General features: G+C 35.8%; 1 protein-coding gene across 2 annotated transcripts; it reads right to left on the minus strand.

The window, feature by feature from the left end:
- Window positions 1–58,316: 58,316 nt before the first annotated feature.
- Window positions 58,317–242,936, minus strand: G9a (histone-lysine N-methyltransferase G9a). Of its 2 annotated transcripts, none has more exons than XM_069834023.1 (17): window positions 242,848–242,936; window positions 240,038–241,843; window positions 218,694–218,792; window positions 208,403–208,518; window positions 205,038–205,307; window positions 200,239–200,417; window positions 185,743–185,883; window positions 169,366–169,433; window positions 161,350–161,579; window positions 157,564–157,736; window positions 148,212–148,370; window positions 146,269–146,478; window positions 140,397–140,653; window positions 133,698–133,869; window positions 133,503–133,581; window positions 117,426–117,601; window positions 58,317–60,391 (listed from the first exon to the last, which is right to left on the minus strand). In XM_069834023.1, exons 2-17 carry the CDS (start codon window positions 241,638–241,640, stop codon window positions 60,214–60,216), a joined length of 4,110 nt encoding a protein of 1,369 aa, XP_069690124.1. In that variant the 5' UTR covers window positions 241,641–241,843; window positions 242,848–242,936; the 3' UTR covers window positions 58,317–60,213. The 2 variants fall into 2 exon arrangements, with proteins under 2 accessions (XP_069690124.1, XP_069690123.1); XM_069834022.1 differs by having other exon boundaries at window positions 185,683–185,883.
- Between the last annotated feature and the right edge of the window lie 20,261 nt (window positions 242,937–263,197).

Genomic DNA, 263,197 nt, shown 5'->3' on the forward strand with positions numbered 1-263,197 from the left:
ACATAGAGTGGACTAAGAGGACATAGAGAGGACTGAGAGGACATAGAGTGGACTGAGAGGACAGGGAGAAAAACTAAGAGGACATTGAGTGGACTCAGAAGACAGGGGGTGGACTGAGAAGACAGGGAGTGGACTGTGAAGACAGGGAGTGGACTGGGAGGACATAGAGTGGACTGAAGGGACATAGAGTGGACTGAGAAGACAGGGAGTGGACTAAGAGGACATAGAGTGGACTGAGAAGTCAGGGAGTGGACTGAGAGAACATAGATTGGACTGAGAAAGCAGGGAACTAAGAGGACATAGAGTGGACTGAGAACACAGGGAGAGGACTGAGAGGACATAGAGTGGACTGAGAGGACATAGAGTGGACTGAGAACACAGGGAGTGTGTTCTGAGAGGACATACTGTGGACTGAGAAGACGGAGTGCACTCAGACGACATAGAGTGGACTGAGAAGACTGGGAGTGGACTGAGAGGACATAGAGTGGACTCAGAAGACAGGGAGCGGACTGAGAGGACATGGAGTGGATTGAGAGGACATAGAGTGGACTGAGAAGACAGGGAGAGGACTGAGAGGACATAGAGTGGACTGAGAAACAGGGAGTAAACTGAGAGGACATAGAGTGGACTGAGAAGAAATAGAGTGGACTGAGAAGCCATTGAGTGGACTGAGAAGACAGAATGTGGACTGAGAGGACACAGAGTGGACTAAGAGGACATAGAGTGGACTGAGAGGACATAGAGTGGACTAAGAGGACATAGAGTGGACTGAGAGGACAGAGAGTGGACTAAGAGGACATAGATTGGACCGAGAAGACATGGAGTGGACTGAGAGGACATAGATTGGACTGAGAAGACATAGAGTGGACTGAGAAGACTTAGATTGGACTGAGAAGACATAGAGTGGACTGAGAAGGCATATAGTGGACTGAGAAGACAGGGAGTGGACTGAGAGGACATAGAGTGGACTGAGAAGACAGGGAGTGGACAGAGAGGACAAAGAGTGGACTGAGAGGACATAGAGTGGACTGATAATACATGGAGTGGACTGAGAGGACAGCGAGTGGACTAAAGGACATAGAGTGGATTGAGAAGACAGGGAGTGGACTGAGAGGACATAGAGTGGAATGAGAAGACAGGGAGTGGACTGAGACGACATAGAGTCGACTGAGAAGACAGGGAGTGGACTGTGAGGACATAGAGTGGACTGAGTAGACAGGGAGTGGACTGAGAGGACATAGAGTGGACTGAGAAGACAGCGTGGACTGAGAGGACACAGAGTCAAGTGAGAAGAGAGGGAGTTGACTCAGAGGACATAGAGCGGACTGAGAAGACAGGGCGTGGACTGAGAGGACATAGAGTGGGCTGAGAAGACAGGGATTGGACTGAGAGGACATAGAGTGGACTGAGAGGAGATAGAGTGGACTGAGAACACAGGGAGAGGATTGAGAGGACATAGAGTGGACAGAGAGGACATAGAGTCGACCGAGAACACAGGGAGTGTACTGAGAGGACATACTGTGGACTGAGAAGACAGGAAGTGGACTCAGACGACATAGAGTGGACTGAGAAGACTGGGAGTGGACTGAGAGGACATAGAGTGGACTAAAAGGACATAGAGTGGATTGAGAAGACAGGGAGTGGACTGAGAGTACATAGAGTGGAATGAGAAGACATGGAGTGGACTGAGAGGACATAGAGTGGACTGAGAAGACATAGAGTGGACTGAGAACACAGGGAGTGGACTAAGAGGGCATAGACTGGACTGCGAAGACAGCGAGTGGACTGAGAGGACATAGAGTGGACTGAGAGTGAACAGAGAAGACATAGAGTGGACTGAGAGTGAACATAGAAGACATAGAGTGGACTGAAAAGACTGGGAGTGGACTCAGAGGACATAGAGTGGACTGAGAAGTCAGGGCGTGGACGGAGAGGACACAGAGTGGACGGAGAGGACATAGAGTGGACTGAGAGGTCAGGGAGTAGACTGAGAGTACATTGAGTGGACTGAGAAGACAGGGAGTGGACTGAGAGGACTTAGAGTGGACTGAGAAGACGGGGAGTGGACTGAGAGGACATGGAGTGTACTGAGAAGACAGGGAGTGGACTCAGACGACATAGAGTGGACTGAGAGTACATAGAGTGGACTAAAAGGACATAGAGTGGATTGAGAAAACAGGGAGTGGACTGAGAGTACATAGAGTGGACTGAAAATTCAGGGCGTGGACTGAGAGGACGTAGAGTGTACTGACAGGTCAGGGAGTAGACTGAGAGGACATTGAGTGGACTGAGAAGACAGGGAGTGGACTGAGAGGACTTAGAGTGGACTGAGAAGACGGGGAGTGGACTGAGAGGACATGGAGTGGACTGAGAGGACATAGAGTGGACTGAGAAGACATGGACTGGACTGAGAAAACATAGTGTGGACTGAGAGGACATAGTGTGGACTGAGAACACAGGGAGTGTACTGAGAGGACATACTGTGGACTGAGAAGACAGGGAGTGGACTCAGACGACATAGAGTGGACTGAGAAGACTGGGAGTGGACTGAGAGGACATAGAGTGGACTAAAAGGACATAGAGTGCATAGAGAAGACAGGGAGTGGACTGAGAGTACATAGAGTGGACTGAGAAGACGGGGAGTGGACTGAGAGGACATGGAGTGTACTGAGAGGACATAGAGTGGACTGAGAAGACAGGGAGTGGACTCAGACGACATAGAGTGGACTGAGAAGACTTGGAGTGGACTGAGAGGACGTAGAGTGGACTAAAAGGACATAGAGTGGATTGAGAAGACAGGGAGTGGACTGAGAGTACATAGAGTGGAATGAGAAGACATGGAGTGGACTGAGAGGACATAGAGTGGACTGAGAAGACATAGAGTGGACTGAGAACACAGGGAGTGGACTAAGAGGGCATAGACTGGACTGAGAAGACAGCGAGTGGACTGAGAGTGAACAGAGAAGACATACAGTGGACTGAGAAGACTGGGAGTGGACTCAGAGGACATAGAGTGGACTGAGAAGTCCGGGCGTGGACTGAGAGGACACAGAGTGGACTGAGAGGACATAGAGTGGACTGAGAGGTCAGGGAGTAGACTGAGAGGACATTGAGTGGACTGAGAAAACAGGGAGTGGACTGAGAGGACTTAGAGTGGACTGAGAAGACGGGGAGTGGACTGAGAGGACATGGAGTGGACTGAGAGGACATAGAGTGGAATGAGAAGACACGTATTGGACTGAGAGGACATAGAGTGGACTGAGAAGACATGGAGTGGACTGAGAACACAGGGAGTGGACTAAGAGGGCATAGATTGGACTGCGAAGACAGCGACTGGACTGAGAGGACATAGAGTGGACTGAGAGTGAACAGAGAAGAAATAGAGTGGACTGAGAAGACTGGGAGTGGACTCATAGGACATAGATTGGACTGAGAGGACATAGAGTGGACTGAGAAGACAGGGAGTGGACTCAGACGACATAGAGTGGACTGAGAAGACTTGGAGTGGACTGAGAGGACGCAGAGTGGACTAAAAGGACATAGAGTGGATTGAGAAGACAGGGAGTGGACTGAGAGTACATAGAGTGGAATGAGAAGACATGGAGTGGACTGAGAGGACATAGAGTGGACTGAGAAGACATAGAGTGGACTGAGAACACAGGGAGTGGACTAAGAGGGCATAGACTGGACTGAGAAGACAGCGAGTGGACTGAGAGGACATAGAGTGGACTGAGAGTGAACAGAGAAGACAGAGAGTGGACTGAGAAGACTGGGAGTGGACTCAGAGGATATAGAGTGGACTGAGAATTCCGGGCGTGGACTGAGAGGACACAGAGTGGACTGAGAGGACATAGAGTGGACTGAGAGGTCAGGGAGTATACTGAGAGGACATTGAGTGGACTGAGAAGACAGGGAGTGGACTGAGAGGACTTAGAGTGGACTGAGAAGACGGGGAGTGGACTGAGAGGACATGGAGTGGACTGAGAGGACGTAGAGTGGAATGAGAAGACATGGATTGGACTGAGAGGACATAGAGTGGACAGAGAAGACATGGAGTGGACTGAGAACACAGGGAGTGGACTAAGAGGGCATAGACTGGACTGCGAAGACATCGAGTGGACTGAGAGGGCATAGAGTGGACTGAGAGTGAACAGAGAAGAAATAGAGTGGACTGAGAAGACTGGGAGTGGACTCATAGGACATAGATTGGACTGAGAGGACATAGAGTGGACTGAGAACACAGGGAGTGGACTAAGAGGGCATAGACTGGACTGCGAAGACAGCGAGTGGACTGAGAGGACAGAGTGGAATGAGAGTGAACAGAGAAGACATATAGTGGACTGAGAAGACTGGGAGTGGACTGAGAGGACATAGAGTGGACTGAGAAGTCAGGGCGTGGACTGAGAGGACACAGAGTGGACTGAGAGGACATAGACTGGACTGAGAGGTCAGGGAGCAGACTGAGAGGACATTGAGTGGACTGTGGAGACAGGGAGTGGACTGAGAGGACTTAGAGTGGACTGAGAAGATACTTAGTAGTGATACTGGTGAAACAATTATGTGTGTGTTATGTATGTGTGCATTAAAAAAGATAACAAAACAATTCGTTAGAAAATTAATGTAATACACAGTAAATTCCGCCTCACATATGTCATATGACTTTTGCCAGGATTTGTGTCGAATGATAAGTTTGCAATAATCTATTCAAAATGTTGAACAATACTCACTTTGAAGGGTTTATAGAAAAATTTACAGAATATGCTATTGCAATAGTTATAACAACGTACAACCTATATTCAGTGATTATTCCGAGGGTAAATTTACATTTCCCTCCGGCCTATACCTGCACGTGCCTCTAGTATGCCTACTGTGCTTATGTAGACAACAACCCTCTGACGAGACAAATTAGTTGTGTTGTAGTTACATTCACATCCGAATGACTTTTTTTCCACTGTCTAGTGATAATCATGCACATTTTGACACATAATTGTTACAGTGCCGAAAAATATTACCATGCCTACTAAAAAGTAATGACTTGCCAACTTGCAGTGACGAAATTCTTAAGAGCTTTTGAGACTTATCCTACCGGTTCCCACATTTATTTAAGTTATTATACCTAGTAACAATAGGCCAGTAAGTTCGTAACATCGATGTATCGTACCACTTGATTACACTCCAATCCTTCCAAAAAAATAAGTACACTGTTGGCACTCCTTCCAGTATGGAGAGTTCATTGCGAGGGGCTTGTGGCACATGCGTCTTAAAGACGGTAGCTACGACCTTGATTCGCAATGTAGAGGGGGATTCTGGGGAGGAGATATCGATTCGCTACATTTCCATACAAAACATCACTAGCCTCTCATTCACAATTTGATATGTCACTTTATATTTGGGGCTCTGTATATGCACTGTGTTGTTGAGTGTTAGTTTCGTTGAGAGTCCATGCCTGTGAGTGTTACATATTTTCTGTATTATGAATCTTAATGAGAGAACATTAAGGTAGATTTAAAAGCTAAACAGTTTTCAAGTTGGATGTATGAAACATAAGTGTGCTTAGAAAGTTAGTGATGGACTCCACATTTACACTTTAAGATCAGTGCTGTAGTTGGGCCGGTATGGGCCAATACGCCATACCGTCTAAAATAAAAACTTGCTGTTACCATACCAGCAAAAAATATAGACTTGAAAACATTCATTATGTTCAACTAGTCTTTCATACACTTTGAAATGAAGGATGTTAGATATCTGAAAAAAATTTAGTTCTGATTTCTGGCATAACAGTAACAGCTGGTATCTCATATCCTTTGCTTACACACTTGTATATTCGTTGTCTTATTGAAAACTATGGTCTGGCACCTCATGAATAGTAGTTATCTGTTAATTTCAAGCCTGTCGTGATATTTCTAATTAATAGGTCTACTAATTTGACGACACGACACCTCACAACTGAAGTCTCCCATTATATTAATAATAAGTTAAGAGACTCTGAATTAATTAAGGTCTAAATACGCAAGTTTTCCTGAAATTACAATGTCTGATGATTTTGTTCAGAATATGGCAGTAGTTGTGATGGCCTTATTATGAGACATATAACAATTTCGTAAGCTTAATAGCATACTGTACTGTTAAGGTCTTTGATTCTATGGTACATTCGCCTGGATCTTATGTTGAAGAGGCATTTTCTGCTTCATAATAGGAAGTTTTCAAAGATAGTGAGCTACATTGCAGGACAAATATAGCTAATATAAAACCTAGTCATTTTTACAGAACCCTGGCAGAAAATTTCAATCAGAGGCTTTTCAATCCCACAGTAACATCCTACTTATGTTGACAGTCTGAGATTAGTATTATAGAATGGAAGACACGTAAAATAGAGAATGTTGAAAGATTTCATTTGTAAATACAAACATTTACGTGTAGGCCTACCTATAACCTGTACTAATATGTTCATCTTAAACTTGTATGAGCATTTCCATTTTGAAGAAAAGCGAAAGTACATTCTGGCCTTTAGGGATTATACTGACTTCAATATGAAACCTCCAGACCTTCGTAATTTGTAACATAGACCTATAATGCATTCTATTCTAATTTCAACTTCAGAATACAAAGGCGCTTTAGTGTAATGAACGATATTTCGACTAAGAATAGGAATACTCTTCTAGTAAAATAAATCCTAGGCTTTTGTTCTCAATCCTGTGTTGGGCCATCATTGTCAACATTTAACCCCATGCCTTATGTGCTATTGTGGCTGCGATCTGGATGGCGATCTCCAACCTAGGAGATTTGAACAGTACCCCTAAAATTATTTTCCAACTACAGCACTGATTAAAACAGCGGATGGAGGAAGACTAAATGTAAATATTCTATTGCCTTGGTGTTAGAAATATCTTTGGTTAACTGGGAGTTCTTGGTCATATAGTTCAAATTGTTTTACCCGTATTCTATTGGATTTTTTTTTTTTTTGAGGGGATTATGTAACTATATTTGTCTTCAAAATGCCGTGAATCATCTAATGTATAAGATGATAGAAGGATAACAGATTTATATCACCCTATTTAGTTTTGACACATTTGCTTCGCCACTGTTACCTTGTCCCTTAATGTTAATACATATGAAAGTATTTTCTGTGCAGTTTTGTGCATTATTCACTTTTTCTTTGCAAACACATTTTTCCTACGTTAGGGAATTATATCGAAATACCATCCTTTACAGTTCATGCTATTTCCTTATTTTTAATGTTTATATTGGTGTTGTAAAATAATTGCATCTGCAACGCGTTTTTAATGTTTTACCGTAATTGCATTCATCATTACCTAAACATTGTCTTGCAATAAGGTATCGGTACTGGTATAACATTATTTATTAGTTTCTTCGTATATTGTGTACTCAAATCTGTTGTTTATTATTGATTATACAAGTATTGGTTAGGATTGTTCAATATGTGTACAATAAATATTGGTATTGGTACTAGTTTCATGATTAATGTCTCCCTTTCCCTGTGGATCACTTTCCCTCATACTAGGCCTATCCTTACCATCTCTGCCAACTGTTGTTATTAGATCACATTATTCCACTCAAGAAAATAATGCCCTTCCAGGTGCGATACTAAGGATATTTTAGTATATGGGCAGATATCATGTATAAGCCTAATAAACTTCCAATTTTTTTGGCTCTCCATACATACACTTATATCTTATAAGTTCACTATTCTCGAACTTAGGGATTAATGCCCTCTCAGCCTTAAATCAACTGCCTATTACCATTTCGCACCGGGACTTCTTTACAATTTCTGCATTTTTTAGAATACTAACTCCTTAATAGCCATACTAATGTCACATGATTACACTAGACATGAATTAGGAAAGTTATTCTTTACTTCAAAGTACGGCCTGTTACCATTCCAGTAACGGCATTTATATTTACAAATTCTACAATTTTTTTTTTTTGCATTTTCTTCATACCTGTACCGGCTCAACCTGTCATTCATAAGTTTACATGGATCGAATTATGGAAATAATGTCTTGAGAGTATTCTAACTAAGGCCTGCCAATACGTGGTCATGGGACATTATGTTTAGAAACATTGCCCTCAATGAGTCAGTCCACTTTCTGTCCTCTCAGTCCACTCTATGTCCTCTCAGTCCACTCTATGTGCTCTCACTCCATTCTCTGTCATCTCAGTCCACTCAATGTCCTCTCAGTCTACTCCCTGACCTCTCAGTCCACTCTATGTCCTCTCAGTCCACTCTGTGTCCTCTCAGTCCACGCCCTGACTTCTCAGTCCACTCTATGTCCTCTGAGTCCACTCCCAGTCTTCTCAGTCCACTCTATGTCTTCTATGTTCACTCTCAGTCCACTCTATGTCTTCTCTGTTCACTCTCAGTCCACTCTATGTCCTCTCAGTCCACTCGCTGTCTTCGCAGTCCAGTCTATGCCCTCTTAGTCCACTCCCTGTGTTCTCAGTCCACTCCATGTCTTCTCAGTCCCCTCTATGTCCTCTCAGTCCAATCCATGTCTTCTCATTCCACTCTATGTCCTCTCAGTCCACTCCCTGTCTTCTCAATCCACTCTATGTCCTTTTAGTCCACTCTACGTCCTCTCAGTCCACTCCAAGTCTTCTCAGTCCACTCTATGTCGTCTGAGTCCACTCCCTGTCTTCTCAGTCCACTCTATGTCCTCTCAGTACACTCCATGTCCTCTCAGTCCACTCCATGTCTTCTCATTCCACTCTATGTCCTCTCAGTCCACTCCATGTCCTCTCAGTCCATTCCCCGTCTTCTCAGTCCACTCTAAGTCCTCTCAGTCCCCTGCCTGACTTCTCAGTCCACTCAATGTCCTCTCAGTCTACTCCCTGACCTCTCAGTCCACTCTATGTCCTCTCAGTCCACTCTGTGTCCTCTCAGTCCACGCCCGGAATTCTCGGTCCACTCTATGTCCTATGAGTCCACTCCCAGTCTTCTCAGTCCACTCTGTGTCTTCTCTGTTCACTCTCAGTCCACTCTATGTCCTCTCAGTCCACTCGCTGTCTTCGCAGTCCAGTCTATGCCCTCTTAGTCCACTCCCTGTGTTCTCAGTCCACTCTATGTCCTCTCAGTCCACTCCATGTCTTCTCATTCCACTCTATGTACTCTCAGTCCACTCCCTGTCTTCTCAGTCCACTCCCTGTCTTCTCAATCCACTCTATGTCCTTTTAGTCCACTCTACGTCCTCTCAGTCCACTCCAAGTCCTCTCAGTCCACTCCCTGTCTTCTCAGTCCACTCAATGTCCTCTCAGTCTACTCCCTGACCTCTCAGTCCACTCTATGTCCTCTCAGTCCACTCTGTGTCCTCTCAGTTCACGCCCGGACTTCTCAGTCCACTCTATGTCCTCTGAGTCCACTCCCAGTCTTCTCAGTCCACTGTATGTCTTCTCTGTTCACTCTCAGTCCACTCGCTGTCTTCTCAGTCCAGTCTATGCCCTCTTAGTCCACTCCCTGTGTTCTCAGTCCACTCTATGTCTTCTCAGTCCACTCTATGTCCTCTCAGTCCACTCCATGTCTTCTCATTCCACTCTATGTACTCTCAGTCCACTCCCTGTCTTCTCAATCCACTCTATGTCCTTTTAGTCCACTCTACGTCCTCTCAGTCCACTCCAAGTCTTCTCAGTCCACTCTATGTCGTCTGAGTCCACTCCCTGTCTTCTCAGTCCACTCTATGTCCTCTCAGTACACTCCATGTCCTCTCAGTCCACTCCCCGTCTTCTCAGTCCACTCTATGTACTCTCAGTCCACTCCCTGTCTTCTCTATGCACTCTATGTCCTTTTAGTCCACTCTATGTCCTCTCAGTCCACTCCCAGTCTTCTCAGTCCACTCTATGTCGTCTGAGTCCACTCCCTGTCTTCTCAGTCCACAGTATGTCCTCTCAGTACACTCCCTGTGTTCTCAGTCCACACTATGTCCTCTCAGTCCACACTATGTTTTCTCAGTCCAGTCCATGTCTTCTCAGTCCACTCTATGTCCTCTCAGTCCACTCCATGTCCTCTCAGTCCACTCCCCGTCTTCTCAGTCCACTCTAAGTCCTCTCAGTCCACTCCCTGTCTTCTCAGTCCACTCAATGTCCTCTCAGTCTACTCCCTGACCTGTCAGTACACTCTACGTCCTCTCAGTCCACGCCCTGAATTTTCAGTCCACTCTATGTACTCTCAGTCCACTCCCTGTCTTCTCAATCCACTCTATGTCCTTTTAGTCCACTCTATGTCCTCTCAGTCCACTCCCAGTCTTCTCAGTCCACTCTATGTCGTCTGAGTCCACTTCCTGTCTTCTCAGTCCACAGTATGTCCTCTCAGTACACTCCCTGTGTTCTCGGTCGACTCTATGTCCTCTCTGTCCACTCTATGTCCTCTCAATCCTCTCCCTGTGTTCTCAGTCCACTCTATCTCCTCTCAGTCCACTCTATGTCCTCTCAGTCCAATCCCTGTCTTCTCAGCCCACTCTATGTCCTCTCAGTCCACGCCCTGTCTTCTCAGTCCGCTCTATGTCCTCTGAGTCAACTCCCTCTCTTCTCACTTGACTCTGTGTCCTCTCAGTCCACGCTGTCTTCTCAGTCCACTCTATGTCCTCTCAGTCCACTCCCTGTCTACTCAGTCCACTCTATGTCCTCACAGTCCACTCCCTGTCTTCTCAGTCGACTCTATGTCGTCTCAGTCCACTCCCTGTCTTCTCATTCCACTCTATGTCCTCTCAGTCCACTCCCTGTCTTCTCAATCCACTCTATGTCCTTTAGTCCACTCGCTGTCCTCTCAGTCCACTCCATGTATTATCAGTCCACTCTATGTCCTCTCAGTCCACTCTTTGTCCTCTCTGTCCACTCCCTGTCTTCTCAGTCCACTCTATGTCCTCTCAGTCCACTCCCTGTCTTCTCAGTCCACTATATGCCTTCTCAGTCCACTCTATGTCTTCTCAGTCCAATCTAAGTCTTCTCAGTCCACTCTATGTCTTCTCAGTCCAATCTATGTCCTCTCAGTCCACTCCATGTCTTCTCGGTCCAATCTATGTCCTCTTAGTCCACTCTCTGTCCTCTCAGTCCACTCTATGTCCTCTTAGTCCACTCTATGTCCTCTCAGTCCACTCTATGTCCTCTTAGTCCACTCTGTGTCCTCTCAGTCCACATTCTGTCTTCTCAGTCCACTCAATGGCTTCTCAGTCCACTCTATTTCTTCTCAGTCCACTCTATGTCCTCTCAGTTTACTCCCTGTTTCTCAGTCCACTCTATGTCCTCTCAGTCCTCTCCCTGTCTTCTCAGTCCACTCTATGTCCTCTCAATCCACTCCATGTCCTCTCAGTCCACTCCCTGTCTTCTGAGTCCACTCTATGTCCTCTCAGTCCACTCCCAGTCTTCTCAGTCCACTCTATGTCGTCTGAGTGCACTCCGTCTTCTCAGTCCACAGTATGTCCTCTCAGAACACACTCCCTGTGTTCTCAGTCCACTCTATGTCCTCTCAGTCCACTCTATGTCCTCTCAGTCCTCTCCCTGTGTTCTCAGTCCACTCTATGTCCTCTTAGTTCCCTGCTTTCTCAGTCCAATCTATGTTCTCTCAGTCCACTCCCTGACTTCTCAGTCCACTCTATGTCCTCTTAGTCCACTCCCTGTCTTCTCAGTCCACTCTATGTCCCTTCAGTCCACTCTATGTCCTCCCAGTCCACTCCCTGTCTTCACAGTCCACTCCCTGTCTTCTCAGTCCACCCCCTGTCTTCTGAGTCCACTCAATGTCCTCTTAGTTTTTCTCCCTGTCCTCTCAGTCCACTCTATGTCCTCTCAGTCCTCTCTATGTCCTCTTAGTCCACTCTATGTCCTCTGAGTCCACTCAATGTGCTCTAAATCCACTCTGTATGCTCTCAGTCCACTGTATGTCCTCTCAGTCCACTCTATGTGCTCTTATTCCACTCTATGTGCTCTGGGCCCACTCTCTCTCTCCTCTCAGTCATATCTGGTTCTTCTCTGTCCGCTCAGAGTCCCACCAGTTCACTCTCTGAGTTGTCACTCTACTCTATGTCCTCTCAGTCCACTCAATGTCCTGTCAGGCCACTCTTTCTTCTCCGTCCACTCTCTCTCTCTCATCTTAGTCCAATGTGGTTCCTCTCAGTCCACTCTCTGTCCTCTGAGTCCATTTTCTGCCCACTGAGTCTCCTCTCTGAGCTTGGACTCCTCTCTCTGTCCTCTCAGTCCACTCTATGTGCACTCAGTCCACTCTCTGTCCTCTCAGTCCTATCTGCTTCCTCTCAGTTCACTCACAGTCAAACCAGTACTCTCTCTGTACTCATATTCCCCTGTCTGAATTCTTAGTCCACTTTATGTCCTCTCAGTCCACGCAGTGTTCTTTCAGTCCATTCTCTGTCCTCTCAGTCCACTGTATGTGCTCTCAGTGTATTTCCTTTCCTGTCATTGGGGATTATATGATCTGGTTTTGCAACAATTTGCATATCTGTCATACTCATACATATTTTTTGGGATTGCATTTATTCGGGGTTCGAACCCGGGTAATAATTTGTTTGTTGTACAGTTCTTTGCCGTACGGGTATCTTGAGCTGTAAGCATAGTGTCATTGCGACTCTGGTGTTCTGTCTGTAAACTACGTCCACGATTTAATACAGTTACAACTTATTACCTTTTCAAATACATGATGGCAGCTTTTCTCTCATCGCTATCGCTAAGGAGTGTAGTGTTGGCTCCCATGCATACATGCTTAATTTGATTTACGTAGTAGCCTTGCGCGCGTCCGCCATGACAGTTCGCCTTGGCAACAGTTTATTGGATTATACCCAAACGGGTTATGTTAACATGCTGAATTCTCTTCACATTATAATTAACACAGTTTTATAATTACACCTGCAACATATTATGCAACAAATAAATGGAACTTATGCACACTTTACACTAAATAAACATTTTAATTGTATTATTTATTTATTTCTTACTATACTGGGTTGTATTGAATTATATTTATCTACTATCTACCAGAGGACATAAATTAATATCATAGAAGGGACTGTGGTGAATTTTCTACCTACAATTAAAGAAGGTAAATGTACTAAATAAAAATAAACTCTCACTTTGAGAGAGGAACATAGGTTAAGCGTGTTTGAGAATAAGGTTCTTAGGAAAATATTTGGGGCTAAGAGGGATGAAGTTACAGGAGAATGGAGAAAGTTACACAACGCAGAACTGCACGCATTGTATTCTTCACCTCACATAATTAGAGACATTAAATTCAGACGTTTGAGATGGGCAGGGCATGTAGCACGTATGGACGAATTCAGAAATGCATATAGAATGTTAGTTGGGAGACCAGAGGGGAAACAACTTTTGGGGAGGCCGAGATGTAGATGGAAGGATAATATTAAAATGCTTTTGAGGGAGGTAGGATATGATGATAGAAACTGGATTAATCTTGCACAGGATAGGGACCAATGGCGGGCTTGTGTGTGGCAGCAATGAACCTGCGGGTTCCTTAAGAGTAATTTGTATTGTTATTTGAGGTTATAAGGCTAAGTTGTTCCTGTTTTGGTTTTGATTTCTCTTTTCGGCTGAAATGCCATCAGTTTAAAGTAAATCAACTATAGTGAATATGATTAATGAATCAAAGGATATTTTATTCGGTGCTTTTTAAAGCATATTAACAAAAACGGTAAAGTAAACCAATGAACAAAAATGTTTGTAATGTTTGAGGCTATGGAACTGATACCTCAGAACAAAGATTATGCATACGTTAAGAAAGCAACTTTGACAAGTACAAATTCAAGTTCACAGTTAGTATCATAATATGAACATATTATGTAGCCAGTGGTCTACTGCCGACATGAATGCCACTTAATAGATTTGATGAAAAATTCGCTATTTTTTTTTTCAGCTTTACATTTGATCTATTCATAAACTAGTGTAGCTTTATATTTAATTTGTAGGCTAAAGTTGACAGTGTCAGAAGAACTGGCAGTGGAGGAGGAAAGCCAGCAAAAATTACTGCAGTTGATGAATTGGTATTAGATTATTAAGAAAAAATTCTGCAAGTGTTGCTGGTCTAGGACAGAAAGACCTGATGGCATTGGAAAATATGCCAAATAATCAACATTCCAATTTGTAGAGCAACTTGTATTTGAAGCTTTCCTCATAATGCATGACTTCTATTTGTTTGTCTTGTTATGGCAGGTCCCACTATATTTAACAACTCTTCAAGTTTTTCAGCACTTTACTTAATCTGTTCATTATATTTAAACAGTGCTTCCATAATGGAATAATTGTTCTTTCTGGATATAGTTTTAGCTCTTCTCACAACAACTTCATCACTTGAATCGCAACCAGTAAACCACATATTAAAAAAAATAACTACAATATTTTGTTTTGATTATCTGAGAAAGGTTGTCACTGGTAACTGATAATATAGAAATCATCCAATCTTTAGAGTCTTGTAGCAATATTCCAGTTGAATACTAGTATAATCAACTAAATCAGCATTTTAAGAAACAGAATCACTTATGAACTGGTGAAATCGAACAATATTACTAGTCTGTGAATTTGTAACTACTACTTTACCCTTGTAGTTTCTAGAAATACAGACTTTGTAAACATTTTATTTAATAAACTAATATTATCACTGTGCAGATTAATATTATTATTCCATGAGTTTCGAGAAACAGGCCCCAGGGGCCTGTTTCTCAAAACTCATGGACTAGTAATACTGGTCTGTACAGTAGTAATATTAGTTTATTTTACAAGTCTGTGTTTCTAGAAACTATAAGGGTAAAGTAGTAGTTACCAGTTCATAGACTAGTAATATTGGTCGATTTTACCCGTTCATAAGTGATTCTGTTTCTCAAAATGCTAATCTGTAGTTGATTATACTAGTATTCAACAGGAATATTTCTACAAGACTCTAAAGACTGGTGGTTTCTATATTATCAGTTACCAGTGACAACCTTTCTCAGATAATCAAAGAAAGTATTATAGTTATTTTTTTTAATATATGGTTTAGTGATTGCGATTGAAGTGATGAAGAAGTTGTTGTGAGAAGAGCTAATACTATATCGAGAAAGAACAATTATTATTCCTTTAGGGGAGCATTGTTTAAATATAATGAACGTTTAGTAAAGTGCTGAAATGTTTGACGAGTTGTTAAATATAGTGGTACCTGCCATAACAAAACAAACAAACAGAAGTCACGCATTATCAGCAAAGCTTCAAATACAAATTGCTCTACAAATTGGGATTGATTATTTTCCAATGCCATCTGGTCTTTCTGCCGTAGACCAGCAACACTTCCAGAATTTTTTCCTAATAATCTAATACCAATTCATCAACTACAGTAACTTTTGCTGGCTTTCTTTCTCTACTGCCAGTTCTTCTGACATTGTCAACTTTAGCCTACAAATTAAATATAAAACTACATTAATTTATGAATAAATCAAATGTAAAACTGAAAAAAAAAAAAAAAAAAAAATTAGCAAATTTTTCGTCAAGTCATATGTATGACATTTATGTTGGCAGTAGACCCACTAGCTACATCATATGTTCATATTATGATACTGTGAACGTGAATTGGTACTTATCAAAGTTGCTTTCTTAATGTTGGTCCAATAAGTGTCCCAACGTATGCATGATCTTTGTTCTGAGGTAGGTCTATTAGTTCCACAGCTTAACGCATTACAAATTTTTTTTTCCATTGATTACTTCATCATTGTTTGTTAATATGCTTGAAAAGGTACCAAATAATATATCCTTTGATTCATTAAACATATTCAGTATAGTTAATTTGCTTTCAATTGATGGAATTTCAACCGAAAAGAGAAGTCAAAACCAAAGCACAAACAACTTAGCCTTCTAACCTCAAATAACAATACCTACTCATGACTATAAACAAATAAACTCAATCAGCTGACTAGTGAAAAAAAATCATGTGACTAGTAAAAAATTGTCACAAGTTACTAGATTGGTGAAATAGTTTGAGAAACAGAATCTACTAGAGCTGGTGAAATATACTCTGGTAACTAGTAACTGGTGAACTATTAAACTAGTATTTTTGAGAAACAGGCCCCTGGTCTAGATCGAGAAGGCATTGATATTAGTCTTCAGTTGAACCCAGTCAGGGCTATATTTGCCAAGTTCGATCTCCGACATTTAATTATTATTTTTGGCTACACCAGAGTCACATTCGCTTCCATCGAATATCCGTCTTCAGTTTGAACCCAGTCAGGGCTATATTTCCCTAGTTCGATCCCCGACAATTAATTATTATTTGAAGGGCTCACAACCAGAGGTAACCAAGTCCACCCGTGATCAGTTTGTGGAGTAATACAATCTCGGATGAAGAAAACTTAGATTTATCCATTGCTATAACAAACAAAGTCCATAACTCATTTGTTACTCCACAGAGGACAGCATTTCCTATGGAAGGTGAATGAAGACTCAATATCTCAGAACTAGTCCAGATGAACTTGGTCCACTCTGGTTGTGAACCCCTATGTAGGTATAATGAAATCGCTGGAAAAATCTAAAAACATGTATAGAAAATGAACCTCTCACTTTAAATGTCAGTCCACAGTTGGAACCCACTGACGGCTATATTTTCTCAGTTCGAGTCCCGAAATTTAATTATCCTTTATTCTAGGTATAATACAATTGCTTGAAAAAAAAAGTATGCACAATTACCCTCTCACTTTAAACGTCAGTCCACAGTTTGAACCCAGTGACGGCTATATTTCTTTGAGTTCGAGCACCGAAAATTAATTATTGTTGTATTATAGATATAATACAATTGCTGGAAAAACCTAAAAAAGAAAAAGTATACAAAATTACCCTCTCACTTTAGACATCAGTCTACAGTTTCAACCCAGGGTGGTTATATATTCTCATTTCGAGACCCGAAATTTAATTAAATTTATTACATTACTAATTTTGACAACAGCTTTGCTTGTTAATTTAAAATGGCTGTGTTATTACATTATTGTGTATTATTCATTGTGTATACAAGTTTTTAGATTTTTACAGCAATTGAATTATACCCCCAATAAAAGTAATTAATTTTCGGGGCCCGAACTCGGAAAATATAGCCGTCACTTGGTTCAAACTGTAAACTGAGATTTAAAGGGAGAAGTTCATTCTGTATACACTTTATTTAGATTTTTCGAGCAATTGTATTATATCTATAATAAAGAATAATTTAATTTCGGGGTTCGAACCGTCGACTGACATTTAAAAGAGAGGCTAAAATGACAGACGTTCATTGTGTAAATATATTCATAGACAATTAATATAATTGCGATTTTTATATACCTATAATAAAGAATAATTTAATTTCGGGGTTCGAACCGTCGACTGACATTTAAAAGAGAGGTTGAAGTGACATACGTTCATTATGTAAATATATTCATAGACAATTAATATAATTGCGCTTTTTATATACCTATAATAAAGAATAATTTAATTTCGGGGCTCGAACCGTCGACTGACATTTAAAAGAGAGGTTGAAGTGACAGACGTTCATTATGTAAATATATTCATAGACAATTAATATAATTGCGATTTTTATATACCTATAATAAAGAATAATTTCATTTCGGGGTTCGAACCGTCGACTGACATTTAAAAGAGAGGTTAAAGTGACAGACGTTCATTGTGTAAATATATTCATAGACAATTAATATAATTTCGCTTTTTATATACCTATAATAAAGAATAATTTCATTTCGGGGTTCGAACCGTCGACTGACATTTGAATCAGTGAGTGGAAAAAGGGAATAACTACTTTGAACCCAACTTTTCAGGAAACAAAAAAAACTTTCTACAGCTTTTCTGTTAAGTTTGATTTAAATGCTGTCAACAGTAAAAATGTTCACTATTGGTTGTAATATATATTATTACCAAACTTTGCTCTATGCCTTGTTAATATTTGTATACAATTGTTTTAAATTTTAAAACTTATTTCCTTTTTCCACTCAATAATCATACATATACTTTATTAGCTTCCTAGCCTCTCCTCTAGTTTTTTCCTTCTTTAAAAATGTATATAGATGATTAAACAGGTTAATAACGACTTCCACATTACAATTTTATGAAAAAAATATACAGGGTGAATCAAAAGTCTGCAACCATATATCTTCCATATGCTTGATTTTCGATTGTTATAGGTGTTACCATATTTGTAAAACCAAATGCTCTACCAGTCACACATTCGATTCTAGCTCTCAGCTATCTCAAAAGCCGCCATTTTGAATGCAACTTTGAAATTTTAAATGAAAAGGGGGTCATATAGGTACTCAAAATCATCTGAAATTTTCTGAGAAAAACAGTGGTGCAATTCGTTTTGAGATATGTCTAATTGTTTTCAAGTTATTTAAAGATAACTGTAATAATGACACAAACTTTAGTTACTGCATCTACAGATATTTTGTAACACGGTACGGTACTAAGGAAGCTTTGGAAAAGGTGTTTTTATGCAATTATGGTAATTAACTTTTCCTGCTTTACTGTTCGGTTAATCTGTGGCAGTTTCAATGCATTGTTGTTAGAAAGATTATGAATACAGAATACTGTATGTACGTATATCCAAAGCTTGTGAAGATAAAACATCTCCTGTACACGAATAAAGGAAAGTGACAAGTTCTGCATGTAGTCGAATAATAACCCAATAACATTTCCCATTTGTTTACATGTATCAGTTACTTCCTGTAGCTTATTATTAGTTTATTATAAAAATTTTCCAATATTAGCTGTAATAGAACAGTATTGAGTGGAAAAAGGGAACTACTACAGAAGTTACTTCCTTCTTCCACTCTACACAGAACAGACATGAGATTTTACGTGGGTAAGAATGTTAGTAATATTCCCTTTTTCAGCTCATCCAATGGGTCTATCATTGAGGAACAAAATGGCTATCTCAGTTCAATTTAGCAAAAAAATGTAGTTATTCCCTTTTTCCACTCACTGGTTCATTTAAAGGAGAGGTTAAAGTGACAGACGTTCATTGTGTAAATATAATCATAGACAAATTAATATAATTGCGCTTTTTATGCCACTCTAGTGTCGGCTTCGTAAACTACGCCGTCAATTGCATACATAACACCGTCAGATTTCTTTTATTATGGCAGTGCTTTTGAATCCCGTTGTACTTGCATGCGTGCAATAACGACCTAAGCAGGGACCGCTAAAGTTTACCATTGCCTTTTTTTTTTTAGCTGAAAATAGGCATCTATGGCGTTTGGCAATGAAAATACATTTTTAGCTGTATAAATCTGAATAATATTATGTTGTTTCTATAGCCGTATCAGGAGATTGGTTATGTAATTTTTGTATAATGAATAATGATCTTTCCCCTGCATCCTGGTAACATTACCTAAAAAAATCACGATTTTATGGGTTGGTTCTTTTTTGCATAACTGAATCCATTATTGTTTTGGGTTAAACGAGCGTTGAGCGGATTCCGCCGATTTTGGAATAGATACCGACGCGGTTAGGTTAGGTTAGTTTAGGTTTTTATTATCCCGTCAAGATGAAGGTGAAAGCGATTGAGTGTGATTTTTTGTTTTCTATGTTGGCAGTTCAAGTACGTCAGTGTCTATTCCAAAATCGGCAGAATCCGCTCAACGCTCGTTTCACCTTGTTTTGTAATGGATGTTCCAGATTACTGTATATTGCTTGAAGTGATTTGTCCCGAAATACATGAAGGTACTCTTATAAGGAAAGTGAGTTTCAAGGAAAGGCTAGTGGTGACATTGAGATACCTTGCAATTAGAAAAACTTATGAAGATCTCAAAATAGCTTCAATAAATCACTGCAAGGCCGGTGTGAAATAATTTTTAAGAAATATTGGGCTACTTGCATAAAAAATTATCATCCTTTTATAATTTTGGTAATGCTATCTTCACATTGTGGGATTCGTCGCTCAGCTTTGGCTGTACACATGTACCAACGTACATCAGCACAAGTTACTGGTACTTAAGATCTGGGCACAAAATATTCACTTGAAAAATTGCCGCCGGACATGTGTCTTATATACCGGTATGCTAGAAAAGTAATATACAAGACAAAGCATGTTTTAAAGTTCTGCTTGAGTGTCCGTTCTTCTTGTCTCGTGTACATAATGATCTTATTCTTCTTCTACTTCAAAGAATTAGGCCTTAAGCCTTTTTCCACATCAAGAGATAGAATCTTTCCACATTTTTAATGGATGGCCAACATTTCTTTTCCCTTTTTGGCTGATAGTGTAATAAACGGTGAGGTATTCTTTCATCTAACATTCTCTGAATGCATCTATACCAGTTCTGTCTTGAATTTTTTCCTGAAAGATTAAATATATTCAATTCTTTTTTATGTCTTCATTATACTTCCTGTCTAAGTTTAACCCACTACTGAATGTAGAGATAAGCTGGACATAATGATTCTTTTGTTTATTGTCATTATTTACAGAATTTCCAGCTGCACAAGAAAGGGAGTGGTCGAAAGCCATTATAGTCAAGTAATACTGTTCGAAGAATCTCGTTGTAGGAAATGGTTGTGGGATCGTACTTGCAACGACTACAAGAAGAGACAATTGCAACGCGATAATTTTATATAACTGGGGGCATTATTCAATGCCAATGAAAAGGTAATGGAACATGAAATACCGTAAAATGGGGTGAATAAGGACGCAAGGGGGTGAATACGGACGAAGTTTTATTATTCTTTATTTCTTTGTGTTAAAAATTAAATATAATAATGAGTGTTTATATTTTCATTCATAATGAGTGAACAAATAAACACTCTTATTATTATATTTACTCTTTGACACAAAGAAATAAAACATAATAAAACTTCGTTCCTATTCACCCCATTTTACAGTACAACATTTTAACATTTCTGTAATTTAACGCAGAGAATGGGTCATCAAAGGACGAAAATTTTATATTAAGAAGATATGGTTTTGAAATGCTGTGCTTCTGTAAGGATGTATGATGCTATCGTATTTAGCAAAGCCTCAGATTACACTACAGACATGTTGCAATCTTTGACTGTCACTGAAGTGCTAAATCATTCATAACAGAATTAAAAGTGCCTTGACTACTTTTTTAAATTGCAATCACTACATTTGTTGCGCTCACATATAAAAACGAGGATTCAGCATCTAAACTTGTAGTGCTCTGAATGTGAATATCTGTTCAGATACTTGTTTCAGACATGTCCCAGTACAAATCTTCCAGTATGAACATAGCTTAACAAATAATTCTTTTTCTTTACTGCATTCAGAAATTTCCTTGTTCATTGCCCTACTGCTATTGAAACACAACTACACATCCAATAATTTCCTACAATTGTTTTGACTTGTATTATCTCTCTTCATATCAGCTTCTAGGTCTCTTCTTCTGAACAAGAGCAGATAGATGTTCTGAGACATCATAACACCACATTAGACCAGATGTAACAATGTTACATACAATGACAGTGATATCAGAAACTTCCTCTTAAGATCATCTTAAAGTGTATAGTTACTTACTGGCTTTTAAGGAACCCGGAGGTTCATTGCCGCCCTCACATAAGCCCGCCATTGGTCCCTATCCTGAGCAAGATTAATCCAGTCTCTATCATCATATCGCACCTCCCTCAAATCCATTTTAATATTATCCTCCCATCTACGTCTCTGCCTCCCCAAAGGTCTTTTTCCCTCTGACCTCCCAACTAACACTCTATATGCATTTCTGGATTCGCCCATACGTGCTACATACCCTGCCCATCTCAAACGTCTGGATTTAATGTTCCTAATTATGTCAGGTGAAGAATACAATGCATGCAGTACTGTGTTGTGTAACTTTCTCCATTCTCCTGTAACTTCATCCCTCTTAGCCCCAAATATTTTCCTAAGCACTTTATTCTCAAACACCCTTAACCTATGTTCCTCTCTCAAAGTGAGAGTCCAAGTTTCACAACCATAAAGAACAACCAGTAATATAAGTGTTTTATAAATTCTAACTTTCAGATTTTTTGACAGCAGACTGGATGATAAAAGCTTCTCAACCGAATAATAACAGGCATTTCCCATATTTATTCTATGTTTCTATATTTCCTCCCGAGTATCATTTTGTTGCTCCCAGGTATTTGAATTTTTCCACCTCTTCAAAAGATAAATTTCCAATTTTTATATTTCCATTTCGTACAATATTCTGGTCACAAGACATAATCATATACTTTGTCTTTTCGGGATTTACTTCCAAACCTATCTCTTTACTTGCTTCAAGTAAAATTTCCGTGTTTTCCCTAATCGTTTGTGGATTTTCTCCTAACATATTCACGTCATCCACATAGACAAGCAGCTGATGTAACCCGTTCAATTCCAAACCCTCTCTGTTATCCTGGACTTTCCTAATGGCATACTCTAGAGTCTTAAAGTGTATACAAATTTCAAAATATGTAGCCAGCTTTAAGCCATAGAAGCAGACTGTAATTGGTCATCTGGTAATATATGAAAAACTACGATGACGATGATGATGATGATGATGGATGCACAATACAGTAATTTGAGGTACAAATCTTTCTTGATGGTTGAACTTTTATGTGGTTTGTAAGTTTGACTTTAATTATGAATTCAGAAGAAAAAGAAGTCTGCAAAAATCGAAGAAAAGATGGCTCGACTTTCGAGGTCGGAATAAGCATTACACCTCTCTCTAATGTGAAAGTAAAAATGATTAATTACAAGAGATTCTAACTTCATGTGATTATGAGTATGAAGAATGTACTTTCCTTTCTGCAACTGTGCTACCAACAATACATAATAAACAGTTCTCTTCAATGGGTATTAATATATAGAAGTTATTAACAGTAAAATCTTAAAGAAATTAATATCTAATTATACAGTAGCGTGCAAATTAATCCGAACAATGTAATTACTTATGCAAAAACACTCAAACAGGATAAAAAAAGGATCTAAGACATACCTCAGTAATCTATGTGGCCTCCCTTGTTCCTAATAACAGCTCTGAGACGATTTGGCATGGATTCCACTAATTTCCCACAAATATTCTTCATTTCTTCACGAAACCATACATCAATGAGGGCAGAAATCATCTTCTCCTTTGTAGAACAATCCATTTTTTGCATTCTTCTTTTGCAAATTGACCACAAGTTCTCAATGGGGTTGATGTCGGGTGAGTTGCCTGGCCAGGGGAGTACCTGAATATTCTTCTTGTTGAAGAATTCTGTAGTTTTTCGAGACGTATGGCATGGTGCCAGGTCTTGTTGGAACACATCTCTGCCATCCAGAAATGATTTTTGCAGCTGGGGTACGATTCTGATTTCCAATAAGTGAATATATTTGTCAGAATTCATCATTCCCTTGATAGGTATTAATGCTCCAGGCCCTTCATGTGTAAAACAACCCCAAAACATTACTTTAGGGGGGTATTTGGGTCCTTGTTGGAGATGAGCTGCTGTTACTTTTTCGGATCCTTTCCGTACATAAGAAACACGGTGGCCGTGGACCTCGAAATGAGACTCATCGGAAAAAAGTACATTCTTCCAGTCATTCACTGTCCAGTGTTGATGTAGGCTAATTTTGCCCACATTAAGCGTTTTTTGCACATAACAGGGGTTAGCAGTTGCTTCTTAATAGGCTTACGAGCCCTTCGTCCAGCTTCCAAAAGCCTACGCTGCACTGTTGTGACGTGAATATTCGCCCCAGTGGTAGCCATTAACTCGCGGGTTAAGTCGACAGCAGTTAGTCTAGGATTTAATTTACTTTTCCTGACAATTAAACGATCATCTGCAGGTAAAGTCTTCCTTTTCCGGCCACAGTTTCCTTTTTTCTGGGGTGTGATGGATCCAGTCTCCCTGTATCGTTTTATGATCGTATTAACAGTAGCCAAACCGATGTGACATTCTGCAGCAATTTGCCTCTGTGTCATAGAAGAATGCTCTGCTAATGTTATAATTTTAGACTGTTTTCGTGGAGTTGTATCCATTTGTGAAGACGACAGAATGTACACAGGATTGCAGTATTAAGTCTTCAACACAACTGAAATGCTTATAAGTACAAAACGACAGGCAAAATGTCACATATTATAAAAAAAATAATAATGACAGACCTTCAACAATGGAATTACACGTACTACAGGTATCAATTAAAGCGGTATGAGCAGCTGTGAGGCCAACAATGACAGAAAATGTAAAAATATGTCGTGTTCGGATTAATTTGCACGCTACTGTATATACCATAATAATAAAGAGGATATGAAAGTGAAAAGAAGCAATATTAAATTATAAAATTCCTCTTTAGAAAATATACCCACAACATAATAGAATCTCAGGTTGATAAAAACGCATCTAACAAATGCTTAAACAGAAATATTTACACACAGAATAAAAAATTTTACAGGAGAAAGAGTTCGTCCAAAGGGCTGGACTCGGGAAGAGTACCCAAAATGCTCATTGCATTTCCACGTTGAATTGCAATACTTAAACATTGACGCAAATAAGTAGTGCAACGACGATCACCAGTAATGGAGATCAAAATTTGGCCGATTTGAGATACCAAAACTTTAGCGTATGACTCCAAGGACCGAAGGTCTCCACAGCAAAGGGGACAAAGATATAATTGTCTAAAAGATGAGCATATTTCTGTGCTGTTTGGGTAAAGGGAGATGTCATAAAAATGAGTTTGTAGATAAATGAAAATTAAACTTGGAATCGGTACTGCAAATAATTTTCTACACAAATAAAACACATCAACTGCTAGTATTCTTTTGATTTTTGCACACTCACTTGTATAATTTAAATTTGTATTCATCTGGGGAACAAAATTTCAGCTGGACAAAAAAATGACTTATCCTCCTTTACCCAAACACCACAGATTTATTGACCTTCTTCTTCACAGCTAATTCAGCAGCAGATGCTGCGCATCTGGAGGTATTCGGCAAGTGAGATGGAGCTAGAGTGTCAACGCAAGTGGAGTCACAAATTAAAGATTTTCCTCTAGACCATGGAATTAAGGTGAGACCATCGGGTCATTTACCATCCGCACGACTAATACCTGGTGGTTCCAAAAGAGACGGGATGCCACAAGAAGTCAAGTTATTGATTTTTAGAAAGTAAAGTGTATTTTTAAAAAACAATATTTTAATTTAAACATAAAATGTTACAATCTTCTGTCACTTAATACAAATTTTAATGTTCACATTACTTTTAAGTGTATCGACTCTAAATCAGTTACTATTAATGGTATGAAAGTAAAAAGGTATCTGATGATTAACAATAACACTTCCAAAGAACTGACTTCTCAATAATAATCCATAAATTAAAAAAGAGTCCAGAAGGAAAGAAACACAAATTAACCATTAAACCACCCTAATGCCATGATTTCATAAAAAAAAAAAGAGTACTTTCATAAAATACATAACAAACACCATTTTAAAAATATATAAAAAATAATAAAGCAAAGTTCAGCTCAAAAGTACACAGAAATATCATAAATTAACCTCATTTTCAAGATAAATTAATGTATATTAAAAATTTCTGATAGTCTCCAGAGAAACTGAGCTCAATAATGGGTTTCATATAGAGAAGATACATGTATATATTATTCTGTATACAAATACAATGTACATCCACTGGTAAAGAACACAATCTTTTAATTTTTATCACAGCAATCCCTTTATAGTTTCTGCTTTCGTATTTTCATGACACATAAAAGAAATCTGTCCTTAACTGACAGGAATCAAAACAATATTACCAGACAGCAGTTCCTTGTCAGTTCTTTCTATACTGATGTCTCGTGAGACATAGGTAATACAAATGCAGACACATAAAGCCAACAAACTGCAATGTATCTAGGGCTGGATGCTACATAAACCCAAAAATAAATACATTAGTCTACTTTGTCCATCTGAATATTGAACAAATGAATTAAAATTAATAAATACAAAAAAAAAAAAAAAAAAAATCAAGGCAATAATTTTATTTTATTTTTCAATCCCTTCACATATTATAATGTAAGACGTATTTCATATTTGATTCAGTTCTGACATAATTTCTTTCAAATCGATAATCAAATTACTTACATTATGAACTCTTTTAATTAACCTTCGTATGGGCTGCTATCTGCCACCCTTTTAAAAAAGGAGCTTAAATCTTCAGTGAGGGAGGCTGGAGTATCGGGAAGCAATTGCATTCTTTAGTTACACACAGTTCGATAGGCAGACTATTCCAGCATCTATCCAGCGTTGTTTAGGCTCAGGTCAGTTGTGAAGTTCAACGTGACAAGAGTGTATGGCTATCTGCCGCCTTGTAGGTGGAAACATGAATATTTGTCTATCTTCTAAGGGAAAATGTACTTTCAGCTCGTATTTCGCATGAATTTCGTAAATAATTATGTACGTTTCACCCAGTGGCGGTTCCTCGGGGGAGGGAAGGGAGGAACGTCCTCCTCACATTTTCTTCTTTTGAAAGTAAATACCAAATAAAATATGTGCCTTGAAATTCGAGGAAGATTTGATAATTTTTAAGTTCACAGCTATAAGAAAAACTCGGTTGATCGAGTTTTAAACGATGCGCACTCATGTGCTGTAGAAAACTGTGAGAAAGATGCGAGATTGTTTGAGTAGAGGAAAGGCACTCCATTCCTCCTCTACTGCAGTTAACACACATAAACAACAGCACTTTAGCGGCCAGAGAAAGAAGCAGAGTTTTAAAGCAAGTAAATGAACGGAGAGGGAGGAGATCCTCCTCTGAATCAGTCATGGGCGAGAAATAGAAACCGACTGGTCGTGCAGCAAGCTCGCTACCGCTGCCACCTAACGATGTTGCATTCAACCGAACTATAACACATCTAGGAGGAGACACAACAAAAACAGTTTTAACGCAACACTATGAAAGACATCATGTAAACTTTTTTTTAAAATTATAAATCAAAAATATTATTCATGCACTTTATATAGGCTACTATTCATGGTTTGAAACTTTCGTGGATATTTAAAAGTTAAAGTCGGGTTTATGTAAAACAAAGAGGAAGTAGTTTTACGTAGTTGGCCCCTGAAATTCACTTCTATTCATTGTTTACTAGACAGGGCAACAACCAAGTTGTCAGTTTTGTACAAATATATTTGAAACTGAAAGTAAGTACTCCAAACTACATCATTTTTAACATAAAAATTAATCGGCCACCGGCAGCTTTGAACAATAATGATAGTATGACTTTTTTAAGAACTGACATTCTTCAAAAGTATGTGATACTGAACATGTAAAATGTGCATGTGGCAACACAGACCATGTGGGTGGGTGCAGTGTTCTCGCTTTCCTCAGATTATTTCCCATTCCCATTTCCATTTCCATAAAACGGTTCCAGTTACGAGTTAGTAGCTAGTCTCTTCCAACACGTGTGATGCTGTAGTGTGCTCGAAAAATGCTACGAAGTTGTGAATTTCCTTGTAATTGTTAATTTGTGCAATTATTCAACAATGAATGGAAGTGAAATCATAATATATTTTGGACAATTTAGGAAACTCAGTTTACAAGAACAGATTATTGCTATACAGAAGGGAAGGCCAACCCCAACACTACCTGGTCTTACATGTATGCATGTAGGCTAATTTGTAGCATGTTTCATTCAGGAAGGTGTCATTTAGTGCTGTTAATTTCTTTCCTCCTCTTAAGAAATATGCAGGAGCCGCCACTGGTTTCACTGATGTACAAGCTTTGGCTAGGTATTATTTCCATAACTCCTGCATTAGCTCTACCACTATGATTATAGTGAGCATGGTATAATTTATGCTGGCGTTTGTTATTCTTTAGGATATGCGCGGGAATTTTTGTTGTTGCTTTTGCATTGATTGCCTTTAAATTTATTAATTAATTTTTTTCTATGAAGATTCGACATTTTATCACACAAAACACTAGCAATGAGTTATTCATTCCTTTTTCTGGGGTATGATTCTTCAATTCTGACAACATTTGTCGAACCCTTGAAGAATTGGATAAGGAAAACGAACAAGAAGAACCAATTGACAATCCAGATGATATCGACTTTGAGTCTCAGCACATTGAAGAGGAGGATCATAGCAGCGACTCTGAAATTGACTTGGACGACATTGACTATATTGATGATTTCGACAGTTTGAAATTCTTCATTGGAAAAGGTGGTGAAACATTGTTGTTTAGTAAACTGTCCGAAGATAGGTCTGAACCTCACAAGCGATACCAAGAAGACACCACTTATGAGGCAACTAGGCCAGGAGATAATGGGGTAGGGTGGCATGTTCCTTTCTCTCTGGACAAATAAACCTGTCACTAAGAAATCTAAATCTAAAAAATAATGAAAATCTTTTCTGGCCCTAGAGGACAAGCTCACCAAAGAGCCATTTGTCACATTTGTGGATTGAAGGAAAACCACAGAACACAACTGGCATGCAATGATTGTGGAAAATACGGTTGCAAAAACCACTGCAGTATTACATGCAATACTTGCTTCAAAGATAGGAAAGAAGGTACTGATATGGAGTAATCTCAGGAATGATCTATTAGAATGATTTTCTTTTTTTTCTTCTTCTTCTTCTTCTAAAGTTCTTTTCCTTTCTAGTTTTGTATTTTTCTCAGAGCCTTCTTCAGTTACAAGCCGGAGCCACGCTGTAATTAACTGTCAAAAGGAGGCCTACTATCCAGAACACGTGTTTGTGCTAATGCCGATTTTCAATGTAAATTAATGTTACAATATAAGTGTAAGTTGATGGAATTATGTTCGCGGTCATATCAAACGTTAATTGTTGATGTATTATAAACTAAGTGCGTGTTGACGATAAAAACAAGACAATAAATGAAAATATGGCTGCAGTCTTTGGCAATTTTTACGGTTATTATTAATGACAAATTGACTGACAATTCTTTTAAATATTGTATAAACTACATTTTTATAGTCTTACTTGTGGTTTGTGGTGTATCAGAATTCTAGCCAAATTGTTGGGTCTCTCCTGCTATATCAATAAAGTTACGCCCCGTTGATTTTCAAGTTAACTGTAAACAGCCATTTGTGATCCCATAAATGCAGTTTTGTTGAAGATTCAAAATGCCTGCTATACGTCAGAACTGTCTACATTTGTAGATGCATACACTCACTTTGTTGGTTTACAAGGTTTGTTTATTAATATTATTTCTTTTGTAATAAATTAGTTATAAACATGTTTCTTTTCACTTCGTATTTACAGGATTTAAAGTTCACCGAGTTTACGCTAATTGGCACATACTTAATAGATAATGATGTGTTTTGTTGCGTATTATTATGTTGAATGTATGTTTCTTCATTTTTTCATAGATCTTTATACTTGGCCTTGGCATAATTAAAATTATATTTTAGAAAATTTGTAACAAATAATTTAGGATACTGTAACAGTATTGTTATGGTGACTGGCGAGGTTCAAACTAAAACTGGCTTCCTGGGCATCTGAAATACTTATAGAAAAGCACGACAGATAATCACATGAAATTAAAATGTATATGACATCCTAGACCTTTCACGTCAGAGGTGAAACAACATAAAATGGCAAAACATTGTCAATTTACTAGCAATATAATGGTTAATTGATTGGAATAGGGTACTGCGAAAGTACGTCGTTATTTTATTTATTTTTGGTACAAGTAACATTTCTTTAAGTATTTATTTATTTTCCCCTGTACCATCAATAAAAACACGTATGCTTTTAATTTTTTTAAGTTATAAATGGCTGTATGCAAGTACTTACGCGGTATTCAGGAACTCAAAATACCATTTCGGATTCCGTAATAAATTACGTACATCAATACACTGAATCTTGATCATATGCACTTAGTTTTGTATCAATTAATGTCGAAAATGTACATGTGACAACGATATCAAAGCATTAAAACGTCAAACGTCATGCCTTTATTTCACCTCTGCCTGCCTCCACTCAGCATTGCCAAACCTACCCATGCTCCAGCTTGTAACTGAAGATGGCTCTGATTTTTCTACCAAAGTGCCTACTTGTCGTTAAAAATGTACATTAAGGTATACTATGTAAGAGAGAATGACGTGTTCTGTTCTGTGATATAAAGATTAAAGTTTTGTATTGAAAAATGTGCATTTGAAGGTATTTGAGAGTTCACCAATCCATCCTGACATCATTTAAGGGACTAAACTAAAGAGGAATCCGTAAAAAAAAAAATGCCGCCTTGTGAGCGCTTGTGTAATTTAAAAGGGCGCGAGCGGACAAAGGTTAAGAGGGTTTCAGCGAGATACAGAAGCAACAGTATAATAAGAATGATAAAGGAAACTTAAGCATGCAGACAAATGATATGGCTGGGATCGAAATTCAGCTCATATGGTTGTAACTATTTCATTAGCTAATTTCGTAATATTTTAGCCCTTGAAAAAAGAATAAACTACGATAACAATGTTCTGTTTAGTTTAATAGTAATATATGAAATCCAAATTTTAAGATACAGTATGTGAAAAGATGTGTAAACTCTCACAAATAAGAAATACTTATCTATGGAAAGAACTAGGCATATTCTTGTCTCTTTTTTCTTCCTGTTATTCAGGGTGACCTACATATAAATTTACATATGGCAGCTGGCTTGATCCCCTTTAAATACAGAGAGTTCGTCTACGGGTGAGGCCAGGAAAGCGGCATGTACTGATACGCCGCTTTGTGCGCGCAGTTGTTGAGACACGCTCGACAATCAAGGACATCAAGGTCGACAAGTTATCAGTTGTGAGCCAGATGTTGCAGTATTTAACACGTACAGTGCAGTTTCTTGACACAGTTGCTTAAATATTCAGCGTGTGTGTAAAATTTGTTAACAATGCAAAATGCAAAATTCACGCTTGAACAGAGAGTTTTTATGTATGATGCATATGTGAAAACAGTCATGTAGAGAGGTGCGTAAGCAATTTGAAGTGAAATATCCGGGTGCTCCAATTCAGGGTAGGGACACTGTTAGACGTCCTGTTAACAAATTAAGGACAACAGGGTCGATAAATGCTACAATTCCTAAGTGAAAACGAAGAGTATAGACGGAAGAAAAAATTGATGAAATCAGTGCATCATTTACATACTCTCCTAATAAATCTCTAAGACGTGTTTCACAGGAAGTTAGTGTTTCAAAAACATCAGTCTTTACTGCTGCTAAACTTTTAAAATTAAAACCCTACAGAGTATAGTACAGAAAGCGGAAGCTTACAGATAGACGATTCCCGCAAGCGACACCACAGGCAGGCCGCTTTCCTGGCCCCACCCGTAGGCGAACGCTCTGTACTTATCAACTAAAGGAGTTCCTAGAGTACTTATACCAGACTTTACCCAATTCAGGACACTGAAGCAGGATTTGTGAAGAAGTTTCTTATTTTCACATCTACCCACAGGATCATCTGAATAACTTAGCACAAGAAGTGTGTATTCTATAATGAATTTATATCAGAAAAACTGATTTGTATGTCTTATAAGAATGCTAGCAAATCATATGAGATGACGATGATGAATGATGATGATTGGTGGTGGTATTATGTATTAAATGTATTATTGCCTTAATTTTTCATTATTTTTTGCATTTTTCTTAATGAAGCTTAATATAAACAGCACTTTAAAAATTACCACTGGATGTTTGTAATTATTACCCATTCTGAAGTTTTCACCCTGGAGAAAGGGTATTTGTACATTTAGTCATTAAAAATTATCATGTGTTGGAAGTCACAAAACCAACAAACTACCACACCCAGGCATTTGGAAAGAATTGAGTTAAAATAAGGAATGCAATCACACTACAGTAAATAAATCCTGAATACACTGTACAAAAGTGGACGTGGTGAACCAAATAAAAATAACAGAAAGACAAAATTTATTTTACTTCAGCTTGAATTGCTATCAATGAACAAAGTAATTAAAATGGTGATGCTTTATTTCTATGGTACATAAAAATGTGCACAAGTACTGTATATCTAATAACATTTTTCCAGTTCTTATTTATCTATTTAAATAATCATTTACGTGTTATATTCTCGTAGTATATACTGTGTCCACACTCAGATCACTATAAATCAGGCATAACCAAATTATTCAAAGTGATTATCGACTGACAAAATGAACGAGACATTATGAAATTAGCCTTTCCTTTCTGACTCTTGAAGTCGTATCTAAAATCTAATTTTTTATAGCAATGAATATAAAACATTTCATCACTGTCACTTCGAACAACCAAAGGAAAACTGTATTGAAAACATAAAAAAAAAGTAGAATATTTGTTCCAAAGAGTTTAACGTAAATATATCATATTGAAATTACTTGTTGTTGTTTTCTAATTCCAGGTGTTTGACAATAAAGTCATTTGATCTCTTGCACTCCAATAATTTTCAAAGATATTATCATGGTCAGCCACTGAAGCACAGATTTTGATGTGTTCCGAATCCATTTCTTGGTTTGAGTTGCACAATGGGCAGTTAGGGGACTGATGCAGGTGTTCGGCCAAACAGTCATGCCCTGTTGCCAATCTAAATGCAGCTACAGACGATTTTCGTGGTAAATCGGGAATTAACTGTGGATTATGAGATTTCTCCCTTGAGATTGTGTTATCAAATTTTGTTTGTTGAAGTCTAAGTATGTAGATTTAATACCAGTAAATCTTTTCACAGAGTAATATGTAGATTTAGTAACAGGTCTGTAAGTAGCAGTGCTGCCCTTCTTTGCTAAAGCATCCGCATTCTCGTTTCCCAGGATTCCACAATGGGATGGTATCCATTGGAATACAGTTCTTTTATTGAGTGATATTAACTGAGAAAGCATTTTAGTTATTTCTACTGTTTGAGATGAAGGTGTGTGTTTAGAGACTATTGATAGAATAGCTGTTTTGGAGTCTGACAATATAACTGCATTCTTAAATTTATTGATGTGGCATAAAAGATTCCTGAGACTTTCACTTATTGCAATGATTTCTCCATCAAAATTACTTTGAAGGTACAGTTTCCTTCAATATAAACATACTTTAAAAAATTCCGAAATATGATTTTTAATATCTAACTATCAAATTTTGAACCAAGTAGAAATATACCTTATCCAATAATTAGAGAGAATGAAACAAGATGGATTGCATGGAAAGCCACGAGGCACATATAGCCTACAGCATGGAGTGAGATGGGCCAAGTGAAAAACCAGAGATACCTGGTATGTTGTTACTCATAAAAGTCACACTTTTCGTTCCTTAATTGCATTACCCAGTTCCGCTACTCGCATTTCTCTAGTGAACCTTTGATACAAACGTATTTACATAAAAAAAGGATACACTAATTCAATTTTCCTTTCATATTACTTACTAATATAATAACTAGGCTTCGAGACTTGGGACCCGATACAATAAGTTTACTATGCATGTACTATAGGTTGTTGACTCGCAGCAGGTAGTGAAAGGCAGAGATGTGTTGAGGTAATAACGTTGCTATTTAAAGTAGAGTGCGGTAGTATGGAGAAACGCACACATATGTACATTCTGAAAGTATATATACATTACACAATGACAATGTCAAGAGAATATGAAAAGCATTTATTCTCCTGTATTTTATAAGCATTTGTGTTTAATTATACACAGTGTTAATGGTGGCAATAAATATGTATCAATTTTAATTCCTTCATTTATCCTTTTGGTCGTAAATAGGAAGTGCAGTTACAGTACCGAATTGCAATGTACTACAAGATACATTTTCAGTGTCTCAAACGTAAATTTTTTTCGGTTATCTGCCAAACACAGTTTGTACTGTGAAAAGCTGAGCTCTACGTTGCATGACGTGATAGGAGCAAATCGAAGCAACCTAACACCATTGCAATCTCTAAGAGACAGTCCTTTATTCTCGGGTGACTCTATGTCCACTAATTTGCTGTTTATATTACACAGTGTTCCATTTCAGTTATTTTACATAAAATTTATTTCCACTTCTGTTTTACATGTGTACTTGGTGTCTCATTAATTCTCTGTGTCATTTCCTCAATTAGTTTGAGGGCTTCTGGCATCTCTTGCTCTGACTTTTCTAACCATGTAATAATTTCAGACACAGTTTGAAAATAGGTTTGTATGAAAACCAAATTATTCGTCAGAACCTTCAAATCCAGAGCATTTTCCTTTGTGTATTTGTTAGCATTCATTTTACAGTACCCCCACCCACTGTACGCTTTACCACTATACTCAGTACGCCGTTATGCGGATTTCCCACTGAACTGCTCTATTGGGTCCAAAGTCTCGAAGCCTAATAATAACTTATGTAAGCTCTTGGCTGCTAACTTCATTATGTAATTCCAAAATAGGCAGTCTTGGCCAATTTCTCCAGATTTGGAAGATTTTCAAAGCATTTTCGGCTCTCTTCAATAAAGACAGTGACTATACCTAACTTGGCCTGTGAGATCTGAAGCTTTAGTACTCCAATAAAATTCGCAATGAAAAGTAGAAACAATTCTGCATATAATAATTTCTACGAAACATATGGGTCGTGGGGCATATTGGGCAGGTCATATAGAAGAAACAAGATAAAAATTAAGTGTGATTTTAATTTCAATGCCACTTTGTTTCTGATTAAAAATAAAGGGCCATTATTTTTTTACTAAAATTATATTTAATGTGCATTATTACCAGACGAACTGACTCGCAGATACTGAATATGAACAAAATTCGTCTAATAGTTGAAATATTGCTGCACACAAGTGCACAAAGAAAGTGAGTCAAGAAATTTTAATGTATTATATACAAAGGATGAAAAATGGTTTCTTACGAGTGTATTATCGTAAACGTGTTTCTGCAAGATATGTGAAGTGTTTATATTCATGCTATAATCAATTAGAATGACAACAAACAAAAAACTCTACACTGTGATCAAACTCATACATTTATCTTTGAACTTCATAATTTCAAATATATCAGAATATATTTGCAAATAATCAGTCACTCAATCACCTTAACACTTTCCTTAACTTATGTTACAGTGGGGATTTTAAAAATCTGACTTCTTGATAGAATCCACCATTTTATCAGTTACATAGGCTACCACCCTGATCACAGAATAACAGATTGATCAGCGTAATGGATTTTCAAGGCAACCACTTTTATCAATTTCACTATGTTGCCATCTAGCGACTGCAAAAGAAGTCACTTTTAACCCTAATTGAATTGCATGGAGCAACTGTACTTCCATCTAGTGGTCATTTCCAAAAAATGCCTTTTCGACGGTGGAGGCTTCAGTGATAGTTCTCATTTTATGTTGCCATTTCATAACATGAGCATGGCCAATCTGATATATATGTGATCAGGGATTATCAAAACGACCATATCAACAAAGCATTGATAAAAGCCAAGTATTACAGTGAGGACAGCTAGTTGTGATCTCTGGCATTTTCTGAATATGTTGTTGTAAAACATAAACAAGTCACAAACAGGCAGTTTCTACTCCACCTTTTTTTGTTTGCCTTTTCGTAGCAATCTTGTCCTGTTGCCATATTTAATTCCCTTCCCCCCCCCCCTCTCCCAGTCTTTCAATAACACTTGTTTCTCGAAACGGTAATATCAGACGAGCTTTTACACTATAACAAAAATTGTACATTGTTCTATATCCAGACTGTCCAAAAGGCTACCTGCAGATCCTTACTATGTGTCCTGAGGAGCTCTTGTTTTGTAACTAATTTTTTTTTAAATAAAGGAAATTAAAAAAAAAAAATGTTCCAAAACGAAACTTAAACTGCACAGTATTCAGAAAACTGAACATTATTGTCTCTTGCGATAATAAATTATGCATTCAGTGATTATATGAATATATAAGGTTATTCAAAAGTAAGTTTCTATTTTGAGATGATAATAAGTTTGTCAAATTTTTAGATTCCACAAAAATAAAAACACCAATTTGTTCGTAAAGAAATGGGATTTTATTAAAACACGAAAAAATTAAATATGACGACCACCGTGTTGTTCAATAAGAAGTCTTTCTTCTATGCTATAAACGGCATTAGTAAGCACATTCCTAGGGATGTTTTCAATGATATCCGATATTGACTGTTTCAGTTTCTCACATAATATTAGGTCTACTAAGAAATACCTTTTCTTTTAGATAACCCCATAACCAGTAGGCAGCTGAATTTTTGTCTGGTGATCCAGAAGACCAACTGTTCGAAAAGTGAAAGTAAAAAAAAAGTAAATCCATGGTGCTACAGCCCTGAAGGGCCCAGTCCGACCAGCTGACCTCACGTCCACATGCCGAAGCAGAGGTGGACAATCATTCAAGCAGAATGGAGGTATCGTGTGGTTAGCATGATGATCCCCCCAGCCATTATAGCTGGTTTACTAAACCGGATTTTCGTTACCTATCGTAGCTCCCCAAGTGCATCACGATGCTGGGTGGGCACCGGTCCCATACACTGGCCAAAATTTCATTAGAAAATTTCTTCCCCCATGAGGACTCGAACCAGCGCACATTCCGTAATGCGAGTTCTAGGCAAGATGCCTTAGACCGTGACGCCACGGCGCGGGACAACTGTTCGAAAAATGCCTACTAATTACATTACCATCAAATGTGTTGCGCAATAGTGTTTTTACATTATTGTGTATGTGAGGTAGAGTGCCGTCTTGCATGAAAACAACGTTTTCGATTTCATGATTCTGTAATGCTGGTATTGCAAAGTCTTGCAACATTTGAAAATATCGCTGCCCGGGTACCATCACGGTTTTGTTTGTCCATTTTCAATTTCTTCATAGAAATATGATCCTATTATGAGATGTGACGTAAAGCCACACCATTGTCCATTTCTCAAGCTACGTAACATTCGATATCTTTTCATTGCATATGCATATTGTCTACTGCATTTGTAATAGCACTGAAGAAGGCCAATTCGAACTCATAAAGGTAAGAGGTAAAACCACTGTAAAAATTATTAAAATTACTCTCATACAACTGCCTTCTGTATTTTGAACAACAATTATTGTTTATACAAGTATGACAGTTACCATAGCAATGAAACACGCATCGATAAAAAACCCAAACCTTCTAAACCACGCCCGCACAAGGTTTGCGCTCTCCGAGCCGGCTTACAGCACATGAGCGGAATGCAGATATTATCTGCACTCTGTATAAGGGTGGACTGGAAGAAGGGGGTGATCTCGTACAAAATATACACAAAAGGAAGTACTATTACGAGAGTTTATGAAATGAATTCCCGTTCAGTGTTTACAAAACTATCTTGGACTATTATTAATTAATAAAGAAATATTTATTTTACAGAAATAATAGAAATTCTATAGCTACTTAAATGTACAATATCATTTTGTTACATTTTTATTTATCAGTACATCAAAACGAAGTTTTATGCTGTTGGCAGCTGAAAGGAACAGTAGCCTACTGATCGTAATGAAACATCAGTTACAGATGTTCGATGCCTGCCTTTATTAAAGTTGATTATAGGAAACAGTTGCTCACAAATATAAATGTTGAGCCAAATATAGCAACCATTTTCACAGCCAGCCTGTGTAGTCATGGATATTATTGCTAATGTTTAGTCTTGTAAAACTCAGCCAGGCTAGTAGTATTATTATTTAAACGATCTTTAGCCCTTAGGTCACATTGAAGAACAATAAATTCGAGCTGTAAATCGTTAAATATTATGTTCCGTCTTTTAGATTCCTCCATACTGCACTGTAGCAGTAGGTAAGCAACGTGAAACAGTTACTGAGAATAGGCTTACACACTGCACTCCACTAGATAACTGAGTGGCTGTTTTCCTCTCCTTTACCTATTTCAAGTCTATGTCATTCTGACGTATCTTCCTCTCCATTTCGGCAAGCAGTAAACACAGCTCTCCCGCTCTGAAGGAGCACGCACGCTCGTTGAGCGTTGTTTGTGCAGGTATGTTCTAAACAGTAAGGCCACAGTCTAGTATATACAGTCACGAAGCTCAATACGTAGGGAATATGCATCCATAGATAGTTGCTAACCACTAGGATCGCTACTATCGCCTCATCACATACAATGTGAAACAGTACCGGCACAGTCTATTGTTTCTAGTACCCTCATCAACTCAAGCTTCGTGACTGTATATACTAGACTGTGGTAATGGTATCTATATGAAACCAAACTGCTGATATGTACAGAAGATGCACCTGTTTCAAAATAGGAACTTACTTTTGATTAACCCTATATATGCAATGGTAGTTTGGTTTATGTGTGTGCAAAAAAGTCTTATATTAAGGCTGCTTTAACCCAGAAAAAGTAGCTATATCCAGTGTCTTTTTGGGTATTTACCCAGCATTTTGTCGAGGCTCGTGCTGCATTGGATTTTTCCTGTTTTGCTTTGAATGTAATATGTATACATGTTTTAATACTTCCTGGCCCTATGATGTTCGACTGGATTTTGTACTGAAAAGTACAGTACATGTTTTATTTTAGAAAAGGGTAAGTTATCTGGCGAAATACCTGCATTCAATAGAAGGTTCAGGAACTTTTAAAGGGAAATAATAAACCCGAGTAGTATTAGATGTCCAATGACTTTACAAAGAGCTGATGGTAATTACATTGTAATTGATTAAAAATGTAAGTAAAAGTGTTTTTTTAAACCAGTCTCATTATTTTACTGTACGACCTCGTAAAATGCTTTGTTGTCTGGTTTGGACTGGTCACAGCTCGATAAGTTCAGCATTTCATATTATTACATCAGCAGATGTCAAATGAACTAATCTTCTAACATCCAATAAATCCATTACATAGGAACAATTACTTTACTTCAATTGATGAAAACTATACTTATTTGTGTAAAAATTCATTGCCCTCAGTCAGGCTTGTACCCACAATGCTTGAAAGGCAAACATGCTCACATTTCAAGTAACGAAAATATAGAAACTAGCATAATAAATAGATCACCACGTGTTCTATTAAAAGGATTTGGCAACAATGACTTTTTCATCAGAGATCAACTCTGGTTGGCCGCACTCTAACACTGATAAATTTCAACTGTAAAAACTCTTTAGGTACCATCTTCCCACAAGTATAATTGTTAATTTCATTAGCTATATATTACATTATATATTACTTTCACAAGACATAAAACTCGTACTCACATTACTTAAAAACATCACAAACATCCTTCTGTTAAATAGATGTCTTATTATCACATACTACTCTTTTATTGCGTACATATATGTCATCGCATACCTTAAAAAATTACTTGCCTGATACAGGCTTACATAATACAAACATCTTACTTCAAGAAATCATTCATCAAAAGTACCCAGTATACTGACATACTTTATTAATTAGGCTTTGTATTCTTAAAAAACGTACCGGTACATAGATGCTTGAACACATTTCCTATCTTTGTGTGTTCCTACTATTAAAAAAATAAGAAGTGTCATGTAAATGACATATACTTCTCCACCACACATTTATTGCAGTAAATATGACGCTAGACAGAAGTGTAGGGTGAATAAAAAGGAATCCTTTTTTTTTTTAGAGTTGTGCATTTCCTATCCATTTCTTAATCAACTGCCAACCAAAGACATTTGTCCCATAACCATTTATTCTGTTACCATAACGTAACTTCTCATATCATAGCCATGTGAGATTATTAAATTTATAGAAAGCTTCTGTACATAGCCCACACCGATATGGCAGTGTTCTAAAAAATAACATGGGAACGTGGTTCACACTCCATACAGAAAAGAGCAAGTGAGGAAAGTAAGTATAAAGGCTGGTTCACAATAAACCGGGAACGGAAATTACAGTGAGAACGAGAATGGAAATAATATTAAAATAAATGTATTGAAATGTGATCATTCACAATTAACTATTGTGAATGTTCACATTTAAATACACTTATTTTAACAATATTTCCATTCTCGTTCTAGTTGTCATTTCCGTTCCCGGTTTATTGTGAACCAGCCTTAACTGGATGCAGAACTGAAGGTGATGTAGTGACGTCACTTCTGGCTAGAGCCATTATAATAAGACTGCAAGATAAAGTTGTGTTAAATTAATTGTCTGCGACCACTTCACAGCAGATCCCTCTCTGTTAACAAATTCAGAATCGACTAAATCATTACAGCTGAAAGAAGCCAATATATGCACAGCTTGGAACTTGGAAAATTCAAGTGGCCCAAATTTTCTTTGTGGGTCGGTACACACCTCTACCTGCTTATTCCTCTTCATCTCTACTATGTAAGATAGATTGAGAGGCAATCCAAAACCGACACAAACTGGATTGTAAAAAGAAGTCTTCAAGGTATTTACTCTCTACTACTTCCAACAACTCAATCAGCTTTTATAAAATCATTTCTCTAAATTAAACTCCTTCGGAAATACATGTCCACAATTTTTTACTTGACCAAGTTTTTCTCTTAAAAAAATTAATCTACTGTAGTAGAGATACTTCTTCGAACATGTGCCCACTTGTATTTTATTATTTTTTAATTAAAATATGTTTTTAAACATAAAGTCAACATTACTTTGGTCGTGGTGGTGAGATGATGATGATGATGATGATGATGACGACGACGGCAAGAAGAGAAGAAGGCAACAGCTAAGGAGCAAAACAATGATGTCAAAACCTGTCCCAATAGTTGAGAGAAAAAGGTTGTATACAGATGAACAAAGGGACGGATAGAAGATAACACAGGGGTGCTTAGAACATACATTTTGAGCAAAATCACAAAATCAGTATTTTACAGCATTATTTTCTGTACACTGTGCACCAAGAGAAAAAAAAATTGCAATTAACCAATAGATATATTCATTTTAAGAGACAAAACATAATACATTAATAATATTAGCATAAACTAAAATATCTTCGTAGAGTTGAAACATTAATGATTCCATTGCATGGTGTGGTACAGTACTGTAAACAACATAATGGGGCATTCATAATAATTCAATATAAAACACTACTATAGGTCATTCGTTATCTCGAGAAACCAAGTGGATGTGTTCGCCATACCTCATACAACTTTTGATGAGGATAAGTGAGCTAGCTAGGTACAACTGAAAACGTAGTAAGAGAGGGAAGTATCCCAGTCCACTGTCTCTTTCCCTCGCACATATGCAGGTTCCACGAGATAACGAATGGTCTATAATTGTCTTATATCTCGAATACACAACAAATAATGAAAGAACTGCTATTGAAAAACAATTTATATTGCCATAAATAAGTTTAAAAAATGTGACTTTTCGAAAATAGAATATATCCTTTACATAATGTAGCTACGAAGATATTCCTGAAATGTTTTTTTTTTTTCATATATATTTATAGCAATGAAAATGTCTACAAAGAAAACCTTCCTGACGTATTAGCTACTAATGATTTCTTTTTTCAAAACTATACAGAAAGAAATGTCTTAGTGGGTGTTACAAATCAGATTAAATATTAAGATTATGGATAGATCTCAAATTGAGTAGAACAAGCAAAGGAAGAAAGATAATGTTGCTATATATCAATATATTAAAATTTTTTCAATCTTATGGCTTAACACAAAATATAAAACAAATTACTGATGGCCAGTTTTTCCAAGTAATGTTTAATTTGGCTTAACAAATGTTAAATTAACAGCTGGTTTATTTTTAACGTTTTGTTAAGATATTTTCCATTTTTCCAACATAATTTTGTTTAAAATAACCAACACTTAACTTTAACTGTCGTTAATACTATTCTAACTACTCAACAGCAGTTGGTAATGATTTTGCATATATAAGACAACTTCTTATTGGCTGATATTATTATTTAAATTCTGTACTGTAGAGTAAGTCATGAAACATGTGTAAAATCGTAACCTGTTACAGTAGCCATGATTCATACAGTACAGAGAGTTGATAAATGAAAGTTGCATTGATTACTAATGAATAATAATAATTATTATAAGTATGGTTACATTTTCTAATGCTAAATATGAATTTCTGTTTAAAAAAATCTCAGCATTATGACCACCAGGTGACAATAATTACACGAATGTGCGTGCAGTCAACTGTACAGAAAACCCCGAGGAGAATTCCATATAATATAAAATTCTCTAATTTAGGTTCATGTATAAATTATATGTAATTTCGTCCTAAAGAAGCAATTGCTGCTGAAACATTTTATTATTTACTCACTGTGTATTTTGAAGCACTATTGACATCGGCTATAGTTGAAGAGCTAGTAACATAGAATCTAGAGTTAATAGTAGCTAGTGAATTGGAACAAGTGGCCTATTTCAACTAGATAACATACAACTGAGTTTTATTTTAAGACATGAAAGTGATTATTATAACTACATACCGGTACCTAAGAAATATTAGTAAATTAATACATAATGTGCATTCAAACATAACAAAACTTAATTGGTATATTAACTTTCATTTATTAGAATTATATTATAGCTAGCAATAAGATATGTTTGCACTGGCTTAAAACAGAAGCAAAAGAGCTGGATTCTTGGAATTTATAATTGTTTTCTTTCCGATGGAAATTTAATTTTCCAGCAGGATAATCACCCCGCGCACACCGCCATAAACGTTCAAAGACGGTTCACGGAAAAGCATGAAAAAGAGGATTGACAAATATTGAGACATCCCACCTCAAAATCCAGATCAGTTCTGGGATCAAGTTCTGGTTACCTGGGAAGATTTTGCTAAGGACCAGAACTATTTCCGCGATCTGGTGGACTCAATGCCTCGAAAAAGCCAGGCAGTGATAGACGCCGGTGGCATGTGCACAATGTATTAGATCCACATGTGTATTTCTTTTATTTTTCTTTAATTTGTTTGTTTATCTTCGTTTTATTTCGGGAAGAAAATTGATCTCCCAAGAGTTTTTTAAATTCTCCTAGTGGAGCCAGAGTTGCGAAATAATAAGTTCCACTACACAAAATTATAAAAATGAAGAAAGGTAACATGTATAAAAATTAGTTACGTTAAAAAAAAATTGCCGCCGAGAACCGAATACGGGCCCCTGGGATAGCAAGCCAACACGCTACTGACTACTCCATCTGGGTACCATGACGTAACCAGCGTGACGAGGCACATATAGCTGCTAGGCGTGAAGTCTACGGACACAGCTCACATACAAACGTAATCGTGTAAATATTTCAATGTTCAGTACTAGTTAATGTTTCATTTGGACTGATTTACTGAAGCTTGGTGAAACCGGCCCTTACTCTAAACATTCCTCAAAGAGAAACATAACATGTTACTTTCACAACTTTTGTCTGAATAGCTGTGGTGTTATCCGCCATGTTTAACTGTTTGTTAAATGAGTTAACGGCCTGAAATCCTACATTTAAAGTTAACAAACGGTTAAGAATCTGTTAAGCCAAACTGGTGTTGAACAAATGGAAAAACTGTATTTAACAAACTGTTGAAGGTTTAACAGTCGTTAAGTCTTCTAACAATACTTGGACAAACCGGCCATCAGTGTTTTATATATTTACATTTGTTGTATTACTCTACTAACGTTTTCACCCTCCTAGGGGCATCATCAGGCACAACAGTGTTTACAATATCAAATGTCTAAAATCAATTATAAAAGAATATGACCACAAGTTCAAAAGAGTGCATCATAATAGAGTAATAGTATAATGTGTGTAGAATGTCAAACATAATGTACAATGAAACAAAATATTAAAATGAACATACACAATTTATATATTAAAGCATAACTTGGGTCAGAGTATATCAAATTCACAGGCCTAAATGGCTATTCATTGTGTGTTATGTTCATAATATAAAGAATGCAATATGTTTTGTTATAATATATGTATACTTTAGTGTTAAAGCATGATATATAAAAGTAACAATAATAAACTATCGTAGAGAACTGTTAACTATCTCATTTTTATAGACATATTGTGCTTAAAGCAAATGAACTTTCATTACTATAATTATGTATTTTGAGGACTTATGTTTAGCGTATGCATTAATATGTCATTTTACATTAAACAATAGTTTGTTATATAGTTTAATATAATGTAGACAAATCACTAAATGTTGAGTCGTAATTTGACATTCTACACACATTATACTATTACTCTATTATGATGCACTCTTTTGAACTTGTGGTCATATTCTTTTATAATTGATTTTAGACATTTGATATTGTAAACACTATTGTACCTGATGATGCCCTTAGGAGGATGAAAACATTAGTAGAATAATACAACAAATGTAAATATATAAAACACTGAGTAATTTGTTTTACATTTTGTGTTAAGCCATAAGATTGAAAAAATTTTAATATACTGATATATAGCAATATTAGTATTGAGCTTAGCTGACCACATCAAAAATTAATTGTAAATTAAGAAAGATAATGCAAGGTTGAAAGTTCTAAAATGACATATATTCATCCAATTGTATGTCTATGTACAACTCTGAAAAAGGAATAAAATGGTTTAAAAATTTTACTTTTAAAATTAAGCATGTTCATATTACTTGAAAGAAAATGCCACTGCATGATTGAGCAATTCAAAGAACGAGAAGTTCCCTGCTGGGAACTGAACACAGGTCTGTTGAATTTGTAGCCAAAAATGCTACTACAGTAGAACCTCTATTATCCGTGGTAATGAAGGGGGTGAGCTGAACGGTTAATCGAAAAAATTGGATAATCCGTACCATTAATTATTTTCATCAATTAAGTGTATAATACAGTTTCATACGTAATTTAGATTTCCTACCGTGATGCAACCACTGATGTCTTCATACTGGACATTATGCTGTGCTATGTTATGCTCGTAATACGTAACAAACACAATGAAGTACAGTAATATAAATAACACTTTATCCTTGTTTTCTATTAAGTCGTGCACAGTTGTAACGAAAATCTCGTATCCTGATGCAACATGTACTACAGTTTCTCTTTTCCAAAGCAGCTCAATTATTTGCACATTTTTTTCAATAATTAGCACAAGTTTCCTTTTGACATTCGTAGAAAATATTTGGCAAACACGCACAGTAATACAGTATGGTCACTCGAATAGGAGGACAATACTGAATGGTGCATGGGTTTGCAGTTGTGTGGAAGTTCGGAGGGAGATTTCTCAGAAAGCAGATTGTGGCTATTTTACAAGTTCGAAAAACATTCCCTCCCACAAGTAATTGCTCATGATTGCCGACAATGGCAGAAGCATTCCTACTACAAACTGTGTAATGCTAGTGGTAAAGGATTTTAATAACTCTCTCTATAAAAAAAATACTACAGAACTAACGTAATGTGTTGAACTTCGTACTCTTTTGTTTGTAGCAACAAAAAAAATACGTGATGAAGACAGTCGGATAATCTGTCGATCGGTTAATAGGGTGACGGATAATCGGGGTTCTATTCTATTTGAGCTACAGCACAGAATAAACCATTTATTTCTCTTTTTTTTAACAAAAAAAATGCTATTCAGAGACGAGAAGATATGTGAATAGCAATGCAATCATGGAATAAAAATGACGAAGGACACTATTCAAATAAAACCTGCCTAAGAGCTTTTCATTTATCACAAATCTAAAAAAATCAACTCACAATCGGCAACTAGAGCCCTGCAATAACCATATTCCCGACTGAGCTACAAATGGGGATAATTTCTCTACCTTTACCAAAAGATGAATAATTTTAGTACCCGAAACCACAACCTAACCATCTTGAAGGCCTGATGCTTCATACATTGAATAACTTTATTATTTAGACATTTCATTTATAATTATAATCTGTCGCCCACTATATATGAGCTATTCCATCTCAAATCGACCGAAATATAGAGAAAATTGACCTTACAATTTTTAAATACAATAAAACTTTTTTTGTACATAGAGAACTGTGATACAATGCTTTGTGCAAAGTTTGAGGAATCAGAACTTCATAGTGTTTAAATTAAAAATATTTAAATTTATTGGGTATTTTCATAAAATTAGCAACTTTAAACTGTTGTAGCTCCGAAACCCTTTCATCCAATGATCAAAATCATGGTTTATTTTGATGCTGAGAAATTAAAGTTTATATTGACATATAAACAGATTTTCTTACTTTTTATGGAAATGGAGAAATTTAGATTTTTCCTCATTAAGATGCCTTTGCCAAGGAAAAAATATTTTTAAAATATATAGTTACATTCCGCATTGAAAGTACAAATAAACACATATTTTTTACTGATGGCACATTGATAAGAAAGTATCGAAAATATCAAATAAAGAAAATAAATAGTACGTGCGTGAACTAACCAGCTGACTGTGAGGTGGGAGCTAACCGAGGTAAGCAAGGCCAGGAGACATAAACACGTGATGTGTCATCTAGTAGTCATGACTGTGCTAGCTTTATCACAGGTTTTCATAAACACAGGAGTACAATGACGCCCAACGCTCGCTTATCTTCAGCTCTCGGCCAGTGCGTGCGGTACTGCGCCGTTCAAGTCTAGGCGTGTGAAAATAATTTATTTAATACCCTCGAAACTTATTGACATACCACTAAGCAAACAATGCCGAATCCCTCTTAATAATGCAAGATTTTTTCTCAATATTTTTTTACATTTTTACAAATTAGCAAAAAGCCTAAAAGTAAAATCAGATTATCTGTCTCTCTGTGTACAATAAAAATAAGGATTACTTCTTAACATAACCTACCAAATGTCAGCTTCAAAATAAGCTCTTGTTCAATGTTCTGCAGTAAATGGTTCCAGTACATGGAGGGGACATTATTACTGTACATGAAGACATGTTCTGTAACATTTTCCATAATTCCTTGCTTCTTAGTGACTTAATTTAATAATTATTTTAAAAAGTCAACATTATATTTTTCCTGACATTTTTACCAAACAGTGACAATAAATAGAGAATGACCCATTATAGTTAATAAAATATACATTCTGATTTCAGAATTAAAAACAGCTCTTTATTACTGGGAAGGTAAGATACAAGCCAAACACTGGTATGCACAGTAGACCATGATGACATCATCTGCTCTGTATTGGCTTGTGGAAGGGAAGAAGAGTCTTCCTCTCTGCATGTGTTTGGCTATGTCTAATATTCCCAGTTACACATTATTCATTTCAGATAGACGATGGTGGTGGTGGTGGTGGTGGTGGTGGTGGTGGTGGTGACGACCTCTTGAGAGTAGGAATGTAATTATATTGCTCTTGAAAGCATGCTATCAGACTTACAAGGGAAGGGTTTTGGCTCGAACAGGAATTTTTGGTTAAAAATTTGTATAGAGGTTTACCTCACAATGGTGATGAAGACCATAAAAGCATTCAATTGTGTAACTCCCCGTTTGGTTGGTATTGGTCAATACACTTCTTTAAAAATGTACATGAGGATTTTCTACAAAATGCATGAAACAGCATGGAGCAGAGCAATAAACACAACACGCAGAAGCAACACCTGAACAATCTTCTGAACCACACTCCAGTGCTGAAAAATCAAATGCCACCTGAATTACATTTTTGAAGTCCGAGACTTGTTCAGGATTCACGTAACCAGCTGACAGTCAGGAATACTGAAGCATAGAGCAGTATACTGGAGCAGACAACTGGTTATGAATAACAGAGTGCATTTTCATTACAAACACTCGATTTACCAAGTTAAGTTCTGGATTCTCAGCAAGAGTCCTTACGTAATCTGTTATCCTCCGAGCATATATTTTGTATTGTCTAAGGAAATAGATATCCAGAGGCTGGATATGTTTAGTTTTTTCAGGTGGAATGATCATACATTCCATGTCTTAGCCTTGGAATGATTCATTTATTAAGGTCGTGTCCTTGTGCGCATTCAATGAATCACACAACAGTATGCTCTTTTGATTAGCCGCAATATTTTCAGACAGAACATTGGAGAAAAAAGTTCTTAAAATGGGCTTTAGACATTTTACCACTCGCACTCGCACTAGCTTCTAGGCTAGGCTTACGGGTAAGGTGTCCCACCCCCTTAACTTGTACAGTGCTCTCCCCTCCCCTCAACTTGTACAGTGCTCTAATAGACAAACCACACATTACACAAACGAATGCTTTTGGGAGCTTTACAGAGATGTAAAGATGGGCCTGTATACAAATTTTGGATACGAAATTCCTGTTCGAACCGAAACCCTTCCCTTGTTAGTGTTATGGGCAGGTTTACAAATTTTTTTTTTAAATTCATGATTCCACTTGCTAAAAGTTACAATGTCACAGATTGTTTCAGTATGTTTACAGAGACCATTAATTTTATGAATAATATGTTATTAACACCACATCTTTAAACTGATTGTTCACAAATGCATTAGGTATATAAAAAAAATTGTGAGCTCTCGACTACATTCAAGCTCAAAATTGTTATTCATCTACAGTTACTATTAACAGTATTTTATTCTTATTATTTGTCATAACCTCAAATTAATTAGCTCGCTGAAATAGCGCCTTCTTCATTACAACCACTGTATATGCAACTCTGAATTTGCTGAAAATTTATATTTTTCTGATTGTTTTAACGGCATATGTATGAATGTGTAATAAATTTTATGAAAATCTGCAACCTTCAAAAATATATTCCATGACTATAGAATACTATTGTTAAGTAAAATTTAAGAACACAAATCATATGATATTACTGAAATTATTAAAAAAAACTACAACAATAATAAAATTACACTATTTTTTTCAAATCCAATGCCACTCTTCAGCCAAGATTCTGAAGCCTTAATTGAGCGAATAAAATGGAATAATTCTTCTAGTATTTCCATACTACTATTTGTGTTTATGTTTCCTATCAAAAATGATATTATGAAATATTCTACATTTTATTTTTTAATTAATTTCTTTCTCAAATACAATTTTACCATCACCATTATTTGAAACAACGTGCACTACCGATGAAGTTCCACTAACAAATTTTCATATTCGAAGTGTAATGTTATCAAACTGAGAAGATACATAATATAAATAGAGCGGAATTTGGAAAGAAAATTATCGCATTTAACTATAAACATACAAATTCCTTGTTTGTGTTCTAGTATGGTGCAATATTCCAATTGTCATGCACTCACATTATCACCAAGGATTTCTATCTTTATTTTCTTTGTAGTGATACCACAAATTTAGTCTTCTGACAAAGATAATGCATTGCAATAATTTCACATTGCTACTTAAATCATGATACAATTATTGTGAATTATGGAGGGATGACGGGATAATAATCATGGGCCAAGGCCAACCATCCGATTGCTGGCCTCAAGTTCACATGCCTCAGCAGAGACGAACGAGCACCCAACCAGTATGGGGGTATCATGTGGTTAGCAGAACAAGACTTCATTACCTACTGTAGCTTCCCAAATTTATCATGATGTGGCACAGCACAGGTCCCATGTATTGGCCGAAACTTCACGAGAAAATTTCGTCCCCCGTGAGAACTCGAACCAGAGTCCAGGCTTAATGCCTTAGACCACGATACTAAAGAACAGTATGAAATGACGGAACATAGAAACATCCAGAAAAACTGCCTGAAGACCACTACTGTCCACCACCAATTTAACCCAATCCACCAAAGTTTGAACCCAGGTCTTCTATCATGAAAGCTGATGTTTTAACTGTTCTCCTGATAATGTATCATAGATTTCTTTAGTACAGTGAAACCTGTTCAAGACGGATGTGACATGGTCCTAATTTTTTTTCCATTGTGGACAGGTTTCCGTATTATTCAGGTGTGACATTAAAATTGAATATTTTGTCATTCATATACATGAAAAACAAAACGGCATGCCGCAAATTGCGAGAAGTACAAAATATTTCATTTAACGCTCATCACATTAAATCAGATTTCTGTCGCTTATTACATTGGTGTATCATCTTGATTAAAATCTCATTTTCTGTATAAATATTATCGTAACTCACTCATTAGTCATTAAACATTACTAAAGTTTACTAATCTCATTATATTTAATATCTAACACTATACTGTAATACTGTACTGCATATCACTGCACATTATTAATTAATTGGACTAAGAGCCATCTATTAGAAGCCTTGAATTCTGGTTTATTATTTTCTTTCCCAGTTCAATAGCTTGCTTCGCAGAATAGATCCCGAAATTGGCTTGTTCTTCGAAAGGTCATGAAGAATTCACTCTCACAACAATTCATTTATTTCCACATAAACAGTTGCTTTCTGGTTCCTTTTGTGTCACCAATATCGGCCGCAAGCCATTCACTCATCATGATCTTTAATTTTTAAAGTGTCACCACAGTCTACTATATACAGTCGCGAAGCTTGAGGTGTTTTTTTGCAAATCTCGCGATAAAGCGCTCCAAGCGGTTAGCAACTAGAAACAATAGACTGTCCATGGTCGACTTTGGACTGTGTCGTATTTCTATCGAGTGCTAGCTCGTTGCGTATTTCACATTGATACTTGTGAAATGTTCGTTATTGGTTGTAATGAAAATGTTAATGGCTGAAATATAATAATTGGAATAATAATATGGGACAAGGAGGAGACGTTTGTAGTGCTATAAATTGTAGCAAGAGTAAGAGAAAGAGGCCAGAGTTATCCTTTTTCCGATTTCCGAAAGATTCAGAAAGGTTCCTCGGTTTCCACAAGAATGCTGTGCAGAAACAAAACTCTTAATTTTGAAGTTCTTTGTGACTGTTAGAATACATTATATCCTTAAATTTCACAATGAAATGTTTCAATCTAACCGAAAGGACATTAGATACCAGTTCTGTCACTTAGGCTGCTAAATTTCCAGGGAAATAAAGGTTAGGTCTACTTTTTTTTTTTTCAGAGGATATATTTTTAATTGTAGCTATTAATTTTGTTATTATTTTTATGTGTTATTTTACTAAAGACGTAGAAAAATTAAGTTTGTTTTAATGAAATTTATTGATCACGTTTTATTTTCAATTCTGGTGGGATTATTATTGCTTAGGCCTACTTTTTTCTTCAAAGGATATGTTTTTAATTATAGCTGTTAATTTTGTTGTTATTTTTATTTGTTGCTTTACTAAAGACGTAGAAAAAGTATGTTACAATAAAATTTATTGATCACGTTTTATTTCCAATTCTGGTGTGATTATTATTGCTTAACCTTATCCCACTTTGTTAACTACGTAAGCCTACACTACAAGTACCGGTACACGTAAGTTACTCCATTAATTCATATTTCCATTATTATTGTTGTAAAGAGAAATGCAAATTAATATTTATTGGTTTCATAGTTAATTATCGCTATAATCTTGAATGAGTGAAGCTATTATAGTAAATTTCAGTTCGTTTTGCACAAACAAAAATTATATTAACTTATTTCTTGCAGGTATCTTCGAGTTTATGGTGGAATTTAATATACTTTATTAAAATAATAAATTAACTTTATGCATTTAATATTTCAATAATGGAAGGAAGGTGTTAATTTTTCCAAAAGAACACGACAACGAAAGTGTAACATATTTTGTCGGCAGCTAGGAGAGAGATCTGCGATGATGAGGCGATAGTAGCGATCCTAGTGGTGGGCAACTACCCATGTTTGCATTTTTACTACATATTGAGCTTCGCGACTGTATATAGTAGACTGTGGTGTCACACTTAAGTTTTCCACAACTGAACTTCAACATTAATTCACATAGACTTTGTTTCTAATTTTCCTTTATCTCGATAACTTTTAATTCATCACTTAATGTTAATGCCACATTTTATGCAACGTTTTTTTTTACCTGGAAATCACTACACTTGCGCTCTATTTAGCTATATACGACAGTATACGGGTGTGAAGCAATGAAAATCTTTGAAGGGACTCGTCTGCCTAGTCAACAGGGTAATTAAATTTATGACCGACAGGCCAACACACCCTCGTATCCTCTAAAATTTTGCAAAGAAAACTTGTTTTTATCTTAGTGACCTACATATTTAGTATATTCCTTGGAATTACTCGCTGTTTCAAAATATAGTTACAAAATAGAGGATGTCCAAAATATTGTTTCCGTTTTGAACAGTAGCAGACAGTTTCCGTTTCCGCATTGGACAGTTTCCGTTTTATTCAGGAAAAATTACACATAATACATACAAATTTCGCTGGGACCAATAAATTGTTCCGAAATAGACAAGATTCCGGATTATTCAGGTTCCGATTTGAACAGGTTTCACTGTATAACAAATGTCATGTAAGCTTTGAAACATTTGCAATAACAATTATTATTGAAAAAGCGACGTAAAAACTAGAATGCAGTAGAATACCTCTTAACCGGCACAAAAGGGACCAGCTAGTTCTGGATACGATATTTTGCTGAGTAATTGAATAAATACCGGTATATACAAAAACAGAAGTTCGTATTTTATGGTGCCAAATGTTCCAACTGCAGCTTATTTCTCTCCATGTGAAGCTTATTTCTCTATTACTTGCTTATAACTGAATAAACATAAAAGCGGTACGGATTTTCCTTATTAAAACACATCACACAACACAAATAATACACTAATTCTAGCTTCGAATATTCACTGAAACTGAAAGTTCGTACGAACTTCCTAATGTGGCAACACTGATGGCCAAAACAAAACTAAATAAACATAAAAACTGTGTAGATTTTCTTTATCAAAACATATCACAGAACAGAAATCATACACTAATTTTAGGTTCGAATATTCACTGAAAATGAAAGTTCATGCAAACTTCCTAATGTGGCAAAACTGGCGGCCCAGACTGTGGCAATGTGGCAGATTTAATTTTTTTTTTTTTTGACCCAGCCAAAAGTGCCGTTGTTTTGATATTTTCGGTTATTTAGGTGCCAGTTACGAGGGATTTTACTGCATATAAAGTAGTAGTTTGTCTATTCTAGCTTAAACAACTGAAAAATACCTGAAAGAAACCCTCAAGAACAAAACAGTTACCTAAGGCAACTGTAATGAATGTTTCAAAAATACATAAAAATCAAGAAATAAAAATTATTATATTAGTGCCCACGTGCATCAACGTCGGTTAGTGTAACCACCACTTAAAATTGTCACCTAACCTCTGGTTAAGCATTTTTACAGTGGATCGACCTCGGTTATGACTTAAATAGGAGGTTAACCACAGTAATCTATAACCGGCCATTTTCGAGCGGTTAAAGGAGATAACCAGTGATTAGTAGAGCAAGTAAAGCAAAATGGCGGCCAGAGCCACAGATGTTTACTTCGAAGACGATTATTATTGTACAGTACTTGAATTACTTGGATAGAGCGTGGGCGTGAAGTTTCTTTAGTGGAAAGAGAGAATCTTTACGAGGACTTAGGTGACAGAAAATTTCAGGAGGGATTTTGTTCATCAAAATCTACAAATGGCTCACTTGCAATAACTCAAAAACAGTCATATGTCTTCTGTTGATCAGCTCCTTACGTTAAGATTCTATGTAACTGTTATTTTCTGTATTTTAAGAGGGAATACTTGAATATCTCTTTCTCTGTCACTGGCTGAACAAAGAGAGGTTATGAATGGATCTTAGGATAATGAACAGTAACCTGGTGTAAATGGGATCTTGGGTCGTACACACATTTCTACTAATCTTCTGCATCCTTTTCCTTTATGGATATTCCTTCTTTATTATATAATATATTTAAATATATTAAGTAAGTCTATCGATACTTAACCTCACATTGGGATATAATCATTTTTGCATTCAATTTTCTATTTTGTACGATTTTAACCTAACAGCAATGAAAAACAAAGAAATGCAACTCGCAAATATAACAGCGCCCAAAGGCAAACAAATGCAACGCGAAAATGTAGGACATGTTCACTTCGATGTAGAACGGAGTGAGCGCAGTCGTTTTTAGATGTTGATTATTGTCTTTGCTGTGGTATGAATGCTTTCCTTTAGTCATTTTGTAGAAACAGTGTACCATCATAGACTTTGCTCTGGTTAAATGAAGTGTCAGCTAACTATGTTTAAGTAATCGGTGATTATGAATGGTGCACAGAAATTACATTTTAACCACGGTTACTGTTTAACCGTCATTTCGTAATCTATGATTACTGCGTTTTTAACCGATGTTGATGCACTTCGCCATAGGTCACTAAAGCAAAAATAATGAAGAGGGGGTGAAAATATCAGATCTGTGAACTCAGCCAAAGAAGATATAGTTCATAATTAGTGTTGTGAGATTTAATCGATTAATTGATCAATTTCTATTGTAAGATTAATCGATAAAAAATATTTAATCGAATAATCGAGGTGATTAAAATTAATCTGTTGTACTTGATATTAATTATTATTATGTTAACGCAAACTCAGAGTAAAAATTCCGACAATATTCGTCTCTCAGAAATTGCTTACTTCAAACACGATAATGCCATTATTCTGTAAAAAGCAGGTTGCATAGGACAAATCTTTGTACAAACATTTCAGAAAGAGATTAAGATATGAGGACAGTGACCTGGTCTACCCCTATTGAAAGTTGAAACACAATGCGAAATCCTTATTAAGTGTGCCTGGTCATCTTCCTAGCATATGAAATACCGTACATACTTTTCTGGAATTCGTCCCCTCATCCCTTAGCCATGGCTACACTGTATGCGTTCTGTTGCAGTTTTTAGATGAAGTTTGTGTGTTTAGTTTGCTAAAGAAAAAAATCAGATTTGTGTGATCTGTGAAAAAAATGAAAACTCCGTTACATTATAGGTCTATGAGAATTTGAGAAGTAAACTCGGTGAAATGTTTGGATTTAAACTGAACGATCATGGAGAAGTGCTTGAAAGAAAAAAAAAATTTTCGTGTTTAAGTGATGCAGGAAACATTGTTACTAAACGTAGAGCAGCACTTAATTAGGAGCATGTGAATGCACTCCATGTTTAAAATAATGGATGAAGCAGTATTAACTAGGTGCCATTGAAATTAACTAGACGAGTCTTCATTTTTTTTTTTAATTTGTGTTTGTCTCAAAAATCCCTAGAGAATTGACACAATAAATTATAACTACATAATAAATATGTTGGTAATTAACTAAAATAGTATTTTTTGTGTGTGTGTATATATATATATATATATATATATATATATATATATATATATATATATAATATATAATATATACTTATGCTTATCACCAAACACAAATTAAATTTAACAATAATACATCAATTAATCGATTAAATATTTTGATCAATCGACAGCACTACTCAATCCAATGTTAGGATTTTAAGCACAGTTCAATTTTTTTTAATAAAATTGATATCTAGTGTGAATAAAAACAAAATTAATACAACTCAGTAAGACACTGCAGACAATATGGCAAATACGTCTGTTATATTGGCTACAAGATGTAGGTAAATGACACCATATTTCCAGAGGTATAGAGCCAACTGCCATAAGTACAGAACACCACAGGTAACACCAAACATCCGTAATAAATTGGATTAACAATTACACATGAAAAATCAAGGAGTTATGTACAAAAGCCACACCTAATTATGAAAATCTTTTTTCTTTTGTTATCAAAGGGATTGCAACACTGGAAAGAAATGAACCATGCTTATATTAAACTCTGTATCTTGTACTGTATCAAAATGAAATGCAAATAATTTAAGTGGTATAGTGAGTATATGTTTAAACCTATGTGCCAAGAGTAGCTCGATATAAGGAACTCAACTGAAGAGAATATGTTCATATAATGATGAAGCGGTAACTGCAAAATCAATTCTTTAGATAACAATACTTTAACTAGAGAGATTATTCAGATAATGAAATGGTGACAATGAAACAGTCATAAAAGGTTTTCTTCACATATTCATTTCATCACTTCCCCATAATTCACAAATAATCATCCTTATAAGTGGCAGAGTAACAGCAAGAAATACTTCAGCATATCGTCTTCCCCAGAAGATCAAATTAATAAAATCCCAATGGCAAAAATTCCACGCAGCAAGAAATCATGCTAATCCTTCAAAATTGATGTCAGCATCTGAGTAATTCAATCATGACAGCATAAAAAGCAGACAAAAATAGTGTGCTCGAAAAGATTAAAGGTATTTTGACAAAAAATTAATATTGTTGATTCGTGTCAAATTAGTAAAAAAAAAAAATCCCCACACTATTGTTGTGAAAGAATATCTAAATCAAACTTTTCCAAAAAGGTAGCGAAAACTGTCCCATGAATATGGGTTCAACATGTCTCTGATATGACACTACATATATTTACTTTAAGCTTCATAGAGTCTTGGAAGTACAAAACAAAAATCCATGGTGTTAATCTCAAGCATCAAATACAAGATAGGAAACAATGTTGCAAAATGTTTCCAGAGAAAATTATGAATTGAAGTACACATGTTTTAGGATGGCAGATGGACACATTGCAAGATACTTACAATATAATGTGAGAACATTGCAAGAAAAGAAATATATGTCGCAACCTTTAAATTATTTCAATTTCTTTATCAAAAAGGATAGAAATTTTTGGACCACTCTATATTTTATATAATATTCATCTATATTTCAAATGTTATTTTAAGTGATCGTTTCATTTAATTTAGTATATTCCCTGTTGTTGTTGTTATTATTATTATTATTAGTATTAATTATTAGTATTATCATTAATTGTATTTTTAATTAATAAGTTTATTATTGTCATTATTGAGTGTAATTAGTTACCACTGCCACCGGGTATATACCCATTGCAGTGTGAATAAATACATACATACATACATATTAAACCAGTACGCTCGCTCTAAACAAGACTGAAGAGGTACTGCAATTACAATTTAAGTCAAATGACAACTATCAATTAACCAATTGTTTGGTTTGCTTCTGCTCTGAATTCTCTATTTATGATTAAATTTCATTAATACAGAGGAAAACAGTTCCCCTGACTTAATACACATTAAAACTGTCTTTATAAATTTTCAGCAGCACATACCTTTAATCCTAACAATTTGTGACATATTTATATTTCTGATTATTTGGTATGTTATTTAAGGGTGACGAACACCTTTAAGTACTGAAACATTGGTTAAAATCAGTATTTTTTTTCTTCTCAGCATTGAATAAATCTGTAACCTTGAAATTTTAAATATTCAATTTATACTGCTTTTGCAATTGTATACTATTTTCAGATTTAGTAAAATTATTACCATTACAGGTTATTAGAAATACAAAATGGCACCAATAACTTTTGTTTGTTCAAATGGTTTCCTTGATAATTCAAACAATTTTTAAGATATTGCAGTGAAATTTTTTGTGTATTTATATTTCATATTTATGAACTACTAGTTTAACACTAACATACAACTTACAAATGGCTTTTAAGGAACCCGGAGGTTCATTGCCGCCCTCACATAAGTACATCATCGGTCCCTATCCTGTGCAAGATTAATCCACTCTCTATCATCATATCCCACCTCCCTCAAATCCATTTTAATATTATCCTCCTATCTACGTCTCGCCTCCCCAAAGGTCTTTTTCCCTCCAGCCTCCCAACTAACACTCTATATGCATTTCTGGATTCGTCCATACATGCCACATGCCCTGCCCACCTCAAATGTCTGGATTCAATGTTCCTAATTATGTCAGGTGAAGAACACAATGCATGCAGTTCTGCGTTGTGTATTTTCCTAAGAACCTTAGTCTCATACACCCTTAACCTCTGTTCCTTTCTCAAAGTGAGAGTCCAAGTTTCACAACCATAAAGAACTACCAATAATATAACTGTTTTATAAATTCTAACTTTCAGATTTTTTGACAGCAGATTAGACGACAAAAGCTTCTTAACCGAATAATAACAGGCATTTCCCATATTTATTCTGTGTTTAATTTTCTCCCAAGTGTCATTTATATTTGTTACTGTTGCTCCAAGATATTTGAATTTTTCCACGTCTTCAAAGGATAAATCTCCAATTTTTATATTTTCATTTCGTACAATATTCTGGTAACGAGACATAATCATCATATACTTTGTCTTTTCGGGGTTTAGCCTACTTGCAAACCTATCGCTTTACTTGCCTCAAGTAAGGTTTAACACTTATAGTTCCCCCCCGGTTGTACGGAGAAGGGACCCGAAGGCTTACACTGCAGTCTGAGGCTTATTGTGCTTACCACTCCTATTCTGTGAATGATTGGTTAGCTGAACAGTCAAGTTCTTGTACAAGTATAGCACTCCGCACCATCAACTGAACCTGGGCAATGGTGTGGATGATGATGATATGTGAATTAATGATGTCAAAATGAGTCTGAGATCCAACGCCGAAAGTTACCCAGCAATTCTGCTTCGATTGATTAAGGGAAAACCCTGGAAAAAATCCCAACCAGGATTCGAACCCAGGCCTGCTTTTTCACTGTCAGATGCGCTGACTGTTACTCCACAGCGATGGACTATAGTTTATTTAAATTTGACCTAATAAAATTAAAAAAATAAATTGACTTTAAAATACAAATAAAAAAAAAATATTTCTACTCACGATATTTCAAAGATTTTCTATGTCGTGTTGTTCATATAACATTGAAGAATAAACAGAAAAACGAGTCAATTAGAAATATTGATGTTTGTGAAAATTATCAGGGAAATGGCATTTCAGTGCACAAAATGCAGCTGCCATTTTGAATTGCTAATTACCCGTAATGGTAACAGTATACTAAATCGTAAATTGAGTATATAAAATTTCAATGTTACAAATGTATTCATTGCTGAGAAAAAATATTGAATTTCACCAATTTTTCAGTACTTAAATTTCCTGTGGCTCCAATGTAAAAAATTACAGTTAAAATACAATTCATCTACAGGAACATTATGTACTTCATTTATAAAAAAGGAAAACTATAACTTTACACTGAACAAAGCGAAATTAATAAATATATATGTACAAATAAGAAATAGTTCGAATAATATGTTTATAAAATTCATTAGTTTTATGGGTGCACAGTTAACACATGAATGCTTTCCATTAATTGCATGAAGAAAATTACCGACCTTAATAACGGAATGGAAATAAAAAGAGTTGGATACTAGACTTCGGCAGCAACAGTCATATTTTAAAAATGCGTTACGTATTTCATTCAAACCTTAAAGTAAAAGTTAATCTGTTTCCATTTTCACAGTCCATGTACTAAATAGTTATAAGCAAGCACAAACCATACATTTGCGAATTTGGGAAACAAAAACAGTATGTGGACACACACAACCACCAAGTAAATAAGTGCAGTAAATATAACAATGCTGAAAAAGGTGAACCTATTCTCTGATCTCCAGTTAACTGCAGATAGTAAAAGATAAAAGACAATACATGATATTCAGACATAATTTGGAAAATGATCACCACAAAATAAATAACAATATACAAAAATTACATTCTTGAATATAAATGAACATTAACCATTTCAATGGGCATAAATTCAAGAAAAAAATGTTGTACAATTGAGAGTAAAAAAAAAAGTATCACTATTTCAGTCAATTCCACTGACATAGATATCATTATCAATTGTACCAAATTTACACAATTCCAAACCTTTCATGTACAAGGTGTCCCAAAAGTATCCATATATAGGAAATGTAAGTTCAAAATAAAAATGTCACATAGTGTGCTCAATGTGGCCAACCCGCTCTCCAGATCTCACACCCCTTGATTTTTACTTCTGGGGTCATCTTAAGTCGTAGGTCTACCAGGAGTAAACCTGGAATCTCAACATCTGAAAGGTGTCAGGAGAAAACAGGGAATGTCACAATACAGCATTATCGAGAAAAACAAGTTTTAATACCCGAACATTTCTGGTTTTTAACCAGTGTATACCATATGTCCAATGTTACCTTACAGGAACATTTCCACTTTAATTTATTTATTTATTTTTGTGATTGGGCAGTTCTGTGGCCCCAGTTGCCACCTATAGAATTCGCTGTATATCATAAAATCGCTAAAAAAAAAATGACACTTCTTAATTTCCCCCAACACCCTTCATCTGCAGGCTCTTATTGTCGATGCCTGTCATGTGACGGACATATTGCAGCTTTTGCATTGGAACAAGTTGGAACACATTCACCGACCTGTGCCTGACTCTCGAAAGCCATTATATTGAGCACATTATGTAACATTTCTATTTTGAACTGATATTCCCTATGTATGTAAACTTTTGGGACACTCTGTATAACATGCTCCCTAGTGTTTTGAGGATACATTGGATCAATGAGATTTATCAACTTTACCTCATAAAAATGGTAATGATAATAATCACAAGCCCGGGAGATCAAATATTAAATGATACCATACAACTGTGATGCCATAAATAAAGGACGAAATATCAACTAACACCATCTTCACCTGCAACTCCCTGAGTAGACATGCGAGATATGTACACCCCTTACTGCATCGGCTGTAATTCACTCTGCTGCATTAGAAGCTCATCTTGGAGTAGTCGCTTGTTGTAATTGTCCAGAGTCTGTTTTATTGTCGTCTCGGAGTATCGGCAGAGCTCAGCACCACACGTACAGGTGAAAGATTTGCATTTGATGATCCAGAACTTCTCTCCATAGTCAAAACTGGGGATAAGAACCAACTTCTAAGTGCTTGTTGTACAGACACTACAAAGCATGCAGTTATCTCACTCTCCATCATAGGTTAATGCTTTTAAAATTCTTTCAGAATACAGGTCTTCTCCTCTTTACAACCTTCGAAGGTAAGTCATGCAAACAGTTACTAATTTCTTTCATTATGTGTGGCATGTATGCCTTAAATATTCACACTTGAGCCTACAACGAACAAAATTTAAACACAACTATACAAACTCCTTTAGTATTCAGTAACATAATAGTACATTATGCAACGAGCCTATAATGATAGTAATTAAGATGCGAGGATGTTTATGAAACGAGCACAAGCGAGTTTCATAATTTTCATACGAGCGTCTTAATTATCATTATAGGCAAGTTTCATACGACTTTTTATGCTCGACCATATTTCTAATTTGAAATTATTCATAAGTATTCATGTTATTCTTATGTGACTGGGAAGCGAACTGACTTTGTGCAATCTCGTAAATTGTGAGATGTGTGCAGACGCGAAAGTATTGATTTTTCCAGGCAACGAATGTCGACGACCTTGATATAATCTAGAGAGTAAGATAAACGTTAAACTTGATATAACCTTGAAATTGAATTCGGCATTGAAAAACGAGATGACAAATTGAATTTATTTGAATATTATTTACAATTAACGCTAATTATTATGGTAACAGAACATAACCTTCTGCAACAGTATTGGATTTCCAGCCTGCGTGACGTTTTGCTAGTTGTCTTTCGATTGCATATCCGAGAATAATCGAAAACCTGAACTTTAATGAATAGGTGTACTTTAATGACATGCATTAAAGGATTGCTACCAGATGTATAATTACTACATTTCGGCATGATCGAGCATAAAGAATTTTAATTATTGTTCAGAGCACACTACTGAGATATCAGCTAACAGCCCCAAATTTCTGTAAGATCTAGATGCAATACTACAAGCCTCTTGATATTCAAAGGTAAGTGAAAAACAATAAGCTGTGCACAATAACTAAATTGATTGCAGTGCATATGAAGCTAAACATAGGCAGTAGGTACCAATAATAATTGTTATTTAGTCAACTGTTCGAAGACAGATTTGAACCCATAAGTGACACCAATAAGGCATCACTCATGAGGCAACTAAGCCAGGAGATGAGGTAGGGTTGCCAGTTCCTTTCCCCCTCCATTGCATACATCGCTGATTAGTTACATATTACACTAATCAGTCTTCAGATGTAGAGAGAATATCATCGAAATGATAGCCGTCCAAATCTTGGATTTAAAATATCAGCATCCTAATCAATTCAAATGAACAAAAAGAAAATTAAATTAATGTTAAAAAAATGCATAATGAAATTTTAAAAAAGAATATTCTGCGACAAGATGTGGTGGCTATCAAAACGATAAAAATGTATTGAAAATAAATAATATACATTGAATATTATAAAGATGAATAGAGATGGTGAATGATGATGTTCAGTGAAGATTTTAAAATGGTTGATGCAATTGGCTGAAGAGTCTTATCAGGAACCTTTAATTTTCTGAGGATCTCCAATGTAAATTTGGGAATTGTTCCTCGCGCACCAAACAATTGTTCTTCTTCTGACACATATCGTCAAATGGATGTACTGCCTGATGATAGAGGTATATATCAGCCAGAGCTTCAATCGGAAGGAGATAATAATAATAATAATAATAATAATAATAATAATAATAATAATAATAGGACTAATGATGATATGAAGAATTGTCTGCAATGTATTGAACATATCAAATTATCTAAAATGAACCACGGCAGATGGCCTCTGAAGTCTTGAAACTTTGGATGAAGAAACTCGAAGAAAAGGTGGTGGTGGTGGTGGTGGTGGTGGTGGTGGTGGTGGTGGTGGTGGTGGTGGTGGTGGTGGTGGTAGTAGTCCTACAGAACTGACAAACATTTTAAGTGGCCAAATGAAATTAAAAATTTATGGTACGGAGAGACTCCTCCACTAGAAAAAATGCTCTGGAACATGAGCTGCTGCCAGGAAGTCAAAAGGAAGATAGCAATGGCCAAGGAAGCTTTCAATAGAAAAAGGAGCATCTTCTGCGGATCTCTGGCAAAAGAACAAAGGAAGAGACTTGTGAAGTGCTTTGTGTGGACTGTGGTATTGTATGGTACAGAAACATGGACATTATAACAAAGTGAAGAGAAGTAACTAGAAGCATTTGAAATGTGGATATGGAGAAGAACAGAATGTGTGAAATGGACAGACAGAATAAGAAATGAAGCTGTGTTGGAAAGAGTGAGTGAAGAAAGAATAATGCCTGAAACTGATTAGGAACAGCAAAAGGAATTGGGTGAGTCACTGGCTAAGAAAAAACTGCCTACTGAAGGATCCACTGGAAGGAGCCAATGAATGGGAGAAAAATATATCAGATGATAGACAACATTACGATATATGGATCTCTGCAAAGACTAAGAGAAAGACGAAAAAGAGGATAGATTGGAGAATGCTGGGTTTGCAGTGAAAGACCTGCCCTTGGGCAGAAAATTACACACTTATTATTATTATTATTATTATTATTATTATTATTATTATTATTATTATTATTGCTGCTGCTATTATTGTTGTTATAGCAAGCAATCTTGTTTTATACATATATCAAATTGTATTCATCACTGAAATGTGGGGACAAACTGGTTCAATACAGTTCGATTTCAACAAAAATTTTTATGTAGTTCCGCATAATATCTCGCTTCATAAGCTGAGAAACATCAATGCAAGTTACGTAAACTGGTTTAAAATTATGTGACAATCCTGTGTATAACTGTTTAACAAACTTTCCTGCTCATTTAACTTAGACTGTGGGGTACTACAGGGCTTAACTTTAGGCGCTCTCCTTTTTATAATTTTCATAGATAATATCTGTTCAAGAATAAGCTCTGACTGTTGATCATTCCCTCAAGATTTAAAAATTTTTCATAAAATTAAAAATACAACACGGATGTAGTCACAAAATGACCTGAAAACAATGTTTTGGAAATTAAAATAAATATTTGAATAAATAACAAATTATTATTATTATTATTATTATTATTATTAAGTAAACTGTATGAAGGCAGGTTTGAACCTCACAAGTAAAACCAATAAGGCAGCACTCATGAGGCAACTAAGCCAGGAGATAATGGGGTAGAGTGGCCAGTTCCTTTTCGTATCCATTGCATAAATCTCTGACTAGTAACATTTCACTAATCAGACTTCAGATGTATACAAACAATTACTGTTCTCCCTCTGGCACATACTGTCAAGTGAGATCTACTGCCCGGTAATAGATGTAAAGGTAAAGGTATCCCTGTCACACGCCATGAAGGCACTTGGGGGGGCATGGAGGTAGAGCCCCATGCTTTCCATGACCTCGACACTAGAATGAGGTGGTGTGGTCAGCACCACACTCTGATCGTCTTTTACTCCCGGGAAAGACCCGGTATTGAATTTTATAGGAGGTTGAGTGAACCTCAGAGTCATTCTGCAAGTTTGGCAACGAGAAAAATCCCATCACCACTTCGGATCGAACTCCGGTAATAGATGTACAGACACAAAATTAAAATTTAAAGCAAGTCTTGACGGGAGTCCACCTATACGTAGGCAACAATTTCGTACAACTTTCCAAAAGTAACATATATACAGAGGCTCTTGTTTACTGCACACGTGCAGTGTTGTCAGCGATATGCATACTGTACAATAAGGGAGCTCCAAATTTTATTTCCGTATCTGTACATATCAGGCAGAACCTCAATCAGAGGTTATTATTATTATTATTATTATTGTTATTATTATTATTATTATTATTATTATTATTATTATTATTATTATTCTCTATTTGGCCTGTTATCAACCACATTATTTCAACTGATTTGCTTGAACCCTTTTCCAATATTCTCGCATTTGTGCTCTATGCATTTCTTTTCTTTCTTCAGTCCAGATGCTGCCTATTTTCAGTTTAGGTTTATCCTAAAAGCTTCGAAATCCTCTAAGTTTCTTCTTAAGAGGTTCATGCTCCTGGAAGTCTTCCTGAGTAATCCCCATTTCTTGTATTATTATTATTATTATTATTATTATTATTATTATTATTTTAGATTAAAAGTTTATTCATATTACTGTCTTTAATACATAATGGTAACTTACTTACAAATGGACTTTAAGGAACCCGCAGATTCATTGTCGCCCTCACATAAGGCTGCATCTGTCCCTATCCTGTGCAAGATTAATGCAGTCTCTATCATCATATCCCACCTCCCTCAAATCTATTTTAATATTATCCTCCCATCTACGTCTCGGCCTCCTCAAAGGTCATTTCCCTCTGGTCTCCTGACACTCTATATGCATTTCTGGATTTGCCCATTCGTGCTACATGTCCTGCCCATCTCAAACGTCTGGATTCAATGTTCCTAATTATGTCAGGTGAAAAATACAATGCATGCAGTTCTGTGTTGTATAACTTTCTCCATTCTCCTGTAATTTCATCCCTTATAATCTCAAATATTTTCCTAAGAACCTTATTCTCAAACACCCTTAATCTCTATTCCTCTCTCAAAGTGAGAGTCCAAGTTTCACAACCATAAAGAACAAACGGTAATATAACTGTTTTATAAATTCTAACTTTCAGATTTTTTGACAGCAGACTAGATGACAAAAGCTTCACATAATGGTAACACAATTTTTAATTCATGGACTATACTTTTATATTTCTGAAAATGGTTAGTGAGAGAGTTAAAACATTTTTCTTTCTATTATTTTTCTATTCAGCTGGCATTATATCGAGTTTCAATGCTGCTTCGTAAGAAAGCACCATTTAATGCATTTTATTACAATTTGATATTTTGAGGTTATATAACGCAGGATATAAATGGCCGAATGTTTTTAAGACACGTAGAGAGATCGTCTTTCTACATTCACCATATAATATGGAACAGAGAGTAGTTTTACTTATATGTAAGATAATTTTGCTTCTCATATAGAATAACAAAATCAAATCATGATTTATTAGCATCAAAAAATGCATTACCTTATTCCATTAAATTTGAATGTTTATTTCCCAACAGAAGGTATTTCTAATCTGAACATTTCACCTCAAGTGTGTCTCTATGAGTGCAGAGCCATAACTGTAAATCATTGTCATCACAAACATTGTCCACCATGCTCTGTGGAGTTGGACTCACATTGTATCTGAATGACCTTTCTTATGATTAATAAAGAAATTAAATGACTGCAAGGAAAACTGAAGTGTCTCTTCCAAGCATAGTCCTTTTCCAGTACAAATTCCACTTGGATTCACCACAATTTTAACTCAGCCTTCCGGTAAGGAAAATGCAAGCTAATGAGCTATGGTAGACTACATGTATCAGCACAAATTAAATTCTATACAAAACTACTGTAATACCAATAAGTAGAATGATTTAGATATCTTCAAGTTTTCTTTCCTCCTTTCTAACTATTTCACTTTCACTTTCACAATTTAGGAAGCTTATATTATAACATTAGCTAAGTTTATCTTCATATCATAATGTAAATCTTCCTTTTAGTCTATTTTCTTTAGCAAATTAATTACACCCTGCCATTTTAAAAGTTAAAACAACATATTATAAATTACTATAAGTTAACTTATTAATAAATAAACACAAACATTCATGAACATATAAAATGTAGGTAAATAAAAAAAATGGGTATGGGGAAATTATTTCACAACACCAATTCCTTCCTTTCGTATTTTAATCAAGTTGGTATGATTCACAGTCACAGAATTTTTAAATGTTTCTATTTTAAATGGTCATCTTTACAAAATTTAAAAAAAAAAAAAAAAAAAAAAAAAAAAAATCGACGTAATGAATACTATAAACCTGATAAAAACGATGTTGACTTCTATCAAAAGTATAAAGCTACTTTATAAGAATTAATGAATAATCAAAAGCCTAAAGCTTCCTGCAGTATTATTTATATATTCAAACATTAAAACCAAAAGTACCGTAAAGTGGGGTGACTTTGAACGCTGAGGTGACTTTCAACAGTAATTTAGCTCCTTTCTAAATTAAATTCTGTACCCAATTGCGAAAAAAACTGTTTAAGTTGTCAATAAATTAGTTCAGTTTTTTCGAAATAGGGTACAGCATTTAATTTAGAAGGGCGCTAAATTACTGTTCAAAGTCACCCCACTTTACGGTATTTTACACACAGATTCTCTCTTTAAAAACTATTTTATTTGTTGATGAATAGACTCCCAAAACCTACTAAATCACAAATCCAGAGGGCAGCAAGATGTCAGACACAAATTCTCTTGAAGATGGGAACAAGTCAAAAGATCTAAATCCATGAAATAGAGAAGATTGATTATTTTGATATACTTTTTCATTTACAAACAGTTCATCAAATATTTTTTCTGAAGCATGTTCACAATTCCATGGATATGAAAATTTTATGCTAAAAAATTACTGATAAGAACTTTTAAAAATTTCCCTACATTCAAAATTATTTTGCTAACATAACTATCCAATAAGTCTAATACATCAGTAAAAAACTGAATTTATCTAAACACAATAGTATATATACGAAACATGTAAACAATATCTTTTGCGTAACTTTTCGATAAATTTCAATCTCTCTCTCCCTCTCTCTTGTGCGTGTGTGTTGGTAGAAGGTTCTTTTCTTTGAACTTATAATAAAAAAGTAAATAGATAACAAAATGTCGCAGATGAAGCTTGAAAAATACCCATACATTTAAATTCAATTTTTTTAAATGTTAAGTTACTACTGTAACAAAAACAGTAATTAACATAATTTATGTAAAATCACTAAGTGAAATAATAAGCAAAGCAAACACGCACTATCAAGTTTATCCACCATCAAATCTAAAGCGACTAAGCAAGCATTAAGTTAATTTTCCATAACCTTAAATAAATAGGAGCAAAAGTGCAATACGAAATATGACATGCATTGTAAAAATTTGGATAATGAACAAGTTTTAAAAACATCAATCCAAAATATTTATTTAACATTTACAGAATATTATAATGAATTTATAAAATAGCAACCACTAAGACACCTTTATAGACACCCAAACAACCATATAATTACAATTAAAAACAAATGGGGCTGGACAGGTATCCGACAAGGTCAAGCATGCTCACTATGAGTTATCTATTAAATTTTCTTCCACATTCCTTATGAATACAATATTTTTTAAGTAAAAATGTGTTCATCTGAGGGTATAATATTAACAACTGTTATGCAATACACCACAATCCCGCAACGTTTAACACAAGTTGTAGAAACAACAGTAATATGAAACAAAAGTCAGGCACCATGCAATTTTAGATTTTTCAAATTACGAAAGCTTGTAGCAATGCTTTTGAAGTGTTCGTGACAGCAGTAACTTTATTGTAGAAACAAGTCATAAATATAGTATAACGCTACAATAACTTCTAAGTTCAGAAATAATTTATAAAAAGTTTTAACTTAATATTAGTGGTAACACATACAGAAAGTTAGGTAGGATTTGAATCCGTCTCACAAGGACATTACCTAAAGTGTACAATCCGATTTTGACGAAACTCTCATGAGAGAGTAGTTTCAAAATTATGAACGACACCTATATTATCGGCAGTCATTACTGTTTTTAGAAACAATTTAGAAATTTCGATGAAAACTAGTGAAAATCCAGGAACATGAGAAAATGTTTCATTAAGTTATCAGGCTACATAATATTCGCAATAATGATAAATGATAAAAAAAAGTGAGTTAAACATAATACAACACATACATTATAAACAGAGGACTTGTGGATTTTATATAGAGTCTCAGTAGTGACCCTCTTTGTGGATTTCTGGTTGTCCATACGGTCTACAGAAAATTAATTCTCATGGAATATTATCCGAAGTAATGAAGGGGATGAACTGGACGGTTAATCGAAAAAATCGTATAATCCGTACCATAAAATATTTTCGTAAATTAAGTGAATAAGAGCTGAAGTTTCGTAATTTCCTCCGTGGTCTTATGTTTAACACGCTAGGTAGTGCATCAGAAGTTCACTAATTTAAGTTCGGTTTTCAACAACGTGCTTTTAAGGGGCAAGGAAACTCCTTGTAATGGCTGTCAGCGGAAAGATAGGAATAGTAGACCTAGAGGTCTCATGTTGTAGATTTACATGCTCTATACACTTTATCCTTGATTTTTATTAAATCGCGCACAGTTGTAATATCATCTCGTATTCTGATGCGAGATGAGCCACAGTTTCTCTTTCCCAAAATCACTCAATTATTTGCATTTTTTCTATACTTATCACAAAACGTTTTCTTTTGACACTCGTGGAATACATTTTATATAGAAGTTGTACAGTACGGCACTCGAACAGTAGACCAAACTGGATAAGTGTTGAGGCTTATAATATAATAACACTCTCTAGAAAAAAATAGGTCTACATACTAATGTAACGTACAGTGGTACTTCATATGTTTCTGTAGCAAATACAGTGCTCAATCTAATGAATGAATGGTTCCATGCAAATAAACTAGCACTTAATGTTGATAAAACCAGTGCAGTCAAATTTAGTACACACAATAGTGCTCAGGTTTCCTACAGTATTCGATTAAATGGAACTCATCTCAAAGAATCTATAAGCACAAAGTTTCTTGGTTTAGAATTGGATAATCACTTGAACTGGAAAACGCATATAGAATGTATTACTCGTAAATTGAGCTCTGCCTGTTATGCATTAAGATCCTTATCTACTATTGGTGATATAAACTTACTTAAAATGTCATACTTTGCATATTTTCACTCTGTAATGAAATATGGATTAATATTCTGGGGTAACTCGTCTGAAGCTAAACACGTTTTTGTTTTACAAAAGAAAGCTATAAGAATAATGGCCGGTGTGCATAAAAGGACCTCATGTAAAAATATTTTCCGGAACTTAGAAATCTTGACTTTACCTTGTGAATACATTCTTTCCCTAATGATGCTGTATATTAAGAACCAAGATAAATTCAGTACTAATCAAGACATTCATCATTTTAATACAAGACATAAATCAGATCTTCATCTACCCTCTGTTAGTCTAAGCTGTTTTAAGAAAGGAGTTCGCTATTCATGTATAACAGTCTTCAATGCACTGCCTAATTATCTTAAAGATTTGAAGAACAACGAGAAAAGGTTCAGAAAAGAATTAACCAAATTTCTACATACTCATACCTTCTACACAATTGATGAATTGTTTATGCTTGTGAATTGAATTATTCTACTCAAATGACATGTACAATTTTATATAGCTCAACTAAAATATGTTTTTATAGTGACTTAATCTGTTTACTATGTATTGTATTTTTTGTTTAGCATAACTGATGAATTGTATGTACTGTAAATTGAATAGTATACTGTATAGGTCAACTGATGAATTGTTTAAGCTTATAAATTGAAATAATCTACTTCATATGAATTGTATAACTTAACGAAAATACTAATTTGATTGTATATGTTTGTATAGTTTGGCTGATGAATTGTATATGTTCTTAAAATGATTACTAGTCTGTGTAGCTCTACTGATGAATTGTATATAGACCTACTGTAAATTGAATGGTAATATGTATAGCTCAACTGATGAATTGTTTATGATTATAAATTGAATTAATCTACTTGATATTAATTGCACAAATTTGTATAGCTTAATGAAAGTATGCTACTTTGTATTGTATATATTTGTATAGATTTGGCCGATGAATTGTATATGCTTTAAATTGAATAGTAATCTATATAGCTCTACTGATAAATTGTTTGTGTTTGTAATTTGAAGTAGTTTGCATGATATGCATTATCAATTTCTGTATATCACAACTGGTTGAATTGTTTATGCCTTAAATTTAATTAAATTGTTTTGTATTATAATATAGCTCAACTTATGAATGATCGTTTGCGTTTGTAAATTTAATAATCTGATTGGCTATGTATTGTATACTTTTAGTAGAGCCATCGATGTAGCTCAGTCGACAGACTCGCTGGGCTGCTGATCCGGAGCTGCGTTCGGGCTTGGGTTGGATCCCCCTTTGGACTTTGGTTTCTTCGGAGGTTTTCCCCAGCCGTGGGACTCAAGCCGGATGGTCTATGGCGAGTCCTTGGCATCAACCCCTTTGATTTGATTACCTGGTTGGGTTTTTCCGAGGTTTCCCCCACCGAAAAGGCAAATGCCGGGTAATATTTTGGCGAATCCTCGGACCTCATCTCATCTCACTACATCTCGCCAAAATGTAAAAAAAATGTAAAAAAAATTGTACAAAATTGTAAAAATTGTAGAAAATTACTAAATTGTAAAACTATAAAAATTTGTAAAAATTGTAATTGTAATATTGTAAAATGTTGACATGTTCCACATCTTAAAGCTTCATTGCTCATGTAAGATCTATGGAATAAAATAAATGAATGAATGAATGAAAAGAGGAAGATAGTCGGATAATCCGTCAGTCGGTTAATAAGGTGTACTTAATTTCATGAAGACATTTGGATGCTTGATTAATGTGATTCTTCTCCTTTCCATTTTCCTTACTAGGGTCATTATTCAATTTTCGGTAAGAATTAGGTTAAAAAAAATAGTGGCATTACCTTTATCTGCCAGGACATTTATCTTTAAGAGGGAACATTTTTCAGAACTGGATGTTATTTCTGGGCACTTAATTTTTTTTTTAATTTCAACAATTTCTACAGCTGTCTCTTAACGTCCAATTAGTAACACAAAATAATAACACTAGTCAGCTATGGTTACAACTGCATTGGCCATGTTTTTTTTTTTTTTTAGTGAGTTATTTTACGACACTGTATCAACATCTCAGGTTATTTAGTGTCTGAATGAAGTGAAGGTGGTAATGCCGGTGAAATGAGTCTGAGGTCCAGCACCGAAAGTTACTCAGCATTTGCTCTTAATGGGTTGGACACACCATAAACAACAACTATACATGTTTATGTGACATAATTTTGTGAAACTAATAAAATCACAAATGCAATGGGTGATATTGACGTTTCTACTTGTTTGCTTGGTACAAAATTACCTAATGTGTTGTTTGAAACTGTTTCGTTATTATTAAATCATTTTTTCAGAAGGTACTGGATGATTATGTTGACAAAGGGACAGAATCTATGATAGACAATACAGGAAATATTATGAATATTAAGTACGTTGGCACCAACCATGATGTCTTATCATATTTTCTTTATTGATTAGAATCTTTAACAGTTTCAACTACCTCCCTACCCCTCACTCACATTCCATGGGTTTGTATTTGTGCTAAAAAACGCCAGAAATCTGAATTGTACACACGAGTATAAACAGAAACCAGTTTACAGTTTAGTTATTGGTAAATAATAAGTGATATACTGTACATTACATGTAAAGTCATAATGTTTCATTGAGGATGTATAAAATAAATTATTATTATTATTATTATTATTATTATTATTATTATTATTATTAACAATCCTGATCAATTTTGTTATACAGAGTAAACAATAAATATGGAACATTGCTAATAACTTCTTAAATTTTAATTTTACAAACAAAAGTTTTGTACAAAATCTGTTAGAGATAAGTCATACAATATGAAACCAGTGTTCGAAAAAAGTTAGTTATTCAGGCATACAGATTGTGACAGTAAACTTTGTTTTTTAAATGGCACCCTATATTAAAATTTGCATATTTCGAATCTCCATTAAATGTTAACAGATGCTCAAAATGAGAACCATTCACAGCCAAACAATGTCCCAGTCTATCACAAAAACAGTCCATTGTCTTTCTCACAGTTACATGCCTGATCTGTTCCATCCCATATCTAGGTACAATGGACTGTTTTCGTGATAGACTGGGACATTGGCTGTGAATGGTTCTCATTTTGAGCATCTGTTGTCAAGTTTGGTTAGTGATAGTGTTTTGTTTAGTTTTTTGGCCTACTCAACATGATTTTACAGACTTATTTGTCTCAAGTTTGAAGTCCACGAAACAAGTTTAATAAATAGTTAAAAGACATGAAACAGGTGGATGGGTAACATTTCTACAATTCATTCGTAAAATTTAATGAGATTCGGAATATGTAAATTTTTATATAGAGTGGTGCCATTTAAAAAAATAAAGTTTACTGTCACACCTTGCATGCCTGAATAACTTTTTATGCTCGACCATGCCGAAATGTAGTAATTATACACCTGATAGCAGCCCTTTAATGGACCTCATTAAAGTACACCTATTCATTAAAGTTCAGGTGTTCCACCAATCAGAAAATACCACTGTAGCAATATGAAAGCGCAAGTATCGATTATTCTCGGATATGCAATCGAAAGACAACTAGCATTGAGATTAGACAATATTAAACTCAATCGAAAAAAACAACACACAAATTAACATAAATTCACCGTCATCTTCCAGCCTTTCAGAAAGCACATTCCCGTAAATTCATTTCACCAATTGCTGGAAAAAATCAATATGGTCGAGCATAAAATGTCGTATGAAACTTGACTATAATGGTAATTAAGACGCTCGTATGAAAATTGAGGGGCTTAGAACAAAAAGCAGGTAAGTGACATTATTAAAAAAATGAGGTAAGTGCGTGTTGTGATACCCCAAAAGGATGTTTCTTTGGGATAAAATCAGGGAAGTGATCACACTGTGCAGTGCTGCTATATGGGCATCATTTCACCAAGCTAGTGTATAATATTCCATTGCATGTAGAACTTTAACTGCATTTTCCTCAAAACTAGGTTCCTGTCACTTACCTGCTTTTTGTTCTAAGCCCCTCAATTATGAAACTCGCTTGCGCTCGTTTCATAAACATACTCGCGTCTTAATTACTACCATTATAGGCTCGTTGCATAATGTACTATTCGAACACTGGTACCATATTTTGTATGGTTTATCTCCAACAGCTTTTGCACAAAACTTTTTTTGTAAAATTAAAATTTAAGAAGTTATTAGCAATATTCCGTACTTAATTGTTCACTCTGTATGTGACAAATACGTGAAGTGAAGCAGACATAGAATATATCAAACGTCGTGAAAAAGATCTACCAAGCTGCAAGATCTACACAGCCAATGAGTTAACGAGAAAAGAAATTTAATACCTTTTGAAACAGTGATGGTATGACAAAATTAATAAGAGTATGTAAGTGTCTGCTACTTTTGCTCTTGTGACATGAAGGGATATAACACAATACATAAAAAGGGCATTACTTACGGGCCAGGGCACACAATGGGGATTGCACCAAAAATGGGGTCGCGGTGCAAAGGTTGTCCATGCATAGGTTAATTAGAGCAGTGATGTATAGAACAAGGAGAATTTGAATTTTATTCAGCTTCCTCCAAGTGAAGGCTGCCTAGAAGACAAAGCTTACCAAAAAATTGTTGTTTTTTTTTTTTTTGAATAAATGGTAGGTACACAATTATAATGATAAAAAAAATGGAGAAGGAAAAGAAAAAGAAATAACACAATTATAAATAATTGAAGACGACTAAACAAAAGATCATTAATTCCAGAAAAAACATAAAATTTCCTAGTGTGGTATCTATTTGCTATCAAGTGATCACAGTCGTCTATTTAGCACTAGTTGCAAGACCCAACTTAAGTGAGCAGATCGCCATACGAAAGAGATCAATTTATTTACGTGTAGAGATGGTTTCTTAGGATTTTTATAGATCCCTTCACTGCAGACAGGGATACTTCAGTCACAAGAGTTTGTCCTAGACCAAACTGCTTGCAAAAATGCGCGAATCTTTTTGTCATGGTCCCTTTAGCCCCAATCAGTAATCCAATAACTTCGATCAACGTTAGATGATATTTTTCCTTATAATATGGTATAGTGGGGTCGTATATGTCGCATTTTTCCTGATGTATCTCAGCAGGTTGATTTTCATATGTTTCCATCCTTACAGTTGGATCAATTATGAATCTGCTTGTTGATCTTGTCGGGATAGCGATGATGTCAATGCGCCTTGTAGATCCATTTGTGGACAAACCATGGACCTCCTCCTCTACTTGGTAGTCTTTTCCTCATAGGTCCGATGCTAGGAGAGAATGAATCTTGTGGTGACGACTATTTCTCAGCAGTTCTCCATGAGGACAGGCTCTCAGAATGTGAGCAAGTGTTTCTTTCTCACTCCGACAATGTCGGCAGTGGGTTCCATTCTGATGTACTGGGCATACATTGGCAGTCATCTTAATAGTGTCCTTCCACTCGCTGCTAGTCAATCCATTCAGTTTAGATAGCCATTTATTACCAGGCGTGTATTCTTTATATAGAATGACTCCCTTTCCTTTCTGAGGCACTGTACACCACGAATCAAATTCTTTGTCTCGTAGAAGATTTCGTAAAGATGGTACATTTATCTGATCAGAGGAGTCAATATTTGCCAATCCAAGTTTATCCAAACTTGCTTGTATTTCATTGGTCAAATCACGTGTATTTAAAACATATATGTTGTTTGTCTTTGCAAGCAATTTGCAAGCATTCCTAATACATGAGAAACATCAGTATTCAGAGACACTAAGTGGAAGTCATTCAACTCAAATCAGAGCTCTTCTGTCGCCCTCATTCCTCAAATCCAGGAAATTTACCTCCAGAGTTGCAGCTAGAATTAACTGATCTTTCACATCCTGCGCTGCTGAAATGTATGTATAATGACAAGGACTTCTTTAGCTTTTGTAATTCCTTAAACTATGAACCATGTCGAAGATTTGTAAATTTGCATAAAAACTAGCTATTACAATTTTCAGCGGCATATACATACCGGTAGCGTTTCATGAACATAGCACAGCCAAGACTAATGGCCAAGCTATTCAATCATGACAAGTGACCTATGCTTAAATTTGCTTCTTTAAATAACAACTTGCGAGACATAGTAGGGCTGCCAGAAATCGAAGAAGAGATTCTGGCGAAATTTTATCTTAAAAAGGTTTATTTTCGCATAACAATATTGTTGTTATAATGACAATAAAGTAATACTCCAGCAGTTTCGAAAGTCATATACGTGGACGAAGTTATTTTTAAGTTATTCATTCCGTATTGTAATGTACAAGTAACACTTTGTCACTTATTCAAAATCGTACATATATACGAGTATAACAACTCCTGTTATGAAGTAATTAATTTTATTGCATTTATTAAAACTTTTAAACAAAAGTGTAAAGAGTTACTGCATCTCGGCTTCATAATGTTCATTTTGTACACCCTTGTCTTTTGGTAGCTCCTATTTGTACAGCAGGTAGCATGCAAACGAATCAAAGATCATTCATGCACTATATCTTATACATCCCTGACTTATCCAAGCATCCAGTAAGCTAAACTACTTGTTCCTCAAAGCCCAGGAATTCCAAATTCTTCACAACCTGGAAGTCTTGAAGAATATTCTTCCAAATGTGATGCTAAAACCATTGAAAGTGGAATAAGTGCCAGTGACTTTCGGCCAGAGGCCTCTACTACAGAACCTCAGCTTTTACTCGGTGTGAGCAGAATTACTTAGTGACAGATCTAGCTAGCCCTTCCTAAATACTCAGCTGAGGTTTTGGGCTCCAGAAATGTTAAAAAAAAATCTACTATGCCAAAATATGTCATACTAGTGATACAGACACCAAAAAGGCATTTATTCCTCATTTTACTCAAGAAGTTTCTTCTGAACTGAGTTACAGCCTGGAATTCCAAAATACAATCCAAATGGAGACTGTCCATGGTGTATCAAAGAGAAGCTTAAAGGAAGTCCTCCTTCACAACCGAAAATGATGTTTTTGGTTTATTTTCTGTTGCTTATTCAATTCCTTAAAGCATCTTATGTATAGTCCGGGTCAGCTTACTTCATACCCTAAGGGTCAAACCTAACCATATTTCCCTCATTACTACATATGCTAGTGGATTGTGGTGATTTTCTAGTTTACAGGTTGAATTTTCTTTTGCCAACTTCGTTTCGAATTTCGAAATGTTAAATGTTATGTTTTATTTAACGACGCTCGCAACTGCAGAGGTTATATCAGCGTCACCGGATGTGCCGGAATTTTGTCCCGCAGGAGTTCTTTTACATGCCAATAAATCTACTGACATGAGCCTGTCGCATTTAAGCATACTTAAATGCCATCGACCTGGCCCAGGATCGAACCCGCAACCTTGGGCTTAGAAGGCCAGAGCTATACCAACTTGCCAACCAGGTCGACTCGAATTTCGATACTGACAAATACTACAAATGGTAGTGATTTTGTAACTAGTATGTTGGCAGCTGAGACAAATATCGACAATATTTGTCGGTGCTGGAGTTCCATGAAATTGAAATTGTACTAGATTTCTGAGCCTATTACTGGAAACTAGTGAAATTTGAACATACTAATAATTAATTAATATCGGTATTAATATTAATACATAATAGTTATTTTATGTGTTGCATTGTGGTTATAATTCAAGACTATAGTCGGTTAAGTTTTCGGAGTTAGTATTAATAATTTCATGTGGTCAAACAGAATACATTTTTAGGTTAGGTCTCTTGAGTCAATTGTTTAGTCAAACCAATGAATTTCGTATTGCCAGACAAAATACTTTACATGTTGATCCCTTTCTCGTATAGTTTTCCTACAAAAATATGTTACAAATTATTGAATTATTTAGAATAACCTTCCAACATAAAGTACGGTAAGTAAATAAGTCATTTAGTATGAAGGATCGTGTGATATCTGGTAACAGTTGGCAACACTGACAAGACGGCAATATTTGCTATTTAGGAACTGTTCTTATGTGACCCTCACTATAAATTTTGCAAAGTTCTTATTGTGGCTCAATTATCATGAACACAATTAGCAAGTTTCTAGTGACTTAAAATAAAATTGTCTATGGCGTCTGGTTACATCAAACACTAATGCTTTATGAGTGAGTGAGACAGCAAGGCACGAGATCATCACTAGTCAGAAGAACTGACTTTTTTTCTTTCATTATTTAATCATGCTGTATTAACTACTAGATTATTTAGCATCGACTGGATTGATAATAGTGAGATAGTATTTGGCGAGATGATACAGAGGATTTACTATGGGATTACCTGATGATTACCTTACACCTGGAGAAAATCTCAGAAAAAACCCAACCAGATAATTAGTTCAAATGGGTAAATTATCGAACCCATGCCCAAGCACAGCTCTTGATTTGGCAGGCAAACACACCTACTGCCTGAGTTATACTGGTGGCTATCAATGGCTTTAAGAGGTACGCCAAAGTCTTGCCAATCATTCATAAGTGTTCTACCATCTCTCTACAGTAAACTTTGAACGAAGATGGAGTTTGTTTTCAGTACACATACTTCTCTCTCAAGCAAAGTTGAAGAATGACATATTTAAAGGTCCCAATATCAGAAAACACTTGTTTGGTGATACATTAGAATCTACACTGGACGAAAAAGAGAAGGCAGCATGGAAAGCTTTTATAAAAGTCATCACAAAGTTTGTCAATAACAAGGTTCCGAACTACAGGAATGTTTTGAACAAAATGCTAGATGCATTCAAGGAGCTTGGTTGCAATATAAGTCTGAAAATCAAATCTTTTACAGTCTTATCTTGATTCTTTCTCTGAACTTTTTTTTTTACTGGAGAGCAAGGCAAAAATCAAACTTATTTATTTTTTTTAGTGAAGAGCAAGGGATTTAAGGGAGATTGAGAGAAGATATCAAAGACAATGGACCATACGCCAGTCAATTACTACTGAAAGATCAAACAAGAAATTGCAGAAAGCCCATATTGAAGGGAGTAAATGAACTTCCAGAATAAAAGTGGCACTATGTACTTGCAAAATAGTTTAAAAACTCTAGTGACAAGAAAGGTTGAAGTGAAATTATAATATATTACGTTAATTTTATTGACAATGAGAAGATGTTAGTGTCAATATTTCCCAAGCAATTAGCATATTCATAAGCCAAATTAAATTGGAATCAGTGATTTGTGAAATGCATGGATGTTGTAGTACTTACTTTCAACATTTTTTGCTTCTTTTAATTAGTAAGCTTCGTATTTTAAGATTTGAATTAAAAAGTAGTATGTTCACAATATTTATATTTCTAGTTACAGTAAGTTATTAAGATTTTGCTAAAATTTCTTATGTGATAGCAATAGATAGATTTGATTTTCTATTCAGAACAGCAATTTTATATTAAATAATTTTATTAAATTCAGACAGTGTCTCAAGGTTTTAATTTACAGCTCTGTGTTATTCTTCTGAAAAAAAATCACTGTGAAAGCCTAAAACCTCATGAAGATGTTGATTGTTGATAAGTATTACCAACAATACAACTTATATTTTCAGAATTTGCTCAGTAAAGTACTTAAGACTCCACCATTATAGATGTTAAAGAATATCATTTAATACTGACAGTCAACCGAACAATGAAAGAAAATCATATAGAATTAATAATCCCAATTTCTCAATTAACAATATCTGATTTGTAAAGTGAGTTCATTCAGTAACTAATGTATTTTTTTTTAAATTATGCCTTTCCTTTTGGCTCGAGATGATGACTAGCAGGGTTACATTTTTACTCAGACGAGAAATGGTTTGGAGCTTTCTTACTAAGAGACTGGATTCTTTCACAAATTACCGGTATTATTCTACAATATGGGCCTCTCAGCTTTACCACCCTTACGAAGAAAGTAATACTAAGAAATTCAAAAGTTCTTAAAAATCCATCACCCTCAGTCACATTTGAACCACAAACTCGAACCCTAATGACATATATGGTAAATGCTAGACATCGAGCATGACTACTTTGTAATTTATCATTTCTGATGATATTACTGACCTGAACGAAATGCAGTGGGAAACATACAATTGAATGTTAATGCTCAGATTGTACTGAGATGCAAGATAAATGGGATAGAAGTTTCCAAAGAATGGTCATTAGAAAAAGAATGCATCACTGTTCAGCAAATAGTGCCTCTATTTCTTTTTCACTCTACACTTCTCTCAAATCTATCCTGATCTTTCTAGGCCGTCCATATTAAGATATGTAACTCTATCAATTAAAATAAAATCAGGATAGACCTGAATAAATGGATGAAAATTTACTTTCTTCAGCAATTTGTACTTATAAGATTATACATTTGAATTTTAAACAAGCTTTTTGTTTATCTTTAACATTTTTTTCAGTAAGGCACGAAATGTCTCCCAAATGTCGGACAATTCATTAAGAAAACTTTATGTAAGAATCTAACAGCAAACTCAAATATATAATATGCTAAGACAAGAAAAATGGTTACCATCCAGCCCCATCAAAACAGTACTATTATTACAATACACAAAGCTACATTAAATCAGAACATAATGCATAAGTTACTTAAAAAATAATATAAACAAATTAGGAATGTGTAAAACAATCTGAAAATTTAACTACTTGACAATAAACACAGTTCATTCTTAAAAGAAGGAAAATATTTCTAACAAAACTAACTTGCTCAACTCATTATAACATATGGACTGAATAAAAGCACCAAAGTTTCGTAATACAGATACAATTAGGCCTACTAAGTTTCTTTTTTTAACAGCAACCAGCTTATATTTCTGTTGATTTCATAACAAACGTAATTTATTTGCAAAACGAAATATTCGAAAACTATGTGCCTGTACACCTGTACAAAGACAATTAAATTTTCCAAGGTCCTCTGAAACAGTTATATTATTAAGATATTGTGTCATAAATAAATGACCTTAGTTAGAATTAAGTATTTCGGATTCTATTTCAGCTCAGTATACAGCTTTACAAAAATATTACGTTCCTTATTATTTTCAAATCTTAATGAACTAAATAATAATAATTTGACAGCTGTACCAATGATATTTTATACAATTACCTAACTTTTTCATTCAGAGACCGCAAATATTGCTGTTTAAACAAACTGTCAGCATAAATTACAAGTGTCAACGGATTTTCCATAAGTGTTTCATTAAGAAACAAATGATATGAGGAGCATACCAACAGTCGTAATTATATTCTCATTATATATATATAAAAGAAACACCTTATCTTTCTTCACCAATTTCTGAAATTGCCATTCCAACCAATGATGGTATAACTTCATTCTAGCAGTTCAGAGGCTATAAAACAAGGCATGTTGGACATCTTTGTTGTTCTTGAAGTAGTGGCCACACACCTAAACTTTGTCATTTTTACAAAACTAGATAAATTACAGAGATATCAGCTTGCTTTGTGCTGCATACAAAATATACGCAAAGATTATAAATAATAGACTATCAAACATATCAGAGACATTAATATCAGGAGACCAGACAGGATTCAGGAAAGGTTTTCACCTTAAGGTAAGCAAGCCCTCCCTATACCGCCCATGTTAAATTTTAAAATTTCAGGTGCACTTTATTCTGGATGTATCTGAGGTACAAACTCCAAATTTTCAGGGATTATTTAATATACATTTATCTTTAATAATACGAACTAGTTTTGATCAAATGTTATTAGTTTTTTAATTATTAATTTTTTTCTAAATGTTTAATTTTGTGTTTAATTAAACACAAAAATTTAAATTTGTAATTCAAAATTTGAAAACTCAGGTTCTAAGTAATTTACAAAAATTTCCTTTCATATTATTATTAGTTATGGTCTTCCTAATGTCCAGTCCAAATTTCATGCATTTATCTTTAATGGTGTTGATGTAACGTGCACCAACGTTACAAAAGATGTACAATTGAGAAAAATGAAGTTAAAGTTTTGGCAAATATTCTCATACCTAAGTGCACTGCTAGGACATTCCAGCACCATAATCTGGATCTTCTGTGTCCTCATGGCTTCTCTTCGTATTCCTCTTCAATTTTCTTCCTTTTTTTGCCATTTCCTCCATTACCATTTCTGCTTTTTTGATGCGAAGAGAGTCTAATTCCTTCAAGATGTTATGGTATTGAAGCCTGGTTCAATCCTCAACTTTTGTAAGACTTCCACTCTTCCAATATTTCCATCATTGGATGATATGATGGCATATCTCAGTCCTAATCTAAGTGAATTGACACTACCAAAGACTGTTTTGGGGATCCTGCATCACAGAACACGGTTAAATGCTTCGTTTATATTTTGAAACTTATTATGCAAACATTTTTTTAGTAATTCTGCATGGTACAAGTCTCATATTGGTTTTATGGCAAGCATAACAGATTCTGGTAAACCATGGTGTTTATAATGAGGTACCTTTCTATTATATTTGCACCACGAATTGTCACCTTTAGGACATAGGTCATGTTGGGGATGATCGTCAGTGGAGAGTTCGTGAAAATATGTAGCCCATACTGCACCTTTGCCATCTGAAAATTTCTTCCCCACTAAATCTTTCTTGAGTTTGCGAAGCCTGGAACCCATGCGCTTTTGTACATGTCCAATGCACTCCAGTTTCTCCACAGTACAATCGTCCCTAATTATATGGTTTACTTTCCACAACCATTACTGTCTCCATCACCTAAGTACTGTTTTTATTTTACACCATGAGTCTGGTTGGAACTTTGAAAAATACATACAGCTCCCTTTGCTTCCATATCACCACTGCTTCCATCAAAATTCTTTACACAACCTTCATGAGTCCCTAACTTTTTGCATGTATAACAATATTTTGATAGCAATTCTGAATCTAAAACTTTGCCTGTATCAACTGAAGTAACTACCACAACTCATGGTTTGACGTGTGGCGTCTCTCATGCCATGTCCCATCTACTGCAACTGGAATCTTATCATCACTGTCATTGCATTGCACTGCTTCCTTACATGCTTCTAACATACTATCTTTGAGACACTATCAGCTGATTCTTGAATATGTCCATTCGCCTTATGAAATGTTGAATGGGGCTTAGACATTCATCATGACACACAATCTACCAGCATAATCTTTTCCAATACAGCGTAGCCTATATATGAATCTTGTATTCACTTCATATCCACTAGCGGTAACTTTTGATGTTTGAAAAGTGCCTTCCTTTCTGCACACTGCATACACTATTACTAATGATCTGGCAAGTTCTTTTCGTTTCTTTATGTCTTCTTGAATTGACAGAGAGTCACATTCACAGTATTTACATTTTGTTTGTTGAGATAATGCTTTTGACATCAGTTCCAAATCCACTAGTACATAACCAGATTTCAACATGTTATTTTCACAAATATTAGACTGTTGCATTTCACACATCTCATCAAATAGTTCTATGGAAGATGAAAGTTTCTTCTTCGATGAACTAGGAGGTGTAACACACTTACTGGCACTGGTAGTTGTTACATTTGCTTCACATGGTGTTCGGTCAAACCTCTTCTGCACTAAAAACATTACTAACTTTTCCATTACTAATTAAATCACTAGTAACATCCTTCTTTCTTGTATAAGTGTTCCCAGTAAACTTTCTCTTTCCAAACTTCTTATTTCTTCCCATTTTTTACCTTCACAAATACAAACTAACAAATATTTACGTTTACCTCGCTTCCCGTTTCCTTGGAAACCAAACAATAGATGACGATGAAAAAAGAGAAAGTTGACAGAGGCATCAACAGAAAATATGAAATTTCTCGCAAAAAACAAGAGTTAGTTCATAAAAATATCTTCAACGGTTTAGGAAATATATCGAAAAACATTAATGTCTGCAAAAGTGGGAGTGGTCAGAAAAGACATGCAATCAATTATATGCTCATTAAACATCCAATTTTGGTCCGAATCGATTATAAACCGCATATTCGCATTCAGAACACCAGAAATCCAAAAATCAATATTTTGAACCATAAACGAAGGCTTGCTTACCTTAAAGCAAATAATGGAAAAGCGTAAAGAATTTAATCTATAAACATATATCCTTTTTGTGGATTATAAAAAGCTTTTGATAGGGTGTCTAGACCAAAATTATGGAATATTTTAGGGGGGGGGGGGAAAAAAAAAAAAAAAAAAAAAAAGGAATACCATTGCACCTAATAGAAGTAATTAAAAGATTATATGGAAAAATTAAAATAAATCAACGAGAAAAACTGTAATAATTTCCGGAGGGGTTAGACGAGGTTGCACATTATCAACGACTCTCTTTAATTTATATCTGGAAGACATGATACGAAAATGGAAGCAACAGATAACCGGAGAAATTAACTTGGGAAATTTAATAGTGAAAACATTGGCCTTCGCAGATGACCAGGTACTGTTGGCAAAAAAAAATGAGAATGAACTGCAAAGAATGGTGTATACATTAAATATAATTGCAAAAACATATAGCATGCAGATTTTGCCAGAAAAAACAAAAGTGATGGCTTTTAAAGGCCCCCATCCAGTTTAGTCTAAAATAATCTTAGAAAATAAAACTATCGAACAGGTGTCAAAATTTAACTTCTTTGGTTGCGAAATAACATTTACAAACGAAATAGACATTAACAATAAACTAAATAAGTTTAGCTGTATAACAGGTACGTTAAAATGAACACTAAAGAACAATCTTAGAATGTAGGCTTTCACAGCCAGCATCATTAGGATTGATATTTTCCGGGCTAGAGGGCCATGGTCTGTCGGTAACACAATCAAACGTTTCGTCCACTACTCTGGTGGACATCTTCAGTGGCGTGGTACACGTGAGTGGAGAGATCTGCTGTATCAAGGACGACTGGTACTGAGACTGGTAGCACGTCAATATTTAAGGTGTGGGAGGGTTGTGGCTTGTCATTGTTGCAGCGGTCCGCACCAGGGCACAGTGTGAAATTTCGCCAATCTAGCTGGCCAAAAGTCATTTTTCGACTTTGAAAATTTAGATCCATACTGTAGTAAATTTTATTCTTAAAAGTCTGCAGTATCTGTTCTGCATTTTGTTTAACAAGAGCCATCACAGTTTACACTCAGTACAAGCACAAACATATGCCTCAAGATAAGGTTTCGCTTGGCATTCTCAATTACGTTCAGTGCACTATAAGAAGAAGCGGTGTACGTTTTGCCACAAGTTTTATTTCCATATCTTATAAACTTTATAATTCTTTACCATTGCATATAAGAAACACGTCATATTTTACTTTCAGAAGGATGGTGAGAAGGACATTGATGGCAAATCCAATCTATAGTGCCAATTATTTTAGCAATATTGACCAGCCTCATGGTCTAGTGGTCAGAGCTTCTGGCTATAGTTCATAAGTTCCCGGTTAGAGCACAGGAATTTTTCCTTAAAGGGGATTATTCTTGTGTTCGTCCATGGTCTGGAATTTAGGTTAAGTTTAGATTTAAGACCTCTCCTGGCACTACATTATCATAATCATCCTATCACATCATCGGGGGAATGTAACTCTGCCTTCCAGGCGTCTCAACCTCAGGTGGCATTGGATTAAAAAAAAAATTTTAGCAATATTACGTTTTAAATACTATTTGTTTTAACCTCATGTAATTGACAAATCTGTACATTTTAACCTGATTTTATACTATTTCTTTTAAAACTTTTAACCTGTTTTTGTGATTATCTGGTGATTGTATATTTATTTTTTATTTTATTCTTACATTTATTCATATTGTAGTAGCCATGTATTATATATATATATCTACTCTAATGTTGTCTATGGCTGTAAATCACTGAATGACATTAAATTCATCTATCTATCTACAGTAGCATGCAAATTAATCCGAACGACATATTTTTACATTTTCTGTCATTGTTGGCCTCACAGCTGCTCATACCGCTTTAATTGACATCTGTAGTACGTGTAATTCCATTGTTGAAGGTCTGTCGTTATTATTTTTTTTTATAATATGTGACATTTTGCCTGTCGTTTTGTACTTATAAGCATTTCAGTTGAGTTGAAGACTTAATACTGCAATCCTGTGTACATTCTGTCGTCTTCACAAATGGATACAACTGCACGCAAACAGTCTAAAATTATAACATTAGCAGAGCATTCTTCTATGACACAGAGGCAAATTGCTGCAGAATGTCACATCGGTTTGGCTACTGTTAATTCAATCATAAAACGATTCCGGGAGACTGGATCCATCACACCCCAGAAAAAAGGAAACTGTGGCCAGAAAAGGAAGACTTCACCTGCAGATGATCGTTTAATTGTCAGGAAAAGTAAATTAAATCCTAGACTAACTGCTGTCGACTTAACCCGCGAGTTAATGGCTACCACTGGGGTGAATATTCACGTCACAACAGTGCTGCGTAGGCTTTTGGAAGCTGGACGAAGGGCTCGTAAGCCTATTAAGAAGCAACTGCTAACCCCTGTTATGTGCAAAAAACGCTTAATGTGGGCAAAATTACATCAACACTGGACAGTGAATGACTGGAAGAATGTACTTTTTTCCGATGAGTCTCATTTCGAGGTCCACGGCCACCGTGTTTCTTATGTACGGAAAGGATCCGAAAAAGTAACAGCAGCTCATCTCCAACAAGCACCCAAATACCCCCCTAAAGTAATGTTTTGGGGTTGTTTTACACATGAAGGGCCTGGAGCATTAATACCTATCAAGGGAATGATGAATTCTGACAAATATATTCACTTATTGGAAATCAGAATCGTACCCCAGCCGCAAAAATCATTTCCGGATGGCAGAGGTGTGTTCCAACAAGACCTGGCACCATTCCATACGTCTCGAAAAACTACAGAATTCTTCAACAAGAAGAATATTCAGGTACTCCCCTGGCCAGGCAACTCACCCAACATCAACCCCATTGGGAACTTGTGGTCAATTTGCAAAAGAAGAATGCAAAAAATGGATTGTTCTACAAAGGAGAAGATGATTTCTGCCCTCATTGGTGTATGGTTTCGCAATGAAGAAATGAAGAATATTTGTGGGAAATTAGTGGAATCCATGCCAAATCGTCTCAGAGCTGTTATTAGGAACAAGGGAGGCCACATAGATTACTGAGGTATGTCTTAGATCCTTTTTTTATCCCGTTTGAGTGTTTTTGCATAAGTAATTACGTTGTTCAGATTAATTTGCATGCTACTGTATCTATCAAGCGTGATATTCTAAAAGTGGAACATGGAAAATGCAGAGGAAGGTATGCACTTTAATCCTATATATATTTAAATTATTTGTTTTCTACTAATAAGCAATAGCATCAAGTTCAAAATGAGCAAAAAATATAGCATTTTTTAAAATTACTTTCTTCTTTAAATAGAGTTTTAAAAATTTCCAAAATGTTCCAAATGCTGGAATTTACATAATTGTAAAGATCGATTTGTTTTGAATATGCATGGAAAGTCTCAAGGTGCGTAAATGTGCGTAAGTTTGTCATCTTCAGACTTGTGCATGTCAATTGCAATGAGGTGGCTGTTTGAAGTGTGGCATAACAGCTCCAAACAGATGAAGAATATAAAAATGCTGGAATGGCTGCTTCAGGCTTTGGACATAAGAGAATGTAATGAACAGCTCTTAATAAAATGAAAAATTTTCTGTCAAAACTTTCGATACAGTTTATTAATAAATGAGTTAAATGTGAAAGACAGATGGACCAATTTTTTAAGTTCTATCATCAGTGGTTAGATTGCAACTTAAAATTTCCAGCAGAAATATAGACATGAAATCAGACTCTGCAAGATTACAAACAAACTAAGTTCAAATAAGGATGGGCCAAAATTATCCTTTGGCGATAGCAGTTACAAGAGTAAGAGGCGGAAAGCAAAATCTTTCTCTCAGAAACAAGGTTCCGAAGCTGCAATGCTAGCAGCTGAAATAGATCTCAGAAATTCAAGCAAAAGAGATGCTGTTAAAGAACTGTCTCTAGCTTCCCCTAAAAGAGCAACGAAAATATAAAAATTCAGACAGTTGTTCGAATCAAAATCGAAGAAAATCACTCCTGAACAGGCATTAGCCTTCTATGTTAGTGCCAATCTTATAAGCAATCAATATGAAATAATGTACAATAATTCACAAGAATTAGGATCACAGCATGCTACCCTCCAGAGGACAGTATTTCGGTCAAAGAAGTAATTGCAGAAATTAAATTACAGTCAATATTGGACCATACAATTAGCAAGTGTGCAAGAGAAGCTACTAAATACTATGAAGACACCAAATGAAAATAAATTAATTTTTTCAAGTGGGGTTGTGATGGGAGTGCTGGACATAGTCAATATAAGCAAGCTTTTGAGGAGGAACAGTTCTCAGGCGAATATTTATTTATTATATCTTTTGTACCTTTACAGATGTGTGCCGAATGTTGATAGAAAAGTAACTGTGTGAATTTACTTTCTGTCTACCCAATTATTACGTTTAGTATGCTGCTACTGCTGCTGTTACTACTGCTACTACTACTATTATTATAATTAATAAATGTTATTAATTAATTTTTAATCTTCAACTTGGTGAGGTTGCCATAGACAAAGAATGTTAAACAGTAACATTTAAGGTGTGACATTAAAAATGTCTTACAAGAAATTTGTTTACAATAAACTGAAATTTACAGTAGATAATATTTCACAATAATCAAAATTTGCAGTAAAATAAAAAATACAGATTAAAAAAATAGAACGAGAAAATTCAACTGTAATTTGAATTGAAATACAAGTGTTGCCGTAATATCTGCAGAGAACCCTTCAAAGCTATCATAGATATTTCCTTAATTGTTGTTGTTGGGACTCCAAATGTATGACAGAACGAAACAAATTGTTTTGTTATGGTCCCTCTAGCGCCCACCATTAATCCGATGATTTCTATATCCCTGAGTTTATATGATGTTTTGTAATAAGGGATAGTTTGTTCATAAATTGTCCTTTTCTCTAGGTTAACCTCCTCGGATTGATTCTGATGCATCTCGAATCTGATGGTCAGATCCAGAATATAGCCTTTTGTCTCGCCAGGTTTAAATGTTATATCAATAAGCTAATGACTTCCGGTATCCGCTATTTAATGGACTTCTTCATAGGTAGCGTAGCCATTGGACTTAAGGCATGTTGCGATTACAGACCTGATCTTGTGATGCCTGGGGGTTATGAAGAGTTTCGCCAAATGGGCATGAACCCAAGACATGAGCCAAAATTTCAACCTCACTGTGGCATCGCCTACAGTGGTTATTGTCTTGAGTTCTATCTGGAACAGCGCGTACAGGAGCAACATTACTGGTCATCTTTAGCACATCTCTCCACTCGGAGCTAGAAAGGCCTGTATGATGTCTGACCCAGCTGTTTGCGGGAGTGAAGTCTTGATATAAGCTGATCCCTTTACCTTTCTGTGGCAGTTGACACCATTTATTAAATTCTTCAAAGCGCAAAATTTTTCCGAGTTTCCTTGAGTCAATTAGATCTCTTTTGTTCTTAATGGTGTCTGAGGAGGTCAAATTGTTATCCTTAGGCATATATGCGAATGAAAATAAAGTAAGTTCTCTTATATCTGTTGAGGCAGGGATTAAAATGTGTACATGTCAGTCTTATAATTGTCTGAAAATTATCCTTCCAACATTAAACGCCAAATAATTATTTCTGGTTAAAGAAGTAATAAAATTATTTTCAAAACATTGAACATTACCTACAATAATTTTTCTTTTTTAATTGATCAACTTAAAAATATTCTTTGCCAACTACATAATGTAACATAATTTTCTGTAATCCGTAGAGGTTCGAACCAGCTCCTTGAGAGTTCAGAAACCTCGCAAATCTGAAACTGAAGTCAAATGATACAGTAAGGATAATATCATATTATTGTAACATAAAATAGTACTAAACATGCTTACAGAAGCGACAAAGATGTTTGGCCAGCTAGACTGGTGAAATTTCACACTGTGCAGTGGCTAAATCAGAACACCAAAGCCACTGGTGCGGACCGGGGCGACCCACAACCCTCCCACACCTTAAATATGACGTGATACTAGTCTCAGTACCAGTCGTTCTTGAGACAAACAGCAGATCTATCTGCTCATGTGTACCACGCCACTGAAGATGACCACCGGAGTAGTGGACAAAACATTTGGTTGTATTACCGACAGACCACGGCCCTCTAGCCCGGAAAATACCAATCCTACTAAAAAACAAGGTCAGAAAGGACTCAATAATAAAACTATATAAGACAATGACAGAACCCATTATTACCTATGGTTCCAAAACATGCATAATAACGGCTCAACATACAGCAAGAATACAAACAGCTGAACTGAATTTCCTTAGATCCATAGCAGGCTATCAAAGAATGGATAGAAAACAGAATAAAGAAATAAGACATAATTAAATACTGAAGAACTGAACAGTAATAGAATACCCAAGGCAGCCTTACATTATAAACCACAAGGAAGACAGAACCTAGGAAGACTCAAGAAAAGATGGATACAGCAACAATTTGGACTCAGAACACGATGAAGAAGAAGAAGACAAAACGAGATAAATGGTAGTCTGAGAAATGCAGTTCCCATCCATTCCCTTCCCACAGAGATATGCAGTATGAGGTCATGCACTGTCGTGTTGGATGAAAGATCTTTCCTTCCCTGGACGTTTATTATGCAGTGTGATGATATTTAAATGTAGACACTGTCTAATGCATTACTACCTCCAAATCTAGCTACTACTTACTTTGTTTAATAAAGAATATTTATAATGCATGGCTACTACTTTCAGACTAGAAAAAGATATTCATCATGACGTGCAGTGTCCACAGAATGCTGAATCTGAGTTCTTTCCTCAGCCATTCCTGAACTGACTTTTCGGGAAGCATAGATAAGATGTTTCTTTTTATAATACGTATATTCCTGTGGTAAGAAACGTAAAAAATTATATATTACAGTTATATGAATACTAATAAATATAATATAATTATTAAAAAATTAGTAAAAGTCAGACATGTTTCGGAGATGCTTCTCCATCCTCAGTGACCTTACCAAGACGGCTGGTTCAGGTGATCGAACCACATTGTTGCTTGGCTTAAAGGAGACGCGGTTCAATCACCTGAACCATCCGTCATGGTAAAGTCACTGAGGATAGAGAAGCATCTCCGAAACATGTCTGACTTTTACTAATTTTTTTAATAATTATATTATATTTATTAGTGTTCATATAACTGTAATATATAATTTTTTACGTTTCTTATCAAATCTATGAACACTGTATAATTGGCCCAACATGTGTGGTTTATCTTTGAATATATATATTCCTGTGGATTTTTAAGTTGATAGAGACAGTAATTTGCTTTTAAATATTGATACAACCCTTGTAGTAAGAGGTTAAAATAAACTATAACATTAGAGTTCATACAGTAGAATTAATTAATTGGATTGTTAGTCACTGTGTGCATTACTAAATATTTACAAACGAGATTTTCATAACAATAAATATGTTTCCACAATCGTATTAATTGTGAAATAGAAGGAACTTCAACACATCAATAAGAACCTCCAATACCCTCCTATTATTTTCCTTAATACGAACATTCAAAGTCACAATGTCGTAACAGTGTCACACTTCATGAAAAATATGAGTGCACTATGTACCATACTGCATGTACGAAAAATTCAGCAAATGCTTACTGAAAATAACGATCTTAAGTAAAAGTTTAAAATTGTGAATTCATGGTAAAAATTAATGCTAACTCTATGTAAGAATACATGTTTCATTACTTCTCAGTAGGAAAAATCAAAACACTGTCTATTAAGAGGAATCACTAAAGGTAAAAGTTATGTCATTAATTATTTCGAAATTTAAAATCAGTCTAAGAAACACAGCCAATTTTAAATACTTTAACATATAATGTAGACGTTTGTTGCATCTCTGATGTTGCTGACATATTATAGATCTACAAAATCTCTGTTTCATACTTTCTCTTATTCTAAACCAAAATAGGAATCAATTCTAGTGAATCAATCAATAATTCTTCCTTTAACAACATCCAATGGCACAGCAAATGTACGGTAACTATGGAAGTAATTTTAATGAAAATATAATATTTTATCCATATACGAATTTTTTATGCATTGTGTAACTGGTATTCTTCCCAACATGATAAGGTCTAATGTTAAATATACTTTCAACGTGATATTAAGTAAATTGCAAACAATAGCCGGAAAATAAATAACATTACTGGAACCAAAATTTAACAGAAAATTTGTTTTGAACTTATTATTAAGGGCTTCCTATCTTTGAATAAAAATAAGTCTTACTTTTCATTATTCCAATACTTTCTTCCATCAAAATGCTGAATTACCGTACCTTGCTACGCATTTTCTTTGAAATCCTACCCTGTTCATCACAGTCAATCTCGTAATGGTAACCTACACATTTATTCGATTCCCACAATCAAAATTTTATGTATATGTACAACAAAGAGACTTCATTTAATACTTCTATTTTATAATTCTCGAGATATCAACAATACATTTATTATTAATACTTAATACTTCATAAATTAACAGTCATATTCGTGCACAATTAAAAATAAAAAGCTCTAACTTACACATTTTACTTGCAACATTTTCAACAAGGGATGAAAAAAAAAAAAAAAAAACAAACAAACAAACATAAATTCTACTAATACATGCGCCATAACATATAACTCAAACATGACAAAAGTTACAAAATTATGCTGTTACAAAATCAAAGATCAATGTCCGATTTTGCTCAATCTCCTTTCATAAGTTTCGGTACCATAGCAAGGAGTATATCAGAGAGGTCATTTACTAGCAATACAATTCCAGCTTTTTTATCCCACCAAAACAATCCTGTATTTATTATACCGTAAAGTGGGGTGACTTTGAACGCTAAGGTGACTTTGAACGCTAAGGTGACTTTGAACAGTAATTTAGCTCCTTTCTAAATTAAATGCTGTAGCCAATTGCGAAAAAACTGTTTAAGTTGTCAATAAATTAGTTCAGTTTTTTCGCAATAGGGTACAGCATTTAATTTAGAAGGGCGCTAAATTACTGTTCAAAATCACCTCGGCATTCAAAGTCACCCCGCTTTACGGTAATAGAAAGTTAAGGCGATTTTACAGCAATTTTGGATGCAGTAACTCTGGGAAAAAATCCTAGGTTTTTATAACTTTCCAGTCCAAAGTTAGATAAATTAAATGTATTTTCTGTTAATAAAACCAGTAAAAAGTTATCACTGTAAACAAAAACTAATTTATCTTCACTGAGCCAGTATGCAATATCTACACTGTGGACTAAAAGTAGTCTAGAAATTTCATAAACAAATTAACTGAAATACATTTGCCAGTAAAGATAAACAATGCAGTCTTCACATAATCCATTCCAAGAGTCTATTAATGCGCCAATCACAAAACAGACTAATCTCAACTAGAAAGTGAACAAAATGAGTGCGTGGTGGAGAGGAAAGGAGCAAAACAAGAAATACCTGACAACTCCAAAAAATATTCTTGTCAGTGCAAAAATAATTTTCTTATAGTGTAATCGTGTGAGCAAATATTGAATACAGTATTACTGTAGACATATCTATTGCTTTTCCCATTATGTTTTTGTTCAGGAAATTTATTTTAAAACTACACTGATAAAATTCTATTTTGTGCATTAAAAATATTAATTTAAACTATTTGTCAATGCACTTTAACAAAGAAAAGTATTGTCGGACCATTGGATCTGTGCCCCTTCAGCACTGTCGTCATTCTTGAAAAAGTTAATGCCTGTACTCACTCCATTCCACCTGCTTTCCTCCCACCACGTTAAACAGCAAGCCACGAACCTTGCCGAATAGGGATGTTGCCAAACTTCCGTCAAACGGTATCATAAATAACTGGTCCTCCATGCTACAATATCATTTCTTTCAATCAAAATACATCTTGTATTTCTACCTTTTTTAAACCTAAATCCCATGTCTCGAATCACTTTCCGCAGCGTTTCTCTCCAACCTTGGAAAATATTGTCTCTCGCAACCTTCAGTAATTTCTTCATTGTCGGAACTTCATTCTACACAGTATAAAATTCTTGTATCTTTCTTCTTAAAATACATCGGTTCATATCACCTACAAGAATTAAAAGTTCCCTTGGTCTGTTCTTCCCTGGTAATTCTAGCTTTTCATCTCCTGCACAGCCTCCCTCTCTCCTGATTTTCTTTGTTAGGCGCTCTGACCTGCCTATATAAATTACATAAAAATGTTGTATTATTAGTATTGGTTAAGTAAGTAATCAATTGAAATAAAATAAGCCCCACCTGTGATTGCAGCTGCTCTTTTCGTTGCCTGATTTATAGGAAACAGATATTGACCTGTTTGTTTCTCTTCATTGCAAAATGCTATTATGTACTTGCTTAATAATATTTCTTTCGCCACTTCGTGCTACAGTGTTCATGTTGAGTTGACAACACTGGACTGTAAGTGCAAATAAACTGTCCTGCAAGAAGGCTCAAAATTGTGAGTAGCGGGAGAGAGCTAGAAAAGAGAGAGAGATAGGAATGCAGGGAGAGAAATGAATTACCGAAGCTGAGAAGGAATTAGAGTTCAGTTCGCATATCTTACGGGGGCACAGATCCGATGGTCCAACAATAAACTCTTAAGTTCACTATCTAATTACTTAAAAAATTGTGTGATATATACAAGCTAAGCCCAAAAAGTCATAAAAACATGTCTTAAATTTTGTTTAATTACAGGTACTCCAAATTCAGTCACCGACCAAACTGTCTTCCTCTACGAATAAGGCACTGAATTGTACATCTCTTTGCCAAATTCAACATGGTCTCTGGCATACTGTGGAAACTGAAAAATTCTACATTGCATTATTATTATTATTATTATTATTATTATTATTATTATTATTATTACTGTTATTATTATTATTATTATTATTATTATTATTATTATTATTATCATCAATGAAAAATTGTGAAATGCCAGCAAGTTAAATAGTAGTAACCTGCAAAAACAGCCTTCACATCTTAGTCCACTACAAATTGCATTTGAACTCATCAGGATTTCGAATTCAGGTGTCTAACACAGAAAACAAACCGTCTAGCCCAGGGATGCAAAACTGTGTCTCAGTTGTGGCATACGTCATAAGCTGGGTTATGTCATTCATCCCTTCCATCAATACCACGGGTCATTTACATGATAAGGTAGAGTGGGTTTGTATTCACTGTCTAGTGCTGAAATTCAACACAATGTCATTCGAAAAATACCAGTTTTTTAGCAATGGAAAAACGAATACAGTATAATCTCTATTATCCAAGTTTCGATTAACCGATGTTCTGTGCTATCCAACTCCAACCCAATATATATAAGTTACAGTTCATATTAACCTGACTTGTTCATTCTATTTGGTCTAATAAGTAAAAAGTTTGACTAATTTCTAATCAAAACACAGTTTTTCAATAACAATCCATTTTATTTGAGTTCTTGCTTATTCGAGACAGTCTTGATCCACATTAATTCGGATAATCGAGGCTCTACTGTACTTCTGTATTCAAAACAATCACAAAGCATGAGTTCTGTGTTTGATTCTACATACTTATGTGAGCAAACATTTTCGAAAGAGAGCTTCAATAAAAGCGACAATCGCTCTGAATCGACAGATGCGCATCTGATTTCCCTCCTCAGGCAGTATAGCCTAATATAACGAAACTGGTGAACAAAAAAAGAATGCAGAGATCTGGTGCACGTTGTAGTTAAAGCTAAGTTAATTACAGGAATGATTTTCCTTTATATTCACATGAAAAATTAGATTTGTTTTAGTTTTTAATTATGAGATAAATATAATCAGTTTCACTTACACTAGTCCTTTCATACTTTTAAAAATCTTATGAATGCTTTAATTTTTTTACATATAAGCATATTATACAGGCCTAAATACCAATAAAAGGATAAGGCATTTAATCTGTTTATAGCAATATGTTTTTAAAGGAAATACTTAAGTTTTTTATTCATTTATTTTTATACATTTTCCCTAATCTGCTAAGACTACAACAATAATGTTTTGTTTAAACATTTAGCATCATCAGTTCATTTTAACCAAATGAATTTAAAGGATAAATTGTGCATTTAAGTATTTCCAATTTTTTTTTCTTGCATTTAAATGTATTGTTTTCATTTACATACCATTAGATATGTAATGCATTTAATCCGAATCTGTTGGTTAAGTTTAGTGTTATAAGTATTGTGGACGGGAATGCTTTCGTCATTTTGTTTGTAAGCATCAGTTCGTTATAATCTGCCACTTGGTTGTGGACAGATCACAGAGACGTTATTCAATGCCCGTGGACTGTGGAAGGGAAACCAATGCTTTCACCATGCTTCCACCCCTCTCTCTGTCAGTTCTGCATCCCTGATCTACCCATTCAGCTAATGTATGTTCTTGTTTAAAATGACGGATTTGGATTTAACGTTTTAATCTCCTTCAAATCCTCAAATGGTCAGTATTTTAAAATTGAGTACTTTGAATATACTTGTACAAAGTAACAGATAATATGACCATGTATAGTACATGTCATTGAGGAATAGATGAGATAAGAGGGTAGTATTGATGAACAAAACTCTCGCTCGCTGTATTCGTTGCACTTGTCTTTCGAGTCCTGTCTCGTAACTCCGTGCACTTTGAGTCTTGCTCATCATTCTCGAAATAGCATTTGGTCGGCATGGAAAGATTTCGTAACTTTAAATAACACACATCATTGAAATAAATAACATCAGAGAGGTTTAACTGATACAAAAAGACAAAACGAAACAGTATCATAGTTATCAAAATGTTCTGGTTCTATTATCAGATATTACCTATGGTTATATAAATCGAAAAACAATTCTCAAATAAATTTGCATTTCTAAGAAACATAAAACATAATGTTAAATAAAATGTTAATTTTTTTTTTTACTTGAAACTGTACACTTGATCTCAAACATACGAAAAAAAAAAATTCCTAGCCTTTTAATAAGGGCCTAGTAATTAAATAAAGATTGGGAAACGGATTATTATACACTGAAAGATAAAAATAATGTATCAAATAGGCTACTTGATTGTTTATACATATTTAACAGTTGCCAAAACAGATAAAAGTTCAGTCTGGTATAAACAACTGTGATGATTCAAGACTGCTTGACATTCGAGAGTTGATCACTCCCGAAGTCTTGATCATAAGTAGTCAATGACACCGTGGGAAATAATGTTGTGCGGGTTTTCGGCTTTGCGGTCGCTGTTAGTCTTGATTTCTCGATCGTTGTTCAACTCTAGAGGGTAGAGCTTCTATGATTTTTGGATATTGGTACTAAGACATGTGGTCAGCACTACAGTCAAGCAAAGATCCGCTACTCAATAGGAGGATCAGTGGACAATGAAGTTATTCTGAAAGTAAGGCGAAATGAAAATTCTCCTGCCTCCACCTGGGCCTGAACCCAAGCTCTTTCAAGTCACATTCTCTCAGTCTACCAAGAGACAAAACTTCGCTTTATATAGATAGTACAAAAAGTTTTGTTTCCGCCTGGGTTTGAAACTAGACTTTTCTAATCCACACTCTGTCACTCTACAAACGAGAAAACTTAGCTTTACATAGACAATAGTGCAAAAATATGTCGTTTAAAAAAGTATAGCACACTTGAGAAAGAAGTTCCAACAAAAAAATATATATACTGTTAAAAGAAAAACACGTGAATTTTCTGCATTTCTGTATGGACTAAATCTGTGCCCTATGGGAATACAGTATATTAGTGTCCATGAGGAAGACAATTATAAATGGCAATGAATGACAGTCAAACCAAGAAAATACGGAATGTTCACAATAATAAATTACAAAACAAACTTCTTGGTGCAAAGCAGCCAAAATTCCTGTGTCACAAAACGAAATGTGCATAAATCAGGAAATCATTCATTACTGAGAAAGAAAAAATTGTGACCTCGAAACGCGATAATGTGTAACAAGTTAGGAATATTGAGAAGTAAACTGCAAAACACTGGAGATACAGACATAGATGGACAGCCATTTTTACAAGATGAATTATTACAAAGTTGTCGTCCTTAAGTTCCCTGATTATATGTATCAATTTCAGTTATTTTGCTAACAATCTATGCAGTGTAATAATTATTAATGGAGACTAGTTCAAGTGATATTCTAGATTCGAATCTCACTATTTTCATTTTAATTCAATTTCTGTCACCATTAGATTAGACCACTTTTATTAAATTTCATTATAAAGGGGCTAAAACTCAAAAAAACACTTCACCTTAAAACACTCCTTTCTATCAATGATGAAATCTTGATAGCAGATTAAGAATATTCATTGTAAGTCCATAGGAAAAAATCTATTAAATATGGTTGAATAATATCTACAGATAAGACCAAAACCATGCACTTACAGTCAAGATTCCATAAACTCCAAAATTATACAAGGAACAAACATTTTCAATTACCTGAGATGCACATTACCCTATGAAACAGAGAAAGATATGACAATAAAATTGTCTAAATTTCTGCAAGGCACATGTATTGTAAGAAGAAACTTCAAAGCCTCCACGACATTACACCAAATTAGATTGAAATTACGCAACACACTGACAATACCTGCTCTTCTATAGGGTGATTCATGAGGAAAGGTAAAAAATTTAGGATATGATATCTTAGGCCATTTTGAGTGAAAAAGTTCATATGAACATAGGTCCGTTTTCGAACGATGGCAGAGCTAGATGCATTTTTTTGGTAAAACGTCTCACCCCAATGTGAATCAAAGTTACCATATGCTGCTGACGTGAGATAAGGTCACCGATGAATGACGTAACATTGGAATCTGCATTGTGAGCGATGTAGATAAGAGAAGAGAAACAAACCAGGTGGTGGGGCATTACAAATGTCACAACAAATACGCTATCACTAATCGGTTCACAGCAGTTCAGTCAGTTACCTACAGTACAGTAGTTATAGCCTACAGGTACAGTTATCGGCAGTGTTAAGTTGTTTTTTTCAAGATGCCTTATAAATTTTCGACTGCAGAATACGCCGATATTATGTATGTTTATGGTTTGTGCAATGGAAGTTCCTTGCGTGCCGTCGCTGAATATGAACGATGATTTCCGAACAGAAGGGTAACATATCGAAGAGTATTTAATGCTATGGGATTGGATGAAAGACTTGGTATAACAAAGGAAGGGGAAAACAAGAGAGGCACTAATCGATCGTATTTTGGATGCAGCATAAGAACAGCCACGTGCAACTCTCCCGAGCAATGAGCGCGATTCACGCCCGAGCGCAACAGTACATTGAAGCAGAAGGAGGTACCTTTGAAAATGTGCGAAAACATCGATCCCGACTTCTAGAATATGTATGCATATGTGAATATAAACTTCAAATTTGTCCGTTATCTGTCTCTAAATGTGAGTTAGTACAATGGAATCCCAGAAGTTTTTGTGAAATAAAAGAGTCATATCTCTGTAACCATTCATATGAACTTTTTCACTCAGAATGACTTCAGAATTCACATCCTAAATTTTTTACCTTTCCTCGTGAATCACCCTGTATATGGATGCAATATATGTACTTTCAAATGAGACAAATGAAGAATCACAGCAGCAAAAATGATTTTAAGGAAAACAACTAAATATACATGGCAGAACCACAAGCACAACAAAGATATTCGCAAAGAACTAAAAACTGAACCCGCTTCGGAAAAAATGAAAGCTCCAGGACAGTTTGATGACAATGACAACTATTATTATTATTATTATTATTATTATTATTATTATTATTATTATAATATTTCACATTTATATGTAAACATTTCTAGCATAGACGAACCTACAAACCTATAAGATTCTAACTTAGGACTTACTGGTCTCTAACAATAATCATTACATCATAGAAACCATTAGGTACGAGCTGCAACTGATGTGTAATGAAGAACTTAATCATAGCATTTGTTTGTTCATGGCTGAACATCTGTGCTTGTATAATCCAAGTCTTTTGGAATATGCTCTTCAAATCCCAAAATATGTTGTATAATTCATTAAATCATCACATTCCCAGATTACAATCTCCCCCCTTCTGACATATTATTACAGGCTACACATAGTGTCAGTATAGATGCAACATATGCCAATTTATGGAAGTGTAAATGGCTACACGAAGTAAAAATACACTTTGAAAACTTGCAAGCAAATAAATCAAGGATATGTCAATACCAGAATGTCTTGATATACAATACTTTCTCTCTTCTCCTTTAAAAAGCAATACATCTTTACATTAGTTTAAAACATGGATATTTCACGTAAAATTGTGTCAAATGAATTTTCTGTGGACATTTTATATCCATTTTATTTCTTCTCAGTGTAAGCACGCACCATGTTCCAGATATTAAAATTTTATAGTAAAATAGTACGATGTAATTCCTTGCATGTCATAAATGCGTGCTTTAAAACAATTACAACACTACAAAGGGCTAAGTGACACAGATTTAGTCAGGACTTAAAATAAAATTATAATTATGTATCTGGATATATCAATTCTGAAGAAAGTATACAAGACAATATACTTTTTGGGCAGTGAAAGCTAAAAGTAACAATGCTTTTAACTAATTAAAAAAAAAAAGGTTATTATAGGAAGCGCAAAGAAAGCTTGCCCATTTGACTGATGCTCAAAGAACGATATTCGGTCCTCGTGCTGTCATGCTCGTTGCAGGGCTGCTATGAATCACGTAATGCTGATTACAGGGAGCATTCGAAAGCGCGGTCTTGAGCTGTTCGTATCGAGAAATGTACTGTGCAGAGTGGGTAGAAGCCAGCGCATGCATTACATTTTCTGCGTTTTTATAGAGTTCAAAGTGTGTTTGTTAAATAACAGAGTTCTGTATAACATTCTATGTACTTAACAATGCCCCCGTTGGCTCTAAATTAGGAAGTGCTAATAAAACATTACACAGTCAAACTAGGGAATTATTTATAACGTTTATAAATGTACGAAAAACGAAACAGGTTCCGATCGTAACATAAGGAGTATATACAGATTAAAATAAATCGACCATAGTACCACGCTAGTTATCGGAACATTTTAATAAAATCACATAATATTAGTTATTAGTATTTTATTACAATGTCAAATATCAATTATTACACGATCACATATTTCTTATAACGTCTTTGTAATTTCATTCAGTAATTTTATATGTAAAAGAAATCGTGCTTCTGTATTTTCAACAATGTTATGTTACTAGTTACTCTGCAACAAGGTTAGGGTTACGTTACATGCCCTGTGATAAATCTCACTCGAAACATCAAGCCAGAACTGCCAATCGAATCGAAGCGAGGTCGAGTGCACCAAAACGTTTCCGAAAGTTCGCGCAGCTTACCGTGGCAAGCTCTTCTTGTGTTTACTCTACTCAGATCCAATATTACGAGGGGGATCCAGGAAATAATGACCGTTTTGTTGTAATAAATAAAAAAAATATATTTATTTGAAAAAACAAAGTCTGTTACGTAACTGAAGCTTCCTTTACTTCTCTACATAATCACCACCTACATTTAAACATTTGTCATATCTGTTCACTAGCTTTAGAATTCCCGTGTTATACTCCTCTGTTGCCAGTTCATTAAGCCAGGTGTTCATGTCTTCTTCAACTCTTCATCACTTCCAAAACGCTTACCACCCAGAAAGTCTTTCAGCTTAGTGAAAAGGTGAAAATCGCTAGGAGCAAGGTCTGGACTATAGGGCGGATGATCAAAGATTACCCAACCGAATTGATCCAGCAATTCTTGAGTTGAAGCAGCAGTGTGTGGGCGGGCGTTGTCATGAAGAAGCACAACTCCTCTCGAAAGCATTCCTCGCCTCTTGTTTTGGATGACTCACCGTAGTTTTCGTAAAGTCTCACAATAACTATTTGCATTGATCGTGGTGCCTTTTGGCATGAAATCCAGCAAAAGAACACCTTTGTGATCCCAAAAGACAGTAGCCATGACTTTTTGTGTTGAGAGAGTTTGTTTGAATTTTCTCGGTTTCTTGGGTGATGAGGGATGATGCCACTGACGTGATTGGCGCTTGGTCTCTGGGGTGTTGTGAGACACCCAGGTCTCATCACCAGTCACAATTTGATCAAGAAAGGCATCTCCATCTGTGTGATATCGCATCAAGAATGTCAATGCTGAGGCCATTCTCCGAGTTTTGTGTTGGTCACTCAGTTGCCGTGGAACCCATCGTGCACAGATTTTGTGGTAGCCAAGATGTTGCGACACAATTTCACCAAGCAAAGAACGAGAAATGTCAGGAAAGGCAATATGCAATTCATCGAGTGATGTGCGCCTGTCTTGCAAGATTCTGTCGTTTACTTTAGTCTTCAGGTCTTCTGTGATGAGTGATGGGCGTCCGGGTCGAGTTTCATCGTGGACATTTGTTCGCCCATTGTTGAACATTTCGCACCATTTTCTCACATTTCTTTCATTCATTACAGTATCACCATACACTTCTTTCAATTGCCGGTAAATTTCTGCAGGTTTCGAATGTCGGGCATTCAAAAATCGAATCACACTCCTCACCTCACAGTTGGCGGGATTATCAATCACGTCGTTCATTTTGAAGTAACACGAAATGCACAATGGCGACTTGTTGCAACCAGTACTCACAACATTATGAGAACACATGTTAGGGAAGCCAGTTGACCTTCAAACAAGGAAGGGGAGTCAGCTGCGCGGCAGGTATGCGCGAACGGTCGTTATTTCCTGAATCCCCCTCGTACTTTGACTCTACAAATTTAACAATGGAATGGGAAATGACTTGTTTCTTACTGAAAGAAATGAATATCAATATTTGAAATTACTGTATATAAAATGGTTAGAGCTTTGAAAATTCTTAATGAAATTACAAACTTAAATCAGTTGTTTATTAAAATTTGTAACAGTATGTAAAACAAATAATGTAGCTATGTTATGTAGAACACTTTTAAAATAAAACTGATTTCATTTTCTTACATGTTACCATTTTTTACAAGTTGTATTTTTAACTAGTCCTATGTCTAGTCAATTTTCTATCACAAGTGAAACAATAGCAATAAGCAGCTTTACGGGAAAGACTGTTGTTTGTAGATATGTGGTAAAAGCAACAATAACAGAAACAATTTACGTAACAATTATACCCTGCCTGAAGGCAAGTGAGAACAGTTTTATAAGGAACAGAAAGTATTGAGAAAGTACTGATTCTATCAATAACATTTGATATTATTAAATACTGATGATATCTAAGTATTCAAAATATTAACATTCCATTCCTAAAATAAAGGTAATATTTGCATGTGCACAACAATATGTGAACATATCTATATTCGTGCAATTGTCTATACATTATGATTGAAAAGAAGTTGCACAATGTATAGGACTTGCCTTTTCTATCATTCTACAAACAAACGTAACAACGAATCTATTTCTGTCTTTGTCCACTTTAAAACACTCTAAATATGTTAAAGTGCATGTCTTGTCAATCATATTGCATATCCATAACAAACTGTAAGCATGCAAATATGAAATATACAGTTAACACTCCTTACTAAAACTTTAACACAAGTGACTCTTGCTTTCATTTTCTATTGCAGGACAAATGTGTATGGATGTTTAAATTGGAATAAACAACATTTTAAATTTATAACTTGAGAGCCATTGTTTCCTCCGAAAAAGAAAAACGTAACTGAAAGAAGACAGTGGCTCAGATATGAATCATAATAAGGATTAGCACTAATAATTAGGTTCTTCGAAGATCAGAATGTAACTGTACATGTCATTTAACTGATAACATATCACTCTATGGAAAGCAATCAAGACAGAAGTTACAAGAAAATAACCTTATTCCAAAAGGCCCAAAAAAAACTGTCAGTGTAACATTTTAAAGCAAGCATTACACAAAACCAAATAAATGCAACAATACTGACTACGTAAAGATGTTTTTAAGTACAATAATGATTAACAGTCAGTTCACCTTGCTGACAAACTCCATAGAACACAAATATTGGTTTATATCAACCTATTACACAGCATCTTAGATTGAAATATTAATAATATGCAATAAATATTTTACAGAGAGAACAGTTAAGTGGTTTTCCTTCTGGTGGTGCTGATCTCATCCATGAGTGCATTAGCACAAATGGTTATTTTAGTACAGTGAAACCTCTCATTTACGGACATCGAAGGGACATAACAATCTGTCCGCATCTGGGAGGTGTCCTTTATTGGGAGGGGTGCTCACCAATCTAAAGTACATTTATAATATGCATTATGTATCCCTTCACTCTTTAAATGAAATGTACTACTGTAGTTTAATTCTAAATACAGTATACAATACTGCATTAGCACAAATGGTTATTTTAGTACAGTGAAACCTCTCATTTACGGACATCAAAGGGACATAACAATCTGTCCGCATCTGGGCGGTGTCCTTTATTGGGAGGGATGCTCACCAATCTAAAGTACATTTATAATATGCATTATGTATCCCTTCACTCTTTAAATGAAATGTACTACTGTAGTTTAATTCTAAATACAGTATACAATACTGCAGTAAATTCTTTGGACTTTGAACTACAGTAGATAAGACCAAAATACGAAAATACAGTACTGTCCCATGCAATTTTATTCTAAGTCTACAGATGCAGTTCTGTAATTTACAGTTGTCAACTTAACCTTTAAGTTCAGATGCCTCTCTCTCGAAAGAGAACAACTGATTGAAGTGAAGAGAATAATCATACTACCCTATCATGTGCTGAATACAATTTCACGATCGTGGAAACCTTGGCCTCATCAGACAGGTAAATTTTATGACTTTGTTTATCCATCCGCTTCTAGCTAACAAGGGGTAGCTGGCTGGGCTAGTGGTAGCCTCCGGGACCCTTATGTTATGTTTCATGTTAAGGAATTTCTGTACTAAATTTTCCATTTTTGTAACACATTAGGTCTTCAAATCCAAGTTCTGTCCGCAGTCAGGAGGTGAGGCAAGCTTTGGGACTGTGAAACAGCTGTCCGTATCCGTATCTGAGAGTGTCCGTAAACGAGAGTTAAATTTATAATTATTTCTATATCATTTCAGTTGGGACATAAAAATCTGTCCATATATGAGGAGTGTCCGTATTTTGGGGGTGTCCGTAAGACGAGGTTTAACTGTAATAACATCCCTGGACTATTCCTGTCAGATGATTTTCCTTACGTGTTATGTTACTATGTAACCACAAGAAATAGATCAGTTAACATGTTCCATTCTACAAAGAATGTTTTCATACAATTTATATGCTAATACAATCACTCATACAGGTCAAAGACGATTTCAACAAACATTCTCTGATGAAAAAGTTCCAAGTCACGAAGCTATTCACAAACTGGTGAATAAATTTCGTGAGACAGAAAGACGCCTACACATCAGCGTAAAGTTCTCACCAAAGAATGTTTACATGATATTACTATCATCTACAGAATTCCCCTATAAAATGACTTCAGCATTTTTCAGAGCAAACAGAAATTTCTCTGGTTCTGTAGATATAGTTACAAAATTATTAAAGATTAATTAAAGTGCATGACAGAGGAAATGATCCTAATCTCCTCCTATTTTCGGATGGCGCTTGCTTCCTCCTCCACGGTTATGAACATTCTCAATGAACCACCGCTTCCACAAGTGATCAGTAATTTGTTAAAGAATTATTATAAACATTAGGAATATGAAGGCAGGCACCTCTTTTGTTAATTTTGTTAAGTAAATAACTTTTTCAATGTTTAGCTTTAGTAAATTAATACAGGACCTCCCTGCTGTTTCGTTTGCATTGCAGATCCATCAATCAGTGAGCAGAAGTATGCTTGCCAACAAGATAAAAACCGACTGAAAAAAACTACTCAACTGTTCTTCCTTTATGTGCAACTCAAAGTAAATCATATATCATGCAATTAAGTCATGGTAAAAAAATAAATTGATAAATTTCATAAATCTCACTTTAAGGAAAATTAAACTGTGTGCTATTATAAATATTTAGGATTGAAAATATTACTTTTTATGTTTTATTAAAATATAATTACTGTATATCTATTTTTAGTATTAAATCATGTATATGGTAAAATGTATGTCCCCAACCGGTTGACTTACATTAATTCTCACACAAATACCTTTCATAACACTATGTAACTCAGTAGTAATAACATATTTCTCTTCTGCCAATGTCCGTAGGAACTCTTACAGATGTTTTTATTCCTTTTAGCTTCAGATTTGTAAACTTTGCTACCAAAAGATAAAGGTTGCTGTGCATGCCAGTGAAGGTATAGCTTCCATGCTTTCTTGTCTTCAGCACTAAGAGTAGGTGATGTGGTCGGCCTTCTATCCAGTATTAAATTTTATAGGAGGCTGAGTAGACCCCAAACCTATTCTGAAAGTTCGAGTGAAATTGAAAATTCCACCTTCAACAGTAAAAAAATCTGCTCCCTTGAAGTCCACAGTCTATATAACTCTACCAGAAGAGTTAACGTGGTTCCCTACCAAAAGGTACAGTGAGCAGCATATACAACTTACTGGCATTTTAACCATTATAGCACATGTGTTTAGTGGGGAAATCTGACTGTTCTTTCATATGGGATGGAAAATGAATCAGCATTGATTAGAGGTGATTTAGGGCTATAGTCCAGTACAAATAAATATATGCTGGTAAGAGATAAGAAAACGTTACATTGATTTTACCTTTTATCAAAATAATATATGTGATGAAAACGATGTCTACCTTTCTGGATGCAAGAATCACATCAGTGTAGAAAATTATGAAACACCTGCAATTGCAAGCCATGCTACATATTTCTTCATCATCATCATCATCATCATCATCATCATCATCATCATCATCATCATCATCATCATCATCAATAACAGCCTTGGATTAGGCCTCCTGGCCTGTTCCACTTCCAGAAGAAAGTTGGTCTTTCCATCTCTTCCTTGGTCTTCCAATGTCTCGTTTTCCATGAGGTGTATAGTTCAATAGTCTCTTGGGTAACCTATTGTTGGGCATTCTTAATACATGTTCATACCAGTTGCTGCAGTAAGGTTCTATAGTATCCGTAATGGCGGTGATATTCAATTCTGTTTGGATGTCAGCATTCCTTTTATGGTCGTAAAGAGTATATCCTGCAAGAGGTCTTAGCAATCGCATTTCAGCAGCTTCTATTCTTCGAAGTTGCCCTTTTGTTAATGACCATGTCTCTGATACATATAATAGTGCTGGAACTGCTATAACTTTATAGAATTTCAAAATTGTTTCTGGCCGAACTTTCTTTAATAGAGTCAATTTGATTGTCCTTAACAGTTGCTGAAATTTGGCAAGTTTAATATCTACGTCCCTGGAGTTTATATAAGAAAGATTGCAGCTAAGATAGTTGAATGTGTTGACTTGTTCTATACAATTATTATTGATTGCAATTTTAGATCTTATATATCTTATAACTCTATAAAATCCAACTCCGGAACAGCAGTAACTCAGACAGAGTTGCAGAAGATGTTTCAGAATTTTCTACACCAATGTGATTCTTGCATCTAGAAAGGTGGATACCATTTTCATCATGTGTTTTGATGAAAGGTAAGATCAACATAACCTTTTCTTATTACCTCTTACCAGCACATTAACTGTACAAAACTACAGGCCTAAATCACTGCCATTCACTGCTGATTCGTTTTCATCCCATGTGACAAAGCAATTGGATCTTCCCACTAAACACGTGTGCTACGACTGGTTATAATGCTGATAAGTTGTATATCCCACAGATTATAGATGACATAAAATCAATTCCGAGAATTATATAAAATATCAAAATAATTTAGCCACTATTTCCGAAAAGTTTCAATTTTACATTTAATAAATTAAAATGCTTAGAAAAGACACCAAAATTAAGATTAAGACGACTTCATTATGTTTAGTTACAAAAAAAAAAAATAGAATTCATGCTTTTTCATTTTCACAAATTCAATGAATAACACAGGGTTCGCCAGGGAAATGGGCGATGTTAAAGTACACACTACAGAAATTTTGTAGGCGATAGTAGGAGCTGTTATCTGTTGCTACATTGCCGAAACTATACCATTTACACAGTGTTACATGAACAGTCGTCATGGATCAATGGAACAGTGCACAGCGTGCATATGCAATCAAAGCGTTAAAAACAATGACAGTTCCGAGGCTGCCATAAGAGATTTTCATACACATTTCAATACCACACATCATGATCCTGTGCCTAGCGCACATGCGATCAAATTATGGATTACAAATTTCGAGGCCACAGGATCTGCTGTGAAGAGAAAGCCACCAGGTGAAAGAACTGTCAACAGTCTCGTAACTGTCATTTTTTTTAAATGCTTAACTTGTCCAGGGTTCGCTTATTCTTGGATGACTGTATCGTATATAGGGAAATAAAAAGTCATGAGGATACTACTCTTCTTCAGAATGACCTCAATAGAATAAATGATTGGGCAATGACCAACAAAATGAAAATAAATTCTCTAAAGAGCAAAGCCATTAGCTTTACAAGAAAAAGAAATAAAATAATCACATCGTATATGTTAGGGGGTGAAACCATTCCAGAAGTTAACAAATGTAAATACCTAGGAATAACATTTAGCAGCGATCTCGGCTAGGGGGAACATGTTACTGACACAGCAGGAAAGGCATGGAGGGTGTTACACTTTGTGATGAGGGTACTAAGAAAAGGCTCTGATAAATCCAAAGAGATTGCATATAAATCACTAGTTCGTCCAGTAATGGAATATGGTACTGCATGTTGGGATTCTTACAGATTAGAACATATTAAGACACTGGAAAAGATTAAAAAAACGGGCTCTCAAGTGTTGTCGTAATAATTCACCATTAAAATGGTACACACTCACGGACCGGAGAATGCGAATACAACTATGCGCAATGTTCAAAACATACAGAGGTGAGCCTGCCTGGAGAGAAATAAAAAATAGGTTGCAGTCGCCAAATTACTCTTCAAGGAACGATCACTCATATAAATTTAGGGAAAGAAGACAGAAGACGGACACTGGAAAGTTTTCTTTTCTCAGTTGTACTATCAGAGACTGGAATGCTTTACCTGCAGACTTACTAAAAGCTTTACCAATAACCAAAAAATGTATTTAAAAATAGGCTTAAGGACTTTACTAATAGATGGTAGTATATTATACACACTATTTAAAGGGTGTAATTGATATATGTTATTGAAGTGTTGTATCAGTGAGGAAGTGTGTTGTGTCAGTGAAGTGTGTAGTGTCAGTGAAGTCTATTGTATAAGTGAAGTGGCTGTGCAAAGTATTTGAACAGTGAAATGGTTTTGAAGTGTTAGTGAAATCAGGATAGAATCAGTGCAGTGAGTGAGCTGTCAGCGAAATAAGTGTAGTGGCAAAAGGTACTTGTGCAGGTATAAACCTGTCACACTCGTGGGTCTTAGTTCGAACTTAGGATTAAGATACAAATTAGATTTACTTTAAATGTTATTTTAAGTGATCATGCTTCATTTAATTTAGGGCGCTCCTTGTTATTATTATTATTATTATTATTATTATTATTTATCATTATTATTAATTATTGTTTTTTTTATTAGTTGTGTTTATTATTAATTGTCATTATTGAGTGTAATTAGTTACCACTGCCACCGAATATATACCCATTTGCACTGTGAATAAATGCATATATACATACACACTGTGCACTGTTCCATTGTTCCATGGCAACTGATCATGTAGCGCTGCATAAATGGCATAGTTTTGGCAATATAACAACAGATAACAGCACCTTCTATCGCCTACAATATTTCTGTAGTGCATACTTTAAAATCGCCCATTTCCCTGGTGAACTCTGTATAAAAGCTATGACTTCATTCTTTGGTCATAAAACAACACAACAGCATCTAATACTCTTATACCTAAGAGTCGTTTCATGCAGAGTTCCTCTGCTTATAGATCCCATCCAGCAGGCAACACATCACTGCCAGCCTAGATCATATACGTAACAGATATGTCGGGGTTATAGGCTTTGAGGTTAATAACTTTTGTTGGGTTTACTACGCTGCCATCTAGTTGTTACATAAGGAGTCACGTCCTAATACCCATTTGAATTGCATTAGTGACTGTGCTGCCATCTCGTGTTCATTTACGGCGGACAGGTGGCGATCCTGGCGGTTGTTCTCTTCAAAGTGCTGCCGATTTTAACGTAGCGAGGAGTTATCTGTTACATATATGATCTAGGCTGCCAGGCAGAAGGTTGAATGAACTCAAGTTTAAGTTTAGTTGATTCTTCAGTACGTTATGTTAATGTTCTAATTTATATTGTAAATGAAACCTTAAATGTAAACATAAGGTTAATACGAAAACTAGAGGCTATTTCATTAAATATGACCAATCACAGTATATGTTCACACAGAAGAGATGTATGTAACATTAGAAACTTGATATTTTCAAACTTTAAGTCTACAAGACAACACAAAACTGGAAGATAGAGAACAGAATCAACCTATCATATTTTGTAACGTTTTCGCCTCTCTTGAAGGTAGAAGGAACAGAGTAGCACATCAAAGCCTGTTTTCTTGCAATCTGAGAATTAGCTGCCCAAATTTCATAAACTTAGTGCTTCAGCAACAACACACAATTGATTCAGAAGTACACTTTTTGGATATACTGAAAGTCTATAAGATCATACAATGACTTATATTTATTTGAATAATCAAGAAATTCAGTACAATCCAACTCCTAAGATCCTAGGATTAATTTTTGATGAAAAACTTTTATGGAAAACACATTTAACCAATGTTGCTTCACAGTGTCTACCATGCTTAAATCTCTTGAAGATCATAGCTAATAAGGAATGGGGATCAGATATCACGACAATGCGTCTGTTTTATAATGCTTATATATGATCAAAATTGACCTATCGATGTCAAAATGGGGACGAGCATCAGCAACTCATCTACAAAAAATTTCTGTTCTTCAAAACTCAGCCTTAAGATTATGCCCAGGAGTGCCAAAAAACCACATCAACTGTTGCCCTAGAAATTTAATGTAATATTCAACCAATCAGACACTATATATTACAACAGGATCTAAAAATACATTTAAAATTGCAAGCCTCATCCAGATCTCAGATGTTCTTCAAACTGTCAGGTGATATCTGTGTAATTTCTATAAAATAAAAAAAGAAGAAATACCAATCTATATCACAGACACACTCATTGCTAAAACTCCAGTTGTGAACGAAATTCCTCCATGGAAATGGGTGATTCCAGAACATAGCATACAAATTCCAGGAAATCATTCCAAAAATGATCCTCCATACATTCTTAAGTTAGATGCCATGGAACTACTCTGCAGCACATATTAGGATCACCTTCAAATTTATACAGATGGATCTCTAAATCCTAATAATGGGACATCAGGAGCAGGGTAGTATATTCCAAAATATCAAGAAAGTTATTTCATACCATGTTCATCCTCCTCCAGTCTTGACACTGAATTGCTAGCTATTAATGCTGCTCTTCAGTGTGTTACTCAAATTTCTGAAAAATCTATTTGCATACTTACCGACTCCAAGTAGGCTATATTTAATATAATTAAATATGTACCAAACTATATGCACATAGAATTATTCCACTTCAGAAACAACTAAGTAAACTAAAAGAACTCCGAAAGGAAATAACATTTCAATGGATATCTAGTCATTGTGGTATACCTGGAAACGAGAAAGTCAATAATATTGCAAAGCAGGCAACATATTTGCAACCAACACCTCTTCAAGTGATATCTCTATCCAGTGATTTTGCTTCAGTAAAGTCTCATTTTACAAACCTATGGATCAACAATTGGCTCTCTTCTGACAGAGGAAAAATTTTACAGTCTGTACAAAAGAAACCAAATGACCTGAAAATGTACAAAAACTTGCCCTGACATGTTCAAACATTTTTAACAAGAGCCAGAACAGGTCACATTGTCACTCAATTGTACCTACACCAATTTCACATTTCTGATAATCCTACATGTCTGTGGTGTAATAATCATGATGAAGATCTGGAGCACATTCTTCTATAATGTCCATCCATAAACCACAAAAGAAGTAAATTAAAATCATCAGTACCAGTTGCAGAAGACAAAGCTCTGCAGTATATATTGACTACATCCCAACTCTGGCTACTACTGTTTCCGTCATGTAACTTGGTGGTCGCCTGCGCCATGAGAGAAAGAACTACTTTTAGCAGTGTTGCCGCATCAGTGAAGTTAGCAGGTTGAAGACAAAGGTTATAATGTCGAAATGGGATGTAAATACAAGATGGTTTAAGAATGTGCTAACTTAATTAAATCAAAATATTATGTATTGATTGATTTGTAAATAGAAGAATGCAATTTTATCTTTAAGGCATATATTCATACTTGAAGCTAATTTTAGTGGCATTCATAATATATAGTATATTTGTTATTATATACAGACAAAAATTATAGAATGAAAATTTTTCGTCCATAGGTGTACTATACTATTACAAATCAGTGTTTTAATATTTGTTGTTGTTGTTTTCTAATGCCAGGCATTTGACAATAAAAGTCATTTGACCTCTTGCACTCCAATATTTTTCAAAGATATTATCATGGTCAGCCACTGAAGCACAGATTTTGAGGTGTTCCGAATCCATTTCTTGGTTTGAGTTGCACAATGGGCAGTTAGGGGACTGATATATTCCAATTCTATGCAGGTGTTTGGCCAAACAGTCATGGCCTGTTGCCAATCTAAATGCAGCTACAGGCGATTTTCGTGGTAAATCGAGAATTAACTGTGGATTATGATGCAGAGAGTTCCATTTTTTCCCTTGAGATTGTGTTATCAAATTTTGCTTGTTGAAGTCTAAGTATGTAGATTTAATAAATCTTTTCACAGAGTAATACGTAGATTTAGTAACAGGTCTGTAAGTAGCAGTGCTGCCCTTCTTTGCTAAAGCATCCACATTCTCGTTTCCCAGGATTCCATAATGGGATGGTATCCATTGGAATACAATTCTTTTATTGAGTGATATTAATTGAGAGAGCATTTTAGTTATTTCTGCTGTTTGAGATGAAGGTGTGTGTTTAGAGACTATTGATAGAATAGCTGCTTTGGAGTCTGACAATATAACTGCATTCTTAAATTTATAGATGTGGCATAGAAGATTCCTGAGATTTTCACTTATTGCAATGATTTCTCCATCGAAACTTGTTGTTCCATATCCAAGAGATCTATTTAGTGAGAAGAGACAGCACGTAACACCTGCACTGGCACCTTGTTCTCTGGAGATCAAGGATCCGTCAGTGTATAAATGAAGCCAGTTTTGTGGAGGGTACCTAATAGTAATTGTCTCTAAGGACAATTGTTTCATTATTTCAGTGTTTACTTCTGATTTCAGTATTTCTTCTGTTAAATTTAGATTATACTCTATATTTAATAGAATTAAAGGGTGTGTTTTAATATTTGGTCATATTCTCAACGCCATTTTCAATTATAATGACATCATCTTAAATACGAACACCACCAAAATTGCGGAATCTTTGTATCTCTTCAGGCAGAAATATATGGGCTATATACGAAACCGAAATTTGGAATATGAACATTTATAAATGTTAAAAAAGGAAAGTAAAAAGTAACTCTTAAAAATGTTTATAACACCTATTTACCTCATTATTTATGACGAATCTTCGTCTTCTTCGTTGGAGCCTGACGAGTTTGAATCGGACTTATCAGCCAAATTAATGATTACTGGCTCCAAGACGTTATGACAGGCGATTCCTTCTCATAAACCTCCTCCTGAAGCATCTCGACATAGCGTACTCAATTTTCCCACAATGTTGCATCCACAAGAAGAGCCTCCTCGAACAAAACTTCAATGTCTGCCGTTTTAAATGTTTTGTTATCTTCAGCCACATATCCCTTCATTTGTGGCCAAATGAGTTCAATGGCATTGTATTGGCAGTGATAGGGCGGTAATCTAATTATGCTATTCCATAACGTCTAACAATGCCACTGAGTTCATACAGCCCCGTCTGGGGCTTATATATTTTCACCAACTGCAATAATTCTACCCCCGTCTGCTTATCAGAATGAGGCACAATATTTGTAAGCAACCAGGCTATTATGTCACTCTTCTTAGAACTGGAGGTCGGAGGTTTGTTCTCTACAACAGAACGATAGGGGGCATTATAAATTACAATAATCGACCGTGGCGTAAGGTAAGGAAGAAACTGCGTCATAAATCTCGTCTTGAAACATTCCACATTCATTTCTCCACGATAATCAGTATTTGATTTAGATCTAAACACTAATTTACTTTGAGGAATAAATCCCGTTGCGGCTGATACAGCATGACACATTATTATTCAGCTGCCTTTACCAGTAGGAACCTTCATGCCTCCAGAACCGTCACTATTGTGCCAGCATTGTTTCCAACTATGATTTTGATTAAACCAAGTTTCATCCATGTAATAAAAATTTTTAATTCTCGAAGCCTGTACTTCATGCATTGTTCTGAGAAACATTATTCTTGCTGCAGAAATATCATTCTCTCCATCAGAAATTTCCTGCTGTCGTTACATTTGTGATATTTAAATCTCTAGACTTCAAAATTCTTAGTATGGACGATCCACTATCCTCATATCCCCTTGCTTCCTTCATTTCAGATATCAGTTTTTTTGCAGTAGGAAATTCCCCCTATCGTGAAATTCCAAAACTTTACTACGGTTGAATTCGTCCACTCCAGTTACCGATTTCTCCTTTTGCCTCGTTTTGCCTGAAGAACGAAACACTGCACTACCAGAAGCATTTTCCGATATTTTCCTTTCTCGAATACTGTGTTGCAGGATTCTAACACTCATGCTGCAAGTTTCTGCGTTTGCTCGCCGCACTGCACACTGGCCCGCCAGCAGACGCTTCCTTCTTGAAATAAGCATGTACCTTATAAATTAAATATAATTATTTGTACAAGACCAGCTGCTTTCTTTTCTGTCCTTCCATGCCTTAAATTATACCAGAATATTTTAAAATATCAGTTTTACCACAAACATACTTGCGAAATAATTTAAATGGCAATTGAAACACTCTTCACTGAATATCAACCAGTCTCCACAACAGCATCTAATTCACTGACGCCTAATGCTTAATACAACATGACGTCATGATCGATGCCATAGTGCATCTTGCTCGAACCGTTAAGTTACATGACATATACAGTAGCAACAGGCATCTATAATGAACACCCATCAAAATACCGCTCATTTCTCATGAAAAACAAGAACTGAAAAGACTACAGTGGACTATAGTGACCTTATGTTGTCAGCAAACAGCTGGATACATTAAAAAGATTGATTGATTTCTTACCCAAAAGTCTATCACTGAGTACCATTACCGTGAAAGCCTAAAAACTCCTAACATACAAATTGATTTCAACAACTGATGATATCACTAAAAAACGGATAGCCTTGGTTATACCTTCTGTAAATATTCCTCACCCTGAATGCTCTAATTCTCCTCTGGTCACAGCTTGCTAATATGTTTACATTTAACTCTGTACTGTAAATGCAATTTAAAGTTGCACATACTAAAAGATCAATTAAATGTACCAAAAGTTCATTCAAGCTTCTGTCCAGCAATGATGCACTAATGTCTACCAAGTGGAGTGTGGCAATGGCAGAACAGCACATAGAAATAACACTTGGTAGTGCCTGTCAAGCATGGCATAGCAAGCAGAGGATCTAAGGGATGAAAGTGGTAAGTGCAGCAGGAGGTACAACACAAAAATCATAAATGCCTCAATAAATTCTACTCTGCCACTTTGGTAATTGCAGATTCATTTGTACAATGAAACTTCATTTATGTAATCCTACAAAATATTTAAGAAGCAATTAAACCTTACGGATTCACTTCAAGTGTAACTTATCAAACCTTCATATCAGATTTCTTTAAATTTTGCTGATTTGTTAGTTATTTTGTAAGATTTTCAGATCAAAATACAGGAAGTCATTAGTGGAAATCAGTTTCCTCTGTTAAGTTTTGGCATTCATTGCACTAATATACTACCACTACTACTACTAACATTAAGCACTAAATGGCAGCAAGATCTGAAGTACTTCACAAGTACTGAACAATGTGACAAACGATGTGTTTAAGAAGGTAACACTTGAATATATTTGGAGATTAATTTCGTAAATATGTATTAAGCAACACAGTTTAGCTTTTTCATTCAGTGAACTCAATATTAAATGTATTTTATTGCAGTTACTGAGTTTTTAAAACTACGCTGAATTTTTCACCCCTTCACACTCTTAATGCATTTGTTTCTCATGCAGGGAAGTATTGTCTACAGACAGTGGTGAAAACTGCATCAAGGTTTAAATTTAGCCCACAAAATTTTTCAAGTTCTATTTCTTCCTCAGACTATTTTTAACATGGTTAGAGTCATATACAAACCAGCATCACAAGAAAAGCACATACTGTGTCATTACAAGCTATATGCATTTTTAAACAATTCTCTTCTTTCATCACGTTGCCAATCACAGTTCCATTTAGAGTTTTATTTTCTTGGACTATCATTCAAAAACCAATCATTAATGAAGTCGTTTACTGTGCACCAAAATAAAACAAATTTTCGTCTTCTGGATTGCTCAAAAAAAGTATTTCTTATAATCGCAAAAAGAAAGATATTTGCTTTCATTTATTTAGTGTACTGTGTGAGTAATTTTGCAAAAATTTACATAAAATAGTTATTCATACGTTGTAATCCTTTCTAATATTTTTCTATAATCCTTTCCAGTATTTTTCTACCTACTAAAATCGGTATTCAAATATGATATAAATATTGAAAGTGGTTTCTCCACTTGCACTGCGAAATGGCTAAGCCCCTTTCAATGTGCAAGATAACTCCTGCCATCCTAACGGCAAACACCAGCCATCTCCTCCTCGCTCCGTCCAGTGATCACTTGATCACATTTCCGTTCCCCTCGCGTATGTGGTACCTAAGAGGTTACGTCCATTTTCGGTTTTCCCCTTCAAAATTTTCCAGAGCTCCTTCAGTGGAGCAGCGTAACCTGGAGTGAGACTAGTGGCCAACAGGCTTGGAGCTCACATATTTAGTTTCGTACAGCCCCCAACCCCTTGTAAGGACGCGTTTTGCATACCTTTAAATTTTCCTCCCAATTATCATCCCCTTTCGATTTTTCGATTTCGATTTTCGTGGTTTCTAATAAGGTTCTGAGAACATTACTTTCTAGTCAAATATCAACAGTACTATGGAATCAGAATGTTGACGAACAAGTTGTAGGTGCTAATCCTTTACTGTGGAACTCTCTTATACTTGCAACAACCGCTGTGCCTTGTTCCTTCCTTGAAAAAATAACACAAAATGGTTATTTCTTCTTTAATTTCCTTACTTAAGTTAAGGTGACAAAATTATGTAATTAGTACATCCCAAAACCCTTTTGAATCTGAGAAATTATTATTTAGCCTATATAATTGTAGTTCAAATCGAGAAATTTAGGCAAATAATTTTCATACCAAAATAAACATATCTCTAGCTGCTATAGAATAAAAGTTAAAAGAATTTAGTTTTCTGAAACTATCAAAATTAGTTGAAGCTATAAAATTGAACATATTTTTCAATCTCGACTGTATGGTGCAGTTCTAAAACAGTTTGAAAACAGTACCTCGTATGCAAGAACTTTAAATAATGTAACAGTAAGTTTACTGTTCTTTTCTGTTCATGTTAATTTGTAATAATTTTAATTTCAATCAATAATCCATACCAGATTTATATTTCCAACCAGAAGGAAAATGATCGAGTTCCAATTTTGGCTGGAATAAAATATAAATATAAACTCATCACTGCATCGAAAGTTGTAAGATGCTAAAACCTCCCACAGTTGGAAATGTGAACAAATAGACAATTACATTACATCAGATTTAAAAAGGATGGCAGAAGTAGCCCAAAGCACTGGTTTATCTGCTCTTTCTATATCTTAATTAGTCCTATGTACTCAATGAAGTGAAAAAAGAAAACAAATTCAATTAAAACTTACTAATTAACAACAAGGAAGTTTCAGTGTACTATATAAACAACCTAAAGTAGCCACCAGAACCACAACCTAAGAAACTGAAATTTAACTAGTACATGACCCTCTTGGGGTCTTGACCCACCCTAGCTCCTCATCAGCCTCAATGTCTCGGTTTGCAAAGAAGGCAATGCGTGGGAAGTGCAGATCCTGATGCTCAATGAACACTCGCACCGGCAGCAAATTTGGAACACACATGTGGTTGATGAAGCGTGCTACATTGCCATAGTGTCTCGCATCAATGCAGTAAGTCTCTCCATCCTATACAACAATACAGAAAAATTATTGTTATGATTTAATAACAAAATTCTTACATATGAGCCGTTCAGAGCAGAAGTGATGTACATCAGAAATGGGTAATGAGGGTTAAAGTAAACATTCAGCACAAAGTAGCAATTAATATTAAATTTATTTAAACTACTAGCCGTACCCGTGCACTCCGCTGCACCTGTTAGAAATAAATATAAAGTAATTACATAATTAAAATAGGACGTTTGATCCAGGGAACAACTTTTACAACAGCGTAAGATAATCTGCTTCGCTCATTACCCAATTTTTTTGCATTGCATTTATTGCATATATATTTTATATATTTTAACACGATTCAATTGAGCATAGTTAAAATTTGAATTATAAAATAATGGAGTGCTAAGCTAACGTACTATTACTGCATACTAAATCAATACACTCTCGTTATTTGTTAATTCTCTGAGATTAAAATGAGTGTACATAAATATTATTTTAAGAAATACAGAAAATGAATGTACAAAATAGCCTATCAAATTTTCTGTGCATAAGAAGCTATTTTAATCTTACCTATCCTCGATTTACTCAGACGTTACTGTAATAACATTATAGCATTATGTCCAACTAGAGAAACTACACTTTCCAATGGTGAAATAATAATTAATTATACAAATCGGTTAATTTAGCTTCTGATATTACTTCATACAAACACAGAAACATTTTCTGTAGGCTATGTTTAATAGCTTTCGATTGTTGATGTCCAAGGCCCCTGTTTCGATTGTTGTTGTCCAAGGCCCCTTATAGACGAAGTCATTTGTTCTTAATTCATTGCACCGTCTTGGATGGCGTTATTTTAATTTTAAAACTCATTTATCTCATTAAATATCAGTCCTATCAAAATGTTGTAAAGAATAAAACTTATCGGAAATCATTTTTAAAGAAACTTTTGTTATGTAACATTTTTCACAAAAATCAATAATAAGCGAGATATTTCGATTTATTTAATTCAGGCCCCCTTATAACCCCCCTTTTAAATAATGTATTTTGAATGCCATATAGCCTAAAATCTAAGTTACAACGAACTTAATTTATATTCCAATTTTCATATAAATCGGATCAGGCATTATCGCGTGAAAAGGTAACAAACATACAGACAGACATACAAACAAAAATGTCAAAAATGCGATTTTCGGTTTCAGAGTGGTTAATTATATATGTTAGGACCAATTATTTTTGGAAAATCGAAAATTACCAGAAAAATTTCGGCTACAGATTTATTATTAGTATAGATTATTAGTCGGTAGATAGCAGGAAGGACATATTAACTGCTACTTTGCGCTGTATTTTATAAAATTTCTACTTTAAACGTCATTATCCAATTTTGACTTACACCACTTTTACTCTGAACGGCTCATATTATGTTATTTCATTCTCTACTGGGTGTGTTCATTTCAAAGTGTGTCATGACGTCACTGTTGATGAGTCAGCGATTTGAAGCAAGTTTCAGCTTTTGTGTCAGAGAAGTTGCCTATTAATCAAGGCGTTCAACCTGAACTTGAGGACGTGTACGGTATAACTTGAACGTCGTCGCAACAGATGGCAGTCTGTACGGTCTGTGTGCTACCATAACCTCTTTCGAACCGTGTTTTGCGCAGCCAAGTCGTACGCAGGGTATGTTATCGGTTGCGTACCGCAACATTCCACAATACAAATCAAATGCTCCATGTCCATGTTGACCGTCGAAGTTAATGTCAACAAATAATACGTAAGTAATCGTCTTAACCCTCTCCACATATCCCGACAGTAAGAAAAAACTCACCTCAGTACATGTTTCAAAACAGTTCACATTCCTGCCACTACCGGCATTACCGTACGTATCGGTAAGTACTCTTCTGAATGAACGCCGTACTTGCTAGGCACCTTCTCTGGCACATAAGTAATACACTTCTGCGGAAGTGTAGGAAGTTGAATTCTCTAGGCTCATCAACTAGCCATATGACGGCATACAGCGAGCCATGACACACTTTGAGCTGAACACCCAGTATTTCTGTACATTAACAAGAATTAAATTTATGAAAGGATTAAAGATGTGTAGGTTGATATCACAGTGAGCTGCTATTTCAAATTGTATTTATATTATACTGTATATGTATATGTATATGTATATGTATATGTGTATATATATATATATATATATATATATATATATATATATATATATATATATAAGCAACAATTATTTTTACGAAAAAAAAAATTAAAATGATTATTTGCTATGTTGTCATAGTGCCTCGTTAGTTATAATTATGAAAGAATAAAAATATATATGTCTGAGAATTAAGTTCGCGAATTCATCCTAGAAAAAGTACTACATACCTCATTACTGAAATCACTATAGCCACCTTCAAAGTACTGCCCTTGGGAAACTATGCACCAATGCCAACACCTAGTCCACCCTTCAAAGCAATTTTGGGACTCTGTTTCTGGAATGGCCAATAGAGTTATTGTCATATTATTCTTGATGTCTCGAAAATTATCAAAATGCCTTTCTTTCAATATTTCGTTTATCTTTGTATAAAGACAACAGTCACTGGGTACCAGACCAGGTGAGTAGGGAGGTATTCCAATACAATTATTTATTTACTCGCACTGGCTAAAAACTCCATCCCATGTGAGCTGGTGCATTGTCATGATGGAAGATCCATGAATTGTTGGCAAAAAGTTCAGGTCGTTTTCCATACTTTCTTTCAGTACTTCCAAATATTATGCTTGACAAACAGTGCAGTTCATACAAATTCATAATGAATAATCTCTCTGATTTAAAAAAAAAAGTTATCAACATCGTTTTGACATTTGATTTGGACTGACAGACCCTTTTTGGTCATGAAGAATTGGTTGTCTTCCATTCGACACTTTGTTTCAGGGTTGTATTGATACACCCCATGTTTCATCACCAGTATAACATGATACAAAACATCATCTTGCCTCTCCAAAAGGTCTTGGCAAGGTTTGACTCTCCTTTGCATTTGTTCATCAATAAGCTCCTTCAGGACCATTTTGACACATATCTTTGTCATGGCAAGATATTCAGTTAAGATTTTCGTAACTGCTCCTTCAACAATGTTTGCTTAGTCTGCTATGCTTCTCACAGTCAGCTGGGGATTTTGACACATAATTTGACAAATTTTTTGCAATGTTTTTGTTAGTTTTCCTCATTACTGGCTGCCCTGACCTCACTTCATTAGTGATGCTTTCTCTCCTCTCAGAAAAACGTTTAATCCATTTGTGCACTGCAGGTTTCTTCATAACATGATTCCCATAAACTTGGACTAGCATGTCTCTGATTTCACTTTCACTCTTGCCAAGTTTAACAAGAAATTTAATGCTTGTTCGTTGCTCTAATTCAAACTTCAACATTCTCATGACAACACACAAATACATGTAACAACAACAGTGAACCCCACTCAGCAACACTGCCACACATCGACATGAATATAGCTGTGAGATACCGATATAGTACCAAGATTATGAAATCTTACCAACTTGTTTGTATAATGCTGCCAAAGTGCACCATAGCAAGTTCACGAACTTAATTATCAAACCTGTAGGATTTATCACTAGGGACAGGAATTTTTATGTAATATCAAAGTGTGAAATATTTAATATCAATATCTGGCAGATATAGGATAGGTAAGACTCTCCAGTTGTGATTTCATAGAGCACTCGACTCTTTTACCGTATACTTGACACATTACTATTTTTTCCATCTTAGTGAAATCTTCGTCCATCGCAATCCATGATTTTATTTTTGTCATTAGGGTTGAAAATAAAGGGGCCAATTTAGTTAGTTAAAAGCAGTAGATAAACTCACTTGCACTTTATATTGTAATTACTGTTAATTCCCGATTTACCACGAAAATCGTCTGTAGCTGCATTTAGATCGGCAACAGGCCATGATTGTTTGGCCAAACACCTGCATAGAATTGGAATATATCAGTCCCCTAACTGTCCATTGTGCAACTCAAACCAAGAAATGGATTCGAAACACCTCAAAATCTGTGCTTCAGTGGCTGGTCATGATAATATCTTTGAAAAATATTGGAGTGCAAGAGGTCAAATGACTTTATTGTCAAACACATGACATTAGAAAACAACAACAACATATTGTAATTACTAAAATTAGATAAGGGACATATGCATTTTAGCTGCTCCCTGTAAAAAACAAAGTACCTACTAAAATCTCAAACTATAGGCATTTATGAACTATTCTTTGAAAAGTGACATTCCTGTCTCATTCAGAAGGGTAGGATTATTCCAGCCGAGAACCATACTTAATAATTGCTCGGAAAATCCCATTTCTGTATAGATCTACTAAATTTAAAGTAAAGAGGTGAAGCAATAACCTGAAAAGCTATTTATTTTAATCTTTCAACATCTTTCCAGTTTGTTCCTTTACTTCACCTTCTTTTCAAAAGTCGGCTACTTTATTGCGGCTCATGCCAGACTTGACACAGGCTTTCCCTAGAAGGATTAGGAAGAGGGTGGGTAAGGTTGCAAACTGCATGGGAACGGCTTGTTAAGACGTGTGCAGAACAATTATAGTTGGAGACAAATCATGTCGTCCTCGTTCCACTTCACCGCTACTTTCTGAGGGATTTTTACAATGCAAAGGTAGTTCTATGAGAAAGGTTGCCTTTTGTTCACTCATATTTATAGTGGGCAGTATGAAGTGAGTGCCTCTTTTACTTCCTGGAACTAACAACGTTATGTTTCGTCCCAAAATATGTCCTTTCTTGCGTAGGTAAAGAGGCTTTTTAAATCTGTGTATTTCAAATTGTAAACTTCCCCAGCAGAAGTTTTTTTTTTTCCTTTTAGAGAAGTAAAAATGAATAAAACCCCTAAATAATGTAGGTTTATGTAACACCAAGCCATAATATGTAATGTGGGGCAAATATGTAAAAATATGTAGTATCAAATTTTAATATATTAATGGTAATTACAAGATTCGCAAAGATTTGCTATTTATACACGGTTAGGTGCAAAGGAATATAATATGTAATTAAATAAAAATTCGGTCCCTATTTATCACCATATTGCATACTGTATGTTTATATGTAACAATAATAACTTTTATGGAGGACTGATTTTTTTTTTCCAATGGCAGGGCCCTTAACTTGCCAATATTCACCCTGATTCTACAAGGGACTCATACATGTTGCTAATGCTGAGAAGCATAAACTACTTAGTTTGGCAGAGTGCACCATAGGCAGTGAGAGTCCACATTGCACTTGTAATGAAGGATGACGATGATGGAGAATTTTTGGGATGTCACAGGGGAACCAGAGTACCCGGAGAAAACCTGTATGTTGTCTGGACCACAGCCTTGCCCAACACAATTATAAATTCGGAGGACAGTGAGACTTCAACCCTAGCTACCTGGTTTATAAGCAAAGTACTTTAGCACTGAGCTACTGTGGCAATTATTAAAAAATATAGTACAGCATAGGCTACCACAGTAACTATTTTAAAGTGTATTTCTACATATTAACAACAAATACTTTACTAAGGAATTTACTAACAAATAAAATACTGCTTCCACTCTCGCACACTAATTCGTTAAATCATATCACATTTCTGTAAATTAACAACAATTCTATAAATCACTAGATAGTTTCTGACGAACTAAGTGGTCTATGCTTCTTGCCACTAGCAACATCTATGAGCACGCTTGTAAAGTCAGGGTGAATAATGGAAAGTTAAGGGCCCTATGATGGAGGGGAATTCAAAGAATAAAAAAATACTGCAGGGTAAGTTATCACAGTGTATCGCTACTTCATACAGAATTCCTTTACAACAGCAAAGATCATGTTTATTAAAGAATTAAAAATACTAATATAAGAAGGGTACAGTACATCAGTCATTCATAGATTTCAAAAAGGCGTATGACTTGGTTAAGAGAGAAGTTTTATATAATATTCTTATTGAATTTGGTATTCCCAAGAAACTAGTTCGATTAATTAAAATGTGTCTTAGTGAAACTTACAGCAGAGTCCGTATAGGCCAGTTTCTATCTGATGCTTTTCCAATTCACTGCGGGCTAAAGCAGGGAGATGCAATATCACCTTTACTTTTTAACTTCGCTCTAGAATATGCCATTAGGAAAGTTCAGGATAACAGAGAGGGTTTGGAATTGAACGGGTTACATCAGCTTCTTGGCTATGCGGATGACATGAATATGTTAGGAGAAAATCGACAAACGATTAGGAAAAACGCGGAAATTCTACTTGAAGCAAGTAAAGAGATAGGGTTGGAAGTAAATCCCAAAAAGACTAAGTATATGATTATGTCTCGTGATCAGAATATTGTACGAAATGGAACTATAAAAGTTGGAGATTTATCCTTCGAAGAGGTGGAAAAATTCAAATATCTTGGAGCAACAGTAACAAATGTAAATGACACTCAGGAGAAAATTAAACACAGAATAAATATGGGAAATGCCTGTTATTATTCGGTTGAGAAGCTTTTGTCATCTAGTCTGCTGTCAAAAAATCTGAAAGTTAGAATTTATAAAACAGTTATTACTGGTTGTTCTGTATGGCTGTGAAACTTGGACTCTCACTTTGAGAAAGGAACAGAGATTGAGGGTTTTTGAGAATAAGGTTCTTAGGAAAATATTTGGGGCTAAGAGGGATGAAGTTACAGGAGAATGGAGAAAGTTACACAGCGCAGAGCTGCACGCACTGTATCCTTCACCTGACATAATTAGTAACATTAAATCCAGACGTTTGAGATGGGCAGGGCATGTAGCACGTATGGGCGAATCCAGAAATGCATATAGAGTGTTAGTTGGGAGACCAGAGGGGAAAACACCTTTGGGGAAGCTGAGACGTAGATGGAAAGATAATTTGAGGGAGGTGGGATATGATGGTAGGGACTGGATTAATCTTGCTCAGGATAGGGACCAATGGCGAGCTTATGTGAGGGCAGCAATGAACCTCCGGGTTCCTTAAAAGCCAGTAAGTAAGTAATATAAGAATCTCAATATAGATTATAACTTTTATTACATTTCTTTCATTAAGATTTCGTTGCATATTTCAAGCACTAAATACTCATTCCATACTGTCTGTATTGCTCATCAAGTTTCTGAAGCACGAATTCTAAATCATATACATCCTGTGCAAAAACTACCTGCCATCTTCAAAGCTCAAAGTAAATTATCCACTGACACTGTCAACAATTTCTCTTCCATTGATATAGAACTCTTTCCAAAAATAAATTAAATAATATTGGCGAAAGACTACATCCTTACCCAAGACCTTTAGTTGTATGAAATGGTTGATATAATACACATGTACGATCCTTGTTTGATATATGCTTATTACTGTAAAACCCTTTTATAATTCTCAAAAGCCAATCATCTATCTGCAAATCTCCGAGAACTTCTCATAATTTGTGCCTTGGTATAAAATGTTGCTTACGAGATTACACAAGCTGGCGCATAGCGCTTGAAAAACGAGTCTGAAGTGGTTCCCTCGTAATGCCAATTCTGCCGCTCAGAGCGCTGTTCTACCCTAAATATTCATAGCAGAACACTTATATGACATTGACATTTGGGACATTTAAAGGACTCACCATTGCTTATTAAATGCTTCGTACAATATTTTATGGACAATAGACGTAATTTCCAAACTTCTACTCCTCAATTATATTACAATAAAAGGCTGTCATTCTTGATATTAAAACATATTAGATATAAACTGAGGGACTGTCTGCTCTGTACTTCAGTTCATACTCCAAACATTTCTGGAAATAAATTAACTTGACATCTTACATATACGCACTATAGCCTACCCTTTTCACCTACTATTATTAATAGTGTTATTAAATAAGATATTGCAACTAATTAAGGTACTGCATTATCTTTAATTTCCTCGAATTCATAATTAAGCATTTGCAAGAAGGCCTAACTTTTCCCTCTCTTTTTAAAAAAAATACGAACGTCACAATAATTGAGAAGTATAATTATTGCGCGATTGTTTCTTGCAGTGGTGAAAACATTTCTATAGGCCCACTGATTAATCTATTGAGCATAGTAATAGTAAACGCTGTAGTATTTTAGTGCGTGTAAATATATTTTGAATTAGCATTTATTAAATTAGGAAGTTAGCCTGTAATTTGTGTGATTGAAATGGTTTACTGCTGTGTGTCATTGTGCAAATCGAATCAGAATAAAGAATGTGATTTTTCGTTTCATTGTTTTCCACAAGATGAAGGACTAAGAAAGAAGTGGTGTGTAGCCATTTCTCACGAAGGGGACAAACCAAGGACTCTTTGGACGCCAAACAAGAAATCGCGTGTCTGCAGCAGACATTTCAAAGAAGCTGATTTTAGCATTAGCACAACATTAAAACGTTTGCTTCCTAATGTGGTACCATCCGTCTTTGATGATTTTCCAAAACATAAACAAAATGTTTCAAACATAAGTAGACGCAACAAAAGAAGGATAACAGAAGTGGTGAATAACATTCATCCTGCTCAGAAAAATAAACCCAATGTTGAACATAGTACATCAGCTTTCAATGAAGCAAATGTTTCAATTGAAGAAATCTATGAAGCACATAAAAAAACTATAGCCACATAGTGCTCAATTGAAAGTAAAAAAATTCCCAAAGCCATTACATTAAAACGTAAACAAATTACTACGACAATTCGGAAACAAAATCAGCTTATTGGAAAACTAAGATAGACAGTATGTAATTTAAAAACCAAGCTATAAAGATACGACCTGTTAGTACTGAGTTCTTCACATAGCAAAACACAAACAATTTTCGAATATAACTTAGCTGAACAAACTTCAAATAACACTGTAACATGCTTGGCATATTTATAATATTCATACTCAATCAGTAATGCACAATTAATCGAATTATTTTCACGATACACAATGCTTTGTAATGGTACTATTCATCATTTCTTAGGGCAGCGAGGCGAACCTAGCGGCAGAAATTGTCATGACTCACAGAGACCTACTCTCGATCGTGCTATGCGCCAGCTTGTATAATCTCGTAAGCAACGGTATAAAACCATAGATCATCATCATCATCATCATCATCCGAACAAGTATAAGGCCCAAGGCCTGTTGCAGTCTCAGTGAGTCATTCTCAGTCCACCTTTTTTTTGGACGGACTAAAGATTTCTTCCCTTGAGGACAGTCTATTCCGATTCATTCGGTGGATATTATAGAATCATAGACTTTTTCTAAATCAATGAATGCCATGTGGGTTTTCAAATCTCTAGTATTTTTTTTTTTTCTCTAAACTATGAAAACACTGTCCATGCATGATGTCTTGAGTAAAACCACTCTGCTCTTTACTTACAAGGGAAGTATCACACCCTGCATGCCGAAACTTGCCTCAAAACTTTGGTGACATAACCGATGTGCTATGAGAAGACCACGTGCAAAATACTAGCTGCCTGTTTTCACTGCAAGGTCCCGAAATAAATCCCGGAATTATGCATATAAGCAATAGGAAAGTAGATACTAGTTGCTACAGGTTGGAATGGACAGCCCTTCCTGTGTGCAAACCAGTGGAGCAGTAGCAACCAGCAGTGAACAGAAGCACGTGAGTCAAGGTCAGTAATACTAATGGACGGCTACAGGGTTAATGTGTGTGTGTGTGTGTGTGTATCTAACGCTCTGGATTTAACAATGAAGTCATCATCCTTCTTGCTTCCCAATATTTTGATGGAAGGTCCACAAATGTCCTAAGAGTTTCACAATTAGCCAGGTGCTCCATCTCCATGTGCTCTTCTCTGGTGCACAGTAAGCATTTAGGTGAATTCAGTACTCCAATATGATGGAGGTGTTTACTGAGGCAATCATGACCAGTAATCAATCTAAACATGGTCACGGCAGATTTTCGAGGTAGATCAGGAATTAGTTTTGGATCTTTGAATGATTCTTTCCATTTTGAATTTTGATGTTTTGCTTGTTCGCTGTAACTTATTCTTTTTATGACTCGCTTTATTGATTCATATGGGAACTTGAAATTTGTTTTTAAGTTGATATAAGTTCCTTTCTTTGCTAACATATCTGCCTTCTCATTACTGTTCAGTCCACAGTGGGCAGGGATCCATTGGAAGACCACTTTTTTATTTAGCATTTGAATTTGTTTTACCATGCAATGAATTTCTTTTACTTTTTCCATTTTAGGGGATGTAGTTGAGCTGATTGACTGGATTGCAACTTTGGAGTCAGACAGGATGACTATGTTTTTGCAATGGTTTAGCCAAACAAATACATTTTGAAGTGATGTATAAATGGCTTCAACTTCGCCATCAAAATTTGTTGTGTACTTGCCAACATTTTTATAAAGAGAAAAGTATTGGCAAGTAGCTCCTGCTCCAGCTCCTTCATTTTGATCCATGAGAGATCCATTAGTGTAAATGTACAACCAGTCCTTTTGTGGATATTTTCTATTAATTGTTTGTAGGGCAATGGCTTTTGCTATTTCTGGTTAATGTTAAATGTATCCAGTATGATGTTGAGGGTTGTGTAGGAAAGGAGAACTGTTGCAATGAGTTCCATGGAGCAAGACATAAATTCGATTACTGTACTTGAGTTCGCCACGAGTTATTTCTGTAAGAATATTGTTTTGTCTTCAGGAAACATAAACGTGAAAGAAAAGCAAATGGCCCAGTTCATTATTGAACTGATTGAACATAATTGTGCAGGAGTGGACTGGTATGAGGGAACAACTCTCAATGTATGTGAAGGAAGTGATTATGATTCAAGTGATAGTAATACCGATCGCAAGACCCTTGCTCCTGCCACAGGTAATGTTGCAAGCCTGAGTTCGATATTCGAGTCAGACAGTGAATCCCCAGAAGCCAGTGATACGAACAGTCAGTTACCCTGCAAATCGTCCAATTCAAGCTATGTCGCAACTCCTAAAAAAATGTAAATGTAGGTGTCAGCATGGATTACAACAGGAAAGTTGTGAATTCTGGCTGAATGAATGTGGTAAAAACCGCCATTCAATATCATACATTCGCAGGAACTTCTGTTGTGTTACATCAGAGCGACAACTATATTTATGGAAGAAACAGGTGAAAAATATGACACATCCCATAGAACATAAAAAACTTATGTATGAGAAACTATTTGCTCATTTTGAACATGCTAGAAGACCATCGGATTGCTCCAGATTCCTCTTGGTACTATAGGAAAAACCCAACCGCTTGATAAGTTCTTCTTCCGGCAATGGAAAGCCCTTTACCGCCACTTTTCAGAAAAAATAGCAATGCGTGAAGATATTCATGATCTTCACGCCGAAGTTTTCATAGGGACACCATACTTAAATTGTAATAATTTATCAATTTTCAATTTTCATCTTCACGATTCTGGGATATGATAAGGTATTGTTGGTTTGCAAGCAGATACACAACAGAACGACCCGTCAAATATTGTCTTGAAACAATGTGAAGAACAGTGTCACAATGAAGTGAATTTTCATTGTGCATGGTACCGAAAAGAATTGTGTTTTCAACATTCAATCAATACGAGTCACTTCTGTCTCTTGACGCGAGAGAGTTTACTCCATTTCACACGTGCACTCCACCGCTCGCCAGTGAGACAGGGATGTCCAGCTGCTTTGTGTTATCGTCTGACCACAGAAGGATTCCAGCTTCGATTTCAGGGCCTTGCAGTGAAAACAGGCAGTTAATACTTTGCACGTGCAGATTTTGTGTCTACATATGCGCCATTTTGAATGTCATCTTCACTATGTACAGTATATATACTAATTAATATTAAATATCAGTCTTACATATGTGTAAAGTTCAAAGAAAAGTTGAACCGTGTAGATGCATCTTAAGACTTTTTCACCTGGGAGGTTTATCAAGGCACAAGAGTACAAAATGGAAGTACAAGATCTACAGGGACTGAGGAATCATATTTGAGAAGCATGTGCAGCGATTACAGGCAACATGCTGATGAATATCTTTAGGGCTACAGATTAATGGTGGGGACAATGCTATGAAATGGATGGGGGACATGCTGAATTACGATGAATTTCGTATGTACCGCCATCAAAAGAACCCCATATCGATTGCATGTCATATTTCTATAAAATGAATCGAGACTTTATAGCCACTCTATATATTGGTTGATATACATAAAACACAAAACACTACACTTTTTATATTAAATCAACATCTTTTTGGGAGCGAAAAAACCCATTCTCAAACACTCCTCGTAATAATGTACAAAATTATACCCTAAAAAAATCTGTATGGTATCAGTGCTAATTTTTTGTGAAAGATAATTGAAGCTACACAGTATAATTTTTGAATTATAATTCAAGAACATCAGCTACAAACAGTAATATAATTTGTAATGTTATAAAGGAACAATAGTTGCAAACATATAATAAGAAAGTTGTAGATCCGAACTGTTATTATAGGACTATAAACTGTTATTATGATGATGAAGAAAATGATGACGATGATGATTATGAAAATGAAGATGATGACGATGATGATATCTCATTTTCACAATAAGACTAGGCCTAAATATCTACTTATTGTCTGATTTCCTTTAGTACTAACATATAAGTCGTCTAGATTCAAAACCCTCCATAATTCTCAAACATGATTTTATAGGAAATGCAATTTCTTATATTCCCATGAAAAAATCAAGTTGTTTCCAGAATAATATGGTTTATGTACATTGTTAGGTGCCAAGATGAGTTTCAGAAAGATAATTAAAAGTGTGTATGTTAGTACAGAGCTCCAAAGGCATTTAAATTGCATGCATAGTGGGTTTTGTTCCTAAATTGGTTCCTAAAGGGGGTTTTGAAACTTGACTGTGGTTCAAGTTTAGAATATAGTGGAGACTGAAATTCAAAGGAATTTATGTGAGAAAAATAAAAGAAATGAATTAGTGACAGGGTTTATTGACAAAATTTCAACATGAATCCAACTTTTTTCCATCATATTATCAAATAAACTAAATGTTCTGTACAGCTGAAAACACAAAATTTTAAACTTCTAGCAAGATGTCACCTGGAGTTCCTTTACAAGCACAATTGTTCCTTATAAAAAATATCAGAGTTAATTTTTCAATTTTGTATGATATTAACATACAATTTGAGTCCATCCAACCTTTTTCACTTTGGATCATAGTGTTTCATGGGAAGATTATTAACATCAGTCATTTTCTTGGGACTGATTTCCACTCTTTTAGAAAGTGCTACCAACGGAATAATATCTTTAATAGTGGCAACTCTTTTGGTCACATATTTTGCATAATTCATTTCGCTCGCACGATGCTCCTTGCCTTGAGTCATAACATTAGTTTTAGTTCTTTGTATAAAAAAAAAACTGTTTACAGCATTGAAATGTTAAATACCAATTGACTGTAGCTTTGAAACGTGACTGGGCTGCATTCTCCCAATCAAATGCAGGTACATGATTTAAAACATCCTGAACACTGTCTTTTTTTCAAACCTAAACTTTTTTTTAACAATTTATTTGACAATTTTTGTACATTGGTACTATCAATTGTGCTTAAATAATTAACATTACAACAATATGAGACTTGTGGAGAGGGTGACGTCCATTAACGTTCCTCAAAGCATCAACAAATCAGTGGTCTTTTCCTCTTGAGGCGACAATCAGTCCGTGCAGGGGGCAAGTTCCGAGGAATCTGGTTGATTCAGCTGTTAGAATGTGTTGACAATGTTGCAAATAACCGTGTGTAGGAAGAATGAATTACAGTCTCTATTTTGGCTAGATCTAGATCTGAATGAAGTGTTTCATTTCTCATGTACCACGGTGCTCCAGTGATTATCCGTAGTGCCCGATTTTGGAATGTTTGAATACGCTTGATTTGACTTATAGAAGCCGATCCCCATAATGAACATCCATAGAGCCAAATAGATTTGAGAAGCATTACATATATGAACCTTTTGTTTGAAAGGGAAAGACAAGAGCTGGAAAGTATTGCTTTCAATCAATGAAGTCTGTATCTTAATCTCTGGAGGGTGTAAGTGAGATGTTTATTCCATGTCAAGCGACTGTCTAGGATGAGTCCAAGATATCGTACTTCTTCATGCTGTGGTACTGGTGAACAGTTGAGGTACAATGGAAGTGCTTTTTCTTTTTTGAAGTATATGAATGTTACTGTTGATGACTTATTTGTGTTCATGGCTGTTCTCCATTTTTTGTTCCATATTTCAATTTCTTGTAGAAAGTTTTGTAGATTGGTTGTCACTTGTTCACCAGTATCTCCTTTGCTAAGGATAGCAATGTCATCAGCGAACTGAGCTACAGTTAGAGAATCTGATTTAGTGTTGGTATATCATGAGTGTAAATTAAATAGAGAAAAGGGGGCTAGAGGTACACCTGCAGAAATATATCTAATCTGAGACTGTACACCTTCGTAAATTACTGTATAAGTTCGTCTTCTAAGAAATGATTGAATTAAACGGTAGTATGTGTCAGGAAGATGGTTTTTTTAGTTTGAATAAGAGGCCATTATGCCACACTTTATCGAACGCCTTTTCTGTATCAAGGAAAAGGCCTAAACAGATTTGTTTCTTTTCATAGGTGTCAAGAATTATGTCAATAATCCTGTGTAATTGTTGCAGACAGGAATGCATTTTTCTGAATCCAAATTGAGTATTTGGTAACAATGATTCTAGATGAGTTAATAGTCAAATATTTTTGAAAAGAGAGGCAGAAGACTTATAGGCCTGTAGTTAAATGGATCAGTACGAATTTTATTCGGTTTAGGAATCATCACAATATTAGCGTGCTTCCATATTGAAGGAAAATATGATAAGCGTATCATTGCATTGTATATCTGTGTTAACAGTACTACAGTTCTTCTAAACCTAAACATACATACAAGAACCTATAGACGAACAACGAATATTGTATTTAAATGTTAATCCTCTCTTTGAATGTTATACACAGGTAGTCTTTACTGTAGAACACTTACAATGTTGAAGAATAAAATGATCTTGTTGTATTTTGTCTTTAGACCGATAAAATACCTTATGGAACTTCACTATATATAAATCATTTGTAATTTGTATATCGGAATATTTTCGGCTTGTGCTTGCAATTTGGAAACTGTGACAGAATACCTGTAACAACTAAAATGCCAAATAATTACCATATCGATGTTGACCGCAATAATAGTACATAAAAAACGAACACAAACAAACTTGGAGGTTGTGTTAAAAGGTTAAATTTAATTACCTTTCTTGGCGTATTCTGTTTCTTTTCCAGTTTTCTGTTTGTCTCTGTCGGTTTCTGGATCTATCCAGTGGAACAAGAGAAGCATGTGCAATAAATTTGCTTATGTTTTACTGTGATTTGCAATGAAACAACAGGATCCTATTTAAGCTATAACAGAACACATGACTGCCATATTGGCACTTGACCGCATTCTCATCACCGATTGGCTCTTTTGTTAATGATTTTGAATCTAACAACTTTGTAAGTTTTACGTCCTATAGGGGATTTTGAAACTAAAGTCAATTTTCATCACTCTATTTCAGCCCAATTGAGTGTGCTTTCAACCTCAATATTTATAACAGCATTAGAATTCATTATACAGATTCAAATGATGTAAAAACATGAAAATGTGCAAAAATTGTGTTTAGGGGGTTTTGAATCTAGACGACTCATATCCTAACATCTTTTAAAATGCTAGTCAGTAATAATAGAATACTGGTGAAGACAGACATCACCTAAGAACACATAATCTCTCAATTCTCGCGACATTTAAAGAATTCACATGTATATTCTGAGTTTAGCTTCATTAAATGTGGATCGTTACATATCAAATTCTAATTTTCTGCCTTGAGGATATCAATATGAAAAATAAACTGACATCAGTACTTACTCTGTTGTCAAGATCAAAGAGATATGAATCATCTTCCCTGTGATCAGCTTCACAGTCTGATATAATTTCACCAATATATCTGCAAGTCAAGAGTTACATACATTAGTCTCCACACTGATCAGCATTGTAGGAATCCACATTATATAAATATTTTATATCCAATATTAAAGTAAAATAACCATCCTTCATACTTACTCGCATACATAGGTACCCTTGCTTATAGGACGAAGTGTTCTCACACCCCAGCCTTTATCTTTGGTGCGGAAAAGTTGAAACCTTGCTGTCAATCCGTGTTGTACTACTCTATTATGACATGTTATACGATTACAGGTACACCCTTGATTACATTCAAACAACATAGGAGGATCTGTGAACATGACAAAATATTTCTCAGTCATTCGGATTTATTGTAAGTACAATAACATATATTAATAACTGCTTCGATAAAAGAATGACGAATGATAACAAACTAAGAATTCACTACACTCAAATACAGAGAGATATCGGCTTTTACTAATACTATACAAAGGAAACAAAAGACATATCCAAAACCTGCATCAATACATAAACAAAATACACCCAAAGCTACACTTACTTACTTACTTACAAATGGCTTTTAAGGAACCCGAAGGTTCATTGCCGCCCTCACATAAGCCCACCATCGGTCCCTATCCTGAGCAAGATTAATCCATTCTCTATCATCATATCCACCTCCCTCAAATCCATTTTAATATTGTCCTCCCATCTACGTCTCGGGCTCCCCAAAGGTCTTTTTCCCTCTGATCTCCCAACTAACACTATATGCATTTCTGGATTCGCCCATATGTGCTACATGCCCTGCCCATCTCAAACATCTGAATTTAATGTTCCTAATTATGTCAGGTGAACAATACAATGCATGAAGTTCTGTGTTGTGTAACTTTCTCCATTCTCCTGTAACTTTATCCCTCTTAGCCCCAAATATTTTCCTAATAATCTTATTCTCAAACACCCTTAATCTCTGTTCCTCTCTCAAAGTAAGAGTCCAAGTTTCACAACCATACAGAATAACCGGTAATATCACTGTTTTATAAACTCTAACTTTCAGATTTTTTGACAGCAGACTAGATGACAAAAGCTTCTCAACTGAATAATAACATGCATTTCCCATATTTATTCTGCGTTTAATTTCCTCCCGAGTGTCATTTATATTTGTTACTGTTGCTCCAAGATATTTGAATTTTTCCACCTCTTCGAAGGATAAATCTCCAATTTTTATATTTCCATTTCGTACAATATTCTGGTCATGAGACACAATCATATACTTTGTTAATTTGGGATTTACTTCCAAACCTATCGCTTTACTTGCTTCAAGTAAAATTTCCGTGTTTTCCCTAATCGTTTGTAGATTTTCTCCTAACATATTCACGTCATCCACATACACAAGCAGCTGATGTAACCCGTTCAATTCCAAACCCTGTCTGTTATCCTGAACTTTCCTAATGGCATATTCTAGAGCGAAATTAAAAAGTAAAGGTGATAGTGCATCTCCTTGCTTTAGCCCACAGTGAATTGGAAAAGCATCAGATAGAAACTGGCCTATACGGACTCTGCTGTACGTTTCACTGAGACACATTTTAATTAATCGAACTAGTTTCTTGGGAATACCAAATTCAGTAAGAATATCATATAAAACTTCTCTCCTAACCAAGTCATATGCCTTTGTGAAATCTATGAATAACTGATGTACTGTACCCTTATACTCCCATTTTTTTTCCAATCCCAAAGCTACACTACACATTAGAAATTGAAAATAAAAAATCCATAAATTTTCTAGACATCACAATAACAAAAGTCGACAACAACACACATACATAACACATCCAACCACCCAACACAACATAAACAAGCTGCATTCCAAACAACTCTCAACATACCAATAAATCAACATGATTACAAAGAAGAGCTAAACACAATCAAATACATAGCACAAGAAAACGGATACAACCTCAACATAACAGACAACATAATACGAAAGACAAAACATAATCACAAAAAACATAAGAATACAACACAAACATAAGAACATAAAAAATACATCACACTAACATACGAACAAACACACACACAAGATTGCAACCTCAATCAAGAAATTATATTACAACATCGCAGACAGAACAAATAATACTCTACAAAAACATCTCAACACACAAACAACAAACAAACAAATACAACCAAACAGGCACATACAAACTCAAATGTAACACCTGCAACAACTTCTACATAGGACAAACAGGCAGATCATTTCAAACACGTTACAAAGAACACATCACAGCCACAACAAAATTACAAAACACATCCACATATGCAAAACACGTCACAAATGCTAACCACACCTACAGAGACATAAACATAGACATGGAAATTCTACATATCCAACTAAAAAGCCAGAAACTAAACACACTAGAACAATACGAAATATACAGACACACAAAAGCACATCCAAATGAAATTCTCAACACACAACTCAATTTCAGAACACACACACTCTTTGACTCCACATTACACTACACAAACACATCTCCACAGGAAGCAAAACAAAAGGCGCCAAGACCAGCAACAACCAGTTCTGGAGAAGGCCCAGAACAGGCCGAAACATGTAAACCAGGTACGATAGAATTTAACACGAAAAAGACATATAATACATATTCCGAAGTGATATAGTGTTAAAAGTTGTGTAATCAAGATGTACATTAAAGTTACTGTATTTCAAAATGTAGTTTTAGTCACTTAACATTGTCTTCACCCAAACAGTACATTTATGAGTTATAGACACTCATGCATCATTTTCGAAATACATTTTACTAGTCAAAGCAATCCACAGTGTGCTACATGACACAAGAATAGTTTAAAGATCTAAGTCAAGTATAAAACTCTATTAAACGCTATTTGGAGGTGAAAAACACAAAAGTAATTTATTTGGCTTCAAATTTCTCATGATGATCCTACTTCTGTACGCAAACGGGTGTCATAATGTCCTGCAACCCTGGATGACTTACTCCATCAAGAAACTAAACAAAGGAAGACCTATCAAACATTCAAGTAATATGGCATCTTGCCTTCCCACACCTGACTAGCTACGTTCCCTACCAATCTCATTGGAAAAACAAAATAATCTTGTCTCGATGGTGGATTATATTCAAGATGAAGGTGCTAAAACCTTTTACTTAGCTTGCAAAGTAATGTTTACCAATGTCATGCTTGTTTACTGCTGTTTCGACTAACATTTTGTTTTACTTGATATACATGAGTGATTTAAGTACGAGAAAATATGCATTTTTTATAGGGAAGTTTTTTTATTTCAACAGCAATTATTCATATTTTGTGAGTAACAATCAGTTATTGTTATGGTGCATTAATAATATGCATGATTTGGAAAATTTAGTATGCACCTCCATGCTCTGTCCAGATCAAAAGCTCAACATTGTTAACCAGTATATATGGCCTAAATTGATCTACCCATTACAAATGGCTCCTATCCATCAGTTATCAGGAACATTCTTAGAAGATATTGATAAGTTAATCCGTAGTTCTGTTAAACAAATGCTTATGTTGCCATCTGATACACCTACTAGTATGTTATATGCAAGCAAAAACTACAGAGGTTTGGGACTAGTCAGAACATCATGGGAAGCGTTCTTGCTACACTGCAACATCTGCATCACTTTAATATTAAATGAAAATCCTTATGTAAATAGTATGCGACCTTTGATGTCTGAACTTAATTCTTCCTGTCAACATCTAAGTCTCCCTTGTCCAGTTGAACTTCGTAAATCTGTGACTAGGAAATTAAGAGAGGAATTAAGAAATGCAGAATTCGAATCATGGAAAGTAATGCCTGGAAGAGGCAGAGGTGTAGAATTGTACAGCCAAGTACCTAAAGCCAACGCCTGGATTTTTAATAAATCTGGACTATCTACATCTGAATGGGTAACCTGCCTCAAAATGAATGCCAATTTAGCAGCAGTTAGAGGAGTACCTGGTCGCTCTTTGGACGTATCCCGGTGCAGACATGGCTGCCCGGAGACTGAAACCCTTGCCCACGTCCAAGGTCAGTGTAACAGAGGTTTACTCCTCTGAAATGCCAGACACCATCATGTTCGATCCTTAATTGCAACTGCTTTGAGAAAAAAGTCTTGGACAGTAGAAGAGGAAGTTTTTTGCCTTGCTACTAATGGCTCCTCTAGACGTATTGACATCATAGCGTATTCCCAGACTACCAAGAAAGGATATATAATTGATCCTACCATAAGGATTGAAACGGGGAGTAGCCAGCCGGAGGATGTCAATAAAGAAAAGATCAACATTTATCTGCCAACAGTTGATTACTTCAAGGCAAAATACCAGCTTGAAGACATTGAGGTGATTGGTCTTCTTATTGGAGCTCGTGGTGTGATTCCCAAGTTCTTTGAAAGCTTCAGGAAGACTTTTGAACTACCACAGACACTTACTGCTGACATCATAACTTCAGTTTTGAAACGCTCTTGCCAAATTCTGAGTCATCATATTCACTCTGTTTAATTTTTTTTATTCACTTTCTATTCATATATGTTTATTTTAATTTTCTTTCTACAAAATTTATGTAAACATTTAATATTGTAAAATTCATGTAGGAGAGTATACTGAGTCCTTCTGGGCTACCTCCAATGGGAGGCAGTTATTATCTTACCTTACCTGTCATTATTCAAGTCCATTCACAACTTGTATTCCACTGTAATGACATGTGTGTATGGATATGAAACATTATTCCATTAAATTCGTGTTGAAAATCTATTTATTTCTTTACATTATGTTTATTTTGGGGACAATACTATGTGGTACGTATGTATTTATTCACACTGCAAATGGGTAAATACCCGGTGGCAGTGGTAACTAATTACACTCAATAATGACAATTATGTGTGTGTGTATGTATGTGTTTGTGTGTGTGTGTGTGTGTTAGGGGGAGGGGAGCATGCATGGGTTGTATTTATATACAGACTAGTGGCTTGTGCAGCAAATGCTGCTGCAAACTAAGTTCGTTAGACGTTCAAATAAAAATTTTTCAGATTTATTTTCAATGAAGAATACTTGTCTTTTTAATAGTTATTTGCTTCCATAATAATGAAACATACTCCCTCTGAATGGATTTTTTTAGGCCAAATACTTTTTCTTGAACCTATCCAACTTCAGTTTTTGAGTTTCAACGCGAAAACGCAAGTATCAATGTCAGGACGATAGCAGTAGCTATTTCAGGTCATTGTGGATTGTAGCCAAAAGTTAAAAAAATGTCAGGTTTGCTAAGCTTTCGAACAATAGCATTTTCGTATAGCTGCTGCATGTAGAACTTGAAATGTAGAGCGTAAAATCATTTTATCCTACTAAGAGATCTTGCTGAAATGATCTGGAGACTACAAAATTTTCTAGGCCTCTTATTTTATCAGTAAGTAATGCCTTTTGATCTTTCCTCAGGAACTGTAATTTTTGCGCTCTCTCGAGCCGATACTGAAGACAATGACACATATCAATATCTACACTACACCACCATTAAGTATATGAAAAAGACCCAACCCCACTGGGTTAATAAGTATAAAAATATTTGATTTTTAATAACAATATTATTATCTTACTTAAGTTTTGTAGTTATATATAGCAGCCACTCAGTAAATTATAGAAATGAAGATCTAAATTAAGATATTCTCTACATTTACTTACATAACCTCAAAACGTTTCACTTTCATGTCATCAATATAGCATCAATATTATGTACAATTAATGAAAAATAGATGCATCATGATATTAACTATAATAATATTTAATTTCTAATGATAATAATGTCATCAAACCACCTCAAGTTTCGTAGATTTGAATATCCAACACACAGCTGTACTCAGAAAATTATTATACACTGCAGAATCAGTTTTTAATAACAAATTGAATTGAGCTCTAAATATGTCGGCAATCCTGCAGGTCATGGCCTTCGTGTAATAGCCTATTGTTTATTGTAGTGTGTGTTTTGTTCTGAAATTCAATCAAGTCGGCCGTGATTCGATAAAATTAGTTCTCAAAACTGACAACAGATGGATTTTGGAAAATAGGAAAATTATGTAGGAAAATTGACATTTCACTGAAAACTACTACTTTTCCGAAAAACTTTGAGTTCCAAGCTTCAAAATGAGGGGCCATTTATTAAAATCCGTTCTGCCGTTTTCCCGTAATTTCCATTACCAGTTCAAATTATATATATAGATATGTTTATTTTAATTTTCTTTCTACAAAATTTATGTAAACATTTAATATTGTAAAATTCACATGTAGTCCTTCTGGGCTACCTCCAATGGGAGGCAGTTATTATCTTATCTTATCTGTCATTATTCAAGTCCATTCACAACTTGTATTCCACTGTAATGACATGTGTGTATGGATATGAAACATTATTCCATTAAATTCGTGTTGAAAATCTATTTATTTCTTTACATTATGTTTATTTTGGGGACAATACTATGTGGTATGTATGTATTTATTCATACTGCAAATGGGTAAATACCCGGTGGCAGTGGTAACTAATTACACTCAATAATGACAATTATGTATGTGTGTGTGTGTGTGTGTGTGTGTGTGTGTGTGTGTGTGTGTGTGTGTGTGTGTGTGTTAGGGGGAGGGGAGCATGCATGGATTGTATTTATATACAGATAGCTTAATGACATAAAATTGAAATAATTAAATATTTTTTTATCTGTAGTTCTTCCTTCTAAAGAAAAATTCTAAGCAGTTCTTCTTTGGCAATGAAGTTTAAAAAACCATACAAATAAAAACTAAAATTCGACTTGTTATGCTAATGATTCTAGCACTAATAACGACATGAATAATACCCACCAGCAAAGTTGAAGTCGGGCAGGAGTCTGCCTTGGTCATCGTACCAGCAGCGCAGACTGATGTTCCCACAGTGACAGTTCACAGTGGAGCACATGTCTACACACTTGCACGACTGCAAGGAGGTGATGGTGCGGTCTACATTGATATTGGATGTGAAGCAGTTTTCACTCACGTACACAAAGTCAGTGGGTTCTCCCTCATCATCCTCTACATTAACACACTGGATGGGATTTTGCTCCTGGCCTCGTGAAATGTCACTAGAAAATAAAATAAAAAGTATGTGACTTCCCAACACAGATTAGCAATTAACTTATGAAATTAATAACACACATTTAATCTACTTTCGTACTTATATTGTTAATTAATGACAGTTTTAATATTCTCAAAACTTATCAGTAATTGCATGAGTTATGTGTCTAGTTTGGGACAAGCCTTAATGGCCCATTTCTAAGAAATGGCAAAGAAGCCTCCCCTTTCCAACAATTCATGTAAGGCACTCACCCTCAGATAGACAAAGGAACAGTAGCAACGAGATCCTCATCAAGGAAACATGCAGTGTTTACAGGTATCTAACATTCTAATTAAAAGACAAATTCCTCAGTTTCTATAAGTTTCTGTGAGAGTCCAGTGTAGTGATCGACAGAAACAATGTCTCTCATTTTTCGACCATGGTTAAGTGGTGCGGAAGTATGCGTGGCAAGAAATGAAGAGGAAAATTAAAATCTTGGCCCTTTGTCTCAAAGAATTCCTACCAATGATGATTCAAATCCTGGTCCTTCAACTCAGAAGACTTCCACAAGAAAAAAGTATTTCGTTATTGGAAAAGGAGTGAAATTGCAAACACACACTGTGAAGATAGTGAAAAAAGTTACAAATGTTCTGTGATAAATAGGAATTTTAAATACCAATGATCAATTAACTATGAATGCGAGAGGTGTAGGAATTACCACAGTAAAGAAAATTCCATCCATCAACCTCGGTAACTATCGGATCCCAACTAAAGAACACAAGAAGATTAAACTCTCTTCTGACCAAAGCGATGACTTTTCTCGTGATCCATTAGGCCTAACAATCTATGAGTGTAATTGAAGCAGTATACTACCTATTTTAGAGAAATTGACTCAATCCATGCAGGAAAAGACTGAGATATGCTTCCATTACTTTGCCATAAACAGTTTATGTTCAAGTTTAATTATTTTTTAATCTTTATATATATTTTCTTATTTTTGCCTCATAAATTTTAATTCACATTTTATAATAAACAATACACCTATAAATGCCATCTTATTCCCAGATGATCAGGTTGTATTTGCTAATTCTGAGGATGATCTGCAACAGGCACTATTTCAACTAAATCAGATAGCCTGCAATTATGACCTGAAGATCTCAAAGAAGAAAACGAAAGTAATGGGCTTTCAGGGAAAAATGCATCTAAGAACGAAAATTGTAATAAATAATGAGCCTATTGAACAAGTTAACAATTTTAACTACCTTGGCTGTAATATATCATATGATAAAACATCTGATGTAGAAATAAAACTTCCTAAATTCCAACAGCTAGTAGGAACCATCAAAGGAACATTTTGCAACAAGGTCAGAAAGGAAACAGTTTTAAAATTTTATAAAGTACTTGCCATACCGTCATTAATCTATGGATCTGAGATCTGGACTTTGACTGAGAAACAAAAGAAAAGAATGGAAGCAGCGGAAATGAGACTGCTCAGACCATTGGCAGGTTACAGTCTACTCCACCTTAAAAGAAATGCAGAAATACGTGAAGAACTAAATATGACACATGAATATATAAATAGATGGCATGACCATATTGCCAGAATGGAACAAAACCGTATTCCACAAATATTATATCAATATCAACCAAGAGGTAGAAGAGACATCGGTCGACCTAGGAAGAGATGCAGTGACCAATTTAATTTTAACATTTAGAACACGTATGGAGACGGAACAGGCCTTATGGCCTAAACCGTGTTGTTTATGATGATGATGTAATTTTAATTCCTAAATAACATGGTCATAACAATCGAAGTGTTCACAACGTATTAATAAATGATGTTATTTAGCGAAAGATGCGGCAATCCTTTAAAATCTGATGTTTGGCTGCTTTCAGACAGGAGGTAGAATAATTTTTTATATGTACAGTGCTCAAAGGATTTGTTGCATATTATTTTAAGTTTATTTATACACTCTTTAACATCTGTGGTCATATCATGTGTAGGAATTTTGGGTACATCACTAGCCGTTTTTACTATTGTTGAGTTTCTGTTTCTATTGTCACGTGTGTTATAGATGGCTTGTGCTCATGTAACCGATTTTAGATTTTGATTAATGTTTGTGATATTGGTGATTGGAACTGTGATGAATCATAGTATGTAAATTTCCAATCCAGTATTTATCTTTGCGACTGAGGGACGGGAACCATAAAAAAAAAAAACTCGTCACAAGGATTTAACCCAGAACCTCCAGAATGCAAGTCTCAAACTCCACCATCTGAACCAACTTTCTCAGTACTTGGAAACTTATGAAGAAATATGCATATGTATTGTGATTAAAAAGAAATATTGCATATTTCTTCGTAAGTTTACAATAAAAAAACATGCAACAATTTATTTGAGCACTGTACTTAGCAAAAGATGCAGAAACCCTTTAAAATCTGATGTTTGGCTGCTTTCAGGCAGGGGAGGAAATAATTTTCTATAGAAACGTTCAATCTGTGTTTCATACCAGAAGTGGGATCTATGTACAGGTGGACATTTGTTCATTGGATGAATCAGATGAGACTTAGATCACGCAGTTATATAGAAAACATCGCAATTTTTTAACTGTATTTATCTGTTTCTGTATTGGTGTGAAATAAAACACAAATATCTCCATAAAGACAAAGATCTTCATTAATTTCACTTATAATTATGATGTAACTATTTTACCTGCGGTTTCCCAGGGTCTGGACCAAGCCATTTGATTAATAAAATTACAAAACTCTCAGATGCATGGATAATGATGTTCGATTCACACAACTGTTAGTTATCTTCCAGAAATGTACTAATATGTTACTTACTTACAGGAGGTTCATTACCGTCCTCACATAAGCCCAGCATCGGTCCCTATCCTGAGCAAGATTAATCCATCTCTATCATCATATCCCAACTCCCTCAAATCCATTTTCATATTATCTTCCCATCTACGTCTCTGCCTTGCCAAAGGTCTTTTTCCCTCCGGCCTTCCAACTAACACAATATATGCATTTCTGGATTTGCCCATAAGTGCTACATGCTCTGTCCATCTCAAACGTCTGAATTTAATATTCCTAATTATGTCAGGTGAGAAATACAATGCGTGCAGTTCTATGTTGTACAACTTTCTCCATTCTCCTGTAACTTCATTCCTCTTAGCCCCATATATTTTCCTAAGAACCTTATTCTCAAACACCCTTAATCTCTATTCCTCTCTCAAAGTGACTGTCCAAGTTTCACAACCATACAGAACATCCGGTAATATAACTGTTTTATAAATTCTAATTTTCAGGTTTTTTGAAAGCACACTGGATGACAAAAGCTTCTCAACAGAATAATAACAGGATTTCTCATATTTATTCTGTGTTTAATTTCCTGCCAAGTGTCATTTATATTTGTTACTGTTGCTCCAAGATATTTGAACTTTGAATGTATTAATATATAATTCAGAAAAATGGCAGAAAAATTTGTATGACTAAAACTTAGCAGTAGCACAATTCTACAAGAAAGAAGATATGGACGTCACCAATACGTAGTTCCAACAGAAACATCATCAATTATTAGTTCAAATAGATCGTACATTTATCCACAAATGCTTCGGGACCTGATCTTGTAATCCATCTTGCACCTAACGATGGATAGATGTCCTTTGTGATCATACAATGCCTGACAACAACTATAATTAGACTAACAAAACATAAATACCAGTTCTACAGCAGAAAACACCTTATGAAAAACTTAAACAGAAAGATTTAAAAATTGCAGTGGTTAAAGACATAAAAGACAATGATAATATCAAGGATTGAAGAGAATTTAACTTGTGAGCCATGTATGCCGGCTCAGTCAAAGGTGTCAGCCCACATCCAGTAGCACCATCTTTTTCATCTGGCATTCCTGTTATATCCTTATGTCATAGCAAGCAAAGAAAGGGGGAAATAGTTTTCCTGGATAGTTAAATTGTCAGACACATTCACTCGGAAGTTCAGTACCATTGGAGATACACACTCAGAAGTTCGGTACCAGGGGAGACACACACTCAGAAGTTTGGTACCAGAGGAGACACAGGCTTGGAAGTTCACTACCAGGGGAGACACACACTCAGAAGTTCGGTACCAGGGAAGACACTCAGAAGTTCGGTACCAGGGGAGACACTCAGAAGTTCGGTACCAGGGGAGACACACACTCAGACGTTCGGTACCAGGGGAGACACAGGCTTGGAAGTTTGGTACCAGGGGAGACACAGGCTTGGAAGTTCGGTACCAGAGGAGACACAGGCTTGGAAGTTCGATACCAGGGGTGACACACACACTCAGAAGTTCGGTACCAGGGGAGACACAGGCTTGGAAGTTCGATACCAGGGGTGACACAGACACTCAGAAGTTCGGTACCAGGGGAGACACAGGCTTGGAAGTTCGGTACCAGGGGAGACACAGGCTTGGAAGTTCGGTACCAGGGGTGACACACACACTCAGAAGTTCGGTACCAGGGGAGACACAGGCTTGGAAGTTCGGTACCAGGGGAGACACAGGCTTGGAAGTTCGGTACCAGGGGAGACACACAATCGGAACTTCGATAGTGTGGGCTACACATACTTGCAACTTCGCTATCATAGGAGATGTATATTCGAAACTTTGCTTGTATGGAAAATACACATTTAGGAACGAGTATTGACCTGCTTTCTTAGAATGTTCCAGATTGGGAACAGAGATATGGGCCACTGTAGTTTGAGATTCATCTGGCGGTAATGTATAGGCAGTTTGTACTTATTAAATTGATAGGAATACTCCTCCTCTCGTTTATCTATTTGATACTTGAAGTGTTGTAATACTGCACAAGTGTTTGTGTATGTTTTCTTTATTATGAGCCGAGCTGATATTGTATTCGCATGGGGCACAGCTCAATGTAATTTTAGGAAAGTGCTGTGCATATCGGGTGTTACATTCTTATTGTTATTCGAATTCATATTCTTTATATTGTTTAATTACTACTGTTGTCTTATCTCATTTAATTATATTTGTACCTATTTGTATTTCTCATTTAATTTATTTCATTATATATTGTTTCATTTCCAGCCTTCCTTTATTTCTGCTTGCTTCCACTGTGTTATGTTGTTCAAATGCATAATCACCTTCTACAGCTGACTCGATAGACGTAACCAATATGCTGTACGAGGCGTTTCTCAGATGATTTTTAGAGAGTGGTTTTATTGATGCATGCTGTGAACATTTCACTTGCATATATGAAGAGATATGGAAGACATTTTAATAAATACTGCACGAAATAAAACAGGTTTGAAAACAAAAGATCGAAAGAAGAAAATATCATTAATAGATAAACACTGAAAATATAAATATCAAGAAGATCGAAACACCTACAAACAGATTCAGAAATTAATAAGAACAAAGATTAGATTAGTGAAAAATGTGTGGCTGAACCAGGAATGCTTTTTTAACATTGTTTAAGAAGACAAGGAATACCTCTACTTCTTGCAAGATACAGAGATTCTTTCATATGGTTTTCCATTTTTTTTAAAGATTCGCAATTTTGCAACACAAATATATGATTTACAACTACAATTTGAATGGAATTAAATCACAAACATGAAATAGCAAAAAACTACTTACTTTGTAAGAATTCGCTGAGTCCTCTGTCTTGGATTTGCTACAATTGCTTTAAGTTGGATATTGAGATTGATTGCTGTGTAACAATCATTATTTTCTGATAAACAGCAGTCCAGAGGGCTATCTCCTGCTTTGTTTGTTACATCCACTCTACCTCCTCTAGCCAGAAGCAATAAAACACAGTTGTACATGTTCTGTCGTGCACCAATGTGACTGGAAACAAAGAAAAATTTATAATATAATACCACCAATATAAACAATTCGTACACTTTTGGGGTCAGTTCAGTTGGTCTGTTCAGTCCAGTCGGATCTGGTCGGTACAGTCCAGTCTGGTACAGTTGGTCTGCTTCAGTACAGTCAATCCATCATTCTGGTCTGATCCAGCAGATCAGTCCAGTACAGGCCAGTAAATCTGGACTGGTCCAGTCTGGTTGAGGCAGTGTAGGTCAAGTCTGGTCAGGTCTGGTCCAGTTGATCTCTTTGGTTTGGTTGGTTCGTCTGTCAGTGAATTTTCAATGCCAAGCACTTCCCAACTCAGCTATTGGTTCCGTCGATTTCTCTCAGCTTAACTGTAACCCATTTTCAACCAGTGCACCTCTTTCTATTTCACCGACAGGTACTGTTACATAAATTCAAAGCAAGTGACATTTTGAACTGATGTCTCTTCTACCAGAAACCTTAACAATCATTATCATAGTGACAGTGACAGCTGTTATCAAAAGCTGAGAACAGACATGGAAATATAATTTTACCTTTATTCATTAACAAACGATCCAAACACAAAACCAAACATTTTAATTTCTAATTTGGTGAATACTGCATTTAAAAGCTTCTAGGATTTTTTGCCATTTCTAAAGCCATCACCCTCCACCAAGATTATGTGTACAATGGATTCAGTAATCACTAGACAACTGAGACTAAGTTAAACATTTAAGGAAGGACATAACTGCTGGACACTTGTAATGCATACCACTTTCTAATAATATATTAATGCTATAATTACTTTACAGAAATATAGCAGACTCTCTCGTATCTGGCAACTATCTAAAAAAGCCAGCATCAGACAACCAATTTTGCTGGTTAATTGGAAAATAGTTTTATAGGTTATTTAAAGACCTAATGGTACAATTGTACAGAGGTGCTGCCATCTTGCAATTGCTGCTTCTTTGTTTCGATTGTGTGCATATCAATAATACTGCCATCTAGCAGTGATAGCTTTAGGCACTTCACTAAAAAATGTAGGACATTACTTTAATTTGTAACTTATTTATTGACTCTCTCCCGTATTTTTATTTTTATTTTTCATTATTAAAAAATGTCACTGTTTTGGAATTGCTGGTTATTTAGGTGTTGGATACGAGGGATTTCACTGTACCAACCAACGAGAAGACAGATACATCTAGGTAAAGTAACAAAAGAAATTGAGATTAGAACAGCCTTTAACATATATTGCAAAGTGAAGTGGACTGGCGAGATGAGAAAGGGGAGGGGAGGGGAGGGCAGGGGAGAGGAGGAAAGGGAAGAGGAGCAGAGATGAGATAAGGGGATTGGGGAGGGGAGGGGAGGAGAAGAGAAGAGAGGGTAGGGACGGGAGGGGAGGGGAGGAGAGGGGAGGGAAGTGGATGGAAGGGAGGGAGAATAGGAGAGCAGAGAGGAGGGTGGAGGGAGGAAGAAGAGGAAAAGGAATAGACGGCAAGATAGGAAGATGAGGAGAGAGAAGAGCATTTTCATTTCAGCTGAGACTGAGCGCTGCACATGTGATGTAACTTCTCATATCAATTAAATCAAGAATAGTGGTATCTGCGAAGTTTCACGTTATGTTAATATTTGCCCTGCACTATTCTAGTGTTATTGAATTTTCCGTAATAATTCTCGTGCACAATGACCTTAAAGAATACCCTCAGAAAAGGGGTTGCTAAGATAGAGATGGAAAGTCAGTTACTTACAGTGGTGTGTCACCATGAACATTGGTGCTGTTGACTTCACAGCCATAATTCAGTAACATTTCAGAAATGTCAACACTGCCAGAGAAAGCTGACCAATGAAGGGCAATATTCTGCTCTGCATCCCGTATTAAGGGGTCAGCACGATTCTGCAGCAAATACCTATAAAATTACAAATTGCTTAATAAAAGCTCCACAAGTAAGAAAATTGAAGATAAACATAATTATACTACATACAGCTATTCTAAATTAGTTAATAAAAGTTTCTTTCTTTTGAAGTTATTAGTCTCTTGCTTTAGAGTATTTGACTGCTCATCAATGAGACTACTTTTATTCTCTAGAGATTACTTTGTCGTCAAACATTACGCATGATGCACCAACACAGGAGATGGATCTACATTCCAACAGGATCACCATCACCATGATCATTGTCATCATTATTACTTATAAATGGCTTTTAAGGAACCTGGAGGTTCATTGCCGCCCTCACATAAACCTACCATTGGTCCCTAACCTGAGCAAGATTAATCCAGTCTCTACCATCATATTCCACCTCCCTCAAATCCATTTTTATATTATCCTACCATCTACGTCTCAGCCTCCCCAACACTCTACATGTATATGCATTTCTGGATTCGCCCATACGTGCTACATGCCCTGCTCATCTCAAATGTCTGGATTTAATGTTCCTAATTATGTTAGGTGAAGAATACAATGCGTGTAGTTCTGTGTTGTGTTACTTTCTCCATTCTCCTCTTAGCTCCAAATATTTTCCTAAGCACCTTATTCTCAAACACCCTTTAACCTCTGTTCCTCTCTCAAAGTGACAGTCCAAGTCTATCAACCATACATAATAACCGGTAATATAATTGTTTTATAAATTCTAACTTTCAGTATTTTTGGAAGCAGACTGAATGACAAAAGTTCTCAACCAAATAATAACAGACATTTCCCATATTTATTCTGCGTTTAAATTTCTCCCGAATGTCATCTGCATTTGTTACTGTTGCTCCAAGATATTTGCATTTTTTCACCTCTTCAAAGAATAAATTTCCAATTTATATATTTCTGTTTCGTATTATGTTCTGGTCACGAGACATAATCATATACTTTATCTTTTCGGGATTTACTTTCAAACCTATCTCTTTACTTGCTTCAAGTAAAATTCCCGTGTTTTCCCTAATAGTTTGTGGGTTTTCTCCTAACATATTCACTTCATCCGCATAGACAAGCAGCTGATGTAATCCATTCAACTCCAAACCCTCTCTGTTATCTTGGACTTTCCTAATGGCATATTCTACAGCAAAGTTAAAAAGTAAAGGTGATAGTGCATCTCCTTGTTTTAGCCCGCAGTGAATTGGAAAAGCATCAGATAGAAACTGGCCTATACGGACTCTGCTGTACGTTTCACTGAGATTCATTTTAATTAATCAAACTAGTTTCTTGGGAATACCAAATTCAATAATTCAACATAAAACTTCTCTCATAACCTATGAATAACTGATGCACCGTACCCTTATATACTACCATTTTTTCTCCAATATCTGTCGAATACAAAAAATCTGATCACTAGTCAATCTATTACGCCTAGAACCACACTGATGATCCCCAACAATTTCATCTACATATGGAGTTAATCATCTGAAAAGAATATTGGACAAAATTTTGTATGACGCCAATAAAAGTAATATTCCTCGAAAATTACCACAGTTAGTCTTTTCCCCCTTCTTAAAGATAGGTACAATTATAGACTCCTTCCATTGTTCTGGTACAATTTCCTTTTCCCAAATAGCAAGTACAAGCTTATAAATTTTGCTAGATAATGCGCTTCCACTCTCTTGTATTAATTCTGCTGCAATTTGATTGATATCTGGAGACTTGTACTTTTTCAGATTTCTATCGCAATTTTGACTTCAGAAAGGGTGGGTTTGGGTATAAATGGCTCAGCAGTTTCTATTTGAATTTCATTATCATTACTTATTATTATTATTATTATTACTTACTCACAAATGGCTTTTAAGGAACCCGCAGGTTCACTGCCACCCTCACATAAGCCCACCATCGGTCCATATCCTGTGCAAGATTAATCCAGTCTCTATCATCATATCCCACCTCCCTCAAATCCATTTTATTATCCTCCCATCTATGTCTCAGCCTCCCCAAAGGTCTTTTTCCTTCCGGTCTCCCAACTAACATACTATATGCATTTCTGGATTCGCCTATACGTGCTACATACCCTGCCCATCTCAAATGTCTGGATTTAATGTTCCTAATTATGTCAGGTGAAGAAAACAATGCGTGCAGTTCTGCATTGCGTAACTTTCTCCATTCTCCTGTAACTTCATTTCTCTTAGCCCCAAATATTATTATTATTATTATTATTATCATTATTATTATTATCATAATAATTATCACCATAATCATATCAATATTATTATTATTATTATCATTATCATCATCATCATCTTGCAACTCCATGTAGAGTAAGCACAAGATACCTGAAGCTGTCAAACATGCTACCCATGAAACATCTTCATAACTCCTGCAATGGCTGAGTAATAAGACCTTCAGCCTGACATGCAGTCAGTCCAGGTTCGAGTCTCGGTCAAGCCTGAGATTTTTCATTTGAAAAATCCGTAGTTATACTTGTGGCAGGCAATAGTTCCATGTCAGTATATTTTCTCAGTTGCTGCTGTGTGATTGTGAGTCTATAAAATATACTGTGTACTTTCAATTCATGAAATTATAAGTGTCTTTCTTTTTTCGACTGTGGTTGGAAGGTAACCCATTTTGTGAAACAAGTGCCCAAGAGAATAGTTCAAATACTGTTCTTTCATATCAAAGAGAAAAAAGTTGCTATTGAAGAAGGGCAAAATTGCAGAAACAACTTGTTTGAAACTATTTGCGAAATGTGATTGAAATGGGAGGACTTTCATCATAAAAAAGTAACAAATTAACCACAGAGAGATGACATGATCCCAAATAAAATATAGTGTCTTTTCAAAATCTTAAAAAACGATCAGAAGGTGAACAGTCTTGAACATTGTAATTGGGCTTTGCCTGTCATGTTCAATAACAAATAAATAAATAAATAAATAAATATATATGAATGTTTGCTGAGCAAATGCAATAGACTTTACAACTGTGGAAAAACTATATAAAATATATGAAGACCGTCGAGAATAGTTACAGGAAGATTCAATCTTTGTGTGATATTGGGATCACAATATGTGTAAACAATTCATCAAATGACTCAGATGAATACGAAGCAGATTAGATATTTCTGGTATGTTGAATTACTGTCATAACAAACAGTTATATTTGAAACAGAGCTTCCGGGCTAAGATGCCGTGGTCTACTGGTGCTGACGTTACCAGACGTTTCGTCTACTTCTACGGCAGACATCTTCAGTGGTTAGGTATCCTCGGTCGAAGTCTTCTGCTCGGGATAGCAACAGTTGCTACAGGTATCCCGAGCAGAAGACTTCGACCGAGGATACCTAACCACTGAAGATGTCTGCCGTAGAAGTAGACGAAACGTCTGGTAACGTCAGCACCAGTAGACCACGGCATCTTAGCCCGGAAGCTCTGTTTCAACTAGACACCGGCCGTGAAAGCCTGCATGCTAAGATTAATTAGTTATATTTATTTTCAGTGTGCTTTCTATGTACATTACCTATATTCTTTTACTTCCTTCATGCCGTAAGCATTTATGAACAGCAAATTTCATGCTATAGTAATTATTATATTGGTGCAAGACGTGAATATTTAGTGTCCAGGAAAAGATGAGGCAACTCTGTAAACCTTCAATCCTCGACTTGTGCTCAATTGGCTTACATAGTATCACTTGGATGGGTTACTAGAGAAGAGGTGCATATGTTAAGGCATGTCTCCGAGTATATAGCTTGGGATGGTGTACTGCTGCACACCACATAATGAAAACATTAACCTCATCTATTTAAAAGCAACAGTTTACAAATGTGTTATATATACACACACAATGCATTGTTCATTCATACAAAATGCATCTGACATACCGTACATTTCCATTGAAGCAACTGGAATGCAGCAAAAAAACCCAACATTTTAGACTTTGCAATTATGATCAATGCATTTAGCCGAGCGATGTAGCACTGTGAAAGCTCTAATGCAAAAACACAGATTTATTCTTGTCTCTTTCTTACATTCCTTTCATCTCTTGTGTATAACAGTTCTTGCACCCACTCTATTCTTATTGGTCACCACTGACCCTAGTGGGTAAAATTTCTATTTTATATATTTTTTAAACTATAACTTGATTTTAGTAATGATATGTTTAAGTTTTATGTTCACAGGTTCAGTAGTATAAGAGTTCATCATCATCATCATCCTTCACGAATTAGGCCTCTGTAGACCTGTTTCGGCCCCATCTAGCAGTCTTCTTAACGGTCTTCCTGGTCGACGATGTCCTCTAGGTTTATATTGCATCATAATTTTTGGGATTCTTGAATTTTCCATTCTTCTTACATGATCTAGCCAATTGAATTTGTATCTGGTGATTTTTTCTTCTACTGATTCTACTTCTAATTGTTCTAAAATTTCTTCATTCCTTTTTCAGTCTAAAAGAGTATATCCTGCTGTTCTCCTGAAAAATTTCATTTCCGTTGCTTTGATTCTGTTCAGTCTTTTTTCTTTAATGTCCAAATCTTGCTTCCGTATAGAAGGTGGGTAATGCTAGTGTATTATATATTTTTATTCTTGTAGATTTTTGTACTAATTTAGCTTTTAATGTATTGTTTATTATTCCTAGAATTTGTGTAAATTTGGTAATTTTCTTGTTCACATCTTTTTCATTTTGATAAGATATTTCACAACCCAGATAATTGAAATTTTGCACTTGTTCGAGGCATTGGTTATTGTGTATTATCTTACTTCTCACTGGGTCTTGTCCTAAAAATGCCATTACTTTTGATTTTTGTGCTGAAATTTCCATCCCAAAATCTTTTAATATTTCATTTAATGTATACAATCCTCTTTGTAAATTATCCTCTGAATTGGAAATTATGACTTGATCATCGGCATAGAGTAAGGTATTTAATGTTAGAGCACTGGTTATTTTGATTCCTGATGTGTAGATTTGGTTCCATTTTAAAATAATTTCATTTATATAAATATTAAATAAAGTTGGTGATAGTGGACAACCTTGTCGAACTCCATTATTAACTAATTTTCTTTCGGATATACAGTTATTTATTTTGACACTTATTTTGCTGTCCGTGTAGATTTCTATTATATTTTGGAATAGCAAATTTGGAATATTTTTTTCTTGTAATATGTCGAATAAAAGGTCTCTTCGGACTTTATCAAAAGCTTTCACAAAATCAATAAAAGCTATATGGGTTTCTAAATTAAATTCTCTTCTTTTTTCCAACAATAGTTTGATACTAAATAATGGATCTACACATGATCTTCCTTTTCTAAAGCCATTTTGACACTCCAGAAGGAAAGTTTCAGCATGTTTTTTTTAATTTTTCATTTAAAATCCTACTAAATATCTTATAACATGTGTTGAGGATACTAATCCTTCTATAGTTTTCAACATTCTGTTTATCTCCTGTTTTATATATGGGAATAATTACACTATTTTTCCATTCTTCCGGTAAAGTGGCAGTCAGATATATTCTGTTTAGAAATCTTAGTAATCTTTCTTGAAATAGATCTCCTGCATATTTATACAATTCTGAATTTAGATTATCTTCTCCAGGTGATTTACTATTTTTCGTCTTCTTTAATGCTTCTTGTAGTTCTTCTTTTGTAATGCATTGTTCATCTGGGTTTTTTGTGTCCCAGAATTTTGAATCAAAAGTAGGATTGTTCCATAAGTTTTTGTAAAAGTCTAGGAATGTTTCTATTTTGGGGCAAGCCTGTCCAGAGGCTAAAAGTGGCAGCCCCACTACTGGACTACCTAACGATAAGGCTAGTAACCTATCTTAGGGAAAACTACATTACTTTCAAGCCTCAAACAAGCAGTATAAGGATAGATAGTATAAGAGTTATTTAAATAAAAAAATAGTAATAATAATAATAATAATAATAATAATAATAATAATAATAATAATAATAACACTACACTGGATAAAGCACAAAATGGATTCTGAAAAGGCAGATCATGCGCAGATGGATATTTTACATTGAAGCTTTTGATAGTAAAACATAGAGAATTTAATATTTAAACCCATCTCGCATTTATTGATATGAAGAAAGCCTTCCACAGAGTAGAGAGAAACAAATTATTGAATATTTTAGCACATGATGGTATTCTAAATCAATTAATAACAGCTATTTACAATATTTATAATAATAATTATATACAGGTTAGGATTGAAAACAAATATTCAGAATGGAAACGAATAAATCAAGGAGTGAGACAGGGTTGTAGTTTATCTCCCTATTATTTATAATATGTTGTTGTTTTCTAATGCCAGGTGTTTGACAATAAAGTCATTTGACCTCTTGCACTCCAATATTTTTCAAAGATATTATCATGGTCAGCCACTGAAGCACAGATTTTGAGGTGTTCCAAATCCATTTCTTGGTTTGAGTTGCATAATGGGCAGTTAGGGGACTGATATATTCCAATTCTATGCAGGTGCTTGGCCAAACAATCATGGCCTGTTGCCAATCTAAATGCAGCTACAGACGATTTTCGTGGTAAATCGGGAATTAACTGTGGATTTTGATGCAGAGTTCCATTTTTTTCCCTTGAGATTGTGTTATCAAATTTTGTTTGTTGAAGTCTAAGTATGTAGATTTAATAAATCTTTTCACAGAGTAATACGTAGATTTAGTAACAGGTCTGTAAGTAGCAGTGCTGCCCTTCTTTGCTAAAGCATCCGCATTCTTGTTTCCAGGATTCCACAATAGGATGGTGTCCATTGGAATACAATTATTTTATTGAGTGATATTAATTGAGAGAGCATTTTAGTTATTTCTGCTGTTTGAGATGAAAGTGTGTGTTTAGAGACTATTGATAGAATAGCTACTTTGGAGTCTGACAATATAACTGCATTTTTAAATTTATTGATGTGGCATAGAAGATTCCTGATTATATTTATAATATACCTTACAAGAATCACATTATTAAGGAATGGAGATTGAAACCACATGGAAGTATACTGATAAGTCATTTGTTTCAAATAGATACCTTATTATTTGCTGATAATATTGTGTTTATGGCAACTTCAGAAGATAATTTACAACATTTGGTTTACAACTTTAATCAAATGGCAGAAAGTTTCAATATGGAAATTTCAACTAACAAACCTAAAGTAATGGCTTTTTTAGGAAAGGAACCAGTCCGTAGCAAGATTTGCATCAATAATAAGATCATCGAACAAGTTAAAAATTTTAGTTATCTCAGTTACCAAATTTCATATGAAGAAGAAAAAGATTTGAATGAGAAAATTATTAAATTCAACAGAGCAATGGGGATAATTAATCAGATATTCAAATCAACCTTAGTACAAAAACACACATGCACCAGAATTTATAAAACATTGGCCAGACCTATACTCTGTTTTGGTAGTGAAGCTTGGACGATTCGTAATATTGATTCACAAAGATTAACGGCAGCAGAAATGAGATTTATGCGTCATACAGAGGGATACATGAGAATGTATCACATTAGAAATTTTGACATTATGAAAGAACTGCAGATTGAACCTATTATGGAATACCTACAGAAATACAGACAAAACTGGAGATCACATGTCATCAGGATGCCTCGTTCTAGAATTCCATGCCAAATTTTAAATTACCATCCTGTGGGCAAGAGATCCTTGGACAGACCGTTCAAGCGTTGGCAAGAGACCATAACTGGTCACTAGGCCCAATACATGCAAGGATGATGATGATGATGATGATGATGATGGTGATAACAATAATAATAATTTGCATATTTTTTTTATTTTTTTATCTCCCCATAATTTTAAGTATTATGTCTGATTTTTTTTTTACAATATCTTTGATCTCTTTAGAAAGTTTCTATGTTCTCACATATTTTAGTTTTACCTTGTAAAAGAGGGAAAAATTAAACCTATTCATATTCAAATTTATTGAATTTACAAGGTGCAAACATACATTTTATTTTTTGAAAAAATGCCAACATAACTTTGCTAAATATACTTTAAAGAACATGCAATAATAAAATTTGTGGAATCCTTAGCAATGTAAATATAGAGAACTGGGCAGAATAATGTATGGGAAAACTGAGTTTAAAAGTTTGCATGCATTTTAAACTTAATGTCCGACACATACCCCTTTGCAGCCTTATTTAAATGTAAGTAATATTGTTATACGTAATTTTTGTAGTGTACGAATTGACCTGAAATACCAGATTTGTAGATCATGAATAATAAATTGTATCCCGAAAATCTGATGCTTTATTCAGTGCATAAAATTTGCCTCCCACCGCTCCAATGCGAAAACTGAAAAAAAAAAAATATATATATATATATATATGGCTGCAAAAGGGTATCTGTCAGATACAGGGGGGAGAGCCATTAATCCTTCCCATTGAAGGCTTTAAGGAACCAACCTGGACAAATACCCAATGTCCCATCCCTACCTTCCCATGGTGCAGCTGTTAGTAAGCATAATTTTACAAGATGAACTAAAGGGAGGGGCTACTCATCAATTAGCACTGGTCAGCTTGATGAGTTAATGACTGAATTTGGTATAATTTCCCTCTATTCAATACCTAATTCCCTCTTTACCCTTTCCTATCCAGTCCTCTGACTGAACTCTTACTTCCTTCGACCCCGACGGCATTAGAGCATTCAGGGCCTAGGGGTTCATTTCACTTTCCTTCCTCCTCTTTCTACTTTTTTGTTCCTATGGCACTAAAATCGTCCTCCAGTGGCTTAAGGAGGGAAAGCTGGTGATCAGCAAGATCTCCCAGCTAGGTCTAATGGACCCGTCGACCAACAGCAGGTGTGGTCCTCCAGACATTCTGGGGATTGTGTGTGAATGAAGTAGCCACCAAAATGTTAAAATATGGTGTTCACTTAAATCAGCTACAACTTGCCATTTTCCCTGCATAGAATAGGAATATATCAGTCCCCTAATTGCCCACTGTGCAACTCAAATCAAGAAATGGATTCGGAACACCTCAAAATCTGTGCTTCAGTGGCTGACCATGATAATATCTTCGAAAAATATTGGAGTGCAAGAGGTCAAATGACTTTATTGGCAAACGCCTGGCATTAGAAGAAAAAAAAAAAAAAAAAAAAAAAAAAAACACACGCACGCACGCACGCACGCACACACACACACACACACACACCATAAAAACATTGCTCTGATGATAAAAAACTCACCTTGCAACGTCTACATGACAGTGTTCTGCTGCCCACACAAGAGGAGTCCACCCTCCATCATCCACACTGTCTATATATGATCTCCCAGTATTCGCTACAGACAGCAGACAATGACAGGAGTCTATATTGCCTGCCTTTGCAGCTAGATGAAGAGCCGTCATTCCATCACCACCCTGGAATATTCATACATACAGATGAACAATAAACATTACCAAAAACAAGACTGCTCCAACCAAGAGACATGTCACCGAACAGGGTACTATCACAGTCTACTATATACAGTCGCGAAGCTCAATATGTAGTAAAAATGCAAACATGGGTAGTTGCCCACCGCTAGGATCACTACTATCGCCTCATCATCGCAGATCTCTCTCCTAGCAGCCGACAAAATATGTTACACTTTCGTTGTCGTGTTCTTTTGGAAAAATTAACACCTTCCTTCCATTATTGAAATATTAAATGCATAAAGTTAATTTATTATTTTAATGAAGTATATTAAATTCCACCATAAACTCGAAGATACCTGCAAGAAATAGTTTAATATTTTTGTTTGTGCAAAACGAACTGAAATTTACTATAATAGCTTCACTCATTCAAGATTATAGCGATAATTAACTATGAAACCAATAAATATTAATTTGCATTTCTCTTTACAACAATAATAATGGAAATATGAATTAATGGAGTAACTTACGTGTACCCGCCTGTACCGGTACTTGTAGCGTAGGCTTACGTAGTTAACAAAGTGGGATGAGGTTAAGCAATAATAATCACACCAGAATTGGAAATAAAACGTGATCAATAAATTTTATTGTAACAGACTTTTTCTACGTCTCTAGTAAAGCAACAAATAAAAAAAACAACAAAATTAACAGCTATAATTAAAAACATATCCTTCGAAGAAAAAAGTAGGCCTAAGCAATAATAATCCCACCAGAATTGAAAATAAAACGTGATCAATAAATTTCATTAAAACAAACTTAATTTTTCTACGTCTTTAGTAAAATAACACATAAAAATAATAACAAAATTAATAGCTACAATTAAAAATATATCCTCTGAAAAAAATGTAGACCTAACCTTTATTTCTCTGGAAATTTAGCAGCCTAAGTGACAGAACTTTAACCGGTATCTAATGTCCTTTCGGTTAGACTGAAACATTTCATTGTGAAATTTAAGGATATAATGTATTCTAACAGTCACAAAGAACTTCAAATTAACAGTTTTGTTTCTGCACAGCATTCTTGTGGAAACCCAGGAACCTTTCTGAATCTTTCGGAAATCGGAAAAAGGATAACTCTGGGCTCTTTCTCTTACTGTTGCTACAATTTATAGCACTACAAACGTCTCCTCCTTGTCCCATATTATTATTCCAATTATTATATTTTAGCCATTAACATTTTCATTACAACCAATAACGAACATTTCACAAGCATCAATGTGAAATACGCAACGAGCTAGCTCTCGATAGAAATACGACACAGTCCAAAGTCGACCATGGACAGTCTATTGTTTCTAGTTGCTAACCGCTTGGAGCTCTTTATCACGAGATTTGCAAAAAAACACCTCAAGCTTCGCGACTGTATATAGTAGACTGTGGTACTATGGTTGTCAATCCCTCTGAGTCAGGACTGTGTACGAGAGCAGGTGAACACTGCTCTGCCATGCTGAGTGCGACAGAGCTAGTTTTTGTGCACTTGCCACATCTCACTTAGTCACGAGAGACAATTTAAACTGCATGCTGGAAAGTCGATTTTGTTCCACTAATAAAATTGACAGAAAAATAAAAAAGTAAAAGGCTATTAAATAATGAAACATTAATTTATCCGAATTGCTTCCTTCTTCATCCTCATCATTAGACTTGATTTTCTGCAAATAAGGATCATGGAAGTTTATAAGATTATAACTATTGGTTCAATGACACTATTTGCAGCCATTTCATTTTTCATAATATACATGAACAGATCATTAAAGATTGGAAACAGACACATCATGGTTCAATCTCTATCAGTCGAAATTTACATTTAATAATCTACTTTTTGATGATAATTTAGCCCTAACTGTATGCAATGAAGATGAGCTTCAGTATTTAGTGCATAATCTAAATATGAGCAGTGCAAAATACGACATGGAAATCAATATTGAGAAAACAAAAGTCATGGCATTTCGTGGGAAATACTCAGTCACAAGCAAAATTTGTTTAAACAACAAATTAATAGAAAGAGTAAATGAGTTTACGTATCTTGGCTGCAATTAATTAAAAATTTTTTGGTGAAACAGATATAACTTCTAAAATTTGCAAATACAGTAAAACCCCGATAAGACGCTGTTCAAGGGACCAGGTGTAAACCACGTATTAGGCGGGTATACTAATTTTGACTCATATACAGTATCTATTAGCACTTTTCTTTATTAAAATACATTATTCATGACAGGTAATATAGTATTACTCTATTATGTAATTACTGTACTCTACGTCAAAGACATTTACAATATATACTGTTCTTAATTCTTTCGAAAAAAAAAAATCATTTATAGTTGTTTGCCGTGTGCATGTTCTCCAAGTCCTCATGTTTACCACACTTCATTTTCCTGTGATTACATCCTCCTGACGTCGCAGCTGTAGTGATTGAGTCGCAATTTTTTATTATTGTTCTTAATGTTGATGATGGGATTCAGAGAGTTGTTTCTGAGTAAGAGAACTGTTCTCATCATACTTTCGTAAGATTTCAAATTTTTCTGACACAGAAAGCGCTTTTCGTTTAACACGCATTGTAACCACATTCTTTACAGACACTTCAATACACTAAAGGACAACAAACTGCCCAGCAAAAATTTCCAGAATTTTATTACGGCCGAGTGAGGAATGTTGTTTGAGAGAGAGGGTTAGCAAGAGGGTGGGGTATTGTAACTGTATGTAGGCTTTAACCACGCAGATAAGAAGTCGAATAAGAGAGCGTAACAAGAGGATGAGGTATACTAAGGTATGAAGTATGAAGGTTTAAATGCGCAGGTAAAGGGTCGAATACCAATACTTTTCAGGTTAATGGCACCAGTGAGTTCAATGACCAAGATGTTTCATTGCTGTTACAGTACAATGCTGAAAATTACATAAAAAATATTTCACAAAAACAGCGTATTATGCGGGACTTGAGCGCAACAAACGGGGTATTTTAAAAAGGTGTTATATATGAAATGTGCAGGGACCGGACAAAAAAAGGGTATTACACGGGATAGTGTAATAAGCAGGCGCGTCTTATCGAGGTTTTATTGTACAATAAAACAATGGGAATAATCAACAAAATTATGAAGCCTTTCCTAGTACAGAAACACACAAAAATATGTTTGTATAAAACGTTAGCTAGATCTGTACTAGGCTACAGAAGTCAAGCATGAACAATGAGAAGTACAGATACCAACATGGCCTATCAAATGAAATTTATGAGAGCAACACTAGGATATACTCACTTGAACCGCAAAAGAAATGAAGATATCATGCAAGAACTTCAATTACAACCAGTCTCTCCGTTTATAAACAAATACTAGATGCAGTGGAAAAACCATGTCCAATGAATGAATTGGAATAGACTTCCAAAAGCCATGCTTCAATACCGTCCCCAAGGGAAGAGATCTTTAGGCCGTCCAAAAAAAAAGGTGAACCAAGAATGACTCACTGAGACCATAACAGACGACGATATTAAGACACCTCAAAAAATCTATTAAAGAAGACACCCCAAAATTTCTTGAGTGTAATTAGTCTCAGTACTGAATCATATTCTTTCTTACCTTGATCATAACATTGGCTCCAGCTTTTACTAAGTACTTCACTATCTCTTTGTGGTTTGAAAGTGCCGCTAACATAAGTGGAGTATTCTGATCTCGATCTAGGACATCCAGATGTGCGCCAGCTTGCAGTAGGATGTGTACAGCAGAAAGATGTCCACCAGCACATGCTGCATGGAGTGCTGTACCCATTGAGCATTCCCGAAACAAATGGTTTGGGTTCAGTCCACTGCCTGTAAATAAATTTAATTTTCAACTAAAAATAAATATATGTATAATTTAATCAAGTTCATAATTTAGGGTAAAAAAAAACGTATATTTTAATGTACAGTGAAACCTCTGATTTACGGACATCGAAGGGACGTAACAATCTGTCCGCATCTGGGAGGTGTCCTTTATTGGGAGGGAGGCTTCCCAATCTAACAGTAAATTTATAATATTCATTATGTATCCTTTCATGCTTTAAATGAAATGTATTACTGTAGTTTAATTCTAAACACAGTCTACCGTACTACAGTAAATTCTTTGCAACTCTGAACTACAGTAGATAAGACCGAAAAAAGGGAAAAACAGTATTGTGCCATGCAATTTTATTCTAGGTGTTCCGTTATATAGTACTGTAATTTACAGTTTTCAGCTAAACTTTTACGTTCAAGTGCCATGTCTCTCGAAACCGAACAACTGATTGAAGTGAAGAGAATAATCCTACTAACCCTATCAAGTGTCGAATACAATTTCACAATCACTGAAACCTTAGACCCATCAGACAGGTTAAATTTTATGACTTTGTTTATCCACCAACTTCCAGCCAACAAGGGGTTAGCGAGCTGGGCTAGTGGTAGCCTCGAGACCCTTATTATCTTCTTTCATGTTAAGGTATTTTTGTATAGTTCTCAAAACTAAATTTTCCATTTTTGTAATGCATTACGTCTTCAAATCCAAGTTCTGTCTGCAGTCAGGAGGTAAAGCAAGCTTTAGGACTGTGAAACAGCTGTCCGTGTCTGAGAGTGTCCGTAAACAAGAGTTAAATTTATCTTTATTTCTATATTATTTCAGTTGGGACATAAAAATCTGTCCGTATATGAGGAGTGTCCATATCTTGGAGGTATCCGTAAGGAGAGGTTTCACTGTACATGTAAATATGAAAACTTTATTAACTAAAAGTAAAAACGACTTCTACAGAAAAATAATTGTAAATGAACACATAAGTAAATCAATTTCATTATCTTGCAAGTGAAGCCAGTTATACAAGAAACCAGGGACGGCTTTCGAAGAGGAACTGCGGAGTTGCTGCACCCTCAGGCATTTGTGGCTCATTGATACGTTTTATGTTGTGAAATACATCTATTATACAGTCTCTATTGTGCTGCTCACGGATGGCTGGTGACAGAGTACGCTGGAGGAACTTTACTGCTGCCCAATGTCCCACCTAGGAACAACAGGATATAAGAAGAAGATTGTGCTGCTCGAATTTTTTTAAATTTCGATCTCATCAACATGCACGCAATCATTAGAGAAGTCACCAAAGTGAAGCCAGAGACAAGGACTATGGGCGAAGCCACTTCCTCTCCTGCAGCTGCCAGTCTCAAGTCTTGGATGCTTTGCGCGTTAGTTTCACCCCCCTCCCCCTGCTTCCACTTGTCATGAATTCAGAGTCAAAGGCACTGCAAAATTTACAGCAGTTTGTCAGGAGCATGCATATGCTTGTACGAGATGTATCAATACCAGGCAGGAGTGTTTCTATTTAGTTTTCACTTTTAACTAGTATGCTCAGTTTTAAATACATTTTCTTTAATATGTGAGTATAAAAAATTCAACAATGTTTAATTCCGTACAATATTTACAATCTATTCAGTTCAGTACCTTAAAAATTCAGGAGAAATGTGAAATTAAATGCCATGGAAGATCTACACTTGTGCTAGATATAAAACAGCATTCAACAAGCCAACAAAAGAATATAAGAGGAGATTTAATTGTGATGAGTATAAGAAATTTGTGTTGTTGACAGGCTGTGATATTAAAAATGCGCTATTCTGTTTTCCATGTCTTTTGTTTGGTGACGATTCTAGCTGGACTCAGAAAGGCATAACCGTTCTTAGGAAACTAAATGAAAAGATTAATAATTCGGCAAAACATACAACTCCTTGAACTTGGGTGTGTTGGGAGGAGTGAATATTCAGGAGAGTTTAAGTTCAGCAATAAATAAACTGATGAAAGAGTAATGGAACGGAGAAAAATTCTCTCCGGCACCGGGATTTGAACCCGGGTTGATGCTTTATCCACTAAGCCACACCGGATACCCATCTTGGTGTCGGACAGAATCATCTCAGTTTAAGTTCCAACTCTTGGGTTCCCTCTAGTGACCGCCCTCTGCACTACATCATAGATGTCTATGAACGTAGGACTTAAGTCCACACATGTGCTGAGGTGCACTCGTTATGAGTGACTAGTTGGCCGGGATCCGACGGAATAAGCACTGTCTTTAATCACGAAGTGATTTACGATATATATTATTTTAATGTACCGAAGTACGTATGATATTTCCATGCAGATATTCTGGGTCATCATACGATGAAAGAGTAATGGAACGGAGAAAAATCCTGGTGCCGGAGAGAATTTTTCTCCGTTCCATTACTCTTTCATCGTATGATGACGCAGAATATCTGCATGGAAATATCATATGTACTTCGGTACATGAAAATAATATATATGATATGCATAAATCATTTCGTGATTTAAGACGGCGCTTATTCCGTCGGATCCCGGCCAACTAGTCACTCATAAGAGTGCACCTCAGCACATGTGTGGACTTAAGTCCTACGTTCATAGACATCTATGACGTAGTGCAGAGGGCGGTCACTAGAGGGAACCCAAGAGTTGGAACTTAAACCGAGACGATTCTGTCCGACACCGAGATGGGTATCTGGTGTGGCTCAGTGGATAAAGCATCAGCACGTAGAGCTGAAAACCCAGGTTCAAATCCCGGTGCCGGAGAGAATTTTTCTCTGTTCCATTACTCTTTCATCATATGATGACGCAGAATATCTGCATGGAAATATCATATGTACTTTGGTACATTAAAATAATATATCTAAATAAGCTGTTGAACATTATAACAACGGCATGAGAAGAAGCAAAGAAGTGTTGTCTAGAATTATTGAGTATATCAAGTTTTGTGGAACCAACGAGTTAGCATTATGAAGGCATAATGAAAAGATAGAGTCTGACAATCAAAGAATATTCCTCAATTTGGTGAAATACACAAGTGAAATAGACTTGATGTCCAAGTCCCATTTGGAGAGCTCTTCGCCATTTAAAGGCTTATCAAAAAGAATTCAAAATGAGCTACTAAAATGTATATTGGATGTATTCAGAGAGGAACTTTTAGCAGAGATTTAGGAAGCCGAATTTGTCTCTGTTCTTGCTAATGAGACGACAGATATATCTGAAAAATTTCAGCTTGTGATTGTAGTTCGGTATTGTAACAAAGAAGGAAAAGTCATGGAGAGGTTCTGAGATTTTTTTAACCTAACCCAATGCAATATCAGAGTGCATACTTTCACAGCTAGAAACAATTTTAAAATAAAAGAAAGATAAGCTTATTGGACAGAGCTACGATGGAGCAGCTGTGATGAATGGTATATCAAATGGTGTACAAGCAAAAGTTAGAGACTGTTACAAATATGCATAATATTTTGTGCATTGCTATGCCCATCAGTTGAATCTCATAATGGAAAGAGCCGCTAAACAAAGGGTTGCATATTTTTTGCTAATTTATCCAGTATCCCTGCTTTCTTCTCTCGATCTCCACATAGGCAGTCTGTATTAGATTAATGTGTTTCAAAGAGAATTCTATCAGCTGGGGCAACAAGATGAAATTTTAAAATAAGAATACTAAATGTTGTTCATGAGAAGGAGCCATTGCTAGAATGTTTTCAAACCATAATGGAATCTGAAACATCTAATAACATCACAATAAATGAGGCAAGCGCCCTGGTACGTATTCTTGAAGATCCTGAATTCAATTTCTGGCTTAATTTTTTTTTTCATTTATTGATACCTCATGTAGATATATTATAGAACCAACTACAACATCGCCAGTTAGATGTTTCTAAGGTTCAAATCTGCATATCTGTTAAGGCCATACAGACAATACAGAACGGTGCACAGTTGAACAGCAAGAACTATGAAAATGAAAACCTAGCAGCGTCGTAAGGTTGAAGGGAATCAGACAAGGATTGCAACAGTCAAGGAAGTGTGTGACCTCATTACCACATAAGCTAACACCCAATTCCAGTTCATAGGTCATCTGATAGTATCTTCTCTTCTGTGTCAAAAAAAATTTGAATGCTACAAAAGCTCATTTCCTGAAAATGACCTAAATGTATGTGTGAAGCTTCTTCCAATGTTCAATAAAGACAAACTAAAAACGGAACTCACTGTGTTGTATCAGAGACAAGAATTTAGAAATATCAATGGCGCAGTCAAGCTCTTGCAGTTTCTTCTATCTGAGAAGATCTGGAACACATTCTTCTATACTGTCCATCCATAAACAACAAAAGAAGTAATTAATTGATTACTAGTGGACTTACTCATGTTAATTATGTACGATTTGTCCAGCTTACAGCTGCTTCAGTGCTTCACGCACCATCCTCAGAGCCTACTAGATCACGGCGTCATCTCGAACTTCTCTGCCTGTTAAGTGAGTGTGTTTTATTGTTGAAATGTGTTGAAGAGTGGAGTCGAGGATGGTGCGTGAAGCACTGAAACAGCTGTAAGCCAGAGAAATCTTACATAATTAACACGAGTAAGTCCACTAGTAATCAATTAATTATATTCAAGTGTTAAAAGTAGTGTACGCAAGATTCAAAATGGAAAAGAAGTAAATTAAAATCATCAGTACCAGTTGCAGAAGACACAGCCCTGCTGTATATATTGACTACACCCCAACTCTGGCTACTAGCAACAGGCATCTATAATGAATACTGATCAAAATACCCCTCATTTCTCGTGAATTTTTTTTTAATAGGTTATTTTATGATGCTTTATCAACATCTAGGTTATTTAGCGTCTGAATGAGATGAAGGTGATAATGCCGGTGAAATGAGTCCGGGGTCCAGCACCGAAAGTTACCCAGCATTTGCTCATATTGGGTTGAGGGAAAACTCCGGAAAAAACCTCAACCAGGTAACTGGCCCCAACAGGGAATCGAACCCGGGCCACCTGGTTTCGCGGCCAGACGTGCTAGCCGTTACTCCACAGGTGTGGACCATTTCTCGTGAAAAACAACAATTGAATAGATTACAGTGGACTATAGTGGACTTTATGTTGTCCGCAAACAGCTGGATACATTAAGAAGATTGATTGATTCTATCTGAGAACTTGCAGGACTCATTTTCATAAGTTACGAAACTACCACACATAGCTATCACCATACCAATGACAACTTCCGAACCAGAACATTGCTTTCCGTGTTTGAAAAGAGCAAAATCCTATCTTAGAAATGCGATGAGAGAAGAGAGACTGACCGCATTAGCTATGTTGTTCATTGAAAAGACTATGTTAAATGACATATTGGACTTCAATAAGGCGATTCAAAAGTTTGCAACCTACAAGACAAGGCACATGGAACTAATCTTTAAATAAGGTAAATTGCATAGTTTATAATATATTTTTGCATGCGGCCCCTCTGCATTCAATACCCATGAGCTGCCACTGCAAGAAACTGATTGAAATTCGATACTTCTGTGGCATTTTAAGATGGATTCCACTTAAAATGATACAAAAGAAAAACATTTTGCAAGTTACGTAAGGTGATAACAATTTCACTACAGATATGAAACAAAGACTCTAAAAGCTACCGGTAAGTCTTAAATTACAGTAAGCAAGTGACATGGTGTCTCAGTGCCCATAAGCCAGAGGACACAGGTTCAAATCCTGCTCTACCCTGAATTTATAACTTGTGTTGGCCAAGTCTGTGGTCCAGGCAACATGGAGGTTTTTCTCTGGGTACTCCAGTTCCTCTGTGACATTCCAACATTTCTCCATCATCCTTCATTACAAGTGTAATGTGGATCCACTGTATGTAGTACACTCTGAACAATCTCTGATGAACTTCTCAGCACTAGTAACATCCTATGAGCCTGGTCATCAAATCAGGATGAATAACTATAAGTTAAGGGTACTATAAGCAGAAGCAAATATTGGTTTCAGAGAACTATGGCATGCTATAATGGCTAGACAAGAAATGCAATAATAAAATAAGGAACACAGTAAATATCTAAAACTGCAGGTGACTTAATCGAAGAATATAGGTTGATAGGGAAAATATGAAAAGAAAAACCATAGAAAACCCGTAACTCAGTGGTCGTCAGCACTCGCTGAAATGTGCAAAGGGTGCGGTGCCATCCCGCGAGCACCGTCACGCAGCAGAGAGAGATAGAGAGCATACCCACTAGCAGCTACACAGTGCACCATGGTGCACCTTATACGCAGAACCTGTTTAAAATGTTTTCCCATACAAAATACTAACATCATTTGGTCCCGAAAAATAGCTACATAAGAATAAAAGTTTTAATTCCCATTTAATATGTCTTCTGTTTAAAACAAAATTCTTGAAGATAAGGGCAATTTTCAGAGAATGAGCCTAATATTTTGCCCAAATAATGTTTCGATGATTCTGGTATCACTTGTTCGCGTAAAAAACTTGGTTCAGGTCTATAAAAAGTGATCAGAGAACAACTTTACTATTCTGTGTATTTTAGACTTTTCATTTTTTTAAAAATGGTGGCATAAGTTGGTATAAAATAAAAGGCATTATTGATTGCCACAAATAAAATTAATAATAATAATAATAATAATAATAATAATAATAATAATAATGATAATCTTGACGATGATAATAATAATAATGATGCTGATAATAATAATAATAATAATAATAATAATACTCATATGTTATCAACAAAGTGAAAATTCAGCCACATATACCATTTTAAACAAAATAATGGTATTTGACAGCACGGTAGAAGTACTGAACCAAGTAGAAAAGTTGAAAACTTAGAAATACAAGAAGATCAAAAGAGTGCTGCTAGAATGTGGCATTAATATTTGTTGCACGTCCAGTATTGCGGTAAAAGCTGAAGAAACAGCTTTAAGGCTAAATATCAAATTAGTTAAATCAACTAATTCAGAAAACATTGTGAAATGATTATAAGAGCAAAAGTGGGACGATTATTTCCAATGATGGTTCTGTTACTGCAATCATTTCAGGCATTCCAAAATTATCAATATACACTTCGTTAAATTTCGATGTGATTATATTATAATTCAGTTAAAATCCATAGTTTAACCTTTTAAAATGTTTTCTCTCGTGAGAAGTTTACATGTTCTGCTCCCTTGTGAAGCATTTTAAGAGGCAACCACTGTATAACACTGCACAAAAGAGAAGTAATGCTGAGAGGATCACTTCACGCCAGAAAGCTAACCTATCTTTCTCCAAAAAGAGGAACATAAAACTAGATGAAGTAGACATCTAAATGATAATTTTCTAGAGCATGTTTAGTATTAACAGGTGAGGTTCACGTGGCAATATCTCAAATGAAAGCATGGTCTAGGTATAGAAATAAGAGTGTAATTCCTGAAATAGCGCATGAACATTAAAAAATTGTTCCACATTAATAAATAATGAATCAATTGAGATAATCAATATAATTTAAATTTATCACTTTAATGTTAACTCTGTTCCCACATCACACATTACATTAGCATATGTTGGTAAGAACTGGTGTAATGGTAGTTAATAACCTAACAAGGGAATGGTCAACTTTGTTATTGCTCTCTTCCCCTGCACCCTCAAAGTATTTGTCAATAGCAGCCAATATGCAAAATTTTAGCTACCAATAAACACTGAAAGTTTTTAAAAATAAGTATGAAAACAATAAATCAATATACACAAACATCAGCCAAACAGATTCAAATAACAATAAATATAAGCAACTTTAGTAGTAATATACTCACCTAACACCTGAATAAGTCTTTCTGCATTTCCAGATTTCGCAGATTGATACAAACTCTTCGACGTATACCTGAAAGAAGAAATGTACAATATCTCTTATTTATGCTATGATAACCAATCATTTACATCTTCAAAAAGTATCGAAAATAAGAACACTCCTGAAGAATAGAAACAATATTCTTCAATAAAATTATAAAATTTTCCTCCAACACTAGCTAATCTCATTATATATTTTTGCCCATATTAGCATTATATTATTATAGTGTATAAGCTGCAATACCTAGTATTAACTATACAAATTTCTTTAAATATTGTACAATAAGTAAATTAGTTCTACTGCCTTGATCGAATCTATCCATATAATGTATCAATTTCTTGTTTTGGAAATTAGCATTTAAATACAGTGTTACCTTTTCTTCAGCTGAATGGTATTCTAATTTTAATATTATGTGCACGCACGCACGCGCGCACACACACACACACACACACACACAAACACATAGCGTGTAACTGTGATATTGTTATAAACTCTTAGTGGTGGTTAGAAGTGATAAATATGAACAATTTTCATACAGGATCTTATATCTAGAAATGTTGCATTTGGTAGTTACACACTTTGATGTGTGTGCTAAGTGGTCTAAGTAGCACTGCAGAATAAAAATGCAAACTTTTAATTATGTCATTATGAAATTTTAATTAATCCATATTGACTCAAAGGAAATTACAATCTAAATTGTTTTTATCACTTAAATTGTTTTTATTATTTATCATTACACCAAGTGTTCAGAATGTCTTCCATCATACTCAATAAAGGCACTGCAAAGCTATGACACTCATTGACTGTAGCACCCAATTAAAGATTTTCGGCATGTTCCTAACTGTGTCACACACTAAAGAAACAAATATTACTTTATGCACAGTACCAGAAAAAATAATGGCCCAATACTTCGAGGTCTTTTCAAGGTGCGATTCACACAATAACATTTGTTGTCTACATCTTGGACTCTGATCTTCATGAGGAAATCAACACACTGCACAGAAGTGAGGCTTTTTGTTCTGTCTCAGTAGCTTAAATGGCTGGGGCATCAGCGTGTCATGAGGAAGGGAGCAGGTTCGAGCCCTGTGCCCATGAGTTTTTTTATTATTATTTTATTATATTATTATTATTATATATTTTTTTATTATTTCCCTCATTCTTTTTGCATTTGTGCTTTTTGTATTTGTATCTGCAATTTTACTACTAATTCTTATTTGCTTCTTCTCTCTGCATTCGTTTCTTGTATATGTCTATTTGTATTCTAGTGGTGTGGTAGAGAATGCTTGATGGCCTTAACTCCGCCAGATTAAATAAATAAATATTTCTTGAATAACATGAAAATTGAGCTTTACAGAGTCCTGGGACCGATGTTTCAGTTTGTTTAACAAAAAATTGAATAATTTATTACCAAACTCCTATGGGTTACTATTAGACTTGGTCTCGCATAAACAAAATAATAATAATAATAATAATAATAATAATAATAATAATAATCATCATCATCATCGGAGGACAATCTCAAACAAAATAAACACAAATATGCAAAAAAAAAAAAAAAAAAAAAAAAAACCACACACTCACACAAACATATGAACCTACTATTCTGTCCACAAACCATCGGCTTCTATCGCAGCCATGACCCCTCTTGCCATTGAAAAAATCCCAATCCTGGGCCAGGTTTCCCCGGGCATCAAGAACTTGACTCGAGACCTTCTTTATATTCTAAGATACTTGGTGCCTAAATAATTTGCACCTCCTCTTTTTCAATTTTCCCATACATTTTCGATGATATTTAAATCTGGTGACCTAGAGGCCAACAACCACTTCGATCTCAGGTCTCCTTCAAAACCATGTTTGAACATCTTGCGAAGTGTGAACAGGAGAGTCACCCTGCTGGAATTTTAATGATCCTCAGGGATAATATTCTCAGGTAATAGGGAATAATACGTTTTCCAAAAGGTGGATATACTACAGCGAATGCATCTGGCCATAGATACACTCTAAAATACCTGCCCCATCACGAGAGATCCACCCCAGCATGACACGCTAATGCATCTCGACCTTCGACGTCAGTCCACACATTGAGCATCAAATCTTTGACCAGACTCATGACAGACTCTTACAGGACCATTGTAATCAGTCGAGATGGATGTTTCGTCTGAGAAAATTACTTCCCTCCAATAGAAATCCTCTAGACTGTTCACAAAGACCAGGTGGTCTATAGCTTGTTCGTCTTCAGTATTTTCTTTCTGGGCGGCCCTGCAGCTTTAAGAGTAGCTTTTCTCAAATGGTTAATCACAAGATTTCATAGAAATTTTTCGAACCCAGTACTGCGTGTACTGCATACATAAAAGGATGCACATCTACTGCAAAATGCATCACATTAATTCGAAATTAAATAAAATTAACGTCTACTTTCATAATGTAAACAACCCAAGAGTATGACAATCTCAAGTATGCTATAAGCATTCAAATAACTCAGTGGCAGCGTACCTGATCACAGACTCCACGGTCCTGAGTTAGGAACCAGTCGAGGGAGGCAATTTTTTACAATTTATTCAGGTTACATTTCTCTTACCATCACTCGATTTATTTTAACACACACACACACACACACACACGCACGCACGCACGCACACACACACACACACACACACACACATATAAATTTATTATTTACACCAAATCCATTTTTGTCGCATCTTTTCAAGTATGTTTTGGAATGGGTTATGACTTACTTACATACTTACTGGCTTTTAAGGAACCCGGAGGTTCATTGCCGCCCTCACATAAGCCCACCATCAGTCCCTATCCTGAGCAAGATTAATCCAGTCTCCACCATCATATCCCACCTCCCTCAAATCCATTTTAATATTATCCTCCCATCTACGTCTCGGCCTCCCCAAAGGTCTTTTTCCCTCTGGCCTCCCAACTAACACTCTATATGCATTTCTGGATTCGCCCATACGTGCTACATGTCCTGCCCATCTCAAACGTCTGGATTTTATGTTCCTAATTATGTCAGGTGAAGTGTACAATGTGTGCAGCTCTGGTTGTGTAACTTTCTCCGTTCTCCTGTAACTTCATCCCTCTTAGCCCCAAATATTTTCCTAACAACCTTATTCTCAAACACCCTTAATCTCTGTTCCTCTCTCAAAGTGAGAGTCCAAGTTTCACAATCATACAGAACAACCAGTAATATAACTGTTTTATAAATTCTAACTTTCAGTTTTTTGACAGCAGACTAGAAGACAAAAGCTTTTCAACTGAATAATAACAGGCATTTGCCATATTTATTCTGCGTTTAATTTCCTCCCAAGGGTCATTTATATTTGTTACTGTTGCTCCAAGATATTTGAATTTTTCCACCTCTTCGAAGGATAAATCTCCAATTTTTATAGTTCCATTTCGTACAATATTCTGGCCACGAGACATAATCATATACTTTGTTTTTTCGGGATTTACATCCAACCCTATCGCTTTACTTGCTTCAACTAGAATTTCCGCGTTTTCCCTAATCGTTTGTGGATTTTCTCCTAACATATTCACGTCATCCGCATAGACAAGAAGCTGATGTAACCCGTTCAATTCCAAACCCTCTGTGTTATCCTGAACTTTCCTAATGGCATATTCTAGAGCGAAGTTAAAAAGTAAAGGTGATAGTGCATCTCCCTGCTTTAGCCTGCAGTGAATTGGAAAAGCATCAGATAGAAACTGGCCTATATGGACTCTGCTGTAAGTTTCACTAAGACACATTTTAATTAATCAAACTAGTTTCTTGGGAATACCAAATTCAATAAGAATATTATATAATACTTCTCTCTTAACCGAGTCATACACCTTTTTGAAATCTATGAATAACTGATGTACTGTACCCTTATACTCCCATTTTTTCTCCAATATCTGTCGAATACAAAAAATCTGATCAATAGTCGATCTATTACGCCTAAAACCACACTGATGATCCCCAATAATTACATCTACATATGGAGTTAATCTTCTCAAAAGGATATTTGACAAAATTTTGTACGACGTCAACAAAAGTGATATTCCTCGAAAGTTACTACAGTTAGTCTTGTCCCCCTTCTTAAAAATAGGTACGATTATGGACTCCTTCCATTGATCTGGTACAATTTCCTTTTCCCAAATTGCAAGTACAAGTTTATAAATTTCGCTAGATAATGCCCTTCCACCCTCTTGTATTAATTCTGCTGGAATTTGATCAATACCTGGAGACTTGTACTTTTTCAGATTTTCTATCGCAATTTCCACTTCAGAAAGTGTAGGTTCCAGTATAAATGGCTCAGCAGTTTGTATTTGAATTTCGTCCCGATCATTTCTATTTGGCCTATGTATATTTAGTAGTTGCCCAAAATAGTTCTTCCATCTGTTCAGGATTGATTGAGAGTCTGCAAGCAAGTCACCCTTCTCATCCTTGATCACGTTTACCCTTGCCTGATATCCGTTTTTAAATTCCTTTATACCCTTGTATGGGTTATGACAACACGCAAAATAGAACGAATTTAAATAATTAGTATTTGCTACAGTATTTGTGCTCTGAGTCTCTGATCGTGTGTAGTGGGACTTAGGATATTCAAATGGGCCATAACTTTTTCCTGGTACTGTACGTAATGCTTAACCAATAAAACTCTAATGTCATATTCAAAAGGACAGCTACATTTAAATTGAAGTGAGGTTTCAGTGCACTGGCCTTGAGTTTGATGACAGCTGGCTATCATATTCAAAAGGACAGCTACATTTAAACTGAAGTGAGGTTTCAGTGCACTGGCCTTGAGTTCGATGACAGCTGGCTATCATATTCAAAAGGACAGCTACATTTAAACTGAAGTGAGGTTTCAGTGCACTGGCCTTGAGTTTGATGACAGCTGGCTATCATATTCAAAAGGACAGCTACATTTAAACTGAAGTCAGGTTTCAGTGCACTGGCCTTGAGTTTGATGACAGCTGGCTATCATATTCAAAAGGACAGCTACATTTAAACTGAAGTCAGGTTTCAGTGCACTAGCCTTGAGTTTGATGACAGCTGGCTATCATATTCAAAAGGACAGCTATATTTAAACTGAAGTGAGGTTTCAGTGCACTGGCCTTGAGTTTGATGACAGCTGGCTATCATATTCAAAAGGACAGCTACATTTAAACTGAAGTGAGGTTTCAGTGCACTAGCCTTGAGTTTGATGACAGCTGGCTATCACAACATACGCTATACACAAAGTTATAATGTTCGCAAATACCATTACATAGACACACTAAGTGAAGCCTGAGGGACCGACATTAGAGTCTGGCAAGCTCTTGCTGCAGTGATGAAGTTCTGGGACACTATACATGAGGTCGGGATAACTCAATGCACTCATAGCTACACAGCAACCTCGCAGCAAGGTAAGAATGTTGGAGTTTCGGTTTAAGGTCGGCCTAGGAGACACTGTGTGGGTTTTCCTTATCAGTTATTGCACCATGCATGCACTTAGTCAGCTTTTTGAACTCTACTGAGAAATTCGCATTTTCAAACATAGATATAGTACAGCAAAGCATTTTCCTTGTTGAAATGTATCAAATGAAGAAGTAGTCACACGAGTTGCATTTGTGCTAATTTGGGCAGAGCTTTCCGGAGACATTATGTTGTTAAATGGCGAGAAATAGGTTCAATTCTCGATAAAAAGAAAGATTGCACATAGATAATATGCAACATTAGTAAGAATGAGCTACAGAAAATATTCCAGAACTGCATCACAGGTATAGGATGTAGCAGAGGAATTTATGATCAACTGGTCTGAAATCCAAGTAAGATTCCCTTCATTTCCGTAATTCACTAGTTATGTAAAAGTTCACTTGCTACAATGTAGCACCATGAGATGGCACGTACGTTTTCTACAAAAGCGGTGATCTACTTGCCAGACTGCATTGCCGAGAAACAGCAGGGCTGCCAGTCCCTTATCTGACTCAATTTCCAATAACTATTTTAATTAAGAAAAGTTCAACAAGAAATGTATATATTATACAAAGAGACTCAATCAAGAGAATATCAACTGCATGTTAAACTAATAAATAGGATTTTATTGTATACTAGCCGTACCCATGCGCTCCGCTGCACCCGTTAGAAATAAAGATGAAGTAATTACATAATTAAAATAGGACGTTTGATCCAGGGAACATTCGTGTTTGATAGAAGGATAAATCGTTTAATATGTTACTTAATTTAAATTGCATTTAAAATATTAAAATGCGATCATTTTGATCCAGAGACCACTCATTTGGTGCAATGACAATTCCTTTAACATGTTATTAATTGTTATTACCAATTATTTTTGGAAAAGCGAAAATTAACAGAAAAATTTTGGCTACAGATTTATTATTATGTTTATATTATATTATATTATTTTATGTAAAAAGTGTGTTGATAACGGATGTACTCGAATTAGAAAGTTTTTAATTTGTTGTGGGAGCTATTGAATCTCAGGAGGAACAGCTTTTACAACAGCGCAACATAATCTGCTTGGCTCATTACCCAATTTTTTTGCATTGCATTTATTGCATATATATTTTATGTATTTTAACACAATTCAATTGAGCATAGTTACAATTTGAATTATAAAATAATGCATTGCTAAGCTAACGTACTATTACTGCATACTAAATCAATACACTCTCGTTCGTTAATTCTCTGAGATAAAAATGAATATGTTCATACACATTATTTTAAGAAATACAGGAAATGAATATACAGAATAACCTATCAAGTTTTCTGTGCATAAGAAGCTATTTTAATCTTACCTGTCCTCAATTCACTCACAAGTTACTGTAATAACATTATAGCATTATGTCCATCCAGAGAAACTACACTTTCCAATGATGAAATAATAATTAATTATACAAATCGGTTAATTTAGCTTCCGATATTAGCCTACTTCATACAAACACAGAAACATTGTCTGTAGGCTATGTTTCATAGCTTTCGATTGTTGTGTCCAAGGCCCCTTATAGACGAAGTCATTTGTTTTTTATTTCAATACACCGCCTTAGATGGCAGTTATTTTAATTTTAAAACTCATTTATCTCATTAAATATCAGTCCTATCAAAATGTTTCAAAGAATAAAACTTATCAAAAATCATTTTTAAAGAAACTTTTGTTATGTAATATTTTTCACAAAAATCAATAATAAGCGAGATATTTCGATTTATTTAATTCAGGTCCCCTTATAACCCCCCTTTTAAATAACGTATTTTGAATGCCATATAGCCTAAAATTTAAGTTACAACGAACTTAATTTATATTCCAAATTTCATCGAAATCCGTTCAGCCATTGTCGCATGAAATGGTAACAAACATACAGACAGACAGACATACAAAAATTAAAAAAAAGCGATTTTCGGTTTCAGGATGGTTAATTATACATGTTAACACCAATTATTTTTAGAAAATCGAAAATTACCAGAAAAATTTTGGCTACAGATTTATTATTAGTATAGATGGAATGTTATTCTAATTTAACATCATACTTTTACTGTAATAGATGGCACATTATTGTATGCTTCCAATTAAAATAAAACAAATTTTCTTCACGATGGTTTTAATTTGTAATTTCAATGTATAATGAAAACCTTCAATGTAAACAAGGATTTATTTTTGTTACTAACAATTATTTCACCAAAAACTTTTTGAAAAGTAAATATACCTTTAACCTTTAATTTTACAATGACTTCGTTCACAAATCTAATAATATGAACTAAAGACACACAGGAGAATAAAACTAGCCTACTCCTATTTTATTTACAAGCAAACATTGTCATGGGGGCAGACAAAAAGTTTTTTTTTTTTTCTTCCATCATGCTAATAATGTCAAAACATGTGCTTGTACAAATTTTGGCCACTCGAGCACAATTACAAGGAGCCCCCGAGAAAGTAAGTTCCCCTGGGGTTGTTTACAGAAAGAAAACACAATTTCAGGGAAAGATTTATTGGAACAGATACAGCAATTGAGTTATTTTTCAACATATTCCCCACCGAAACTGAAACATCTGTCAAAAAGTGGGACCAACAGAGAGGTGCAGATGGATGTCACACACTGGTTCCAATCCCAGGCGGCAGATTTCTATGGCACAGGGATACAAAAGTTGATCCCACGGTGTGATAAATGTCTCATTTCCGGTGGGGAATATGTTGAAAAATACTATATCTGTTCCAGTAAATCTTTCCATGAAATTGTGCTTTCTTACTGTAAACGGTCTCTGGGAAACTGACTTTCTGGGGGGACCCTCGTAATTGCGCTAAGTGGCCAAAATTTCTAAAAGCACTTGTTTTGACATTGGTAAATGGTGGAAGAAAAAAATTAACTTTTTTACCTGCCCCCATGAGAATGTTTGCTTGTGAGATCAAAAATTGCTACGTGTATTTAACATAATAAACATTACAACTGTGAATCACACAAAACATTGCAAGTTACATGAAAGCACTACAGTGGAATAATTTCTTCACACTTCATTACAAACAGTCAAGGTCAAAAACAGAGACATTAATATAAATAAATTTATCAGTGGGAATTAACAGCTACAATTAGCAGTGGTCAGTGCACTTGCAGTTGCTAGCTATGTTAAATTATTTATTTATTTTTTTTCATTCTTCTGAAGTTGTTAAAAGCATTTCTCACATAGCGAGCCAAAAAATATTTAGTTGATTAAAATGGACCAGCTTGTGCCATCAATTATCTAACTGGACGCACATTAAGATATATTCCTAATACAATTTAGATTTATTTCCCCCATTTACTCACATTTATTACAGATAGAGTAGTAACTGATTGGAATCCAAGAAGAAAATTAAAATTTTCAATCTTAATTTCTTTATTAATACCCAACAATTTGTGAACACATGCGAAAATCAAAAGACTTTAAAAAAGATATTACTCTGTAAATTCTAAAATTATGTCAAAAGACAAGGGTTACTTTAGGTTCTGGATTTTCAGGGATCATACCAGATTCCAGCTCAGAAACTAAATGTCCTAAAAATATTTATCTGGACACAGTATTGACTAAGTTTCAGAGTAAATACATTTTTAATCTGAATATGAAACTGACTTCAAAAGCAGTTCATAATAAAGCATCAGTCAATAAAGTGCATTTGTATATTTCCTTTCATTGCTGCAGTTACAGGAAAATAAAACAGGAAGTTTGGGGCATTGCTCTGTAATATTTATAAAGAAATTGATTACATCTGCATAAAGTTAATGTCCTGCAATATAATATATACAGGAATAGTGTAGGCTATAATGGCTGAGCTAGTTACCAGTAATTCGGGCCTAATACATCATAAGGGTAAATCCTTTAGAAACAGTCTATTGTCTCACCTGAACACTTCAAAATAAAAGTACATTCTTGTAAAAATCTCACATGCATTCGATGCCTTATGTTAGGTTGTTAGCTTCAAATAATTATCTGTTATGTCACGTCATCTGTCATTGCTCCACATGTGTCAATGCAGGTCTCATTTTCTCGCTTGAACATAGAACCAACCAGTGGTTGGGGTGCGGAAGGATTTTGTGGTATGTTTGTTGATATGTGGAATCTTCTTGTATAGAATGAGGATTAGTGAGGTTTTGCGTGTTGTTAAAGTTTCTTCTTGTTTGGTGTCATTGTAGGGATGGGGGAGAATGTAGGTAGTGATGGAGGTGTGTTTGTGATTGGTGGACATCACACCAAAAATAGTTAGAAAAGTCTTTTTAAGTTTTAATAGTTGACACAGTACATTATTAAAAGTTGTTAATTTAACAAGTTTTAACGTATTATCATTAGTGATAAACAAGTGTTAGAAGTATGTGAATCAAGAATGAAAGAAAACATATTGAGAATGCACATATCTCCATAGAACAATATCTCTGGCACACAAGGTAAGAAATAAATTAGAAAATAAGGGAGTAGGCAATAGTTCAATGAACTTGTAAACATTTATATGGTTAAGTAATCTTTGTTCCTTGTGACAGCTCATGAATAGTGAGAAGATTTCTAAATTAAATTAGATTATAAAATTAAATAGCGCACAGTGTAGTCAGAGTTGAATAGTAAACACGTCCTCGAAATAATAATGAAAAAATAACAGCAATAATAAAATAACTTGAGATGCTTATAACAAGTTACTTACACATAACAAAAAAGCTATTTTCCTTACACAGGGATTTCCTTTTGCCATTACACAGTGGATCACTGCTTCAGTAAGATAACTCTTTAACATTAACCATTACACAGTGGGGTCCCTGCTTCAGTAAGGTAACTTTTTAACATTAAGTGCCTACTCAGAGTCAATCAGATATCATGTATGGTGCAACAGTGGAATGAGAATACGAGAAGAAACAAAGTGCTAAGAGAAAATGTGCCTTTCAGTCGTCTTATATGCAACAAATCTTACAGCAATGAGATAGCTGGTTTGAACTTCTGTTTTTAAAATACAACAAAACATATTTCGAGGATAATCTCTAACCTCATCAGGTGGGGGGGAGGGGAAGTGGCTTTTACACATTCAACCAGGGAAGAATGAGGGAAATGCATGCCATGCAAGTATGAGTCAAAATATTTGCAAGCATGAAACTCTGTGATCTTTCACAGTAATCCATTACTGCGCAAGAGAGTGTCAATTTTGAATCATATCCTTATTCCTGCAGGAGTGAGAAGAACTGCAATCATGCTTTTAAAACTGTGTATGAATGCATAGGTGAAGAGAGAACCATTTCCTTGGGGGGTGGGGGGGACCAAAACCATAGAATCCCCATATAATGGAGTTATGGGGGACATCATTTACCTCCTCCCCCTGTTATAGCTTGACAGTGGTGCAATATATCGAAATATGATCATATAATAAAGGTATTTTCGGGGGCATGTTTCTTACAGTGTTACATCCGCGATGTTTAGGGCTTGGACTGTAGATCTACTACAAATTATAATAGGACATAACTTAAAACAATCCCCCTCTTTTTCTCTCTCATACAAGAACATATGCATACATCAATAAAACTACGTAACAGTGCCAATAAAAATTTTTTTATATGAAGCTTATCTTCCTGAAGATATCATATGAAATGTAAACTCTAATTACTTTATTTAATCTCATTGTTAAGTTTACACATTAAACCGGGATAACTTTTCTTTTTCTGCATTGTTGTGCAGTATGTTATTCATACATCTCCAAGTGGCGACCTGAACACCTGTATACTTCTAACACATGATTACAGGCTGTTAAAAAAGAAACATTACAGTACTTCCATTCCTCAAATGAGGTATAGAAATTCTTATACATTCAGAACTTTAAAATAAATATTATAGTCCAGACACATGATCTGAAGACATTAATTCGTCAACTTAAGCACAGAAACTTAATCATAAACAAAAGCAAAAAAGATCTTTAGAATTCAATATTTTCTAACGTTAATAGAAAAAAAAAAGAGTTCAAACAAGTTTGGGAGGGGGGGGGGCAGTGCTCCTCCATAACTCCGCCTATGTATGAATGTAAAACCGTGCTTTTTCTTGAGTGACTGTTTAGTGCATGGAATAAGGAAATGCTGAAAAATTTCTATGAGATGATGAGAAAATTAGAGTGCAAAGTTCAGTTTAATGTTCTTGTCTTGTTGCAAGCTGAAGAAAAAACGCAAAATGTATGAAAGAGCACAAACAATGCTTTGTGCAGTTGTCATTTTATTACTGAATTGCATCAGCTCATGATTATAGAAACTGTTAGCATACGATTAGCGAGTTATTCAATAATATGTTGCAAAATTAGTGGCAAAATATCTCAAAGAAACACTGTAATGCCAAAGAGCATGAGTGCTTCAACATGATGCTCACCTCACAACACATCACAGATCAGAGCGAACAATCTGCATACATTTCAGCATTCTGGTAATTTGCTTTTAAACAATCAGATCTACATATACTCTTTTTTCATTTTCATCTCATTTATTGCAGTTCACAGATCTTACCTGCTGTGTGTGAGAAATATTGGAGAGCAAGAGAGTTAATAGCTTTTTGTCAAGAACTCAGCATTAGTTAACAACATCAACATTGTAGCTTTAAGATGTGGTAAAAGCAAACAATTATACAAAAATATATAATACAGAGTAAGTAGATTAATTTACTTCAAAAGCATAAATAGTTCCTCAGATGAGTGGTAGGTATGAATATGAATATGGAGAAATTCTATTGGTTTTGTTCTAAACTGAATCCCTTGTCCCTTTAAAACTTTACAGTACATTGAAGACTATAACACATTAAAAGTGAACTCCTATTTTACAATAGTTGAGATTAACAAAGGACAGATGGAAAACTGATTTGTATTTTGTATTAAGATTATTAACCTCTTCATTAGTACGGTACTAAAAGTATCTTGATTTTTAACTTAAAACATCATTAGGTACAGAATATACCCACAAGGTATTGTTATGATTTAATTTTTTTTTAATCTCTTTACATGACATCACAGTTCTTAGGACAAAATGAGTTTTGCTTCAGATAAATCAGTCCAGAATACTAATTCATATTTCGTTACACAGAATTAAAGCAGATGAAGTATGCCATTTTATATCACTAATAGAACCATAACAGTGGCTCAGTGCTGAGCTTATGAAGCCAGGGGATCCAGATTCAAGACCTATCCCACCCTGCATTTATAGCTTGTGTTGAGCAAGCCTGTGGGATGAGCCCTAAAAGAAATGGGCCACGGACCACTTCCCTTCCCCCACTCTGTCTCTTCTACACAAAGAACTTGCTAATTTCTTAGCTAACAATCCTGTATTATGATAATAGGGGAAAATAAATATATTGTAAGTTCACAGGGCTAACGGCTTTGAAGCTGGGTACCTGGTTCTAATGAAGTGCACTGGTAGCAATTTAAAAAAAAACATGGGGGCATGAGATAGTTACTCTGCCTGCCATTACAATTCACTTCAATTAAATCCCCCCCCACCCCCAAAAAAAAAACCTGTGGTCCAGCAACAAAGCAATTTTCTCCAAGTACTCCAGTTTCCTTGTGACATTCAAAACAATTCTCCATCATCATCTTTCATTATAAATGTAATGTGTACGCATCTGGATACACTCTGGATAGTCTCTGATGAATAGGGCTAGGATTTTGATGAAATTGCATCTTTTTTCTAGTAAGCTAGAAACATTGCTGCTTTAGCATTTATATGTTATGTGAAAAATTGAGTGTTTTAAAACATATTTGTTAGGGCATTCTTTTGCATTTTTTACCTCTTACAACTTATAAGAGCATTTTTTTGTTTTATTCGGTCATTTTTGGGGTATTTTCATTTAATTTTGGTCATAAATCCCCATGATTAATGTAAAATATTATTTATTTCCTTTGATATTTTCCCTACATATTTTCTCAATTAATACTCATTATTTTGTATATTATTTTAATCGTTTTTCTACACAAATATTATATTCTAACGTAGTACCCCCCACGTAATGGATCAGTCCAACCACCCCTTCAATATAGACTCCTCTATACCTGCTAGTTCCGGATAAGAGTGACCTTGTGGTGGACTACATGGAACTACATCTGGTAAAATAATTAATTAAAGTGTAGTACTTTGAAAAATTATGTAAAATTAAATAAATTTGAATGTTGGTACTAGAATTTAATTTAATTACTAGTATAAATATTAATATTTCTACTAAGCCAACTATGTAAGATCAATTTTTAGGGCATTTTTAAGGGCATTTTTTTTAGATTTTTAGTTCATAAATGCATTGTTTTTAAGACATTTTTTCATGATTTACAGGTCATTAGAATCCTAGCCCTACTGATGAACTATGTAGCCTATGCTTCTTGGAACTGGTGACATCTATAAGCCTGCTTGCAGAATCACAGCAAATAACGACGAGTTAAGAGTCTTACCATTGGACCAAAAAAAAATCGCCAATAAGGAGATTAAGATCTTAAAAGCATAACAGGCAGAGCTCAATTTAAGAGTAATATATTCTGTGTGTGTTTCCCAGTCCAAATGATTAACCAATTCCAAACCAAGAAACTTTGTGCTTATATATTCTTTGAAATCAGTTCACTTTAATCTAACATTGAAGGGAAACTTGAGTACTACCAGGTATATGTAACAAATTTGATTACACTGGTTTTATGAACATTGTTGTTGTTTAGTCAACTGTCCGAAGATAGGTCTGAACCTCACAAGTGATACCAACAACATACCACTTATGAGGCAACTAGGCTAGGAGATAATGTGATAGGGTGGCCAGTTCCTTTCCTTCTCCATTGCATATATTGCTGACTAGCCACACATTACACTAGTCAGACTTCAGATGCATACAAACAGTTGTTCTTCCTCTTACACATATCGTCAAGTTAAATGTACTGCCTGATAATAGATCAACATATCAGCCAGAACCTCAATCAGAGGATATAATGAACATTAATACTCAGAAGAGGAAATGATACTAAAGAATATGCTACTGGAGCTAAATGACAGCTGAGAGCAGTCTGGGATGAAGATAAATGCAAATAAGACGAAGAGCATGGTCACAGGAAGAAAAATACAGAAGATAAACTTGCGAATTCTAAATGAGGCAGTAGAGCAAGTGGACAGCTTCAAATACTTGGGATGTATTATAAGCAGTAACACGAGCTGCTACCAGAAAGTCGGAAGAATGATAGCAATAGTAAAAGAAGCTTTTAATAGAAAAAGGAGCATTTCCTGCGGATCTCTGGAAAAATAACTAAGGAAGAGACTAGTAAAGTGCTTTATATGGAGTGTATGGGGCAGAAACATGGACATTATGACGAAGCAAATAGAAGCATTTGAAATGTGGATATGGAGAAGAATGGAATATGTGAAGTGGACAGACAGAATAAGAAATGAAGCTGTGTTGGAAAGAGTAGGTGAAGAAAGAATGATGCTGAAACTGATCAAGAAGAGAAAAAGGAATTGGTTGGGTCACTGGCTGAGAAGAAACTGCCTACTGAAGGATGCATTGGAAGGAACAATGAAAGGGAGAAGAGACGAGGTAGAAAAAGATATCAAATGATAGACAACATTGATATATGGATCATACGAGGAAACAAAGAGGAAAGCAGAAAATATGAAGGATTAGAGAAAGCTGGGTTTGCAGTGAAAGACCTGCCCTTAGGCAGAACTAAATGAAATGAAATATTAGTTTATATGTACTAAACCAGTCATGCATTAGATTTAACACTTTATCAGAACTTCGTTTATAAAGTTATCATAATCTGCAAATAAGATTATCTGGATTATGGTTTAAGCCTAATATAACTAGAAAATATTAACCTAAAATTGACTCCTAGGGAACCCCACGTTTAATATTCCTAAATTCTGACTGAGTAACTTCTATTTGATATATTTACTTCTACTTTCTGTTTAAAAAGTAAGATGTAAATCAACCCATAAAACCATACAACTTTAATTTGTTTACCAATATGTACAAAGTTAAATGGTTTAGGAAAATACAAAATATCCCTCCAACATGTACTTTTGAATTTAAAGAATTCAATATAATAGAACCCCAATAATCCGAAATTTGGGTAATCCAAATCAAATTCCGAAAAGTAAATCTTCAAATTTCTAAACTTAACAGAAGTAAAGGAGAAAAAATACAATATCTGGCAAAGAAAAATAGTATCACTATGTTTTTACGAGATCAAAATCCAAAATCCAATACTGTTTCAAGAAACGAAATTACAGTAATCATAAAAAGAAGTGTTTGTTAACCTATGATAACAGTTTTCAATGCTCTTTGGTTACCTAGAGATCAGATAATTAAAAAAAATCAACTCATTACTTATCAGACACACACAGGTGCATGCATAACAATCCAATTTCTCAGTCAGGTTTACAGTATACCTGCCAGTAAATTCTGTCTGTACATTGCGTTGCTGTGTTCCAGTAATGATTTCGGAAAATCCAAATACTTTCTATGCCAAATAGGTCACAGTTCCAATTACTTCGAGTTAGCATGGTCCTATTGTACTTCTACTCGCTGGAATGGAAGATTTAACAAAAGCTCTTCTTACTAATAAGCTATTTCTTCCCACCTCTAAAGCGAAAAACATTATAGAATCTATTTAGAACTGAACAAGCCATTTTTGTAAGAAGCTGAAAATGAATCTCCACAGCCAAAGTGCTGTTAAGTAGATTCTCTGGGCACAAACACAATCAATTATGGTAAGATATTACTGCAATAACCTCTGCTTTGCAAATCCAACTCCTTCAAGCACTAGTAGCACAAGCAAAACACAAAGGGACAGACCTGGGAGAAGGGGTCACAGGTTTGCGCATGCTGCAAGCAACACTCAACAACTTCGCTAACTTGTCCTTGTCCAGTCCTGCAGGTGGGAACTGTGCAGTCAGCAGTGCTGGAGGCACCAAGGGTGGTGTTGGTTCTCTGGAGATCACCTCTTCAGTTTTAGCACCCGTCCTGTTGATACTGAAACTCATCTTCGCAGATGGCCTGCACAAAAAAAAAAAAAAAAAACATGGAGTATGTAACAGCATTATTAACTTTTCCATTTAAGCAGATATTCATATTACTCCCAATATTACGTAGATATCTTCTCTGCCACATCAATAAATTTAAAAATGCAGTTATATTGTCAGACTCCAAAGCAGCTATTCTATCAATAGTCTCTAGACGCATACCTTCGTCTCAAATAGCAGAAATAAATAAAACTAGTGGCTTGTGCAGCAAATGCTGCAAACTAAGTTCATTACAGTAGAAGTTCAAATTAAAATTTTTCAAATTTATTTCCAATGAAGAATACCAGACATTTTGGAAGTTATTTGCTTCCATAATAAACATATCCCTCTGAATGGTTTTCTTCATGCTAAATACTTTTTATTGAACCTATACATCTTCAGTTCTTGAATTTCAATGCGAAAACGCAAGTAACAATGTCAGGACGATCAGTCGGTTTTTCATGTGGGAGTGAAGCAATAGGTCATTGAATGTTATGTTTTATTTAACGACGCTCGCAACTGCAGAGGTTATATCAGCGTCGCCGGATGTGCCGGAATTTTGTCCCGCAGGAGTTCTTTTACATGCCAGTAAATCTACTGACATGAGCCTGTCACATTTAAGCACACTTAAATGCCCTCAACCTGGCCCGGGATCGAACCCGCAACCTTGGGCATAGAAGGCCAAATAGGTCATTGAGGATTATAGGTTATAGTAATGAAAATATCAGATTTGCCATGCTTTCCAACAACAGACATAGCGTCTTGTATAGCTGCTGCATGTTTCGTGAACTACCTCGAAATGTAGAGGGTAGAATCATTTTATCTTGCCAAGTATCTTGCTAAAGTGATCGGGACACTACTGTACATTTTGTAGGCCTCTTATTTTATCAGTAAGTAATATCTTTGGTCTTCCCTTAGGCATTATAATTTTTGTGCATCCTCCAGACAATACTGAAGAGAATCACACATATAAATATCTATATCACTTACTTACAAATGGAGGTTCATTGCTGCCCTCATATATAAGCCCACTATCGGTACCTATCCTGAGCAAGAATAATCCAGTCTCTACCATAATATCTCACCTCTCTCAAATTCATTTTAATATTATCCTCCCATTTACGTCTGCCTCCCTTAAGGTCTTTTCCCTTCAGGTCTTCCAAGTAACACTCTATATGCATTTCTAGATTAACCCATACGTGCTACATGCGCTGCCATCTCAAACATCTGGATTTAATGTTCCTAATTATGTTAGGTGAAGAATACAATGCGTGCAGTTCTCGTTCTCCTATAACTTCATTCCTCTTAGCCCCAAATATTTTACTAAGCATCCTATTTTCGAACACCCTTAATCTCTCTTCCTCTCTCAAAGTGAGAGTCCAAGTTTCACAACCATAAAGAACAACCAATAGCATAACTGTTTTATAAATTCTAACTTCCAGCTTTAAATATCTACACTACACCACCATTAAATATAATATCGAAAAGACCCATACCACTTGATTAATAACTATAAAAATATTTCATTTTTTATAACAAAATTGTTATCTTATGTAAGTTTTGTATAGACTATTATATAGCCGTCACTCAGTAAATATTACAGAAATGAAGATCTAACTTAAAAAATTCTCTACATCTACTTATATAAACCAAAATGTTTCACTTTCATATCACCAATATAGCATTAATCTGTATGATTAGTAACAAAACTCACATCACGGTATTCACTATAATAATATTTCATTTTTAATGGTAATAATGTCATCAAACATTCCTAAATTTTGTAGTTTTTAATATCCAACGCACAGACAGCTCCACTCAGAAAATTACACACCAGAGAATCTGACCTGTAAATTCGTTTTAATAAGTCATGAAGTTTTTTATAACCAATATTACAGAAACGTTCTGAAAAAGTTACACAAATGAAGATCGACATATGGAATTATGATGTCGAGAATCTGAGCCATCTCAACTCTAAATATGTCAGCAATCCTGCAGGTCGTAGCCTTCGTGTGATATTGTTTATTGTAGTGTGCTTGTGTTTTGTTTTATTCTGAGAACTCATTAGGCTGTACAAGGAAGCGAGTATCAAGTCGGCCGTGATTAGGCCTATGTATTTCTCAAAACTGACAACAGATGGATTTTGAAAAATACGAAAATTATGTAGGAAAATTTACATTTCACAGAAAAATACTACTTTTCCGAAAAAATTTGGGTTCCAAGCTACAAAATGAGGGGTTATTTATTAAAATCCGTTCAGCCGTTTTCCCGTAATTTCCATTACCAGTTCAAATTATATATATAGATGCTATCTCAACTAATAACACTTAATAAAAGAATTGTATTCCAATGGATACCATCCCATTGTGGAATCCTGGGAAACGAGAATGCGGATGCTTTAGCAAAGAAGGGCAGCACTGCTACTTACAGACCTGTTACTAAATCTACATATTACTCTGTGAAAAGATTTATTAAATCTACATACTTAGACTTCAACAAACAAAATTTGAGAACACAATCTCAAGGGAAAAAATGGAGCTCTCTGTATCATAATCCACAGTTGATTCCCGATTTACCACGAAAATCGTCTGTAGCTGCATTTAGATTGGCTTGGCCAAGCATCTGCATAGAATTGGAATATATCAGTCCCCTAACTGTCCACTGTGCAACTCAAATCAAGAAATGGATTCAGAACATCTCAAAATCTGTGCGTCAGTGGCTAACCATGACAATATCTTTGAAAAATATTGGAGTGCAAGAGGTCAAATGACTTTATTGTCAAATGCCTGGCATTAGAAAACAACAACATATTACGTAGGTTGACACACAAAGTGAATAGCACTTACAAAACTCATTCTCGTGATCATTTTGAATCAACATCATCACTATCATTATCATGTTATCCTTCTGCATGTTTAGTGCTTGGTTCAAAAAGTTTCCGGAATATATTTTTCTTCGTCAAAATGAATAATGGTATGTGGTACATTTCTAGATGACTAGATGACAAAAGCGTTCTCAACCGAATAATAACACGCATTTCCCATATTTATTCTGCGTTTAATTTCCTCTTGAGTGTCATTTATATCTGTTACTGTTGCTCCAAGATATTTGAATTTTTCTACCTCTTCGAAGTATAAATATCCAATTTTTATGTTCCTATTTCGTACAATATTCTGGTCACGAGACATAATCTTATACTTTGTATTTTCAGGATTTACTTCCAAACCTATCGCTTTACTTGCTTCAAGTAGAATTTCCGTGCTTTCTCTAATCGTTTGTGGATTTTCTCCTATTATTATTATTGTTATTGTTGTTGTTATTATTATTGTTATTATTATTATTATTATTATTATTGCCATTAATCCTTCCCATTGAAGGCTTTAAGGAACCAACCTGGACAAATACCCAACGTCCCATCCTTACCTTCCCGTGGTGCAGCTATTAGTAAGCATAATTTTACAAGCTGAACTGAAGGGAGGGGCTACTCATCAATTAGCACTGGTCAGCTTGATGAGTTAATGACTGAATTTGGTATAATTTTCCTCTATTCAATACCTAATTCCCTCTTTACCCTTTCCTATCCAGTCCTCTGACTGAACTCTTACTTTCTTCGACCCCAACGGCATTAGAGCATTCGAGCCCTAGGGGTTCATTTCCCTTTCCTTCCTACCCTTCCTACTTTTCTGTTCCTAGTGCTGACCTGCTATGGCACTAAAATCGTCCTCCAGTGGCTTAAGGAGGGAAAGCTGGTGATCAACAAGATCTCCCAGCTAGGTTCAATGGACCCGTCGATCAACAGCAGGTGTGGTCCTCCAGACATTCTGGGGGTTGTGTGTGAATGAAGTAGCCACCAAAACGTTAAAATAGGGTGTTCACTTAAATCGGCTACAACTTGCCATTTAACAAATATTGGAGTGCAAGAGGTCAAATGACTTTGTTGTCAAGCACCTGGCATTGGAAAACAACAACATTTCTGTTTCTGGTATTGGGATCATTCATGACGTCACTTTCATAGAAGTTTATGATCATAGTCGTTGTTGTGTGGCAACTAGTTGTTGTTGTTTCTGTAATATTCGTTTGTTGCATTTCAGAATGTGGGCTATACAGAGCACAAATGTCCTTTGGAGACATTAAGAATGCTTGAAGTAGCATGAATGATGTCAATACCAGAAACAGAAATATACTATGTAACATTATTCATTTTGGTGAAAAAAATATGTTCTGGAAACTTTTTGAACTGAATCTGTACTATCTTTTCTATATAATGTAATGTAACTTTCCTGTTCTGTCTCTCTTAATTCCAATTACTTCATTCCATCCTTCTAATCTTTATACTGGGTGTTCATTTCAAAGTGTGTCATGACGTCACTGTTGTGAGTCAGCGATTTGAAGCGAGTTTCAGCTTTTATGTCAGAGAATTTGCCTATTAATCAAGGCGTTCAATCTGAACTTGGGAACGTGTATGGTATAACTTGAATGTCGTAGCAACAGATGGCGGTCTGTAAAGTCTGTGTGCTACCATAACCTCTTTCGAACTGTGTTTTGCGCGGGCAAGTCGTACGCAGGGTATTTGTTATCATCGATTGCATATGGCAACATTCCACAACACAAATCAAAATGCTCCGTGTCCATGTTGACCGTCCAAGTTAATGTGAACAAATACGTAAGTAATCGTCTTAACCCTCTCCCCATATCCCGACAGTAAGAAAAAAAACTCACTTCAGTACATGTTTCCAAACAGTTCACATTCTTGCCACTACTGGCATTACCATACGTATCGGTAAGTAATCTTCAGAATGAACGCCGTACTTGCTAGGCAACTTCTCTCGCATTTAGGTAATACGCCTTTGCGGAAGTGTAGGAAGATTGAATTCTCTAGGCTCATCGGATAGCCACATGACGACATACAGCGAGCCATGACACATTTTGAAATGAACACCCAGTATATTTGACTCAACTTAAGTCCAGTCCACTTTGTCTCTAGTTGTTCGTATCTGTCTCTGTGTAGAGATCTCTGAGTGAGTAACACTTTGATTACTTCTAACTCTTATAGTATTCTATTTTTTATTTTTATTTTATTGGGTTATTTTACGACGCTGTATCAACATCTAGGTTATCTAGCGTCTGAATGAAATGAAGATGATAATGCTGGTGAAATGAGTCCGGGGTCCAGCACCGAAAGTTACCCAGCATTTGCTCGTATTGGGTTGAGGGAAAACCCCGGAAAAAACCTCAACCAGGTCACTTTCCCCGACCGGGATTCGAACCCGGGCCACCTGGTTTTGCGGCCAGATGCGCTGACCGTTACTCCACAGGTGTGGACTATAGTATTCTATTATTATGAATAGTTTGTACATTTCTTTTCATTTATTACTTAGTTAAGTGACGTGAGCATTACAGTATGTGTAATATATCATAATTTTCTTCATTAATTTTATTTTTAGAAGACAATTGGCAACAGGCCATGACTGTTTGGCCAAACACCTGCATAGAATTGGGATATATCAGTCCCCTAACTGCCCACTGTGCAACTCAAACCAAGAAATGGATTCGGAACATCTCAAAATCTGTGCTTCAGTCGCTGGTCATGATAATACTGTATCTTTGAGAAATATTGGAGTGCAAGAGGTCAAATAACTTTATTGCCAAACGCCTGGCATTAGAAAACAACAACAACTTTTAGAAGACATTTTAAAACTATATAACACTATTGAATCTTGTATATTGTTCATGTTAATATTAATTTTCTTTTAAGCCCAGTTTTCTGTCACAAAATTTCCTAGTTAGTCATCTTATATACATTAAATATGCAATCATTTATATGTATCTATTGAAGGTAAGGCAGAAGCTCAAATTAAATATTCTCTAATATGAGCGGCACTGGGGGAAAAATAATTATAGCAATGGTAGGCACCCTGATGTTTTAACTACCTTTCTTTATACAGTATAACCCCAATTATCTGTCATCCTATTAACCAATCGGAGGATTATCTGACTGTCTTTCTCCTGCTCTCTTCTTTCAACAGAAATAACTACGAAGTACCACAATATTTTTTTTCTAGAGAGGGTTATTACAAGCCTTTACTGTTACACAGTATGTAGCAGGAGTGCTGCCACTGCTGGCAGCAGAAATAGTTACTTGTGGGAGTGGGTGTTTCTTCCAACTTCTAAAATCGTCAGTACCTGCTCTCAAAGAAATGACCCCAAAAACTTACACACAATTGCAAACCCATGTACCACTCATTTTTGTCCTCCTTTTCGACTGGCCGTATGGCATAGCTTCTATGCAAAATGTCTTACACAGGTATCAAAAGAAAACATGTTGTGCTAAGTATCGAAAAAATTAAGTGCAAGTAAATTAGTACTTCGAGAGCTCATCTTGCATCAGAATATGACATTGCCATTACAACTGTGTGCAATGTAATAAAACAAGGATAAGTGTGTAAAGCACATAAATTAACAACACGAGACCTCTAGTATTCCTATCTTTCCACAGACAGCCTTAGTTTCCTTGACCCTTAAAAACCCGTCATTGACAACTATACTTAAATTAGTGAACTTCTAATGCATTACCTAGCATTTTAGCAAAATTACAAAACTGCATGTATTATGCAGTCAACTTTCGATAACCTTTCGTGGTATAGATTATAAAATTTTTTCAATTAACTGTTCTGTCCACCCCTTCATTACCACAAATAATAGAGGTTCTATTGTATTGAGAAACATCAACTCTAGAGAAGATCAGTCCAAAAGGCAACCCCCACAGCAAAGAGCATCATCATTATCATCCTCATGCTCCTAATCATCATAGCTACTGTCACTGTTAATGTTATCACCACGTTACATATAACACGGTACTCGCCAAGTGCAGACTAGCAGGCGAGCCCTGCCCTTCTCTACATCATCCGTTGCACAAAGTGTGGAAGCTTACGCGCCGCAGACATGCATTTAAAATGGAGGAAAACAGTAACACTATAATATTATACATACATGCAGCAAAACACAATGAGCACTATTACTTAACACATTGGCGTCAGGTAGTTAGGTGGCCAGCGGTAGGTGTTGAGAGTCACAGAGATTTCCAGTTTTACGTAAGGGTTTGCTTTGTCATGTGTCAGCTTTTGTAGTTTAAGTCATAGACTTTTAAATGCCGTAACATACTACTGAATAGAAAGTTTCTTGGTTACCTTTGGGCCCTTTTCCAACCTAAAGAATCTATAGCGTACAGAATCATTCACAAACTGTCAATAAAATTTCAGTTGGAACTGTCTATGGATGAGGAAATTATTCCTTGGAGAAGCCGTCTAAGATTATGGACATATAACCCTGGAAAATTAGTAAAGCAAGGCATTCTCGTGAGAATGGTGAGGCCACTTACTTACTTACTGGAGTTTAAGGAACCCGGAGGTTCATTGCCGCCCTCACATAAGCCCGCCATCGGTCCCTATCCTGAGCAAGATTAATCCAGTCTCTACCATCATATCCCACCTCCCTCAAATCCATTTTAATATTATCTTCCCATCTACGTCTCGGCCTCCCCAAAGATCTTTTTCCTTCCAGCCTCCCAACTAACACTCTATATGCATTTCTGGATTCGCCCATAAGTGCTACATGCCCTGCCCATCTCAAACATCTGGATTTAATGTTCCTAATTATGTCAGGTGAAGAATACAATGCGTGCAGTTCTCTGTTGTGTAACTTTCTCCATTCTCCTGTAACTTCATCCCTCTTAGCCCCAAATATTTTCCTGAGAACCTTATTCTCAAACAGCCTTAACCTATTTTCCTCTCTCAAAGTGAGAGTCCAAGTTTCACAACCATAAAGAACAACCGGTAATATAACTGTTTTATAAATTCTAATCTTCAGATTTTTTGACAGCAGACTGGATGATAAAAGCTTCTCAACTGAATAATAACAGGCATTTCCCATATTTATTCTGTGTTTAATTTCCTCCCGAGTATCATTTATATTTGTTACTGTTGCTCCAAGATATTTGAACTTCTCCACCTCTTCGAAAGATAAATTTCCAATTTTTATATTTCCATTACGACTGCCAAACTCTAAATGGACAGAACAGAACCTCCCTTCTTCAATCCTTAAAACTCATAGTAATTTCCTAGAAAAGGTAACACAGATTAAATCTAAATTGAACATTCCTAACACAAGAGAAAATTTACTTATAAGAGAAAATCCATTGGAATTATTGCAACCTATCTTCAGTTTGGAATTAACAGAGGAAATAAGTAAATCAGACACACCAAAAGAAATACAAAAACTTCTAACACTGGAAACGATCAATACTAGATACCCTACAGAAGAATGGCTGCACATATATACTGATGGACCAACCACAGAAAACCTTACTGGAGCTGGAGTTACATGTACACATTTTTCCTTTTATCATTCTGTTGGCAGAGATACAACAAATTATGATGGTGAAATAGAGGCTATACACATTGCTCTCCGACAATTATTAAATCTTCCCTTAAATAAATATAACAAGACAGTAATTCTTTCAGATTCTAAAGCTGCAATTCAGGGAATATGTTCCAATGCTACAAAGAAGTCAACAAAAATAAGGGAATGCTACAAAATGTTGACACAACTACAAAAAGTTAATAAGACTGTCCGTCTCCAATGGATTCCAGCACACTGTGGAGTCATGGGGAATGAAACCGCAGACACACTTGCCAAGAAAGGCACAACAATAAAACAAAAATCTAAATTTAATTTCTCATATTCCTCAATAAAACGCTTGATCACTACAAAATTTTCTCATTCATACCTACAAGAAATAGAATCAAATGCTAAAGACAAAAAAATGGATTATACTACTTTCCAACCCAGATATAATCCCCCAGAGACCAAGGAAAACAGCAGTTGCAGCCTTCAGACTATTGACAAATCATGACTGTCTAGCAAGTCATCTCTACAGAATAGATATCTCAGCTTCACCAATATGTGTCCTGTGTAACGATCCAGCAGAAAAGAATGAAGACCACTTGAAGACCTGTGAAGCATTAAGATCAGAAGAAACTACAGTTCAAAAGTATTGGAAAGCACAACTGCTAATGGCTTTATTGCCAAATGCAAGGCACTAGACAACAACAACAACATATTTCAATTTCGTACAATATTCTCGTCATGAGACATAATCATATAATTTGTCTTTTCAGTGATGCCACTACAGAGTATAATATGTAATATGGAAACATACATGTATGCTACTGAAGGAAGAGATTAGAAAAAAAACACGATATTCTCTTTCTGGAACCGAACTTTGATCTACGGAATTTTCTTAAAAGAAAGACAAGAGTTTACGGTACAATAAGAAGCAACAGAGGGCTTCCAAGGTCTTTCATTGAAGCTGGAAATAATTTAACAGTAGGAGAGAGAGTATTATGTAGGGATGATGTCTTCCTCAGATTTCGAAAGACAAAGGAAGAGAGAAGTTAGGATGGCCAGCACTTTATATCTGATGACACTACGAAGAAAGGAAAATGCAAGGGGAGGCAGTGTAAAGCCCTCTTGCATCATTCAATATAACAAATATATGAAGGGTGTAGACAGAGCAGGTCATTATCTGTTCTACTACTCAATTCTGAGAAAACTATAAAATGGAGTAAAAAAAAAAGTGTTGTGACTCCTAAACTGTGCTCTTTTCCATGTGTTCAGGGTCTATAAATTAAAAACTCTGACATCAAGCTGTCACACAAGAATATCTTGCTAGAAACAGCTAGCTATTGGTGGAAATTAACTGAAAAGTGAAGAGAGACAAGATCAGGAGTATGAGAAGAAAAACCACACTCTTAACATTACTAGAAGCCACCATGAGTGCAATAATAAAATTTCACATAAACATGTTTACAATGAGAGAAGTTACGTTCATTTAAAGGGGCTAGTAAGTTATCAGGCAAGATTGAAGGGAAAGACCAGTGGTTTAAATGTCCGGTCCAAGAGAGGTGGGCAGAAGGATATATGTTGTTGTTTTCTAATGCCAGGCGTTTGACAATAAAGTCATTTGACCTCTTGCACTCCAATATTTCTCAAAGATATTATCATGGTCAGCCACTGAAGCACAGATTTTGAGGTGTTCCGAATCCATTTCTTGATTTGAGTTGCACAATGGGCAGTTAGGGGACTGATATATTCCAATTCTATGGCCAAACAGTCATGGCCTGTTGTCAATCTAAATGCAGCTACAGAGGATTTTCGTGGTAAATCGGGAATTAACTGCGGGTTATGATGCAGAGAGTCCAATTTTTTCCCTTGAGATTTTATTATCACATTTTGTTTGTTGAAGTCTAAGTATGTAGATTTAATAAATCATATATATATATATATATATATATATATATATATATATATATATATATATAATAGGGTACATGAAGAAAAACAAGCTGGAACCAATTGTGACAAAGGGAAAAGTATCCTTCAAAACCTTGCCAAGTTTGCAGTGCACGTAAGAATAGGAAAGAAACCCATTACATATGCTCTTTTTGCAATGTGCTATTTAAAAAAAAAAAAACATATTGCTTGCAAATCAAGCTTTCAGGTGTAACTCCCTGTAAAGTTGATTTGAATAATTTTGAGGGAAAAATTGTTCCGGGGCCGGGCATCGAACCCGGGACCTTTGGTTAAACGTACCAACACTCTACCAACTGAGCTACCCAGGAACTCTACCCGACACCGATCCAACTTTTCCCTCTATATCCACAGACCTCAAAGTGGGCTGACAACCGTCAAGCAACCAACATTGAGTGCACACTAACTCTGTGTGACTTAAATTGTGGTTTTCTGTTAACGAATAGTGACGTGTATTATGTAAATCAAGCTTTCAGGTGTAACTCCCTGTAAAGTTGATTTGAATAATTTTGAGGGAAAAACTGTTCCGGGGCCGGGCATCGAACCCGGGACCTTTGGTTAAACGTACCAACGCTCTACCAACTGAGCTACCCGGGAACTCTACCCGACACCGATCCAACTTTTCCCTCTATATCCACAGACCTCAAAGTGGGCTGACAACCATCAAGCAACCAACATTGAGTGCACACTAACGCTGTGTGACTTAAATTGTGGTTTTCTGTTAACGAATAGTGACGTGTATTATGTAAATCAAGCTTTCAGGTGTAACTCCCTGTAAAGTTGATTTGAATAATTTTGAGGGAAAAACTGTTCCGGGGCCGGGCATCGAACCCGGGACCTTTGGTTAAACGTACCAACGCTCTATCAACTAAGCTACCCGGGAACTCTACCCGACACCGATCCAACTTTTCCCTCTATATCCACAGACCTCAAAGTGGGCTGACAACCATCAAACAACCAACATTGAGTGCACACTAACGCTGTGTGACTTAAATTGTGGTTTTCTGTTAACGAATAGTGACGTGTATTATGTAAATCAAGCTTTCAGGTGTAACTCCCTGTAAAGTTGATTTGAATAATTTTGAGGGAAAAACTGTTCCGGGGCCAGGCATGGAACCCGGGACCTTTGGTTAAACGTACCAACACTCTACCAACTGAGCTACCCGGGAACTCTACCTGACACCGATCCAACTTTTCCCTCTATGTCCACAGACCTCAAAGTGGGCTGACAACCGTCAAGCAACCAACATTGAGTGCACACTAACTCTGTGTGACTTAAATTGTGGTTTTCTGTTAACGAACAGTGACGTGTATTATGTAAATCAAGCTTTCAGGTGTAACTCCCTGTAAAGTTGATTTGAATAATTTTGAGGGATGCACGGCCCCGGAACAATTTTTCCCTCAAAATTATTCAAATCAACTTTATAGGGAGTTACACCTGAAAGCTTGATTTGCATAATACACGTCACTGTTCGTTAACAGAAAACCACAATTTAAGTCACACAGAGTTAGTGTGCACTCAATGTTGGTTGCTTGACGGTTGTCAGCCCACTTTGAGGTCTGTGGATATAGAGGGAAAAGTTGGATCGGTGTTGGGTAGAGTTCCCGGGTAGCTCAGTTGGTACGTTTAACCAAAGGTCCCGGGTTCGATGCCCGGCCCCGGAACAAGTATCAAAAAGATACTTTCTTAACAATTTCACCGCATGTGGCACATCACAAAAAGCCCATGTTTCTTTCAGAAGAGTTAGGGTTCTGAAATTGAGTTTTATTTGGAGACAGACTCAACTCTGACAGAAGCTGTATATTGCACGGTCCCATGTCACTTACGAATCCTCTCACCCTTAAACCTATATTCTCCAGTTCATTTACAGCAGTGTGAAGAATGGCAGGGGTTACTGCACTGTTGAAGTCGTAAAATATTGGCTGTTTCCAATTACCTACAAAAGTGCGTATCATCATAACTTGAATGTTATTGTGTGGACCTCTAAAACAGTCAAATGTATTGTCATAAGCAATGCTATGCTGCACTTTCATTTCATCAAAACTTATTATGTCTTTTTCCATGTCATTCATATTACGAGGGGGAGTCAAAAGAAAACCTTAAAAATGTAATAAAATTCAAAATTTCGTGCCATTGTCCTGCAAGTGGGTAGTACTGTTACCACTGCTATTAACAATGCCCTACAGATGACAGTATAGTGAAGACAAGCAAATGAAATAGGCCTATTATAACCAAACATAAAATTATGTAGAAACACTATTTACAAACGCAAAAAAGAAACAATTTAAAAATAGCAACAGATGTAACACAATTTCACGAGGTCAGTCCACACAAACAGTAGTTCGACTGGCAACAGTATTCAATTGACAACCCCTCCACATGGAGTGTACAACGGTTGATGTCACAGGCAGTGTTTGCTACCCCGCATCCAGTCCATGGCATATACCGGGTTATACCCAAGGCTTCTATAAACTCAATAGGTTATCTCATTTTTCATTAGCCAATCAAATGGCTAATTGGCTGATGACGCGAGAAGAGTCCATCCTCATTGGTCCTTTATTTTCAAATTGATAGCGACATTAACGTACATTATAAACATGACCGCCTGAAATAAAAACATTACAATGGGTATAAATCAATTGTGTACGTATCATGGCATAATATAAAATACGTTGAAAGTATTTATACAGTGTATATAAAAGCTGTACTACACTTGTCATTACATTATTTTTCAGTATTTCTTAACAATTCGTCTGCTCTCAGTGTCTGCTGTCCATTTTCGTCTGCTAGTTTCCAGTCTTGTGTTTATAAAAATTCTAACATTGAATGTTTTTTAATATCTCATTCTAAAGTTTGGAAAAAGGAGCATGTATCGGTAATGAAATGTCAGCCACACGTCCATTTACAATAAACTCAACAATGAATTGATACTGGAGGATTTTATGATTAACCCACTAAATATGCCATAAGGACAAAATGTCATAAATCGTTAGTATAAAATCAATATAATGAGAATTATAGTGAAAAAACATTACTGGTATCAGTCGCTAATCCTCCACCCTTTGGTATGCAACTGTTAGTTTAAGTAGCATGATTATTTTGTTAATTGTAAGTAATGTATGACTCAGCATTATTACAAAAGAAAGAAAATAATTTGAAGGTTAACATAAAGGAACCTAATCTAATTATTATGCAAAGCTGGTATTAATGTAGGCTACTTATATAGGCCTACATGATTTATTTAAATTTACCTGTAGGCTTTAGGCCTAACATTCTTGGTCGTTCCGACTTTATTTTCATTAAAGCTGCTCGAAAATCAGGAACAAAATCGTCATCTCTAAAATGATCAGAGCATACTCTGCTTGTATCAGGATTGAATTTATCCTGTCTTTTGCATGCAATTACCCATTTTTTTCTAATTTCTAATCTTTAGGAATTGTAAAGAAAGAAAACTCTTTATTTTTATCGTTAGAATTATTGCATACCGCAACAGCACACCTTTGACCTGGCATAATGCATTCAAAACAACATAAACAAGAAAAAACACGAGATACTGCTTTGAAGCATTTGAGCTTTGGCGCGCTTAGCTATCTTGTGACATCAGAATCGCTCTCCTTTCCCCATCGATCCCTCGCCAATAAGCTCGATACTAATTCAACCTATGAGAAGTTTAGAAGCCTTGTGTTATACCTACCGTGGTTATCACCACCATCATCAGCATTATCATTATTAACCATCATCAATCATTTTTATGCCTAATATCATGTAATTATTGTAACTACTTTGCAATTGTAGGTGTAAGCTAAATCTATCACTATACAAACAGTTTTCATAAGGTAATATGGAACTTTTTGTCCTTAAACATAATAAGTAAACAACCTACATACGGACTCTACTTAAATGATGAAAGCACACTCTTACATAAATTAATTTTAATAACAGGAACAGATTAATGTACTCACGTCCAAAAAAATTACTTACACTTTCTTGGGGGGTTTCTGTTGTGGCAAGAAAACAGGATTCTTGCCAGACCTCATTGTCAGAATTACGTCTTTATGTGGAGAATCCAATCCACAATGAGGGCAGACTGGTACAGAATTCACTGTTAGCTGACAGTCTCGGTGATACCAATGTAAAGATGAACACTGAACAAATTTCCCCTAAAATAACACAAATTTAATTGAAAGATGTGGTGACCTTACAGTCATGTAATATGTAAAAAATCTGAACACTTTACATATACTCCAATGCAGATCCTGAATATATTCACACAACTTCAGAAATCGTCATTTGTGTCATGATAGGCTTTTCTAAACCATGTTCTTTCTATAACAATTTAACAGTATTTTAAATAAATCTTATAAACTTAATGAATGCCTTTCAAGGACACAACAAACCTAAACAGCAGTGGCGTAGCGTCAATGTAAGCTAAAAAGCTCAGCTTCCCCAGTTAATAATAATTTCATAATAAACCTGCCGTTTATGAACAAAATTACTTATTAATTTTAATAGAGTTTATATTTATGCGTTAAATATTGTGATGCGGCTGTTCAGGATGATTTGTGATGCAGCAGTAAACAAGAAGCCTACACACGCCAGCTTCCAAGCAGACTGGTTTCTTTCACTCATTCTTCTTTGTAACCCATCCCGCAGATTCTCCATCCCTTTGTAACTAAACTACCCTTGTCGCAAGGCACGGAAGAAGCTAGCTTTTACATTGAAAGTTTCCGAGTTATCCCTTTCGTGAGGGTTTGTTCAGTTGAAGTGTTAGTGTGCACTGCGGCTGACATGATAAATAATGAGTGAAATAACAGTTCCTGACACCAATTTACTTGAATTTTTAGGACAATTCTATTATCAAGACTGACTTACGAACAAAAGTGCGATTTAAAAAACAAATGACCGTGTCTATTTGTTAGAGATATGTGTAAACCATGAAATCATATTTTACTACGTACCATTTGAGGTCATGCCTTATTGGTGTTACGAGGTTCCAACCAATCTTCGGACTGCTGGCTTGACATTGACTACTATTTATTTTAAGACTATATTTTTGTAATACGTTTTCTCATACGTACATGAAAGAGAACTTGAGTTAGCTTCTCCTGCTCAAAATTTCATGCTACGCCACTGCTAAAAAGATAGCTTTGCATGGTTTGGAAAGTCTTGCACTATGAATTTTATACGTAGGCCTACACTAGAAAGCATAAATACATCTCTGGTGTATTAAATCTAAGCCTGAAACAAGAACCGACATCAAATTCCAGTTTACAAGAGAAAGTTACATGAATTTAACAATTTTTTATTCCCCCCCCCCCTTTTCGTTTGAATACAATTTTTTTAAAGTTTCAATTATAGCAGTTAATATAACAAACTAACCACCAATATAACCTTAAAAGCATGTAGAGTAACATGTAAAACACACCTTTTATCCTTTCGGAAAAATAACCACTTAAAATCAGCAATGCGCACTATGAACACACCTAGACTACTTTGTCCCCTTAAAGTATTCATGAGAGAAGAGTGGATAACAGTGTGCATCTGAAGGAAGCACTTAAACGGCCTACACTCACTCAAATTTGTGAGTGAGTGAAAATAGCCTGTCCAAGGTTAGTGAGAACACTGTTGTGAAGTCTCTTTTGAAGTGTGGTATCAGCAACGCCCCAGATGGAAGTGAGGATCATTTTCTCTATTTATTTATTTATTATTTTGCTAATAACTGTAACATAAAATATAATATATACAGAAAAACTTTAGCTCGCCCCTGAAAGAATAGAACTATGAATCTGAAGATAAAGATTCCTGCAAATCAAGATTTCAGGTATAACTCCCTGTAAAGTTGATTTGAATAATTTCGAGGGAAAAATTGTTCCGGAGCCGGGTATCGAACCCGGGACCTTTGGTTTAACGTACCAACGCTCTACCACTGAGCTACTCGGGAACTCTAACCGACACCGATCCAATTTTTCCCTCTATATCCACAGACCTCAAAGTGGGCTGACAACCGTCAAGCAACCAACTTCGAGTGCACACTAACTCTGTGTGACTTAAATTGTGGCTTTCTGTTAACGAACAGTGACGTGTATTATGCAAATCAAGATTTCAGGTATAACTCCCTGTAAAGTTGATTTGAATAATTTCGAGGGAAAAATTGTTCCGAAGCCGGCTCCGGAACAATTTTTCCCTCGAAATTATTCAAATCAACTTTACAGTCGATCGGTGTCGGTTAGAGTTCCCGAGTAGCTCAGTGGTAGAGCGTTGGTACGTTAAGCCAAAGGTCCCGGGTTCGATACCCGGCTCCGGAACAATTTTTCCCTCGAAATTATTCATAAAGATTCCTGTTTCAATGGCAAGTTCAATGGAACCAATGAAGAAGAAATTTCTGATCACAGCGATGAGAGTGAATTTAAAGGCTTCTGAAGATCAGTGAATAATTTTTCTTCTTTCTTTCTTTTGTGGGCTCTTCCACTCTTCAGCGGTTACCCTGAATTCCCTTCCGCCATCCTTCTCGATCCCGCCAATCCTCCTCCTGCATGTGTCGGTCCTTCACCATTTGCATGACACCAGCTTTCCATGTTTTTCTTGGTCTCGCACGCTTCCTCCTTCCCCGTGGTGACCATTCCAGAATAATCTTTGGCCATCTTCCTTCTTTCATCCTTTTTACGTGGCCATACCATTGAAGGGTTCGCTTCTCGATTATTTCAATTACCGACTCTTCCATCTCCATCATTTGCCTCACATCCTCGTTCCTTCTCCTTTCCAATCTGGATACTCTAGCAGCTCTTCTTAGTTCCTCCATCTCCGTCGCTTGTATCTTACACTTCTGACGTTCAACAAGTGCCCATCCCTCTGCCCCGTATGTTAGTATAGATTCAACTATAGTTTGTAGAATTCTTTTCTTCATTTGTTTGGAAATGGATCTACACCACAGTACCCCATTCAGCATCTTTATTGGAATAATTTTTAACATTACAGTCATGGCCAAAAGTTTAAAACACCCCCTTGAAAAAGGCAATTTTACTCAGTATATCATGTCACAACTTTAAATAATTATATGATTTTAGTATAGCTGAAAAGAATAGTCTTTTTTATGTATGATATGTACAAATCAAAAGTTATATGTTATGGAATGGGCGGAAGTGTACAGTTTTATTTTTTCTATAAAACACAAATCCAATACTATAAAAAATTCTGTAAATTGTAATTTGCGCTTCTAATAATTAATATTAATTTCCAATATTCCTAAAATATAAAGAGACAATTTAAAAAAGAAATTTGAATTAATTGTCGCCATTTTTTCAAACAACACACAAATTAACACAATTTTCCAATTAAAAAATAAAGAGTTAAAAGTCATATTTTGATTAATAACACAATATTTCTCTCCGAAATCCACTTAGAACTTTGTAGGACCACTTTTGCATTGTAACAGCACGTATTCTCTTTGGCATTGAGTTTATTAGATTCTATATATAACCCTTTCTCAGGGTTGTCCAACATTCTGCTAACTACAATTACAATTCTTGAAGATTTCTTACGTTCTTTTTGTGTATTTCCTTCCCTAGAATTCCCAGATATTCTCAATGGGGTTCAAATCTGGACTCCTAGCAGGCCAAGACAGTAGCGGTATACCATTCTCGGTGAACCATGCCTTGGATTTTCGAGAAGTGTGGCAGAGGGCATTATCTTGCTGATATGACCAAATCTTTCTTGGATAAGAACTTATTCTGACGAACACAACTAATCAACTGAAGCTCTCATATATTTTAAAAGTACCTTTCATCTATCTATATTTACAATACACACAAGCAGCTTGAAGAAACATGTAAACAAAACATCTTCCACCCAAACTACAGTCAACCAACCCTAATAAAAGGACCACTCCTAACAATAACAGTTTACTACAGGCAATAAATTACAGTTGTCACTCTGTAGCTTGAAGAAAACGTAAGAAACCTCTTATTTTTCTTGATATTACAATTGATCCATTCTTAAACTGTTTCGTAACCATATTTTCGTTACTTTTGAAATTAATTTTTATTATTGAGAAATTCATTTTATCTGAAAAATGTAAAAAATTAAAAAACACAAATATATTTTTAAAACAATCATTTTTTTAAATAAAAAATTAAAACTTTATACATTTTCAGCTGCAACCAGTATATTTTCAGTACTAATAAATATTCAGGAAATACTTTCTATATAAATATTATATTTAAAAAAGTATCAATTTTTGAAGAGGTGCTCTAAACTTTTGGCCACGACTGTAGTTATATTTTTCCTTAGATTTGAGTTTTTCTGGTAAATTTCTTTCAATTTTTAGGGTGCGTCTTACACACTGACAAATACGGTATATCTAATGGTAATGGAAACTGGCATCAAGCAAGCAGTTCTTTCTACCCTTCATCAATAGCAACACCGTAAAATGGTGAATAAAAAGGTATTCTTTAACTACGTTAAACATGAAAGTCAGTATTTAAACAAGTAAATCGTGAAGAAAAGGTTTAAACTTAAACATGATAAGTATCTGATAAGCCTTAAGCTCTTCCTACATCAGCATTGGGAAGCCATACTATCCCCAGCCACTTTTTCTAACTGCAGATGACAGACGAAATGAGGGGAAGGTGGAGAGTGTTGGTGGAATGATAGAGGGAAAAGGGGGTACCCGAAAAAAATCCCTCTCCTTAGTTCACTATAAATTCCATCGAACCTCTGTCACCTGGATGGAAGACTAGTGTATTAGTACTTAAACAACAGACACAGTTAGCTCTCTCTCTTACCTGAGTACAGAAAATGCCACACCCTGGGCAGCAGTTGTGTCTGAGAAGCCGCTGCATGTGAACGTCACAGAGGATTAGGTATGGAACCCTGCGGCTTGGTCGCGAAAGGCGAGTGTCTTGAGCAGTGACAGCATTGCAACAGCCAACCAGTCTGTCGTCCAGTGTGTCCATGGCCTGACAATACAACTCCCCAGCTGTGCCATTCTGACCACGACTTGATACAAACAGCTGAGACTTCATTTGACAACAGCAAAATGCTGCCGTACCAGCCTGTAAGCAATTTAGTTACAAAGAACAATTTTGAAAAGAGAATCTGGCAACTACAAACACGTTTCTCAGATTTGAAGAGTCCACTGCAAGAATGATGGATGTCATTTGGAATACATTTTGCAGGAGTAGCAATTGAAAGTTTGAAATGCTTAGCGCTCAAAGCTTAACTGTGATTTTCTGATTGTTACTGGACAATGACTATCAGTGTTAATGCACATTCTATATGTCTTAAGCTATGCATTGGCAGTCTTGGTTCATTTTCGTCAAGAAAGTGACATCCATCATTCTTGCAGTGGACTCTTCATTTGATTTATAACATGGGTTTACACTCTGGCTTTTGTGCTGCCATTACAGCACAATGCACATGTGTAACTGATGTGATGACCAATGTTTATTTTAGCTATAACCACATTAAATTGCTGTGACAGATGAAAATGGTTACTCCAAAATGGATTATCTAAACCGAGTACAGTAGAATCCCTTTTATCCAGCACCAAAGGGACCAGGCTAGTTCTGAATACGAGATTTTGCCGGATAATTGAATAAATACCGGTCTATGAAAAAAAAAAAAAAAAAAAAAAGTTCATATTTCATGGTGCATTTCTCTATCACTTGCTCATAACTGAATAAATATAAAAACTGTGTGGATTTTCCTTATTAAAACACATTGCACAACACACATAATACACTAATATTGAATATTCACTGAAAATAAAAGTTCGTGTGAACTTCCTAACATGACAACACTGACAGCCTGAACATAATTAAATAAACATAAAATCTGTGTGAAATTTTCTTTATTAACACACATGACACAACACAAATAACACACAAATTTTAGGTTAGAATATTCACTGAAAACTAAAGCGAATATTCACTGAAAACGAAAGTTCGTGCTAACTTCCTAATGTGGCAAAATTGACGTTCCCAACATAATTAAATAACTATCCCACGTAAATCTGCAGTAGCAAAATTCCGACTGCTTACAGAACACGATTATTTGGCCAAACACTTGAATAAAATAGGAATTTACACAAATCCAAATTGCCCTCTATGCAACAAAGAAGAAGAAATGACTGAAGTTCATCTCATAACCTGTGAAGTTCTACCTGATGGATCCACCACAGAGAAATATTGGAGAGCAAGATCGCTAATGGCTTCGTTGCCAAAGCCCGGCATTAGATAACAACAACATAATTAAATAATTAATTACGTATAATTAAATAAACTTAAAAACTGTGTGGATTTTATTTATTAAAACACAACACACAACACAAATAATACACTAATTTTAGGATTGAAATATTCATTGTGCAAACTTCCTACTGCAGCAAAACTTACGGCACAGATTGTGGCAAATGTGGCAGATTCAAAATCTTTTTTGGCCCAACCAAAAATGCCGTTGTTTTAGTATCGCCGATTATTTGGGTACCAGTTACAAGGAATTTTACTGTACAGTACATTAAATGTTGTTGTTTTCTAATGCCAGGCATTTGACAATAAAGTCATTTGACCTCTTGCACTCCAATACTTTTCAAAGATATTATCATGGTCAGCCACTGAAGCACAGATTTTGAGGTGTTCCAAATCCATTTCTTGGTTTGAGTTGCGTAATGAGCAGTTAGGGGACTGATATATTCCAATTCTATGCAGGTGTTTGGCCAAACAGTCATGGCCTGTTGCCAATCTAAATGCAGCTACAAACAATTTTCATGGTAAATCGGGAATTCACTGTGGATTATGATGCAGAGAGTTCCATTTTTTCCCTTGAGATTGTATTATCAAATTTTGTTTGTTGAAGTCTAAGTATGTAGATTTAATAAATCTTTTCACAGAGTAATACGTAGATTTAGTAACAGATCTGTAAGTAGCAGTGCTGCCCTTCTTTGCTAATGCATCCACATTCTCGTTTTCCAGGATTCCACAATGGGATGGTATCCATTGGAATACAATTCTTTTATTGAGTGATATTAATTGAGAAAGCATTTTAGTTATTTCTGCTGTTTGAGATGAAGGTGTGTGTTTAGAGACTATTGATAGAATAGCTGCTTTAGAGTCTGACAATATAACTGCATTCCTAAATTTATTGATGTGGCATAGAAGATTCCTGAGACTTTCACTTATTGCAGTGATTTCACCATCAAAACTTGCTGTTCCATACCCAAGAGATCTATAAAGTGAGAAGAGAAAGCATGTAACACCTGCACAGGCACCTTCTTCTCTGGAGATCAAGGATCTGTCGGTGTATAAATGAAGTCAGTTTTGTGGAGGGTACCTAATATTAATTGTCTCTAAAGACAATTGTTTCAGTATTTCAGTGTTTACTTCTGATTTCAGTATTTCTTCTGTTAATTTAGATTATACTCTATATTTAATAGAGTTAAAGGGTTTGGTTTAATTTGTAAGTTTTCTTTTAAATTCGGGACATTTATTTTCTGTTTTAATTCTTGAACCATGGATATGAAACTTTTTTGAGTTTTTAATCTACAGAGAGGACTGTATGAATGCCAATTGTTTCTTGGTAATCTGATAAGTTTTTCATATTGAATCAGTGCTTTTTCTTCTATTGTCATTTTGATGCTGTTAATATTAGTGAGGAATCTCACAGAATCTATTGGAGTTGTTTTGATTCCACTAGTAACGAGCCTGAGAGCTTGGTTTTGAACATATTCATTTCATTTATGAAAGGTGAAGCAATTAAAATTTCTCCACAGTATGTCAGCACTGGCTGTATAAACATTTTGATGTAGTGTTCAAAGTATTTCTAGAGCATCTCCATTTCTTTCCTGCTAGTCTTTTCAGAAGGGAGAATCTTTTACGAGCTTTTTCAGTAATCTGACCTAAGATAATCTATACTTCATATGTCGGTTAAAGTACAGATGTGACTACAAACTAATATTTAAAATAGCTATGCCGTTAAAGATGTTGATAAATATCAATGTTGGAAATGTACACATTTTTACTTTTGTACCAACTTGTAAATAATAACTCTACTTATACTAAAGTAAAAACATTTCAATTAAACAACTTTTGCTTTACCATCCACCTTAAACATGCACAAACAGCTGCCTTTATATCAGAATGAGATTACTCACTCCACTTGAAATGGCAGTGGATTCAGGTTTTGCAGGACCCTGGCTGCTGTCAGCTGGGCTAGGAGAAGGTACATTGCTATGGCGACTACGCTTGCTTCCATCATCTGCAAACACAACTAAATAAAAAAGCACAGTAAATTAAAAAATTACTCATGAAAATTGAACTCACACTCTCAATATAGCTACATTTTACACATTTTTTCAACAATTCAGTTCCTTTACCATATTGCAAATGAAGAGAACACGGAAAAAACATGGTAAGTCCAAAATGATCATGTCATAGGTGTCATGTAATAGCTCAGGTAGTGTAGATTTTTGTAGTTTTACTATACAGAATAACAACCTCATTAATCAAAAGAAATTTGAAGAATTATAACCCGAAGACAATAAGATATACCCGTAATGGGTCTTTACACTTTTAACTTGCTCTCCTGTGAGAACAGTAAAACGTAACTTATCAAATTTTTCTCCTGTACTCTTCAAATGATATTAAGGTACAGTCACACATCGCTACTTTTGCAGCGCTGCAGTACAAAAAACTGCGCAACTCTTATACTGCGACATGTGAACAACGGTGCAACCCGAAAAGTAGCGGCTCCCGAACCTGCTGCCCGCTACTTTTCCATGCTGCGCACAGCTTAAAAGTAGCGACATGTGAACAGGGTTCTCAGGGTTGCAGCCGCAGCATTTTTGATATCGGTTTTGTTGAAACTTTTGCTGTGGTTGCAACCAGTGTTACCACCCAAATGTGCCAATGATGCTTTTATTGTTTGGATATATTTTAATGTTAAATGTGATGAAAATAAATTATTTGTAACAGTTATTAAATACACAACACAGTCTGAGTATAATTGCTGACGATATAATTCATTTTTTAAATTCTCCGTAGCATAGTTCCAAACAGGAGGGTTGCCAACATTGATTACGTGAATATACTGTTGGTTATCATTTAAGTATATAGGCGTTTTTAAAAGCTTTATAGTAAAAATAATGTCAATTTCTGAATACTAGATACGACAGAAAAGCAAATAATAGATAGGGAAGCTTTCGCATGAGTTTCTTAATAATGTGAACATAACCACAAAATGTTTATTGAGAAGTCAACACGGAGATGGAAACCTGCAGCTTGACTGCGGCTGCAAAAGTAGCGCCTTGTGTGAACAGACTCGCAACCTCCAGTTGCAACTTTTGCAGCACTCGGGTTGCGCAGCACAAAAAGTAGCGTGCAGTGCGCTACTTTTGGCTTACGTGTGAACACGTCACGCAACTTTTGCAGCTGCAGTACAAAATTTGCGCTGCAAAAGTAGCGATGTGTGACCGTACCTTTAGTCATATTACTGAGTGCGATTTATTTTCTTGAATTATTATTATTGTATGAAACACATACATAAATGCACCATGAAAATATACTAGCTCTTTATAATGAGAAACTGTTATTTTTCAAAAAAGCAACCTTTATTAACAATCACTCAATTAAAAATTATTCCAATGCACAGCATATGTTTATAACTAACAGTCATGATAAGGTAGTTTTTCATTACAACACTTCCATTATTTATGGCAAGTTATTTGAGACAAGGAACTAATTCTTACTACACATTTTGAGATATAAGACATAAGGGAGTGAGGACAAATTTACCAAGTTTATTTTTCTCATTCAACCCCCCTTTTAGTTATTCTGCGTAATGGATAGAGTTATGTTAGCTTTTAAAATTAACTCGTGTAAATACTGTCATGTTCACGCTCCTACAAAAGAGAAAGACGACCATATCACAAAGAAGATAACAGAATATAAATAACGTGAATATTATTTATATCGTTAAAGAACAATAACAGAATACAAATGATAATTTTAATATTATTTACATCCTTAAAAAACGATAACAGAATATAAATGATAACTTGAATATTATTTATATCGCTAAAGAGCGATAACAGAATATAAATTATAATTTGAATATTATTTATATCCCTAAAGAACGATAACAGAATATAAAAAATTATAACTTGAATATTATTTATATTGCTAAAAGAACGATAAAATATAAATAACTTGAATATTATTTATATCGATAAAGAATGATAACAGAATATAAATGGTAACTTAAATATTATTTATAATGCTAAAGAACGATAACAGAATATAAATTATAATTTGAATATAATTTATATCGCTAAAGAACGATTGAAAAATAAAATGAAAACTTGGAGAAGGACCAAACTCACAACCTTCGAATTACTAAGTGAGCACTCTACCACTGGTCTACAAGACGCATGTATGGAATAATTCTATAGTTCTGGAACTGGTTCTACAAGCTCATGCATCGTGTAACATCGCTGTGACCCGAAGTGGATTTAGAAAATATTCATTGTTTACAAGTGCGGCCACTTTTTTTTTTTTTTTTTGACAACTGTACATTCCCCGGAATATTCTTGTGTGACACAGATTCAAGTGTTACTAGTTTGTAATTATGATACTTTATTAATTCATTATGCCTCCAATAGTTTCCAAGTTGAAAGGAAAAACACTACACAGTCAAAGCTGGGAGATTATTGCTAACATTTACGATTACATGAAAGAGACAAAAGAAAAAGACAAATTTTCATCCAAGTTTCTTAAAGAAGTGAGTAAAATCCAGGAAAGAATTGCTACAGCCACTGGAGTGTCGCAGTTCTATTTATAGAATTTTACAAGGTATAAAAAAGCATGAAGAGGAAGGAAGTTTTTTTGGAACTCCTGGAAAGAGACAAAACGTCCCAAAAAGAATCACTGACATATATGATTTTGATAAATGTGTAATCTGTCGCACTATATATAATTTCTTGTAGAAGAAAAGTGTGTGCCAACAATAAGAAGATTGCTGTAGCAACTGAAAAACATTATTAATTTTCAAGGTAAACCCACAGCAGCTGTCTAATGACAGCAGCTCCAGTTTAAAGGTACAGTCACACATCGCTACTTTTGCAGTGCAACTTTTGTACTGCAGCTGCAAAAGTTGCGTGTCGTGTTCACACGTAAGCCAAAAGTAGCGCGCTGCACGCTACTTTTCGTGCTGCACAACCCGAGTGCTGCAAAAGTTGCAACTGGAGATTGCGAGTCTGTTCACACACAAGGCGCTACTTTTGCAGCCGCAGTCATGCTGCAGGTTTCCATCTCCGTGTTGACTTCTCAATATACATTTTGTGGTTATGTTCGCATTATTAAGAAACTCATGCGAAAGCTTCCTTATCTATTATTTGCTTTTCTGTCGTATCTAGTATTCAGAAATTGACATTATTTTTACTATAAAGCTTTTAAAAACGCCTATATACTTAAATGATAACAACAGTATATTCACGTAATCAATGTTGGCAACCCTCCTGTTTGGAACTACGCTACGGAAAATTTAAAAAATGAATTATATCGTCAGCAATTATGCTCAGACTGTGTTGTGTATTTAATAACTGTTACAAATAATTTATTTTCATCACATTTAACATTAAAATATATCCAAACAATAAAAGTATCATTGGCACATTTGGGTGGTAACACTGGTTGCAACCGCAGCAAAAGTTTCAACAAAACCGATATCAAAAATGCTGCGGCTGCAACCCTGAGAACCCTGTTCACACGTCGCTACTTTCAAGCTGTGTGCAGCATGGAAAAGTAGCGGGCAGCAGGTTCGGCAGCCGCTACTTTTTAGGTTGCACCGTTGTTCACACGTCACAGTACAAGAGTTGCGCAGTTTTTTGCACTGCAGCGCTGCAAAAGTAGCGACATGTGACCGTACCTTAGTGTCTCCTGTATCCAAAGGGAAGCGACTTATAAGCGTTCATGCGTGTCAAAGGTGAATACTGATAACTACACCTAATGGCTTCATGTGTCAAAGGTGAATACTGATAACTACACCAAATGGCTTCATACAATGTTAATTCCAAATTCACTCCCTAACTCTGTCCTCATTATCGATAATGCTTCATATAATACACAACTGGATAAATCCCCTAGCCTCAAATTCCTTATCAAAAGATATGCAAGCCTGGTTGGTGAAACATAACTTCCCATTTGATGAAAGAACTACTAAAACAAAACTGTACAATTTAATCTTAGCTAATGATCAACACAGAACACCTATTTAATTGACCAAATATCAGCTGAAAACAACCATACAGTCTTAGCACTTCCATCTTACCATCCTGATCCAAGTCACATTGAATTAATTTGTGGGGATGCTAAGCAATGGTTGATAGTAGAAATAACACTTTTAAAATAAAAAGATGTCAAAGTGTTGTGTCGGCAAAGATTTGAAGAAATGGCGAAACAGAATGGGAAAAACTATGTTGCAAAGTGGAAGAAACTGAACCAAAGTATTGTGAGAAAGAGGACATGCTAGAAGAAAGAATTGAGAGGATTGTGATTGAAGACAATGGGATGGACAGTAGTGATGAAGACAACATATGACCGAAAGGAAAATGAAGACAAAGACATGTCAGGTATGGAGGAAATAAAATACGATTTGTTTTTGAGTTCGTAAAGTATGTGATATTATGTGGTATTTAAAACGTAACAATGTCACTATTGCATTTGGTAATAAATGTACTTCATCTGTGCATCAACATACTATAAATATGGAGTGCAATTCCTTTTAAATATAATTTAATATCGGTAGCTAATAGTGTGGGATTAAAAAATGAACAGAATGCCTGCATTATATTTAGTCAAGTAGTGACAGTACTTTCAGTAGACAATGACAGTAACTGCCTGACACTGCACTGGTTATGAAGTATGATGTCCCCCGCACACCCATGTCTGGTGAGTAACTCGAATCTTAGCTTCCATTATAAATTTTCATTCGTCTAGAACAAATGCTATACCTTTATTTCCATTATTAATTACACAGATCTGCAATGGAAAAACTTTTTAAAAAATTTTAGCTCTCCTTTATGTGTTTTTATATGCTGAAGCCAGAAACATCTATATTTAATATAATAATAATAATAATAATAATAATAATAATGTGAAATACTGTTCTTTAAACTTATCTAAGTTACCAGTTAATCTTAATACATTGAAAATGTAAAGATAATTACTTAAGACTAGCATTTATGAAGTAAAAATACTATTATTTAGATATTTAAATATAACCACTGTTCAACATATGAAGAGAAAATCAATTCATTAAACTAACCTGAAAAAAACTCAAATTATTACATAAAATTTAGTCTGTCACACGTTAAAAGTGTTAAAATTGTTAAAAAGGTATTTACCTTCGACAGACGGCCCGTTTCGACGCTATTTGTCGTCGTCTTCAGTGTCTCCTGAACCACTGCTGATTTTGGCTCTGCGATGTGCAGTTGTCGATGGTAGGGGTGGGGGTGTGTTGCTCCTATGGTGGGGGTTGGCTGTCTGTATGCCATGACGTCAAACAATGTGTGCGTATTGAACTGTAGTTGCGTATTAAGTATGTATTGTGGGTGTGCTATTGTATTCTTATATATTTCGTATTGTTCTAGGATATTTAACTGTGAACTTTTTGGTGTGATGTGTAAAATTTCCATATCTGTTTCTATATTATTGTAGTCATGATTATTGTCGATAATGTGATCTGCGTAATTTGATGTAATGTAAGGCTTGGTTATAACTTTAATATGTTCGTTGTATCTTGTATGAAAGGATCTTCCTGTCTGTCCTATGTAAAAATGTGGGCAACTATTGCATTTTAATTTGTAAACTCCAGTTGAATTATATATATCTGAATGTCAACTGCACATCGCAGAGCCAAAATCAGCAGTGGTTCAGGAGACACTGAAGAAAACGACAAATAGCGTCGAAACGGGCCGTCTGTCGAAGGTAAATACCTTTTTAACAATTTTAACACTTTTAACGTGTGACAGACTAAATTTTATGTTTTTAACAAAGTGTTAACGAGAACTTTAATCAATCAAATTATTAATTATTCTGTACGAGTATTACATTTAAGAGCAAATGTAATTTATTATGCCTGTTGAATTAGGTAAATGTGTATTTTAATTCTGAAAGATGATACCATCCGACAGGTTCTAATATCGGTGGGAAGAAGATTCCAGATTCGAAAAGCGTAGATTGTGAATGATTGAGAATAACGGCATGTTCTATGCTTACGTATAAGAATAATAGTTTCTTGTTGAGACCGGGTGCCAAAGTTGTGAAGAGATGAGAGATTCTGAAACCGATATGACAGGTAAGATGAATAAGAAGTGTGCATGATTTGATACAGCAGCGAGAGTGAATGTAGTTTTCTGCGTTTCTCAAGTCAGAGCCACGACAGCTGTTCTAAGTATGGTGAAATATGGTTATATTTTCGAATGTTTCATATAAATCTAATGCACATATTATGGACACGCCTGAACTAAACTGGAACACTACTTGGAAAAGGCATATACGATCAACAGTGCGTAGTACTGTGATATGCTGGCAAATAATTTTAAGCCAGCAATTCACATCAAATGCAGAGGCCTATTGTCGAAGAAAGTGTTGTTGTTGTTGTTGCATGACAACACACGCCCACACACTGCCTGCCAGACCTTGGAAACCATTAATGTTTTGAATTTTGAGGTGCTGGAACATTCTACCTATAGCCCAGATCTCGCCTCTTCCTACTACAATCTCTTTGGATCGCTCAAGGATGCTTTATGCGGTCGTCGCTTTTCAATAGACAACGAAGTGCGGGATGTAGTGCATAAATGGTTGCACGACCAACTGCAAACCTTCTTCATTGAGAGAATACACAAGTTTATGAGACGCTGGACCATGTGCACAGAAAAGACAGAAGAGTATATAGGGAAATCACGTACTTGTGCAACTCCTTCTTTTGTGTAAATGAAGAGGAATACCAAAAGTGTGGATAATTCTTTACTTTCCCTTGTATTTTAGTAAATATATCTTTAAATTAGCTCAAATGGTTTCCTCATTGCATGTGTGGGTAAAATGGGGTGGACCCTGAAAAAAAGAAGGTGGCGCCTGAAAATTTTCGAGTTTTATCTATCCCTGTATGTAAGTTGACCAGCACCCCTAGTAGACCATTTGGAAAAATTATATTATTGTTGTTGTTGTTTTCTAATGCCAGGCGTTTGACAATAAAGTCATTTGACTCTTGCACTTCAATATTTTTCAAAGATATTATCATGGCCAGCCACTGAAGCACAGATTTTGAGGTGTTCTGAATCCATTTCTTGGTTTGAGTTGCACAATGGGCAGTTAGGGGACTGATATATTCCAATTCTATGCAGAGTTTGGCCAAACAATCATGGCCTGTTGCCAATCTAAATGCAGCTACAGACGATTTTCGTGGTAAATCGGGAATTAACTGTGGATTATGATGCAGAGAGTTCCATTTTGTCCCTTGAGATTGTGTTATCAAATTTTGTTTGTTGAAGTCTAGGTATGTAGATTTAATAAATCTTTTCACAGAGTAATACGTAGATTTAGTAACAGGTCTGTAAGTAGCAGTGCTGCCCTTCTTTGCTAAAGCATCCGCATTCTCGTTTCCCAGGATTCCACAATGGGATGGTATCCATTGGAATACAATTCTTTTATTGAGTAATATTAATTGAGAGAGCATTTTAGTTATTTCTGGTGTTTGAGATGAAGGTGTGTGATTAGAGACTATTGATAGAATAGCTGCTTTGGAGTCTGACAATATAACTGCATTCTTAAATTTATTGATGTGACATAGAAGATTCACTTATTGCAATGATTTCTCCATCAAAACTTGTTGTTCCATATCCAAGAGATCTATAAGGTGGGAAGAGACAGCACGTAACACCTGCACCGGCACCTTGTTCTCTTTGGAAAAATTATAAAGAATAGGCTAAAATTAGAATATAAGGGGAAAATAGGTGAAGACTAGAGTGGGTTTAAGATTGGATGATCTTGTGTTGATAACATTTTTTTATATTATATATGCTGTAGATAAAACTATGGAATGTGGCATGGAAGTACCATTTGGTTTTTATAGATCTGAAGAAAGCCTATGATATTGTACCTATAAGCTGATTATGGTCAGCATAGCTAAGTTGCAGTGAAGCTACCTCAATCACAGAAGCCAGACCACTCCACAGTCATCACAACTCGAATCTTGAAGTTCCACCTTTCATGATATAGTATTTAAACCACGAATTTTGCAAAGTCATATTCCATATACTATGTCTAAGTAACATAAAAAAATCCATGACGCAGCAGCTCATTAAGAGCAAGAGCCGACCAGCCAACTGCTGGCCTCACATCCACATGCTTCTGCAAAGGCGAACGATCAACTAACCAGAATGGAGGTATTGTATGGTTAGCACGATGATCCCTCCCAGCCATTATATTTGGTTACTGGTTGTTGCAACCGGATTTCGCTACATAACATAGCTCTCCAAATGCATCACAATGCTGGGTGGACACTGGTTCCATACACTGACAGAAATTTCATGAGAAAATTTCTTGAAGACTCGAACCTGCACATATTCTGTAACGTGAGTCCTAGGCATGCTACCTTAGACAACGACACCATGACATGGGACCAAAGTACCATCAACAAATGAAAATTAATGTTTTAATTTGGAAACAATTTAAATTCTTCAAATAAAAGACAAGTAGGTTAATAGTCCATTTTTTCTGGGTTTCCTATATTTGTCTTTACACAGTAGGAGAAACACAACAAAACCATAGGCAGGATAAGTGGTCTCTGAGACCTATCTAACGACTGATCTGACTAAAAAAAATAGTTCACTTAATATCAGTTTAGATAGCTGTACAGTAATTTTATGAATATTATGGGAATTCATACTATTCAGGAAGGTGAGAAGTAATAGTCTTTGGGCTGAGAAAAAGGCTAGTACTGTCCACATTTCACGAGATGATCCGAGCAAGGAATGCAAGGTTTTCCCCCACTCTCACAACCAAACATCGAGACAGAACCGGGTTTGTGTGCTCTAAACTTTCGCTATCAACTACAGTGAAAACATTGTCCCTCAGTAAAACATTAACTTTGTATCCGGATTATTAATTCATACAGGCTACATATTATACATTTAATATCTATAATTAAGTTAATTACGGAAAGCAATTATTCAGTGACAATGTTATACTACACCAGTCAATGTAAATATTATACGTTTGGTTTACAATATAGTAATTAATAATAATAATAATAATAATAATAATAATAATAATAATAATAATAATTTAATTTATTAATTTAATTATTTAGTTTATTAAGATTTTTTTATATATAGAAATTAAAATTTTTACGAGTATAATGCTGCATGTAATTTAATTGAAATATTAAAGCTTCATGTATACTTTTGAGCTAACTAAAGTTTTAAATTTGTTCCCCTCTCGAAGTCACGCCCGTAGTTAACTGAAGTTATTGTAAGTTTCAATAATTTAACGTTGACATTATGACAATATTATTAAGTTAGTGTAAATGAAATTAGTATTAAATTACAAAAAATAAATACCTGCGTATTTACCAGCCCTTTCTGTAGCATTCATCAAAGGACACAATAATCTCTTCTGCCTTGCTTCTTCATCACACATCTTTATTACATTCGCTATACTTTGTCGTGCTTCACTATGCATAGTTTTTCCATTTTTACACTTTGTAAACATTATGATAACTGATATGTGACAATACTGAAATCAAATAGAACTCTACTTCGCTTTAAAACTACTTAACTAAATATTTCACTGACTAAATAACTTTGTAACTCATTGTCTAACTAAAATTACTAATTTAAGATAATTTCCTAATTAAAGAGTAATGCAGCCAATCTGACACGATCTCTAAGTTAACTTAAGAAATTAAAATCTGACTTAAGAATGTTTTAATGTAAACTACACTTGTTATCCACAGTATTCACAACATCAATATCATACAATAAAATCTCAACAGTAACTAAAATGCTTGCACAGTTTGCAAAACCAACGTTTTCAGGTCGAGTGTCACTGAACTTTGTCCCAGCCAGTCAATGGCACCACCCTCATCTACCTGCTCTTTGTACATTTCCGTACCCTCGTCTCTTACCCCACAAGGACCATTCCCCCTCGCAGAGATCATCTCGTGAAGTGTGGACAGTAGTGTACATGATTGCCACTTTGGCCTAAAAATTCAACACCACCACTGACAGTTAACAGTATTTCTTATTGATCTGTACATTCACTTAATAAAAATAAACCAATCATGGTAATAAAAAATATATTCCAGACCTATCCCAGAATGTATCACTAAATATAAATGTTAGAAACTCGTGGTTTAAATGTCAACCAATGGAACCTGAGACTCACCTTTCACTTCATCGTCGTCATCATCATCTGGTTGTAATTTCCGTTTTTGGGAAGTAGTTTGACATGCTTCAGCCATTACAGGACTGCCACTGCGGCTACCTGTTCAAAGAAAGGGAAAAAAAATGCTTCAGTTCTATTACATAACAGAATACAAAATTTATGTAAATTTCTTACTGTAAGCAGAGGATACATGTAGTTAACACCCAAAACAACGAAGATAAGTGGCACAATTGTTATATTATTTTTAATCCTTTTGAATTATGTGACAAGCAAAGTTTTAGATTTTCAATATCCGAAAGTAAAGCACCATAGACTTGCAGAGAGAAAAAACCTATGAGAATAAAATTTATATTTGTGAATTCACACACAATTCGACAATGCAACTATATATATATATATATATATATATATATATATATATATATATTCAGGCATATTAACACAATCCTAAAGAAAAAGATGCAAGCATCCAGTTCAAATTCTATAAACTCATGGCTATTTCACAATCAACCTTCTGCAATGAATTCTAGTAAAATGAATACGTACAAAACAGCTGATATAAAAAAATATTTCACAATCAACTGAAGTTTTCGGTTAAGAAAACTGAGAAATGAAAACATTAGAAAGAACTTAAATGTGACAGACACTAAATTGACCTTTGGGGAGACTGAAACGCAGATGGGAAGATAATATTAAAATGGATTTGAGGGAGGTGGGATATGATGATAGAGACTGGATTAATCTTGTTCAGGATAGGGATCAATGGCAGGCTTATGTGAGGGCAGCAATGAACCTCCGGGTTCCTTAAAAGCCAGTAAGTAAGTAAGACACTAAATTAAAAAAGAAAGAAAAAAAAAAAAGACAACAGACGGCATATTTGAACAGAATGTCTTAAGACACAATTCCACATAGATTAATGGCTTCCAGTTGGTGGTCTCTGTACCCTCAGTGGTCCATGTAACCAATCCAGGGGGTCTGTAACACTATTCACGAGGAAACTATTTTCTATAGGTGAAATAACATTCTTTATCTTTTCAACATGCGATCCTTTCCTGCAATTTTCATAATAAAAAAGTCTTCAGTAGTCATAATACAATTATTATTCCTGGAGACATGTCAGAGAAACCACAGATGTGCATTTGCATTTAAAGAGAAAAATACTGGAGCAATATTTCTGACCTTATAGTAGATGGCTTTTTCTTCAGATAAATACAAAATCTCTATGTGATCAGATGAACAAATTTTGCGTGTTTGTGAACAGTAGCTTACTCACAGCTGTTTTTGCATAATTTCGCAATTTCAACACTAGTCTTCAAGATAATAATATGCATATTTACATTGTACAGAGTGATTCATATAAAACTCATGATTTTAATTATGTGTTTATTTTAGCAAGAAGGATGCTAGTATCGTTATATTGCATCTTAAATCTACAGAATCTCACAGCTGAAAATGCCCTCTGTCTGTCTCAAGGCACAGCTGAACACATTGTTCCATGTTTCATTGGAGCATTGCATTGTCAGTACCGTTGATTTGGTATGTGATGTTCTCCTTCAGATTGTTCAAATTCCAAGGGTGTGTAGCGTAGACTCTTCCTTTCAGGAAAAAGTATGGTGAGGTCAAGTCCGGTGATCTTGGTGACTGTAAGTTCCTGGATTAGCACCATGGATTCATGTGACGTATGACAAGTGGCACCATCCTGTTGAAAGTATGCTTGACACGGCTCAATATCACCCAGTTGCTCAATGAATTCCATGAAAATGTGTCGGTATTGTGCGGTATTCACTGTTCCACCAAAAAAAAATTGGACCCACTATTCTCTCTGCTGATAGTGCGCACCAACCTCCGACTTTCAATGGCTGCATAGGCTTTTGTGAATGCCATGTGGATGTTGTGCGGCAAAAATGCGTGTGTGCTGTGAGTTTACATAGTCACGTAAGTGAAATCATGCCTCGTCTGTGAACCATGTAATGGACAATATGCCAGGATTTTGAATATCGACCACCTGGAACCAACGACAATATTTCACTCTTTTAGCCTTACTTGGCTCAAGCAGCTCATGAACAGACGTCAACCTACACAACTCCAAGAACTCCAGCTTTGCTACACCATCTCGTGATAAAACACTTAAAGCTCCCATGTGACATGAATGAAACTCCAAGAACTCCCACGTAATTTGAGAGGTAAATGAAACATTTCGGTATATTCCTGTTCAGATGACTGAATAAAGAAAATCATGAGTTTTATATGAATCACTCTGTAGGTCAGAGTGAGACAGTCATTAAAAAATTACGATTATGGGCAAGCCGAGTTGAAGATGACATCCTCACTAATATTCCCACAATTGAAACATTTCTGCACTCCTCTGATGTAGAATTGTGACTAGCTTCAAAGATTACTTCCCTGCATGAAATTCTTAAAATTTATTAATTTTTATAATAACTAATTCTCGTCTTTTTTATATTTTTGTGAACAACTACTTTTTACTTTTTGTTATATGAAGAACAAGCACAGAAATCGGCAGGATGTTGATACAGATTTGAGACAAAAAGTTGGGAACACTGAAACGATATCGAAAGAATTAAATAGAGGAAAAAAAGGGCATGATTTCTCGAAACACATTTAGGCTGAGTAAATGCTCGACATCTTATATTTTTTTCACATGTAATAGGAGTCAATAAAATTAAATTTATCGTTTTTTCCTAAGAGCTGTTTTCATTACCATTTTGTAGTAGATTTTTTTTTTATTTTAAGAAGGTCTATCCTTCATTTTCTCCAACTAAATTGTTTCACAAAGATAACTATCATACGGATATAAAAATACAAGAGTAGGAGATCCAGGCCTCATTGATATTTTAAAATCCAGGAATCCACAGACTTCCACTAATTGGGAACCACTGACATAAAGCATTATAGAGAAATCTTAACAGAGTCTATGTCACTGAAGTCATAAACAGGTCTTCTCTATCAGACTCCACAAGACTAGCCTAATGGTGCATGGAACAGGCTACTACTATCTAAGTCTGCAAGACTAGATGTATGAAGCAAGAGAAGCAAAATATCTGTCATAACACACAACTGTACAGTATGTTATTACAATACTGGATTAACAAGTCCAAGATACAGCAAAACAGTAGACTTCTATGGTGACTGCAGTGACCTATTTGGTACGTTTCTGGACAAATATCTGATGCTATATGACAGCTATAGTCGCGTCTGGCATGACTGCTCCTCTTTCCTTATGCCTTAGAAAGTGAAGGCTATATAAAGTCTAGGTAAATAGTATAGTTCGCCATTTTTGTTCTTTCGTTGCCAAGCTACCAGACGAGAAATCTATTTGCCGCACAGTTAAACATTATCACGTAGTAGCTCCTATGATAATAAATCAAACGCACCGTAATTAAGCATATAATTGAGCGACAAATAATGTCCTCTGTGCTTTCTGTGAATGTCAACGAAAGAACAAAAATGGCGGGCGATTATATTAAGTATTTATCGAGCCTTAGAAAGTGCATAACGTCATCAGCAGTGAATGGCAAGACACACACATTTAAATGTAGCTGACTTGCAACATAATTGACTGCTGGAAATAAGAGCAACGGGACTATAGGTAATTTTACTGTTGATTACAAAGCTTTGTGCTTTGATTAATACGTGTACAGCTCATGCATTTTGTCAAGACACTTGCGATGTGCAGTATGAGGACAACGTTCTTTGGAGGGGGTAGGTATAGAAGGGAAGGTTGGGCATGTGTCTACCGAGTTCAAGGGAAAAACAAACTCATTCCCCGATAATTCGTACATAGACTCATACGATCTCGTGCGCAACTCTGTAGGAAGACTGGGGGAGTGTCTGGACATAATGTGTGTGCTGTACTCTATTGTAAATGTAACAAGTATGCATCAAAATTAACCTTTTAGAAGTTATTTTAGTTAATTTTATAACTAAAACTCCCAGCAGTTCCCTATCTTTAAAGGAGCCCTCATACTAGTATGAAAGATAAGACAAAATAAACGTTATTGCCAGAGGCATAAATATAATAATAAATTTCTAAATTATAGACATCAGCTCAAAGAATTTTGAGTGACCACAAGGGTCCTGAATACAATAAACATGTACAATATAATGTGATGTGATATATTAAAGAAAAAAGAAAGTTAATTGTTGAAGACAAATAGAAGTTGATTAATTGAAATAGAGATGATGATGTAATATTTGAAGAGAATCCTTGATAATATTTATAAGAATAGACATTACATAATCAAAAGGAATGTAAAGTTCCTTAAGATAATTCCATGTGAATTTTGTGATTGAACCTCTACTATCAAACAGCAAACCAATGACGGACCATTGTTTAAGAGGGACGTTGTACTTTTGAGAAAGATATGGCAGACAAGGTTCATATATGGACTTCTCAATATCAACCTCGGTGGCCTGATTTAGGTTTCTTTCGAAACGGATAGGAGGGTCAAGAACAAGAGCCCGTTTTAAGCGTCCGTTGATAGCAATAATGTCTGCCCGTCAATAAAGTACAAAAGTACATTTAAATACATTAAAATTACAATAAAGTCAAATATAAAATACACTAGGCAAGAGATCAAAGGCCCACATGTGCATCCTCTAGATCTAGATTGTAGAGACACAATTGTATCAATTTTTTTTAAATATATTTCCTGAAGTTAAGAGTATTATTTGTATATTTAATATCCTCAGGCAAGCTACTGTAAATTTTAATACCAAAAACCAAATAAGTTCTCCTAATATTTATTAGGTGGTGTACCGGAATACAAAAGGTTGCAATAATGATCATTTAAATAATCACTCCTTTCAACTTGAACAGCATCAGAAAAGCAGGTAGTTTAAAAGAAAAAGGTGAATATTCTATTAAGAATTCAATTGATGAAGTTTCTCAAACTATGGTCCGCGGACCACCTGTAGTCCTCGAGGTCCTGCCCTTGTGGTCCTTGAAAAAAAGACAAACGAAAAAATAAAATTCAAACGATTTGCTTATCACTCAATAGCTGAAAATCTCAGAGTATGGAATTGACACATGGCAATCGCCTTTCACTTTTTCTCTCAGTACTGACATTTTACGAAATTTATTACCCTATTCGTCTACTGACTTCTCACTCTACTCTCAACAACAAAAGAGGGATTAAAAGCACTATGAACGTTTGATCTAAATGAGGGGTTGGAAAGCAATGGTGGATCACTGTCTGGATCATTACGTACAGCTATTCTGTATGACTGATCTCGATCAGCCATACAGAATAGCTGTACGTAACGATCCCAACAGTAGGTTTTTTCCTTTCTCTCCTTCCTTCCACCTGAAGATGAAGGGAGAACCACCCTTCGAAACGTTGTCTTAATTTTTGATTGTGACAACCAGCAATGGAAAAAGTCCAAACCCCTCACCTAAACACTATGAACGTTGTGTTTCTCGCTATCTTTTCCCTGCACATCTGGCACCGCGCCTGTAACCCAGCCAGGGACCACCAAATTCATAACAAAGGACCAAGCCTTTTCATGTATTTATGACTTTCTTAATAGTTTTGCCGAAACCCAGTCTGCACATTGAAATGGTAACGTACTGTACGTCGTACACCAATAATACAACTCTGAGGTCACAATTTGAAACTTATTTTCTAAGTAAACATGACGAATTTTCATGAGTTCATGATCACTTTCATTGCGATATTGAAACTAACAAATTTTCATTGAGTGAAAGAGAACAGTTAATTGAATTCTCGAATGAGACCGAACTTAAATCCAAGCGTAAGATAATTTATGGTTAATTTCTGGACCGCATCACAAGTGAAAAGAGAATACAGTGAACTGTACAATGGTACTTTAGATATTATAATTCAGTTTGCTTCTACATATCTGCGTGAGAAAGGGTTTTCATCACAATCTCTAATAAAAACAAAGTAGGCTGCCGAAATCGACTGGATGTATGTGACAATCTCCGACTTAAGCTTACCAGCATAGTCAAAATATAGAACTGTGCAAGAATCGGCAGGCTCATTCATCTCATTAATGTGAGTACCAACATTTATTTTTTTTAGTTAATTAGTTAAAGATTATAGTAACTCTAATAGCCTTGAATTAATAAAGAAACAAAAATGAATTTTCTTCTATTAACATTAGCTTAATTAGTTAATACTAATATAAAATTAATTTAATTTAATTAATCTTAATTAATTAATTCTATTTTAAAATATAAGTATATTGATATTAAAATATACTACAAAAATGATAAATTTGCTTTCGAAGGGAACAAGAGTAAGGTGGTCCGCGGAACTGTTCTGACTTAAAAAAGTGGTCCCCACTTCAAAAAAGTTTGAGAAATGCTGGATTAAGGTACCACTAAAGAGCTGATCTTGAGATCTTAAGAAGAAAATGTAAAAATGTTATTAGTATGGTCCAGAAGTACATACATTTGCATACTTATTTGTGGAGGGTATAACTATATGCTTACACATCTATACTAATAATAAATCTGTAGCCGAAATTTTTCTGGTAATTTTCGATTTTCCAAAAATAATTGGTCCTAACATATACAATTAACCACCCTGAAACCGAAAATCGCTTTTTTGAAATTTTTGTATGTCTGTCTGTATGTTTGTTACCTTTTCACGCGATAATGGCTGAACGGATTTCGATGAAAATTGGAATATAAATTAAGTTCGTTGTAACTTAGATTTTAGGCTATATGGCATTCAAAATACATTATTTAAAAGGGGGGTTATAAGGGGGCCTGAATTAAATAAATCGAAATATCTCGCTTATTATTGATTTTTGTGAAAAAAAAAGTTTCTTTAAAAATAATTTGCGATAAGTTTTATTCCTTGAAAAATTTTGATAGGACTGATATTTAATGAGATAAATGAGTTTTAAAATTAAAATAACTGCCATCTAAGGCCGCGTAATGAATTAAAAAAACAAATGACTTCGTCTATAAGGGGCCTTGGACAGCAACAATCGAAAGCTATGAAAGATAGCCTACAGAGAATGTTTCTGTGTTTGTATGAAGTAATATCGGAAGCTAAATTAACTGATTTGTATAATTAATTATTATTGCACCATTGGAAAGTGTAGTTTCTCTAGATGGACATAATGCTATAATATTATTTATAATATAATATAATATAATATAATATAATATAATATAATATAATATAATATAATATAATATGTAATATTATATAATATAAGTTATTTGAAGGGTTCAGAACCATAGTGGGCCAAGCACCATTTACTGAATACGTAGAAAACATGGGTTAAAATTAAGTTATTACCATAATTCAATGGAAACCTATAACAAGTAAAATAAAATATACACATTAAATCTAAATGATGTCAATCTTCATTAAATTATGGTTGCATGTAATAAAAATTAAGAAACATGTTAAAGGAATTATTGTCATTGCACCAAATGAGTGTCTCTGGACCAAAATGATCGCATTTTAATTATTTGGATGCAATTTAAATTAAGTAACATATTAAACGATTTATCCTTCTATCAAACACGAATGTTCCCTAGATCAAATGTCCTATTTTAATTATGTAATTACTTTATATTTATTTCTAACGGGTGCAGCGGAGCGCACGGGTATGGCTAGTTATCTATACGAATTATCAATTTGTGTGTTTATTAAACATGGTTTTATGTTGCATAAACTGTATATTTTCGTAATTTTTAAAATTGCATAATATTTTCAGTATTTTAAGACATATACGACACATTTAAAAGATTTACAATTTAGTTTTTCCTTGTGAATGCAAAAAGCAGGTTGCTGCATGGGAGATAGAATGTGTGATTCACCATGATGAAATACGAACACCCAAACATCACGTGCCAGGTCGCTAACTTCAATGTCTCCATAAAGAAACTTTTTGTTAATGATCATTGAAGAGTTCAGTTGTTCGATCAATAGCACCCAATAGTCTACTTCCACCTACACCAGTGTTAACTCTGAGGAACGTGGCTCGAAGAGGCCTTAGAGATTCTTATACTCAGCATCTACAAGCAGTTACAGAGGTGACTAATGTATTGGACTCGAGTGATGCTGCGTCTATTGGGACAGCTCAAAATATTCTGGAAAACAATAAACTGAAAGGTAATTTTGTATATCTTATTCAATTTTCTGGCTTACCAAAAGCAATCACGTTACTGAAAACTGTTGGCACTCACTTATATGCGTCAATAGCAGCTTAACGAAATCCGATCTAACTTCTGTTTGTGGTAATGCAGGGCAAAAGTAAAGGAAAAAGTGACTGACATTATTAAAAAAAAAATTCTGGATACCAATAGTTGTGCAACATTTGAGACATTCTCGAGGAAAATTCCTTCTCTGTCTTTGAAACAATTAACATAAATTAAATACACCTCAATAACCTTGTGTGATGGGGAAAGAAGTTTTCACGATACAAAAACATTTTCAGGAACAACAGACAAACTTTCTTAATCGAAAATCTCAGACAAGTGTTGGTCGTAAATCTCTTTGATGATTTTATACATCAGAACCATCTCTGCTTCAATCTCTAAGGATTAATGATAAGTTCATACTTATCAGCATTTGTACTGTTAGAGGAAACGTAATTCCTCTTCAATTATATTGTTGCATATTTATTAGCATTTTTGTGCTTTTTAAGGGCATATTTGCAGGTATGTTTAATATTTTTAGGGCATGAACTTCCAGGCCCTAGTTATTAGTATAAAGCAGTGTTTCTCAAACTATGGTCTGCGGACCACACCACCTGTGGTCCTCGAGTTCTGCCCTTGTGATCCTTCAAAAAAGACAGAAGAAAAGATAAAATTCAAACAAATTGCGTATCACAATATAGATGAAAATCTCAGAGTTTGGAAATCACACATGGCAATCGCCTTTCACTTTTTCTCCCAGTACTAATATTTTATGAAATTTCTTACCCTACCCATCTACCCACTTCCCACTCTCTCGGCAAAAAAAGAGGGATTTAAAGCACTATGAACGTGGCGTTTCTCTCCATCTTTTCCCTGCATATCTGGTGCCGAGTCTGTAACCCAGCCAGGGACCATCAGAATTCATAACAGAGGACCAAAGTACCGAACCTTTTCATGTACTGTACATACTGTACATTGTACACCAATAATAGAACGTGCCAAATTGTATCTTTACTTGTTGAAAATCGGCCATATTTCTGCTTTAATTTTTTTTATTTGTTTTTCCAGACGACAATATAAGAAATTTTAAACTCTGCTTATTTTAAAATCTGACAGGTTTACTTTTTAAACTTGCGTGTTTCGTCTCTAAGTGCCATTTTAATTTCGCGGATTTCATACATTCGTTTAAAAACACTTCGTAACAAACACTGCACCGAGGTTTTGGTTCACTTTCATTGCACACCAAGCAAATTCAAGTTCCAAATAACTCTTGTCATATTTACGAAAGTATTTTTTCTTTGAATAGCTACCACTAGGGCTAGATATTTCTTTAATGCACTATAATTAATATATTTCTTCACACACAGCTTCTGAACTATTAGCAATGGCTAAATAAAGCATATCATCATGTTCCTTTCTTTTCAAAGATCCGGATCGAAGTCAGTTTTTCATTGTTTATAATGGGCACTATTTAACGCAGACATGGACAACTACTAGTGTGTACCACATAAGAAGGATTTCAAACAACTAACTGCTAACAGGCAAGCAATGAATCAACACTGCACAGAATTTGTTATAAGTTACATGTGATTGGCTACAAAAAATATAATTACAAAAGTATTATAACAATTAATTCTATTTTAAAATAGAAGTACACTGGTATTAAAATATGCTACAAAAATAATAAATTTTCTTTTCAAGGGAACAAGAGTAAGATGGTCCGCGTAACTGTTCTGACTTAAAAAAGTGGTCCCCACTTCAAAAAAGTTTGAGAAACGCTGGTATAAAGTGTAAACTAATTACCTCAAGAAAAAATATAATAAATGCATAAGTTGTGACAGTGATGCCAAAACTTTTGTCTAGATCTGTATATCAACATTCTTACAGAGCCTCAGAACAAGGACAGCTGTGAAAAAGAAATCGTCATCCTCGAACTTTGTTCCAGGGATACAGTCTATGAGTAGCCTATACCTAACACACAATGATCTGACAGTGCTGACGAGGATTATGAGGTCATTACAGTAACAGTACACTAATTCTGTGATCATTTCCATACTTTGCCAACTGACACGTGATTAAACATTCCCATGAAGCAAAACACCTTCCATTTATCAATGTGGTTGAGCATAGTCCAGGTTTCATTGCTGTTCCCACATAAACCCCAAATACCAGTGGTTTCTTCTGGTATGATACCCATATGCAGGAGTCTTTCTAAGCCCCAGATGATCATCCTGTCATTTATTCACATCTGACTTTCTTATTTGTTGGACAATTTACATAATGTCACTTCAATGATAGAAAATGAACTAACGATCTGATATTTTAGACAACATATTATCTGACAACTCCTTGTAGTTTATAGGTGGACATACACACTCTTTTTCTGAGATGACATAAAAGTACAGTCAACTCCGGATATAGTGAACCTCTGCGGACTTGCATATTTCTTTCACTACATCCGAAGTTCACTATATCCGAAGTGTCTCTTCCCTAACCTTGAATGACAGAAATGAATGAAATTTTGAACAAGAAAATGAAATATTTCATTTTTGTGGAGTGGATTAGACCATATACTGTTACTCACAGTTGATTTACTTAAACTATGCTGTCGACCCAAGTCCGCTTGCAAAAGACCACGTTCAATGTCACTTATAATATTCGCCTTATCTTCCGAAGAAAACACTTTATGCTTCGACATTTTTATTCAGTACATTCACTGTTGGAACACTAGCTCAGGTAGAAATGACAAACACTGTTATAGTGTGACTGTATACTCAGCCTTTGAATTTCCCAGGTCACTTAATGGAAACTAGGAGAGGGTTGATGAAGTTTGAAAACCATCGAAATCTTACCTTCATTTATATTCTGGACATAAGGCGTCTGTTCTGTTTTAATAAAAGAAGGCAATATCATTTTCCATTGTTTGGATGCTATCAGTCACAATGGAAATGTTTCTCAGAACAAAAGGCAACCCTTTGACAGTGGAGGATTAGAAATAACAGTAGAGTAGAGTGCCTGAGTGCAGAATGTCAACCCTTTGACATTGGAGTGAGGCAAGGTCGTCACGCGTTGCCTGGATTTACAGTACAGCTCATTGTCTAGGAATCACTAATCCTACCTTTTTCCTTTGACTAAAGGAGTAAGAAACTTAGAATATTGTTCTCAACACATTCTTTCAATTTTATACAAGAAGGTTTGACTTCAAATAAGAATTTGTCAGGATACAAGGTTCACTATAACTGAAGTGAGGATTCACTATAAATGAAAATATTAATGTACTTTTTAATGAATGCGGGTCGGGACCAACGATTCAGGTTCACTATAGCTGAATGTTCACTATAACTGAATTCACTATATCCAGAGTTGATTGCAATATGATTAACGAGAATTATGTAGAACATCTATTACCAAAATCAACTATACTATAACTGATGCTACATATCATCCTTCTGAGCATCTACTTTACTGGACATATAATTTTACACTCCTATTTCAACTTGATCGTCATTCCACAATGACAACCATTCAATATCTAGAAATATCATAATCTACTGTGAAATTTTTAGGGTGAAATACAGTGTATAAAAATTGAAACTGTGCTTTCCGCATTAAAATTTAAAGTTGTTTCAATCTCAGTTGACAACATATTTCATTGCTCTTTAATTCAGTAACAAAAAAAATTAAAACTTTGTTTCTGATATAATTACAAATGTGGAACTAGCAAGATTGCAGAATAAAATGTGATTTATTTTATGTGATGCAGTAAAGATTATTCAGAATGACATAATTCTTCACCTGCATAAGGAAGATCAGGAAAAAAGATGGGATAAACTGAAGCAGGTCTGGAATCATAATGCTCGAGCAGCAACTGGACTTGTAACATCAGGCAGAGAGACTAGATACACTCCAATTTCAATTAAACTGCTTTAAACTACATTCTAATACTTTCAACGTCAAATTGTTAACTATTCTTCATACTGAATCACTTCCTTTGTCAACAGTTTTATGAAGTGTAGAGAAATACACAGAAGAAAACATGACCATAATCAAGACGGATAGATTCGCGATAATAGGAATGTACATAAACCCAACGAAAGAAACAGAATATGCAATAGAACACGTGGCAAAAGCCATATCTATGGTAAAAAAAGGAACAAAATGTAATTATAGCGGGAGACCTAAACTGCAGGCTGGACAAACCCAACAACAGAACATCGCTAATGATGGAATTCCTACAAGAAGAAGGCTTCACCTTAGTGAATAAAAAAGACAACATAACATACATGGCGCCAAATGGAGCAAGCACAATAGACTTGGTCTTCTATAGAGGGAAGAACATAAAAGTCTGTGGACAAGAAATTCTATACCACAGCAATGAATCGCCGCTAAGAAAACATCTACCAGTGGTCACGGTATTTCAAATATCAAGAACAGAAACAGACAACGCAAGGAACGTGCAAACCGAGTCCACACGAACCAGGAGGTTAAACCAAACATTTCTTCAACAAAGAACAGCAACACTGGAAATAGCTACAGATCAAATAAACAGAGAAGAGATAGAAGACGCACTCGAAACAGTAGTGGAATACATAAGAGAAGCCCAAATAAAGCAAAGGAAAAGGATAGCCAAGCCCTGGTTCGACAGAGAGTGCTATGACCAGAGAAAGGAGGCACTGAACCAATTACATACAGCGAAACAAAGTCGTACGAAAGAAGCGCTGCGACTGTACTCAGAAAAAAGGAAAGACTACAAAAGAATAATTAAGGAAAAGAAAAACAACTACATAGAAGAACAAGCAAAGAAACAAGCGGAAGAAGCGCAGAAAAACCCATTCGCAGCACAGAAGCAGATATCTAAAGTTTCAGCGGCAGGAATACAAATCGCTACCTGGAAACAACATTTCACGAGCCTACTCAACAAAAACCAAGCAGAGGAAGCTTACCCAAACAACCAAACGGAAGAAGTGACCTCCAACCAATAACAGACACAGAAGTAAAAGAAGCCATAAAACGCGCAAAGAATAAGAAAGCCCCAGGACCAGATGGCATCTTCAATGAAAACCTAAAAGAAACAGCAGATAAACTGGTGGGACTTTGGACGAAAATATTTAATAAATGTCTGGAAAAGGGTTACATACCAGAAAGCTGGAAGATATCGACGATGAAAATACTGTACAAAGGCAAAGGAAGTCTAGAGGATCCAAACTCATACCGGGGAATAGCACTGGAGAGCAACATATACAAGATCTTCTCCACCATACTAATTCAGAGATTAATAGAAGAAACATATCAGTACATACCCGAGGAACAATTTGGGTTCAGGAGGGGGAAAGGGACATTACACGCTGCGAAATATCTAATGGAAAACATCGAAAACACCTTGAGACTCAGCAAAGGAAAATACATGTCCGTTTTCATAGACTACGAAAAAGCTTTTGACTCAGTAAACAGAGAGAAGTTATTGCAAAAGCTGAGAAATATAACAGGGCAAGAAAACAAAATGGAGCAAATCATCAAGAAAATTCTGACAAAAACGTGATAGTAATAAACGATGGAGTATACCTATCAAGCCCCATTACCCAAACAAATGGAGTACTGCAGGGTGACCCAATGAGTCCGACGCTGTTCAACATTGCCACAGCTGATGTAAACATCATAACACAAGGATTGGACATCACAATAATCTTGTACGCCGATGACATGGTCTTAGGCTCAAGCAAGAGAGAGGACCTTCAAATAGCAGTAGACAGGCTAGAGGACTGGGCAACAGACGACGACTTCAAAATCAACAAAAACAAAACTGTTATGATGATTTTCAGGAAAGGAGGAAGAATGGCAGCGGAAGACAAAATAACCCTGGAAGGAGAGGAACTCCAGAGAGTCAACTATTTCCGGTACCTAGGGATCACCCTGCAGACAACCGGCCTATCTTTCAAAATCCATATCCGTGAGAGGACAGCGGCAGCCATAAGGGGAATATACACCATAATGGATCTGAGAAGACTTTCCCTAACAGCCATGGAACTATTCCGGACAAAAATAATGCCAATAGTAACATACGGCATAGAGCTAATATGGGATCACCTCAAAATGTCTGAGCTTGAAGCAATAGACTCGGTCAAAACAAGATTTTTGAAGGTAACATTGGGCGTCTCCAAGACAACACAATCACGACTAGCGTACGAACTGGCGAAAGAGACATTCTTTATCGAGGACATAAAAGACAAGATGCTACTGCCATCTACACCACAGGGAACGAAACTCATCCGACAGAGGGAGGAGAAAAGAGCAGAGATATCCGAAGAATTTTACACATCAGACGCCATGAGCGATAGAAGTTGGGCGGGACCTAACCAGGAGCTACGAAGCGCAATCACACGCCTAGCTGTCCATGGCTTCCACCATAAGTTCTGGGAGAAAAGCTATTTCCATGAACCAAGCGAAAACTGCGTGTGTAAACTGTGCCATAAGATATGTGAAAGATATCATTTTGACAAATGCAAAAATCGCACAAAATCATTGAGCGAATATAGTAAAGAGCCATAGTGCACCCAACAAACTTATGCACTTTCGTGCACGTTTCTACTTTATTATAGGAAATGAAGGTCCAGAAACACTTGAATTATTTATGGATGTCTTAATATTCATCAACCTTGGCTGGGCTTTTGGTAGGACAGACTCAGGACAGAGTCCTGCACTTAGGCAAGTTTTGACCCATTGTGCACCTTATATGCGCAATTATTGTCCAAGTATAATAGGTGGTCTGGGTGGCATTCGTTAAGATGAGTACCTGATTAGCTTCAAGTCCTTCTCTATCAGCATCGGAAACCCATATTATTCCCAAGACTTTAACCTAGCCTATTTTTAAATAATAATAATGATAATAATAATAATGGCTTTATTTAACCTGGCAGAGTTAAGGCCGTAAGGCCTTCTCTTACACTCAACCAGGGTAAATATTGCATGTGGTAGAGGAAATGAGGTGAAGGTGGAAAGTGTTAGTAAAATGATAAGAGGGAAACAAGAGTACCTCGAGAAAAACCCTCCACATCTGCTTCATCCACCACAAATTCCATCACAACCTGACTGGGGATCGAACCTGGATGGAAGACCAACGTGTTAGCACTTGAGCCACAGATGCAACAATTGTCACCCTTTAATGTTTAACAGATAAGGAAAATTTATTTCCAAAAGCTTCACCCTTCAGGTAGATACGTTTATGGATGCTTGCCGAAAATATAAGAGCATATCTTTATATCTGCAAGATTGTCTAGGAAATGTTATAATGAGATTTATTACAATATTGTGAAATTATACTTTTTCACTGCTCTTCTACAACATATTCATGTAGTCATTAATAAAATTAATCTTTTCTAATATTATGGAGATGTACGATGTACCATAACAAACAAGAGATGTTTCTGTGACAACACAACAGATCTAGGTGTGATATGTAGAGAATTAATTCCTGTTTATTTTTGGAGTTACAGTTATGAAGGAGGTAATCAAATTATAAGGTTTTCACATTGAAAAGAGCATTTGTCTCATGGATCACTGTTGCTGCTCAATGCCATAGAGAAAGATATGAAAGAAGTTATAACTTTGATATAGCCTAACTTAGGCCTATCTCTTTTCAACAAAAGTACAGTCACCTCAGCATTCTGTTGGAGAGGGAGTATGCTCTACTCTTTTTCCAACAGGATTCAGCAACAGCACTTACAGCAAATGCCGGGTAATATTTTGGCGAATCCTCGGACCTCACCTCATCTCACTACATCTCGCTAAAATATTGTAAAAAATTGCACAAAATTGTAAAAATTGTAGAAAATTACCAAATTGTAAAACTATAAAAATTAGTAAAAATTTTAATTGTAATATTGTAAAATGTTTACTTGTTCCACATCTTAAAGCTTCATTGCTCATGTAAGATCTATGGAATAAAATAAATGAATGAATGAATGAACAGCCAACTACAGCCAAACCTCCATATAACGATATTTGGGAGGCCTAGCAGGTTGTATTATTATATCAGGTTTATTGTTATGTTGTTGTGATTTATCACATAGGATAAAAAGTGCAAGCAAATTATGTTTCATCAACAGGATAATACTAGGAATTAACATGTAAAGGAACTAAATATGATAAATCACATTATTTTATGCATTTACATACTGCAGAAGTAGATTTAATGCAGTACAGTATTACTGCATAGGTACATCTATTTTTTTAAAGAAATCTGAAATTTTTCTTTGCTTTTTACTTTTAATAGCCTCTTTAATAAGTACCAACCTTTAAAGATTCCAATGTAATTAGTTGTTTCTTTTTAACACATTCAAGAGAACTTGCAGCACACTGAACTTGCTCTGCACCCAAGCAGTTCTAAATAAGATACTGTTCTGGTTCCTACATAACTATCATCACAATCATTATCTGCAGAATCTTCATCTTCGCTGCCTTTTATCTTCCCATCTTTCAATTCTGCAATTATATATTCATCACTGCACTCTGTAAACACTGATGCAGCATCATCCACTGGCGCATAAACATCAAGCAGCACATCAATTTTCTTTCCAACGACTTCTTCGTACAATTGCAGACATTCCTGAGGGTCGTCTTTCCTTTTTTTGTTTTTTAAGAAAAGTAGCCAATGTAGATTCGGAAAATCCGTATTTTTTTTGTGAAACTGGTGTCTGTTTCATTCCTTCATCCGAATCTTTAAACGCAGCCAATTCAGTTTTCAAACTTAATGATTTCTGTTTAGCAGAAACCATCGCTATGCCTACTTACTTCCACCTTGTCATCTGTACACTGGAAAATAACTAGGAAGACTGGTTACACGTCCATCCCTTCGTAGAAATTTCCACTCTTGGGTCAAGAATCCCTGCTACCTTCCGCAAGACCAAGCTACCGATTTACGAACAACCTTGATGTTAAAATATATATCATTGTAACAGGAGTTTCTAAATTGCTTCATCGCTATAGTGAGCAATATTTAACATTATTTATATAAGAAATTTGCCGAGACCACAGAAATATATAGTTTAATGCAGGTTTATCGTTATATCGATCTTCGTTGTATGGAGGTTTGACTGTAGTATAAGGACGAACTTCATAGAGACCATTCGAGCATAGAATTATCAGTAGGAGTATGTGATTCCCTCATTCTTCTCAACTAATCCTTTGTGATTTTTATCTCTGGAGAACTCTAAAAGAAAAAGTGTACAAAAACAATCCACTGAAAAATAGCATCTGGGAAAACATCACTTAGCAAGTCATGTGTCACCTCTTAAACAGGTGCAATAAAATTACTGATATTGCATTGCATATCACTGAAAAATAGCATCTGGGAAAACATCACTTCCATGTCTCGATAGAAACTGCAGCAAGTCATGTTCCACCTCTTAAACAGGTGCAATAAAATCACTGATACTGCACTGCATATCACTGAGAGCAAGTTGTCTGCATAATCAGAATCTATGGGTGACTCGAGTAATGGAGCCGGGTTGTTGCATGCATTGCAGTTCCTTAAAATCTATTTACCCAGTAATATGAAATTAAAATATTAGAACATAACTTGATCTTGTTTCCATTTCAAAATATTAGAACATAACTTGATCTTGTTTCCATTTCATCAATTTCTATCACTGCTCATGCATTACACATCCTTGTAGTGGTTTATTCCTTGATTACACTATTATATACATTATCTGCATAGGACGTTAATGTCCAATAGTCCTACACAAAGGGGTGTTCCTTTGTACTGACAATAGGACAAATGTATATACAACAGGCATGATCATTTAAAAGATTCGCCGTTTTTTTTTTCAGAGGAGGACTCGAAGGTTAGCACCTCAGCCTGAGATTTATTGTGCAATCTCCTTATATTGTGAGATGATTGTTGAATCCTTAGAACCCCATTCCTGTGAGTACAGATTCACTGCTTGGTGCCATCTTATCGATACAGCATCCAGTTCTGACAGAGTCCACGTAGGCAGAGACGCCCCTCTATCTCCTTGTAATGTTCTCTGCCACCTCCTCAGAATCAATTGCATCTGTTCGCAATTCGAGTATTAAGTCTTGCTGCATTCTTTATTGGTCTGAAGATATGACTCACCAAGGTGTCATATGTCCGAGGGAGCTACACTCCCTGGTCTGCCGTAGGGAGCTATGAAAGCTCCTACGCCTCCCTGGAATGTGTGCAGCTCCCCCAGACAGATGACATCTGTAGGCGAATCATGTTATCACATCTGCCTGATGTCCTGGTCGATCTGAAACTACTGAAGATGATATATGAAACTGAAGTTAATGAAGGTAAAACGAATCCACGGTCCAATGCCGAAAGTTACCCAGCAATTAGCAATTATTCTGCTTCAAGGATTGAGGGGAAGATGATATATGAAACTGAAGTTAATGAAGGTAAAACGAATCCACGGTCCAATGCCGAAAGTTACCCAGCAATTAGCAATTATTCTGCTTCAAGGATTGAGGGAAAAACCTGAACCAGGTGACTTGTCCTAACCAAGATTTGAATTGTTGTTTTCTAATGCCAGGCATTTGACAATAAAGTCATTTGACCTCTTGCACTCCAATATTTGAATTTGAGCCCACTTCACAGTCAGACATGCTAATCATTACTCCACAGTGGTGGACCAAGATTCACCAATCTTCTTTTCTAATGTGAACAATTTTACAGGTATGCTAACCTACCAGAGATAAAGGGGTGCAAAAATTCTTGATAGGTTATATAGAACCATGAAATTCGTCAGACCTGAAAACAGCTTACTTTTTCTTTAACTCCATAACTCTTTATTTTACTCCTCCCACTGTCACAAACAATATATGCGATCTAATAGCACAAAATTAATTCATAATGATAATTTTCATGATCATACGCAATTATTGTATATTTACACTTGAAACATGAGTTTTGTCATAGGTTTCGTTACAGCAGGTTTGGCACTTTCCACCATGATTTTTATTACAATTAACACCATATGAGTAAAAAGGTATTGTATTATTATATAGTTACCTTTGTCGCTATGTGAACTAACAGACTGGTGCATGGATACTAACTTCACTCGATCAAGTTATATTGGGTTGTGCTGGGTCAGGTTAGGACTATAGTTAGTGCTGTTTATTGTGTTTACATACTGTATATGAGCACAAACATTCTCTTACATTTCAACATCGGGTCAATGTAGAGTATCCACCGCCCACTGAACGAATATTGGTTAAACGAGCGTTGAGCGACTTCCACAGATTTTGGAATAGACACTGACGCACTTAGGTTAGGTTAGTTTAGGCTTTTATTATCCCGTCAAGATGAAGGTGAAAGCGATTAAGTGTGATTTTTTTGTTTTCTATGTTGGCAGTTCAAGTGCGTCGGTGTCTATTCCAAAATCGGCGGAAGTCGCTCAACACTCGTTTCACCCGAATATTTCACACTTTTATCACTGCCAATGTAGCGCTATAAACCAATTTTCGCAAATCTAATGTAAAAGACTGCCTACACAAGCAACAAGTTACACTAAATGTTTAGGATTAGTGTAAAACTGGTCTATGTCTCCTATAGTGGGTGGGACATAAGTAACATTCACCCAACATCGTAAGTAGGCCTAAGTGTAAATGTATTTGTGGAAGAATAAGTAACACTGCAATTAAAATTACATTACGTTTCATTAATTTGGCTTAGATTGGAATGGTTTCAATTAGGGCTTATGTCAGAGTTGCTCAGTAACCTACCAACGGAGTAAAATGATAATTCTCAGTCACTTATTTTGTATATGGGAAGTATTTATCATGGGTTCATGTAAAATAGACTCCAAGAACTGCTGACGTACAGGAAAAGTAAATACCGGTAGGCCTACTTAAGAAATCAGAAAAGAGGAACTTTGCAGAGATTAACATAAAAAAAATACTACTACTATGTGGCAAACCAAATAATATAATGGTAATTATGCACAACAACTACAGAACCGATTTAAAATTTTCTCTTTTCCCAAAACCCTACATCTTTACTCCCTTTTTCAAAAGAACTTAAAAACAGAAGTAGGAAAACAACGTAAATCGCAATAACCCAATATAATTTTTTTTTATCTAAACCCGTAATTTTTCAACTCTTTTTCAAAAAGCCAAACATACGTAGCAATAACCTAAACTAACCTAACCAAAATATCCACACAGAGACAATCAATTTCACAAATGCATCAGTCCATGTCAAACATGATCAACCTTACCTTAATGGGCACGCTTCCGAACAGGGGCAGTTGTATTTCTCTAAGGTTAGAGCCCAGTTTAGGTGTATGTATTAATCGAAAATTAGGGGCTAGAAAATATTGAGAATAGGACCCATGTTTATATGACATTTTTTTCGATTAATACACACACACCTAAACTGGGCTCTAACCTTAGGGGATATGCCGCTGCCCCTATTCGGAAGCGCGCCCCCAATTAAAAATACATAACGCTTTAGCCAATCAAATCACAATACATTAAACATTATGCACTCAAGAACATAGTCTTAGACACGAGAAAAAAAAACAAGTTCCAATTATTCTTAATATTGAAAAAAATCTACTCATCCTCAACCGTAACTGACCTACACATAATTTACACGTACTAATCAACGAAATTCAATACTGAACACTACCAAACCACCAAAAATAACAAAATTGCTTCTGTAGTTGTTCTGCATAATAATAATAATAATAATAATAATAATAATAATAATAATAATAATAATAATAATAATAATAATAATAATAATCCGTGGCGCTACAGCCCGTGAAGGGCCTAGACCGACCAGCTGGCTGCTGGCCTCACACCCACATGCCGAAGCAGAGGTGGACGATCATCCAACCAGAATGGAGGTATCGTGTGGTTAGCACGATGATCCCCCCCAGCCGTTATAGCTGGTATTCGCAACCGGATTTCGCTACCTATCGTAGCTCCCCAAGTGCATCACGATGCTGGGTGGGCACCGGTCCCATACTGGCCGAAATTTCATGAGAAAATTTCTTCCCCCATGAGGAATCGAACCAGCGCGCATTCCGTAACGTGAGTTCTAGGCAGGATGCCTTAGACCGCGACGCCACGGCGCGGGATGTTCTGCATAATTACCAATATAATAAATATGTACACAAGTAACATTTTCAGCAAAATAGTGCAACAAAAATATTAAAGACAGAAATGAACTCACCACAAACGTCCGCACTAGGGAACTCGGAGGCATGGCTCTTAGCAATTGGATCAGCACACTCCAGCTGCTCCTGCTGAGCTGGAACGACAGCAGTTGGCTGTTCCTCAGGCAGCACCACGGCCTCATTTGTCTCCTCAGGTTCTGAACTTTTTTTGTCTACACTTCCAGAGTTGTTACTATTGTTGCTGCTCCTATTGACCTTAATCTGACGACGAGGGGGCTTCGTCCTCCTCACATTATTCCCAGTAAACGAATATCTTAGACCTCTGTATGGACGATAACGACGTTTCCCGGTTTTTGTATAGGTCTGCGCGCTCTGGACGTGACTTTGCGGTTTCATGGTTCCCTTCACGCCTGCCTCAGCTTTGTTTGTTAGTTGACCCGACACTGCTTTAGCTGGTGTTTCTCCATTTGTATTAGAATCATCAGACTTGCTCGATTTTAGGTTTTGTTCGTTCTGAGCACTTTGCTGAGCAAGTCTTGGGGACTTGGGGTGGGGTGGAGGAGGTCTGGCTGGAGATTTGGAAGTTCTCGCCGCAGCAGCTTGATTCCTCTCCACGGGACTAAGTCGAGGGGATCGGTGTGTTGTCACTTTGAGATTCCGCGCAGCACTCGACTTATCCTCGCCTTGACCCAGATTGCTAAACGACTTCTCTTTACGGGCTATCGCACTCTGCAGTACAGACTCTCTCGGAGAGTCTTTTGAACGCCGTCTTGCTGAACGTTTAACACCAGTGGGTTCTTCAGCACTTGCTTTAGCAGCAGCTGCTTGGCTCCGTAACGAACGTTTTCCTGACAGTTGACCAGAGGAAGTGACAATTGTAGATGTTTTTACTGTTGTTGCTGCAATAGTAGTACTTGTAGCAGTGGTAGTAGTAGCAGCAGCAGCAGAAGTTGGAGCAGTGACAACAGTAGTAGTGGCAGTAGTAACAGCAGCTGTAGTAGTAGGAGTAGAAGGAGCAGCAACAGGGGTTGTGATAATGTCACCACAAGACTCGCCACCAGATTCAGAGTTTAATAATCTCCAGTCATCTTGATTGATTGGTTCATTTTCTTGTACAATTTTTACTTTTGTTTTTTTATTCATTTCAGGTGATTCCTCAGGAGTTTTCAATGTTATTACAATCCGAGGTTTGGCATCAGTATTGTCAAACGCACTTCCGTTCTTAGAAGAATCACTCTGCACCTCTACACTTTCGTTCGCTTCGTTTTTAGTCTCCTTTGTATTGCTAACAGTAATGTCTTCGACACCATCTTGGATACTGATTTCGGATTCCTCATCTGCTTGATCTTCAAGTTTTTTCGCTTCGCTATTATCAGATTCGTCTTTCACGGACTGTGCATCATCTTTCACTGACTGAGATTCATCATCAGTTGTTGCTTTGCTTGTTCGACCACTTTTATCTTTCTTCGTATTTTCAACACTATTCACAGTATTAACTTCTCTGTTGAATTCACTTTTCATTTCCCCAAGGATGGTCTCAATTAAACCTATGCCCACTTTACTAGTCTTAGTTGAATTTCGGTCAGAATCCAATATAATACATACAGATTTACCATTTTGACTGTCATTTCCGTCACTACTGCTATCAATTTGGCTCATTTTTAAATAAATGTGAAGACGTTTCTTCAATTACTAATACCGGTATCGTTATCTCAGCAAACTTCGTCACTGGTATAGGTTAATCTGTAAAACTAGAATATTTTCTTGTCATCTTCACACTTTTTGTAGCATTTATGCCAGGAAATTAAATAAATGTTGTCTTCTGCATGAAAATAATACTGTCATAGTTAAAGCTCACTGACCTGAAACAAAGTAAATTCAAAATAAGATAATTAATAATCGCATTCAGAAGAGGGGTTAGTAGCTTGGGCATTTTCTATTATGCTTACTCTGATGAATATAAAGCAGTAAAAAGTTCAAGCTACACATCTTTCATAATCCATCATTCCTTTCTCCTTCATTTAAAAAAATAATGACATAGCCTACTCATGTCAACTTTTATTGACAAGTCATTCACAACTTGTGTTGTCATAAACTTATACTGCAACATAATTATTGTTAGAATAAAATTTGAAGAAATTAAGGAAACTGCGAGTAGTTTTCAAAAACTTCTGTCCTATAGATGACACGACGATCAAATCAAATGTAAATTGCATCTATAGCTTCCAAATACTTTGTGTTGAAATCACAAGTGTGTTTTCAACTTAATAGAAATAATATACACACACAAGCGCGCGCGTGAAATTTCAATTAACTGAGAATTGAAACTAACATAGGCTAAATTGAATATACACTTAAGTGTTTGCCCTCAGTCCTGATGTCAACCAAGAAGAAACACCGTTGAGTTTATTGGAATTACGCCTCCTTACTGTTTCGTTGAAACTTATCATATATGTAACTACTGCAAGCCAGAAATTGTTTTAAAATGTAAATACGTGCTGTAACACACACAATAAAAATAATACTTCTGTTCGCACTATACTCATGACATGTCATTCACACCAAACATAGCATAAACCATTCAACTAAAAATATAAATGAATTGTGGATAGAAAGAACACTGGCATATAATACGACTGAATACAGAGCATTTTTAAATCTGATGAAAGACTGACTACCGGCATGACCTTAAAATTATCGTGAACTACTGAACTTAGCTTTCGTTGGCGGTTACTCTGTGTTCAAAGGTTATGTTCGTTTATCAAAACAAACAGAATTTTCAGTTTTCATTTTAAAACTTGTACGTAGCTACATTATCACCACTAACTCAAAGCTAATAGATATAAAAAGCATCTGTTTCTCGTACCAATTTCCTTCATTGCATTTAACATTCGTATACAATTTCAACCGCCACAGAGGACGCTCCAACTGTTCCCGTTCCAACTGTACACAAATTAGAGATGGGTAAAAAATAACACAACAGTTATTTTGGAACTGTTCCGATCTCGGAACTGTTGCAAAAATGAACAGTAGGTCGGAACCTCCTGTTCCGAAATAACAGTGTTCCGACTCCGAGCTGCTCACTTGCCCAGCTGTTGCGGGCTCGCAGTACCGCGTTGCACAGGGTATGTTCCGACTCTCTCGGAACTGTTGCAAAAATGAACAGTAGGTCGGGACCTCCTGTTCCGAAATAACAGTGTTCCGACTCCGAGCTGTTCACTTGCCCAGCTGTTGCGGGCTCGCAGTACCGCGTTGCACAAGGTATGTTCCGACTCCGAGATAACAGTCGGAACGTCGGAGCTTGTTCCGATGAACCGACAGCTGCAGTTACACTGTTCTCGTTGTTCTTTATGTTATACTTGGAACTTCGTTGGATGAAGTTGGTACTTGAAACTCTCACGTGGTTGGAGGGGGGCGCATGGAAATTGAAATCCTTGCGGTGGCGCGAACTTTAATATCAACATTTGTAAGACTGGCCAATCATCTGTAATGTTATAGTAAGTATTTAATAATCTGTAATATTCATTCCCGCTTTATGGTTTATTTCACCATTAGTTGACTAATTCTGTTTTATAAACATTCTACAAAGTCATAAAGTACGCATACTATTATTAATTCATTGATCAGCTGATTCTATACAAAGGTTAAAGTCGTAAATGGTAATGAGTGGTTTAGTTACAATGTCTGTATGTCGTTTGTTGAGGTTAAGTCTGACAAGCACAAGTTTTTGTGCTATCTTCTCTGTTATCAAAGAACGACAAAAATGTTGTAGCATTATTTGTTGGAAACTACCCATATAAGTACTGATTTGGAGAGCGAGGTTTAATGCGAAGTTTAAATTACACTTTGGTAAAGATGCGATTCCAACATTTTACTAACCCACTGCGGGGTTTCCAGGTTTCAGTACTGCCAATATATATCTTTTTTATTTATGAAATAGTAATATTTATTATTATTAATTATTATTATTATTATTATTATTATTATTATTATTATTATTATAACTGCATTAAGAAAAGTAAAAATAAAAATTAATGATTTGTTTTTTTTTTATTATGTAATAGAGAGAAGAGAAATTACATACCATATGTTTTAAATGTTATGTTATTTTTTTTAGTTGGCTACCATGTCTTTATAACTTTATGTACGAAAACAAAGTGTTGTATTCTGTCCTTGTAGTCAACAGCGGTTTAATTACTAACATTAAGCTTTTGAGTTCTGTCCGCATGCACAGCAATTTTCCAAAATCGATTCGAATGTGCATTGCAGTGCCATCTATAGATAAGAATGTGTACTATGTCATGCCTATGAGTGCTCCAGTGTGAGCAGCATGGTAAAGAGGGAGGGTACTGTACCGTTCGTTTGAACGACTCAACGACTCCGACTCATCACCACTGGTGACTGTTATTTCGGAACTGTTATTTGGAACATAGTATTTTTTCGGAACCGGAACAGTCGGAACTGTTCCGGGAAAAGAACAACTTCGCCCATCACTAACACAAATACACACCACACACAACAAGTAAATGTAGCACCGAATCGACGGTCAGGGGGAAATATTCTATTTGCGATGTTGGTCATGGTTTATAGAGATACACGGTTATACGAATAATATGAATATTTCTAACAAATAGAGAGCTAAGATTGGTCAAAATATATCAATCGATCGTCTACATATAGCAGCCCTAGGAAGTTTGATATAAATGGGGAACGAATACAACACTGAAAAAAAAATCACTATTATAAACAGCGGCGAACACAGAATTTGGTTCTGGAGGGGAAGGAGGGTTGACTTTATTTTAAAAAATGGGTATAATACATACGGTAACAAAATTTTTAATTTGTCATTATTTATAATTACAGTTCGAATGAAACAGAACTTTACTTGTCCTTGGACTAAATAGGTCTCCAACTAAAGAAAACAGAAGTCCGTTTGCTGCTGTGTCCATAATATTATCAAAGATATTATCACAGTCTAATATATATAGTCACGAAGTCAATACTTACTAAATATTCAAACATAGGTTGTTGCTCACCACCAGGATCGCTACTATCGCCTCATCACAGACACTTTCCCTAGCAAACGATAAAATGTATTGTATAATACTTTCGATATCGTGTTCTTTTGGAAAAATTAACATCTTCCTTCCACTATTGAAATATGAAGGTTTACATATTATTTTCATATATATATATATATATATATATATATATATATATATATATATATATATATATATATATATATTATAAACTCACCTTCCCGGATCTTTCGGAAGAAGGATAACTCTAACCTATTTTTCTTACAATTTATAGTACTGCAAACGTCTCCTTGTCCCATATTATTATTCAAATTATTATATTTTAGCCATTTACAGTTATTACAACCGATAACTAACATTTCACAGTTTACATAGCTTTTCACAAAAATGCGAAATACGGCACAGTCAATGACTTTTAGACCTAGAATGTCTGATCGAGTTTTCTGTTTCGGTGTATGGAGCTCAGTGTAATATCATATTATAACGTTATTGCGTATCATTGCTAGTGTAATGTGTCCATAAGTTCAGTTTACTTCTTGTTGCATAATATGTTGCAGAAATAATTACAAAACTGTGTTATTTTAATGTGAAGAGAATTTTACATGTTAACAAATCTGTTCGCCTCAACATTTTAAGTTTAGAATGGAAGCCATTTTGAGGTTTAATAAAAAATAATTCATGTTGAATCTTTCGTACACTACTTTTAACACTTGAATATAAATAATTGAGTAAATGGCGATCTTACTCCTGTTATTTATGTAAGCATATCTGGCTTACAGCTGTTTCGGTGCTACTTGACACCATCCTCAGAGCCTACATAATTAACACGAGTAAGATCGCCATTTTATCAATTATTTAAAAAATAATTTATCTTGTGATGTCAATTTAGCACATCTACCTTCCTTAATGTTAGACAAAACATTTACCATACCACTCCTATGAAATTAGTGTACGTACAGTTGTGTTACTTCGTCTCTTAAGTAGTAGATAATTGCGAATTTAGGAATATAAGTTAAATATAGTAAACATAACCTATAATTTTCATATGAATGGCACGGCATTGGAGATCAATAAATTTAGACAGAAAGGGGCAATTGGTACAGTAAACATAACCTATAATTTCAACATATCTAAATATCCGTGCGGTGCATTTGAAAATTATTGAATCGTGCATAAATGAATGTACAAGAATATTTAATCGAAATAAAGGCAGGTATTACACATACGAACAACGTAATTTTCACACCATAAATATCCTTAACTCCCAAGTGAATTATGTCTGGAGTGTCTCATAATCATTGTTTTAAATTTTATTAATGGAATTACAACTACATTTTAGAGAAACATATATTAGTGTTTATGCATTCCAACTAATTTATATGGTTGAAACGCCGCCCTTCATGATCGGGTTAAGCGAGTTACATGGTCTGCCTTACGGCCTGTATTAGATCACGATGGCTGTGGCACAGTCTATTGTTCCTAGTACTCACAACTTTCCAAGCGGCTAGCAACTATCGCGAGAATTGCAAAAAATCATCCCAAGCTTCGTGACTGTATATACTAGACTGTGGTAATACATTGTTTTTTGTTTGAGTTATGTAAACGGAGTTGGTAATTGAGAACAAAAGTGCTGTTTAATCTGTTGGGTAGAGAAATTCATGTTTTTAACAATAGGAACAGTGGAGAGAAAAGTAGATCATGAAGAGAAAAAGTAATGAAATTACAAATAATGTAATGATGACTTGTGGTGTTCCCTAAATACAGAAATGTGAAGGTATACCATGACATAATAGATACTGTTCGACTAATAAATATATCATGTCAATACACATTCACATATGATCGAATTTTTAATGTTCATAATACTCCTTGACTTTCACGCTTTACCTTAATTATGATGCTTGTCGATTGCAGGGGACTTGTTCCGCATGTTAAATCTAAGTAGATAAACATTAGCTTTCTCCTCTATCGTCGGAGTAGTGTGCAGTCACAGATGAATATGGAAATTCTACCAAAAACAATTTTGTAATAATCTGTTAAATATTTAAGAGTACTTATCAGCTCTTCATTACTCTCTCCAAACTTCTTTAAAATGACTATTACACTCTTACTACGTCATACTACTTTTGATCAATAAAACGGTACGAAAGGACGTATTTCAACCAATCATGGCTGCTTATCGCACAATTTTATCGCGTTCCTAGCATTTGTTTAATTTTATCGCGTCCCTAGCGTTTGTTTCTTTATTTGCCAACATTTGAAACTGCGCTGGTCTGGACGTAAAATATATATATATAAAATTACAAACCACTCCAGTCGATGCACAGCAGTTTCAAATATGACTCGCATTGGCATTCAAGAACAAGAATTGATAAAGCTCACTGGTCACAGCAATGTATCTTCCCTGAAACTGTATTTACGAATACCATTCCGAAGTCCTGAATAAGTTGAGGAATACACCTTGTATGTCAGAGCATTCTTCAATTACAAGCCGGATCATGGGTAGGTTTGGCTACGCTGAGTGGAGGCGAGAGATTCTAAAGTGATATTGTTGTAAATTGTGCTTGCTCATTGCTTTCGTTGGACGTAACGTGTATTTTTCAATATTACTTTATGCACAAAGGTAAGTTCAAGATTCTGAGTAGTGATGTAAATTATTACGGATTCGAAAATTGTGTTTTATTGCAATCAGCTATACGGCCACTTGCAGGCGCGGATCTAGAATTTAATAATAGGGGGGGGGCTAATAATAATTGAGGTGCTGGGTGCAAGAAGGGCATTTTAGAGGATGTGCCCTTTTTGAGTAAAACGCTTTATTGTGTTCTCTGATCTGTTATGCATATGATCACCAAGTTGTAGTTCAATACTGTAATCATAGAGGTCAGGAGTACCGGTACCCAAAATGTAAAGGCATGCATAGATAACATTATTACGGTTTGAATTTCCAACATCAATTTTCTCAAAACTTGCATTTGAGAGAAGTGCCTTTCTTGCACCAACCCCTCAATTAACATATGAATACAGTAGTATAATCATAACACAGAACAATGGAATTAAAAACAAATAAATAAACCACAACAATATTGTCACTCTTAGGTTCTAAGTCTTCAGTTAGTTCTAATTCTAAAGGAAATGGTGACTGGAATGGAAAGTCGATTAAATGTTACTTACAGTTTAACGAAGCTGAAGTCGTCTGGGATGTTTTACTTTTGTTAACCTCTTCAACAATTTTCTTTTCAATAATGGTGCCACAACAGTTTATGAGATCGTTTTGCGTTGTTTTGCTTGTTAGAGAAGAGTTTTTGGGGGCATTTTTAAGATGAATATGCAGAATCTGATCACCGGCATCAACGCGATATTTAAGAAGCTCCTTGTAATTACCTTCGTTTTGATTTTCGCTTTCCAAGTCAATCGCACCATCATTCCTGTGTCCTCTTAATGGAATATTTTGTCGGCCGCACAAAATAATTGTTTTTACTATTGGGACAAGTTTCATCCTGTTTTCGCGCACTGTTTGTAACACTTCATTATTCAATTGAACCAGAACGTTCTCTACCTTACCTTCAAACACTCCTTTAAAGTTGTCACATTTTAAGAGAGCAGTTTTGTGATAACTGTTCTCTGAATGTCTCCTGAATATTTCAGAGGCCTTTTTGAATTTCCTTAGAGGTTTCGTAACTAAATTATGTAACGTAACTTTGCTTCGCCCTCCCTCTATAGGTCCGAATAAAACGCACACGTGACAGAACGCGCCTTTATCCTTCTTACTGTAAGACAGCCATGGAAATCTTTTAAGCCTCGCATGCTGAAATTGTCTAGACTGTCCCGATTCTAGTGTCCTCGGAAATGGATATTTTTCGTCTGGAACCCATGGATTTGTTAGAGCTTTGTATTTTATCTCGTCACTGCATATTTCTTTTTCCACTAAGCAACCAATATCTAATACATTATGAGTCGTCGAACTAGCGTCATCACTTCACCGCACATAACCGATTCCACTGTTACGGTATTAACAGGCATACACTTTTCTTCATCAGTTGTATCATTGTCATCCGTACTGCACTTTTCTTTCACTTCACCACACGGCTTCTTGACGAATTGTAAGATATTTGTTTGAAACTTACGTTTCGACATTTTATAATTTCTTATAACTGTTACACTAAATAATTCACCTGTGCGGACTGATCACTTCTCGTCTCAATTCAGAAGTCGAATGTAGTGGCTATTGTAAAGTACGATAACAAAGATATTGGTAGCAGCCTAGCTGCAGTGTGGTAGGGGTGGTTACCGTTAGATTTCCGTTCCGAAGTCCGAGCTATTGTTAAACCCCATGGTAACGACCCCTAAGGAATGTGACCACTTACCTGATCTATTCACTGCGAACTGTAAAGAGAGTTTGTATGCGAAAGTAAAATAGCAAAATAATATGAAGTTTAGAGAGTGAAGAAATCATATAAGTTATATGAATGAAAAAATAATGCTTTGTACATTTTAAATTAAAAAAAAAGTCTTTGAATTGATAGGGGGTTCTATAGCCCCCCAGACCCCCCCTTGTATCCGCGCTGGCCACTTGAATTAATTATAAAGAAACATGTCTTTTATTGAGTACAAAGGCATATACCTAAATAAATAAATAAATTAATTAATTAATTAATTAAATATTCCTTGCACCGAAAATAATAAAATCGATAATGCAATAAAGACAGAAGTTCCTACGCAGTATTCTTAAGTTCCATTCAATTAACAAATTTGTGGCTAGCAAACTGACAGTGTTTTGCGAGTTTATGGTGTTTCACTTTTGACGTGAAAGGTCTAGGATATCACATACATTTTAATTTCATGTGATATCTGTCTTTTCTATAAATATTTCAGATGCCCAGGTAGCCAGCTTCAGTTATACTTGTTTTTTTGAAAGATGGGACATGACCGATATATAACTACAACGTCTTTGGACATGACAATTAAGCAGCCGAGCTTGGAACTACAGTGCTATGTTGCCAATATGGATTACTATGCTGCCAGCTGATAGAAGCTAGCAATTGTAGTTAAGATGGCTGACGTTAAAACATTCATTGACAATTGACGCGAAGGTAAGAAAACAATACAAAAATAGACAGAGAATCAAACACGAAACGCACCAATGCTAACATTGTGTGCACAATAAATGTCGCCAAGAGAGCTAAAGCACTCGCCAAGAGGAACGGTAAGTTTGACAACTCAATCGTTGTTACCATAGCAACAGGCCTACCACGCTATGTGACATTCAGTTGTTTTTCCCATCGCAACGCTCCTGTAATGTCCCATCTTTAAAAAAAAACACAAGTTATTGTTACCATAACAATACTGTTAGCCTAAATTATTTGTTATAAACTTTTTAAAATAAAATTTTAAATAAATATAACTACAGATAACAAGCTAAGAATGTAAATTATGCAAATCAAAAATGTAAACAGAGAAAACTATTGACATGTTATAATGAAGTATGAGAATGTAAATACAGTTAGGGCTGAGCCCCTACCACCCCGTAGCGGAGAAGTGAGAAATATGTTCCCAAATTGAAGTAGCGGAAAGCCGCCATTTGTTTGGAAGAAAACGCGCGAGATTTCAAAACCGCTATTTGAATACGCGTTGTATTGCGTATCCGAAAGCTAAGTGTGTTTGTTTACAGGAACAATACTTCCTTTGTGAGATACCTTTAATACCGTGTTTCTGCTGTCAGCAGAGTTGCTAGGTTTTCTACGAGGGAAATCGGGATATCAGAAGCTAACTTAAGACATTAGACTTACCATCACTTTATGATAAGATTTATAGCAGTTTTCTGCAAAATAGTGGTCACGTGCTTTTAATGTAATATTGAGAAACACTAAAATACGAAGGACACACAGTACAGTGAATACTGTAGGCTAACCGTTCTTTTTTATTAACCACGAATATGTTTTAGCCATTCGCTACTAAATTAACTTTGCAACTTTTCTTTTTCACAACCGGTACTGCAACAGTACATCTGACGATGAATCCATGTTTGAACATAGTTCACTAAACTATAGAACGCAGCAATTGTGTCTGTTATTGGTGTAAAATACGATATCAAAACGCTATCTTTTATGCCACTCAATGCACCTAAAAAAACACAATGGTTATTAATTGCGAGAGCAGCGACTAGGTACCGAAACCGATTAATCAACAATGCGGTAGAATTAAGGGAACTATTATCTTGCGAGTAAAGTTGCCTTACGGCAATCAGATGGGTTATCTCATAGACTTACTAAATTTCCGCGGGTTACCTGTTTGTTTATAATGTTTCCATTTGAGTCAATATATAAATAAAAATATCGGAAAATAGGAAATGCAGACTAATTTGATCAAATTACGTTCTAGGCTATTATCTCTCAAATCGGGATTTTTATTAATCCCGATTCGCTTTAACCTCTTCCCTTACTATTTATTTTACCAGTTTTGTGAAAAAAAGTGTCATATTTTTTTTTATTTTCGTAAAGAGGTCATTTAATATTGCAGAATCACTGTACATCACTAATTTTCTTACATACTTAAAAAATCACTATGAAGTAGACAATGGGACTCAAACGAGTTAACTCGGGTTAATAAATTTTGACACATGTTAGCAATCCCAGTTAACTCGGGATAATAAGGGAAGTGGTAATAGGAATTCAACCAGGAAAATGGGAGAATTCCGCCTAAATTGGGATACTCGGCAACTCTGGCTGTCAGGCTTGCATCATTCAATAGGAACTCTGAATGTGAATATTCCTAACCACGGTTAATAAAAGAATTAATGTCTACTTTTTAATTTAATCTGTAGGTTAAACTGCTGTATGAAATAAAAAAAACATTATTATTATTATTATCATTATTATCATTAGTAGTAGTAGTAGTAGTAGTAGTAGTAGTAGTAGTAGTAGTAGTAGTAGTAGTAGTAGTAGTAGTAGTAGTAGTATAAGAAACTGTTTCATTAATCCGTAACTAAGACAAGACTTACTTTCAATCAGTCATATTAAAAAATTAACTTTTTATAATTTATACAATTTCTGGATTTTTAAATAGGGCGAATAATTATTCATGTATGCACTGAAACAACAGCTGTTTGAACAAAATTGAGGATGTGGAGTGAATGAAGGATAATAACAATGTATATGGTAATAACATAGTTTGAAAGGTAACAACTACTTCGAAATGAGTTGAACACACTGAATGATTCATTCTAGCGTAGAAATTCTCTCTGCGGATTGCACTTATTCATTTTCGGTTAAGGAAATCTTTACTCAGAGAAAACCTGAAGCACAAATAGTTGTATAAGTACAAGAGTTTGTCTTCTGTAACATAATACGGAGCAAAATCGTCGTAGAAATTAAAGATTAACTAATCAGTGAAATGTAACATTCCCACTTTCTTTATCTTTACATCCGTGTGCATTGCTGCAATTAAAAACAGCACACGAACAAACCGTACTTATTCAGCTCAACCAAACAAATGGCCGCTCGTCGGCTGTTCAATTTGGGAGCATAACACTAGCGCCAGTGAACTGTCTAGCTGTTATTTAGTAAGTCTATGTTTAGGGGGTTAGGGCAAGTATAAAGATCTATGAAAAAATGAAGAAACATACCTTCAACATTATACGTAACAAAACACATCATTATCTATTAAGGATGTGCCAATTAACGTAAACATAGGCGGAGAGAGAACTGTTTCCTTTGGGGAGCAAAGCAAAACCATAGAATCCTCATATAACAGGGTTATGGCGGACATTATTTACCTCCTCCCCCATTATAGCTTAACTGTGGTACAGTATATCGGAATACGATCCTTTAATAAAGGTATTTTCGGGGACAGAGTTACATCCATATCCGCGATGTTTCGGACCGAGTTGTATAGGGCTTGAACTGTAGGTCTACTACAAATTATAATAGGGCATAACTTAAAATAATCTCCTTTTTGTCTCTCGTACAGAAACACATGCCTGCTTCAATGAGCGTATTCTGAATCTCACCGGTGAGCAATCCGATGGCATCACGGTGTTCCGAATTCCACCGATGACGTCATTGATGCTCCACCGGTGTCGCACCGGTGCCATCAACTTGCAGAGGTGGTGGCAATCTCCATCAGCCGCCATCAGTGAATCTGATTGGTTATTGTATAGGGCGGGAATTAGCATCGTGCACTGTTGTGTCATGGCGGTGTGTTCTGCTTTAGTTCTGCTGTATTGTTTGTAATGAGCACAACGTAAAAACAATATGTTAATGGCTTATGAGCGAACATGTCAACGGACCAGTTATTACTACCGGTTAAAGAAATAAATTGTTTATGCTATCTTTTCTTTGAACGAGATGGGAGTACGAAAATTTCGCAAAATTTTTCTAGCGTAGCACAGAAAACAACTTGTACAGTCGCCATGACAGCATCGATCCTTCCAGAAGTTTTGTTCCTTATTTCGCTACAACGTGACGTCATTGATGCCACCGGACCGGTGAGATTCGGAATACGCTGTATGTTACAGTGCTAACAAAAACTTTTTTATACGAAGCTTATGTCCCTGAAGATAATATCATAGCCCAGGTATGCTCATTCTCTGACTCCCGATTACGTTCTGTAATCACAACCTTCGAATGCAGAGCGTGCTGTTCCTCGTTCGAAGCTCGACGGATGACTGCGGAAGGCAGTTCAAGTACTTAGTAAACCAGCGTTGTCAGACACAGCCTAAACGGAGCGGAGCACTCCACTATAACTCGTTGCGTGCTCCGGTGCTTCCACAGACATAAGCAAGTTCACGCTCCGACTGGACGTCTCTAGCACCACAACCGGTGTCGGAGCTTACAACTCTGACACTACTGTAGTAAACGTACGAACAGTGCGGGACAGTGACAGTCAAAACCTTCTGTAAGCAAACGACCATTCCGTACAGTGTGGGAGGAAAACTATTTTTGTTGTGCGTTCGGTAAAAACGTAAAGTGTTTACTATGTTGTAAAGTACTGTCAGGAATACTACTGAGCAACATAAAACGACATTATAGGCTCTGCCACCCAGAACATGCCGAAGTAACAGAGAAGCTGTTTTCTGTAATATGTATTCATATACCAACGTTATTATTATTATTATTATTATTATTATTATTATTATTATTATTATTATTATTATTATTGTGGTGATTTTATTCCAGGAGAAATAAATATTTTGATAAAATAATTTTTCAGGGGTGCAACGTGCACTATAGTTTCAAGAATGGAAAGCACTTCATGAAAGGCCAAACTTTGTTTTGAAGCAAGTTAGCCTATGTAGTATGTTGGAAATTAGCTAAGGCACTAAAAACCTTCCACGGAAGGTGAACTTGTAAAGAGATGTATGGTGCCTGAACAAAATATAGTTAATTATGTCTCTGTACTGCAACAGCTCAAATGTGAATTCACAGAACATGGATTTAGTGAATTTAGATTTTAGAGTGATATTAATCTTTTTGTTAATCCTTTCATAGTAAATTTAGTACAATCCATGAGAGCCCAGTTCCAGGACGAGTTAATTGATTTACAAAGTAACGTATAATTCAGAATTAAATGTAGAGAATATGACTTGACAAGTATAGAATTATTTAAAAAAATGAACAAAACGAAATATTCCAAGATGAGCTTATTCGCTGCCATTATGTTAGCTACCTTCGCCTCGACAATTATTTTCGAGAATGAAGGTTGCTAAATCCAAACATAGGTCCCGATTAACAGATGAACATCTTTAGCGCATTGCAGTAAATTACTTGCAGAAAAGAATGCGATATATGGTTTTTTTTAGTAGGTTATTTTACGACGCTTTGTCAACATCTTAGGTTATTTAGCGTCTGAATGAGATGAAAGTGATAATGCCGGTGAAATGGGTCCGGGGTCCAACACCGAAAGTTACGCAGCATTTGCTCATATTGGGTTGAGGGAAAACCCCGGAAAAAACCTCAACCAGATAACTTGCTCAGACCGGGAATCGAACCCGGGCCACCTGGTTTCGCGGCCAGACGTGCTAACCGTTACTCCACAGATGTGGACGCGATGTATGGTGGAATATGAAAATGATATCTAGGTTATAATAATATCATAACTATATTACATATAATAAATAATGTATTAACTGAATATTACAGTGTATACTCCTTCCTTTTTCAAATTCAGTTTATTATCCGTATTTGTAAGAGTATAAGAACTATGCCACGGGCGGTGCTGCAATGTAGTTGCGGAGCCCAGTCCGTACACTGTGTTTGTTATGCAGTGCAGCATCATCCGTGTAATCGGTGCTTTTACATTTTGAGCATACCTGTCATAGCCTATTGTAAACCTTATGTTACTTAATCTCTCTGTAAGTTTACACATTATACCGGGATCATTTTTTCTGCATTGTTGTGCAGTATGTTATTCATATTTCTCCAAGCGGCGGCCTGCACACCTGCAGACTTCTAACACATGAATACAGGTTGTTACAAAAGAAACAATACAATGCTTCCATTCCTCAAATAAGGCATAGAAATTCTTATACATTCAGAAATTTAAAATAAATACTATATAGCCTAGTCCAGACACATGATCTGAAGACATTAAGTCGTCAATTTAAGCATAGAAACTTAATCACAAAAAAAAAAAAAGATCTTTTGGATTCAATATTTTCTAACTTAATAAAAAAAAAGAGTTGAGACAAGTTTGAGAGGGACGCCCCCCCCCCCCCCCCATAACTCCGCTATGAACGTAAACTCAGTGAACTTTAAATCTTGTCAATACGAAGTGAAAAGGAACACGTTTATAACTAATTTATTACAAGAGAAATAATATTAATAAACAAACCTTGAAAACCAACAAAGTGAGCGTATGCATCTACAAATTATAGGTAGTTCTGACGTATAGCAGGCATTCCGAATCTTCAACAAAACTGCAACATTTATAGGATCACACAACAGCTGTTCACAATGAACTTGAAAATCAACGGCGTAACTTTAGTGATATAGCAGGCAAGACCCAACAATTTGGCTACAATTCTGATACATCACAAATCACAAGTAAGACTATAAAAATGTAGTTTATACAATACCCTATATTTAATATTTTGAAGAATTGTTAATTACTTTGTCATCATTAACCGTAAATATTCCATAGAGTGCAACCATTTTATTTTCATTTATTGTCTCCTTTTCATCGCCAACACGCACTTAGTTTATAATACATCAACAATGAAAGTTTGATACGACCGCGAACATAATTCCATCGACACACACTTATATTGTAACATTAATTTACTCGTGCATTGAAAATCAGCATTAGCACAAACACATGTTCTGTACTGTAGGCCTCCGTTAGACAGTTAATTACAGTGTTGCCGACGTATGGCTCCAGCTTGTAACTGAAGAAGGCTCTGGAGCTGTACATCGAGTTCCATTTATTTACGCACATGTCCAATATAACATCAGCTGAACCAGCAACCACTAAAACATTCAAATTTGAAAATTGCGCTTTCAATAATTGTTCCTTTTAAAATTATTCATGTCTATTTTTTATTTCAACATCCTTAATTAAAACTTTTCTTGTTTATTTCATTATCCATAATAATTAAAACATTTCGAACACTTGTTTATATTATTTAGATTATGATATAGCTTCTTCTGTATGATATTAAGGTTAGTCACGTATCAGAGATTGTTTAATACTAAGATTTATTGAAAATCATCTATCAAGTGAGGTTGATTACTATGATTCGGATAATTGAAGTGGAATTTAACTGTTTTAATAAAAATGAAACTGAATCAACTAAGCCTTCTTGACTATACTTGTTTTTTTTTTTTAAGATGGGACGTGACAGTTAAGCGGCCGACCTTGGAACTACAGTGCCATGTTGCCAATATGGACTACCACGCCGCCAGCTGATGGAACGTAGCAATTGTCGTTAAGACGGTTGACGTTAAAATATTCATTGATAATTGACGTGAAAGTAAGAAAACAATACAAAAATTGACAGAGAATCAAAGACGAAACGTACCAATGCTAACATTGTGTGCACAATAAATGTCGCCAAGAGAGCTATTAAGCACTCGCCACGTGCGAACTGTAAGTTTGGCAACTCAACCGTTGTTACCATAGCAACAGGCCTACCACGCTATGTGACATTCAGTTGTTTTTCCGATCGCAACGCTCCTGTCATGTCCCATCTTTAAAAAAACAAGTATAGTAACCGTCCACAGAATTCAATTAAGGTTCTATAGTTGGCACAACTGATAACAAGAAACCAGCTAATCATAACACACTATTGCCATCTAGCGAAATATTTGTAATGTTGAGATGGTACAATAATATATTTGAAGACAGTTCATTACTTTCGTAAGTCAATATTTTATAGTATTAGAGTACTTCGTTACTTCTAATCTTTATATAGTTTCTTCTAATCGTGTAATAGTCAATTAAATCCCACTCGAGTTTTGATTTTCTCTAGATAAATCAAAACCTCTAGTGAGATTACTGTTGATAAAATATTAACATGTCACTTGGGATATACAGCATCCGATCCCCAAGTTTCAAGCTATAACTCTCTCTGTGGGCCTCATGCATATATATTATTTTTTAATTAATTATATTAGTTGTAATTGAATTTATTACAAACCCACATAGTGCCCCATAATTAGTGCTTATTTTGCAAATAATTATGTTATTGTTTTAAAGTTACAAAAATAATATTTGAGGTGATCAGCGTATTCAGTATCAGTTTTTCCGAGCATTATTTGGACTTTCCCCTACCAATTACACCACTCAGCCCACTTCAGCTACGTTCAATGTTAATGACAGTTATAAAGCGCACTTACAGTAGTATAAATAATACAAGAATATATTCAGATCAGTTAAGTAAATTACATTTGAATTTTCACACTAGAGGCTCGGTCAAACGTCAGAGAGACTAAATAGGCCATTTGCTGTAGTGTTGAAGTACTGTGTACTCTCATTTTCTCGATGTATTTAATTTTCCCTGAAATAATTAGTATATTATTTTCGTAATATTTCATCACTTTTAAGTGAAACATACAATTTGAACGAATTGAATAATTAAATACAAATACGAATTTCCTGTAGATTTTATCCATAGAATTAAATAATCGTAAAGATAAAACTTGCACTGTCAAGGTAATGTAGACAGATATTGACGCACCTATTGTTCATATATATAAGACTTAGTAAAATTTACAAGTAGATAGAACACTAATTCAGTAATAACGATTCATGAAATCGAATTTGCTTAAATTATATTCTAAAAATCATTTATGACTTTTAAATCAAAACGAAAAAGTGCGTACTCCTACCATACTTTCCCCTGCAATACATGCAATGCTTATATCTTCAGATGGGCGAGGATCATAATGTTGATAGACACCAGACACCAGACACCAGACACCAGACACCAGACACCAGACACCAGACACCAGACACCAGACACCAGACACCAGACACCAGACACCAGACACCAGACACCAGACACCAGACACCAGACACCAGACACCAGACACCAGACACCAGACACCAGACACCAGACACCAGACACCAGACACCAGACACCAGACACCAGACACCAGACACCAGACACCAGACACCAGACACCAGACACCAGACACCAGACACCAGACACCAGACACCAGACACCAGACACCAGACACCAGACACCAGACACCAGACACCAGACACCAGACACCAGACACCAGACACCAGACACCAGACACCAGACACCAGACACCAGACACCAGACACCAGACACCAGACACCAGACACCAGACACCAGACACCAGACACCAGACACCAGACACCAGACACCAGACACCAGACACCAGACACCAGACACCAGACACCAGACACCAGACACCAGACACCAGACACCAGACACCAGACACCAGACACCAGACACCAGACACCAGACACCAGACACCAGACACCAGACACCAGACACCAGACACCAGACACCAGACACCAGACACCAGACACCAGACACCAGACACCAGACACCAGACACCAGACACCAGACACCAGACACCAGACACCAGACACCAGACACCAGACACCAGACACCAGACACCAGACACCAGACACCAGACACCAGACACCAGACACCAGACACCAGACACCAGACACCAGACACCAGACACCAGACACCAGACACCAGACACCAGACACCAGACACCAGACACCAGACACCAGACACCAGACACCAGACACCAGACACCAGACACCAGACACCAGACACCAGACACCAGACACCAGACACCAGACACCAGACACCAGACACCAGACACCAGACACCAGACACCAGACACCAGACACCAGACACCAGACACCAGACACCAGACACCAGACACCAGACACCAGACACCAGACACCAGACACCAGACACCAGACACCAGACACCAGACACCAGACACCAGACACCAGACACCAGACACCAGACACCAGACACCAGACACCAGACACCAGACACCAGACACCAGACACCAGACACCAGACACCAGACACCAGACACCAGACACCAGACACCAGACACCAGACACCAGACACCAGACACCAGACACCAGACACCAGACACCAGACACCAGACACCAGACACCAGACACCAGACACCAGACACCAGACACCAGACACCAGACACCAGACACCAGACACCAGACACCAGACACCAGACACCAGACACCAGACACCAGACACCAGACACCAGACACCAGACACCAGACACCAGACACCAGACACCAGACACCAGACACCAGACACCAGACACCAGACACCAGACACCAGACACCAGACACCAGACACCAGACACCAGACACCAGACACCAGACACCAGACACCAGACACCAGACACCAGACACCAGACACCAGACACCAGACACCAGACACCAGACACCAGACACCAGACACCAGACACCAGACACCAGACACCAGACACCAGACACCAGACACCAGACACCAGACACCAGACACCAGACACCAGACACCAGACACCAGACACCAGACACCAGACACCAGACACCAGACACCAGACACCAGACACCAGACACCAGACACCAGACACCAGACACCAGACACCAGACACCAGACACCAGACACCAGACACCAGACACCAGACACCAGACACCAGACACCAGACACCAGACACCAGACACCAGACACCAGACACCAGACACCAGACACCAGACACCAGACACCAGACACCAGACACCAGACACCAGACACCAGACACCAGACACCAGACACCAGACACCAGACACCAGACACCAGACACCAGACACCAGACACCAGACACCAGACACCAGACACCAGACACCAGACACCAGACACCAGACACCAGACACCAGACACCAGACACCAGACACCAGACACCAGACACCAGACACCAGACACCAGACACCAGACACCAGACACCAGACACCAGACACCAGACACCAGACACCAGACACCAGACACCAGACACCAGACACCAGACACCAGACACCAGACACCAGACACCAGACACCAGACACCAGACACCAGACACCAGACACCAGACACCAGACACCAGACACCAGACACCAGACACCAGACACCAGACACCAGACACCAGACACCAGACACCAGACACCAGACACCAGACACCAGACACCAGACACCAGACACCAGACACCAGACACCAGACACCAGACACCAGACACCAGACACCAGACACCAGACACCAGACACCAGACACCAGACACCAGACACCAGACACCAGACACCAGACACCAGACACCAGACACCAGACACCAGACACCAGACACCAGACACCAGACACCAGACACCAGACACCAGACACCAGACACCAGACACCAGACACCAGACACCAGACACCAGACACCAGACACCAGACACCAGACACCAGACACCAGACACCAGACACCAGACACCAGACACCAGACACCAGACACCAGACACCAGACACCAGACACCAGACACCAGACACCAGACACCAGACACCAGACACCAGACACCAGACACCAGACACCAGACACCAGACACCAGACACCAGACACCAGACACCAGACACCAGACACCAGACACCAGACACCAGACACCAGACACCAGACACCAGACACCAGACACCAGACACCAGACACCAGACACCAGACACCAGACACCAGACACCAGACACCAGACACCAGACACCAGACACCAGACACCAGACACCAGACACCAGACACCAGACACCAGACACCAGACACCAGACACCAGACACCAGACACCAGACACCAGACACCAGACACCAGACACCAGACACCAGACACCAGACACCAGACACCAGACACCAGACACCAGACACCAGACACCAGACACCAGACACCAGACACCAGACACCAGACACCAGACACCAGACACCAGACACCAGACACCAGACACCAGACACCAGACACCAGACACCAGACACCAGACACCAGACACCAGACACCTAAATTAGAAACACAGTGTACTGATTTACGAATAATTACAGCTCCAGCTATAGTTTGAAAGCATGACCATAGTTGAGCAACTCAGAGTACAATTATGTACTAATGCTTATTATTTCTTTAACAAATGTAATTAAATAATTTCAAACACATATGTCAATATTTATTTAATACACATTTGCAAGAGTGCGAAGCCTAAATATCACTTAATCTGGATGAATAGCACTGAATATAGAAAGAAAAATGTGGACAATAATTAAGGGAAACTACGGTAATTTAGCTTTTAATCCTGATGATAAATTTTTTAAAAATAATAACATTATCTTGTCAAGATAAAATTATTGACTAGAATATTTTGCCTTTACGGTGATTAATATTATTTGTCACTCTTCTGCGATGTATTGAATTTCCATGGCATCTCCAGCAACATCATTACAGAATACAAGATAGTCTTGCTTAGAAAAAATCTTTGGAGAGGATGCTAACGAACTCGAAATTCTGTAATTTTAACACTTTTTTTAAAGATAATTAATTAAACTGCTTAAGTCGTGACCTAGTTCTTAGGTAGTTCGAAGTCCCTAACAAGATCATTTCGCTTATTTTGAGTCATTATTTTAGGAAAGTTTATTTTTATACGAAATATATCACGTTGGCTGCTATATAGGGCATAGGCCCTATTAGTACTCATATTTTGTAATTATTTGATAACTGGTTTATAAATTTGTACATTATATATTTACATATTTCTTACTGTGTCATTACACTATGTGTTTATCAACATACATATAAATATAAATAATATATAAAATGTAAATAAATATCATCTAGAGAAAAATCGTGAAATTCGAGCATAAACGCTATGCAAAATCGAAATGAGAACTAATCGACGAAAATGAAGACCATTTTCGTTTTTAGAATCCCAAAATTAGTAAGAAGTGATTAATTTCATCTCCAATACGTTTTGGCTGTTGACTACCGGTACTGTTATTTAAAATTATACACACTATAAAAAAAACACTGAGACACTATTTATACTAAGTCACATTAACACACACAACTAATGGTAGAAGTTTATAAATTACTTCCTTATGTAAAAACGTATAAATGATACTCGGGAGGAAATTAAACACAGAATAGATGTGGGAAATGCGTGTTATTATTCGGTTGAGAAGTCTGCTATCAAGAAATCTGAAAGTTAGAATTTATAAAACAGTTATATTACCGGCTGTTCTTTATGCTTGTGAAACTTGGACTCTCACTTTGATAGAGGAACATAGTAGGTTAAGGGTGTTTGAGAATAAGGTGCTTAGGAAAATATATGGGGCTAAGAGGGATGAAGTTACAGGAGAATGGAGAAAGTTACACAACACAGAACTGTACGCATTGTATTCTTCACCTGACATAATTAGGAACATCAAATCCAGACGTTTGAGATGGACAAGGCATGTAGGACGTATGGGGGAATCCATAAATGCATATAGAGTGTTAGTTGGGAGGCCGGAGGGAAAAAGACCTTTAGGGAGACCGAGACATAGATGGGAAGATAATATTAAAATGGATTTGAGGGAGGTGGGTTATGATGATAGAGAATGGATTAAACTTGCTCAGGATAGGGACCAATGGCGGGCTTATTTGAGGGCGGTAATGAACCTCCGGGTTCCATAAAAGCCAGTAAGTAAGGAAGTATGTAAAAAACGTGGTTTCAATCTAGTTTCAA

The sequence above is a fragment of the Periplaneta americana genome, chromosome 8 (genome assembly GCF_040183065.1).
Source record: "Periplaneta americana isolate PAMFEO1 chromosome 8, P.americana_PAMFEO1_priV1, whole genome shotgun sequence".
NCBI lineage: Eukaryota > Metazoa > Arthropoda > Insecta > Blattodea > Blattidae > Periplaneta > Periplaneta americana.

Excerpts from the sequence above, each read along its gene's own strand:
- G9a (XM_069834022.1), bottom strand. The coding sequence starts at position 241,640 with ATGAGCCAAATTGATAGCAGTAGTGACGGAAATGACAGTCAAAATGGT. Across the intron at positions 205,308-208,402 it reads CCACTGCCATTTCAAGTGGA|GCTGGTACGGCAGCATTTTG; the intron begins GTGAGTAATCTC and ends AATTGCTTACAG. Across the intron at positions 148,371-157,563 it reads TGTCATGTAGACGTTGCAAG|GTATTTGCTGCAGAATCGTG; the intron begins GTGAGTTTTTTA and ends GTAATTTTATAG.